Consider the following 288,358-nt stretch of genomic DNA (forward strand, 5'->3'; position numbering starts at 1 on the left):
ATGGATATTTTTTGTTTTTTCATAGACTGCTTGTGGGAAAAGTTGTTTTTCCAAGCTTCAGTGTATGGCTACTTCAACAAGAAAGAAGAAAGAAAATGTATTCTGAGACCTGATTTAATGTGTGAAGTTTCAATCAGCAAATGCAAACCTGTTTGATTTCCAGCTAGATTTTCATTCACACATATAGGCCATACTGCAGTGAAACTGAAAATACAAACTGTTCCTGACAGAGAATACTGAACCTAGAAGGCCCAAACCTGGTTATCATAGTTAGAGGCTAGGTAAATAATGAATGCTGCCCAGTATCCAAGAATCTAGACAAAAACTAACTCTAAGCATAACACAAGATATCATCCACCGTAGCCTTAAAACTAACACAAACCCTGACACTAACCCTAAACTGTACAGAGAAACGTGGTTCCATGGAGTCACAAACTTGGAAAGACTAGTGGGCTAGAGAATAGATGAATTCTTGCACTTTATCAAAAAAATGACAAAAAAAATTGGGGGACAAATTTCAGTAATTGAGTATTTTTCTGTTTTCTTAAAGATTGTTCTTGGAAAGACATGTTTTTTTTTTTTGTTTGTTTTTGTTTTTTGTTTTTTGCTTCAGCTTTGGGTTTCTTCTACAAGAAACAAACCAGACAACGCTCACAGAGAACTGATTGAGTGTGTGAAGTTTCAAGCAGCTACCAAAAAGCCTGTTTGATTTTCAGGTAGATTTCCATTCACCCATAAGTAAAAATGCAGTGATAACTAAAAATACAAAATTCTCCTGACACTGAACACTTGCACCGAGAAGGCCCATATTTGGTGAGCATATTCAGGCTAGGAAAAAATGAATCTTTTCCAGTATCAAAGAAATTGGCCAAAAACTACTGAAACACTGACTCTAACCCTAGCCCTAACTCTAACCCTAACCCTAATGCTATCCCTAAACTATTTAGAGAACCATTAATCCTAGGAGTCCCAAAAGAATGGAGCATAGTGGGGCCAGTAAACAGATGAATCCTCTGCAAAATCAAAGAAATCTGACTAAATATATTGGTTACATATTTCAGTAAATTGATATTTTTCTGCTTTTTCAAAAAGTTATCTCAGATACAGTTGATTTGTATGCTTCAGCTCAGGGCTAATTCAACAAGAAAGAAAGAACACAATACATTCTGAGACCTGATTGAGTGTGTGAAGTTTCAAGTAGCAAGCACAAACCCTGTTTGATATATAGAGAAACATTGGTCCTTGGAGTCCCAACTTAGGGAGCCTAGTGGGCTAGCAAATAGATGAATTCCTGCACATTAGGAAAAAAAATCTGACCAAAGAATTGTGGAGGAATATCTGCCAATGGGTATTTTCTTGTTTTATTATAGACTGTTCTTCAATAAACTTGTTTTTGTGTGCTTCAACTTTGGGCTACTTCTATGAGAAACAAACCATAAAACACTCATGGAGAATATATTAAGTGTGTGAAGTTTCAAGAAGCTTGCACAAACCCTGTTTGATTTCAGGCTCCAAATCCATTAACCTGTGTAGTTCCAAATGTATTGAAACCTGAAAATACAAAATGTTCCTGACACCGAACACTTGCACCTTGAAGGCCCAAATTTGTTGAGAATAGTTAGCCTAGATAAAAGTTAAACCCTGCCAATTAACAAAAAAAATAGACAAATACTAACTCTAACCATAACACAAGCTGTCACCCTAGCCTTAAAACTACCACAAACTCTGACAATAACCCTAACCTGTTTAGGGAACCATTGATACTTGGATTCCCATACTTTGGGAGCCTAGTAAGCTAGCAAGAAAATGAATTCCTGTGCATCATTAAAAAAATATGACCAAACAATTGGGTGCAAAATTTCAGTAACTTGGTATTTCCCTGTTTTCTTATAAAGTGTTTTTGTATAAAATTGTTTTGTGTGCTTCATCATTAGGCTTATTCTACCAAAAAATTAAAAAAAAAAGACAATGCTAATGGAGAACTGACTGAGTGTGTGAAGTTTCAAGTAATTACCACAAACACTGTTAGATTTCAAGCTCAATTTCCATTCACCTGTATATTTCCAAATGCAGTGAAACCTGAAAATATAAATTGTTCTTGAGAGTGAACACTGGCACCTAGAAGGCCAAAACGTGGCAAACATAGTGAAGATAGGTAAATGAGGAAACTTCCCCAGTATCCAAGAAATTAGCCAAAAACTAACTCTAAACCTGACACTACATCTAACCCTAGTAATAACCCTAACACTAACCATACCACTGTTTAGAGAACCATTGATACTAGGAGTCTCAAAAGTGTGGAGCATAGTGGGTCGAGCAAACTGATGAATCCTGTGCAGTATAAAAAAAATCTGACTAAATAAATTCGTTAGGTATTTCAGTAAATGGGTATTTTTCTGATTTTATAGAGAGCTCTCAGATAAAGTTGTTTTTTAATGCTTCATCTGAGTACTACTTCAAAAAAAGAAAAAAATATCATCAATACTGAGACCTGATTAAGTGTGTAATGTTTCAAGCAGCTATCAAAAACCTTGTATGATTTCAATCTGGTTTCCCATTAATCCATATAGTTCCAAATGCAGTGAAACCTGAAAAAACAAAGAGTTCCTGAGAGTGAACTTAGAAGAAACAAATTTGTCAAGTATAATTAGCCTACACAAAATAAGAATTCTGCCTACTGTCAAAGAAACTAGAAAAAAATAACTCTAACCATAAGACAAGTTTGTAACCCTAGCGCTAAAACTAACACAAACCCTGACTCTAACCCTATCCTGTGTAGAGAACCATTGATACTTGGAGTCCCAAATATGGGGAGCATACTGGGCTAGCAAATACATGAATTCCTCCACCTTACAAAAAATATTAACAAACAATTGGGGGAGTAAATTCAGTAACTGGATATTTCCTTGTTTTCTTATAGAGTGCTCTCATATAAACTTTTTTTTGTGTGCTTCAGATTTGGGTATCTACTAAAAGAAACAAACCACACAATTCTCATGAAGAAGTGATTAAATGTGTGAAGTTTCAAGCATCTAGAACAAACCCTGTTTGATTTCCAGCTGGATTTTCAATCATCTATAGAGGTCAAAATGCAGTGATACCTGAAAATAAAAACTGTCCCGACAGCAAAAATTTGCATCTGGAGGGTCCAAAGGTGGTGAGCATAGTTAGACTTGGTAAAAGTTGAATCCAGCCCAGCATCAAAGAAATTGGTGCAAAACTAACTCTAACCTTAACGCTAGCTCTAACTTTAGTCCTAACCCTAACCCTACCTCTATTCCTAAACTGCATAGAGAAACATTGATCCTAGGAGTGTGAAAGTGAGGAATGGAGTGGGGCCAGCGAACAGATGAATGCTGTGCAGTATCAAAGACATCTGACTTAATAATTTGGTTAGGTATTTCAGTAAATGGGTAATTCCTGTTTTGTTTTTTTTTCTTCTTAGAGTGATCTCAGATTAAATAGTTTTGCATGTTTTAGCTTAGGGCTATTTCAAGAAGAAAGAAAAAAGTTAATGCATTCTGAGACCTGATTGAGTGTGTGAAGGTTTAAGCAGCAAGCACAAAACCTGTTTGATTTATAGCTTGATTTTCATTCACCAGTATAGGACAAAATGCAGTGAAACGTGAAAATACAAACTGTTCCAGACAGCAAACAATTGCAACTAGATGGCCGACACTGGGCTAGCATACATAGTATCAGTAAAAAATTAATCCTCCCCAGTACCAAAGAAACTAGACAAAAACTATCTCTACCCATACACAAGATTTTAAGCCCTGCCTTAAAAATAACACAAACCCTGACTGTAACCCTATCTTGTGTAGATAACCATTGAAACTTGGAGTCCAAAACATGGGGAGCATAGTGGGATAGCAAACAGATAAATTCCTGTAGCTTATCAAAGAAATTTGACCAAACAATTGGTGGAGGAATTTCAGTAAATTTTTATTTTCCTGATAACTTTTAGAGCACTCTTGGATGAATGTTTTTTTTGTGTGTGTGTGTGTGTGTGCTTCAGCTTTGGACCTCTTCTACAAGAAACAAACTAGACAATGCTCATGGAAAACCTATTGAGTGTATGAAGTTTCAAGTAACTAGCACAAACCTTTTTTGATTTCCACCTAGATTACCATTCACAAGTATAATTCCAAATGTAGTGAAAACACAAACTGTTCCTAACAGTGAAAAGTTGCACCTAGAAGTCCCAATTTGTTGACCATCATTAGGCTAGATAAGAGATGAATCCTGCCCAGTATCAAAGAAATTAGTCCAAAACTAACTGTAACCCTAACACGAGCCCTAACAATAGCCCTTGCCCTAACCCTAACCCTAAAAATATCACTAAACAGTTTAGTGAACTGTTGATTTTGGGGGTCCGAAAAGTGTGGCACAGAGTCGGACAAGCAAACAGATGAATCCTGGGCAGTATCAAAGATATATGAATAAATAATTTGGTTAGTTATTTTAGTAAATTGGTATTTAATTTAATTTTTTCATAGAGTGCTCTAGGATTAAGTTGTTTTTACATGCTCCAGCTTAGGGCTACTTCAACAAGAAAGAAACAAGAAAATGCAAACTGAGACCTTATTGACTGTGAGAAGTTTCAAGTGGCAAGCATAAACTCTGTTCGATTTCCAGCTTGATTTCCATTCACCTGTATAGGTCAAAATGAAGTGAAACCTGAAAATATAAACTATTCCTCAGAGTTAACACTTGCGCCTAGTTTGCCCAAACTTGGCAAGCATAGTTAAGGTAACTAAAAAATAAATCCTATCAAGTATCAGAGAAACTAGACAACAACTATCTGTAACCATGACACAAGCTTGTAGTCCTATCCTTCAAACTAACACAAACCCTGATAGTAACCCTAAATTTTTTAGAGAACCATTTATTCTTGGATTAATAATCTTGGGGAGACTAGTGGGCCATAAAACAGATGAAATCTTGTGCCTTATCAAAGAAATCTGACAAAACAACTGGGAGAGGCATTTCAGTACCTGAGTAATTCCATGTTTTCTTATATAGTGTTCTTGGATAAAGGTGTTTTTGTGTGCTTCAGCATTTGGCTTTTTCTACAAGAAACAAACCAGACAATGCTCATGGCGAAATGATTGAGGGTGTGAAGTTTGAAGAAGCTAGCAAAAACTTTTCCAGATGGATTTCCATTCACCCATATAGGAGAAAATGCAGTAATACCTGAAAATACAAACTGTTCCTGAGAGCGAACAATTGTACCAAGAAGGCTCTAACTTGGGGAGTTTACTTAGTCTAGTTACTAGATGAATCCTGCCTAAAATCAAAGAAATTGACCCAAAACTAATGCTAAACCTAAAACTAACTCTAAGCCTAGCCCTACCTCTTAACCTGACCCCTAAGACTATCCCTAAACTGTTTAGAGAACCCTTAATCCTAAAAGTCCCAAAAGTCTGGAGCAGAGTTGGGCCAGCATACAGATGAATCCTGTGCAGTATCAAAGACCTCTGACTAAATAATTTGTAGGTAAAAAAATAATTTTTAGATATTTCAGTCAATGGGTACTTTCCTTGTTTTTCATAGAGTGTTTTTGACTTAAGTTGTTTTTGCATGCTTCAACTCTTTGCTACTTCAACAAGGAAGAATGAACACAATGCATTCTGAAACCTGATGAGTGTGTGAAGTTTCAAGCAGCAATCACAAACTCTATTCGATTTCTAGCTCAATTTACATGACCCATATAGTTCAAAATGCAGTGAAATCTGAAAATACAACCTGTTCATGACACTAAACACTTGCACCTAGATGTCCAAACTTGGAGAGCATAGTTAGCGTAGGAAAAAGATGAATCCTGCCCATAAACAAAGAAACTAGACACGAATTAATACTAACCATAACACAAGCTTGTAACCTTAGCACTAAAACAATAAAAAACCCTGACACTAAGCTTAACCTGGTTTAAGAACCATTGATAGTTGGAGTCCCAAACTTGGGGAAATGATAGGCTAGCAAACAGATGAATTATAGAGCCTTATCAAAGAAATGTGACCAAATATTGGGAAAGGAATTTCAGTCATGGGTTATTTTCTTATTTTCTTATAGAGTGCACTTGAATAAATATGTTTTTGTGTGCTTCAGCTTTGGGCCTCTTCTTCAAGAAGTGAGCCCTGTCGACCCTAAGTGCAGTGGTGTATGAGCTCCACCCGACACCCCTTTACAAGACATCTCGCCCACGGAGGGTCATGTCCATTCGACCCTGGACACAGTGGTTTATGAGCTCCCCCCACCACCACCCCACTCCCTGGTTTGTGAGTCTCCAGCTTTGAGGGACAGATCCCACTCGACCCTGGATGCAGTGGTGTAGGAGGTCCCTCGAACACCCTGGTTAAAGGCGTCTTCCTTGTCGAGTTGGGAGGCCCCAGAGATCCTCGATGCAGTGGTGTATGAGCTACTCTCGACACGACACCCCGATCTGAGGCTTCTTCCCCCTCGAGTGGGGAGCCCTCTCGACCCTGACTTCGGTGATATATGAGCTCCCTCCGACACCCTGGTGTGACGCGACTTCCACCTTGAGGCATGAACCCCTGTGAACCTGGGGTGGTGTTGTACGAGCACCGCTGACACCCCAGTTTGAGGTGTCTTCCTCGTAGAGGGTGGAAACCACTTGATCCTGGGCATAGTGTTGTAAGAGTTCCCCCTGACACCTCAGTGTGAGGCATTTCCCGCCTCAAGACCTGAAGCCCCTTCAACCCTGTGGGCGGTGGTGTGTGAGCTCCCCCTGACACCTCGGTGTAAAGCGTCTCCTGCCTAGAGATGGGAGCCTTTTTGACCCTGGGTAGGGTGGTTTACGAGCTCACCCCAACACTCCAGTTAGAGGCATCACCCGCCTTGAGGTTGGAGCCCCTTCCACCCTGATTGCAGTGGTGTACTTGCTTCCCCTGACCCCTGATGCAAGGCTTCTCCTGCCTCGAGGCAGGAGCTCTAGACCCTGGGAGCAGTGGTGAACGAGCTCCTCCCCCACACCCCAGTGTAAGATGTCTTCCCCATTGAGTTGGGACCCCTGTAACCTTGGGTGCAGTGGTATATGAACTCCCACAGACACCAGGTGTGAGGCTTTCCTGCCTTGAGACGGGATTCCCCTCAAACATGGGTGTGGTGGTGTATGAGCTCCCCCCGGATACCCCTGTTCAAGGTGTTTTCCCCGCGAAGTGGGGAGTCCCCTCCACCATGGGTGGCATGGGAAGAGCTCTGTCCAACACCCTGGATCAAGGCGACTCCATGGTCGAGTCAGTAGCCCCCTCCTCCCTGTTTGCAGGGAAGTACAGCTCCCCCCTACACCCGGTTCGAGTTGTCCCCCCCCCCGCGTCGGGGTTGGAGACCACTTGACCCTGGGTGTGGTGTTGTGTGAGCTCCCCCCCAACACCACGGTTGGAGGCGTTTCCCGAGTCAAGGGTGAAGACCACTCTACCATGGGTGCGGTGTGTAAGAGCTCTCCCCAATAGCCCAGTGCAAGGCATTTCTGGGTTCTAGGCGGGGAGCCCTTGTGAATCTGGGTGTGGTATTGTATGAGCTCCCCGCAACACACCCAGTTTGAGACATCTCTCCCCTCGAGGGAGAAGCCCCCTAGACCCTGAGTGCGGTGGTGTATTATCTCCTCCCGAAACCCCCGTTTGAGGCATGTCCCCCATCTAGGAGGAGCCAACTCGACCCTGGGTGCGGTTGTGTAAGAACTCCTCCTGAAACTCTGGTTGGAGGCATCTTCCTTGTCAAGGGGGAAGGCCCCTCAACCTTGGGTGTGGTGGTTTTTGAACTCCTCCTGACTCCCCAGTTCAAGGGGTTTTCTCCATTGAGAGGGGAGTCTCCTCGATCATGGCTGCAGTGGTATAGGAGCTCCTACCTACACCCTGGTCGAGGTGTCTCCTGACTTCAGGCAAGAGCCCCCTCGACACTAAGTACGGTGATATACTGCTCCCCCAGACACCCTAGTTCTAGATGAGACGTCTCCCCCTTCGAGGCGGTAGACTCTGGACCCTGGTTGCAGTGGAGTAGGAGCTTCTCCCGACACCACAATGCAAGGTGTGTTCCGCCTCAAGGTGGTAGCCACAACAACTCTAGGTCTGGTGGTGTATGAACTCTCCCCAAGAGGTATCTTCCCCTTCAAAGCGGTAGCCCCATAGACCCTGGTTGAGATGGTGTACTAGCTCCCCCTGACACCCTGGTGCAAGGCATGACCTGGCTCCAAGTTGGAGCCCCCTCAACCCTGGGTTCAGTGGTGTAAGAGCTCCATCTTTCATCCCGATTAGAGGTGAAGCCTCCATCGAGGGCAGAGCCCCCAGGACCCTGAGTGCAGTGTACAAGTTCCCCCCAACACCCCGGTGCAACATGTCTCCCCCTTCAAGGAAGGAGCCCCCTGAAGCCTGAATTCAGTGGTGTACGAGCCCCACCTGACACCCTGGTATGACACATCTCCCCAGTCAAGAGGGGCGCCCACTCGAACGTGGAGGCGATTGTGTACTAGCTCCCCTTGACCCCCCAGTGCTATGATCTCCCCCCGTCGAGGGGGGAACACCCTCGACCCTGGGCGAGATCCCTTCAACACCCCTTTTTGAGGCATTTCCTCCATCAAATGGGGGGCCCCCTTCACCCTGGACGTAGTGGTGTAGAAGCTCCCTGGGAGACCCCGGTTGGAGGCATTTCCCCCATAGAGGGGGAGCCCCCTGGACCTTGGTGCGGTGGTGTACCAGCTCCCCCCAACATCCCAGTTCAAGGTGCCTCTCCAGTCTAAGGGGAGCCCACACAACCCTGGGTGTGGTGGTCTACAAGCTCCCCCCAACACCCGGGTTTGAGGTGTTTTCCCCATCGAGGTGGTAGCCGATTCGACCCTGGATGCATTGGTATACTAGCTCACCCTGACACTCCGGTGCAACGTGTCTTCAGCCTCAAGTGGGGAGGGCCCTCGACCATGGGTCTTGTGGTGTATGAGTTCCCCCCAACATCCCAGTTTTATGGGTCTCCCTCGTTGAGCAGGGAGCCCTATTGTCCATGGTCTATGAGCTCCCCTTGACAACCCGGTTTGAGGCGTCACCCGCCATGAGGCAAGAGACCCCGACCCTGGATGTGGTGATATACGAGCTGTCCCCAACACCCATATGTGAGGCATCTCCTTCCTTGTGGTGGGAGCCCTCTAGAACCTGGGAGTGGTTGTGTATGAGCTCCCCACAACACCCTGGTTCAAGGCATCTTCCCTGTCAAGTGAGAAGCCCCCCCTGGAACCTGGACGCAGAGGTTTATGAGCTCCTGCTGACTCCCTGGTATCCCCAGTTGAAGCACAAGCCCCCCCAACCATGGTTGCAGTGGTGTACAAGCTCCCCCTAACACCCACTTGCAAGGTGTCTCCTCCCTCACACGGTGGGAGCCCTCTGAACCTGAGAGCAGTGGAATAGGAGATCCCCCCAAAACAACTGTTCTGAAGCTTCTCCCTCGTCAAGGAGTGAGCGTCCTCAACCTGGGCACAGAGGTGGACGAGCTCCCACTGAAATCCTAGTTTGAGGTGTCTCACCCATCAAGGGGGGAGCCCCATATACCCTTGGTGAAGTGCTGTGCAAGCTCATCTTGACAACCACGATTGAGGGGTCTCCCTGTTGAGGGGGTGCCCCTTTGACCCTGGACACAGCGTGTACAAGCTCTCCCCGACACACCAATTGGAGGCCTCTCCCCCATCAAGGGGGAAACACCCTTTACCCTGGGCGAGGTGGTTTATAAATTCTCCCTGACACCCCTGTTCGAAGCATCTCCCCCATCTAGGAGGGAGCCCCCTCTAACCTGGGCATGGTGGTGTACGATCTCTCACAAACAAGCCAGTTAGAGGCATCTCCCCTTTCAAGGCGGTATCCACTTTGACCTTGGGCACAGTGGTATTTGAGCTACCCCTGACACACCAGTGGAGGCATCTCCCACCTCAATGCCGGAAACCCCTCCACCCTAAGCGCGGTAGTGTAGGAGCTCATCCTGACACCCCAGTTTGAGGCAGCTCCTCCTTCGATGGGGGAGCCTCCTTGACCCTGGGTGCAGTGGTGAAAGTGCTCCTCAGTATCCCAGTTTGAGGTGTCTACTCTGTTGAGGCTAAAGTCTTATTGACCCTAGATGCTGTGGTGTAAAAGTTCCCTCTGACACCCCGGTTCAATGCATCATCCTCATTATGGAGGGAGCCCCCTCAAACCTGGGTGTGGTGATGTACAAGCTTCCCCCTACACCCTGGTTTGAGGCATCTCTCGCGTTGAGGCAGGAGCCCCCTCGACCCTCAGTGCAGTGGCATATGAGCTCCCCCTGACACTAGTTTGTAACATCATCCTAGTCATGGGGGAGCCCCCTCCTCTCTGCTGTGTTGTACGAGCTCCCTCTGACACCCTCATTCAAGGCAACTTTCCCTTCAATGGGGGCCGCTGTGGTGTACAACTTGCCATGACACACCCTTTAGAGGTATCTCCACCTTCAAGGGTGAGCCCCCTCGACCCTGGGGTGGTTGTGTAAGAACTCCCCCCCCACACCCTGGTTTGTGGTATCATCCCTGTCATGGGGGAGGCCCCTCGTCTCTGTGTGCTGTTGTGTAGGAGCTCCTTCCGACACCCCAGTTTGAGGCATCTCCCCCGTTAAGGGAGTACCCCCTCGACCCTGGGTGTGGGGGTGTAAGAGGTCCCACTGACACCCCAGAAGAGGCATCTCCCCCTAGAGGGAGGAGCCCCTTGACCCTGGGCACGGTGATGTATGACCTCCCCCTGACACCCCCATTCAAAGCATCTCCCCCATCAACAGGGCCCGCCTTGACCCTGGGATCGGTGGTGTACAAGCTCGCCCCAACACCCCTGTTCGAGACGTTTTCCCCATCGAGGGGTGAGACCCCTCCACCCTGGGTGCGGTGGTGTATGACCTCCCTCAGACAACCTGGTTCGAGGCATTTCCACCTTCTAGGCCGTAGCCCCTTCGAGCCTGGGTGCTGTGGTCTATGAGATTCCCCCAACACCCCGGTCAAGGCATCTTTCGCCTCAAGGCAGGAGTCCCCTCAACCCTGGGCGCAGTGGTGTGCAAGCTCGCCCAGACACGCTGATTTGAGACGTCTCCCCCGTCGAGGGGGAAGCTCCCTCGACAGTTGACTCATAGTATACTAGCTCCCCCGACATCCCCATCCAAGGTGTCTCCCCCATCATGGGGTTGCCCGGTCGACTCTGAGCTGAGCGCAGTGGTGTACTAGCTTTCAACGGCAACCCGGTTTGAGGCATCTCCACCGTTGAGGTGAGAGCCCCCTCACACTATGTATAGTGATGTTCGAGATACCCCCAATATCCCGGTTTGAAGCATCTCCCCAGTTGATGGGGAGCCCCTAAAACCTGGTGCAGTGGTGTATAAATTCCCCCAGACATTCTGGTTCAAGGCATCACCTGGTAATAGGGGGATCCCCTTCGACCCTGGACACGGTTGTGTACGAGCTCCCCCCAACACCCTGGTTTGAGGCGTCTCCTCCGTCGTGGGGAAGACCCTCAACACTGAGCACGATGGTGTATGATTTCCCCCTGATATCCCCGTTCGAGGTGTCTCTCCCGTCCAGGGGGAGTCCCTTCAATCCTGGCTGCATTGAGTATGAGCTCCGCCCCACACCCTGATTTGAGGTGTCTCCATCTTTGAGGCGTGAACCACCTTGACCCTGGGCATGGTGGCGTACGAACTCCCCCCGACACTGCAGTTTGAGGCACCATCCCCGTTTAAGGGGAACCCCCTTGACCCTGGGCACAATGGTATATGAGCTCTCCAGACACCCCAGTTTGAGGCATCATCCCCGTCATGGTTGTAGCCCCCACAAACCCGGGTACTGTGGAGTACGAACTTCCCTGGAACCCAGGTTCGAGTCAACTCCCTCTTCGATGGTTTAGGAGCACCCTAGACACCCTGGTTTAATGCATATCCCCCATCAAGGGGGGAGGTCCCTTGACCCTCTGTGTGGGGGTGTATGAGCTCCCCTTGACACACCAGTAAGAGGCATCTCTCCTGTGGAGAGAGGAGCCCCCTCAACCCTGGGTGCAGTGGTGTATGAGCTCCGTTTGACTTTCCCATTTGAGGTGTTTCCCCTGTCAAGGGGGAAGCCCCCTCGACCCTGGGCACAGTGGTGTGTGACTTCGCCCTGACACCCCCACTCCAGGTGTCTCCGTATAGAGGAGGGAGCCTCCTAGACCCTGGATGCAGTGGTGTACGATCTCCCCCAGACAACCAGTTTTGAGATGTCTCCCTCGCCCCCCAGCTGAGGCAGTAGCCACTTCGAACCTGGGTGCAGTGGTACACAAGCTTCCCACGACACCCCAATCAAGATGTCTCCCTGCTCAAGGCGGGAAACCCCTTGACCCTGGGTGTGGTGTTGTAGGAGCTTCCCCCTACACCCTGGTTTGAAGCATCTCCCCCTTCAATGGGGGAGCCCCTTCAACTCTATGTGAGGTGGTGTTTGAGCTCTGCAATACCCCATTTTGAGGCATCTCCCCTGTTGAGGTGGGAGCCCCCTCAAACCTGGGCACAGTGGTGTATGAGGTCCCTCCAACACCCCGGTTCAAGCCATCTCTCCAGTCAAGGGGGAGCCCCCTCGACCCTGGATGCGGTGATGTATGAGCACCCTCTGACACTCCAGTTCGAGGCATCTCCCCTTTCGATGGGGGAGCTCCCTCGACCCTGGACATGGTGGTGCATGGGCACCCTCCAGCACCCGGTTTGAGATATCTCCCCCATCGAGGCAGGAGCCCCATCATCCCTGGGCACTGTGGTGTACAGCTCCCTCCAACAAACCCTGGTTCCAGGCATCTCTCTTGTCGAGGGTGGAGCCTCCTCAACCTTGGGTGTGGAGGTGTACAAGCTCTTTCCAACTTGCCGGTTCACTAGTCTCTCCCTCCTCCTGGCAGTAGCCCCCTCAAACCTGGGTTCAGTGGTATACGAGATCCTCCATACACCCCGGTGCGAGGCATCTACCATGTTGTGGTGGTAGCCCCCTCAACCTTGGGTGTGTAGCTCTCCCCAGTGCCTTGGTTCAAGGTGACTCCCCCTTTAAGGGGGAAACCCCAATGACTCTGGTTGCAGTGGTGTATGAGCTCCTTACAACACCATTCTGTGAGGCATCTCCCCACTCGAAGCAGGAGCCCACTCCTCCCTGGGCACTGTGGTGTATGAGCTGTTCCCGACACCCCAGTTCAAGGCGTCTTCCCTGTCAAGGAAGAGCCCCCTCTACACTGGGTGTACTGGTGTACGAGCTCCCCCTGACACGCAGTTTGAGGCATCTCCCCCATTGAGTGGGAGACCCCTCAACCCTGGGCATGGGGGTGTACTAGATTCTCCCATCAACCCGGTTCGAGATGTCTTCCTCATTGAGGGGTAGCCCCCTCAACCCTGGGCACTGTGGTGTTAGAGTACCCCTATACACCCCGTTTTGAGACATCTCCAACGTTGATGGGGGAGTCCCCATGACCCTGGATGCGGTGTTGTAAGAGCTCCACCTGACACCCTGGTTTGAGGCATTTCCTTGGTAGAGGGAGGAGCCCCCTCGACCCTGGGTGCAGTGGTCTAAGAGTTCCCCAGACTCCCCAGTTGGAGGCATCTCCACCGTCAAGGGGGGAGCCCCCTTGACCATTGGTGCGGTCATATATGAGCTCCCCCTGACACCCCAGTTCAAGGCATCGGCCGCTTCGATGTGGGAGCCACTTCGACCCTGGGTGCGGTGGTGTATGAGCTCTCGTGACACCCCAGTACAAGGCGATCCACCATCGAGGGGGGAGCCCACTCGACCCTGGTTGCAGTCGTATACGAGCTCCTTCCAACACCTTGGTGAGAGGCGTCTCCCCCCTGGAAACGGGAACCCCCTCGTACCTTGGCACGGTGGTGTACGAGCTCCCCCTGAGGCCCCCATTTGAGGCATCTTCCCCATCAAGTGGTAGCCCTCTCAACCCTGGGTGCAGTGGTGTTCTTGCTTCCCCCAATAACCCAATTTGAGGAATCTTCCCCAGCGAGGGTGGAGCCCCCTCCACTCTAGTCGCAGTGGTGTACAAGTTCCCCCCAATAAACAGGGTCAAATGTGTCTCCCGTTGAGGAAGGAGCCCCCTAAACCCTGGGCACAGTGTTTTACAGGCTCCCGCTGACACCCTGGTTGGCGGCATATCCCACGTCAAGGGGGGAGCCCCTTAAACCTTGGCATGGTGGTGTACAGGCTCCCCCTGACATCCCATTTTTAGGCATCTCCCCCTTTCCAGTAGTGTAAAATCTTCTCGGACACCTCTATTCAAGGCATCTTTCCCATCAAGGCAGTAGCCCCCTTGACCCTGGTTGCAGTGATGTACAACTCCCCACAACACTCCGGTGCAAGGCGTCTCACGCCTCAAAGCAGGAGCCCCCTCAAACCTTGGTGCGCTGGTGTATGAGCTCCCCCCAACACCCATGTTAATGGCATCTTTCCCGTTGAGAGACAGCCCCCTCGACCCTGGGCACTGTGGTGTTCAAGCTCCCCCCGACACCCTGGTTAGAGGCATCTTCCCCATTGAGGAGGGAGTCCCCTCAACCCTGGGTGTGGTGGTATAGGATCTCCACCTGACACCTTGGTCGAGTGTTTCCTGCTTCAAGGTGAGATCCCTCTCAACCTCGGGTGTGGTGGTGTAAAGTCTCCCCCTGGGACCCCGGTTGGAAGTATCTCCCCTGTAGCTCGGGGAGCCACATCGAGCCACATGACCCTGGTTGCAGTGGTGTACAAGTTCCCCCCACACCCAGTATCAAACTTGTCTCCCTTCAAGGGGGGTGCCTCTAAACACTGGGCAGGGTGTTTTACATACACCCCTGACACCCTGGTTCAAGGCATGTCCTCCATCAAGGGGGGAGTCCCTTCGACATTGGGCGTGTTTGTGTACATGCTCCTCCCGACACCCCAGTTTGAGGCGACCCCCCCTTCCATGGGGGAGCCATCTTGACCCTGGTTCAGTGGTGCACAACCTCCCCAAAACCCCAGTTGGAGGCATCACCCCAATCGAGGGGGGATACCCCTCAACCCTGGGTGCTGTGGTGTAAGATCTCCCCAGAACAACCCAGTTCGAGGCGTCTCCCACATTGAGGCAGTAGCCCCTTCGATCCTGGGCGTGGTGGATACCAGCTCCCCGCTAAAAACCCTGTCCTGGTCGAGGCATTTTCCGCCTCAAGGAGGGAGGCCCCCATCACCCTAGGTGTGGTGGTGCCACCTCAAACCTGGGTGCAGATGTATACATGCTCCCACCAACATCCCTGTTCCAAGCGTCTCTCCCTTCAAGGGGCTACCCCCCTCGACTCTTGGTATGGTGGTCTACAAGTTCCCTCTGACACCCCGGTTGGAGGCATCATCCCCATCATGAGGAGAGCCCGATTGACACTGGGCGCTGTGGTGTACGAGCTCCCTGACACCCCGGCGAGGCAATGACTCCTATGATAGGGGAGACACTTCTACCCTGGGTGCAGTGGTGTACGAGCTTCTGTTACACCCTGCTTTAAGGAGTCTTCCCCATCGAGGGGGGAGCTGCCTTCATCCTGTGTGTGGTGGTGTACGAGCTTCCCCATTCATCACAGTTCATGGCATCATCCCCGTAATGGAGGGAGCCATCTTGTCCCTGGGTGCTGTGGTGTACGAGCTCCCCCTGACACTCCGGTTGGAGGTGTCTCCCTCATTGAGGGGGAAGCCACCTCGACCCTGGGAACGGGGGTGTATGAGCTTTCTCGACACCCTGGTTCAAGGTATTTCCCCTGTCGAGTGGGGAGACCCCACGATTCTGGGAGAGGAGGTGTATAAGTTCCCCCTGACACCCCTATTTGAGGCATCTCCCCCAGCCTGTTGGAGCCACCTCGACCCTGCCTGTGGTGGTGTTCGAGCACTCCCAGATACCACGGATCGAGTAGTCTCCCCAGTCAATTCTGGAGCCTCCTTGATATTGAGCACTGTGATGTAGGAGCTTCCCTGGAAACCCCAGTTCAAGGTATCATATCCCTCATGGGAAGAGCCCCCTCAAACCTGGGTGCAGTGGAGTAGGAGCTCTTACACACACACGCCGGTTGGATGCATCTCCCCCTTTGAATGGGGAGCCACCTCGTCCCTGGGTGCGGTGGTGAAGAGGTCGTCTGACTCCCCAGTTAGAGACGTCTCCCCCACTGAGTGGGGAGCTCCCTTGACACTGGGTGCAGTGGTGTACGAGCTTCCCCTTTCATGCCACTTCGAGGAGGCTCCCCTGTCATGCAGAGAGCCCACTCAACCCTGGGCTCAGGTGTTTATGATCTCCACCCAACACCCCAGTTTGAGGCGTCTTCCCCTTCGAAGAGTGGAGCCACCTCGACTCTGTGTGCAGTGGTGTACAAGCTTCCCTGACACCCCGGTTTGAGGCTTCTCACCCATTGAAGAGGAAGCCCCTTCGACCCTGGGCTTGGGGGTGTACAAGCTCCTATCAATACTAGCATTCATAACATCTCCCCTGTCTTGGAGCTAGGCCCCTTCGACCCTGAGCGCAGTGGTGAACAAGGTTGCCCCAATATCCCCATTTTAGGTGTCTTCCCCATCGAGGGGGAGCCCCCTCGACCCTGAGCACAGTGGTTTAGGAGCTCCGCCTGACACCCCGGTTTGAAGCATCATCCCCATCATGGGTGTACCCTCTCGACCCTAGGTGCTGTGGTGTATGAGCTCCACCAGACACCCCGGTTCAAAGCGGCTCCCCCTTCATTGGGAGAGCCACCTTGATCCTGAATGTGGTGGTGTATGAGCTCCCCCCGAAAACCGGGTTCCAGGCGTTTCCCCCATCTAAGCAGGAGCTCCCTCAACCCTGGGCATGGTGGTGTAGGAGCTCCCTCTGACACCCAGGTTCAAGGCAACTCCCCCTTAATTGGGGGAGGCACCTTGATCCTGGATGTGGTGGTGTATGAGCTCCCTTGACATCCTGGTTCAAGGTGTCTAACCCATCAAGAGGGAGCCCCCTCGACCCTGGGCATGAAGGTGTACGAGCTTCCCCCGACACCCTGGTAAGAGTCATATCCCTTGTAGACGGAGGAGCCCATTGGACCCTGGGCATGGTGGTGTACAAACTCCCCCAAAAACCCCCATTTGAGGCATTTCCCCTGCGGAGGGGGAAGCCCCCTTGACCCAGGGTGTGGTGGTGTACAAGCTTCCACCGACAACCTGGTTTGAGTTGTCTCCCCCATTAAGGGGAGAGCCTCCTTGACCCTGGACATGGTGGTGTACCAGCTACCGCCAATACCCTAGTTTGAATCATCTGCCCTGTCGAGAGGGAGTCACCTAGGCCCTGTGGGCGATGATGTACGAGCTCCCCCTGACACCCCATTTTGAGGCATCTGCATCTCCTCTGTCAAGGTGGAAGCCCCCTAACCCTAGGCTCAGTGGTGTACCATCTCTCCCTGACACCCCAGTTCAAGTTGAATCCACCTTCAATGTGGGAGCCATCTCAAAATTGGGTGTGGTGTTTACCAGCTCCCCCAACACCATGGTTTGAGGCATCTCCCCCATCGAGGAGGGAGCCCCCTCCACCCTGGGCACGGGGTTGTACAAGCTCCCATTTGTTTTTTTTTGTTGTTTTTGTTTGTTTTTTGTTTGTTTTTTTTTAAGAGAGAGTGAGAGAGAAGAGAGAGAGAGAGAGAGAGAGAGAGAGAGAGAGAGAGAGAATTTTTTTAATATTTATTTTTTAGTTCTCGACGGACACAACATCTTTGTTGGTATGTGGTGCTGAGGATAGAACCCGGGCCACACGCATGCCAGGCGAGCGCACTACCGCTTGAGCCACATCCCCAGCCCGCTCCCACTTGTTGAGAGCCACAGCCGAAGGGGCCCCAGCAAACTTCCAGCTGCCAGCAAACTTCCAGCTGCCAGCTGATGATTGGCTCCTCTGCGGTGATGCTCATTGGGCTGTTTCCCTGCCCTTTCAGACAATGGAGCTGCTCATTGGGGGACTTTTTTTGGCTCCACCCATGCGACCCAGAGCAGGAGGGGGGTGTTTAGAGGCTTGTGGGAAGCCTGTGATGGCAGTTGGGCTCTGAGGGAATTCCTGAAGAGCTCGTGTGGTGTGGCATGTGTGTTCTAAAAATAAAGTTTGTTTCTACTTGATAAGTGGCTCCTGAATTGTGCCCAGCCAGACTGTGACATTTGGTGGCCCGTGCAGGGAACTACTGAGGGTAAGTAATAAGGTAAACTGCTCGCCCCTGAGGGCAGGGCTAGAGGATGGGTAGCCATTTTAAGATTCCTCTTTCATTTTGTTTTGCTTTTGTTTTAAGTTGCCTGTCCCTGGAGATGGGTGACACGGAAGAAAAACCACTCACATCTGAGGAAAAACTATTTGTGTGTGAGGAACAGATAGAGAGAAAGAACTGATGTACATTTCAGGAGAATAGAAAGGCTGATATAATGATTCTTTGTTGTTCCATTTTTGTTTTGTTCTGTTTTGGTTTTGATTGGCCTCATCTTGTTGGGTTGTATTATAGTAGAAATATGGGATCATAAATTAGTAAAAAACAAACTGAAAGAGTGTGAAGTAAATTGTTACAGGAAGGAGGCATTCCAGTAGAATCAAGAGCAGTTGAGGCATACGTTGATACAATTCAAAAATGTAGCCCATGGCTTCTTAAGAAGGAGTTCTTAAATATATTATAAAGGGATCATCATGGTGAAGATTTAAGGGAAAAAGAAAAGAAAAACCCAGGAACTCTGCCAGTTTGCATATTGCCATTGTGGGTGTTGGTATCGGTTATTTAGTCCAAAGCCTTCAGTTCAGACAATGGTAGAGGAAGGAGAAGACATATTGATTTAAGTAAAAGAGAAGGTCTCTCAAGTTAGTCAGACAGAGAAAAAAATTCAAGTAAAAGAGAAGGTCTCTCAAGTCAGTCAGAAAAAGGAAAAAAAAAAGGTCTCTCGAGCTAGTAAGACAGAGGAAAAAATTCAAGTAAAAGAAAAGGTCTCTCGAGTTAGTCAGACAGGGGAAGAAACTTTAGAGCAGAAAAAGCCATCAGGGGAAAAGTTAAAACAGGAGACTGCTACTAACACTTTTCTATCACCAGAGGGTCTATATGTCCAACCAACAGTGCCACCTCCATATGCTGGGAGGCTCCCAACATCAGTAGTTGACAGATGGAAATTTGGGACAGGAAATCAAATATTAACATGCCCTATATTGAGCAGGCAGGAAGGCAGCGAATTCACCATGCTTTAGATTTCAAAATAGTGAAGCAGCTAAAAGAGGCTGTAACAACCTATGGTACTCAAGTACCCTTCACTCTAAGCATGGTGGAATCCATTACCGACTTGAACAAGACGCCAGCAGATTGGGCTAGTATGTGTAAAGCTGTGCTAAATGGAGGATATTAGGTTGCCAATGAGGAATTTTGCAAGGAGACGACTAGGCAAAATGTAGCAGCTGGTTATCCTTAGAGAAATATAGATATGTTGTTAGAAAAGGGACCTTATGAGGATCAGCAGCAACAAATTGCAAATGATCCTGCCATATACTCACAAATTGCTGCAGATACAGTTAGGGCATGAAAGACTTTACAAGGACATGTAGGTATACAAGATCAATTATCTAAGGTAATACAAAGAGCTAATGAACCTTACGCTGAATTTGTAGATAGGCTTATTCAAACAGCTACCAGAGTTTTTGGGAATACAGAACAAGCAATGCCATTAATAAAACAACTGGCTTATGAGCAAGCGAATTGTTGTTGCAGAGAAGTCATTAGACCATGGTAACATGAAGATTTAAATACATATATTAAATTATGTAGAGCCATTAATGAACAAGGGCAAGTCTTGGCAGCTTCAATACAACAGGTTTTAGATGCCAGGCCAAAAACATGCTACAATTGTGAACAAACAGGACATTTTAAAAGGAATTGCCTAATAGGAGGAGGGTTTAACAAAACTAGGTATCAAGGGAGTAGAATATGCATATTTGACCACTATGCTGTAGAGGGAGACATTGGGATAATGAATGCCTTTCTCAAACCACCATAGAGGGTACTCCATTATCATAAAATGCTCAAGGACCAAGTGTCTATCCATGATATCTTGGAAAAAGGCATTGAACTCCATTGCCAAAAAATGGACGGGGAACCCAATGCTCTGGGGCACAAGACCACAAATATACAGAGCACTTGAAGAACCCAGAAACCCCATCAAGGTACTGCCAAGGACACATTGTCCATTAGATACCTCACTAGGCAAACCAAAGGAAGCGCATGATTGGACCTTTGTGCCTCTGCCAGAACAGTACTAAATCCAGAGACGGAAGTTCAAATCATTTCCACAGGGGTAAAAAGACCTCTTCCTAAAGGAAAAGTAGGCTTATTACTGGGATGCAGTTATTCTACTCTAAAAGGAATTATGATAAGTCCTAAGGTAATTTATCATGATTATGAAGGTAAAATAAAAATTATAGACAGTTTCCAAAGGGTATATCAGTAATTTCACCAGGACATAGAATAGCACAGTTACTAATAATACCCAGCCTACATGATAAATTTTCCAGTCATACTATAGAAAGAGGTTCCAGGAGATTAGGCTCTACAGGTGTAGATTGGGCTATGCTTTTTTTTTAAATTTAGATTCTCGTCTCATGCTAAAACTAAACATTCAAGAACATGAATTTAATGGGCTACTGGATACAGGTACAGACCTTAGCATCATCTCTTATTAGGAATGGCCAAAACATTGGCCATTTCAACAAGCCACTCAAATGCTTCGAGGCCTAGTAGTGGTGACTAATCCCTATAGAAGTGCAATGGTATTAGATTGGAAGAATCCTGAAGGATGTGAAGGAATTATAAAGCCATACATATTGGATCATCTTCCCGTAAATTTATGGAGATGAGATGTCCTAGATCAATTAGGACTAACATTAACAAATAACATCAATCAAAATGTGCCCACTATTATGGCTAGACAAGGTTTTGGGAAAGAAAAAAGATTAGGGGAACAAGAACAAGGTATAGCAGCACCAATACAAAGAGATCAAGGAAAAGAGAGACATGGGTTGGATTTTCAGAAGGGGTCAATGAAACAATAAAAATTACTTGGAAATCAGAAAGACCATTATGGGTTCCTCAGTGGCCCCTGACTAAAGAAAAAATACAAGCAGCCCATGACCTGGTCAAACAACAATTAGAGGAAGGACATATACAATCTTCTGTTTCTCCCCATAATATTCCCATATTTGTCATCAAAAAGAAATCTGGTAAATGTAGATTATTGCAAGATTTAAGAGCCATTCATAATGAGATGGTTATTATGGGACCTGCTCAATCAGGGATTCCTCAATTGTCTGCTTTGCCAAAAACCTGGTATGTTTTAGTTATAGATATTAAAGATTGTTTTTTTTTCAATTCCAATTCATCCTGAGGATAGTCCAAATTTTGCATTTACTATCCCTGCACTGAATCATGAAGGACCTGATCAGAGATATTAATGGAAAGTATTCCCTCAAGGGATAGCTAACAGCCCAACTATTTGTCAAATTTATGTTAACAAAGTAATCCAGCCACTTAGAAATCAAAATCATGAACTACAAATATTTCACTATATGGATGATGTATTATTAGCACACAAAGATAAAAACACATTGTTAGAATGTTATGCCACGCGTACATACTTATTAAAAAATTATAATCTAGAGATAGCAATAGATAAAGTACAATTAAATTTTTCAATTATTTTTTTAGGAGCTCTATTATCCTCAACCATGGTCCATTCACTAAAATTTCAAATACGAGTAGATCAACTCAAATCACTTGACGACTTTCAAAAGTTATTAGGAGAATAAATTGTATACGGCCTTATCTAGGTATATGAACAGGAGAGTTGGGAGCTTTATTTGATATCCTAGAAGGTCCATCAGATCCAAATTCACCCTGAATGTTAATGCCTGAAACAAGAAAGGCATTAAAAATTATTGAAACATATATTGAAAATATGCATTTGGATAGAATTGATGTGTTTGCCTCTATTATTTATTGTACTACCAACAAAAAATATTCCTAAAGGAGTGTTTTGGCCAGAAGGTCCATTATTATGGATATATTTAACTTATTCTCCTAACACTATTCTTACTAGGTATCCTGAGGCTTTAGGACAATTAATACTCAAAGGAATAAAAGCAGCAAAGGGAGTGTTTGGAATTTCTCCCAATAAAATTATTATTCCATATATTATGGATCAAATTGTTTAGTTAGCTAATGAGTTAAATACTTGGGCAATAATCATGTGCAAATCCAATGTTTCATTTTATAACCACTTACCATTTAATTCTTTATTGTCTTTTTGTTCATTGCATCCTGTAATTTTTCCAAAAATGACAAGAAAAACACCTATTATGAATGCTCCAAATGTATTCAATGATGGGTCAAATAATGGTACAGCAGCAATAGTTACACCTGATCAAACTTTTACATTTTTAGTACCCAATCAGCTCAAAATGTAGAGCTTAATGCAGTATTACAAGCTTTTGTGATGTTTAAAGAGTCTGTTTTTAATTTATTTTCTGACAGTTCAGTATATAGTTAATGCTATAGTATCCCTTGAAGATGCTGGTAGGATTTCCCATTCCTCTACTGTTTTTTATTTGTTTTCCATTACACAAAGTCTAACCTGGGACAGAAAATATCCATTCTTTATAGGACATATCAGAGCACAAACAGAATTGCCTGGAACCCTTAGTTTGGGCAATGATTTAGCAGATAAAACTACACATGACATACATATTTTCTGTACACTAGAAGAAGCTACAAATTTTCATATAAGGTTCCATGTCAATGCTAATACTTTACAAAAGCATTTTAAAATAACTAAGGAACAAACTAGACAAATAATAAAATAATGTCAAAATTATGTGAACCTTTTACCACAAGTTAATCTTAGAGTCAATCCTAGAGGACTGATACCTAACCATATTTGGCAGATAGACGTCACAAATTTGCCAGAATTTGGAAAATTAAAATATTTGCATGTTACAGTTGATACTTCTTCCGGATTTTTTATGGGCTTCCTTCATGCTGGAGAAAAACCTAAAGATATTATAGCTCATTGCTTACAAAAATTTGCCAATGTGGGAGTTCCAAAACAGTTAAAAACAGATAATGCCCCTGGTTATCCTTCTACCTCTTTTAAACCATTTTGCTCATCATTTGGCATTACTCATATAACGGGAATCCCATACAATCCACAGAGACAAGGCATAGTTGAAAGAGCTCATCAAACTATTAAAATGTACTTATTAAAGCAAAAAGAGGTAATTGGAAAGGTGTATATATCCCCCAAATATAAACTTAAAATAACCTTTTTTACTCTAAACTTTTTAAATTTTAGATTCATCAGGGCTTGGTGCTGTGGAAAGGCACATGTATCCAAAAAATGTACATAAGCCCAAGTTATTTTGGAAGGATATTTTTACAGGACAATGGAAAGGTCCTGACATAGTGATTCTCTGAAGTTGGGGTTCTGTTTGTGTGTTTCCACAGGGAGAACAGCAGCTGATTTGAGTTCCTTAGAGACTAACCAAAGCAATTTCTACAGACAAAAAAGAAGATGATTTGACTCAAATCCATAACAGCTGATATCTGGAACTCTAGTTTGGCCATCCTTACATCTTTGACAGTGGTTCTCCCACACCTGGAGGCTAATGAAACCAGGATGCTTTTTTTGATATCTAATTTATTATTGCCGTTTCCTACATCATAATTTTCTGTTTTAATTTTTTTTTTAATTTTTGTATTTTTTTATTAAATCACCTGTAATTTCAGGATCCAAAAGAGTCACCTTTTAGCCAACATTTTTTCTGTAAATACAGGTAAATATATGCATACATACACACATTCATATAATTCATATATCATTTGGAAAGACTATTCTATACATATTCTACTCATTCTGACATTGTAAATTTTGCATGTTATTAAATACCCTTCTACAACAAAATGACCTTAAAGGGACACAAACATACACACACGAATTTTGTACTGTTTGCCATTTTCTATTTCTACATTTCATTATTTTTAATTTCTACTATGTTCCCAACAGAACTCTCTTGCATGTACTTTTCTTTTTTTTTCCATTTTTTTATTGATTGTTCAAAACATTACAGAGCTCATGATATATCATCTTTCATACATTTGACTCAATTGGGTTTTGAACTCCCCAAATACATAATGCAGACTCACTTCTGTTACATACTCACATTTTTACATAATGGCATATTAGTGACTGTTGTATTCTGCTACCTTTCCTATCCCCTACTATCCCCCCTCCCCTCCCCTCCCCTCCCATCTTCCCTCTCTACCTCCTCTGCTGTTGTTCAATTCTCTCCCCTTTTCCCCCTCCCCCTTGCCCCTTATAACCTCTTATAATTTTGTGTATCATTGAAGGTCTCCTACTAATTCCATATGTTTTCCCTTCTCTCTCCCTTTCTCTCCCCCCATTCATCTTAGTTTACTGTTAGTCTTTTCCTCATTCTCTTCCTTCCTGTTCTATTCTTCATGGCTCTCTTTATATCAAAGAACACATTTGACATTTGATTTTTAGGGCTTGGCTAGCTTCACTTAGCATAATCTGCTCTAATGCCATCCATTTCCCTGCAAATTCTATGATTTTGTCATTTCTTAGTGCTGCATAATACTCCATTGTGTATAGCTGCCACAATTTTTTTTATCCACTCATCTATTGAAGGGCATCTAGGTTGGTTCCACAGTCTAGCTATTGTGAATTGTGCTGCTATAATCATTGATGTGGCTGTATCAGTATAGTGCGCTCTTTTAAGGTCCTCAGGGAATAGTCCAAGAAGGGCAATAGCTGGGTCAAATGGTGGATCCATTCCCAGCTTTCCCAGGAATCTCCATACTGCTTTCCAAATTGGCCTCACCATTTTGCAGTCCCACCAGCAGTGTACAAGTGTGCCCCTTTCCCCACATCCTCACCAACACTTATTGTTGTTTGACTTCATAATGGCTGCCAATCTTACTGGAGTGAAATGGTATCTTAGGGTGGATTTGATTTGCATTTCTCTGATTGCTAGAGATGGTGAGCATTTTCTCATGTGCTTGTGGATTGATTGTATGTCCTCCTCTGAGAATTGTCTGTTCAGGTCCTTGGCCAATTTGTTGATTGGATTATTTGTTATCTTATTGTTTAATTTTTTTGAGTTTTTTGTAGATTCTGGATATTAGGGCTCTATCTGAGGTGTGAGGGGTAAAAATTTGTTCCCAGTATGTAGGCTCTCTATTTACCTTTTTTACTGTTTCTCTTGCTGAGAAAAATCTTTTTAGTTTAAGTAGGTCCCATTTGTTTATTCTTGTTATTAACTCTTGGGCTACGGGCATTCTATTAAGGAATTTTGAGCCCGACCCCACAATATGTAGATCGTAGCCAACTTTTCCTTCTATCAGACGCAGTGTCTCTGTTTTTATATCTAGCTTCTTGATCCATTTTGAGTTAACTTTTGTGGCTGGCGAGAGAAAGGGATTCAATTTCATTTTGTTGCATATGGATTTCCAATGTTCCCAACACCATTTGTTGAAGATGCTATCCTTCCTCCATTGCATGTTTTTAGCCACTTTATCAAATATAAGATAGTTGTAACTTTGTGGATTAGTCTCTGTGACCTCTATTCTGTACCATTGGTCCACCTGCCTGTTTTGGTACCAGTACCATGCTGTTTTTGTTACTATTGCTTTGTAGTACAGTTTGAGCTCTGGTATCGCTATACCTCCAGATTCACACTTCCTGCTTAGAATGGCTTTTGCTATTCTGGATCTTTTGTTTTTCCATATGAATTTCATGATTGCTTTATCTATTTCTACAAGAAATGCTTTTGGGATTCTGATTGGCATCGCATTAAACCTGTAGAGAACTTTGGGTAATATCGCCATTTTGATGATGTTAGTTCTGCCTATTCATGAACAGGGTACATTTTTCCATCTTCTGAGATCTTCTTCTATCTCTCTCTTTAGGGTTCTGTAGTTTTCATTGTATAAATCTTTCACCTCTTTTGTTAGGTTGATTCCCAAGTATCTTATTTTCTTTGAGGATATTGTGAATGGAGTGGTTTTCCTTATTTCCATTTCAGAGGTTTTGTTGCTGATATACAAGAATGCCTTTGATTTGTGCGTGTTGATTTTATATCCTGCCACTTTGCTGAATTCATTTATTAACTCTAGCAGCTTCTTTGTAGATCCTTTTGGGTCTGTTAAGTATATTATTATGTCATCCGCAAATAGGGATAATTTAATTTCTTCTTTTCCTATTTTTATGCCTTTAATTTATTTTGTCTGTCTAATTGCTCTGGCTAGTACTTCGAGAACTAAATTGAATAGAAGTGGTGATAGAGGACATCTCTATCTTTTTCCAGATTTTAGAGGGAATGCCTTCAGTTTTTCTCCGTTTAGAATGATGCTAGGTTTAGCATATATAGCTTTTACAATGTTGAGGTAAGTTCCTGTTATCCCTAGTTTTTCTAGTGTTTTGAACATAAAGGGATGCTGTATTTTGTCAAATGCTTTTTCTGCATCTATCGAGATGATCATATGGTTCTCGTCTTTAAGCCTATTGATGTGGTGAATAGAATTTATTGATTTCCGTATATTGAACCAGCCTTGCATCCCAGGGATGAATCCTACTTGATCATGGTGCACAAGTTTTCTGATATGTTTTTGTATTCGATTTGCCAGAATTTTATTGAGAATTTTTGCATCCAAGCTCATTAGAGATATTGGTCTGTAGTTTTCTATCTTTGAAGTGTCTTTGTCTGGTTTTGGGATCAGAGTGATGTTGGCCTCATAGAATGAATTTGGAAGAGCTCCTTCTTTTTCTATTTCTTGAAATAGCTTGAAAAGTATTGGTATTAATTCTTCTTTGAAGGTTTTGTTGAACTCCGCTGTATACCCATCCGGTCCAGGGCTTTTCTTGGTTGGTAGTCTTTTGATGGCTTCTTCTATTTCTTCCTTTGTTATTGGTCTGTTTAAATTGTGTGTGTCTTCCTGTCTCAATTTGGGCAAATCATATGCCTTAAGAAATTTATCGATATCTTTGCTATCTTCTATTTTATTAGAATATAGGGTTTCAAAATACTTTCTGATTATCTTCTGTATTTCTGTAGTGTCTGTTGTGATATTGCCTTTTTCATCCCGTATATTAGTAATTGGAGTTCTCTCTCTTCTTCTTTTTGTTAGCATAGCTAAGGGCTTGTCTATCTTATTTATTTTTTCAAAGTACCAACTTTTAGTTTTGTCAATTTTTTCAATGTTTTTTTTGTTTTTGTTTCAATTTCGTTTATTTCTGCTCTAATTTTAATTATTTCTTGTCTTCTACTACATTTGCTGTTGTTGTGTTCTTCCTTTTCTAGGTTTTTGAGGTGTAGTGTGAGTTCATTTATTTGTTGGTTTTTCCTTTTTTTGATGAAAGAACTCCAGGAAATGAATTTCCCTCTTAAAACTGCTTTCATTGTGTCCCATAGATTCCGGTATGTTGTGTCTGTATTATCATTTGAATCTAAGAATTTTTTTATCTCTTCCTTTATGTCTTCTGTAACCCATTGATCATTCAATAACATATTGTTCATTTTCCATGTGGTGTAGGATTTTTCCTTCCTTTTTTTATCATTGATTTCCAATTTCATTCCATTATGGTCAGATATGGTGCATGGTATTATCTCCACGCCTTTATATTTACTAAGAGTTGCCTTATGGCATAATATATGGTCTATCTTTGAGTAGGATCCATGTGCTGCTGAGAAGAATGTGTATCCACTTGATGATGGATGGTATATTCTATATATATGTCGGTTAGGTCTAGGATATTGATTGTGCTGTTGAGTTCCATAGTTTCTTTATTCAGTTTTTGTCTAGAGGATCTGTCTAATGATGAGAGCGGTGTGTTGAAGTCACCCGTAATTATTGTGTTATGGTCTATTTGACTCTTGAACTTGAGGAGCGTTTGTTTTATGTACGTTGCAGCTCCATTGTTTGGTGCATACAAATTGATAATTGTTATGTCTTGTTGGTGGATGGTCCCTTTTAACAGTATATAGTGTCCTTCTTTATCCTTCTTAATTAACTTAGGTTTGAAGTTGATTTTATTTGATATGAGTATGGCCACTCCTGCTTGCTTCCAATGGCCATGTGAGTGGTATGATTTTTCCCAACCTTTTACCTTCAGCCTGTGTATGTCCTTTCCTATCATATGAGTCTCCTGAAGGCAGATTTTAGACGGGGAAGGAAGTGGTACAGTCTCATCCCCCATAGCAGACACTCCACCAAGGCAATCAGCAGCCAGCATCTTGAAAAGCTGAAATATCCACTGCCACTCTCCGACAGATCTCAACAAAAAAAAAGGTGTGTGGCACCCAGACCATCCCCCATACATCAGGAACTCGCATAAAATCTCTCCTAGGCTTGCCGGGGGAGGGAGTATCAGAGTGAGCCTGCATAAACACTAGGGGAGAACTAGAGGCACCTGACCTGCAACCCCCCTTCCCCATCTGAAGCCAAAACGAAACATATCTACCTAGCACTGGGGGAGGGGCAAACAGGAAAAATCAAAAGGACAGAATGCCTGGGATCCCAATTGCCAAGTGTGGGACCCCGGAGATCCAGGCCAACTGATTCGCGCGGCCTGCCCCGCGGCTACAGAAGGCATGGCACTTCAGGGAAGCGATTAATTAGCAAGCAGGGAGAGGCGCGGCTGCGATCAGGTGGAATCCCACCAGCCAAGCCCGCACTGACCCCCGGGCTGAGTACGGGATTTTAGACGGGGAAGGAAGCGGTACAGTCCCATCCCCCACAGCAGATACTCCACCAAGGCAATCAGCAGCCAGCATCTTGAAAAGCTGAAATATCCACCGCCACTCTCCGACAAATCTCAACAAAAAAGCAGGTGTGTGGCACTCAGCCCATCCCCCATACATCTGGAACTCGCATAAAATCTCTCTTAGGCTTGCCGGGGGAGGGAGAATCAGAGTGAGCCTGCATAAAGACTAGGGGGAAACTAGAGGCACCTGACCTGCAACCCCCCCTCCCCATCTGCAGCCAAAATGAAACCTGTCTATCTGTTTTAATTTTTGAGCTCATACAGTCCCAGGTTAATCGTTTTCTGATCAGTTTTATTTTTTTGACTGGAGTTTTTATACATTGCAATGGAGATTTCGCCTGTGTAAAGCTACAAGGCTTTTACTAATGTCTTATGTGTTGTATGTTATGTGTGCACACTTATGTTTTGTACTGTATGTCTGTATGCGCATATGTCCATATATCATATATGAGGAGCACTCATGAAAAAATGGATCCAAAATTTTTATTCACGTGATTTAAATGGTTTAATTTAAATTGGGTAAAGAGCTGTTGAGGATTGATTTAATATGTGAACAAAAAAGGAGGTTAACAGATCTGTTTGTTTACTTTCACCTTTCCTTTTCATTATATTTAATAATTCTGTTCAGGATAATTTAAATTGTTCAGAAAATTGTTTTCTTAGTACCTGTTGGAGTGTTACATAATTTTTTTTAGCTATCATTGTCAGAATTCCTATCTTCATCACAGTGCCAGTGAAGACAAAGATAAAACCAAACTACTGCTTCTTCAATGGTTACCACAACAAACTGTATAAACTGATGCATCAATGTATAATAACTCAACAAGTAATGCTCAATCAAGGAGTGAATTTACTTTGGGAAAAAATGGACATATTGATGGATTCCTCTGCTTTGAACTGCTTGCAGAACTTGCCTGGACTATGTATCACTTGTATGCATTGTGAACTATATGTTTGATGCAGCAAATTGTGGTACTGCTGGCGTATCTTTGCAGATGGTGTCATCGGTGGTTCAATTTTTCCAAAAAGAGCCCTGATTTGGCTTGGTGTCATGGCATTTTGCATCCTCCTCCCTTCTGCTAGTGATGGTCTAAAATTTGGGGGCCAACAGAGGTGAGGCAAAGAACCTCAACCCCCCCACTGGCACCAAGGCCAAATTTGGGGGCCAATAGAGGTGAGGCAAAGAACCTCAAGCCCCCCCACTGGTGCAAAGGCCTATCCAGAAGTATGGCTGTGTGCTGGACCGGTAGTCAGTGACGGGTATGATCCAATTGTGTCAGCCTTGAGATCAGCTCATCTGATGATGGGTAAGGACCATATGTAGTGGGTAAGGACCATATGTAGTATTGGACAGCCTAGCAGGTAGGGTCCCTAAGCCACATTGCTTGTTGTTTAATTAAATAGAAGGGGGAAGATGTTGAGGGCCACAGCCGAGTCAGGATGATGCATGGCATTTTTGCCAGAAGTAGTGGTTGAGAGTTGATGCTAGCAAGCCATTAAGATGATGACTTTTGAATTCTGGCAGAGTTCCCGTTGAGTTCCACTTAAGCTCTCATGGGGATTCCCGGAGAGTTCCCATTGGTTGGGGAAGTGCCGGAGGAGGGATATTTCTGGTTGCTGGTTCTTGGAGGAGCCGCGTGGAATTCGGGGGTAGTTCCCGGGAGTGTGTGTGGAGTGTGCTGGTGGAGTTCAGAAATAAAGTTTGTTCCTGCTTCAGTGGCTCATGATTTGTGCCCAGCCAGACTGCTGCAGGGTCCCCCCTGGAGTGTGCAGTTCCCCTCAAACCTGGGTGCCAAGGCAGCTCTCCCTGAAACCAAGGATCGAGGGGTGTTTCTTCTGGAAGATGGGTCCCCTTGACCCTGTGTGGGGTGGCATCTCCTCCTGATACCCAGATTCGAGGGGTTCCCCCCTTAAATTGGAGAAGGCTCCCTGGACCCTGGGTGTGTTGCCAGCTTCCCCTGACACGCAGGTTCAAGGGATGTTCCCCTGGAGGGGAGCCCTCAACCCTGGGTGCAGTGGAAGCTGCCCCAGACACCCAGGTTTGAGGGGTGTCCCCCCTGAGGAGGGGTCCCCTGAAATCTGTGTGTGGTGGCGGCTCTCCGCAACACCCAGTTTCCAGAGGTATCCTTTCTAGAGTAGGAGGGTCCCCTTGACCCTGAGTGTGGTGGCAGTTCTCTCCAACCCCCATGTTCCAGTGGAGTCACCCCTGGAGGGGGCGGTCCTCTGGACCGTGGGTGTGATGGTGGCTCCCCGTGACAATTAGGTTCAAGAAGACCCCCCCTAGAGGGAGGTCCCCTGGACCCTGAATGCAGTGGGGCTCTTCTCAACACCTAGGTTCGAGGGGTGTCCCCCCTGAGGAGGGGTCCCCTGGACCCTGGGTGTGGTGGTGGCTTTCTTCAACCCCCATGTTCCAGTGGTGTCAACCCTGGATTTGGGGTCCTCTGGACCCTGCATATAGTGGTGGCTCACCCTGACAATGAGGTTTGAGAAGTGTCATGCCTGGAGGGAGGAGGTCCCTTGAACCCTGGATGTGGTATTAGCTTCCCCTGACACCCAGGTTCAGGGGGTGTCCCTGCTTAAGGGCAGGTCCACTGGTCCGTGGGTGTAGTGGTGCCTCCCCCCAACACCCAAGTTCAAAGGTTGACCCTTCTAATTGTGGGGGTACCCTCGACTCTAAGTGCATTTGCAGCTTACCCCATCGCACAGGTTCAAGGTGTGTCCCCACTGGAGAGTGAGGGTCCCTCGGACCTGGGTGCGGTGTAAGGTCCCCCTGGCACCTAGGTTCGATAGTGTCTTCCCTGGAGGGGGGAAGATCCCCTGGACACTGGGTGTGGTGGCAACTTGCGCAGGCAACCAGGTTCAAGGGGTGTCCCCCATAGAAGAGGGTGTCCCCTGGTTCCAGGGTACCATGGCAGCTCCCCCTGACACTCAGGCTTGAGGGGTATCCCCACTGGAGTGGGGTGGTCCCCTGGAACCTGGGTGAAGTGGAGGCTACACCTGACACCCACGTTCTAGGGGTGTCCCTGAGGAGGGGTGGTCCCTTGGACCCTGGTTGTGGTAGTGGGTCCCCCCAACACCTAGGTTTGTTGGGTGTTTCCGCGGGATAGAGTCAGTTCTTTGGACCCTGGGTGTGGTAGTGGCTCCCTCCAACACCCAGGTATGAGGGGTAACCCCACTGGATTGAGGAGACCCCTGGACTCTGGGTGAGGTGCAGCTTGCCCCGACATTCAGGTTTCAGTTGTTTCCCCACTGGAGTGAGTCCCCTCAACCCTGGGTGCAGTGGCAGCTCCCCCAACACCCAGGTTTGAGGAGTGTTGCTTCAGGAGGAGGCATCCCCTCAACCCAGGGTGGGTGTGGATGCAGCTCCCCCTGACACCCAGGTTAAAGGTGTGTCCCCCCTGGAGCAGAGGTTCCCCTGCACAATGGGTGTAGTGGCAGTGCCCCCACACACTCAGGTTTGAGAGGTCTCCACCTGGAGGCGGGAGTCCCTTCCACCCTTGAAATGGTGACGCTCCCCCTGACACCCAGGTTCGAGATGTATCCTCACTGGAGATGGTGAGGTCCCCTCAATCCTGGGTGTGGTGACAGCTCCCCCCGACATCTAGGTTCAAGGGATGTCCCTCCTGGAGGGGGCTCCTTTGGACCCTGGGTGGGGTGGTGGATTACCCAACACCCATTTTCAAGGTGTTTCCCCCCTGAAAGTGGGGGATTCCCTCGACCCTAGGTGCAGTGGCGGCACCCCCGACACCCAGTTCGAGAAGTGTCTTCCCTTGATAAGGGGTACTCACGACCCTGGGAGTAGTGGCAGCTCCCTTTGACACCCTTTCTAAGGGTGTCCCACCTGGAAGGGGGTCCCCTCACTTTTAGGTGCCATGGCAGCTTTCCTAGACATTCTGATTTGAGGGTTTTTTTTCCTTGAGATGTGGGGGTATTCTCGACCCTGAGTGCCATGGCAGCTCCCCTGACACCCAGTTAGGAGGAGTGTCCCTCCTAGAGGTGAAAGGGTTCCTCTTGACCCTTGGTTCACTAGAAACTTCCCCAATTCCCAGGTTCGAGGGGTGTCATCAAAGCAGAGGTGGTAATCCTCTCGACACTGGGTATGGTGGCAGATTCCCCCCCAAAACCCAGGTTTTTGGGGTGCCCCTCTTGAAGAGGTTTCCCCTTGACCCTGGGTGAGGTGGCAGCTCCCCACTATGCTCAGTTTTTAAAGATGTCCCCCCTAAATGGAAGGGTCCCCTGGACCCTGGTTGCAGTGAGAGCTCCTCCTGAACCCAGGCTCAAGGGGTCTCCCCACTGGAAGGAGTTTCCTCCCCGCTGGGTGTGGTGGTGGCTACCCCAGACCCCCAAGTTGGATAGGTGCCCCCCTGGATTTGGGGGGCTCCCCTCAAACCTGGGTGAGTTGGCGGTTCCTTCAACACTTAGGTTCTAGGGGTGTTTTCCTTCAGGTGAGGGTTCCCTCAACCCTGAGTGTGGTGGCAGCTACCCAAAATACCCAACTTCGAGGGATGTCCCCTATTGAGAGGCATCCCCTGGACCCTAAGTATGGTAGGAGCTCCCCTCAATATCCAGGTTTGTGGGGTATTACTCCTGAGGGAGGGTCTCCTCGACTCTGAGTACATTTGCAGCACCCCCCAACACACAGGATCTAGGGATATCCCCCCTGAGAGGGGGTCCCCTTGCCACTGGGTGTGGTGGAAGCTACCCTCAACCCCCAGGTTCAATGCATTTCCCTCCTGGAGAAGAGGGGTCCCCTCACCCATGGGTGCATTGAGAGTACCACCAGACCCCCAGTTTCGAGGGGTATCCCTCTGAGGGTTGGGGTACCATCCACCCATGTTGTGCTGGGAGCTTCCCTGAAACCCAGGTTCGAGGGATGCCCCCCTGGAGGGCAGAGTTCCTTCAACCCTGGGTGTGCTGGGAGCTCCCCCCAACATCCAGTTTGAGGGGTGTCCCTATAGAGAGTGGAATCCCATTGACCATGGGTGTGGTAGGACCTCGCCCACACTCTCAGTTTCCTGGATATCACTGTTGGAGGGTGGAGTCCCCTCGTACCTCGGTGTGGTCTGAACGTCCCCTGACTCCCAGGTTCGAGGGGTGTTCCCCCCTGAAGGGCAGAGTCCCCTCTATCCCAGGTGAGTGTGAAAACTCCCTTGACACCCAGGTTCAAGGGGTATCCCCCTGGAGGGCAGAGTCCCCTCAACCCGTGTGTGGTGGGAGCTCCCACAGACACCCATGTTCAAGGGGTGTCCTCCATGGAGTGCAGAGTCCCCTCTACCTTAGGTGTGGTGGCAGCTTTGCCCAACACCCAGGTTTGAGGGGTTTCCCCCCTGGAAGCTGGGGTCCCCTTGACCCTTGGTGCAGTGGCAGCTTCTCCCGACACCCAGGTTCGAAAGGTGTCCTTCCTGGATGGTGGGCCCTGGAACCTGGGTGCAGTTGGAGCTCCTTTGAACATCCAGGCTCTAGGTGCCTTCCCCATGAAGGAAGGAGGGTCCTCGACCCTGGGTGCGGTGGTGGCTACCCCCGACACCCAGGTTAGAGGGGTGTCTCGTCTGAAGGGGTTGGTTCCCTGATCCTGGGTGCGGTTACAGCTCCCCTTAACACCCAAGTTCGAGTGGTGTCTTCCCTGAATGAAGGGGTCCTCTGATCCCTGGTTACAGTGGCAGCTCCTTCCGACATCCAGGTTCAAGGGGAGTCCCCCCTGGAAAAAAGGGGTCCCTTGAAACCTGGGTGTGGTGGTGGCTTTCCCAGTCACCCACATCTGAGGGGTGTCTTCCCTGGACGTGTTGGGTCCCTTGGACTCTGGGTATAATGGTGGCTCACCCAACACCCAGGTTCGATAGGAGTCAACCCTGGTGGGGAGTGGACTTTGAGTGCAGTGGTGGATACCTCTGAAACTCAGGTTCGAGAGGTGTTGCCCGTGGATGGGGGGTCTCTTGGACCCAGTGTGCAGTGGCTGCTCCCCCTATACCTAGGTTTGAGGGGTGTCCCCGCTGGAGTGGGGGTACCCTGGACCCTGGGTGAGGTGGCAGCTACCTTCAACATTCAGGTTCGAGGGGTGTCCTCCCTGACTGGAGGGGTCCCCTAACCCTGTGTATGGTGGCAGCTCCCCCCAACACTCAGGTTCGGGGGGTGTCCCCCCTAGTGGATGGTGTCCTGTCACCCCTGGGTGCTGTAGTACTTCCCAGGGGGTATAAACATTGGAGAGCGGAGTCCCCTTGAACCTGGGTGTGGTGGGAGAGCCCTGCACATACAGGTTCAAGGGATGTCTCCCCTGAAGGGCAGAGTCCCCTCAACCCGGGTGAAGTGAAAACTACCCCTGACACCCAGGTTTGAGTCATGTCCCACATGGAGGGCGGAGTCCCTTCAACCCTGGGTGAGGAGGGAGCTCCCCCAGACACGCAGGTTTCAGGGGTCTCCAACCTGGAGAAGGGAGTTCCCGAGACCCTGGGTGCAGTTGGTGCAGCATTCAACATCCAGATTCGATCAGTGTCCTCCCTGGAGGGTGGATTCCCCTCAACCCTGGGTTGGAGGAATCTCTCCAATTGACACCCAGGTTCGAGTGGTATCTCCCGTGATGGGTGGAGTTCCAACAATCCTTGTGTGGTAGGACCTATCCTCATACCCAGGTTAGAGGTAAATCACCCTTGGAGGGCGGAGTCCCCTCAAGCCTGGAGGCGGTGGTAGCGCCCCTTGACACCGAGGTTCGAGGGGTGTCTCCACTGGAGGGCAGAGTTCCCTCAACCCTGGGTGTGGTGGCAGCTCCCCCTGACACACAGGTTCGAGGGGTCTCTCCCCTGATGAGGGCGACCCCTGTATCCTGGGTGTTGTGATGGCTCCCCTTAACACCCAGTTTTGAGATGCACCCCCTTGAAGTGGGGTGTTCTCTGGATCTTGGGTGTGATGGTGGCTCCCCATGAGACTGAGGTTCGAGGGTGTCTGCTTTGGAAGGGAGGTGTCCCCTGAACCCTGAGTGCAGTGGCAGCTTCCCTCTACACCCAAGTTTTAGGGGTTTACCCTGGAGAGCAGGTTCCCCTTGACCCTGGGTGCAGTGGTAGCTTTCCCCAACACGCAGTTTCAAAGGATATCCGCAATGAGGTGGTGGTCTCCTTGACCCTAAGTACAGTGGCAGCTCCTTCTGACACCCATGTTTTAGGGTGTCAGAGAAGGGCAGGTAACCTGGAACCTGGGTGCGCTGGAAGCTGCCCCTGCCACCCATGTTCAAGGGGTGTTCCCCCTGAAGGTGGGAAGGTCCCCTGAACCCTGGGTGCAGTAGCAGCTTCCCCCAACACCCAGGTTTGAGGGTACCCACCCTGGAGAGGGACAGACCCCTGGACCCTGAGTGAGGTGACAACTCCCCCAACAACTACTCAAAAGTTGATGTGGTGCCATCTCCCCCTGACATCCAGGTTCAAGTGTTGTCCCCTTTGGAGGGAAGAATTCCTTGGACACTCAGTGCTTGTCAGCTCCCCCTGACTCCCAGGTTTGAAAGGTGTACCTCTGGAGGAAGGGTCCCCTGGACCCTGGGTGTTTTGGCAGCACCCCCTGACACCCAGGTTCAAGCACTATCCCTTCTGGAGGTGGAGTGCCCTCTACCATGGATGCACTGGCAGCTCCCCCCGACACCCAGGATTGAGGGGTGTCCTCCTGGAATGGTGGAGGTCCCCAAGAACCTGTGTGTGATGGAAGTTTCCTCTGACACACAAGTTTGAGGGGTGTCCCCAATGGAGGGGGTTCCCTTCGAGTTAGGTGTGGTGGCATCACCCCCCAACACACATGTTTGAGGGGTGTCACCACTGGAGGGAGGGTCCCCTCGATCCTGGGTGTAGTGGCAGCTCCCCAGAAATCCAGGTTTGAGGGGTGTCCCCCCTGAAGAATGAAGCTCCCCTCAACCCTGGGTGTGGTTGCAGATTTGCATGACACCCAGGTTCGAGGGGTGTCCCACCTGGATGGGAGGTCTGCAAGACACTGGGTGTGGTGGCAGCTTCCCTCAACACTCAGGTTTGATAGTTGTTCCACCTGGAAGGGAGCATCCCCTCAACCCTGGGTGAGGTGGGAGCTCCCCCCAACACCAAGGTAAGAGGGGTATTCCCCCTGGAGTACAGAGTCCCCTCAATCCTAGGTGTAGTGGGACCCCCCCCCCAAAAAAAAAAAACAACCAAGTTCCAGGATTGTCTTCCCTGGAGAGAGGAGTCCCCTCGACCCTGGATGTGGTGGAAGCCCTCTCCAACAAACAGGATTGAGGGGTGTCCTCCCTAGATGGAGGGTCCCCAGGAGCTCCCATGACACGAAGTTTCAGGGGGTGTTCCCCTTGTAAGGGGGGAACCCCTGGTCCCTGGATGTAGTGGAGCTTCTTGACACCCAAGTTTGAGGGGTGCTCCCCCAGGAGAAGTGAAGGTCCCTTGGACCCTGATTGTGGTGGGAGCTCACCTCAACACCCAGGTTTGAGAAGTGTCCCACTGGAGGGGGGAAGGTCCCCTGGACCCTGGATGCGGTGAAAGCAAAGGTAATTGGGCACTGTAGCCAGAATAATTAAATCTAGTCACATGATTGGGAGTGATATGAGTATCTATAAATCCTCTCATAATGAATGAGTCATTAGTAAACACTGGAATAGATTCTCCAGTCCACACTGCTGGATGGATAAGGGAAATATGTCCAGTAAGTGTCTGCTTGACTCCCTTTTACCTGACAGCCCAGCAGGGCAATCACTGTAGTTACCAGCATCAATGGGGGTCTTATTCCTTCCTAGGAGTCAAATTCGAGAAGTGTGTGTTGTCAGATTCTTCATATCTTCCTATGAGATCAGCTTTTCAGCTGGGTCTTGCTGGTTCCTTTTCATTCTTCTTGAATATCTTTTCCTTTTGAGTGAAGGCTACTCCGGGTTGATTTTAAGTTGCTTGAATCTCGACTCTATCTCTTCCATGTCTGATCGTGCATTCAGGCAACCAGATAGGGTGGAAAGCACCTTCTGGAAAAATACAAGTATTACCTCTAGCCCACATAATCACTGGATCTGGGCCTTTCCATTGACCAGTCTGTAAGTCTTTCCACAAAACTCTGCCTAAAGGACCTACTGTTGTGGAAGACATATGTCTCTCAGCTACAGTGTGAGCTTCTGCATCGCAATTTTAAAAAATTAAAACAAACAAGGCATAGTTAAGGATATTTTGGAAAGTCATAAACCTATTCCCCCCTTTTAATTTTTATAATTGCAGCTTAATAGATAAATGAGCTCGTTACACAATGGCTTGACCTTGGGGGTTATAAGGAATCCTTGTTTTATGGTCAATTTGAAACTCTTGGCAAAATTGTTGAAAAGAAGACCTTACGTAAACTGTGTGTTATCTGTTTTAATCTGTAAAGGGGATCCTAACACAGCAAAGGCTGCTAGGCAGTGAGAAATTACATGTTGAGTATTTTTCTTTGTACATGCTGTGGCAAAATAAATCTGGAATGTGTATCAACTAGTACATGTACATAACATTGCTTACCAAATTGAGGAATATGAGATACATCCATTTTCCATATTTGATTTGGTTTTAATCCACAGAGATTTACCCCTAATGGCAGAGATGGAGTGTGAATAACACACTTAGGGCAGTGACTTACAATTTGACGAGCTTGTTCTCTGGTAATATTAAGATTTTTTTTTTATGTAAGCTAGAAGCATTTTGATGATGTAAAGAACGTGAAGCTGTCAGAATAAATACTAATAGGATCATTTGTAAAGTAATTTAAGGCACAAATGAGAGCTTGTAGCTCTGCTCTTTGGGCAGAAGCATAGGAAGTTTGTATTACCTCTGTGTGGACGTGGCTATAAAAACCTGCTTTACCTGAGTTTGAACTCATTAGAGCCCCATCTGTGGGCTGGGCATGTACAATCTTTGAAAAAATAAGCAGTGTTATTGATGCAAATTGAATAATTTTATCACAAGGGTAATGACTTTCTTTCTGACTAGGAAAATCAGCAAAAGCTATTTGCCATAAACTAGAAGCTTGAAAAAGCCAATTATTTTGTTGAACAGAAAATGGAATAATTATAATATCGAGTTCAGATCCAATTAATTGTAAAATTATCATTCTACCTTTAATTACTAATTGAGCAATAGAGTCATGTAAAGAAATTAATGTCTTGTGGGGAGAGTGGGTTAAATGAATCCACTCAATAGCTCCCAATATTTGCCATGTGGCTCCTGTAGGAGCATGAGCAGTTAGAGATATTAATAAATATACCAGCTCTTAAGGATTAATTCTGGTAAGTTTTGCATTTTTAATTACACTTTCAACTTTTTTTACAACTGCTCTAGCCTCATTGTCAGCTGACAAGGAGAAGTTGGAGAATGATCTCTTTTTAATATCTGGAATAAAGGACTTAAATCAGAAGAAGTTTTAAGGATGGCTTCAGCCAATTGATATCTCCTAGTAGTTTTTGAAAATCATTAAGGGTACTTAACTCCTTAACTTTTATCTGGTGGGGGTGGTCCCCTGGATCCTTGGTGAAGTGGCCACTGCCCCTGACACCAAGGTTCGATGGGTGTCCCCCTGGAGAGGAGGGATCAACTCGACCCTTGGTGTGGAGGCAGCTCCTCCTGACACCAAGGTTTGAGCAGTGTCCCTTCTGGAGGTGGGGTTCCCTTGACCATGAATGCGCTGGAAGCTCTCCCCGATACCCAGGTTCAAGGAGTGTCCCCTCAGGAGGATGGGAGTCCCCAAGACTTTGGGTGTGGTGGCAGCTCCCTATGACACCAAGGTTCGAGGGGTGTTCCTTCAGGAAGGGGGGTCCCCTACAGTTGGGTGCAGTGGCAGCTCCCCAGAAACCCAGGTTCAAGGAGTCTCCCCCCTGGAGGAGTGGGTCTTCAAAACTGGTTGCGGTGGCAGTTCCCCCTGACACCCAGGTTCGAAAGGAGGGGGGTCCCCTGAACCCTGGGTGTGGTGGGAGGTCTCCGGACACTAGGTTTGAGGGGTCTCCCTCCTGGAGGGCTGAGTCACCTGGTCCCTGGGTGTGGCAGTAGTGCCCCTGATACCCAGGTTCGAGGGTTGTCTTTCCTGGAGGCCAGAGTCCCCTCGACCCTGGTGTGGTGGGAGCCTTCTGTCGCAAAGAACTCAAATACAAGTCAGCATGAGCAAGGAAGAAGAAGAGGAAGAAGGAGAAGGAGGAGGAGGCGGAGAGAAAGAAGAAGATCCCTTTATTGAATATAGCAGTCTTTATATAGGATTGTGAATAAAGAAGACAGCATTCCAACAGCAATGACTCAGGTTTATAAGCTAGCAAAACGTTATGTGCAGAAGTAACTTACTAATCAGAAGTAACTTGCTGATCATGTCTTAATCTACTCTTGGGCTGGAGCATTCTGAGCTCTGTTCCTTAAGAACAGATAAACATTATTGTTTGCAAGTAATGTTCTTTTCTCAGAGTCCTTCTAGCCCACTTGGCAGAACATCCTGTTTGCAAGCAAACTTCACCAAGAAATTCAAAGCGTCTTGTTTGCAAGCACGCAAGCAGTCTCGTCTGATTCTCTACATCTCCCTCCTTTTGTTTTTATAAATGAGCCAAAGCAGAAGTGATTAGAGAGGTTTTATATTTCAGTTGCCTTAACCTTTTCCAATGTTGGAAGACTATATACAAAACAAACATAAAATAAAAATTATTACAGTGTTACCAAAAGAAGTTGACAAGAAGGTAGAGAAATAACTTAAATGATTCAAATTAGAAATACTTGAAGGCAATCCTTGTAAAATGTCAGATCCTGTCAAACCAGGTAACTTCTTACTAAAGGTGTCCATAATAGTTTTTTTTTTCAAATTCATAATTTCTAAAGTAAAATTTTGATATCCAATTACCTTCTTTTAATAGGTTCCCATGTATCACCAGTCTTATATATTACAGTAGTCATACAAATATGAGAAGAATTCCAGTCACACTTCAGAACACTTCTGGTAGCCAAAATAGTTGCTTGATCGCCAAGCCAGGAAACAGTATGTTTTAAATTTATCACATCCGTAGCTAATTGGGAGTATAAATCTTTTTGTTGTTACCATAATAAATGAGCATCTTGATGTCATGTTCTCATGAAGTCCACAGTTTGAATGACTTGATGTAAAGCAACTACAGCTCGCAGTTAATAACTGCAAACATAGCTAATAAAATATTAACAGGATTTAAAGGCTGATTTGCCTTTTGAAGGGGTTTTTCAGCTTCTTGAGTCAACCTTTTCATCTGTCCCCATGTTGGAGGATCCGCGGTTCTCATCGTCATCGTAAAGGTTCTCTGCATTGACAGCTCCTGAAATTGTCTGACAAACGGGTTGCTCATTCTTCAATTTGATAAGTCTTGAAGGTCACCCCAAAAAGTATTTTACCTGTAGAAGTAAGAGCAAACCCCCTTCCCATGTCTTGCAATGACTCAGAAATCCATTCTTTATTTTCATCCCTATACCATATAGGTATTTCTGATTTTTAAAATAATGGCTGTGATTTAAATGTTGAGAAATATTGATGGGATGCAGGAACCTTGGAAGCTGATGAAACATTTAAAAAATTTAAAGTTAGTAAGGTTTATGAAGTATATTTTGAGGTGTATAAGCCATAGACATCTCCCTCTTTTGTATTATGTATATATTCTTGTAACATATTATTTGCCCTTTCTATAATAGCTAAGCCATAGCCATCTCCCCCTTTTGTATTATGTATATATTCTTGTAACATATTATTTGCCCTTTCTATAATAGCTTGAACCTGATTATTATATGGTATACCAAATGTATGTGTAATGCCATATTTCTGTAAAAATGAATGTAACATTGTAACGTATATACAGATGCATTGTCAGTTTTAAGTTCTTTGGAATTCCCATGATTGCAAAACAAGATAATAAATGAGAAATGACTGCATCAGATTTTTCGAAAGAAAATGTTGTGGCCCATAGTTGCAAAGTCCTTTAGAGAAGTCCCCTGTTCCCTGGATTCAGACTGACTCAGGGGGCAAGAGTTAAATATTGCTTTTCTTTGCCCTTTTAATTTAACTTTAATTTTAAATTTTAATCTTAAACATTCAGCAAATCAATATCACCAGAGTACTGGGCTTTAATGTCTATCTCTCTATCCTGTAGGTAATAATTTATTATCTTAAATTAGCCCAGGTTTTGTGTTCTAAAATCAGTACCTCTGCAAAACGTTAACAAGCAATCTTTAGAACATTTATAAAAAACTACAAAATAAAATTAACAAGAGTAAAAGCATATTTAGTTTGTGTAATGGGTACCTTGAACTTTGGCAGAGTTATATATATCATATCTCCCCATTTGAGATACTATTAACCTTAACAAAAACCAACTTTTAGACACATCCTTAAATGTACTGAAATCTGGCCTAATTTTTTCGTAGTCATTTTCATATGTAATGAAATGGGACACATATCCTTATCTCAGGTAAGACGGGCTCTTCATAAATCTTAAGTAAAGTGCTGTAGTTCTGAGGCTGATCATTTTTTTTAATTTTTTAAGACAGAGAGAGAGAGAGAGAGAGAGAGAGAGAGAGAGAGAGAATTTTAATATTTATTTTTTAGTTTTTGGTGGACAAAACATCTTTTTTTGTATGTGGTGCTGAGGATCGAACCCGGGCCGCACGCATGCCAGGCGAGCGTGCTAGCTCTTGAGCCACATCCCCAGCCCTGACCTTTGCTTTTTAAACATCATTTTACAAAGGTTACATAAACTGTTGCTCAAGTTCACATGAATATTAGCTAACATAATATGATATCACATTTAAAACATGAATTAAAGAAAGGCAACTCCTCCCAACACCCAGGTTCGTGCGGTATCCCCCCTGATGTTTGGGGTCCCCTTGACCCTGGGAGCAGTGGCAGCTCTCGCCGACACCCAGAGTCTAGGTGTGTTCCCTGAGTTTGGGTGGGTCTGCTCGAACCTGGGTGTGGTGGCAGCTCTCCTCAACACCCAGGATCGAAAGATGATTCCTGGATAGGTGTTCCCTTCTACTTTTGGTGGGTTGGCAGCTCATCCCAACACACAGGCTCTAGGGGTTTCCTTCCTGATGAGAGGGGTCCCCTTGACCATAGGTGCAGTGGCAGCTTCTCCGAACAACTAGGATCGAGGGGTGTCCCCCATAGAAGGAGGGTTCCTTGACCCTGTGTGCGGTGGCAGCTCCACCCAACATGTTTAAGGGGTGTCTTCCCTGGAGAAGGGGGGTTTCCCTGGAACCCTGGTGAATTGGTGGTTCCCCCAACACACAGATTCGAGTAATGTCAACTCTGGAGTAAGGGTCCCTTGGACCCTGGGTGTGGTAGTGGCTCCCCCCAAAACCCAGGCTTGAAAGGTGTCACATCTGGAAGGGGGTATACCCAGGATACTGGGTGCATTGACAGCTCCCCCTGACACTCCGGTTCTAGAGGTGTTCCTCCTGGATGGGAGGGTCTCCTGGACCTTGGATGTGGTAGCAGATTCCCCAGGCACCCAGGTTCAAGGGTTGTACCCTGCCACAGTCCGGCTGCAGCAGAATAGCCAGGGGGTGACGAATAACTTGTGTAGATTGATACAGCAGGAATAGGAACCATTTATTGTAGGACAACAGAGCTATTTATACATTTTGCACAGCTTATCTTAATTAGCATAAACTAGATACATCAGTCAACCAATAGGGAATCTCCACACTTAATGGCTCGCTTTTGTTACTTCTCAAACCACTCCCTCTGGCATTTTGCCAGGCACCATCCAGACTTGTTTATGAACTCTAACATTTCTCTGGCAAAATACCAGGTGTTATTTTGACTTGTTTACAGACATTAACAGTACCCCATGGAGTGGGGGGGTCCCTTGGTCCCTGAGTGTGGTGAGGCTCCCCTCAATACCCAGGTTTGAAGGGTGCCACCCCTGGAGTGTGGGGGTCCCCTGGAACCTGGGTTTGGTTGCAGCTTCCCCAAACATCCAGGTTCATAAGGTGTCCCCCTGGAGGGAGGATCCCCTGGACCCTGGGTGCAGTAGGGGCTCCCTCCAACACCCAGGTTTGAGAGGTGTCCCTCCTGGAGGATGGGTTCCCCTGGACCATGGGTATGGTGGTGGCTCTCACCGACAACTATGTTCTAGTGGTGTCCCCTTGGATGGGGGGATCCCCTGGACCCTGGGGGTGGTGGTGGGACACCGTGACACCCAGGCTCAAGGGGTGTCCGTCCTGGAAGGAGTGGTCCCCTGGACCCTGGATACAGTTGCAGCTTCCCCCCACATCTAGTTTCAAGGGGTGTCCCCCCTGAAGGGGGAGTCCCCTGGGGGCTGGGTGTAGTGGGAGCTCCCCCAAACATGCAGGTTCGAAGGTTGTCCCTTCTGGTGGGGGGGTTCCCTGGACCCAGGTGCAGTGGGAGCTCCCCTCCACACCCATATTTGAGGGATGTTCCTCCTAAAGGGGGGTTCCCCTCAACTCTGGGTGTGGTGGAATCTCCCCCCAACAACCATGTAAGAGGGTTGTCCTCACAAGAAGGGGGTCCCATGGATCCTGGGTGCTGTAGCAGCTTCCCCTGACACCCAGGTTCAAGGGTGTTTCCCCTGGAGTTGTGGGGGGGGTCTCCTCAACCCTGGATGCCATGGCACTATCCCTGATACCCAGGTTTGATGGGGTATCTCCTTTGAGGGTTAGGGGTCTCCTCAACCCTTGGAGTGGTGGTAGCTAACTTCAACACCCAGGTTTGAGGGGTGTTCCCCTGAGGGGCATGGTCTCCTTGACCCTGGGTGTGGTAGCAGCTCCCCTTGAAACCCAGGTTCGATGGGTGTCTCCCCTGGAGGTGGGGGGGTTCCCTCAACCCTGGGTGTGGGGGCAGCTCCCCCTGACACCCAGGTTTGAGGTTTGTCTCCCCTGCAGGTGGGGGTGTCCCCTAAACCCTGGGCATGGTGGCAGCTCCCCCCAATACCCAGATTTGAGGGGTTTTCCCCATGAAGATGGGGGGATCCCATGATGCTGGATGTGGTGGCATATCCCCTGAACACCAGGTTTCAAGGGGTATCCTTCTTGATGACTGGGGTCCCCTCACCATAGGAGCAGTGGCAAATCCCCCCAAACACCCAGGATCGAGGGTTATCCTTCTTGAGGGTTGGGGTACCCTCACCTTGGGAGAATTGGTAGATCCTTCCAAACACCCAGGATAGAGGGTCGAGCCCCTGGAGGGGGGGGTCACACTTCAACCCTTGGTGGTGTTACAGCTCCCCCCACACTCAGATTCGACCAGTGTACCCCTAATGGGAGAGATTCCCTCAACCCTGGGTGCAGTGGCAGCTCCTTCCAACACCCAAATTTGAGGGTTGTGACCCCTGAGGGGTGGTTCTCCTGGTTCTAGGGGTGTTTCCCCTTCACGGGGATTCTCCTGGACCCTAGGAGCTATTGCAGCTCCCCCCAACACCCAGTTTCCAGGGGTGTCCACACTGGAGCAGGGGACCCTGGACTCTGCTTGCTGTGGCAGCTCCCCCCAGACACACAGGTTCCAGCGGTGTCCCCCCCTAGAGGGGGGTCCTCTTGACCCTGGGTGAAGTGGCAGCTCCCCCCGACACCAAGGTTCGAGGTGTTTTTCCTGGAAGTAGGGGGTTCCCTCGACTCTGGGTGTGGTAGCAGCTCCCACCAACACCCAGATTTGAGCAGTATTCCTCCTGAGTATTGGAATCCCCTTGACCCTGGAAGTGGTGGCAGCTCACCCTGACACCCAGATTCGAGAGGTGTCCCCTCTAATGGGGAGTGGATATTCTAGGCCCTGGACGCAGTTGCAGCTCCTCTGACACCCAGGATCGAAGGGTGACTCTCTGGCAGTGGAGGTCCCCTCCATCCTGGGTAGAGTGGAACGCAGCTTTCCCCGAAACATTGGTTCAAGGGGTGTAACCCCTGAAATGAGGGTTCCCCTCGACCCTGAGTGCAGTTGCAGCTCCCCCCATTACCCATGATCGAAGGGTGACCTCCTGGTGGTGGGGGTCCCCTCTACCCTGAGTGGGTGGCAGCTTTCCCGACACACATGTTTAAGGGGTGTCCCCTCTGAAATGAGGGGTCTCTTAGACCCTGGGTGCAGTGGTAACTTCCCGACACCCAGTTCTGAGGGGTGTCACCACGGAGGTGGGAGTCCCCTGGACCCTGGATGTGGTGGAGCTTCCCCTAACATCTAGTTTCGAGGGGTGCCCCACAAAGGGGGTCCCCTAGACACTGGGTGCAGTGGGAGCTCCCCCTGACACCCAGGTTCTAGGGCTGTCCCTTCTGGTGGGGAAGATTCCCTTGACCCCATGTGCAGTGGGTGCTCCCCCCAACATCCATGCTTGATGGGTGTCCCTCCTAAAGCGTGTATCCCCTGAAGCTTGGGAGCAGTGGTAGTTCCTCCTGACAATCAGGTAAGAGGCATGTTTCCAATGATAGGGAGTCCCCTCTACACTGGGTGTGGAGGCAGTTCCCACAATACCCAGGTTCAAGGGGTGTCTCCCCTGTAGAAGGGGGAGTTTCCTGGACCCTTTATGTGGTGGCAGTCTCCAGGACACCCAGGTTTGAGGGGTGTCCCCACTGGATAAGGAGTTTTCCTTTGGACCCTGGGTGTGGTGGTAGCTCTCCCCAATACCCAGAATCGTGTGGTGTCCCCACCCAGTGTGGGCGTCCCCTAGATCCTGGGTGTGATGTGAGCTTCTACAGACACTCAAGTTCAAGGGGTGTCCCACCTGAAGAAGAGAAAGTCCCCTGGACCCTGTGTGTGATGGGATCTCCCCCTGTCACCATTGGAAGGGAAGATTCCTTGAACCCTGGGCCCAGTGGCTGCTCTCCCTGACTCCCAAGGTCGAGGGGAGTTCCGCATGAAGGATTGGGTACTCTGGACCCTGGGTGCAGTGGAAGCTCCCAAAGACATAAAGGTTTGAGGTGTGTCTTCTCTGGAGGGTGGGGTCCACTGGACACTCTATGTGGTGGCAGGTCCTTCAGACACACAGGTTCCCGTGTTGTCCCTGCTGGAGGGGGTTATCTCCTCGACCCTGGGCTCATTGGCAGCTCCCTCTTCCACCCAGGTTCAAGAGTTGTCCCCAATGGAAGTGGAAGTGTCCTCTTGACCCTTTTTGGGGTGACAGCTACCACTGAAACTCAGGTTCTTGTGGTATCCCCAAAAAGAGTTGTGGTCCCCTCAACACTAGGAGTGGTGGCAGCTCCCCCCAATACCCAGGTTTGAGGCGTGTCCCCCCTGAAGGTGTTGGGTCCCTTCGACCCGTGTGCAGTGGCAGCTCCCCTGACACTAAGGTTTGAGGGGTGTCCCCTTGAGGGTGGGGGTCCCCTCAACCGTGGGTGCATTGCAGCTCTCCCTGACACCCAGGTTCAAGGGGTGTCACCCCTGGTAGGTGGAGGTACCCTCAACCCTGGGTGTGGTGGCAGCTCCCATTGACACAAAGCTTTGAGTGGTGTACCCCCTGGAGTTTTGAATTCCGTCTACCCTGGGTGTGATGGGAGCTCTCCCAACACACAGGTTCAAGGGGTGTCCCCCCTGGATGGTGGAGTCCCCTTGACACTGGGTATGGTGGGAACTCCCCCCAGAAACCCAGGTTAGAGTAGTTTCCCCACTGGAGGGCAGAATCCCCTCCATTCAAGGTGAGGTGGGAGTTTCCCCTGACACCCAGTTTCGAGAGGTGTCCCCACTGGAAGGTGTAGTCTCCTTGACCCTGGGTTCGGTAAGAGCTCCCCACAACACCTAGGTTCAAGGGGTGTCTCCCTTGGAGTTTGGAGTCCCCTAGACCCTGGGTGTGATGGGAGCTCACCCTGACACCCAGGATTGAGGGGTGTCTCCCATGGACTGGGGAGTGCCCTCAATCATCGGTTCGGTGGAAGCTTGCCCTGACACCAAGGATAGTGGGGTGTCCCACTTTGAGGGCGAAGTTGCCTCAACCCTGGGTTTGGTGGTGGCTTTCCCCGACACCCAGGTTCAAGAGGTGTCCCTCATGGAGTGGAAGTAGTCCCCTGAACTCTTGCTGTGGTGGCGGCTCTGACTGACCCCCAGGTTGAGTGTTGTCTCCCATGGGGGAGTTCTTCTGGATCCTAGGTGTAGTGGCGCCTCCCCCAGAGACCAAGGTTGGAGGAGTGTCTTTCCTGGATAAAGGGGGGTCACCTCCCTGGGTGTGGTGGCAACTTCCCTTGACACCCAAGTTCGAGGGGTGTCTCCACTGGAGGGTGGTGGTCCCTTGGACACTGGGTGCCATGGTGGCTCCCCAAGACATCCAGGTTCAAGGGGTGTCCCCCCTGGAGTGGGGTGGTCCCCTGGACCCTGGATGCTGTCGTGGCTCCCCCCCACCAACACCCATTTTTATGAGGTGTCCCCCCTGGAGGAGGGATGCCCTGGACCCTGGGTGTGGTGGCAGCTCCCACTGACACACAGCTTTGAGTGGTGTCCCCCTTGGAGTTTTGAGTTCCATCTACCCTGGGTGTGATGGGAGCTATCCCAACACATAGGTTCAAGGGGTGTCCCCCCTGGAGGGTGGAGACTCCTCGACACTGGGTATGGTGGGAACTCCACCCAGAAACCCAGGTTAGAGTGGTTTCCCCACTGGAGGGCGGAATCCTCTCCATTCTAGGTGAGGTGGGAGTTTCCCCTGACACTCATCCCCTGGATGCAGTGGAAGTTCCTCCTGACACCCAGATTTGAGGAGTGTCCCCTCTAAGGTGGAGGTCATCTAGACCCTGGATACAATGGTGGATCCCTCTGACACCCATGATCGAGGGTGTCCTCCCTGGAGAAGTGGGGTCCCATGGACCCTGGGTGTGGTGGTGGCTCCTACAAACACCCAATTTGAGGTGTGTCACACCTGGATGGGGGTCGTCTGGACCCTGCGTGTGGTGGCAGCTTTCCCCGACACCCAAGTTCAAGGGTTGTCACCCCTGAGGAATGGTCCCCTGGACCCTGGGTGCAGTGGTGGCTCCTCAGGCAAACAGGTTCTAATGGTGTCCCCCCTAGAGGGGGCAGTGCCTTGGACCCTAGTTGTGGTGGCAGCTCTCCCTGACAATTTGGTTCTAGAGTGTCCCCCCTGGGTAGGTAGTCCTCTGGAACCTGGGTGCTGTGGCAGCTCCCCCCAACACCCAGGTTTGAGGGGTGTCCCCACTTGAGGTGAGGTCCACTGGACCATGGTTACAGTGGCATCTTCACCTGACACCCAAGTTTACAGGGTGCTCTTCGCGGAGGTGGGGGTCCCCTTGACCCTGGGTGTGGTGGCAGCTCACCAGATACCCAGGTTTGAGCGGTATCACCCCTGAGGTTTGGGGTCTCCTCGACCCTGGGAGCAGTGGCAGCTCCTCCCAACACCCAGGTTTGAAAAGTGTCCCCCATGAGGTGTGGGGGTCACCTCGTCCCTGGGTGCGGTAGTAGATCTCCCCTATCCCCAGTTTGGAGGATTGTCCTCTGTCCTCGGTGGAGGTGGGGCGTTCCCTTGTCTCTTGGTGTGGCTGAAGCTTCCCCCAACACCTAGGTTTGAGGGGTTTTTACCCTGAATGTGGGGGGTTCCCTTGATCCTGGGATTGGTGGCAGCTGCCCCAGACACAGGTTTGAGAAGTGTACCCCTGGGCAGAGGTCCCTTGGAACCTGGTGCAGTAACAGCTTCCCTCAACACTTAGGTTCAAAGGTGTCTCCCCTTGAGAAGGGTGGTCCCCTGGATTCTGGGTGTGGTGGTGGCTGCCCCCGACACTCAGGATTGAGGGGTTTCTCCCCTGGAGGTAGGGGGATCCCCTTATCCCTGGGTATTGTGGCAGCTCCCCCCAACACCCAGGTTTTGGGGGTGTACCCCATGGAGGTCATGGGGTTCCCTCATCTCTTGGTGCAGTGCAGCTCCCCCTGACACCCAGAGGTGTTTTTCCATAAGAAGGTTGAATGCCCTGGACCCTGGGTTTGGTGGAGGCTCACCCGACACCAAGGTTTGAGGGATTTCTCACCTGGATTTGGGGGGTTTTCTGGACCCTGGGTGCTGTGGTGGCTCCTCCAGACACCCAGGTTCCACGGTGTCCCACTTGTAGGGGGGTGTCCCCTGGACCCTGGGTAAGGAGGCGATTCCCCCTGACACCCAGGATCAAGGGGTGTCCCCCTCCAGGGTTTCCTGGATCCTGTGTGCAATGTGACCTCCACCCAACACCCAGGTTGGAGGGATGTCACCCCTGGAGGGGGGAAGGTCCCCTGAATTCTGGGTGCAGTGAAGGCTCACCATAAATGCCAGGTTTGAGGGGTGTTCCCCCTGGAAGTGCAATGGTCTCCTAAACCCTGGGTGCGGTGGCAGCTTTCCCCAACACCCAGATTTGTGGTGTGTCCCTCCTGGAGGGGTCAGTCCCCTGGACCCTGGGGTGGGCTGAAAGCTCTCCCTACACCCAGGTTCGAGGGGTATCCCTCCAGAAGGGGCTTCCCCTGGAAGCTGGGTGTGGAAGCAGCTCCCCCTGACACTCAGGTTTGAGGGGTATCTGCCCTGGAGGTGGGGGGCCCCCTGGACTCTGGTGAGGGGCAGTTCCCACAGACACACAAGTTCCCATGGTGTCCATCCTGGAGGGGGATCCCCTTTACTCTGGGTGTGGTGTAAGCTCCCCCTAACACCCAGGTTTGAGAGGTGTACCCCCTGTAGGTGGGGTATCCTCTCGACCCTGGGTGTGATGTGGTGGCAGCTTTCCCTGACACCCAGGATCGAGGGATGTTCTTATTGGATATGGGGGTTCCCCTTGACCCTGGGTGTGGTGGAAGCTCCACCTGACACCCAGTTTCTAGCAGTATCCCTCTTGAAGATTGGAGTTCCTTTGACCCTGGGAGCTGTGGAAGTTCTCCCAGACACCCAGGTTCGAGGGGTGTCACCTCCGAGTGGGGCAGTCCCTTGAACCCTGGGTGCAGTGGCAGCTTCCCCAGACACACAGGTTTGAGGAATGTCCTTCTGAATGGGTGGTCTCCTTGACACTTGATGCATTAGCAGCTTTCCCCTACACAGAGGTTCTAGGGGTTTCCCCCGATGGGGCGGTTCCCTTGACCCTGAGTGCAGTGACAACTCCCCCCAACACCAAGGTTTGAGGGGTGTCCCCTCTGGAGGTGGGGAGGCTCCTTCAACCCTGAGTGCAGTGGATGCTCCCCCCCGGACACCAAGGTTCTAGGGATGATCCCCAGGTTGAGGCGTACTGCACTCTTAGGGAGAATACTTCTTGAATCTGGGTGTTGCGGGGAGTTTTTACTGCACCCAGGGTCGAGGAGACCCCCAATATCCAGAGGGGATACCCCTCAAACTTGGGTGTCAAGGAGAGCTGCCACCACACCCAGGGTCCAGGGAACCTCACCCTCCAAGGGGAATACCCCCAAACCTGGGTGTCAGTGGAATCTCCCATTGCACACAGGATCATGGGGACCCCTACTTCCAGGGTGGACACCTCTCGAACCTGGGTGTCAGGACGAGGTATCACCACAAACAGGGTCTTGTGTACCCCCCATCTTCAGGGGAAAAACCCCTCTAATCTGAGTATTGGGGGATGCTGCCACCATGCTCAAAGTCGAGGGGAACTCCCACCTCCAGAGGGGATACCCCTGGAACCTGAGTGTCAGGGGGAGCTCCCATCACACACAGGGTCCAGGGGATCCCCCCTTCAGTGGGGACACCCCTTGAACCTGGGTGTCAGTGGGAGCCGCCACTCCACCCAGGGTCCAGGGGACCCACCCTCTAGCGGGGATACCCCTCAAACCTGGGTGTCTGAGTGAGCTGCCACTGCACCGAAGGTCCAAAGGACCCCCCTTCCATGAGGCACACACCTCAAACCTGGGTGTCAGGAGGAGCAGCCATCACACCCAGAGTCCAGGGGACCCTGACCTCCAGGGTGAACACTCTTGAATCTGGCTGTTGGGGGGAGTTGCCACTGCACCCAGGGTCCAAGGACCTTCGCTCCAGGAGAGACACATTTCAAACATGAGTGTCAGGTGGTGCCACCACAGAACCCAAGGTCCAGTGAACACCCCTCTCTAAGGGAGACACCCCTCTCTAAGGGTGACATCCCTCAAACCTGGGTGTTGGAGGAAGCAACCACCTCACCAAGGGTCAAGGGAACCCCCCTCCCGGGGTGACACCCCTCAAACCTAGGTGTCGGGGGGAGCCGTCATCACATGCAGCATCCAGGGGACCTCCTTCTCTAGGGGGTGCACCCCTCTAACCTTGGCATTAGGGGGAGGTGCCACTGCACCCAGGATCCAGAAGACCCCCTCTCAGGGTGGACAATCCTCCAACCTGGGTGTCGAGGGGCACTGCCACCCCACCCAGGGTCAAGGGGACCCCCTTCCAGGGGATGACCCCTCGATCCTGGGTGTTGGAAGGAGCTGTCATCCCACCCAGGGTCAAGGCAACTCACGCCCTCTCAGCGGGGACAACCTTAAAACCTGGGTTTGGGGAGGAGCTGCCACTGCTCTCAGGGTCAATAAGACTCCAACCCTCAGGGGGAAACCCCTTGAACCTGGTTGTCAGGGGGATTTGCCACCACATCAAGGGTCGAGAGGATCCCTCACCTTCATGGGGAAGATCCCTTAAACCTGAGTGTCAGATTGAGATCCCTCCACACCCAGCATCAGGGGACCCCCCCTTCAGGGGGATCACCCCTTGAACCTGTGTGTCTGGGGGAGCTGTCACCACACCCAGGGTCCAGAGGACCTTCCCTCAAGGGGGGGACACTCCTCAAACCTTGGTATCAGGGTGAGCTGTCACTGCACCCAGGGTCCATAGGATGCCCCCTTCCAAAGGGGACACCCCTCAAACCTGGGTGTTGAGGGGAGATCCCAATGCACCCATAGTCCAGGGGACCCTTTCTCCAGGAAGGACACCCCTCGTACCAGGGTGTCCGGGTGAGCTCCCACGGCAACTAGGGTCGAGGGGACTCAGCCCTTTTGAGGGGACACCCCTCGAATATGGGTGTCGGGGGAAGCTCCCATCACACCCAAGATTGAGTGGACTCCGCCCTCCAGGGAGGAAACCCCTCGAACCTGAGTGTTGGGAGTAGCTCCCACCACACCCAGGGTCGAGGGTACTCTGCCCTCCAGGGGGGACACCCCTAGAGCCTGGGTGTCAGGGGGAGCTCTTAACACACCCAGGGTCCAGGAGACCCACCCTCAAGTGTGGATACCTCTCAAACCTTGGTGTTGGGGTGAGCTGCCACTGCACCCAGGGTCAAGAGGATGCCCCCTTCCAAAGGGGACCACCCTTGAACCTGAGTGTGAGGGGGTGCTCCCACTGCACCCATAGTCCAGGGGACCCTTTCTCCAGGAAGGACACCCCTCGAACATGGGTGTCGGGGAAAGCTGGCACTGCAACCAGGGTCCAGGGGAACTTCCCCCTTCCAGGGGGGACACCCCTCAAACCTGTTTGTTGTGGTAGCTCCCAATATACCAAGCAACCAGGGGACCCCCCTCCAGAGGTGACACCCCTCAAACCTGGCTGTAGGTGGGAATTCCCACTACACTCAGGGTCAGGGGACCCACTCTCCATGGGGGACACACCACAAATCTTGGTGTCGGGGAGAGCTCACATGGCACCCAAGGTTGAGGGGAATCTGACCTTAGGGGGGACACCCCTTGAACCTGTGTGTCGAGGGGAGCCATCACTGCTACCCAAGGTCCAGGAAACAGTTTCACTTTAGAGGGGTCACCCTTTGAAACAGGGTGTTGGGGGAGCCACCACCACACCCAGGGTACAGGGTACACCCCCTCCAGGAGGGACACCACTCGAATCTGTATGTCCAGAGGTGCTGCCACCACACCTAGGTTCCAGGTGACCCATCCCCTACAGGGGGGACACCCTCAAACCTGGGTTTCTGGGGAGCCAGCACAGCACTCAGGGTCCAGGGCCCCCAACTCCAGGGAGGACACCCCTCGAACTTGGGTGTTGGGGGGAGCCCACTGCACTCAGGATCCAAGGGACCACCCCACTCCAGAGGAAACACCCCTAGAACCTGGGTGTGTGGGGGGGCCACCATCACACCCAGTTCCAGGAGATGCCCTCAAACTTGGGTGTGGGGCAGAGCCACCACTGCACCCAGGGGACTGAGGGACACCCCCCTCCAGGGGTGACACCCCTCAAACCTGGGTGTCAGGGAGCTGCCAAAACACTTAGGGTCCAGGAGACCCCGATTTTCCAGGGTGTCAGGGGAGCTGCCACTGTACCCAAGTTTCAGGGGACCTTCCCCAATCCAGGTGGGACACCCTTCAAACCTGGGTTTTGGGGGGAGCTGCCACTGCACCCAGAATTAAGGGGACCTTCCCCCTGCAAAGGTGACACACCTTGAACCTGGGTGTCGGGGGTAGCTCCCATGGCACAGAGTCCAGGGGACCTTCCTCCTTTCAGGTGAAACACCCCTCGAACCTGGGTGTTAGGATCAGGGGAATATCCCACCGCACCAAGGGCTCATGGGATGCCCTCTCAAGAGGGGATACCCCATAATCCTGGGTGGCGAGAGGAGCTGACACCACACCCAGGGTCCAGGAAAACCCCACACTCCAAGGGGGACACCCCTTGAACCTTGGTGTCAGGGGAGCCACCATCACACCCAGGATCCAGGGGACTCCCCCTTCTCCAGTGGGAACAGCCCTACAACCTGAGTGTCGGGAGGAGCTCCCACCACATCCAGGTTCGAGGACAACCCCATTCAGGATGGACACCCCTCAAACATGGGTGTTGGGTGGAGCTCCCACCGAATCCAGAGTCCAGTAAAATGCCTCTCCAGAAGAGACACCCATTGAACCTCGGTGTCAGGGGGAGGTCCCACCACACCAGAACCCAGGGTACCCCCCCTCCAGAGGAATGTCAATACCTCTCCCAGATTTCTGATCTTATCTGAAATGATGTCTATTTTGTTCTGTCCTTCATCCTTACCCAGGATTAGCAAGCCCACATCCAGCAGGCTCAATTAACTTATGATATTAGAAAAAAGCTCAAACAAGCTGAGGAGGGGCCTCAGACTCCTATCCAAGATCTGGTGAAAATGGCCTTTAAAGTTTATAATGCCCAGGAGGAGTCAGCTGAACTATGCAGGCAGGCCCAATTACAGAAAAATATAACACTCCAAACCCAGGCCTTACCATTGGCCCTGAGGCCTACAGCTCAAGCAAGAGCTTCATGGGGGATTCAGCATTCCTCTCTGCCAGGGACTTGCTTCAAATGTGGATGTGAAGATCACTGGGCTAACCAATGCCCAAGTCCATACACTCTTTCCAGGCCATGCTCCATCTGTAAGCAGACAGAATATTGGAAATGTGACTGCCCCATGACTGGCCCTTCCTTAGTGCCTCTACCTGGAGGTATGACCAGCTAGGTGGTCCCTTCTCTTGAACTATTGGTGTTCACAGAAGACTGAGAAAGCCCAGACTCAAGGACCCCCATTTCACTCATGGAGCCCAGGATAATGGTCCAGGTGGTGGTTAAGTCTAAAACCTTTCTTGTGCACACAGAGGCTACAATTTCTGTCTTGCCTGCCCACTCTGGGCCTCTATTTTCTTCCCAGGTCTCAGTTATGGAGATTGACAGCAAATCTTTCTACCAAAACTGAAAGTGCTCAGTTTACCTGTGCCCTGAAGTGACACCCATTCACAAACTCTTTTCTGGTCATTCCATCCTGTCCACTTTCTCTCCTAGACAGAGATGTTCTCCAATTACTAGGAGCCATGGTCCAAATACACCAGAAGAATACTACCACCCATGTCCTTCTGCTGCTAATCCTTACCCTCTCTAATAACCTGAAAGTACCTACTGTGCCATTGCCCCTTGACCTACTCGATCCCCAGGTCTGGGACATCTCTAAGCTGGTCATAGCCTCCCACCAGACCATAATTGGCTGAAACTACAAACTAAACTTTCTTTATGTCCTCAATTTTCCATCTCCAAAACCCATAGGGAAGAACTTAGACCCATCATAGACTGGTTAATTCCCAGGGACCCGTTCTTACTGACTCCCCTGAAACACTCCCATATTGCCAGGATGCAAACCCTCAGGAACCTATCACTTAGTTCAGAATCTCCGCCTAACTAAACAGACAGTTATTCCCATCCACCTGGTAGTTCCAAACACTTACACTCTTCTTTCTCATGTCCCCCCTTTGAGCACTCAGTTTACTGTCCTGGATCTTAAAGATGCCTTCTTTACAGTGGCCCTCCATTCTAACACTTATTAGCTCTTTGCCTTCACATGGGTAGACCCTACATCCTTTAGGTCTCAACAGATGATATGGACAGTCCTACCTAAAGGCTTCAGGGATAGTCCTCATCTATTTGAGAAAGCCTTGGCATGGGAACTAGCTGCTTGTAACTTGGGGGGCAGCAGGCTCTTAAAGTATGTGAATGACCTTCTCCTATGCAGTTCATCACTCAAGGCTTCCTGAACTCACACTGCTCAGCTCTTCAATTTCTTGGGGACCCTGGACTATCTTGTCTCTCCAGCCAAAGCCCAGCTTACTACCTCTTCAGTTATCTATTTAGGTACACTTCTCACTCCAACCTCTCAAAGCCTGACAACGGACAGAATTCAAGCTCCTCATGACCTACAGCCACCCAAACAGTGGACTACATCCTCTCCTTCCTGGGTCTGGCAGGCTTTTTTGGGCATTGGGCTCCCCACTTTGCACTTCTTGCCAACCCCTTATACAAGGCTGTTAAGGAGACCACTCACAGGCCCTCACCTCCACTATCCTAGTAGCCAATTTTTTTCACAAGCTCAGGGATGCTCTTATATCTCCTCACACTCTCTCTCTCTTCCTAACCCTAACCATCCTTTCTACCTCTTTATGGGTGAAAGACAGGGTATAACCAATGGTCTCCTCACTCAACCAACTGGACACTCCTATAAGCCAATGGCATACCTCTCCAAGCATCTTGACTCTATGGTTCATGGATGGCTACCGAGAAATGTTATAAAATTTTATATTCCTCTCTACTGAGAAGTCAACTTAAATATATTTCTAAAAGACAACAAAGAGAGCCTAACTTATTTAAAGATTAAAAATATGGGACATAAAAATGTTTTAACACTTTCCCTTAAAACGGAATTAAAACTTCTCTTACCTATTCCATGTTTCATATATAATGATAAATTATGTTTACTAATTCATATTAATTCAAAAATTATATACATATATAAATTCTATAAAATAATATTCAGGCAAAAACTAAGATTATTTCAAAATCAAAACATCTTGCCCAAGGTTGACCAAGAGTCCACCCTACCTAAGTTAAAATTCTTTCATCTCATTCCAAGGTAAGATAATTATTCAAGTTTATTTAAAATTAAGTTCAGAAGATAGGCTTTTGTTATAAAGATTACTGTATTCCTAAAGTAAATAGAAATACTATATGTAAATGAGTAAATGTTTCAAATTATATAAAATTATATCCCTTTATTTATAACTATTATAAAATTAAATGTTTTACTCTTATTAGTTTTATATTGTATTATCCTTATAAGTTTTAAAACTATTATCTGTTAAAGACTTACACAAGTACAAATTTTAATGTAACAACTGAAGTTAATTTATAATAATAAGGTCATTACCTATAAGACAAACAAGTTGTAAAACTGTATTTCAGTATCTATACTGGCCCCTTTTATAATTTTATTACTTAGCCCATTAATAGACACTAAGGAAAATCAAAAAACTCATAAAAACAACAAAAATCTAGGCTTCCTTTTGCTGTGATGCCCTCTTTGGCTCGACAGCATGGACTTTAACAATTCTCACATGCATCACAGGTCACTTTTAATGATTTTTCTGGCCAAATAAATATATTTATTGTCACTTCTTTCTGTTTAAATACGTGTAAAGTGCTGGGCCATTCTCTAATTTAAGCTAAGTATGCTCCAGCTTATATCAACTTTTTTCTACAATTTTAAAAATAAAAAGGAGGAAACAAAATCGCATATAATCCCACTAAATCATACAATTATTTTTAAAAGTTTAAAAATTGTGAAATTAAAATCTCACTCCTTCCGAGTGACACAAGGAACACTAGAATAAATCAGATTCAGTAATAACTTAGGGTAGAGGCTATGCATGTATGTTTCCAGAAAACCCAACCTGTCATTGGGGAGACAACTAAAGGACCTGGCCTTTCAGGCTGAGCAGATAATTTAACAAGGAGGTAATAAGTCTCAACCACAATGTTTGTGGCTATGCTGGTTCTGTTGAGTTTCCATGTGAGTGGAGTCTATGGAGAAACTTATTGGACCTATTTCCCAGATCTACCTTTGTGGACTGAAGAATCCATCCCAGTATCTACTAATGATATTCACATAATGGGAGGTTTTACAGATGAATGCATGTGCCTAGATTTAATTACATTGGCTACAGTAGGAATCCACCTATGTTAGTCCCATGATAAACATGGTGGCTGTTTTAAAAGTAACTTTTAAGGAAAAAAGAGCATACTGGACCCTGGGACTTAAGGTCAAATGAATGGACAGTTATTAAAATGGGAGTTGCCCATAAAAAGCCAGCCATTCCCATGGAAAATCCATCAATTATTTACTGCCCTAATTATTCTGCAATAGAATCTGGCACCTGTCCTAAATCGACAGAGTTTGTTAATGTCTTGCCATAACAACATAATGCCTCTAGAAATGTGGATATATTTTGGATTGGACTCCAAGAAATGATAAATACCACATCAGGATGCTATGACCCCTGTAGGTTCCATTGGTAATATTTTAACTTTCATAAGGGTGGTATTCCAAAAGATATCTGGCATTTATTTGCTGCCTCAGATTTTCTCAATTTTACTGATGGCTGCTCCGTGTCTGACTTTATAGACAACAATTGCAAAGAGGGCTCCTATTATGGCCTAGGAGCCTGAGTTCAATCTCCTTAGGCTTTAATTACTGGAAATATAAGAGTGAGGAGAAAAGGTGATAAATATCATGGAACTTTTTAAGAAATGTAATCTAATGAAGCTCATTGCCTCAATAATTTGGCTCAAAATACTTCCAAAGCCCTTACAATTGGGAGACTATTGAAGAAAAGATTGAGACTAAATTAATGCTTTGAAAATTTATGTAGGAAATAAACTTTCCACACTCAAATTTGAAAAAAGGATTAGATGCCATGCTGGCTATAAGCATATCTGTCATAACTGCAGACAAATAATATGCTTTCCAATAGGGTTGGGAAAAATTATCTAATGGTGTTTGGCATAGCAATAATAATAGCTTGGACCTTATGAACCTTAGCTCAGAGCCCTAGGGTCAAACACTGCCACCCAGAGATAGGAATAACCTGTGAAGCCTCAAACAATTTGTTTTCCCCACTCTTATCCTGTTTTTTCTTATTATGCTCCTCACTGAATACCTTTGGTGTGTTTCATTATAAATGAAGCATTCCCAGGCTTTTCTCCTTGTTAACATCAGACCCATTAGTTCTCTTCTACTTGTCAAGCCACTGCTTCCAATATTGTCCTGCATCTTTTGTGTTTAGTTCTTAATATTAATTATTAATATTAATAATTATTAATAATACTATTCTGGCCTTTATTTTCAGCCAGCCCACACTTCAGTGGTTTCCTCCTCCCTCCCCATGCAGATCATGAGCAGGTATGATGTATTTCAAGCACTGAAAGAACAGAGGTGCAACCTAGATTACTGCACCCAGGAACATAGTACTAGCCTTCAGAACTGGAAGAGAATTAGAGATCTTCCAAAATGAGAAGATCCTAACAGAATTCATGGGCACTAAACCAGCTGGACAGATACTTAAAGGAATCTTACACACAGAAGAGGAATAAAGATGAACACAACTGTGAGAGCTCAGGAAGTGTCTCAAGGAGAATAGATACACAATTGAGAAATGAGAGTGTCACATGTTATCAATTTAGAAAACCCTGAAACATCTGAGCATTCCATGTTTCCTTCTTCACCAAAAAGACAAGCAAAAAAGAAAGAAAGAAAGAAAGAAAGAAAGAAAGAAAGAAAGAAAGAAAGAAAGAAAGAAAGAAAGAAAGAAAGCCAACAAAAAATAATCAACATTCCATACCTTTCAGAATAACCTCTAATACACATGGTCTTTATTCTTCAATTTAAAGATAGAGCGATAGATTGAATTTTTTTAAATCTACTTTCCACAAGAAACTCCCTTCCCCTGCAAAAGTGAGCAAGAGTGAAAATGGAAAGATGGAAAATAATTTTCCAAGCAAGTGGAGTGTGGAGGTAGGGAGAAGTCACTATGCTTATATGACAAACACACTGAAGCCAAAGCCAGGCACAAAAGACAAACAAGGTTACTCTATGTTCATCAAGGGAAACACAGCAAGAAGGTATCATATCACAATGTTATATATATATATATATATATATATATATATATATATATATATATATATATATATATATATACCAATGTTGGAGTACCCAATTTTATCAAACACTTCTAGACAAAAAGAAAGCCTTAAGCTCCAGAAAAAAAAAAAAACTGGGGGACATCAGAGCCCTTCTCTCGAGGAGGTTAATCTTCCAGATGAACAATCAAAAAGGGAATGTCAGAGTTAAGTGGCACTATGGGACAAGTGGACTTAACAGATATTGATAGAATAGGCCATGCAACAGGTGTGGGGTACACATTTCACTCACCAGCACAAGGAACATTCCCCGAGGTATATTATGTATTAGGTCATAAAGCAAGTTTTTTAAAATACCAAAAAATCTTATATACTTTCCAATCACGATGAAATTAAACCAGAAACTAAGAGCAGAAGAACCTACAGAAACCTCACAAACACTTGAAGATTATGCCTCACACCATTAAACAAGTGAAAAACCCCTAGAATCAGAAGAATATGGAAAGAAAACATATCAGAACTTGTGGGATCCAGAAACAGCACTATGAAAAGGAAAGACTACAGAAAACTGCACCTAAAGACAAAAGAGAGAGACCTCAAGTAAATTTCCTGGCGATGGCTCAGGAAAACAAAAATCAGTCTAAAATCAGGAGAAGGAAAGAAATAATCAAGATTAGGGTGAAAAATGCAATAGAAAGTAGAGAAGCACCACCAAAGTTCAAGGGAACAAAGAGTAGTTATTTGAAAGCATAAAGCAAAGGTGGCAAAACTCTAGCTAAACTAACAAAAGAAAAAGACATTAGACCCAAACCAATACAATGAAACTTGAAAAGGGAGGTATTACAACAGACACCAAGGAACTTCAAAGGATCATTAGGGAGAATTTTGAACAACTACATGTAAATATGTTGAAAAATCTAGGAGAAACAGACAAATGTAGGGACCCAAAATGAATCAAGAAGATATAAGCATTCAGATAATAGGAGGCACAAGAAAGGACACTGCAGCAAATTCTTATGACAGAGATAAGCTCAGGTCCCAATGATGTCAATGCTGAATTTTACCAGATTCTAGAAGAAGCAATAACACCAGTATCATGTTACCCAAAATATTCCAAATCCTAGATCTGGAAGGAACTTGTCTAAACTCAGCCTCCAAGTTCACTGTGTTTCTGATTTAAAACCTGACCAGGACAGAACCACAACAACTATGAGCAGAACAATGTAAGGGGGGACATCCCTGACCAGGAATGGAATAAGGTGTTGTGGGGGATGGAGACAGTGGTGAGTGCAGTGCAGGTCTCCTAAGTGGTTCTGGGAGGCTGCAGGGGAACCTGCTACTGGGGCTTTTCTGCTGCTCCTGTAACAGGCACAGTCTAATTAGATTTCAGTTGGACTGGGGAGTATTGGGATGTCAGCCTGGTGAAGGACAAGAGCCTCCACTGGGCTTTCTGGAGAGATGAGTCGTTTGCAGTTTGTAAGCTATAATTACGACAGCATTAGACAAAGATGTACCAAAAGAGTTCCATCATTTTCAGGGTCGTCATGGTTAAAAAAGTTAAAATTCTTTGTGTTTAGAGACAAAAAGTGGAGAGGAAGTGTAGGTTGAGTCAGAGCAAGTGGCTGACCTTGGGATTGTTCCCATGGGTTGTTGTCTTAGGGGACATGGTCCTGCCCCAATGAGGTGGGTGCCCTAGCCAAAGTGCCCTCACAAGTCTTCAAGGGGCAGAGCATGCCAGACTCACCATCCTATGGTGGATGGGATAGGATGCCCAGTGACCCCATGGAATGGAGGGAGCTGAGGCCAGCTGAGGCCAGCTGAGGGCAGTGGAGGACTGTTGGCTTTTAGGCCGTGTCAGTCCTTAAAGAAGTTAGCATCACCCTATCTGGGTAGTGGGGCTGAAGGTGTTAAAGCCCAAGTGTGCTCTTAGCACTTTCTCACACTTCTTGTTTCTCCACTTGGGCTGATGACCATGGCCCCAAAGGCAGAGATCAGATCTGGGAGGCAATCTGGACTCCCAGGTCTCATGGATGGATTATGGGTGGACTTCAAAGTAGAGGTCAATTTTGGGGGTGTGGTGCTGGTTCCCCCAGGAGAGCTTAAGCCTTTCTGTATGGGCAGACTTTGGGAGATGGCAATAACTGTGGCCACACCAGTGGTCGCTTTCCCTAGTGAGTGACTTGCTTTCTGTCCCTTGGTCCTCATGGTGGTGCTCTGGCTAGGGGCACTGGAGGTGTTCTGTTCTAACTGTGCCCCATGTTGCTGCCTGTTGCTTGTGGTCCTTTTTCTTTGGGAGGAGATACACAGGGCCTCAAAAGCTATAATGAGTTCAGGGAGCAAGTCTGGGCTCCCAGATCCTCTCCATGTCATTTGGACCAAAGGGAAACTAGAGGTATCCTTTCTGGCTGTACTGCTTGTCCCACAAGGTGAGCTTAGGTGTTTCTGGGTGAGCAGGCTTTGAGGAAAGGCAATCGGGGTAGGAATACTACTCTTTCCTTGCCCCTTTTTATCCTCTTTTGTGTGTTTTTCTGGTGCCATGGTGGTGCTCTGTCTAGGGGCAGTGGAGGTGTTCTGTTCCAACCTTGCCCCATGTTGTTGGCTGTTGCTTGGGGTTTCTCCTCTTTGGGAGGAGCTACACCAGGACCCAAAGGCTGACATCAGTTAAGGGAGCAAATCTGGGCTCTCTGATCTCTTTGATGTCCTAGGGACTGAAGGGAAACTAGAGATATCCTTTGTAGTGCTTGTCCCCTTAGGTGAGCTTTGGTGTTTCTGTGTGGGCAGGCTTTGAGGGATGGCACTCGGGGTGGGAACTCCACTCTTTCCTTGCCCTCTTTTACCCTCTTTTGTGTGTTTTTGGGGTGCCAGGGTGGTGCTCTGGCTAGGGGCAGTGTAGGTGTCATTTCCCAAATTGGCCCCTCGGTGCTCTCTAGTTTTGGGGGTTTCCCTACTTTCTGAGCTTGATAGTTTCTTGGTTGATGTCTGACCCAAGGACAAGTCTGTCCTTGCAGCTGCCATCGAGATCACTGAGTGTGTCTGGGTTCTGGCATGAGCACCCACGGTGGTGTTTCTATGTTTGTCAGCCCCAAGGGCTGAGTAGTTTAGGCTGCCCAAGGTTGTTGGGCCCACAGTCAAGGGTGGCATCGGAGCTGCCCCTGGACCTGGAGCTCCCAAGTGTCCAAGCTGATGACAGCTGACAAAGCTGGGTGCTCTGGGCTTCATCCCACCAAGAACCCCAGGGACTAGTGGGACGGTGGCTGCAGGGTGAAAGGCTGCTTCCCCTGTGGAATGTGTCCTCGCACCCTTTGAGCTGGAGAGCTGAAGCTTGCTACAGGTGAGGGCCTGTGTGTACAGTAGGGCTTTGGGCCCTGGTGAGAGTGTGGAAAGCACCTACCCAAGGTGGAGGGAGGCCCCAGATGTGGCGGCTGTGAAGGCATAGTGGTGTTCAAGGGTGTGACCCCAAAGGGGGCCACTGGCTGTGCAGCCAAGCCTGCCAATGTGCTGAAATAGGGCCTGGGAGGAAGGGCTAAAGCAGCAATTGGCAGGCTGGGGAAGAGCGGTCCTGTAAGATTGGAGATGGGAGGATGGCTCTGGGAAGAGACAGCAGAGCTGACCCACACTGGGGTGTGGGCCATCACTGTTGTGCTGTTGGGGGGATGGGGAGAGATCTGACTTAGGCCCACTGATGCCAGAGGCCTGGCCCCTCCCAGTAGAGAGGGATCCCCCCATGGGCTTGTGGGGCCATGGTACAGCTGCCCCCAATGGCCTGGGTCTCACCCATCAGAAGACGGTTGATGCGCTGCAGAGCTTTCTTCCTCTCCTTGTCTAGGTCCTCAACAGTCACTGGACAGGCCAGTTTCAGAGGTGGTGGCAGCTTCAGAGGTTCCCCTTGGCGGCGTCGCAGGAGAGGAAACTTGCATTTCCGTGGCCTACCGGTGTCTCTTGTGAGTGAGGACGGATCACTGCAGAACTCCCAAATGCTGCTCTGCTCCCACAGAGGACACTTATCTGCTACCTACCCACAAAAACTCAGGCTTCCACTCCCCTGTGGACCCCCATCTATCTACAACTGCCTTGAAAGAAAGATATCCAATGAACTTTTAACTCCTGAAAGACTCCATCTTCTCACAATAGTACAGAGTTAAACACATTGTTCTTGAAGAACATTGCAACTCTAAACTACAGCAAAAGCTACCTTTAGAAATGAAGGAGATAAAGATATTCCCTGGTAAATAAAAACTCAGGGAATTTCTTCACCAGACCTGTCCTGTAAGAAATACTGAAAGAAGTTCTTCAAATTGAAAGTAAGTAATATTAAGAAATAAGAAGAAAATATGGGAAGGTATAAAACTCACTGGTAAAAGTAACCATACAAATTCAGAAAGTTTTTAATATTTTAAACGGGTTTAGTAAACCATTCATGTCTCCGATATGTAAGCTAAAAATCAAACCAATTTAAAATAATAATGACTATGTTAATATGTGAAAAGACAAGAAATATAGAAAACATGACATCAAAAATTTTAAGTGTGGGGAAGAATATGACAGAAGTGCACAGTATTTTTCAGTATATTTACCCTCTCTCTTTTTTACTGCCTTTAATATCATGGTGTTAATATCATTTCAAAATAGTTATAACAATAAGATTTTTTTGCAACTCTCATAGTAATCTCAAAGCGAACATATGATAAGAAAACCAGAAATCATTAGCAATGAATCAAAATATACTACAAGAGTAAATTAAAAGAACGACTAAAGTGGCTGGGAGAAGAAACCTCCCAATTTTTTTCCCAATAATACAAAACAAGTTACAAAATGTCTATAATACGACCTCACCCATTAGTAAACACCTTAAATGTAAATGGATGAAATTCTCCAGATAAAAGATATAACATGAGTGAATGGATAACAAGACACAATAGTATGTTGTTTATGAGAAACTCACTTCACCTCTTAGGATACACAGAGAATAAGGTGGAGGGATAGAATAAAATGTTGGATGCAAACAGAATCCAAAGGAAAGCCCAAGTAACCATATTTACTTCAGATTAAATAGACTGTAAATCAAATGAAATAAAGAGACAAAGAAGGTCATTATATAATGATAATGGGATCCAATAAGCAAGAAGAAATAAAAATTCTAAATATATATTCACCTAGTAGTAGGGTACACAAATATATAAAGCAAATAATAATTAACCAGAAAGAAAAGAAAAATTTCATTGTAATAATATTAGGGGATTCTTAACACCTTCATTTAGTAATAGATAGATAATCAAGACTGACAATCAGCAAGGAAATGGCAGTAAAATTGTACCCTAGATCAAATAGACCTGACACATCTACAGAATAATCCATCCAACCACTGCAGAATACTTATTCTAACATGAAACATTCTCCAGGATGAATCATAAGGTAAGCTACTAACATGTCCTTACACATTTTTTTTAAATCAAGATGTTTTCATGTGTCTTTTCTGACCATGATGAAATACAACTAGAAATTAAAAACGAAATATACTTTAAAACTATAGAAATACATAAAAAATAGACCACTTACTCATGAACAATCAATGGATAAAGGAAAAAATCAGCAAAATCAAGGATTTCTTGAAATAAATGAAAATGAAAAATAATAACCGAAAATTATGAGATACAGCAAAAGCAGTACAGAGAGGATTAGTTGTAGTAATCAACATCCACATGAAGGAAACCAAAAGAACTCAAATAAAAAATCTACTGGTGCATCTTATTAAGATTAAAAAAAATGAGAAAACCAAATCCCCAAGAGTAGAATGAAAGAAATAATAAAGATTACAGCATAAATAAGAGATAAAAAGGATATAAAAGATCAACAAAATAAAAGACCTGGATTTTCAAAAAAAATAAAATTGATAAATCTCTATCTAGATTAACTAAGAAAACAAATAAGAAAATGCAAATTAATAAATTCAGAGATGAAAAGGGAAATGTTTCAAATGACAACAGAGAAATACAAAGGTTCATTAGAGATTATTATGAACAACATTGCTCAAGGCAATTAATAACCTAGAAGAAACTAACTAATTCCTGGACACATACATCTTACCAATATTGAATTGGGTAGAAGTAGCATACTTGAACCTAAAAGTAACAAGTAATGAGATTGAATCAGTAATAAAATGTAGCCCATCAAAATAAAGCTCTGGACCAGAAGGTATCAATACTGCAATCTATCAAACAGTAAAAAAGAACTCATGCCAATTCCTCTTATATTATTTCAAAAATTGAGGGAAAAAAAGGAAATTCTTTCAAAATTCATTCTATGAGACCATCATTACCCTGAAACTAAAACCAGACAAGAACACAAGAAAAAAGAAAATGGCAGGACACTATCCCTGATGGACATAGACCAAAAAATACTCAACAAAGTACTAGCCAACTGAATCAAAGAATACATAAAAAGTACTATTCACTATGATCAAGTGGGATGCACTCCATATTGATAAGGATCTTTCAGTACATGCCAATAAATAACCATGTTTCTTATTCAACAGATGAAGGACACACACTATGTGATTATATCAACAGATGCAAGATTTTCCCTTCACAACAAAAATGACAAACAATTAGTCATAGCAGGAATGTACTCCAACATAATAAAGAGTATATTTAATAAGCCAACAGTTAGTATAATACTGATTAAGGAATAGCTCTAAGCTTTCTCTTAAAATTTGGAAAAAAATAAGGATACCTACTGTTATCATTTTATTCAACATAGTCTCAGAAGTGCTTGAAAAAGCAATAAGACAGCTGGGTACAATAGCACTCACCTGTAATCCCAGTGCCTCTGGAGGTTGAGACAGAAGGATCCTGAGTTTAAAGCCATTAACAGCAAAAGTGAGCTGCTAAGCAACTCAGTAAGACCCTGTCTCTAAATAAAATGCAAAATAGTACTGTGGTGTGGCTCAGTGGTTGAGTTCCCTGAGTTCAATATGCAGTAACCCTCCAAAAAAGTAAACAAGAATGAAAAGAGCAATAAGACAAGAAAAAAAAAAAAAAGTAACGGACATCCAAACTGGAAAAGGGGAAGTCAATTTGTCACTGTTTACAGATAACCTGATCTTATATGTAGAAAGCCACAGATTCCACAGAAACTATTAATATGCATCAATAAATTCAGAAAAGTTGCAGGATACAAAATCAATGTACAAAAATCAGTAGCATTGCTACATTTGAACATCAAATTATCTGAACTAGAAACCTAGAAATAGTACCATTTACAATAGTTACAAAAAGTAAAATAAAACACAAAGAGTACATTTAATGAACAAGTGAAAATTATCTAAAATGTAAACTACAAATCACTGAATTAGAATAATCAATACTGTTATAGTGTGCTTATCACCCAAAATGAACTATATATTTATATTCAATGTAATCCTTATGAAAATATTAATTATATTTTTCATAAAAGCAGAAAAACACAATGTTAATTTTATATGGAACCACAAACCATTCAACCATCTTGAATAAAAATAAATAAATAAAGGGCCAGGTCTTGGCAGAGGTGGTTGAAATTTACTAGAAAAGTATATTTTTTGTTTCTTTTCTGATTTTCCAAATGGTTGCATAAATGCTCCTTTCCAGGAAAGGATTGCTGTTTATAACTCAGATACTGAGACTGTGAGCTCTAAAGCTGAAAGTGTCCACCTGCACGGGAGATCCCATTGGAGATACTGGAAATTGTCTACTGCTTTGATTGCAACTGTATAAAAAGTGCCAGTGAGAATGCACTATTTTTTTTCCATAAAAAGTAGACAGAGACAAATGAAACTGATTTGATTGCCCTTTTTCCTTGTACTTCTCAGCCTTATCAATGCCACGCAATTGAGCATGTTTCCATAGAACATTGACTGCACTCATCTGTTGGTGGAGCCAGGACAATATTTGCCTAACACTTCCAATAGTAGCCATTTTTTAGCATTTTAGAAACTCTTGTTAACATTAAGGTACTTATTTTTCACTTCCATACAGTTAGTAGTGTATACATTTACATTATGGGCATCAGGAAGATAAATAAGACAACAAAAATTATTAGATTGAGGAAAATGTATAGCTTTGTCCTCAAGATACTAAATAGTTTCTTACAACATGGGGATTGACTATTTGAATTATTTGAATTTTGCAATTTCTGAAATAGTTTATTATATAAAATTCACTGGGTTTTAATCCAAGAAATGTTTTTCAAAACTTTAAAGAGTAACCAATAATCTAAAATATCTGAAAGTATGTCAACTCCTGATATTAATCAGAATATTACTAAATATTCAATACAAATATTAACCTCACATTTTTTAATAAAACTTATTTTTTATTTGTTTGGTTTTTGTATTTTCATCATTATAACTCAGATACTGAGACTCTGAAACAAACGGGTTCCTAATGGAATTGGCCTATGTTCCATCAAGTAGGTCAATTCAAATCATAGTAAAGAGAATTGCAAACTAGATTTCTATAAAGATGAATGAAATATGGAGATGATTTTGCCTTTGCACATCAGATACTTAATTTTGTTTATTTGTTCTTTCTAAAAATTTTGGACCTATGAAGGCAAAGAGATGTTCTGTTTTCTTAGCTAACTTTTTTTTCCTGGTTAAAAAAAATTAAACCCTGCAGATGCACTATGGGTGTGAAGTGCTATGGACAGGGCAAAGGTAAAAATGTGTGCCTTAAATATGTCTATGTGCTAGTGCACAGAGCCCAGTTTTGCCAGCTACATAGCATTATTTAGTCAATTTTTATGAAATTCTAAATGGTATCATGGGGAAGGAAAAGCTCTGAAGAAACAAGATGTGGACAGAATCTGCCCTGGAGTCATAAAATGAAAGGGAAATACTCACTGGTTCTTTCCTGTTCCTCCTCTAGTTTCAGAGCCTCCATACTCTCCATCGTGCTGCAGTTACCAGATGAGAAAAACAATAAACTGGCCAGGTTTGTTGTCGTTGGCAGCCTTTAAAGAGGCAGTGTTAGGTGTGACTTGCCTACCAACTATGACAAATTATAGAATTAACCCCAGAATCTGAGATCGGATGGACTAAATTGCTTCTTTTGGATGGTTAAATGCTTTCCAGAAATACTCAGATTTCTTAATGCTGTTTCTTCCTCACAAGATGGTATTTGGATGCACAGTAGAGTCTTCTGCCTTTGTAGAACTGTCTGATAGGAGGAGACATCCTGGTGTACATCAGGTCCTTATGCTGGTCCTTGGCTCTTGCTGTGTGGTTTGGGAGTTTGTCTGGCCTCAAATCTGAAGACCAGTTGACTTATGTTCTTGAAGCTTGTAGACGTCTTAAGTATTCCCAGGGAGCAGACATCATTCTATGCTGAATGGGTCCCATGTAACTTCACTTCTTGCTGATGGTGTGACCTCAATGAGGTCTGTGAGTCTCAATTAAGGCCTGAGAAGCAAGTCAGGGACTTGATTATGTTTATTTTGTGTGAACGTCTAGTGCGTTCGGGTCTCTGGGTAAGGGTCACGAAATAACCGGGACACCGGGGATGCAGAGCCAAGGCAGCAATTGCAACTGCATGTTGAGGTTTATTTGCAAGTTCCTTTTATATTCTTCTTCTAACAAAGCAAGCAATTCTTCAATAACATTTCATCTACATTGCCCAAATATCATGCCTCAGCGGGTACGCAGAGCTAAATTCAGATTGTTCCTGTTCATTTGATAAGTACCCTCCCAAAGTTCTTTGTAGACATTATCTAATCCCTGAATGTACTGTTCCCAGGTCCAGTGTGCAGAAAGCTTCTTCCTCTAGGCCAAACCATGTACTGTTCCCAGGTCCAGTGTGCAGAAAGCTTCTTCCTCTAGGCCAAACCATACAAAAGCTTGTGTCTTGTGATAAGGGAAAGAGAACTTTTCCTCCTCCTAGCGAGGCATGCCTTCAGCTGACCTAAATCACAGCCACAGCTTCTTACAAAGTATCAGGCTGAGGGAGCTAAACTCTGCACACTTAAACCCCAACAATTTTGCCCCTGTAAAATTGACCTTCTGTTTAGATTCTGTTAGACTCAGCTCACTTTTTTGCCTCCTTTTCATGACCTCTTGGGAATTCTGGATCACTATGAGGAATTGGAAAAAAAAATATTGATAGGTTTTTTCCTGGAAGGTTAGGCTCAGAACAGACCTATCAACTCAGCTGCAACAACTAGTCACTTTGCCCTATGAAATCACAGAAGGCATGGAAGAAGGAAGCTTTACATTGCTAGGGAGTGGGAAAACCAGAAACGGCAGACTGTCTCTCACTTGGCATGGTACAACATGCGATTGTTTCAACTTATCATAATGTGGTAGTGATATGCATTCATTCTGTAGAAATTATACTTTGAATTTTATATTTTAGTCATTCCTTGGGCCATGTGATCTAATATCGAGGTTGAACAACCCTCACTCTATAACATATTTGGTAGGTTATGTATATTTAATAAATTTTCCATTTACAATATTTTCTTTTTTTAAAAGAGAGAGTGAGAGAGAGAATTTTAATATTTATTTTTTAGTATTTGGTGGACACAACATCTTTGTTTGTATGTGGTGCTGAGGATCGAACCTGGGCTGCACGCATGCCAAGCGAGCATGCTACCGCTTGAGCCACATCCCCAGCCCTATTTACAATATTTTCAAATGATGGATTCATCAGGATGTAATGCCATGGTAAGTCAGGGAGTTTTAGTATTTGGAAAAGGGTGGTAGTGGCTTATGACTATCTTGCTCCTACAAGGTCATATCCCTAAATACCACAGGGAAGCAGATCAAAAGTCTGCATATGTTTTTCACATATTTCTCTCACTTTTCTGATCCTCTTGGGCTTTGTTTCTGAGCAAGGAGTATGGATTACTGTCCCACCATGTGATAGGCAGTTTCTCCTCCTGTGCAGCAGGAAGTCATCACATACTAATTTTCTCTTTTCTCAGTTTTACTCTTTCTGGCTTCTCTGGAACTTAAAAGTGTAAGGATCCCTGGCAAACTGTAATAACTAAATTTGACAAATAAAAATTATAATAGCTTACTTCAAAATTATTTCTGTGTATATGACCTGTGTGGACAGTATATCATGGTGACTACAATTTTGCCATGAATATTTTCCAATTAGGTACGACTTCTGAGAGTGAGTAGTACCTAAGGCTCATTTGTTACCTTCAAAAATGATGTTGGGAGGCCATGTTGGGACCACCCAAATTTCTAACCAAATTGGGTAGCAAATTCTATTTATTTTCCCTTTCAAAATAACTATTCGTAATTTTTATCTTCTTAGATCATTTATGATACAATGTAGGACATTGAGAATATTAGTGTGTGCCATTTATGTACCAAGATGTCTTTGTTCACTTAGTGTGTTTAAGAATTAACTGCTTGTCCCTGTGAAGGTGTCTTTTTCCCATGGCTTTCCATGCTTTCCATGGCTTCCCACTATGCACAAACAACTTCATCGCCTCCTCTAAGGAATGAGAGATCCCCCCTTTTCCCTTTTCGGGGATCCTGATAAAAGGCCTACCAATGAAGGTAGCCTTTATTCCTGGCCAAAGGGTGAGGTTGAATTAGCAATCATGAGGCAGCTGGGATCCTACTTAAAATCAAAGCACCTGGAATTCTCAAACAGCAGGTCTAATTTGTAGCATATTGTACCAGAATAATGGAGTGTTTCAGTTTTCTCTGATCGTTAGAGGAGACCTTTCTGAGTAGGGGTTGACTAGAAAACTGTTTCTGAGACTCCCTCATCTCTCTTTCCCATATTCCTTAAAGTTGGACACCTATGACGTTGCTCCATGGAAATCAGTCAAAAGGATTTTGTTGGGACATTCTATGTCACACTGGTGAGATAAATGCCCCCACTAGGAATGTTCCTTTATCCGTGGCATTCACCATTTGTGCTGCTTGGACCTCTTTCATTTTTGCACGTATAATATTAGAGCACTGTATATCCTACGAGAGGAAATAATCTACTTTTGCCTCTTCTCTTCCAAGACCTTCATAGGCACATTTAAAAATTGCAGTAAATTAACCTATCACTATCCTTAGGGAAAATGTTTTTCTATCAATGAGATTTCCTTCCCAGAATCATTTGGCAGACTGAGCCAATAAATGGATAATAATTTAGTTATCATGGCATTATTTCCAAGTGCCTCACCCTTGAATTTCCTGCCATGATCCTATACTACATTTAATTTTTGAGAAAAGAGTGACTTACTAACTTCCTTAGGAACAGTGACAGAAAGCTCTCAGAAGATGAAGTGGGGTACCTGGCTTCACATTGCAGGACAGACTCAGTATTGTTATGAGGACATCAGGATAACTCTGGAAGATGAATACACATCCTTTTATTGAGCATGATCAGATCTCTGAACAACACGTCATAAATATGAAGACTTTATATGATAAAATCAGAAAGCTTGGTGATGCATCTTATTCACTCATGAATGAGATATTGTATATTCAGATCATCTATAGGCTTGCTGGGCAATTCTATATTATTTATTTATTTGTTTGTTCATTTGTTTTTATTGATTCAAAATAATAAATGACAGCATACTGCATTACAATTCTTATTACACATATACAACACAATTTTTTATATCTCTGGTAGTATATAAAGTACGTTGACACCAATTTGTGTCTTCATACATGTATTTTGGTTAATGATCTCTATCACATTCCACCATCCTTGCTAATCTTTGCCCCCTACCTTTCCCTCCCAATCCTCTGCCCTATCTAGAATTCATCTATTTCTTCCAAGCTCCTCCTCCCCACCCCACTTTATATCAGAGAATACATTTGGAATTTTTTTTGGGGGGGATTGGCTAACTTCACTTAGCATTATCTTCTCCAATGCCATCCATTTACCTGCAAATGCCACAATTTTGTTCTCTTTTATTACTGAGTAATATTCCATTGTGTATATATGCCACATTTTTTAATCCATTCATTTACTGAAGGGCATCTGGGTTGGCACTACAGTTTGGCTATTGTGAATTGTGCTGCTATAAACTTTCCTGTGGCTGTGTCCCTTTAGTATGCTGTTTTTAAATACTTTGGATATAGATCTAGATCGAGGAGAGGAATAGTGGGTCCAATGGTGGTTCCATTCCCAGATTTCCAAGGAATCTCCATACTGCTTTCCAAATTGGCTGCACCAATTTGCTGTCCCTCCAGCAATGTATGAGTGTACCTTTTTCCCCCACATCATCGCCATCACTTGTTGTTCTTTGCCTTCATAATAGCTGCCATTCTGACTGGAGTGAGATAATATCATAGAGTAGTTTTGATTTGCATTTAGCAATCTAGAAACAAGCTAAAGACGATGAACATTTTTTTCATATATTTGTTGATTGATTGTATATCCTCTTCTTAGAAGTGTCTGTTCAGGTTCTTGGCCCATTTGTGGATTGGGTTATTTATTTTCTTGGTGCTTAGCATGTGAGTTCTTTATGTACCATAGAGATTAGTACTCGATTTGATGTGTAAAGGGTAAAACTTTGCTCCCAGGATGTAGGCTCTCTGTTCACCTCACAGATTGTTTCTTTTGCTGAGAAGAAACATTTTAGTTTGATTCTATCCCATTTATTGATTCTTGTTTTTAATTCTTGCATAATAGGAGTTTTATTAAGGAAGTTAGGGCCACAAGATGAAAATCAGGGCCTCCTTTATTTTCTATTAGATGCAGAGTCTCTGGTTAAATTTCTAGGTCCTTGATCCACTTTGAATTGAGTTTTTTGTGCATGGTGAGAGATGGAGTTTAGTTTTATTTTGTTGCATACTTTTTTTTTTAATTTTGCCTATCCAAGGGCAAGGTAGATCTTTCCATCTTCTAAGGATTTTTTTTCTTTAGGGTTCTGTAGTTTTCACTATAGAGATCTTTCACTTCCTTCATTACATTGATTTCCAAGTATCTTATTTTATTTGAGGTTATTGTAAATGGGGTATTTTTTCTCATTTCCTTTTCAGAGGATTTGTCACTGATATACCAAAATGCCTTTGGTTTACCTGTTTGATTTTATATCCTGCTACTTTGCTTGATTAATTTACTTGTACTAGAAGTTTTCTGGTAGAGTTTTTTGGGTCTTCTAGGTAAAGAATCATATCATCAACAAATAGAACTAATTTAAGTTCTTCATTTCCTACACATATCCCTTTAATTTCTTTCATCAGTCTAATTGCATCCTTGACTTGTTCCAATTTTTAGAGGAAATGCCTTCAATTTTTCTTCATTAGAATGATGTTGGCCTGAGGCTTAGCATAGATAGTCTTTATAATGTTTAGATATGTTCTTGTTATCCCTAGTTTTTCTAATTTTTTGAACATGAAAGGGTACTCTATTTTGTCAAATGCTATTTCTGCATCTATTGAGATGATCATATGATTCTTACCTTTGAGTCTGTTGATGTGATGAATTACATTTATTGATTTCTGTATATGCAATCTTGCATCCCTGGGATGAATCCTACTTGATCATGGTGCAAAATTTTTTTAATATGTTTTTGTATTCAATTTGCCTTACATTTTTTTGTATCTACGTCCATTAGAGATATTGGTCTAAAGTTTCTTTTTCTATGTATCTTTGCCTGTTTGGGGGATCAGGGTGATATTGTCCTCATAGAATGTGTTTGGAAGTGCTGCTTCTTTTTTCTATTTTTCTGAAATAAATTGTAAGATATGGTATTAGTTCTTCTTTAAAGGTCTTGTAGAACTCGGCTGTGTATCCATCCAGTCCTGGGCTTTTCTTTGTTGGTAAGCTTCTGATGGCATCTTCTATTTCTTCACTGGATATTGGTCTGTTTAAATTTTATATATCTTCCTGATTCAATCTGGGCAAATTGCATAAGTTTTCAAAATAATTTCTAATTATTCTCTGCATTTCTGTAGTGATATATTTCTGTTGTGATATTACCTTTTTCATCATGTATGCTGGTAATTTGAGTTTTCTCTTTCCTTATTTTCATTAGGGTAGTTAAGGGTATGTGAATTTTACTTATTTTTTCAAAGAACTGAATTTTGTTTTGTCAATTTTTAAAATTGTTTCTATTGTTTTGATTTCATTGATTTCAGCTCTAATTTTAATTATTTCTTGCCTTCTACTGCTTTTGCTGTTGATTTGTTCTTCTTTTTTTAGGACTTTGAGATGTAGTTTGAGGTTATTTATTTTTTGACTTTTTCTTCCTTTAATGAATAAACTCCATGCAATTAATTTTCCTGTTAATACTGCTTTCATTACTTCCCAGAGATTTTGATATGTTTTTCTATGTCCTCATTTATCTCTAAGAATTTTTTAATCTTCTCCTTCATGTCTCCTGTAACCCATTGTTCATTCAGTAGCATATTGTTTAGTCTCCAGGTGATGGGAAATTTTTATTTTTTATTTTGTCATTGATTTCCAATTTCATTCCATTATGTTCTGATGAAATGCATGGTAGTGTCTCTACTTTTCTGTATTTGCTAAGAGTTGCTTTGTGGCATATTATATGGCCTATTTTAGAGAAGGACCCATGTGCTGCTGAGAAGTGTATCCACTTGATACAGGTTGATATATTCTATATAAGTCAGTTAAGTTTAAGTTATTGGTTGTATTATTGACTTCTATAGTTTCTTTATTCAACTTTTGTTTGGTAGCTGTATCCAGTGGTAAGAGAGGTGTGTTAAAGTTACCCAAACTTATTGTGTTGTGGTCAATTTGGCTCTTGAACTTGAGAAGAATTTGTTTGATGAACATAGCTGCCCAATTGTTTGGGGCATATATATTTATGATTGTTATGTCTTGTTGGTGTATGTTTCCCTTGAGCAGTATAAAATGTACATTTTTATCCCTTTTTATTAACATTGGCTTGAAGTCTACTTTATTTGATATGAGGATGGAAACCCCTGCTTGCTTCTGCAGTCCATGTGAGTGGTATGATCTTTCCCAGCCTTTCACCTTTAGTCTTTGGATAGCTTTTCTACCAGATGTGTCCCCTAGAGGCAGAATATTGTTTTATTTAATCCAGTCTGCTAACCTATGTCTTTTGATTGGTGAGTTTAAACCATTAACATTCAGGGTTTTATTGAGACATGGTTTGTATTTCCAGCCATATTTGTTTATTTTTGTTATTTAACTTGGCTTGATTTTTTTTTATTAGTTTTTCCTTTAGGGTACTCCCTCCCTCTGTTTTTTTATTGTTGTTTCCTCTTTATGAAATATTTTGCCAAGGAGGTTTTGTAGTACAGATTTTCTAGCTATAAATTCTCTTAACTTTTATTTATCATGGAAGGCTTTTATTTTATCTTCAAATCTAAAGCTTATTTTTTCTGGACACAAGATTCTTGGTTGGCACCCATTTTCTTTCAGAGCTTGATATATGTTGTTCCAGGATCTTCTAGCTTTCAGAGTCTGTGTTGAAAAATCTACTGTTGTCCTCATTGGTTTTCCCCTATATGTAATCTGATTCATTTCTCCATGGCTTTTAAAATTTATCCTTATTCTGTATGTTTGTCACTTAAATTATAATGTGTCTTGGTGTGGATCTGTTGTGATTTTGTACATTTGGCATCCTGTAGGCTTCTTGAAGTTGGATTTCCAATTTATTCTTCATGTTTGGAAAGTTTTCTAATATTATTTCATTGAATAAATTGTTCACTTCTTTGGTTTGGACCTCTATGCCTTCCTCTATCCCAGTAACTCTTAAATTTGGTCTCTTATGCTATCCCAAATTTCTTGAATGTTCTGTTCATGGATTCTTACCATTATTGCAGTGTGGTCTATGTTCTTTTTAAGATTATATATTTTATCTTCATTGTATGGTGTCCTATCTTCTAAGTGGTCTACTATGTTGGTGATGCTTTTTTTGCTTTTAATTTGGTTTATTGTTTCTTTAATTTCAATGATTTCAGTTTTGTTTTGTTTTTAGAACCTCTATATCCCTTTTGAGGTGATCTTTTGCTTCTTGGATTTGTTTATGTAGCTCCTTGTCAAAGTGATATTTCACTGCTTGTATTTGTTTTCTTAAATCTTCCTTGAGTTCACAGAACATTTTAAATATGTATATCCTGAACTCTTTCACTGTACATTTTTTTCTGCTGTGGCTACCAATGATTCTTTGATGTAGTGTCTTGATTTGTTTTTGGTACTTTCTTCCCTTGTGTTTTCATGGTGATTTTGTATCTTCCTTTCCAGATTTGTGGATCTGGAGTGTTATTGTTTTTACCCTATATGTTTGTAGTGCTCTTGTAGGCTTCCAAGATCCCTCTTTTGGAGGGATTAAAGGATAAGGACAATATTAAGTGATTCCAATATCAACAATATACCACCTATGAACAATTTGTTGTTATTAAAACACTTATAATTTAGTCTCAATGTAGAGAAATGTTAGATTCAATTAAAATCTAAAATGTAATCAGTAGTTTCATAAAAATGTTTATAGTTTCTGACGAGGGACAATAAACTGGGGGTTGGGGTGTAGGACAATATGCTGAAGGAAAAATATGTGAGGGTATAAAGTTAATATATCTTTAAAATATGTGAAAGAGAAATCTAATGAAGAGGGTTAGTAGTAAGAAAGTAGAAAGGAAGTAATTTTAGGGTAGACAAGTACGTGGGAAGACAATAGAGTACACAAAACAAACACAGATATTTATTTAGAAAAAACTTAAACAAAAGAAAAAGTCATCTGATATCATCAGACCAGGAACTGAACAGACACTTCTCACAAGAGGATATTCCATCAATGAACAAACATATGGAAAAATGTTTAACATCTCTAGCAATTATAGAAATGCAAATCAAAACTACTCTATGATTTCATCTCACTTCAGTCAGAATGGAAGCTTTCAAGAATACAAACAACAATAAGTGTTGTCCAGAATGTGGGGATAAAGGCACACTCATACATTGTTGGTGGGACTGCATATTGGTGTAGCAATATGGAAATCAGTGTGGAAATTCCTTGGAAAACTTGGAATGAAACCACCATTTGACCCAGCTATCCCATTTCTTGGTTTATACCAAAAGGATATAAAAACAGCATACTACAGGGAAAAAGTCTTATCAATGTTTATAGCAACATAATTCACAATAGCTAAATTGTGGAACCAATCCATACGTCCTTCAGTAGATGAGTGGATAAGGAAACTTATGTATATATACACAATGGAATATTACTCAGCATTAAAGAAGAATAAAATCAAGGCATTTGCAAGTAAATGGATGGAGTTGGAGAACAAAATGCTAATAAAGTGAGCCAATCCCCCATGCCAATACAAGGCCAAATGTTTTCTTTAATATGAGGATGCTGACTCATAATGGTAATTGAGGGAAGCATGGAAGAAATGGAGAAACTTTAGATAGGGCAAAGGGGAGGGAGGGGAAGGAAGGGGTAAGAGGGTAGGAATGATGGTGGAATGAGTTAGACATCATGACCCTAAATATATGTATGAACACAGGAATGGTGTAAAAATACTTTGTTTACAATCAGTTTAAGTTGAAAGGGAGCCACTTTAAGTGTTCATCTGCCACTTTGATTTCAGGGCAAGTGCCCCCATAGAAATACTGTCAAGAATAGTGATGTTCATGGTGGTTGCTGTGTAAATGCTTCTTGAAACAATGGATTAACTTCTGTTATAATTTGATAAGTGAATTGGCTGTGAAGGATTCATATTTCAGAATCCATTGAAAATTGTGATTGATTTTGAAAGTTTATTTTTAAAAATGCAAAATATAATGACCATACATGATGAAAAGAATAAATCTAAAAATATAAATAATTTCAGTTGATGATAAATTGACCAAGCACCCTGTTTTTGTTATTCTTTTCTGATGTAAAATCTTAAAATTATGAAAAGTTGATATTGAGGTAGCAAGTACCTAAAATATTTTAATTTTCAAGTTCTTACTATTAAATAAATTTTATTTCTTAATTTATACATGGACAGATACCTTTATTTGTTGATTTATTTTTATATGGTGCTGAGGATCAGACCCAGTGCCTTACATGTTCAAGGCAAGCACTCTATAGCTGAGCCACAATCCCCGCCCCTATTAAATGATTTTAAAAATAAAAATGGGAAACATTGTTAAGCCTAGATGATGTGGGTGAGGAGAATGCTGTCCACCTCTGACCTTGTCCAGCACTGTGTGTTTAGGCTTTGTTACAGAATGGTGTCAGGAGCTGGCTATGCTCAGTGCATCCTTAGCACTGTATGAGGCTTGGTAATGTAATGTTAGCTGAACTAAAAATGAGTGAAATCTATAACTCTTGATCCCCAAATCGAATTAAATGGGGACTTTAGGTTTTTATGTCACAATGGCTTCACCCTTAGGTGTGGGATGAGTGCCTTATAAAGAGCTGGTGGGGACTACTCCCTCGGCCCTTTCCCTTCCAACTCTGTAGGAGGCCACATTATACTGAGGAACTGGGCTTCATAAGGGACTGAGTCTGCTAGCCCTCTGTTCTTGGGCTAGAAAATAAACATAGTACTTTTTATAAGTAAAAGCAATAAGCATATCTTTGTCACTGTATTGTTTTTGTTACTTTGTCACTGTATTGGTTGCTATTCTTAAAATGATTTAAAATCAGTGGCTTCATACAAGATACAATTATTAGCTTTTAACTTACACAGGTCTAATGCCTGGGTTGATGTAGATGAATTCTGTGTAGATGTCAACAGGGCTGATTTTTTTTTGTGTTTATTTTTAGTACAGGGCTTGAACCCTGGAATTCTTAACTACTTAGCCACACCATAGCACCTTTTTATTTTTTCATTTGAGACAGGGTCTCACTAAATTGTTCAGGGCCTTACTAACTTACTGGGGAAGGCTTTGAACTCTGGATCCTTCTGCCTCAGCCTTCTGTACTGCTGGAATTACATGCATGTACCACTGTGCCTGGCTTATTTGTTTTACTGAAGACTCTGAAGAATTATTTTCCAAGCTGTATCATGAATGCCCTACGAAACTTCCCGAGGTTCACTGGTTTACTGGAAGAGATTATAGGTCTCAATTTATGGTCATTCCTATGGCTGTGTTTTAGTGCAACTCGGGGTGCAAAGTTAGTAAAGGCAAAAATCTTTGGGGGCAGGGGCCTAAGATCAGAAAAAGTCTGATACATCTCTTCCCTTGCAGTGAGTCACACTGGAGATACTTTATTCCTCCAGAATTAGGTGATGAACCGATGAATCATGACCCTCCAGGGAAACTCATTAGTGTTTTTATTGTTTCCATTTTGGAAAGTATGAGGCAGATGTGGCCAAAATGGATTATCAGAAGGAAAGCAGGTGTTGAATGTCAATTTCTCTGTTTGTACAAACTATTCAGGACCAGTCAGACACTTTCATCCTCCAGGGCTGAGGGAGTGAATTCAGATGTCAGCCTACAGACTGCTTTGCCACCCCTCCTACACCACTAAATTGGGTGACTGGACAAATGTCACACCTTGTGATTGTAGGTCTAATGGCTGTCAGTGAGGTGGCAGGTCTCTCAGCCCTTAGATATTTCCTCTTATGCCTTCTTCTATCCCAGTGGCCCCTCCATAAATGACTATTGAAGAGCCTTCCATGATACAGATCATGATGCCTTCTCCTGCTGCATCTCCTTGTCTTCTGCTAACAGCTAGAAATAATTTTCTTCTTTAAGAGCTTGAGGGCTTAGGCTGAATCATCATGGTCATCCAGGGTCACCTACCTAACCTCAGTAAAGTGTAAATCCTACCCTCCACTTTTTTTTTTCAGTTATCTTATATTCACATTTTCCACACATTAGGGAATGGACATCTGTGGGAACTTTCTGCATGCTATGCCATATTTACACATCCTGATTGTTGTTTTATCCCTGTGTTTCATTTGCTTCCTACCTGCAATTACCTGCATGGCCTAACCCTAGAAACTAGCAAGCAATGATGGAGGATTAAGAAAAACACACAAACACTTATAGAGAGAAAGCTGGAACCTGATAGGACACTACCTCTAATGGGGGAACAGTGACCCCGAGGTAGCTCAGCAATTTATTATATAGGGTTTCAGAATCAGTTAGTGGTCACTGTTGTTTGTGCACTGAAAAGTTACAGAACTAGAAACATGTTTGTAGCTATTCTACTTTTTAAATGCTGTAAACATCCTATTATTATCCTGCTGCACCTAGGAAGCCCATTGTCCACAGTTTCTGCAGAGCAGGCCAGCATGAAAGTTGTGGCACATGAAAGATATTGTGGTTATGTTGTGCTCAAAATTCTCTATTCCCTGCAGCTTATGTCTGGGCTCAGAGTCAAAACTGTTATTGTCCTGTATCTTTGCACAGAACTTCCTCAGGCAAGGAATTACTAATGCCTTAGGGCAATCATATCCTGTACCTTTGCACACAAAGTTCCCAGGGCAAAGCACAGCCACAGCTCTGAGACAAAGAACATGATCCAAGTAACTGCTCTTCACTCTACAAAACAACATTTTCTGCTGGACCTCATGATACTTACAAGTGTTGTATAAAATAAGCTCACAATGATATCAGAGCACTTGATCAGGGTTTGTGAGGTTGAGTCATCCCTGTGACTGGTTGCTGGTCACTGGTTCAAGGCCTGGTTCACCTAACCTGAATCTCAGAAGGGTACTGTGTATTTAATTGCTCTCTAGGATGTGAACTTTCGTATATTTTAGAATTACCAAATAAATGCTTATTCTCCAGCTTCAATTTATTTTGGATACTCTTCTTGGCCTATTTTTTTCCTGGTTCTATCTATACTCTGTGCTAACTTTATCTAATACTGTGTGCCAATTATCATTCAAAAAAAAACTATTAAAAAGATGTATTATAACTCCAGATCTTTACTGGAAAAGGGCAATGTTAATGGCCTTTATTTCTTTCTGTCACTGGGGAAACTGTTCCTATGTTTTGCTATATGTTTACCTTTTGCATATTAATTGGTACATGAAACACAATATATGAACAAACCCAGTATAGGCACAATAATTCTAAACTGACACTTGGTTGGTCACAATCTGCAGGTAAAAGGTTTGGGCCTGTAGGACTCTTATGAAAGGGACATTTTTTTTGTAAAGCATATTTTTTTATTGGTGTTCTGTTGCACATTGATATTCTTTTCTTGAGGAGTGACTTCTTCAATAGCTAAACCACCTTTATTTCTGAAAACAATTATATTGAAAAGATATTCAAACTTGTAGAATCTATTCCAAAAGGAAGAGGATTTTTTTTTTCAGAAAAATTTAGATATGTGTTTGAAGTTTAAAAAAGACTTTACCTTCTCATATCAGGGGTTAAAGTATGTCTAAGAAAGTTTAAGCTCTTTTGATGTGCAGAGTAAATGTTCTCATTTAATACATTGTTGAAGAAGAGGATCAACTGTTTCAACAAAGTCAGATAAATGATTATAGCAGAGATAACACATTTCCTTAAAGATATATTTTCTTATTTTTTTAAACTAGTAACTTGGTTTAAGAACTTGCCTTATTTCATTGTGCTTTATTTTATTTCATTTTTCAACTTTGCAGAAATTTCTTTTTTTAACAAAGTGAAGGTTTCCAGCAACACTGCTGAATAATTGTGTAAGTAACATTTTTTTTCAACATTGAGTGCTTTCTTCCTATGTTTGTGTTATGTTTCAGTATGTCGCACAGTATAAAGATTTTTTATTATGATTCTACATGTAACAATAATCTGTGATCTTTTATGTTACTGTAATTGTTTTAGGGAAACACTGAACTGCATTTATGAAATCGTGAGATTAGTAAGTGTGATATATGTTCTGATTCTACATCAAGGTGTTGCTCATCTTACTTTCTTCTTGGACCTTCTTATTCTCTGAGACAGAAACATGTTTAAATTAAGTGATAATAATTCTAGTCATGGTATTAGCAGTAAATTTTACTCTTTGGAAACTTACTGTATACCAGATAATTGTAAATTGTTTTACAAACCTTATTATCATTTTCCAAATAAAATATGGCATCATTTGTCTACAAAAAATTAGGGGATTTAGTAATTGTACAATGGTTTATAAGTGTTTAAGTTAAAGAAGAATTGATTTGTGTCACATATTGTAATCAAAAGATAGAAATACTTAAGTTGAGTGAAGAAGGAATGTCAAAAGGCAAGGTAGAGCAAAAGCCATGCAGACAAGCAAGCTGAAATGCAAAGAACAGGTTTTTTTGAAAAATGAAGTGCTACTTCTCTAAACATGAAAATGATATGAGAGTAAAACAGCATCATTACAAAATGGAAAAAGTTTTTGTTGTTGCAATTTGAGAGCAGACCATCCACAGCATTCCCTAAACCTAACCCTGACCCACAATAAGGACTTAACTTTCTTCAATCCTATGAAGACTATAAGAGTCAAGGAAGCTCCAGAAGAAAATTCTGAAGCTAGCAGGGGTTGGTTAGAGGTTTAAGGAAATAAGCTGTCTTCACAACTTGAAGGTGAAGCAGCAAGCACTGGTGGAAAAGCTGCAGCAAGTTACCCAGAAGATCCAGCCATGACCCCTCAGGATGGTGGCTACACTTCACAGCATGTTTCAGTCACAGACTGGGCAGCCTTGTATTGAAGAAAGAGGATGTCTAGGACCTTTAAACCTAGAAAGGATAATTCAATGCCTAGATTCAAAAAAAAAAAAAAAAAAGACCGACTCCCTTTTTGAAGACCAATGCAGGAGTAATTTTAAATTAAAAGTCCATTTTTATTTACCATTCCAAAAATCTCTACAAGAGAAAGGCCTTAGGTAACCATGAAGCCCACTGCTCAGTAGGTGGTCCACAGACCAGCAGTTTCACCTGGGATATTGATAGAAATATGGAATCTCAACCCATACTATCATATGGCTAGGCAGTCACTTCTCCTGTCTAGCTATGAAAGTCATACAAAGTTTCTTATTCCAGTAGAAAGCTGTCTAAACTGAAAGCCTGTTGTGTAGTGTAGCTTCCTTTATCAATTGTCTTGGCTAGATCTTCTTAGTAACTTGCTCCAGCTTTACATCAGCATTTGCTGTATCTAGCATCAGTTTCTGGGTTCTGAATTAACCATGAGATTCAAGTAAAAGTTAGACAATGAGAAACACTGACCAAAACAAACTAATTTTATCTGTTGGAAGGATTGTGCAGCTCCACCTAGAACCTAGGGGACTGTGCCATCAGCTTAAGGAAGTGGCTCGTTCTTTATATGTGTTAGTGAAAGTGGAAGATACTCTCTGCAACTGGACTTTAAGACTATCACTTTCAAGAGTCATTGACCTAGTAAATCAAAGCCCACTGGATAAATGCTTATCCAGTGAGATTATAATTGCTTTTATCAATAAATAACAACCAAATTGCTTAGATTTTTCCCTGTCTATGAGGACTATAACATTTTCTGAATATCACATTTTATATTAAGCATGGTTTTCCTCTTTCCATTAAAGCCTCATCAGAACTCTAGTTTAGAAGGTTATATCCCTATGAATTTAGAATGAGAGCTATGATTCACAATATAATGACAATTTTCAGTTTATGTAGGGATTTTTCTTCTGCACAGGTTGTATGTAAAAAAAAATCATTCTTTGAAAAGACTGCTAAAAAATATAGTTAAGAAAAAAATCAGAAATTATTGTAAATATTTATATGTTCTAGTATAAATAATAATTCTATTAATAAATTTATTTTGTATTGAAAAATAACAGATCCTTAGATAAAAATAAAATACAAATAGCAAACAATTTGAAATATTCTTTTGGGAATATATCCCAGCCTGGAAAAACAAATAGGAAAAATGGACTGATTTATGAAGCTAATTAATATGGTATTGAATGAGATGTGATGGTTTTCTAAAAGACCTCAAGGGTGACTCCAAAAATTTAAAGTAGAAGAAATGACAGGGGAATATGTAAGCATGAGGGGTAAAATGACTGCTTCTCTTGTATCTGCAAGGCTTTATGTATTAAGAGAAAAAGAGTCTGGTGCTCTCTGTTAAATGTAGATTGTAGGTACATGAAAAGCTGTTATTTGTGGTGTTTTAAAACATTAATGTGGAGGCCTGGGTCAGTGGCATATGCCTGGAATCCCAGCATCTCAAGAGGCTAATACAGGAGGATCACAAGTTCATAGCCAACCTCAGAAACAGAAAGGTGCTGAGCAACTCAGTGAGACCATGGCTCTAAATAAAATATAAAATAAGACAGGCTCAGCAGCCAAGTGCCCTTGAGTTCAATCACTGGTACCAAATAATTGCATTATTTAAAAAGATAATAAAGGGCTGGGGATGTGGCTCAAGCGGTAGCGTGCTCGCCTGGCATGCGTGTGGCCCGGGTTCGATCCTCAGCACCACATACCAACAAAGATGTTGTGTCCGCCGAGAACTAAGAAATAAATATTAAAAAAAAACATTCTCTCTCTCTCTCCTCTCTCACTCTCTCTTTAAAAAAAATAAATAAATAAAAAGATAATAAAGAATACTGGTTTTATGCTTAAAAGAACCATGGATACTAAATCAATAAGAAGATCATATGACACAAGTGAAATCAAAATAAGGAGGATAATAAAGGTGTCAAATCAAAGTATGAATAACATGAGAATCACAGATAAGAAAAAAAAATGTTTCGAGATCAAAGATGGTAGATTAGAGGAGAACTTGTTAAGTGACCCCGAGTTGGTGGACAGACACTCCCCCTCATAGGAGCCTTCATCCATGAATTTAAACTTCATAGATTCTGTAACAGGATTATAAATAGGGGCTGGTCAAAAATGCAGTCCAGAACTCTATAAACTTCATGTTGCTCCTTGTGCAAAATCCAGCCAGAGGAATTGAACACTGCCAGTAGAATTGAACACTGCGGAGTGCTGGTAGCACCAGAGCAACCCAAAGAGACCAGGATTGGAGAGGCACCCTGCAGAAGAGGGAGAGCTACCCCACACAGATTGCTTCCTATATCCTGAGGGCAGAGACTCAACCTGGAATGCACAGTGCCATCTACTGGTAAAGAAGAAAACAGAACTCTAAGAGTGCATTTTTTTCTTTCTTTCACTTTCTTCTTCTTTTCTTTCCCCTTCTCTTCCCCTCCCAACCTCTCAAGCATTACTATTTCAACTACACATAATTAATTAATGCAAATAGATGAATGTTTAAATGCTTCTTATAGTCCTCCCAAGTACTTAGCTACCCCAAAATACTCCTGTCTATTCTCCTGTTAATAACCCCTTCATTAGTGCTCTCCTCCAAAATAGCTATGAAATATTAAACCACATATTCTCACATCTTTCCTTCTAAACATAAAGTCCTATGTCAAACCCTCAGTTCTCCATATGCCACAAGAACCTGTATGCCTTATATGAAGCTAATGAATTTACTTTAAATTAAAATTGAACCAACATCTCTAGACATTATTTCCCATCACAAAGGAGAGACCTCAGAGATATACAAAAACAACACAAATTAATAGGAGTAAATAATAACACAGCAGTCACGCAGAGCTGGAAAGAAACATGAGCATTATGAAAATAAAACAAGGGAAAAAAGGAACACGAACAATGCAGGACAACTTAACAATAGAGGAGTTGTTAGCTGCAGCAGAAAAAAATGTCAGATAAAGATTTCAAGATATACATGCTTCAGTTGATCTGGAGTCTCAAGGAAGACTTTAGACAGCAAATGCAGACAATGAAAGATCACTTTCACAATGAATTACATAAGCAAACCCAAGAAACAAAAGATCAACTCTACAGGGAGACAGAGGTTATACAAAAAAAAAAAAAAACAGAAATCCTAGAAATAAAGGAAATTACAAACCAAATTAAAAACTCAAATGAGAATATCACCAGTAGAGTAGACCAATTAGAAGTCAGAACATCAGACAACGAAGACAAAATGTATCATCTCGAAAAGAGCCTAAACATCTCAGAAAAGCTGATAAAAAACCAAGAGCAGAACATCCAAGAAATCTGGGATACCATAAAAAGACCAAATTTAAGAGTTATTGGGATAGAGGAAGGTATAGAGGTCCAAAAGAAATGAATGAGCAATCTGTTCAATGAAACAATTTTAGAAAACTTTCCAGACATGAAGAATGAAATGGAAATCTAAATCCTAGAGGCCTACAGGATGCCAAATGTACGAAACCACAAGAGACCCACACCAAGACACATTATAATGAACATGTACAACATACAGAACAAGGAGAGAATCTTAAAAGCTACAAGGGAAAGGAGGCAGATTACACTTAGGGATAAACCAATGAGGTTAATGGCTTATTTTTCATCACAGATGCTGAAAGCTAGAAAATAGTGTAACAATGTATTTCAAAAGCTGAAAGATAATGGGTTCCAACCAAGAATCTTGTATCCAGCAAAATTAAGCTTCAGATTTGACAACGAAATAAAAAGCTTCCACAATAAACAAAAGTTAAAAGAATTTTTAGCTAGAAAACCAGCTCTGCAAAGCATCTTGGGCAAAACATTAACCAAGAGGAAATTAAAAGCAGCAACAAAAATCAACATTAGGAAATAATACAGTAAGGAGAAAACCTAATCAAAAAGGAAAAACAAATCAAGTTAAATAACAAAAATAAACAAACATGGATAAAAGTACAAACCATATTTCAATAGTAACCCTAAATATTAATGGCTTAAACTCACTCACCAATCAAAAGACATAGACTAGTAGACTGGATTTAAAAAAAAAAGATCCAACAATATGCTGCCTACAGGAGACTCACCTCATAGGAAAAGACATATATATATATACTGAAGGTTAAAAGTTGGGAAAAATCATACCACCCACATGGACTTCAGAAGCAAGAACAGGTGTCCATACTCATATCAAATAAAATAAACTTCAAGTCAAAGATAATCAAAAGAAATAAAGAAGGGCACTACATACTGATCAAGGAAACCATTCACCAACAAGACATAGCAATCATTAATATATATGCCCCAAACAATGGTACAGCTATGTTCATCAAACAAACTCTTCTCAACTTCAAGAGACAAATAAACCACAAAACAATAATCATGGGTGACATTAACACACCTCTCTCACCACTGAACAGATCTTCCAAACAAAAGTTGAATAAAGAAACTGTAGATCCCAATAACACAATTAATAACTTAAACTTAATTGACATATACAGAATATATCAACCAAAATTAAGTGAATACACTTTTTTTTCAGCAGTACATGGATCTTTCACAAAAATAGACCATATATTATGCCATAGGACAGCTCTTAGCAAATATAAAGGAATAGAGATATTGCCATGCATTCTATTTGATCATGATGGAATAAAATTGAAAGTCAATGATAAAATAAAGAATAAAAATTCATACATCACTTGGAGAATGAACAATATGCTGACTGAATAAACAATGGATTACAGAAGACATCAAGGAGGAAATTAAAAATTCTTAGAAAAAAATGGAAACACAGACAAAACATATTGAAATCTATGGGACACTATGAAAGCAGTACTAAGAGGAAAATTCATTGCATGGAGTTCATTCCTCAAAAAAAGAAAAAGCCAACAAATAAATTATCTCACACTACATCTCAAAGCCCTAAAACAAGAAGAGCAAATCAACAGCAAATGCAGTAGAAGGCAAGAAATAACTAAAATCAGAGCTGAAGTCAATGAAATCAAAATAAAATAATTGAAAAAATTGTCAAAACTAAAAGTTGTTTCATTGAAAAAATAAATAAGATTGACAGACCCTTTGCCAAGATAATGAGGAGAAGAAGAAAGAGAACCCAAATTACTAGCATACAGGATGAAAAAGACAATGTTACAATAGACACTACAGAAATATAGAAGATAATTAGAAATTATTTTGAAACCTTATATTACTATAAAATAGAAGATAGCAAAGGCATCCATAAATTCCTTAAGTCATAAGATCTGCCCAGATTGAGTAAGGACGATATACACAATTTAAACATACCAATATCATGGGAGAAAATAGAAGAAGAAATCAAAAGATTACTAACCAAGAAAAGCCCATGACCAGATGGATATACAGCAGAGTTTTACAAGATCTTTAAAGAAGAACTAATACCAATACTCTTTAATCTATTTCAGGAAATAGAAAAAGAGGGAGTACTTCTAAATTCATTATATGAGGCCAATATCACCGTGATTCCAAAACCAGACAAAGACACTTCAAAGAAAGAAAATTTCAGACCAATATCTCTAATGAATACAGATACAAAAATATTCAATAAAATTTTGGCAAATTGGATACAAAAACATATCAAAAAGATTGTGCACCATGATTAAGTGGGTTTCATCCCACTTAACCCAAGGCTGGTTCAACATCAATAAATATAATACACCACATCAATAGACTTAAAGATAAGAACTATATGATCATCTCAATAGGTGCAGAAAAAACATTCGACCTTTATGTTTAAAACACTAGAAAAACTAGGGATAACAGGAACTTACCTCAACATTGTAAAAGCTATTTATGCTAAGCTTCAGGCCAGAATCATTCTAAATGGAGAAAAAATGAAGGCATTCCCTCTAAAATTTGGAACAAGACAGGGATGACCTCTCTCACCACTTCTTTTCAACATAGTTCTTGAAACAATGGCCAGAGTAATTAGACAGACAGAAGAAATTAAAGCATAAACTTAGGAAAAGAAGAACTTAAATTAGCACTATTTGCTGATGACATGATCCTATTCCTAGCAGACCCAAAATGTTCTACCATGAAATTTCTAGAACTAGTAAATTAATTCAGCAAAGTGGCAGAATATAAAATCAACACCCATAAATCAAAGGCATTCCTGTATCTCAGTGATAAATCCTCTGAAATGAAAATGAGGACAACTACCCCATTCACAATATCCTTAAAAGAAATATATGTGGGAATCAACCTAACAAAAAAGGGGTAAGATCTATACAATGAAACCTAGAACAATAAAGAGAGAAATAGAAAAAGACCTTAGAATATAGAAAGATATACCTTGCTCATGGATAGGCAGAACTAATATTATTAAAATGGCTATATTACCAAAAGCACTTTACAGATTCAATGCAATTCCAATCAAAATCCCAATGGCATTCCTTGCAGAAATAGAAAAAGCCAATCATGAAATTCATCTGGAAAATAAGAGATCCAGAATAGTTAAAGCAATTCTAAACAGGAAGATTGAAACAGGTGGTATAGCGATGCCAGATTTTAAACTATACTACAGAGCAATAGTAACAAAAACAGCATGTACTGGCACCAAAACAGTTGGGTAGACCAATGGTACAGAAGAGAGGACACAGAGACCAATCCACAAAATTACAACTACCTTATATTAGACAAAGGTCCTAAAAGCATGCAATGGAGGTAGGATAGCACCTTCAACAAATGGTGCTGCGACAACTGGAAATCCATATGCAACAAAATGAAATTGAATCCCTTTCTCTCACCATGCACAAAAGTTAACTCAAAATGGATCAAGGAGCTAGGAATCAAACCAGAGACTCTGTGTCTAATAGAAGAAAAAGTTGGCCCTAATCTCCATCTCCTGGGGTCAGGCCCCAAATTCCTTAATAGGACACCTATAGCACAAGAAGTAAAACCAAGAATCAACAAATGGGATAAATTCAAGGTAAAAAGTTTTTTCTCAGCAAGAGAAATAATAAGTGAAGTGAATAGGGAGCCTATATCCTGGGAACAAATTTTTACCCCTCACACTTCAGATAGAGTTCTAATCTCTAGGGTATACAAAGAACTCAAAAAGTTAAACAATAAAAAAAACAAATAACCCAATCAACAAATAGCTAAGGACCTGAACAGATACTTCTCGGAAGAAGATATATATGAAAAAATGCTCATCATCTCTAGCAATCAGAGAAATGCAAATTAAAACTACTCTAAGATATTATCTCACTCCAGTAAGAAGGGCAGCCATTATGAAGTCAAACAACAAGTGCTGGGGAGGATACAGGGTAAAAGGTACACTCATACATTGCTGGTGGGACTGCAAATTGGTGCAGCCAATTTGAAAAACAGTATGGAGATTCCCTGGAAAACTGGGAATGGAACCACCATTTGACCCAGCTATTTCTCTTCTCAGAATATACTCAAAAGACCTCAAAATGGCATACTACAGGGACACAGCCATATCAATGTTTATAGAAGCAAAGTTCACAATAGCTAGTCTGTGGAGCCAACCTAAATGCCCTTCAATGAATTAGTGGATTAAAATAAGGTGGCATTTATAAACAATGGAACATTACACAGCACTAAAAAATAACAAGTTCCTGGCATTTGCAGGGAAATGGATGGCAATAGAGCAGATTATGCTAAGGAATGTTAGCCATTCCCACCCCCCCCCAAAAAAAAAACAAATGCCAAATGTCTTCTCTGATATAAGAGAGGTGACTAAAAATGGAATAGGGAGGAAGAGCATGAGAAATAAAATACTTCTAGATAGGGAAGAGAGGTGGGAGGGAAAGGAGGGAGAAGGGAAATTGCATGTAAGAAGGAAGAAGACCCCCTTTGTTATACAGAATACAGGTATGATGATGTGAGGGGGAAAAAAAGCAGGTTACATCAGATTGGGTAGAGGGAAGTGATGGGAGGGGAAGGAAGGGGAAGGGGTGAGTGGAAGGACTGCAGAATAAAATAGACATTATTATTATTACTGTGGGTATATACGTGACTGCATGACCAATGTAATTCTGCAACCTGTACACTCAGAAAAATGAGAAATTATATCCTACCTGATTCAAATGTATGATATGTCAAGATCATTGTACTGTCATGTGTAACCAATTAAAACAAAATAATAAAATAAAATAAAACCTCAAAAACTAAAAGAAAAAGAAAAAGAAAAGAAAAAAAATGTTTCTCCTTTGGGAATAGGAGGAGGGAAAATTCACTTGACAGATTATTCAGTTATTTATGTGGTTTATTTCAGGTCTAGGTGTATCATCATAACACATCCCTGTTTCTAATTGTATTGCTAACGAACAGATGACCCAAACAGACCCATGTGCCACATCATCCAGGAAGTTGCACAGAAGGTTCTCCAAGGTCTCCAGAGTCTGGTCTGTCTGTCAGAGACCTCTATTAGGTCCATGTTCTCCAATTCCAAGTACAGCTCCAAGACTGGCTGGTCTCTTACAGAACAGCAGAAACACTTCAACTGTTCTATACAGACACTTTGATGTATTTTAATTCATCTGCTTCCTACCATGTGCCTTACCACATTGGAAGTCATTGATCCCTTGCAGGATTAGCTTTGTTCCTCAGACAGTCTTCTTGATGGCACATACCATGGTGGACTGCAGTTACCTTGTCCATATGGTTTCTTCCCCTGGACTCTGATAACTATTTGAACTGGGATCAAGCTTCTTAGAGGGTCAGGTCCATTATAGTTTCTCAATACAGTTTTGTTGCATTGAATTAAGAAAAAGACTTCAATCAAGACAGGCAGTTTAGGAAAACCAAAAGCTTGCCAATCACAAGGTCCTGTTTCTAGGATTTGGGTGCCAGATGCAAAAATAACAAGAGATTTAGCCTTCTTCATCCTCCTCCTCCTCCTCCTTCTCCTCCTCCTCTTCCTCATCTTGCTATTGCCATTATTATTTCTTTTTACTTTGTTTTAATTAGTTATACATGACAATAGAATGCATTTTGACACATTATACACAAATTGAGCACACCTTCTTCTTCCTCTGGCAGAGTCACATGATACTTCATTGGACTTCTAGAGATTTAGGAATTTTTTCCCCACAAAACTGGACAAAATAGAATGAAACTAAGAGAGGTGTTCCCATTTACACTGGACCATGGGTGTCAGTGACAATAGAGATAAATGCTGGACTGAATTAAAAAACTCAGAAAGCTGAAAAGGTTAAAAAACTGAATGGCCCTCTGATCTGCATCCACCCAATAACAGAAAACTCTCCAGGGCCCATTGATTCTTTAGCACAAACCTCCCATGATGATTTCCTGCTCTGAGAAGATCTGTTCTTCCATCTAATATATTTCTCCCCAGTACATTAAACTGCTCAAAAGCCCTTCCCTTTGCAAAAAAAAAAAATGGCTTAGATGTTCCCTTTTCTACTCCTAGGACTTTTTATTTTTATTTCTTGCATCATACTCTTTCACTTTGTTTACCTTTTGATTATTTCACAAAAATTCTGAAGTCTGAGGCTATCGTGTGTTTATTTTCTGTATCCATGGTAACTGATCCATTGCTTTGCAAATGTAATCATTTTTTCTCATTTGAACTGTGTTTTCAGTTGTGGGGTGAGGAAAGTGATAAAGTAATGGCATGTGCAAGTAAATGGATGGAGTTGGAGAAAATAATGCTAAGTGAAGTTAGCCAATCCCCAAAAGACAAATGCCAAATGTTTTCTCTGCTATAAGGTTATTGTCTTATAGTGGAGTAGGGAGGGGGCACATTGAAAAAAGAGACGAACTCTAGATAAGGCAGAGTGGTGGGACGGGATGAGAGGGGTAGGGGTTTGCAATGATGGTTGAATGTGACGGACATCATTACCCAAAGTACATGTATGAAGGCATGAATTGGTGTGAACATACTTTATATACAGAATATTAAAAATTGTGCTGTATATGAGCAATAAGAATTGTTAATGCATTCCGCTGTCATGTATTTAAAAAAATAAAATAAATTTTAAAAAGAAGAAATTTAAATATCTAATAAGATAGGTAACAAATCTCAAGACATTACAAATTACAGCTTTGCTTTTTATATAATGAAAAGGTTGCTAAATTAGTATTACTAGAGACACAAAGAAATTAAGATATGAGTTTTAAACAACATGAGTGGAGGCTGGCAGACTCACAGGAGAGAGTGTTAAAATTAGGATTTTAAAAATTCATTCAGAAGAACAGGAAATTGAGGGGTTTTTTTTCATTTTAAACAAGACAATGAGTGATGGGAAAATTAAATGTTTAACAAAAATGGTGCTCAACATACACAAATGTGACAAATAGAAAAAATATGAACTTATTTCCAGTTTTGAACATCTGTACATTGCTATTCAATTAAATATTGGGTTTTGAAATGATTAAAGAGAAAAAAACAGAAAGAACACTAAAGAACTTTTTGTCTTTCAAATCCTATAGAAAAATTAATTGTAGCTATAAATCAAAATTACAGTAATAACTGTTCTTAAATTTATCCATGTCCAATTTATTCATAGCCCAAGTGTGCCAGAGCAGTAGGGTAGGTTGAAAACAGACCAAAAAAGTGACTGAGGATAGTATGGGAGTCATGTGGTTCATTGGAGAAAGCTTGTGAGAAATCAGTGACTGCTTCAAGAAGAGTTCAGTTCTAACAGACTGAAAACACCCCTGCTTCTCACCCCTGTTCTTCTCTGTTCTTCTCTCTCAGAGTTTTGTTCATTGGTGGCTGGCTGGACAAGTGGTATATATCCTTTCCACAAAGCTGTCTGTTCTATGTCTATCCCCACTCAGAGAAGAGTTTTGTTTGTGAGGCTTCAGAAGCAATGGCATCACCAGCATTAGAAGGCTTAGCCTGACTAGCATCCAAAGGAGCAGCTATCCTGGTTATTGCAAGAAAATAGCTTTCTACAGAAAGCACTGGAGTGCTGCAGTTCCCATTGTGCATCAGAGTAAGCCAGTGTTCTTTGAGATAGTATGCATCCAAACTTTCTAGTTCAGTCTTGCTTTCATTATTCCCTTAACCTGGTGAGGTATTTTGGGAACAGAGATGGAACACTCAGGAACATAATGTATCATTGAACCTCTTTGCTTTAGGGAATTTTCACCCTGTACTTACATTTCCTGGAGAACTTGGTACTCTTGTATGTCTTTGAGTTACTTTCTAGTATCCTTTCATTTCGACTTGAAGAACTCTGTTCAGCACTTTTTGTAGGGCAGGTATAATGATAATGGTCTCTTTCAGCCATTGTTTATGTGATAGGATGATGCATATTAATTGCAAGTTCAAGTTTATCCTGGCCAGCTTAGTGACATCTGAGTCAAAATAAAATTCCAAAAGGACTGGGCATGTAGTTCAGTAGTAGAATACTTGCCTAGCATGAATGAGGACCTGTGTTTTAACCTGAGCATGTCAAAAGAAAGAAAGAAAAAAAAAACATTTTGTTTTCTAGTAAGTCAAAACCATATGATTTCAGGAGCTTTGTTTTGTTCTTTTGAATAGAACAAGTTTTATTGTTTCTTTGTATGTCTTGTGATCTCTTGTTGATAATTGAACATTAATGAAAATAGCCACCACAGTAGTTCCATGAATGACTAGCCCTCACTAGCCAGCCTGCTTGAAGGCTTGTGCCTTCTGAGAATTCTTGTCCAATAACTTCCCTACCTCTTTGTCCCTCTTGCCTCCTTCACATGCCTGTATGTCATCTTAGGGCCTACGTGTGCCTTTTTTTCCTAAATGCTCCTTATTTGCAGCTGCTTCCACCTTGTTTGTATTTCTCTGAGACTCTAACTATTTTTTCTAGGTACCTTAATGATAAGATAGGTAACAAATCTCAAGACATTACAAATTACAGCTTTGCTTTTTATATAATGAAAAGGTTGCTATTTTAAGTAGTATTACTAGAGACATATGGAGATTAGGATATGAGTTTTAAACCACCATGAGTGGATGCTCACAAATATTCATATTCCTCAGTCAGTGGTCTTCTACCTTAGGCATCTGTAATGTCTATTAGAATGGTTTCCATGAATTGTACCTATTACTTCCCGTGGTTTCTCCTATTCTGAGCTATTTCTGGTTTGGGCTTTAGAGACAAATTCCTCAGGCAGACTTGCAAATCATTCTTCTCTGCTGTCTCTGGGTTGTGGAAGTAACTGAGAATCCAGCTGCTGCTTTCCCCAAACTGCAAGATAAGGCAGGGGTAAGTATAAATGTCAATAATTTCTTATAATTTTAAATTCAGCTGCTTTTTGAATTTTCTTTTCTCCCCTGTGAAGTTATTTTAGTGTCTCTAATTGTTCAATGTTTCTGTGAGAGATGAAGGGCCTCGATTTCACTTGTCCAACATCTTATTGCCATTATTCTCCTTTATTTTTAGAATCATAGTTTTAGTAGCAAGTCTGCTGCAAAAATGCACTGCATATATTTTAGTATTCTATATTTTTATTTGCCTTTTTTCATGTTATTCAACTGGAAACAAACATATAGATTCCAGTCACTGCTGAATGAAAAGCATCTTTGCTTTGTCTACCTATCATGTGAAAGACGGCTTTTTAGCTTGCACCTGGTTAATATCACTTGTACAGAGAATGAGTAGGCTGTTCTTAACTGTACCTGCTTCCTCTGGAGCAGCTCTGCTCCTCCCATTGTGGGATGGCTCAGTACCTCCGGACACTGCTGGAGAAAGAACATGTTGCCAAGTAAGAATTCAAGGAAACTGAAGATGCTCACAGTTACCCAAATCTAAAACCTTCCTCTTCCTCAATTCTTCCCAATCTGTGCCCGTCTTTGTGACCTACACTTAACTATTTTTTTGTCTGACTTTCCCGAGGGGCATGTGGTCATGACATTCACTCAGGGTTAAGGGAGGCCACTTCACAGACTCACTAAATAAAACATATCTTTTAATCATTCAATTATTTATTTTATTTTCTCAATTCCAGTATTGAGGGTGGACTCTAGTACCCTAGTGCTTCACCACTGAGTTACATCCCCAGCCCTTTTTATTTTAAGTCAGTCTTGCTAAATTGCCCAGACTGACCATAAACTTGTACTTCTTCTACCATAGCTAAATAACCATTTCTGCAGGGTCATGTTCTTAAACCCCCTTGTAAAAAAAGCCTCTGGCCTACACATTTTTAAGTAGTATTACTTAAACTAGTATTATTTAAAATAGCCCTTCATCTTTCACAAGCCTCTGGCCTATGCTTCTGGCAACTATAAGTCATTAGGTTTGAGGGGTCCTGTTTGGAGTGTTTTCTCAGGGCTTGGTCCATATGCCTTCCAAGCAGAGACTTGGAGTCCGGAAGACAGTTTCTCCTTAGCTGGAAAGCCTGGCTTATCACCTAGACAGACTCTGCAGGGCTTAGGTGATGAACCCAGTCCACAGAGGAGGTGGAGAGCAGGCTGGCCTGCATCCTCCCCCAGGAGGAAGAGTGGTTAACACCACTTTGATATAATTTTAGCTGTTTAGGAAAGAAGGTAACCCCGAAACACAAAATGTAATTGTGTTTGAGGAGCTAACCCAACTTGGAACTGCAACAGCTTCACAGAATTCTATTCCAAATAAAAGAGTCTCTGTTGCCACCAATTCTTGATTGTCATTATCTCATCTTCTGACACTATATTTAAAAGCAGTTTCCTAATCTCTTTTTATAAACAACCCCCTCCCCCAATCTTGCTCCCTGCAAGGCCCTCAGGATCTTTAGTCCTTACCTCCACTAGATATTTTCATGAGGACCAATACTACCTTTGTCCATGCAGCCTGAAAGACTCCCATGGCTTCACCTTGCCACGGGATACAGTCTCCATTTCTTGTTTTGATATTCAAGAGTCCCTATAATATGTCCATAATCCACCTCCATGGACTCAACTTTCTCCTTTCTCTGTTTTTTAAATAACAGTGAAGTTTCATCCAGTGCCTGTTGCTCCCATAGTCACACCATCTCTTTCCATGTCTCAGTGTCCTGCAGAGATTCCCACTGCCTGAAATGTCCCCCTGCTTTCCAACTGTTCAAACTACACTTTACTAAAGTCCTAAGTCCTTTCATGGAGAAAGAAACAAGGCAGTCTCATCCTCTGAGGAGTGTTGCCTGACCTCACAGTAAAAGTCATCTGTTGCATTTCAGCCTCTGGTGCTGTGTTGTGTGTAACTTTTAACTTGCCTCAGACATTAGCCATAGCATCCCAGAATCATGTTTCATAACCCATTTCTGTTCCCAGAGCATCTCCTCACTGGTCAGTCTTGTGAATGAAATAATGACTGCATTTCTAGATGAAAGCTGCTTGCTATTCTAAAAGCAGTGGTTCACTGTGTATAGAACATATTACAGTTTAATTCTCAGACTACTATAGGGAGCAGTTGATACTCAGTATTTCCTAGAATGAGTTCACCAGATTGTTGTTGAAAGGAAAAGAATAGCTATGTTAACAGAATGATGTTTAATTCAAAAAAGACTGAACAGTGGTGATAAGTATATGATTAATACATCCAAGAAGTAAAACTTTGCAGCTCCTAAGAGTATTGTGAATCACTTACAACCTTTTTGACCAGTTTGGCATTTAAGCTGCACTGATAATGTCTACATCACAGACAATTATGCCCGCAAAAGACATTTCTGGTAGTAATGGGCCATGTGTATGATAGTGGTTCCATAGGATTATAAGGCAGCTGAAAAATTCCTATCACCTAATGATGTGGTAGCTGGAGTAGCACAGTGCATTACTCACATATCAGTGGTGTTGCCGCTGTAAACAACCTACTGCGCTGACAGTCTTATAAAAATGTGGCACATACAAGTATGTAAAGAGTATAATGCTTAAGAATGATAATCACTATGTTACTGGATTATATATAGGATTACTATACTATACATTTTATCATTATATTAGTGTGTGCTTTTTGGTTTATATTTTAATAAGTTTACTATATAATGTGTTAAGTCAGCAGCAGCCTCACACAGATCATGTTTACCATGTCTCTTGATTGCATGAAGTGGTGACATCAAACAATTGTCCTACATCATCTATTTTTGTAAATGCACTCTGTGACGTCTGCACAATGATGGAATACTCTGTGAAACATTTCTTAGAACATGTTCCCATTATGTACGGATGCAGGACTGTGTTATTATACACCATAGTTTTATAGCTCATAATGAGCTATAAAACTATGGTGTATTATAACACAGCTATGAGTTAGCTCAAGCTAACTTTATTCATAGTGATAAAAAAGGTGATAGATAGTTGGAAGTCTTTTTAATAAAACATACCAAGTTCAATAAGTGAAATTCCATTCACTTGAGAAAAAAAGGTCTTTTATTAAATTGTAAGCACTAAAGGACACAAAGGTGGCATGTGCACAGTTTTATTTTCATATTCACTTATGCTTGACTGAATATCTTTGACACCTCTTTTAATTCATGTTACAAAATGTTATTCTGTATTAGAATAAGGTAGCAGAAAGATGTATTCTTCTGCTTAAATTATTTGATGTGTCAATTCTTCATTTAGTGCATTTATTTATTTATTTATTTATTTTTACACAGTAGGATTCTAGGAGCCATAAACTGAAGCTGATGATTATGAGCAACAAGGCAAATGTGGGATTATAAGTAAAGGTGGCAGAGAGAACATGATTGGGAGCCAGTGCCCAGGAGACTGGCTTCCTGATAATTCATTTGATATCTGGGAGTCAGAAAAGTCTAGAAAGACTGTCTAGAAAAATATTTTCATTTTTTAGTTTCTACCTTATTTTTCTTACAAAAATTAAAACCTTACTCCCATATTATTCAGCACAGGTCCAAAACATACCCACCTTACTTTTGTGTAAATTAGGGAAGTGAACTGTTTTCTGTTAGCTGATGGCGAACTCAGCACTCTTCTGATGTTCCCAGGTATCATCTCACCTCAAAGATGAGTGCTGTTTTCTGATGGTCAGTTGATCTCTGGTGAGAATAAAGGATGCTGGAATGTAAGCTCCTATAGGAAAACAGGTGTACCTGCTATGCTTGCCCTGGTCCTGCAGCCCAGTCATCACCTGCTCAGGCTGGTCACTATATGAATACCTGTGGAAGGGCACATGGATGTGAGACCCTAAACTCTGAGATGCCCCATCTATTTCAACTAAAGCCTTCTGAAGATTGAAAAGCTTTTAAGACTTGGGCAAATTATGATTTTAACATCATAATAGCTCCTCAGACACTATAGGGAAAAAATGAAGGGACATTTGGAGACAGAGTGACCATTTTCCTGTGTACAACAAATCATAATTTGCCCAAGAATTATAAAGTAGATTTTGTTAACCTGTATAATCCTTTCTTCCTTTTTTCCTTTCATCTTTTCTCTGTCTTCTTCCCTCCATTTCTTCTTTCTTTTTTTTTTCTGTTTCTTGAAGTGACATATATGCTTTTGTGAAATAAATTTAATTTCACTTTTATTGACGTGAAAATATTGACAAGTACATACTTGTGACATAGAGTGTAATATTTTCACACATGTATATACACTGTAAACAAGGTAATTACTAGCTGTGGTGGTACACAACTACAATACCAGTGACTTGGGAGGCTGAGACAGAAAGACAGCAAAATCAAAGTAACCTCAGCAATTTAGTGTGGCCCTAAGCAACTTAGCAACACTTAAAGACATCCAACCTTTTCTTTTGTAATCTTGTCTCAAAATAATAAATAAGTAAATTTAAAGGTCTGGGGATGTGTCTTAATAGTTAAGCATCCTGTTTTAAATTCCCAGTACAAATAAATAAATAATTGACAATAAATAATAATTTATTTATTATAAATATATATGTCAATAAATAATTGACATAACTATCATTTCTAACATTTATCATGTCTTTGTGGTAAACCATTCAAAATCCTCTCTTCTAGCTATCTTGAAATCTACATTAGTTGTCATCATAGTCACTGTATTTTTAATAGAACTTTAGAGCTTGTTTTTCTCATCTAAATTTAATGTTTTTTTTCCATCAAAATTTAACTAAATTTGACTTTGTATCCATTGAATAACCTTTCTCACATCCAATTCTACTCTCACTGGCTCAGGTAATTATTATTCTACTCTCAATTTCTAAAAGATTTCACCTTGGAGTGAGATTATGCTCTCTCTCTCTCTCTCTCTCTCTCTCTCTCTCTCTCTCTCTCTCTCTCTCTCTCTCTCTCTCTCCCTGGCTTATTTGTCTTAAGGACCTCCAGGATCTTCTTTTGTAATCCTATGTTTATCTGTTTAAGCCTATAGTCAACCAGGTGACAACTCAAATTTAAAATGCCAAGAAAAAATCCATATTATTTGATCACTAAAACTATAAGATTAGTTTAGATACACAATTAGAAAAACAGTATTTTATATTGACATATTTTTTAATATCTGGCTAAATATTTTTTCAATGAACACTTTTTTTGAATGCAGAGCTGGGACCACCACTCTGAAATGTTTTTTTTTTTTTTTAATAAATGCTACCAAATTTGGTGATAGTCAGCATATTGGCGTAAAATCAGTGTAGGATAAATCTAAGAATTTGTCCTACCATACATTGCATACACTCGTCTATCAAAATATTACAGTTAGTAAAAGCATCAGTGCACTCATTTATTTGCATACTTTATTGTAAGCAAAATAGGTCATTCTGAGAAGCATGAACTAGCCAAATGAGCAACATGTTCAGAAAGATATAGAAGTGCCCCAGGATTGTTACTCAAAGTGCATGAATCCAGGGAAAGGATCCTCTTAGAACAGGGTAATCATTTTAATACATCATCACTACAATCATGTTTCAGATTGCAATAGACAAGGATAATGAAACAGATAACAGTGACATCTAGGTCTGCTCACAAGAAATCCAGTATTTTTTGGGGGGGGTCTTTTTCTGTTAAAAAAAAAAAGAAATGTGAAAAGTTTGTTTTAGTTAAATGATATGTTAATAACTACCAGTGCTTTGAAACCAACAGATGTCACATTTTAGCATATATTTTTTATATGATTTTTTAAACTGATTTTGAATCAGGAAAAGCTGTCTGACCGCTAGCATTTAGGATTCCTTCTCTTATGTCTCTTGTGGATATAGACATTCCCATAACAGAAAGTAAAAACAGTAACAAAAGAATTTTATAAATATTTCCTGGCAGACATTAAGCTCCTAACTTTGTGTCTCAAACATTTGGTATATGTAGTCAATAAAAAATAATCAAAATATAACATGCATTCCAAATTGTCTTTCTTGTTATGATTTAACAGCTGAACTGTTTGACAAGGTTAGGTGATCCTGGAACATGTTAAAGTTAAGTTTAAATGAATATAAGACACAACAACAAGAAAAGAAACTATCTCTACTTGAGTGATGCAATGTTTTTGATTATAATAACCCTTGCTTCTATTATCCTTCAAATGCATACTTTTGTTGTCATTGGATGGTTTATATATAATAAAGAATACTGTTCTTGGTAAAAAAAAAAATACAAAGAAAAGCTCATCTATGTAAGGTGAAAGAAAGGATTCTGAAGCAGAGCTTGTCATATGTGGCTCTCACCAAGATAGAGCTTGTATTAGGCTCCTTCAGTTCTGAGTCTTTGCCTCTGGAAGTTACACTTGATAGGTCCTGTGTCAGGAGTTTCCAAGACCACCTCCAGGTTCAGTGATTCACCAGGAGACTCACAAATCTCAGCACACAAGTTTTACAACTCTAGGGCACACAGCCTGATCAACTAGAACAAGCTGTGTAGGAAACCAGATGCTAGCTCCCCAGATTCCTTCCCCAGTGGAGATGAATGGGACATGCTCAGATCCTGCAGCAGTGACCTGTGTGGACAAATGTGAAATGCTGACAATAAGCATATTAACCTAAGACTTGGAGATGATAGCTTAATGAAGGGGTCAGTCATGTAGCATCCTCTGTGTAGCAAATATCAAACTCCCAGAAACAAAGCAGATGTTCAGCAAAATACAAATTCTTTTAACAGCTCAGGCAAAAATATGCTGGGTAATGGTAGTGAGCCCAGCTCAGTCATTCATGCATCTCATGGGGAACCAACAGCTACCCTCTCTTCAGTGTTTTGAGTTGATATACTGTGTTTGGTGGATGAGGTGTATTAAATGCCTTTTTGAATCACATTTTTTTTCACTGTACAGTGGATTCATTGGGGAAATAGCCGCATTATAAGTCAAGGAACATCTATCCTGCAGCATTTCCGTTGAATGCCTTTCATTTGCCGAAACCAAATTAATCATGGATAAACTTTAAATATCCTGGGAAATAAGGGAAACATAATTGACAATGATGAGTTCACGCCATGCATGGCAGAAAAAGGACGTTGTCCTTTGTGAGGTGCTAAGGATGTGAGCATAAATGGATCAGGACTCTGAGAAGAGCCTCACTGATCAAAGGGACTCTCCAAATCCACCCCAGACTGATCCAGATGGTAAATAAAATAAATTTCCTACCTTTTGGAGCATCATAATGCTGAACAAAATGCAGAATTTTATTATTTACAGTGAATAGCATTTCACAGTGAGAAATTTTCCTAAATTTTGTCCAAATATCCTATTTTATATGTTAACTATATTTAATGTATAGAGAAAGCTAATGGGAAAATGCTATTGTCTGAATTGTTAAAATGTCCTCAAAACTATATAACTATAGTTTAATGCTTCATTTAGTTTCTTCAGGTTGCCCATAAGATGTGCAAACTATTAAACACTCCTTTACAGCATTGCATTTTATAATGCTAAATAACTCATATTTTATTCTTTTGCATAATTTGTCAAATATGGGAACCTAAATTATTTTCCAGAAAATAGATTTATGGCCATATATTAAGTTACATGCACTTTTTATTTGCAATGTTTCTACCATTGTTTTCAATATACATACATTATTTTATATATACAGTCTTGATGCCACTGGAAATCTTTTTTTCTAGATTTTTCTCTATTTACAACCTCTTTGCAAGCAAACACTAGATTTCCAAATGTCTTATAAAATGTGTTTCTCCTATTTGGGAATAGAGTAGTATTGACAAACCTGAGCTATTCACCTTCTGCTGAGTAAGGGAAACTGGTCTTCTTTCTTGGTTTAAAATTTCCAACAGGAGGTATAACTAAGAACTAAAAATATACAACTTGGGCTGGGGCTGTGGTTCAGTGGAAGCACACTTGCCTGGCATGTGTGATGCACTGGGTTCGATTCTCTGCACTACATAAAAATAAATAAAATAAAGGTTTGTCAACAACTAAAAAAAATACAAAACAAACAAAAAACCCTCCAACTTAATATTGTATTTTAGAAATGTGTTATTTCAGCAATATTCTACTGATGCAGTTCTTTAAACAACAGAGATTATAAAAACAGGTCAATCCCAGAGGCACTTAGTACCCTGTTTCCTATATCCACATTGGCCCTGGGCTTTTATTATTCCAGGGTCATGCAAGTGGGTTCCTGTGTTTCTGTTGCTATGCTTGAAGAATAGTGAAAGGGACTAGAGGATGAACTACTTTCTAAAAGCAAGAGTTTATGAGTATTATGTGTATGGCTGGTTTAATGATGCTGGTGAAGTTTAAACCATCCTGGAAATAAGGGAACTTGGACAGTGGATACTAATTCTAGGACTAGGAAGAAGGGGTCATATCTGCTAAAATAATAGCACCTTTTATATATTAACAAGGTGAACCAAGCATTTCTCCTTGATAAGGAGATAGCATTTCACAGATTTGTTGATACCTTTTCCTGTCTTCTCCCAGGACTTTCCAGGACATAAATTCAGACAGTGTGTGCACTGCAGACTCCAGCCTTCCTTGGAAGCCAGGTTACTGCATTTCTTGCCTTCAGTATGGAATCTCAAAGACAGAATTGGGATGTGGATCCAAGTGTATCAATGTGCATACAGTAACTGTTCTTCTCCCAGCCACAACATTAGAGTGACATTTTGTAAAAGCCACACTGAAAGTGAATGCAACTTTTCATCTTTTACACTGCTTTTCAAGTAATGTTTTTTTAAAAAAAAAAACAGAAAGCCTCCATAATACTTTTTGTAATACAGTTGATTTCAAAGGAGGACTTGAATGGAGCTTTATTTATGTTTAGATTTTCAGAGGTTAGCCAAATAACCGCTTCAGAGTCAGCACTTTAAAAAAGCAATAATGTTCAAGTAAACAACAGTAACATACTATGACTGATGGTTCTGTTTCTGATGCTGACATGGTCCTCAGTGGGGACACACTATGACTGCTGAGTCTCAATGTCCTGTCTTCCATATACCTTAGAATCTCTTGGTTCTCCCTCCATTTTTTTCTGCTTTCCTGTGGAACCTTCTTTTGCACAATGCACTTCAAGTTAGTAATTTCTTTTTAACTTGAAAATTCCATTTGCATCTTATGTGTCCTCTCTTTTCTCAACTGATGATAAAAGTTGTGAAATTTTCAACCAAGGTGAGCATGAAGCACAGACTAAAAACATTCAGAAAAACATAGGTGCAAGTCAGTTATATAGTTGTCATTTTGGTTTCTTAAATTAACACAAAAGGAAAAAAATATTAACAAAATACTTGTCTAGAAAACTGGTGTTTGCTATTCAGTCAGGTCAGCCTTCCACACTCCATGTCCAAGCTATTTCATATTGGATCTAGTGTTTAAGAACAGATCTGCATATTTTTTTTCAAATTTGATTCTCACTACTACTATATTATTTATCTAGTCATTTCTTTATTCCCTCATGTATCACATAAAAATTGATTGAAAATTGACTCCTTAAGAGAACTATGCCTGGTGTAGGGTATGAGGAATGATTCTAAAATTCTTCATTTGCTTTATCAAAATTTAATGAGAAGTTATTAAATTATGTAAAATGAGCAAAGGGCAAGAATAGTGAAATAGGAGCTAGAGAGAGTATGAGTCAGGTTTCCATTACTGTGAAAAATTCTGAAATAATCAACCTGAAAAGAAGAAAAGCTTATTTTGCTCAAAGGTTCAGAGGTTTCACTTTATGGTCACTTGGCCCTATTTCTTTGGGACTCTGGCAGCACAGTATACAATGGCACAAAGTGTGTTGTGGCACAAGGTTACTTACCTCATGTTGACTGGGAAGCAAAGAGAAAAAGGACAGTTTTGAGGTTGCAATATCCTACTTGAGAGCACATCTTCAAAAAGCCTAACTTATTCTTACTAAACTTCACCTCTCAAAGGTTCTATGACTTCCTAACAGTGCCCAGCTGAGGACAAAGCCTCTTAACATGTGGGCCCTGAGACAGCATTCCAGATGCAAACTGTAGCCAGTACTCATGGCAACAAAAACATGGGAGCAGGAATTGATGGGTTCTGTTGTTGTAGGGATAGATAGTATGGCATTTTGGGACACAGTAAGTTGTTGAACAGTATTCTGTCCTTTTTGGAAGCCTCACACACAATGATTGGTTTCAGAACATGAGGTTAACCTAAAGCACTTTATCTCAGGGTGAAGCCCTGCATTAGCTTGTCTTCATTTGCACTTCCTGATTACTATATATATATATACCTCTTTTCAATTGATTTTCTAACTCTGCCACTGCTTTCTGAAAGCATTTAACACAGATGCTACTGTGTCACTGACATGGCCTTTTCATTCTTTCCATTGTCATTTCCTTCCTTTCGTTTTTGTGTCTCTTGGACTTATCGAGGTGCTACCTGAGGAAGTGTCTTAGATGCCTAATACTTAGAGTTTCGCTTGCTCCCACAAAAATAGCCTCTTATTTCTCCCATTAGTTTGGAAATAGATTAAGTTTTTATTTTTTTCAAATCAGAATATGGTCTTTGATGGAGATAAATCATTAGCTTTATGATCTTCAAGAGAAGACATTACTCTTCCTCCTTTGGTTAAAAAATGGTACTTAAAGCAAAATTGTGAGCCTTATCCCTGAAAGGCCTGCAGCTGTCATGATATCTTTGTGAACTCTTAAGTTCATCAAGCATGAGCTATTGGCCACAAGAAGCTCCTACTATAAAAAAAAAACATATATACAGGTACAATAATCAGCACTATTTGTAAAACAGCCACAGTGTATCCTTTAATAGTAGTGATTCTGCCTTGTCTTGATTTCATTAGTAGTAAAAATAATGATTCAAACAGAGAATTTTGCACAATAATTATTGTAAAAATCTTATTTTCACAACAATTTAATACAATATGATTTATAACCAAAAGTGATAATTACTTTCTTTTCAATTTGTATTTCCACTGCTGTTTTTAGTACAAATAGCATCCAAATTATTTTTCTTGGCGTATAAAGACTCTTAGATGAATATTTTCTTTTCAGTTATATTTCTTTAAATTCCACTTGAAATGCTATTAGTTATTGCTTTGAACATTGTATATTTTCAGGGTTACTGGCTTGGCATGTGCTTTCCCTATCTCAAAAGTCCTTCTAACTTTTCAAAACCAAGGATGAGGAGGGGAAGGGATGGCATTGCTGTTGTGGAGTCCCCTCTCTGGAAGCCCCATCTGTCTAATTTAAGCATTCCCTGCAGACTTATCCCCAGACTTGTATTTTTTCAAAAATGTTCTCTCTTTTGTTTGTCATCCACTTCTCATAAGCTTTTAATAACATTAATATATTTTCTGAGAACTTCAAATCCACATTCTCTATGATGCTGGGCTTTGAAGACCCACCCTCCCAGACCTGCCCATCATTACTTCAGTGAGTTTGATCATCTTTTCCATGTCTTCTGCCCCTTATTTTCTGCCTTCTTTTTTAATATGCAGAGTTCCTGTGCAGCGTCATTCTCTAGTGATTCTGCAGCAATACATTTTTTTCATATCGAACTAGACTCCATCATTTTTACTGTATTTTTATTTTTTATTAATATGTTTATTCTTTGAATAAGACCAGGAAGAAGGAAGCAAAGTTGAGTAAATTGTTGGGAATGTGGAATTGATAGATGCAGAGGTGGTGAGTGCCCTGGGGTTTGTGATTTCATCATTCATATATTGACACATTCTCCTTGTTTCTAGTCAGGTGTTAAGAATACAATTAATGCCTATAATCCCAGTGGCTCAAAAGTGAGGCAAGAGGATTGTGAGTTTAAAGCCATCCTCAGCAACGTGACACAGTCATGCTTCAAAATAAAATATAAAGAGGACTGGGAATGTGGCTGAGTGGTTAAGTGCTGCTGCGTTCAATCCCTAATACAAAAGAAAAAAGAGAAAATAATAAAATAAATGGAATAAAATGTGTAATTGACTTTTAAAAAATTTTTAATTATTGACTATTAAATGGAAAAATTAGCTTTATATAATAGTGGCCATATATGTTAATATTTGTAAGCCAGTTGGGTTAGTCCATAAAAAAATAAATGTTTATTTGAAAAGTTTGAAGAAAATTTTGCAGAAGAGGTTACATATAATACTCGTCCTACTCTTCATAGACTTGAATAAATTCAGCAAAGTGGCAGGATATAAAATCAATACCCATAAATCAATAGATTTTTGTACATCAGTGAAAAATCCTCTGAAAAAGAAATTAGAAAAACTACCCATTATCAGTAGCCTCAAAAAAATGGGAATTAATGAGAAGGGTGAAATAAGTGTACAATGAAAACTATAGATGCTAAAGAAAGAAATTAAATAAGACCTTAGAAGATGGAAAGATTTCCCCTTTCCTTGGATACACAGAATTAATATTGCCTAAATGGACATATTACCCAAATTACTATACAGATTTAATGCAATTCCAATCAAAATCCCAATGATTTTTCTCATAGAAATAGAAGAAAGCAATCATGAAATTTATTTGGAAAAATATGAGACACAGAATAGCCAAAACAATCTTTAGGAAAAATAGTGATACAGGTGGAATCTCAATATTAGGCATTAAACTATACTGCATAATTATAGTAACAAAATGGCTTGATATTGACACACAAAAAAAGACTTAAAGACCAATGATGCACAATAGATGATGCAGAGACAAACCCACATAAATAGAGTTATCTCATACTAGACAAATGTGCCAAATGCATACATTGGAGAAAAGATAGCCTCTTCAAAAAATGGTGCTGGGAAAACTAAAATTTTATATGCAGAAAAATGAAATTAATCCTATTTTTCACCATGTACAAAATTCAACTCAAAGTGGATCAAGGACCTAGGAATTAGACCAGAGACCCTGCACATAAGAGAAGAAAAAGTAGGCCTAAATCTTCATCATGTCAGAATATGCCTCTATTCCCTTAAAAACACTCCTAAAGCACAAGAAATAAAATCAAGAATCAATAAATGGAATAGATTCAAACTGAATAACTTTTTTTCAGCAAAAAAAAAAAATCATCAGTGAGGTGAATAGGAAGCCCACAGAATGCAAACAAATTTTTAACACTTGCACATCAGAGCACTAATCTGCAGGATTTATAAAGAACTCAAAAAACTTAACACTAAGAAAACAAATAACCCAATCAATAAATGGTTTAAGAATTGAACAGACACTTCAGAGAAGAAAATATAAAATTAATCAACCAATATATGAAAAACTGCTCAACATCTCAATTAGAGAAATATAAATAAAATCTACTCAAATATTTTATCTCACACCAGTGAAAATGGCAGTTATCAAAAATAGAAGCAATAATAAATGTTGGTGAGGATTTTTGGGAAAAGGTATATTCTTACACAGCTGGTGGGACTGCAAATTGGTGGTGGGACTAAAAATTTGTGTAACCAATCTGAAAAGCAGTATGGAGATTTTTTAGAAAACTTGGAATGGTTTGACTCAGCTATCCCACTAATTGGTCTATACCCAAAGGACTTAAAATCAGCATACTATAGTAATTAAGGCACTTCAAGGTTTATAGCAGCTCAATTCACAGTAGCTAAACTGTGGAACCAATCTAGATACCCTTCAAAAGATGAATGGATACATACAAAATTGAATATTACTGAGTATTGAAAGATAATAAAATTATGGCATTTTTAGGTAAATGGATTGAGTTAGAGAATATCATGCTAAGTGACAAAAGCTAATCACAAAAAAATAAGGCTGAATGTCCTTATCTCTTATAAGTGTATTCTGATCCATAATGGGGGACATGGTAAAAATGGAGGAGCTTTGATGCAGCAAAGGGAAGGAAGTGGTGGGGAATGGAGTGGGGATAGGAAAGATGGTGGAATGAGATAGACATAATAACTTTAGGTACATATGTGACTGCACATATGGTATTATACTACATCATGTACAACCAGAGAAATTAAAAGCTGTGCTGTGATTGTGTACAATGAATGAAAATGCATTCTGCTCTTATATGTACCTAATAAAAATTAATTAATTAATTAATTAATAAAAAAGAAACTTGGTCTGGGGATGTGGCTCAAGTGGTAACACGCTCACCTGGCATGCGTGGGGCTCTGAGTTCAATCCTCAGCACCACATAAAAATAAAATAAAGATGTTGTGTCCAATGAAAACTTAAAAAAATAAATATTGAAAAAACTCTCTCTCTCTCTCTCTCTCTCTCTCTCTCTCTCAAAAAAATATATAAATAAGTAAACAAATATAAAAAGAAACTGAATGTGGTTTTGGTTATCATAATTACAGTTATATGACAAATAACATTAAAAGCATTTTTAATAACCAAACACACATAGGGGCTTGAAAACAAATCTCATCTCATTGAATGGCTCTTTTCAAATAATCTCAAGCTTCATTCATTCTACACACTAGCAATGTGCCATATGATGGCATTATACTGTGGTGTTCTTATATTAATGTTCTACTTTGTCTCCTCTGGTATGCTTTTTAATGGCAATCTTGCATTGTTATATTGCACTAAGCAAACAGAATGTATGGCATCTAATGACATATGTTCCTGCTGTCAAAACACTTTATATAAAGTCTTAGAAAATATTTTACTGTTGCTAAAGTATGTGTATGCTCATAAATTTTTTTTAAAAAGTTAGTATCATACAGAGGATATAAACATGATTATGTAGACAACCCACGGAACGCTCTTGCGATGAGAATCTTTTGCAACTCTCAAGTTACAGTTTATGCAGGTTTCTGATTTCAAGTTTCTTCCTCCACTTCTTGCCTACTAATGAATTGGTGACGGTAGTGCTAAGGTTACCAGATGTACTTCTTCATTTTTGATGGCTGAATCTTAGAGAGCAAGTTAAAATATTTTTTCCAATTTCCCTGAATCTTTGTGTTTTTTTGACATTCAGTTTCAGCTGTACAGCTTTGTCTGTTCACTCTAGTGTGTTAACAATCAGACAATGTGTGAAATGACACCTGATGAAGATTACTGATAGTACAGGCAACATGTGGTACATCCAAGAATATACCCTCTTCTTTCAAACCACAATCTCTCTTCCAAAGAGATTGATTTTAACATCAGAACTAAGTTAGTCCTCTGTCTGGGCTTATTCTTAACAAAAGTTCCTTCATCATGCAAGTGACAACAGAGGACAGTGTCACCAAAAACTTAATCATCAATTAAACACTTTTGCCCTGGATAGAAACCTTACTCCCTCTTTTAAAATACAATGGCAGAAATGGAGTTTCAAATGTAACACTGCTTAAATGGCACATGAATGTTACTTTGCCTGTTAGGTATGACTCTTTTTCAAGAAAAGCAGTTTGTAACGTTTTATGAGTGGCTGATGGAGTTGTCTGAGATATCCAGAACTGTGTTGGAGCTGCAGATGTTAAGGAGTTAATGTCCTCTGAGCTTTTGGCAGTCCAGAGAAAACAAGAACAGCAGACTCTTCTCAGGACATGCTCAGTTGACATGGTGAGACTTGCCACAAGTTCCTCTTGAGACTGTGGACTTTATGTTTTTTTTTCCTTGTGGTGGAGTTATTTGGGGAATCTTGCTGTTATTTTATGCTTAGCTGCTAGTATAGATCTAGGACAAAGGTTGAGAAAATAAATGTAAATGCAACATTGTTTTTAAAAGGATATTTTGGTATTTTGCTTTTCTAAATTTGAGGATGCATTCCACAGTTGGGAACCCACTGTAAACTATAAAATGTTGTGATTATCAATAATAGACATCCTTATCTCTTCTCTTGTCTCACTTGTCTCTTCAGTCCACATTAACAAATAGCCATTCCTTTTTGCTTTTTCATTCTCATTAATAATTTTATTAAGAAATAATTTCCCATTTATATGTTCTTTACCTTCTTAGTGATCTGTAATTATTAATTTCCATATTTTAACTTTTCATCTTCATAAGCCTTCAGTGTTCCCATATTAGATCCTACTTCTTGGTCAATGGAGTTTATGTTATTGATTTTTTTCCATCTTGCAAAGTATCTTAATCATTATCTGATATTGGTAACACTAAGCACAGAAATGCAATTTCAGTAGAGAAAAACTAGTATAATATTGTACTAAAATGATAGACATTCATCACTGAAAGTCTTTCAACATCATCTTTCTTAATATTTACTGTATTGGTGTTGGTTAAATTGGAAGCATTTGAAAAAACATCAGACCATCAATGCAGATATATACACATGATGCTCACAACTCTGCACTATTTAATGAACTCTTCTCTCACCCTTAGCAGCATTCTGAGTTTATTCCACCCTCAATCATCCCACACCCATGAACCTCTGGTCACCATTCACCTTTATCCCACTGCTAGGAAGAAGTGGGCTATGGATAAAGAGAACAGAATATTCATTCCATGGCCTTTTTTGTCTTTCTTAAAGTTACTAAGGCAACTACTGAGGTGTCAGCAGTTCTTCAATGACAGCCTCAGGCCAAAGCCCAGGAATATGTCCTTCCCTGCCCCTGATACCTGGAAATGCAACTATCTTTCTGTAGTTGCAGGTCCATCAATGGGCTCCTTACAATTGCTCACACCTCTGTGAAATATCCCGGACTCAAAGGCAATTCAGTAATCACTTTGCATGTGCCTTCTATTCCAAAGTAAGATGATTTCACTTATAATTTTCACTTAAAATCCTTTCTTTTCCAATGAACCTTGGAAGGACCACAAATAATCTCTGAGAAAACATTTATCTTTCATCCAGTTGTGAAGCTGACCCATGAAAGACCATTTCTATCAAAAAAATAGTTATTCAAGGTTTCTTCTATATTTTTTTAAATAATATTCAAATTACATGGAAATAAATACACTTTCTTCAGCTTACTTAGAGAACCAGAATGAAGACAAAGCACTGAGTGCTACTGTAAGAATGTAAAGCAAACATTTTGTGGGATAAACCTGAGGAATTCCTTATCCAGATGTTTATTTAGACATAAATATCATCTATGTCAGAGCGATCTGGAGTGACCGATTCCACCTTTACCACTTATAGTCTGTTGTTTCATGGCTCCAAAGAGCATGGCTGTAGGGGTTATTGCCACAACCTGCATGACAGTTAATTCCAAAACTGGTGAGGATCAATGAATTAGAAAAGACAAACAAACAACATAGATAGAAAGCTAAGTCCAGATGGATTATTATACTCTGAGGAGGTATAATGACCCAGAGCTAGCTCAGCACATTTATTATGTAGGTTTTAATATCAAAAAATTTTTTGTGAGAAAGTTTCTTCAAAGCATGCAGGATGAATGACAAAGTTCTAGGCATTACAATTATAATTATCAAATTTTATTCATAATTCTCTACTCCCAGCAGCTAGTGTCTGAATTCAGGATCAAGACTCATAGTGCCATGGCATTCATGGGGCCTTCTTTAAGCAGGACATCACCATAGCATCTGGGCAGTCCAGTGCTTTTGCATGAAGATTTGCTCCTATGCTCTGCCATTCAGAGATTGTGATTCAAGTCACCGCTCTTGGCAGATTGTTACAATATTGAAATACTTCTAGAGTGGTTTATTAAGAGTCCTGGATGATCCCCTGTTGCTGACCTTCCCCTGCCTGTCTTATGGCACCATCTATAGCTCTATGTTCTCCTTGTAGCTAAAGCCTTCTGGGTAAACTCCAGCTCTGCAGATGGGGTCTATTCTCATCTGCTGCAGTCTATGCTATTCTTTGGTAAAGTTTCTGAATATCATCAATGGAGATCCTGTTTTTATTTAAATTTTTCACATTTTGGAATTCATCAGTCTTTACATCAATTTGGATTTTTGTAACTATTAAACTAAATATCATTTATTTCACTGTTAATATTGTGCACCCCTTAAATTTTCTACTTGAGCTTTATTATCTTCACTCAGAACTCTCCAATCTGTACATACTATAGCATTCAGTTTTCAAATTGGATAGTGCTAATTGATGACATCAAAAGCATTAAAATAATAAGGATGCTGTTAGTTACTTCTGAACACAGTGAAAGACTCATATGAGACCTTGAATTTCAGAGATATAGACCAAGGTTTGTTGTGAGAGAATGAATGAGTCCACCTTCTCTGGTTAGACCTATCTGCAGAAAGGTGTATTAGGCAACTTGGGTTGCAAAAACAGAGTGTCAATACAGGGTTGCTTGAACAACATATATTTTTTTTCCAATAAGTATAATTTAGTTTATTTAAATTTATTGCTTTACAAAATGCCTCCACATCATAACATGTGACAATATAGAAAACAAGGAAATGGTTATAGAAATTTATTTATTTATTCATTTATTTATTTATTTATTTTATTAGTTGTGCATGACAATACAATGGTCTTGACATATCATATATTTGAATCATATGGGATATATTTTCTCATTTTTCCAAGTGTACAGGCTGCAGGATCACATTGGTTATACAGACACGTGTATACATATGACAATACTAGTGTCTATTTTATACTGCTACCCTTCCTATCCCCAGTTCCCCTCCCCTCCCCTCCCATCACTTCCCTCTACCCAATGTAATGTGACACATTTCTTTTTTTTCCCCTCATATCATCATACATGTATTTTGTATAATGATGGAGGGTCTCCTTCCATCTTCCATGCAATTCCCCTTCTCCCTCCCATTCCCTCCCACCTTTCTTCCCTATTTAGTGGTAAACTTCTCATGCTCTTCCTCCCTACCCCATATTGAGTCACCCCCCTTATATCAGAGAAGACATAGGGCATTTGTTTTTTTTAGGGATTGACTAACTTCACTTAGCATAATCTTCTCTAATGCCATCCATTTCCCTGCAAATGCCATGAACTCGTTATTTTTAGTGCGGCATAATATTCCATTGTGTATAAATGCCATATTTTTTAATCCATTCATCTTAAAGGGCAGCTACTTTGATTCTACAGTCTAGCAATTGTGAATTGTGCTGCTATAAACATTGATGTGGATGTGTCCCTGTAGTATGCTCTTATTAGGCCTTTTAAGAAGAGGAATGGCTGGCCAAATGGTGGTTCCATTTTCAGCTTTCCAAGGAATCTCCATACTACTTTCCAAATTGGCTGCATCAATTTTCAGTCCCATCAGCAATGTCTGAGTGTACCTTTTCCCCCCACATCCTCGCCAGCACTTGTTGTTGTTTGACTTCATAATGGCCGCCATTCTTACTGGAGTGAGATGGTATCTTAGAGTAGTTTTAATTTGCATTTCTCTGATTGTTAGAGATGGTGAGCATTTTTTCATATATTTGTTGATGGATTATATATCCTCCTCTTAGAAGGGTCTGTTCAGATCCTTGGCCCATTTGTTGATTGGGTTATTTGTTTTTTTGTTGTTTTACTTTTTGAGTTCTTTGTATACCCTGGAGATTAGAACTCTATCTGAAGTGTGAGGGGTAAAAATTTGTTCCCAAGATGCAGGCTCCCTATTCACTTCACATATAATTCCTCTTTCTGAGAAAAAAACTTTTTAGCTTGAATTCATCCCATTTGTTGATTCTTGGTTTTACTTCTTGTGCTATAGGTGTCCTATTAAGGAATTTCGGGCCCTACCCCAAGTGATGGAGATTAGGGCAAACTTTTTCTTCTGTTAGACACAGAGTCTCTAGTTTGATTCCTAGCTCCTTGATTCATTTTGAGTTAACTTTTGTGCATGGTGAGAGAAAGGAATTCAATTTCATTTTGTTGCATATGGATTTCCAGTTGTCGCAGCACCATTTGTTGAAGGTGCTATCCTACCTCCATTGCATGCTTTTAGCACCTTTGTCTAATACAAGTTAGTTGCAATTTTGTGAATTGGTCTCTGTGTCCTCCATTCTGTACCATTGGTCTACCCAACTGTTTTGGTGCCAGTACATGCTGTTTTTGTTACTATTGCTCTGTAGTATAGTTTAAAATCTGGTATCGCTATACCACCTGTTTCAATCTTCCTGTTTAGAATTGCTTTTGGTATTCTGGGTCTTTTATTTTTCCAGATGAATTTCATGATTGCTTTTTCTATTTCTGTGAGGAATGTCATTGGGATTTTGATTGGCATTGCAGTAAACCTATAGAGTACTTTTGGTAATATGGCCATTTTAATGATATGAGTTCTGCCTATCCATGAACAAGATCTACCTTTCCATCTTGTAAGGTTTTCTTCTATTTCTCTCTTTAGGGTTCTGTAGTTTTCATTGTATAGGTCTTTCACCTTTTGTGTTAGGTTGATCCTCAAGTATTTTATTTATTTTTATTTGTTTGAGGATATTGTGAATGGGATGGTTGTCCTCATTTCCATTTCAGAGGATTTGTCACTGATATACAGGAATGACTTTGATTTATAGGTGTTGATTTTATATCCTGCCACTTTTCTGAATTCATTCACTAGCTCTAGAAGTTTCTTGGTAGAACCTTTTGGGTCTTCTACGTATAGGAACATGTCATCCGAAAATATTTCTAATTTATGTTCTTCCTTTCCTATTTTTAATACCTTTAATTTCTTTCATCTATCTAATTGCTCTGGCTATTGTTTTGAGAATTATGTTGAATAGAAGTGGTGAGAGGGCATCCCTGTCTTGTTCCATTTTAGGGGAAATGCCTTCAATTTTTCTCCATTTAGAAGGATGCTAGCCTGAGGTTTGGCATAGATAGCTTTTACAATGTTGAGGTAAGTTCCTGTTATCCCTAGTTTTTCTTGTGTTTTGAATGTAAAGGGATGCTTTACTTTGTTGAATGCTTTTTCTGCATCTATCTAGATGATCATACAGTTCTTATATTTAAGTCTATTGATGTGGTGAATAACATCTATTGATTTCCGTATATGGAACCAGCCTTACATCCCAATGATGAATCCTACTTGAACATGGTGCATGAACTTTTTGATGTGTTTTTGATTTGCCAGAATTTTATTGAGGATTTTTGCATCTATTTTCATTAGAGATATTGGTCTAAAGTTTTTTTTTTCTTTGAAGTGACTTGGTCTGGTTTAGGAATCAGGATGATGATGGCCTCATAGAATGAATTTGGCAGTGTTCCCTCTTTTTCTATTTCCTGAAATAGCTTGAAAAAGTATTAGTATTAGTTCTTCTTTAAAGGTTTTGTAAAACTCTGCTGTATACCCATCCAGTCCTAGGGTTTTCTTGGTTGGTAGTCTTTTGGTGGCTTCTTCTATTTTGTGAATTGATATTGGTCTGTTTAAGTTGTGCGTATCTTCCTGACTCAGTCTGGGCAGATCATATGACTTAGGAAATTTATCGATATCTTCTCTATCTTCTATTTTATTGGAGTATAAGGTTTCAAAATAATTTCTAATTATGTTCTGTATTTCTGTAGTGTCTGTTGTCATATTGCCTTTTTCATCCCTTATGCTAGTAATTTGAGTTCTCTCTCCTCTTCCCTTCATTAGCATGGCTAAGGGTCTATCCTTATTTATTTTTTCAAAGAACCAACTTTTAGTTTTGTCAATTTTTTCAATTGTTTCTTTTGTTTCAACTACATTGATTTTAGCTCTGATTTTAATTATTTGTTGCCTTCTACTACATTTGCTTTTGTTTTGCTCTTCTTTTTCTAGGGTTTTGAGATGAAGTGTGAGATCATTTATTTTTTTGAGGAATGAACTCCAAGCAATGAATTTTCCTCTTGGAACTGCTTTCATTGTGTCCCATACATTCAGATATTTTGTGTCTGTATTTTCATTTATCTCTAAGAATTGTTTAATTTCCTCCTTGTTGTCTTCTGTAACCCATTGATCGTTCAGTAACATATTGTTTATTCTCCAAGTGATATAGGATTTTTTCTTCCTTCTTTTATCATTGATTTCCAGTTTCATTCCATTATGATCAGATAAGATGCATGGTATTATCTCTACTCCTTTATAATTTCTAAGAGTTTCCCTATGGCATAATATATGGTCTATTTTTGAGAAGAGTCCATGTGCTACTGAGAAAAAAGTACATCCACATGATGTTTGTTGATATATTCTATATATGTTGGTGAAGTCTAGGTTATTAATTATGTTATTGAGTTCTATAGTTTCTTTATTCAACTTTTGTTTAGAAGATCTGTCTAATGAAGAGAGAGGTGTGTTGAAATCACCCATAATTATTGTGTTGTGGTCTATTTGTCTTTTGAACTTGAGGAGAGTTTGTTTTATGAACATTGTAGCACCATTTTGGGGGGTATATATATATTGATAATTGTTGTATCTTGTTGGTGAATAGTTCTCTTTAACAGGATATAGTGTACTTTTTTATGCCTTTTGATTAACTTAAGCTTGAAGTTGATTTTATTTGATATGAGTATAGCCACCCCTGCTTGCTTCCGAGGTTCATGTGATTGGTATGATTTTTCCCAACCTTTCACCTTCAGCCTGTGTATGTCTTTTCCTATCAGATGAGTCTTCTGAAGGCAGCATATTGTTGTATCTGTTTTTTTAATGCAGGTTACCAGCCTATGTTGCTTAATTGGTGAGTTTCAGCCATTAATGTTTAGGGTTACTATTGATATATGGTTTGCACTTCCAGTCATGTTTGTTTGTTTGTTTTTAATTTGGTTTGTTTTTCCCTCTTTGATTAATTTCCTACACCCTTTACTGAGGTACTTCCCACTGTTGGTATGGTTGTTGTTTTTCATTTCGTCTTCATGTAGTGTTTTGCCCAAAATGCTTTGTGGTCCTGGTTTTCTGGCTGCGAATTCTTTTAACTGTTTATTGTGAAATTTTTTTTTTATTTTGTCATCAAATCTGAAGCTTACTTTTGCTGGATACAATATTCTTGGTTGGCACTCATTATCTTTCAGCATTTGAAATACATTATTCCAGGATATTTTTGCTTTCAGTGTCTATGATGAAAACTCACCTATTAACCGAATTGGTTTACCCCTGAATGTAATCTGCCTCCTTTCTCTTGTAGCTTTTAATATTCTCTCCTTGTTCTGTATGTTGGATATCTTCATAATAATGTGCCTTGGAGTTGGTCTGTTGTGGTTGTGTACATTCAGCATCCTGTAGGCTTCTATGATTTGGACATCCAGTTCAATTTCATGTCTGGAAAGTTTTCTAAAATTATTTTATTTAACAGATTGCTCATTCCTTTGGTTTGGACCTCTATACCTTCCTCTATCCCAATGACTCTTAAGTTAATTTTTTATAATATCCCATATCATTTGGATGTTTTGCTCCTGGTTTCTTAACAGTCTTTCTGAGTTGACTAGACTCTTTTTGAGATGATATATTTTGTCTTCATTGTCTGATATTCTGAATTCTGCTTGATATACTCTACTGGTAATACTCTCATTTGTGTTCTTAATTTGGTTTTTAATTTGCTTCATTTCTAGGATTTCTGTTTGATTTTTTTTTATAAGCTCTATCTCCTGGTAGAGTCATTCTTTTGTTTCTTGAATTTGTTTATGTAATTCATTGTCGAAGTGATCTTCCATTGTTTGCATTTGCTGTCTAATGACCTCTTTAAAATTCCATCCCATCTGAGTCAGATAAGCCTTGAGTTCTTTATCTGACCATTTGTCTGATGCCTCTAGATTCTCCTGTAAATTTTAGCTGTCCTGCATTGTTTGTGATCCCTTTTTGTTTGTTTGTTTGTTTTTTTATGATGCTCGAGATACTTTCCAGCTCTGTTTGACTGCTGGGTTACTATTTTCTTCTATAAATTTGTTTTGGTTTTGTATATATCCAGGATCTCTTCTTTGTGATCAGAAACAATGTCTAGAGAGGTTGGGTTTTATTGTGCTTTAAAGTAAATTCATTTGCTTCATAAAAGCCATACAGATTCTGATGGCATATAGAGAACTGCGGTTTGTTCTGAGGATTTTACATTTAGGTAGGGTGATGTGAAGGTATGGGGGTTAGTATATCTTGACTACCTTGGAAGATTGCTGTACTGAAGGGGGATATTAACTGGAGAATATACTGTAGTATTTGGGTAGCTAGGGACTTGAGAGCACTATAGACAGCCTCAGAACATTCACCAATTTGCATTTAGTAAATTACATGTAATAGAAGCTATAATGCTTGAGAGGAAAGGTAGGGGAAGGGGAAGGGGAAGGAAGATGTCACTAAAGAGAAAGAGAGAGAGAAAAACAAGTAGAAAAAAAGAAAATGAAAAAATAAAAATTATAAAAGAAAATAAAAGAAAAAATGCACTCTTAGAGTTCTATTATCTTCTCTTCCAGTAGGTGGAGCTGTGGTTTCTGAGCCAAGTTTCTGCCCTCAAGATGCAGGAAACTATCCATGTGAGGTGGCTCTTGCTCCCCAGCTGGGTGATTCTCCAATCCCGGTTGCCCAGGGCTGCTCCTGGGCTCCAGCCCCGATGCTTTTCCTACCAGCCAGGCCCCACTCACTGGTGCCATTCTCCACAGATCTAGCTACACTCCCAGCTTGCAGCCTCCTGGATGCCCTGCTCTCTTGAATGACTTGGGCTCTCTCTGTCTGCATTCACCCACACCCCAAGTTTGTGGAGCACGGGAGTTGGGGACCAGCAGCTTATTCTGCCTGATTCCCTCTGATAGCCATGCCCCCTAGAGCTGGAGAGAAAGGTTTCAGTTTCATATCTGGTGGGAGGGGGAGTTGGAGGTCAGGTTCCTTTCCTGTTTCCCTTGGCTCCCATAATCATGCACATGGAGAGTTGTTGAGAGATTTTTGAGTTTCCCCAGCTGTATCCATATGGTGGGCTGAGGGTCACACACCTGTTGTCACTGAATTTGCTGCAGAGCAATCCCATCCACCCAACTCTGATGACATCAGTTCTCTGCTATGGTGGACTCTGGTTTTCTTGCCGGGGTTTCCAATGGGAAGGGTGGATCGGGGCTCTTTCCTAAGTCCCAGCTTCAGATTTCTGTCTGTTGGCCTGTGGAGGCGAGGCTGGCATCTCTTCACTAGCTCCGAAGTTTCATTTCTCTATGACGTTTGCAGGTCACCATAGTGCTGAGTCGCTTCTGGCTGCAGCGGGTTGGATCATACAGCCAGTACCTCTGCGCATGGGGTGGCTTGGATTCACTGGCGTTTGAGCACGCTGCAGCCTCGGAGATGTTCAAACTCCTCCCCTAGGTTTCACTCTAGCACAACTTTGCTGGAAGTTCCTGACAATACCACATCTGGCTGTTCTGAACTCGCTCTCTGCCAGGGGAGCAGAGCAGGTCATGGGAGTGCCACCTCCCCACCTGCAGCCATGTTGAATCCTCCTTCTTTTACTTTTTAATTTTTTTTATTTGTAGTTGGATACAACACTTTTATTTTATTTATTTATTTTTATGTGGTGCTGAGGATCAAACCCAGTGCCTTACATGTGCTAGGAAGTGCTCTACCACTGAGCCACAGCCACAGCACTTACTGAGTTTCTTAGCACTGTGCTTTTTCTAAGGCTGACTTTGAACACAGGATCCTCCTACCTCACCCTCCTGAACTGCTGGGATTACAGGCATGAGCCACTGTGCCTGGCTGTGGTTAAGGTTTTGAATAGCATCCAATGCATCCTGCTCTTATTTAAATTTTTGACATTTTGGAGTTCATCATAGAGTTTTTGCATTAATTTGGAATTTGAAAAATTTTACATTCATCATCTTGACTGCTACATTTTGGCATCTCTTAAGTTTTTCATCCTAACTTTATTTTCTTCACTCTGGAACAGGCCCATCTGTACCCATTATGCCATTCAGTTTTCAAGTTGTTAAAGCTGTTCTGATATCAAAAATATTAAAATAATAAGAAAGATGTCAGGTGCTCCTGTACTGTGATGGACTCATGTGAGGGCCCCATCTTCCTGGGACATAGGGCCAAGCGTTACCATGGGAGAAGGAAGTGTCCACCTTCTCTTTCTCTCTGGAGAAAGTGGTGTGTAATAGTTTTGGCTGTCATAACAAAGTGTCACGTCAGAGTTGATTGAATAATAAAAATTATTGACTCAAAGTTTTGGAGGTTGTAAGGCTGAGATCCAGATGTCATTAGGATATTTCCTTCTCAGAATTATCTTATTGAATTGTGTATGCCATCTTCTCCCTATATCTTTACCAGTTCCTCCCTCTTGCTTGTCTTTGTTCTAATCTTCCATTTTTCATATGTGCATATATTAATTTATTTATTATAATCACATTTAAATTTATGTGTTTCCTTGTGTCATTTTCATATATGCAAATATCATGTGTTAACCTTTTTCCCTTGCTCACTCTCTCCTCTCCATGCTACCTACTTCCTGGTCTCAAATGATCCTTCTTTTTGGATATCTTTTTTGGTTTTTAATTTTCACATTTAACTGAAAACATGCAATACTTGCCTTACTGTATGTGATTATTTCATTTAAGAAAATTCGCTTCTATCTGCTTTCCTATAAATGATAGGCTTTCATTATTCCTTGACTGAATAATACTCCATCATGTATACATAGTATATTTGCTTCGTTCATACATCTCTTGATGGGCACCTTGGCTGAGTTCATGTCTTATCTATTGTGAATGCTGTCACAATATACATGGTCATTAACATGTCTTTTTTATTTGCTGATTTTATTTCTTTTTTATTTATTTATTTTTTTTTATTTTTTATTTTTTTTTTTATTGTTGGTCGTTCAAAACATTACACAGTTCTTAATACATCATCTTTCACAGTTTGATTCGAGTGGGTTATGAACTCCCAACTTTACCCCGTATACAGATTGCTGTTTCACATCAGTTACCCTTCCATTGATTGACATATTGCCTTTCAAGTGTCTGATGTATTCTGCTGTCTGTCCTATTCTCTACTATCCCCCCTCCCCTCCCCTCCCCTCCCCTTTTCTCATCCCTGTTTAATGTAAATCTTCTTCTCAAGCTCTTCATCCTTACCCTGTCCTTGTTTACTCCCCTTATATCAAAGGGGTCATTTGGTATTTGTTTTTTAACGATTGACTAGCTTCACTTAGCATAATCTGCTCTAATGCCATCCATTTCCCTCCAAATTCTATGATTTTGTCGTTCCTTAATGCAGAGTAATACTCCATTGTGTATAAATGCCACATTTTTTTTATCCATTCATCTATTGAAGGGCATCTAGGCTGATTCCATAATCTTGCTATAGTGAATTGTGCTGCTATGAACATCGTTGTAGCAGTGTCTCTGTAACATGCTCTTATTAGGTCTTTAGGGAATAGACCGAGAAGGGGAATAGCTGGGTCAAATGGTGGTTCCATTCCCAGCTTTCCAAGAAATCTCCATACTGCTTTCCAAATTGGCTGCACCAATTTGCAGTCCCACCAGCAATGAACAAGAGTGCCCTTTTCCCCGCATCCTCTCCAGCACTTATTGTTGTTTGACTTCCTAATGGCTGCCAATCTTACTGGAGTGAGGTGGTATCTTAGGGTAGTTTTGATTTGCATTTCTCTAACTGCTAGCGATGGTGAGCATTTTTTCATGTACTTATTGATTGATTGTATGTCCTCCTCTGAGAACTGTCTGTTCAGGTCCTTGGCCCATTTATTGATTGGGTTATTTGTTATCTTATTGTCTAATTTTTTGAGTTCTTTGTATATTCTGGTTATTAGGGCTCTATCTGAAGTGTGTGGATTAAAGATTTGTTCCCAGGATGTAGGCTCCCTGTTTATCTCTCTTATTGTTTCTTTTGCTGAGAAAAAAGACCCAGAATAGCAAAAACAATGCTAAGCAGGAAGAGTGAATCAGGCGGTATAGCGATACCAGACTTCAAACTATACTACAGAGCAATAGTAACAAAAATAGCATGGTACTGGTACCAAAACAGGCGGGTGGACCAATGGTACAGAATAGAGGACACAGAAACCAATCCACAAAACTACAACTATCTTATTTTTGATAAAGGGGCTAAAAGCATGCAATGGATGAAGGATAGCATCTTCAACAAATGGTGCTGGGAAAACTGGAAATCCATTTGCATAAAAATGAATCTGAACCCCTATCTCTCGCCATGCACAAAAGTTAACTCAAAATGGATTAAGGAGCTTGATATTAAATCAGAGACACGGCATCTGATAGAAGAAAAAGTTGGTTATGATCTACATACTGTGGGATCGGGCCCCAAATTCCTCAATAGGACACCCATAGCGCAAGAGTTAACAACTAGGATCAACAAATGGGACTTACTCAAACTGATTTTATTTCTTTTGAATAAATAACCAGCAGTGGTATAGATGGGGCATATGGTAGATCTTAATTTTCTGAAGAACATCTGTACTATTTCCTATAGAAGGTATACTAATTTGATTCTTACCAACATTGTTTATGGTTCTGTTTACTCCACATCCTTATCCATGTTTCTTTGCACTGTTTTTTTTAATAATAACAATTCCAAATGGAATAACCATCTTACCCAAATGGGTAAGATGTAATGTCATTGTAGGATTAATTTGAATTTCTGTAATGGCTAAAGATGTTATGAATTTTCACATATATTTAATGGCAATTGGCTTTTCTTTTTTTGAGAAGTGTCTATTCGGGTCATTTTTCCATTTTTATTATATTACTTGCTTTTTCATTGTTAAGTTTTTTCTATATTAAACCTCAGTCAGATGAATAGTTACCAAAGATTGTCTTTCATTCTCTTTGTTGTCTTTCACTCTGCTGATTGTAGTCTTATCTGTGCAGAAGTATTTTTTTAATTAAATTCACTTTTGTTTGTTCATTCTCATCCTGATTTCCTGCGCTGTTGGAGCTGTACCTTGGAAATCATTGCTTTTGATATGATCTTGAAGTGTTTCCTCTATGTTCTCTATAGTAGTTGCAAAGGATTCATTTTACATTAAGGTATTTAATCCTGAGTTGGTTTTTGTACACGGTGAGAGAGGGGGATCTAATTTCAATGTTCTGCATTTGAATAGCCAGTTTTCTCAACACATTTTGTTGAAGAAGCCTGTTTGTTTTTGAATATTTTGGCACCTTTGTTGATAATCAGTTATAATGTGTACTTCTTTCTGAGTTCTCTGTCCTTTTCCATTAGTGTACCTGCCTCTCTTTATGCCAATACAATTACTGTTTTTGTTACTATGGTTCTCAGGTATGATTTGAATTCAGATATTGTGGTGCTTCTAACATTGCTCTTTTTGTTCAAAATTTCTGCATCTATTCTTGGTCTTTTTGCTTACATATGAATTTTAGATATTTTTTTCTAATTATATAAAGAATGCCATTGGTGTTCGGTTGGGGATTGCAGTGAATTGTAGATTTATTTGGGTATTATGGCCATTTATTTTAAAGAGAGAAAAAACTATATATAGTTTTTTTGGTGGACACAACATTTTTGATTGTATGTAGTGTTGAGGATTGAACCTGGGCAACATGCATGCCAGGCGAGCGCACTACTGCTTGAGCCACATCCACAGCCCAATATGGCCATTTTAACAGAAATGATTCTCCTGATTCATGAACATAAAAAGGTGTTTTCAACTTCTAGTGTGTTCTTCAATATCTTTCTTCAGTATTTTAAAATTTGCATTGGAGGAACTTTTCATGTTCTTATTCCTCCACATTTCTTCTGCTTCTTTGTGGTGAGCCGTTCCTGCAGACTGTGGTCGCCATTACATGATGGCGCTGGCTCCGTTGTGGTCTGTGAAGGACAACTCCATATCAAGAGAGTTGGCGTGTTCCAAGCTCCTTATCAGAGAAAGTTGGCGTGTCATTTTCTAGCACCCTGTGAGAAGGGTACACGTGGCAGCTTTGCATTGGAGTTCGCGGTGCTTTATTAAGGCTGGGAGGGGCATCCGAGGTAGTAGTAGAATTATTAGAAGAATATCAAGGGCCTGAATAAACTGCTGAAAGAAGATTCCTGAGTCGCGTCTTCCTTGCGGGCAAGGGGGGTCGCGACAAGTGGTGCTGAGACCCGGGAAAAAAGAAACAAAGAAACACCCAGGAACCAGAACTTTCAGCAGTCAGGGAGGTTCACCGGTAAGTCCCAGGTAACGTGGGACCCGCTGTTAAAAAGCGGGAAGCTCCTCTGTAAAGAGAGGGTGCTACATCTTATAGCAATTGCACTCTGAATTTTTGTTCTCCTTCTGTGTATTTTCGTTTTGTTTTGTGTACTTTCACTTTCAATTTCTGTGTTTTCTTGTGTTGCGTCATGGGAGCTGTGACTTCAAGTCCACTCCTTCTAGCCCTCGATGGCCTTTTACGTTCCAAGGGACTGGAGGTGAAGCATCGCACCTTGGAAAAATTTTTACAGAGAGTAGATGTCGCTGCACCGTGGTTTGCATTTTCAGGCAGCCTCACTACACCCAGCTGGGATAAATTAGGCAAAGACCTTGACTTTGCTCGTGAGCAGGGCATGCTAGAGGGCGGGGTGATACCCCTCTGGAAGATGGTCCGTAGTTGTCTTACGGATGGCAGATGCCAAGAAGCACTTGTTAAAGGGCAAGAAGTTTTAGAACAATTACATGAGGAAAAATCAGAAACAACAGAGAGTGAAGTGTCTCAGGAAGAGGGGAGTGTGTGGGGCGTGGAGAACGGGAGGAGACTGTATCCAGATCTCAGTGTGCTGCGCACGCCCCCATGCGAAAGTGGGTCAGAGGTAGAAGATAATGAAGAGGAGGAGCTGGAGACGCTGTCTCGGCAGTTAGGGAGTTTAGGTACAGGGAACAGAGATAAGCAAGGGCTCAAGAATGGACAGCCTCCCGATCCGCCTCCGTATGGCGGGGGTGTTTCAGGCTGCCGCTTCTTTCATCTGTTCCTCAGGGCTGGCATATCATTGCTATTGACATTAAAGACTGTTTCTTTTCTATTCCTTTACATCCTAAAGACTCACAGCGTTTTGCCTTCACCCTTCCCTCGTGTAATCACGAGGAACCAGATCAAAGGTTTGAGTGGGTTGTTTTACCACAGGGAATGTCTAACAGTCCTACGATTTGTCAGATGTATGTAGGGAAGGCACTCACACCTCTCAGACAAAAATATCCTTCCATCAAGATTATTCATTATATGGATGATGTATTATTGGCAGCCAAATTAGAGCAGTCAGTTAATGAGGCCTATAAAGACCTGGTGAAGTTGTTAGCTCAGTATGGATTACATATTGCACCTGAAAAGGTTCAAGCAGGGGATTCTATTCAGTATTTGGGAGCAACGATTGTATATGACATGTTAAAACCACAAAAAGTTACTATAAGAACTCAAGATCTCCAAACTTTAAATGATTTTCAAAAACTGTTGGGAGATATTAATTGGATAAGAGGTTATTTACATATTCCTAATATCGTGCTCCAGCCTTTGTATGCTGTTCTTAAGGGTGATCCAGATCTTACTTCCCCTCGTACCCTCACTACAGAGGCCAGAGTAGCCCTTATAAAAGTAGAAGAAGCTATACAACATGCTACTCTATGCAGGCTCCAGAGTGATAAACCTTTCCAGTTATGTGTGCTTGCCACTATACGGCAGCCTACTGGAGTACTGTGGCAAGATGGGCCTTTACTATGGATCCACCCACATGTATCCCCAGGAAAATCTTTAGAATACTATCCTGATGCTGTTGCAGCATTAACACTTAGAGGGATTCAACAGAGCATTCAATTTTTCGGACAAGCACCTTCTTCTCTTATCATACCCTATTCTAAAGTTCAACTTAATGTTTTGTGTGCTACTCTAGACAACTGGGCCATTCTATGTTTCTCGTTTCAAGGGGATATTGATAATCATTACCCTTCTCATCCGTTACTCCATTTTGTTAAAGAGCATCCTATCATTTTCCCTAAAGTAACTTCACCCACTCCAATTCCGGGGGCTGTTAACATTTTTACTGATGGCTCTAAGTCTGGAATGGGAGCTTATGTGATTAATGACTCTCCCCCTGTCCAGCATCAATTTGCTCCTGGAAATCCACAATGGGTAGAACTACAAATTGTCATTGAAGTTTTTAAACAGTGTTCTTTTCCTTTCAATCTCATTTCGGACTCCATCTATGTGGTGCAGGCGCTCAAAATTTTGGAGGATGTAGGAGCTATTAGTGACACCCATAATGTGTCTGCTTACTTTAATCAGCTTCAACAGCTTATCCGTAGCCGTACTGCCCCTTTCTATCCAATGCACATTCGGGCTCACACCTCTCTTCCTGGCCCGTTATCACAGGGTAATGCCTGTGCTGACTCGGCAACTAGAAGCCAGTTGGTATGCTTGGCATCCTCCTTAGAAGAAGCTAAATTGTTTCATTACAACTTTCATGTCAATGCTATGACACTGCATAGATGTTTTTCCATCTCCAGAGCAGATGCTCGTCAGATAGTATTACAATGTCCCCATTGTGTCACATTTCTTCATCCTCCTACTTATGGTGTAAACCAACGAGGATTGAAGCCATTGGTCGTCTGGCAAATGGACGTAACTCACGTGCCTGACTTTGGTAACCTCAAATATGTACATGTTTCTATTGACACATACTCTGGAATTATTCATGCTTCTGCTTTATCGGGAGAAAGGGCACGTAATGTTATTACTCATTGCTTAGAGGCATGGGCAGCATGGGGTGCACCTGCATCCCTTAAGACTGATAATGGACCTGCTTATACTGGCAGACAGTTTACATCTTTTTGTTCTACTATGGGAGTACAACTTGCTCATGGGTTGCCTTACAATCCTCAAGGGCAAGGCATTGTTGAACGTGCCCACCGCACCTTAAAAGAAACCTTAGAAAAACAAAAAGGGGGAATAGGAGTTGACCACACTCCTAAAGAACGCCTGTCCTTAGCTCTTTTTACCATTAATTTTTGAATTTGGATATTCATGGCCGCTCTGCGGCCGATAGACATGTGTCCCCTCAGCCCTCTGTGACTGGCTATGTTAAGTGGAAGGATGTTCTTACGGGCCAATGGAACGGCCCTGACCCCGTGCTGACATGGGCACGAGGATCTGTATGTGTTTTTCCCCAGGATCGCACGGAGCCGCTGTGGATTCCTGAACGCCTGACAAGAAGAGTCTCGAGATCTACTAACCAGCAGCAGGAGGTGCCACAACAGTCCCATGATGAGGAGCTTCATTCTGATGAGTGCTCTGGCTCTGATGCTGGTGCCAACGGTACAGATGGCACCAATGCAGTGGTGGGCAGTGGCACGGGCATGGCCAATGCCAATGCCAGTTCATATTTATTCTAGTGTCCTCCCCACTCTTTTTTATACCTCATGTGAGATGTCTGCTCCTTGTACCTCTCCTAGAGGGGACATAAAAAATATTTTTAATCAGTCTCAAGTTAATCTCACAGGAGTTTTTTGTTTCAGCCTTGGGAACACTAATTGTATTAGCCTTAAGACCAAAAATTTGACTAACTGGGAGGACCCATTGCGGTCCAGTCGAGTCTCAGGGAGTATTCTCAGTGCTGTATTGAGCCAAGTAGTTTCAGGGAAGCAATCAGGCTCAGGGACCCCCGCAACTAGCTCTGTTTTAAACATAACTACTTTAGCTATTATCTCCGAGGTATTAATCCCAATGCCTCCTTCTTCTAATAGTACTTGCTATGCCACTCATTTCAAGGCCTCTCCCTACTGTACCCCTAATTTTGGTTTTCCCCCGACATTTACGCCTTGTCAGGATCATTCTTGGGAGAAACATCAAGTTGCTAAAGGTTTCTCCTTTCCCCCCCCCTCTAAAGAGATATGTTTATAACTTTAACAACAATGCCAACTCCTCTACAGGAACAGGTTGGTCCTGGTTTCAATGGCTCATTTCCAATGAGAAGGGGGCTTCAGCCGATATTTCCGCATTGGCTCAATTACTAGGAGCCAAAAGCTGGCTGGCTAATGTTTCTGGCACTACTAAGGAGAGTGAACGAGGTAATAGGCTTACATCTGTTTCGTTCAACTCTCTGTTACATTATGCCACATTGCCTCCTGCAATGGTCTGTATCCAATCCCCGTTCCTGTTCCTTTTAGCAAATCACACCTCATCGGGGATGCTGGATTGTTCTATTATTACCTGTTTCTTATCTGAGTGTTGGAATGGTTCTTGGACTGTAGCAGTAATTATGAAAATTCCAACTTTTGTACCAATCCCAGTCACTGCGGATCCAGATAAATTTCCTATTGTAGAGCTACTTAGAGTCCGCAGAGATTTTGGAATCACAGCAGCTATAGTGACAGCTGTGGCGGCATCTGCTGCTGCAGCAGTTACGGCCGGAGTAGCCATGGCCAGTCAAGTACAAACTGCTGCCACTATTAATCAAGTTGTTCAACAAATGTCCACTATACTTGAATCGCAAAATGCGATTAATCAACATATTTTGTCAGGGATTTTAGCTACCAACCAGAGAATAGATTTTCTTCAAGCTCAGGTAGAAGAATTGGCTGACCTCGTACTTTTAGGCTGCATTGACCAACGTGCACATTTATGTATAACCTCTGTCAGATTTAATGATTCCAGGAATGCTTCCCACATCATTGGTGGATATCTGGCCAGAAATTTGTCCATGGAAGCGGAAGACATGATCCAGTCTCAACTAACCCAGATAGCTGTCTTAAATAGTACCCGTGTCGATCCCGTGACTCTGGGTCAATTCACCAATTGAATATCTTCTACTTTTTCCTTTTTTAAAGAGTGGGTGGGAGTAGGCATTTTTGGTGCACTGTGTTGTTTTGGTATGTTCCTCTGTTTGTGGTTTCTCTGTCGCCTTAAGGCTCGTAGTGCTCAAGATAAGGCTATGATCATACAAGCTCTTGCTGCTTTAGAAACTGGCAACTCGCCACAGGTCTGGCTTGCGCATCTTAAGCACTAAACTTTTGACATGGTCATTGCACCCCAAGTTATTATAACATTGCACTGGGATTGACATGTCTTTCCTCGTTATTCTCTTAGTGTCAGAAAGCCCTTGCACTCTGCCGGTCTTGCTACCATTGCACGCAGATGGGTTTCTACACTAGTGCCTTTGACATGGTCGTTGCACCCCAAGTTATTATAACATTGCACTGGGTTCGACATGTCCTTCTTTTGTCTTTCTCTTAGTGCTGGAAAGCCCTTGCACTCTGCGGGTCTTGTTGCCATTGCACACAGAAGGGTTTCCACACTGGTCTTTATCTATCACTTTAAAGTCCGTGCCTTTCTTTCAGGGTGCTGCCAACTTGTTTGTAGTTGTACTTTTGCATGGCCACAGTTCAACCTCAGCTATTCCCTCTTACTCACCATCGTCACGATACAGGATGCGAGGCAAGGCACTGCACTTGAGTGATCCATTGAGAAGAGGGACCTCAAGGGGAGCATGTCCTATTGCATGCGGGTTTGACGTGTCTCCGCCCCGCCCCATGAAAAAAGGCGTCGGCTGATATGGTGTCAGATCTGGGGAAGGCGCCCCCTGGGGCTGGCCCATACTATGCAGCCACTTTTGCACAGTGGGATAGGACCTCTACTCTCGCCTGTATTGTCTTAGTGAAACAAAAAGGGGGAGCTGTGGTGAGCCGTTCCTGCAGACTGTGGTCGCCATTACATGATGGCGCTGGCTCCGTTGTGGTCTGTGAAGGACAACTCCATATCAAAGAGAGTTGGCGTGTTCCCAGCTCCTTATCAGAGAAAGTTGGCGTGTTATTTTCTAGCACCCTGTGAGAAGGGTACACGTGACAGCTTTGCATTGGGGTTTGCGGTGCTTTATTAAGGCTGGGAGGGGCATCCGAGGTAGTAGTAGAAGAATTATTAGAAGAATATCAAGGGCCTGAATAAACTGCTGAAAGAAGATTCCTGAGTCGCGTCTTCCTTGCGGGCAAGGGGGGTCGCGACACTTCTTTTTCTTCTCCTTCTCTTTCTTCTCCTCTTCCCTTTCCCTCTCCCTCCTCCTTCTTCATGCTTTTAAAAGAGATTGTTTTCTTGATTTTTTTCTCAGAGAATTTATTATTAGTACATACAAAGTGATTGATTTTTGCATGCTGATATTGAATAATACTTCACTGAATTTATCAATTTTAAAAGCTTTTTTCATGGATGTTTTACCCCAATTTTCTAGGTATTCAATCATATCATCAAAAAAACAGGGATAATTTGACTTCATACTTTAATGTGTATAAACGATTCACTTTCTCTTGCCCAATTTCTCAGGATAAGATTTCTGGTTGAATAAGGGCATCGTTTTTGTTGTTGTTGTTGTTGTTGCTGTTCCTGATCTTATAGGAAATGCTTTCAGCTCTTCTCAAGTTAGTATGTTATATTGTCTTCAGTGTATTGAGACATTATCCCACTATATGTAATTTATTCATGATTTTCATGATAAAGAGTTGCTAAACTTTATCAAAGGAGTTTTTACATCAATTGAGATAATCATGTGATTTTTATCCTTGATTTTACTTAGTGCTTTATTACATTTATTGATTTGTATTTGTTGAATCATTATTTTGTCCTTGGAATAAAACAAACTTGCTCATGGCAATTATCTTTTTTAATGCACTATTAAATTAAGTCAGAAAGCATTTTATCAAAGATTTTTATATCTATGTTTCTAAGAGATATTAGTCTGTAGCTGTCTTTTTCTGTTGTGTCCTTTGAAGGTTTTGCTAGCATGGTAATACTGGTTTCATAGAATGATTTTAAAAGCTTTTTTCCATGTGTTAAAAATTTATTTGTGCATTATTTTTGTTAGTTTTTTAAAGATTTGGTAAAATCCACCAATGATTTCATCTGGTCCTAGGATTGTTCTTTTCTATTACTGTTGAATCTCAATACTTGTCATTAACTTATTTGTGTGTTTTTCATCCTCTTGTTTCAAATTTGGCAAGTCATATGTATGCAGAAATTTTTCCATTTCTTCTAAATTTTCTAATTTATTAGTCATTTATTTTTTGTTTGTTTTTGTTTTTTCACCAAGATTTTCCTACTAATTCTTTGAAGTTCACTGTATCTTTTGTTAAAACTCATTCTTTAAGTCTAACTTTGTTCATTTGGGCCTTGTTTCTTTTTGACAGTTTAACTACGGATTCATAAATAGTATCATTTCAGTGAAACAACTCTGTTTTATTGATGCTTTGTATTATTATTTTGGTCTCCAATTCATTTATTTTTTTCTCTGATCTCTACTGATACTTTCCTTTCATGGATTATGGATTTGTTTTTTTGTTTTTTTGTTTGTTTGTTTATTTGTTTTTGTAACATTTTGTAATATGATGATGAATCATGATCTTATTGTTTATATTTTTAATTTTTTGAAATTGTTAATATAGGCATTCATTTCTACAAAGTGCCTCTTAGTACTCCTTTTCCTGTTCTGGTAGTTGTGATTCCTTTTTTTAATACAAGAAGTTTTGAAATTTTCCCTCACATTCATTTTGTAATGTGTTGCTCAATGTCCTTATGTTTGTGTGATTTCTGTGGTTATTTCTATTTTGTTTTCATTGTAATAATATTTTTAAAAAGAAATTATTTCATTTAAAAAAAACTTAGTAGGATTTGCTTTATGACCTAATATATTGTTGATTTTGGAAAACATTCTTTATTTGTGTGTGTGTGTGTGTGCTGAAGAAAATTATGTATATTTTGCAATTGTTGGACTATTTTGTAGATGTTTGATAAGTCCTTTCAATCTATAGTTTACTGTAAATCTGATGTTTTTGGTTGATTTTTTCATTTTAATATAGATGATGTATTTATTGTGGCCTATCTTTCTATTTATATCTAATTATGTTTGTTTTTTAAAGTTGGTTGCTCCAAGGCGTATTGCTTATGTATTTACAATAATGATGTATATTGTGGATGAATTTATCCCTTGATCAATATATAGTGACCATTTTTTCTTTTCTAATTTTGTTTTAAATTCTCTTTTATCAATTATAAATGTAGCTATTCCTTTTTGGCTTGGAACATCACTTTTCCTTTGCTTGGAACATCATTTTCTATTTTTTCAATCTTGGTATGTGTATTTCTTTGCACATGAGGTAAGTTTCTCATAGGTAGAATACTGTTAGGTCTCATTTTTTAATCCATTGAGCCAATCTGCACCTTTTAAATTGAAAATTAAAAGTATTTAAATTTAGGTTTATTATCAAAAAGTACATATTTTTTTCCTGCCATTTTGCTCTTTTTTCTTCTGGTGGTTTTGAATATTCTGTGTTTTCTCTCCCCGTGTTGTTAATGTTAAAAGTTTGACCATTTGATATATTGATAATGTATGATACTTCACTATTAATCATTTGCATGTCAACTTCTCCAGTGGGATCTACTTTTATTCACATTTACTGACAATTTTATTTTCCTCTTCTGGGTAAACTATTTTCTTTTGTATTATCTTAACTTTTTATTACTTTGACAAAATACCTGGAAAAAAACTCTTACTTTTCCTCTTGGTTACAGATGTTATATTCTGTAGTTTGCCAGCTCCATTACTTTGTGCCTAAGGTAGAGGGAGAACATCATAGCAGATGGGATTGGCAGAAAAATTTGCTCATCTCCTCCAGCTAGGAAACAAGAGGGTGACAGTAAGGAGTTGGTGATAACATATAATCCCGTAGGGCCTGCCACTAGGGGTCATACTCTCTTCAACTAGATTCCACTTCCTACAGATTCCACCATCTCCAAGTAATCCATTCATATTATAAAGTCATCAATCCACTTATAATGTTCTCTTGATTCAATCATTTCCTAATAGCCCCACCTCCAAATACTACTGAATTGTGGATCAAGCCATCAAAATATGAACCTTTTGTGGACATTATGGATTTAAACCATAACAAGGATCTTCAATGATTCTGGTCTAGTGGTCATGCCTTCTCCTAATTGATTATTAAATTATCTTTCCTTCTTTTCTTGAAGACTAACATGCTGAGCACACCAATCTTTTTTTGGCACTCCACCCCTTATCCAATATACATTTTTCTTTTTAATGATCACCAGTCAGTATGAATTATAGTCATTCATAAGGACCTTATTTTACCTTAACTACTTCTTTAAAAGCCTTGTTGCCAGAGCAAGTCACATTCTGAAGTATTAGTGGTTAAAACCACATATGAATTTGGTTCCACATAACTCAAATATAAGAGGCAGATATGGAGAGTTGTCTGTGGTGAACATCATGTACCTCATAAACACCACAGTGTTTGTAGCAGGGATACTCATGGTGCCTGTGGATGAGGGCGCAGTGGCATGGATGGAGAAGCTCTGCCTTTGTTTCTCCAGCAAGTAACAATAAGTGATCTCAAGTATGAGTTAGTTAGTATACAGCCTAAAGACAACTATGGTCTCTGAGACTTGTCAAGTGGTTGATTTCTTTATAAAAATGAATGATGTTGTGTACATTACTAGTAGTCATAAATAATGTGGGCTTAAATCCAAAGTGGATGTGCAGAATATTATGAATTATGAGTCCATGTGAAATAAGTTAGAAGACAAAACTACTGTGATGTCACTACTTGAATGTAAAATGCTGATTTAATTTATCCATGAGAAAAATCTGATGCTCATAGTGATGTTGTGAGAGTAATAAATATTTTAAATCTCCAAAGTAGCTAAGATATATTCACCCCATACCCTCACATCTTTCCCCCTTAACATAAAGTCTTATGCCTGACCTTAGTTCTCTATATGCCACCGTAAACTGTAGGCCTGTTATGAAGTGAATGAATATATTTTAAATTATAATTAAATCCAACATCTCTGGACATAGAGACGAATTATAAATATATTAATAACAAAAAGTAGCTCACAGATGATGAATACTTGATATTGGGAATTGTTTACATTATCTCCCATGACAAAGAAGAGATCTCAGAACTATACAAGAGCAATACAAATCAATAGGAGAAAAACAATAACACAACAGTCACACAGAGCTGGAAAGAAATGTGAGCAACATAAAAAAATCAAGGAAATAAAGGATCACAAATAATGCAGGACAATTCAGCATTTAAAGGAGTTAACAGCTACAGCAAAAAAAAAAGTCAGATAAAGATTTCAGGATATACATGGTTCAGATGATCTAGAGTCTCAAGGAAGTCTTCATACAGCAATTGCAGACAATGAAAGATCACTTTGACAATGAATTACATAAACAAATCCAAGAAGCAAAAGATCAACTCAAAAGGGCAATAGAGTTTATACAAAAAACAAAAAATAAAAACAGACAGGAATCATGGAAATGAAGGAAATAATAAACCAAATTAAAAACTCAAGTGAGAGTATCACCAGCAGAGTAGAACGCTTAGAAGACAGAACATCAGACAATGAAGACAAAGTATATTATCTCAAAAAGAGTGTAGACAGCTCAGAGAGACAGATAAGAAGCCAATATAAGAACATCAAATAAATTTGGAATAGCATAAAAAAGACCAAATTTAAGAGTTATTGGGATAGAGCAAGGTATAGACGTCCAGACCAAAGGAATGAGCAATCTGTTCAATGAAATAATTTTTGAAAACGTTTTAAACATGAAGAATGAAATGGAAATTCAATTACTAGAAGCCTATAAGATATCAAATAAACAAACCACAAGAGATCCACACCAAGACACATTAAAATGAAGATGCCCAACATACAGAACAAGGAGAGAATTTTAAAAGCCACAAGAGAAAGGAAGCAGATTACATTTAGGGGTAAACCAATTAGGTTAATGGCTGATCTTTCAACACAGACTCTGAAAGCCAGAAGGTCCTGGAATAACATATTTCAAAAGCTGAAAGATAATGGTACCAACAAAGAAACTTTAATCCACTAAAATTAAGCTTCAGATTTGGAGATAAAATAAAAACCTTCCATAAAAAACAAAAATTAACAAATATGGCTGAAAATGCAAACCATATCTCAATAGTTACCCTTAATGTGAATGGCTTAAACTCACTGATAAAAATACATAGGCTAGTAGACTGGATTAAAAAAAAAAAACAGATCCAACAATATGTTGCCTACAGGAGACTTATCTGAAAGGAAAAGACATACACAGACTGAAGGTGAAAGGTTTGGAAAAATCATACCACTCACATGGACCACAGAAGAAAGAAGGGGTGTCCATACTCATATCAAATAAAATTGACTTCAAGCCAAAGGTAATCAAAAGGATTAAGAAAGGAAAATACATACTGATCAAGGGAACCATTCACCAACAACACATAATAATCATGAATGCATATGCCCTAAACAATGGTGCTGCCATGTTCATTAAACAAACTCTTCTCAAGTTCAAGAGTCAAATAGACCACAAAACAATAATCATGGGTGATTTTAACACACCACTCTCACCATTGAACAGATCTTCCAAACAAATTTTATCCAATCATAATGGAATGAAATTGGAAATCAATGATAAAATAAGGAAGAAAAATCCTACATCACATGGAGAATGAACAATATGCTACTGAATGAATAATGGGTTACAAAAGACATTAAGGAGAAAATTTTAAAAAAATTCTTTGAGGTAAATGAAAACACAGAAACAACATATCAAAATCTCTGGGACACTATGAAAGCAGTACTAAGAGGAAAATTCAATGCATGAAGTTCATTCCTCAAAAAAAGAAAAAGTCAACAAATAAATGATTTTATACTACTTCTCAAAGCCCTAGGAAAAGAAGAACAAATCAGCAGCATAGCAGTGGAAGGCAAGAAATAATTAAAATCAGAGCAGGAATTAATGAAATTTAAATAAAACAAACAATTGAATAAATGGACAAAACTAAAATTTGGTTCTTTGAAAAAATAAATTAGATTGAAAGACCCTTAGCCATGCTAACAAAGAGAGAGAATGCAAATTACTAGCATAAGGGATGAAAAAGGCAGTATCACAACAGACACTACAGAAATACAGAAGATAATTAAAAATTATTTGGAAACCTTATACTCTAATAAAATATAAGATAGTGAGAGCACCAATCAATTCCTTAAGTCATATGATCTGCCAAGATTGAGTCAGGAAGATATACACAACTTAAACAGACCAATATCAAGTGAGGAAATAGAAGAAGCCATCAAAAGTTTACCAACCAAGAGAAGCCCAGGACTGGACAGATATACAGAGGAGTTTTACAAGACCTTTAAAGAAGAACTAATACCAATACTCTTCAATCTATTTTAGGAAATAGAAAAAAGAGGGAGTACTTCCAAATTAATTCTATGAGGCCAATATCATCCTGATTTCAAAACCAGACAAAGATACCTCAAAGAAAGAAAACTTCAGACCAATATTGCTAATGAATATAGATGCAAAAATTCTCAATAAAATTCTGGCAAATCAGATACAAAAACATATCAAAAAGATCATGCACAGTTGGATTCATCTCCGGGATGCAAGGTCGGTTCAACATACAGAAATCAATAAATGTAATCCATCACATCAATAGACTTAAAGAACCATATGATCATCTTGATAGATGCAGAAACAGCATTTGACAAAATAGAGCAAAATAGTTCAAAACACTAGAAAAAATAGGGATAACAGGACCTTACCTCAACATTGTAAAAGCTATCTATGATAATCCTCAGGCCAGCATCATTCTAAATGGAAAAAAAAAACTGAAGGCATTTCCTCTAAAATCTGGAACAAGATAGGGATGCCCTCTCTCACCACTTCTACTCAACATAGTTCTTGAAACACTGGCCAGAGAAATTAGACAGATTAAAGAAATCAAAGGGATATGTATAGGAAAAGAAGAACTTAAATTAGCACTATTTGCTGATGATATGATTCTATAACTAGAATACCCCAAAAAATTCCACTAGGAAACTTTTAGAACTAGTAAATGAATTCATCAAAGTGGCAGAATATAAACTCAACACTCATAAATTAAAGGCATTTCTGTATATCAGTGACAAATCCTCTGAGAAGGAAATGAGGAAAACTATCTCATTCACAATAACCTCAAAAAAAAAGTTACTTGGGAAACAACTTAACAAAAGAGGTGAAAGATCTATACAATGAAAACTATAGAACCCTAAAAAGAGAAACAGAAGACCTTAGAAAATGGAAAGATCTACCTTGCTCATAAATAGGCAGAATTAATATTATTAAAATGACCATATTACCAAAAGCACTTTACAAGTTCAATGCAATTCTTATTCAAATACCAATGGAATTCTACATAGAAATAGAAAAAGCAATTATTAAATTCATCTGGAAAAATAAGAGACCCAGAATAGGTAAAACAATTCTAATCAGGAAGAGCAAAGCAGGTTGTATCTCTATATCAGACCTTAAACTATACTACAAAGCAATAATAACAAAAACAGAATGACACTGGCACCAAAACAGGCTGATAGGCCAATGGTACAGAATACAGGACACAGAGACTAACCCACAAAATTACAACTACCTTATACTAGACAAAGATGCCAAGACCATGCACTGGAGAAGGAATAGCCTCTTCACCAAATGGTGGTGGGAAAACTGGAAATCCATATGGAAACAAAATGTAATTGAATATCTATCTCTTACCATACACAAAAGTTAACTCAAAATGAATCGAGAATCTAGGGATTAAACCAGAGACTCTGCATCTAATAAAAGAAAAGTAGGCCCTAATCTCCATCACATGGGGCTAGGTCTCAACTTCCTTAATAAGACACCTATAGCACAAGAATTAAAACCAAGAATCAACAAATGGGATGGATTCAAACTAAAAATATTTTTCTTAGCAAGAGAAATAATATGTGAGGTCAATAGGGCGCCTACATCCTGGGAACAAATTTTTACCCCTCAGACCAAATAGAGCTCTAATATGTAGGGTATATAAAGAGCTCAACAAGAAAAGCACCAGAAAAACAAATAATCCAATCAATAAATGGGACAAGGACCTGAACAGACACTTCTCAGAGGATATACAATCAATTAACAAATATACGAAAAAAATGCTCATTGTCTCTAGCAATCAGAGAAGTGCAAATTAAAACTTCTCTAAAATACCATCTCACTCAGTAAGAATGACAGCCATTTTGAAGACAAGAACAAATGCTGGTGAGGATTCAGGGAAAAAGTTTCACTCATACACTGCTGGTAGGCTCCAAATTGGTGCAGCCAATTGGGAAAGCAGTATGGAAATGCCTTGAAAAGCTGGGAATGGAACCACCATTTGACCCAGCTATTCCTCTTCTTGGACTATACCCAAAGGACCAAGAAACAGCATACTACAGGGACACAGCCACATCAATGTTTATAGCAGCACAATTCACAAAAGCTAAACTGTGGAGCCAACATAGATGCCCTTCAATGGATGAATAGATTTTTTTAAATGTGGTATTTATACACAATGGAATATTACTCAGTACTAAAAAATAATAAGATCATGGCATTTGCAGGGACATGAATGGCATTAAAGCAGATTATGCCAAGTGAAGTTAGTCAATCCCAAAAATACAAATGCCAAATGTCTTCTCTGATGTAAGGAGGGTAACTCAAAATAGGGTAGGGAGGAAGAGCATGGGAAGAAGATTACCTCTAGATAGGGAAGAGGGATGGGAGGGAAAGGGAGGGAGAATGAGAATTGCATGGATGGTGGAAGGAGACCCTCATTATTATACAAAATACATGTAAGAAGATGTGAATTTGGTGTCAACATATATTATATACAGAGATATGATAAATTCTGTTATAAAGGTGTATTAGAATTGTAATGCAAAATAATAATAATAATAATAATAATAATAATAATAATAATAATAATAATGAGAATTCATGTAAAAATAAATAAAAAATTTTAAAAATGCTGAATTATATTTAAGATGTTCTATATCAAAACTTTTAGCATTTTAGACATTAATTCGCTTTTAATAAAATATCATATTTGAGACTTAAAATAAGTAAACATTCTTACAAAACAAAAAAAAAAACACATCATAATTTAATTTGGTAATATCAAGTGTTTTCTTTATTTAGAGGCTCCCATAAATGTATAAAGTTTAAAATTATTCTTATAAAGCAGCATCCTGGCCTTGTGCCTGCTCCAGGAGCTGTGCAGTGTGGGCAGCTTGGGTGGGGAAGAAAGTGTTGGAACCTGTGTGTGCATAGGAGGTAGAAGGTGTGTCCTTGTCTTCCTCATTGTTAGTGAGCCGGGTTTAGGATACCTCGCTGGCCTATAGCAGTCCTGTAGATCCTGGGGTCAGCAGTGAAGAGGAGCATCTTCCATGCTGAAGGTCTGAAGGAGGGGTTTCTCTCAATTACTCCCTTTAAGCAGAGGGTGATGACCCCACTTGTGGGTGTCCTTCTACAGGACTTGTGAGTGACATTTTCTAGTTATAATTGAACACCCAAGAATGGCTTTGTGGCTTAACAACATTTCTGCCAAGAACCTACAGACTATAATGGGAACAAGCAGGACCATGATAAATTCATGCTCTTTGCAGGAGGACTTCATCTGTCAATTGACTAGTAAAACCAATGATAAACTAATCACAACTGCAAGAAATGAGACATTGCCAAGAGACTTTTGAAATGTATTTATTATCCTTCCAGTGGCAAGGAACTTGCCCCAAGGGTCATAGAAAAGTCATTAAAAACAGAATATTTTAGTTATATTAAATACTGAGCAGTCCCTTTTGTATAATGCACTGTGGTTTATATAATAAGTACTGTTAACCTTCTTTGTCTGCTGTCCCCATCCATGGATTCAACTAATCTCATATCAAAAATATTGAGAAAAAAATTGTCTGTATTGAGCACATATAGACTTTTCACCCTTGCTATTTTTCCTTTACAAATACTGTATAACAACTATTTACCTGGGCCCCCAGGCCATGGGAGACATGAGTGGGCAAGACACAAGGCCTCTAAGAGCACATTGGGAACACTCGTTTAGTGTAATGTGACTATGAACCTTGGGCTAGGGAGAATTCTTTTTTTGCATCTCTTGAGGCAGTGACTGAGACTAAATTCGGACCTGTGTGGAGGTGTCCTCTCTCAGGAAGAGTGCTCAGGGCACACTGGAATATACCTGGGAGAGAGGTCTTGACTGGTATGTCTGTAACTGATTTATGGATAGCAAGCCAAGACCTGAGGTGACAATGATGGCCCACTGGTATCACCCACCAGACAGTTTTTACCATTTCACATGAATTAAGTAAATTACCATATTCTTAGAATTTAGGTGTGAAAATAAGAGGCTTGCCATGAATCTCACAGTTGGTGTGGAGTGAGGAAAATTGGAGGTGCTAAACCTGCCAGCTTGACCTCTTCTCCAGACTAACTATGGGTTTATGGACCCTCTGGGTGTGTATCTGGGACTTCTGATCCTAAAAATATGCTCAGGGGGCCCTTGGCAGCTAGTGTTCCCCTACTGACTCTAAATGAAAACAAACAAACAAACAAACAAAAACCAGTTAACTCCCTTTGCTTACCCAGAGAGCAGCCCTGGAGACAGGAGGTTGTTAATTGTTCTCCACCTTCCATGGAATAATCCAGAATTCCCTATGAAAAGGACAAGCCTCCTGGTTGTGGGGAGCACATACACTTTAAAGTTGAGAGATGCCTGATTTTTTATTTAGCAAAGCATAAAAAATCTCTAGTTACCTTTGTGAACAGTGTTAATGAACAAGAAGATGATTCAAGAAGTAGATGTTTCAAGAACACTTTGATTACCCTGTTGTTAACACCTTAAAACGAAAAGTCCCTCATGCAAATGAGATCTGTGCAAAGACACATTTCTTCCCTTAGGTGATGTTGAGTGTGTCATTCATACCTAGGGAGGTGCCAGCACTGCAGGTATCCTTGGGTGCATCTGATGACAGAGGACAGAAAGGAAAAACTGCTGTTTCACTAGTCTGTGGGGTTAAACTATCCTTTCTTTAAAGAAAAAAGAAACATTTTTCAATAAACCTGAAATCTATGATACCACTATAAAAGCACAGAGAGTAAAGGGTAGATCATATTTTTACCAATAAAATATGTCTTACATTCTGCATAATTCTGATTATAAAAATTTTTGGTTAGAGAACCTGAGCACACAATGCATTATTGGAGGAAAATTCTAAGAAAATCACCTTCATCGCACATAATGGTTTAGTATGAGTTACTAATATTATTTAAGGAAATATTTTGGTGAAATATTTAGTAAAATAGAATCAAGAGTTGAATCCCACTGGCATTATTAAGTAAACATTAATGAATTGGGATAAGATATATTTAGATTGATTGCATTTTTATTATCATTTTATTCATGAATTTTAGTAAGGTTAACAAGATAAAGACATCAGAATGTAAACTTTGTTCATAATCATAATCACCCCAAAACTCAATTTTGAAAATTTAATAAGATTTTGATTAATGATCATAGAAACTTTATTTAGGTTCCAATGGGCCAGGAGGTGGTTATGGGCCAGGAAAAGTGATAAGGACAGGAGATGGCAGTGGGACAGGAGATGACATTGCTATGGGAGAAGGCAACGGACCATTGTTGGGTGGTGAGAAGTTCTGTGGGTTGGTTCTCAGTGTGAGTGTCATTAAGTCACATGGAGGAGGAGTCAGATTCGGGCCTGACAGAGATGTAGAGCAGACTATTATATCAGGAAGATGAGATGGGAGAGAGAGAAAAGTCTATGTGGCTTAGGTGAATGTCATTTCAAAGGCATCAATGACTCTACTTACTGAGAACACTCAGGGATGAGGTGACCCAATAAAAACTGAGAAAGTCATTAGGTCTGGTGAGAAAGTAGAGGCCAAAAGAAGAGGGTGTTTACTCAAAAAATTCATGTCAGCCAAAGAGAAGAAGGAAGTGGCCAAAGCATCCTCCACAGGCAGTGTACATGATTGGTGGACTCTAACTGACTCTGGTTTGCACATATCATCTGGGTGGCCTTCTTTTAAAAGCTGGTGAAAAGTTCTGTAATCATGGAGCTTCCCAAGGTGGCTGCAAGAGATAAAAATCACAGGCTGCAGCCAAGAGCAGATGGTACCAGGAGATTGGGCATCTCTGGTCCATAATCCCTTGCTGCCCCATACCCTCAGTTTACAAAGCCTTTGCTCTCCCATCCCCAGCATTATAGTCCAATCCTACCCAAACTGAGAACTCCCCTCCTACCCTATAAGAACTTTGTGTTGTTGGGTCATATCATAGGCAGGGGTAGAAAGGACATAGGAAAAAGTGGAAACTTACTCATCTTTGTAAAAGTGAAACCAGGTCTTCAGTCTCTTCTACTTTCTTACAGCAATCATTGTGGAGAAGGGAGGGTGAGTGTCACACCTCACCATGAAAAGATTGTCCACATAAGGGAGATTGGGACAGTAGACTCTGGAGGGAAATCACCAGTATTCAAGATCACAGGACAGGTGAAAGGGATAGCAAGTCACACAGAGGGCCAGCACTTTTTCACTTACTTACACCTTCACCAGCCTGCATTATACTTATAACCACCCTGTGAGGAGAAAGATTGGGCCATCTCAAAGAGAAATGTGTCTTATGGAAGTGAGAGCTTGTCTACACTTTGATCAGGAAGCCTCACCTCCATATCCATTTGGAGGGGGGCAAGGAGACAAAAGGCAGTCAGTGTAGATAATAAATAATTGAAACACATCAGAAAGATATGGACTGGTTGGAAATGACATAAAATCAAATGCTGACCTCTACAAAGTCTTTCTCCCTCCTCTTCCAAAATGTTGCATAGTTAACCTGCCCCAGGAATTGTTCTTTGCTGCAGGGAGTTGTAGGAGTTGTTAATTATTGCTTCTTGTGGTGCTACTTTTCTGCCTGGATCACTCCACAATCTTGCCCACATTTACACAGGATGAGGAGAGAAGAAGGTCAAAATAAAGGGAAAATGAGAACAAAGGACTTATAAAATATATAAAAGGGACAGGAAACTGCACATTTTTTGATACCCAATTCTGAAACCCCTTCACTGGGGCAAAGTCTATTTCTGTTCTATCCTTTAAATAAAACTTGCTTTCTATGCTCACATTGACATTTCTCAATCTTCATCTCTGGGAAAAGGGAACTCAGCCCTTATTGATTCTCATCATCATCAGTATCACAGACAGCATGGTATTGATGAGGGGGTTATTGTAGGTGATAAAAGGAGGAGAAGTGGAAGTGAGAATGAGTGTGGGAGAGAGCTCCATATGGGAAGATTAAAGTAAATGACTGAGCTGAATTTACTTAGGAGATCTCCACCTAGTAAGAGAGAAGGCCATTGGGGAATAGTGAGGAAAGATTGGGAGAAAGGGATCTCATGAATGGAGCATGGGAGAGGTGGGGTTCTTAGTGGTTAATATGTTTTGGCTTCCACCCTGACAATGGAGGTCATGGAAGTAGAGGTGGGTCCCCCAAATTGGACTTATAATGAGAATGTATCCCCAGGAGTCTAAAAAGAAAGAGATGGGCCTACCTGCTACCACTATGGTTTATCTCGGTTCCTACTTTATGATGGTAGTCATTGGATGTTGAAATCCCAGGTCACATCAGTCTTTCATAGCTAATCTCAGAAGGTCTGCTTGGGATGTGGTGGGGGCTGTGTGACCTCCTGCCTCACTGGGAAATGGCACAATAAACAACCAAGTGTCCCCACCTGTTGGCATTTAGGACAGGTACTAGGAGGTTTTTAAATTTTGGAACAAGATTTACCCAGTGGATCAACTGACCACACCTATGCCATGTTCCAGGGGGTCTACTTATGGTTATAGGGTTAGTGATTGTACCTGAAGTTTGTTAAAATATTTTGGCCAGCATTTGATTATTAGCCTTGAAGTCCTTTTCATCTCTGCCATTGTACACCTTGAAGGCCACTTCAAATACTTGAGCCTTTGGGTGAGGAGACCTATCTTCAACTTTTTAACTTTAGCTTTAATGTTGTGAAGCTCTGGGAGAAGAAGTAGGTTATGAGAAAGTTCTGACCATCGGGTGACTCGGGATCTAAATTTGCTTATTGGAATTTAAAAAGAAAGAGGGGTTTTCACTTTTATCCTGAAATGACCTCTTAGAGTTTATCATAATTGATGACTTTATGAGGCACCCTTTTTAAACCGGTCAGTAAGCAGGTAATAAATTGATTTTTTGTTTGGACTCCAGGGATATTTTTAGTTTCAATTGGTGAACATTATTTGCATAGTTTCAGGCTTGTTCCCAGACTCATCATTAAAGGTGAGGTTTTAGGCCTGTTGTATACTCCTTGTTATATATGGTAGTGTTGGAGGTAAAGGATCCTAGACATTTCTCAATTTTGGAGAGATCACCAGGAGAGAAGGGCACATGGACTCTGCCTACCCACACTGACCCAGCATATTCTAGAGAGTAAGTAAAGGGGCAGGGTCTCAAATGGCTATGTGAGATTGGGTGATGGGAGAGCTGAAGGGTGGCTAGGATGGTGGTGTGAAGGATGCAGGTGCGTTTGGTGGAACTTAGTAAGGGGAAGTCTCATGCGTGGGGTCAAAAAAGTGTTTTGGGTCCCTTGTTTGTGTAGAAGTAGTGTCTCTGGATGAATCTAGAGCCTTAGTGGCAACTAAAAGCTAGGCAGGAGAGTAGGAAGAGCAAAGGGAAGTCTTAGAGCAAAGGATATTGAAGGATGTAAGGTAGGTGGAAGAATGGAAGCCATTGTAGCTGCCTCAGAGGCTTCTTCCCCATCATTGTTGGCATGATTCTCAGAGTCTAAAGTCCAGGAGTGTTGACCTTGATGGGTCTAAATTCTGGTGTCATTTGGTTAAAATAAAAGTGTATTCTATCATCTTGTGAGTTTTTAGAACCTGTATGAAAGTAGAATTTTAACTTTTCATCATCTTGCTTTTAATGAAGACCAGAAATAAAGCAATTTTAAACTTTCCATTGAACAACAATTTATGAAAATCACATTTGTAATATTTATCCCATTTATGTTAAATCTGATTTATTTTAAGTTACTCATGAAAATCAAGTTTAGTTACATTTTAAGGCAATTGTTGTTGTTGTTCTTGTTGTTGTTGTTGAAGAAAAGTCTTAGAAGCAGCAGACATTATATTTAAGACATTTAATAGAAAATGAGATTTTCCATTGTCTGATCATCTGGAAAGACAGTGTATTAATGATTTTGAAAACATCATTACCTTTGTTTGTTTAACCAATATAAATTGAACTTTAAATCATTTGAATCAAAGGGTTTTGGACCCATTTTGTTTTAAATTAGTTTATGAATGCTCTACATGTTGATTCTTATAGTCTTACACATTTAGACAAGACAGAACAAAGAACAAAAAAGTAAAGGTCTTATAACGTTTAAAACTTCTTAGATTAAGATTAAAACCATGTAAATTGGCCTCTGAGCAAAGCAGAATATTAAAAATTAAAAAATTTTAAAAAATTATAGTTGGACAAAATAAGTATGATCATAAATTATGGTTTGGGCATGAAGATCAAAATTATGAGCTTAAAAATTTAGATTTTTTATAAGAAGAGTCCTAGAAAAAAATGATGTAACCATTAATTATTTGATTTAAGAAACAGATAGAAAGAGAGAGAGAGAGAGAAAGAGAGAGAGAGAGAGAGAGAGAGAGAGAGAGAGAGAGAGAGAGAACAATAAGTTTTAAAGTCATTTTTCTGTGTTGCAGCCAAGGAAAAAGTTAAATTGGCACTTTGTTTTATTTATTTATTTTTCTTTATTCTTAGGGCTCTTATCAAGCCTGCTGAGTCTTCGTATTTCAATGTCAGCTCTAGTGTGAGAGATTGCTGCCTAGAGCTTTTAACCCTATTTTTCCTGTAGGAATGGTAGAAAAATGTTCCATAACTCAACAAGCTGAAACAACCATTTACCTGTCCGAGATTTTATTAGCAGGACTGCAGCAGCCAGTCACAGAAGAGAAGGGGATAGAGAAATGGAGAGAGTGAGAGAGAGAGAAGAGAGAGGAGATAGAGGAGGAGGGGAGAGAGAGAGAGAGAGAGAGAGAGAGAGAGAGAGAGAGAGAGAGAGAGAGACTGAGAGAACAGAGTGTTGATATTTATGGGCTCAATGCAGGATGGGGAGGAGCAGGGAGAGTGGGCTGTTACTTCTTTATTGGCCGAGAGCTTGTGCCACTTCAGGGATTGAAGGTGCACCATCCAAAGTTCATGCCATTCAGTGTGTCATGGACCTGAGATCCAGAAGAAAATCACTCTGGGCACCATCTTTACCAACAATTCCCAGTGGGTATTTTGGCCAGGTTTGGATGTAGAAAATTATTTAACATTATTGGTAGAGATGAGGAAGAGTGATAGCAGTAGGAGAGCAGTGAGGTAGACAGTTGAAGTTGTCAGGCAGGGCCCATTAGAGTGAGTATGAGGAGGGATAAACAAGGAAGAAGGAGAAGTTGTAGTAGGAGACGTGGTATTGAGATCAGAAGAAAAGAAGAATCCCTATGTAGTGAAGGTGCATCTGAGTAAGTTGATGAAAGTGGCTGGGTGGGACAGCAGAACAATATCAGGTGGAGATCCAAAAAGTGAGAAGTGATCTTGTGGGTTAAAAGTGGGAAAACTGGTAGAATTGGGAGGGGAAAGGGTTAAGAGAGAGTGATAAATGAGACCTATTTAGAGCAACAAGATATTGACAAGGAGAGTAAGAAGAACAGAGGCAATGTTTAGAACAAAGAAAAGAGAAAGCTTACATACAAGGAATTGTTTTACCGTTTATCTGAGCACTCACAAGAGATGTAAAGATCCCACAAAATGTTGGGATTTAAGGTGCTATTAGGTGGCCATTTGGACCTATTGTCCACATCATAGAAAGGTCCTGACTGAGTGAAAAATTGAATTAGCTGATGGACCTTTGGATCTGGAGCCAAACAGAGGGGGACAAGGAGGCAGCTCAGAGGTGAATAAAATGGGGTTTGGGATTCAGAGTTCCCCCATGGCAAGTTAGAGTGCTAAAGTGGCTACAGGCAGGCATCCCTGGCTCTAGACCAAACCAGAGTAGAAATGAGAGAGCACAATGATAACACTGGTTATCATGACAAGTCCTGCTTCCCCACATGTTGAAGTTTGAACATTAGAAAAGCATACTGAGGCAAGAATATGAAGCAGGGTTTATTTAAAAGGGGTAACATAGACTTCTCCCATGAGGGAGAAGGGGGCCATAGCTGGTATCATGGTAACCCAAAAGGCGAGGTGTTCTGCCCATTTTATATATCCTAGGCTTCCTTTGTTCTCCTGCCTTTCCCCCCTTATCTTTCTCCTTCCTCTGTATGTGATTAGGCCCAGGAATGCTCAGTGGGATGGCCAAAAGATGGGAAATAAGTGAGCTGAAGGGGGAAGAGTGGGTGGAGTAGCCAAGGACACATTAACAACCTTTTATCTCCCTGTAGAGAGGGAAAAATCCTGGGACAAGTTACCTTGGCAACAGGTTGAAGCAGGGGCAGGTTCTTGATATTATCCCACAGGAGACAGTATTCAACTTCCCAGACTCAAAATTGGCCTCGTTAACCTGACCTGACTTGATTTACCTGCCTACACTGACTGCCTGTCTAAATCTGGTTTCAACAACAGTGAACTGGTTGCTCATCACTACATAATTCACAAGCCCCAGGCTAAAACCTTTCTGGGACTGAGAGAAGGGGGATTATCACCCACTATTTCACTAGTCCCAGGCTTGTGAAGCCTGTCAAGAGTCTTGGTGACTGGGACCAGGGCTTTTGTAAACAGTATAGTGCCAAGACCCAAGTAAAAATTTTCCAAGGGGGAAGGGGTGGGAAAGTAGTGTCAGTTTTAGTGATCCTTGGTGCTGAACCAAGACTAAAATTTAGTGAGTCTCCAGAGTGGAGACATATAAGTAGGGGAGGGAAAGAGCAAGGTCCTGTACTCAAAATAGACAGGTGTGGGAATGTAGAAAAGCCCTTAGTCAATGGAAAGAAGTATACTGTGACTTTTTTGGGGCCTCAGGCCAGAATTTCACAGCAGCTCATGCCCCTGAGGGGAGAGCAAGGTCAAGGGGAGAGCCTCTATCAGAGCCTGTATCAGAGTCACTGGCAGCAATAAATAAAAAGTAGTGCAGGACTGACCACAGAAACACCAACAACTGTTGTGGGCCAGGCTATATGGGCAATGACCAAACAGACTCCATTTTACCCTGAGACTTCATATCATGTAAGAAATGCCCCAACATCAATACTCTTTACCTTGGAAACCGCATGCCCTACTCAAGAAGCAGCTGCTTATTGCTGCCACCAGAGCCCTCCATTTCATTATGTTGCTGCTGCAATGACTGAAACCCAAGGCTGCTGTTGTGCCACACAGGGCTGCCAGAGCTGGGCATGCTACATAACAGTGGCCTCACTAGTGTCCATCGCATGCCACCTGCCTTTCCTCTCCCAGGACCAGCCACCAGTCCTTCTAGACCCTTGAGGTGTTGTGGTGCTGAGGAACTGATGAGACTTCATTTTTTAAATAAATAAATAACATCAGATTCTACCTCAAGGCCTGTCCTAAGAAAGGGGGCATGACCCTTGTCCTTGGAAAAACCCACAGAGCCTTTCTAGGCACATACCTACCCTGCTGAGTTGCTTGTCTGTAATAACAGGAGAGATCTGTGGAGCCAGGTGTCCCTGACCCAGTTAGGCTAGATGAGGACCCAAAGCAGCCCCCCAGCAACCACCAATCATCATGAGACAGGGAAATTACCTGGGATGCCAGATGACCCCTCAGTAGTTTATGGTGGTTGAGAGCATGTTGGGAAACCATGTAGTTTAGCACGTACATCCCTCACAGATTAAAACAATCAGTTCAAATGAATCCCCCTCTTATACTAACCAATCACCCCTACCCAATTTGTTCCCACCAGTGAATGTGCTAATCAATTTTAAGAGTTGTTGTTTGACTTTCCTGTGGTGTGAAATTATTTGCTGCGTGATGTTGTAACACATAGAGTATCCCCCCAAAACCTATAAAATCTATTTGAACAAAGGACTGGAACTCACTCCCTGGGACTGCTGCATTGGGAATGCTTGTGAATCCAGGATCAAGCTTGCAATAAAGACTCTTGTGTGATTGCATCAGATCCAGCTTCTGGAGTTCTATTGGGGTCCCACAAATCTGGCATTACAGTGCTAACTCAGGGAACTTGTCCAAGAAAAATAAAGTGAGTATTTTAAATAAAGTCTGTGGTCCTCACAGCAGGTGGCAGGCTGGCCTAGGTGGGTATAGCCAGCTGGAATATGGGCAGGGGAGAAGCCTGGGGATTGCTGGCAAGGTCTGTACCTTGACCGTGTGAGGGAAAGCTGAAGAGGGAACTCTGGTTGATCTGTCCGTTCATCCCTGGGAGCACCTTCTGATCCTTTCTCCTGTACCCTTCCTCTAACCCCTACTCATTCTTGATCAGTAGTCTGGGTCCTGGAAATAGGGCCAATGGGCATTGGGCCTCAGGGCACTGATGTGAAGCCTGGGGACATTGCACCCACATGGGGACGACCTAACTGGCCAGATTGCACACATCTTAACTTGGGGAAAATCAGTCTCTTTGGCAAATATCCACCTAGATCTGTCAAATTTAACCTGACATAGACTTCTTCCAAGAGATTATCATTATCAAGAAAGGAAAAAAGTTAGCAAGTTTTGTTTTGATAAACAGTAGTGTGAGGAGTGGAAAAGTCTTCAGAGTTGGTAGAACTGGATTCAAATCTCTCTTACCTTGGTTTTGCATCCTGTAAAATAAACATGCTGAGGATGATTAAGCCAGGGGTAAATTAAACTGTGCAGCACTACCTAAATTTGTGGGTCAGGTAGGCAGGCATTCAGCATTATTTCCATGCAGAAATATATACTGAGATTAAATGTGGCACACTGAGAAATGCACCTTTGGAAGAAAACTAACATCTGAGGTAGGAAAATAAAATTGACTTCATATTTTTAGATGAAATAGTAATATATGAAAGATCCTTATCCAAAGCTAAGGATCAGGCTCATAAAATTATAAGTTGTTTTCAAATTTGTTTAAATTTACATTGAGATTAATCTATGTACTTTAAGCCTCTTGAGGATGTCCCCCACATCTGCCAAACATACAAGGATCACTTTCCAGAATTCCATATTCTTCTTTACAGTGCCACCAAATATATCAACATATGTATGTACAAATACACAGATAAATGTTTTGTAATATTTTGAACATTTTGGCCTGTTTTGGGAACTTTGGAAAATATAAACATGTATCCTCTTACACATTCTTTTGCAGCTTTCCTCCCTTAATTTGCATCCCTTCAGCTGACCATAAGGAAGAAGGAAAGAGTAGATAAACTGGAAGATCAGAAGGATACCATCCCTGCTTTGGTCACTAAAATCTGACTATTCTGTGTATGCCCAAAGTTTGAGGAAACATCATCTCTGCTTCAGCCACTTTAGGGCTGATTGATCAACAAAAGGTGGATGATAAACTAACCAACAGGAAAAATGGACCATTCCATCTGCTGATATAGCTCTTATACTGTGATTAATTGCCACCCCTTAGTTCTATCATGTACATAGTTCTTTCCTTGGTAACAATCGAGGAAAGCTCGATAACAGGACTTACTAAAGGACTGATAACAATCAAACACACAGTTGACAATATCAGAAAACTAGTGCATGTACCAGTTCAAACCTGAAAGAACATTAAGCCTTAGGATCCAAGCTTACTATTTGAAGAATGGTTTTGATTTCTTAGTGGATTTAAAAGCTGAATTGATATGCTATTAACTTGTTTATTGCTTTCATGTTTGTCTTCCCTTTACATTATAACTATTAGGTCTACTTTAGAAGAAACTATTAAAGAGAGAGTGAGAGAGAGAGAGAGAGATAAAAACTAAGATATGACATTATATGAAGTTTTAATCCAAGAAGATAATGATGGTCTTTGATTTAAAGGAATAAATAATGAGAATCAAAGGGAGTAATAATTAGTCCCCAAAAGACTCTAAATGGTGTAGTCCCAAAAGGACTCCTACCAATTGTAATATATAAGCCTCTATTCTAGCCAAGAAGATATTTTTTTTTTATAAAAAGTCAGCAGGATTTCTAGAACACTCATTGTGGTTTGAGTTTGTCTTTGTTGTAAAGGTCAGGTTTCTCTTTCTTGTAAAAGTTAGGTCTGCAGGATTTGGATTATGATTCAGTAGTATAACACTTGCCTAGCATGTGTGAAACACAGGGTTTGATTCTCAGCACCACCTAAAAATAAATAATAAAATAAAAGTATTGTTCCCATGTACAACTGAAAAAAAATAGGTCTGCAATCAAGCTTAGTAATGTACAAAACTTACTGTTTCTGTTTTCTTAGTAAAAACTTGTGAAATCTCTGTCTAACCTAAAAACATGCAACAAAAAACAACTATTATATTAACCACTATGTTGTGTAAATCTCATAAATTATCTAGACCTAGGGTCCAGAGACTTTTTGGCAATAGCCCCTCTGAATTGCTGTAGCTTAAATAAAACTGTTTCTCAAAAGTTCCACAAGTGATGAGCCTCTTATGTCTTGCATCAATGCCTATTTAAAATGCTAGAAAGTCCCTATTATTGAATAGCACCCAGAGACTCTGTCACAGTATGAATTCTATTCAGTCATTAATCACAAAAAAACATAAAAGATGATTACACTATAGTGACCTCCTGGAAGTAAAGTTAATGTTGCATAATAAAACTTGTATACACATATTGAATTGTTGGCTATACCCCATAAAGATATACAAATAATACATCTGAACAAAATATTTTAATCTGGAGGAAAATGTGTTTTGTGAGAAATCTGAATGCCATGTTTTCATTATTGTTGTTTCTAATATTATGCTATAATTGTATATAATGATGTCATTATATTTTTTTAATCTGAAAAAGACATCCACATTCTGTACAGTAATATTCTTAATAAAGGGAATATTTCAGTGATTAGAATGTATGCTTTCCTGTTTTTAAAATTAGTATGTTGAAATAGAAATTTGCAACAGACACCAACTCCATCAGAACCTCAGTCTGGTGAAGCCACAGCTTTGTGCCTGCCCAGGCCCTTTGCCACTCAGTAGATTTATACCCCAACTCAGGGTGGGGGAACCTACATTCCAGTACCCCTACTGGTTTATATTGGGACAAACTTGACTGTTGTGCTCTGCTGTAATTTCTCATCTGTGGGAATTTTTGCCCTATCTGCCCATGGGGCTGTTGAAGATCAATATATTATAGTAACACAGACACATCAATGTTCATAGCAGCTCAGCTCAAATCACAATAGCTAAACTGTGAAACCAACCTAGATGCCCTTCAATAGATGAATGGATAAAGAAACTGCAGTATATATAAACAATGAACTATTATTTAGCATTAAAAGTGAATAAAACCATGACATTTGCAGGTAAATAGATGGAATTAAAAATGTAGTGAAATAAGCCAATTGTAAAAAAAAAAGGCCAAATTTTTTCTCTGATATAAGGTTGCTGACTTATAATGTGGATGAGGGAGCATGGGTGGAATAGATGAAGTATAGATAGAACAAAGGGGAGGGAAGATAAGAGATGTGGCAGGGAGTAGAAAATGCAGTGAAATGAGATAGACATAATTACTCTAAGTATATGTATGAATATACAAATAGTGTGATTATACTTTGTGTAAAACCAGAGATATAAAAAATTGTGCTATATATGTATAATGTGAATTGAAATGTATTCTTCTGTCATATATAACAATTTAGAATAAATTTTTTAAAAAGAAAAAATAAGAGAGAAGAAGAAGCAATACACAGGGCATACACCCAAGTCTTAGATTTCCTTCTGACCTTGAGTGCTGGGAATAGTTAGTCTTTTCATTCTAAAGTGTTTGATGGACAGTGTTGAAACCACAGTGATATTCTCTATCTAGACTCATACAAGGGCTAGTTTTGTTTCCAGAAGCTCACCTCCTTCAGAGGGCTTTGGGAGTCCAGCACTTCAAAATGGTTTTCCAGGAAGAACCATGACCTGCAGAAAAAGGGAAACTTCACCCCCATGACAAGGCACAAACCTGAACCTAAGCAGGGTGAACCATCTCGGAGAGGCTGGGCAGCAGAAAAAAAAAGGCTCACATCTCCTGGCTTACAGGACTTCAGGTGGCTTCAGTGGTCCTTGTGAAGTAAGGGGTTGACATCATAACATACCATAAACTGATTGCCCACAGCATAAAGCTCCCCTCACATTCTGGAGGATAGAGACTAAAATAAAATTCTCAGCTGGGACATGGGTCCTCTGGAACACTGGGCAGAATAGTTCCTTGTAACTCCCTGGCTTTTGTTGGTGGCCGCTGTCCATCAGTACCCCATGACTTGTGGCTACATCACTCCAATCTCTGTCCCTGTTATCACATGTTGATCTTCCCTTGGACCTTCACACTAGCTTCTTATGAGGATACCAGTCAGATTGGATTAAGGGCTTACCCTTCTCCAGTGTGACCTCATCTTAACTAATTACATCTGCAGTGGCACCATTTCCAAATAAGCCCCACCTTCTGACATACTGAGAATCAGGAGTTTGACATGCTGCAGGGAGACAGAATTTACCCTACTGCAGTGAGATTCTGACTTCCAGATTGTTAAAGAAAAATAAGAAGTGGGAAGTAGCTTCTGAGTGGCAGAGCTGGAATTGTGAACCAGGGGACCTGATCTAGATCTCCTGCTTTTGCATGCTGCTCTATTTTGTTTCATACATGCAGGATTTAGCTCAGCACCAGCCACATAGAAAGTGTTTGGTCAACATTAGCAAGAATCATTAAATGTCTTACTATTTCTTAATAGCACCTACTAGAAAGCAAAATAGTAAGTTTATTTAGTTGATAACTGCTTTATTGTGGGATTTTAAAAATTTTATCCCTAAGGCCTTCCTTGATGTGTTCTAAGTTTAAGCACCACCAGCCAGGAAATCCAGAGTGAATACAGGTACAGTATCCTATAACCAAAATGCCTGGGAACAGCAGCATTTTTTATTTCAGATTTTTTTTAATATTAGCATGGACATAATAAGATATTCTGAGGATGAGATTTAAGTCTAATCATAAAATTTCTTTGTTACATATGTTCCTTAAATATGTAGACTGAAGACAATTTTATATCATTTATTTAATAATTTTGTGTATAAAATAGATTTTTTTACCATTTGGAGCATTGTGTTGGCACCCAAAATATGTTGGGTTAGGAGTTTTTCCAATTTTGGATTTTCAGATTGGGAAGGCACAACCTGTTCTAACAGCTAACACATATGAAAGCAATGTCTACATCATGCACTCCAGTGAAAACTAAATGCACTACCTTGATTAAAAGCCTACCAGCCATAATAGATCATATCACCCATTTTACAGATGGAAAAACTGAGGCAGTGAAGAAGCTGGACTTTGTTTCTTTCCCAAAGGCAAATAACTAGAAAGTGACAGAGCTAGGATTTGAACCCATGTATACAAGTCTCACCTCCCACTCTCCAACCCATGGTGGGTGAAGACCTGGCCCTTATGTGTACCAGGTGATGGATGACAGGGAAAGTGTTTTATTTAACCACACAAAAACTCTCTCTGAATATGGTGGTACTTCCTAGGTATGTTTAGTAATTTCTACTGCAACACTGCCCTCAGCAGCTTCTTGTCTCCCCCAAGTTCTTCAGCGGGGGTCTTTCTTCCTGTTTTAAGACGTTTAAGTGTGGGGACACGAGCCCATGCCTGATATAGTTTTAGATATACAATTGATAACAATGACCTGGCTCCAGCCTGACCCTGAAGAGAAGAAAGGAGAAAAAAAAGCAACAACAAATTCTTCACAAATTAGTACAATAATAAAGGTTTTTTCAAGTGTTGGGGCATATTCTTAGCAAGAATATAAAACCTAAATCAAGTCCAGGCTATAAAAATGGCACAAAGCCAGAAACCAAATTACATGCTTGATTTCCTTTAGGAAAACAGGGTATTTGCTGTGTTCTGGAGACTGGGTGGCAGGAATGGAGCCAGGCAGTGCCCAACTCCTGGCATGTGCACACCTCTGTCTGTCCCCCACTAAGTTCCATCTGGGGCTACCCATACACCCCTGGTAGAAAGTTCTGTGCTCATCATTATGTCTCTTGCTCACCTTTCCAGCTAACCTTGAAACAGCCCAAGTGCACATCTACAATGCCATCCAGGCAAGCAACATGAGGATGCACCTTGCAGACCAGAAAACAGGGAGCACAGTAGACTGAGGGGTGCTGTTTTGCCTCTTTCAAAGAAATGATACTATGGTACTAACAAGCACCCAGGGCCTCCTTCTGTACCTGATGCTGAATCAGCACTTAGAACACAGTTGATTTGCTGGCTCCAGCCAACAGATACTTTCTATAGATAGCCTCAGTCAGTTCCACAAGAACCCTGGAAGGTGAACCTGGTTATTCTCCATTCCTCTCCCCAAGGTCTGAGGTGACTGGGGAGAAAAGGGCTGCATTTCTTCCATTTCATTCCTAACTCAACACCATTCCCAACAGTGGTAATATCCTCCCTGCCAGGGGCTCAGCTACTGTGATGCCAGCCTTAACTGTGCTCCAGAAACCTGTCTTACTGTCTCTCACTTCTTCAGCCTCTGGAGTGAACTGATACCTGCAAGACATGCTCATATGCACAACCCTGCATAACCCTGCTCATCCTCATTTGTACCAGACAGGTATATTCTGTTGCTGACAGGAAGCATGACTAGTATAAACATAGGGACACATCATTTCATTTTGCAGATGAGAAAAGAGGCCCAGAGACTAGAGGAAGAACAAGTAGCCCAAGGACACATGACCTGACTAAGCAGCAGTATGCAGGTTCACCTGCCCCCAACCATCTGCTCTGTTCACTTATGTAGCTCATCTTGACCAAAGACCATCTGGACCCATAGGTGAGAGAGTGGTCTTTGCAGTCTCATAATCCAATTTTGTGACCTTGGGCAAGTTACTGACTCTCCCTGAAAAGTTCAGACAATAATAACATTGTTTCTTATTTTCCAGGGATATTGTTAGAGTTAAATGTCACTTATAGAGCAGACAGCCCTGAACATAGTAAGTGTACAATAAATCCAGCCAGGCATCATCTGTCTCCCTTTTATATGTTGTTATTGAGACCTCCCAATCAATGTCATTCCAAGGCTCATTCTTCTCAGAACAAGTGAACAATTCAGAAAGCTAGGATGACTAGGATGACTCAAGTTGCTTGCTGATAAGAACATTCCAAGGACATTTTGGGGTGCACATATGGACACATTTCTGTTCAACAAGGATACAGTTGAAGAACAGGATCCTTGTTCTTTTTCAAAACTCCAAATTCCTTTCTATTAAATTCTGGAATACTACTCAGATTTAAAGAATTAAATTATAGCATTTACTGGTAAATTCATGGAATTGAAGAATATCATGCTAATCAAAATAAGACAATCCTCCCAAAACAAAGGCCAAATGTTTTCTCTAATATGCAGATGCTTATTCACAATAAGGGGGTGGGTACAAGAGAAGAATAGTTACCTTAGATTAAGTAGAGGGAAGTGAAGGGAGGAAAGTGGAAGGAATGTGGGGATAGGAAGGATAGTAAAAAGAAACAGACTTCATTACTTTATGTATATATATATATATATATGACTGCATGAACAATGTGATTCTAACAACATGTATGCTCAGAAAAATGAGAAATTATATCATGTCTATGTATAATATATCAAAGTGCATAAATGCATTTTACTGTCATGTATAACTAATTCTAAAAAATTAAAATAAAATAAAATAAATTCTACCTGAAGCATTAACTCCTGACCAAGTTCTCAATCTTACAGTCTTCCCTATGGTTTATGGACTTACCAGCCCCAAATCCATGTAATCCAGTTCCTCAAATTCATAAAATAATTATTTTTATGAAGAGACACATGCATGTACACACACACTCACTAATGGTTTTGTGTCTCTGGAAAGCCCCTAACTGATACACTCTAGAGAGTGCACCTCAATCCAAATTCTCACTTCAACAATATAGGAAAGGACCCAAGCATCAGTGACAACTTTTATGAGCTTGAGCTTTGAGGAGAAAAATAAATGATAGAAACATAAAAAAAAAAAAACTTGGTATGAAAGAAAGAGAAACTCAGAGAAAAACCAAAAGCACATCTTGCTTTTCAAGAGTTCACTTCCCTGATAATGGGAAATAATGAGTGAGTACTCACCTGGTATGCACCAGACTTGTGACCATTTTACAAATACCAGAAACTGAGGTTCTGAAAAGGGATCCCTGTCATTTTCCCAGAGACTTAAACACTGAGACCTTTCACCGTGCCCACCCAGGGATGCCATTTGTCAGGTTGCATGTGACTAAAACATTCAGGGGCCACTCCAGGGGAACTGGGCTAATTGGGCCATGCAAAATAATCACACAACAGACAAAAATGCCTTTGCATTTGAGGGTGCTGTGATGGCTCCTCTGAACTTAAGGATGGGAGTGGAGAGGGAGAGAGGGAGAGAAGGGGAGAGAGAGAGAGAGACGAGAGAGAGAGAGAGAGAGAGAGAGAGAGAGAGAGAGAGAGAGAGAGAGAATCAGAGCACACACAAAGAGAGAGAGAGAGAAAATGAGAGCACACACAAAGAAAGAGAGAGAGAGAGAGAGAGAATCAGAGCACACACAAAGAGAGAGAGAGAGAGAAAATGAGAGCACACACAAAGAAAGAGAGAGAGAGAGAGAGAGAGAGAGAGAGAGAGAGAGAGAGAGAATGAGAGCACACATGTGCCAACCCCTTTTATTGAGGAGAAGCTATTCAAATGAGGCAAGGGGTAAGGTTTTAGGGTGCAGAGTCTAGCTTTTTTTTAATTTTTTTTTTAAAATATTGTTTTAGTTGTAGTTGGACACTATATCTTTATTTTATTTATTGTTATGTGGTGCTGAGGATTGAATTAGCTTCTTGATGTCTGCTGTCAGCAGGCTGACTGACATTTAGGTAGGCCACACCCAAGGAAAGAGTAAGAAAAGGGGACACACAAAAGGGTTTCCATGGAACATTCTATCCCAAACAGGGCAAGGGATAATATCATGAAGGAACAGGTGAACATAGCTCCACCAATGGGGATGTAGGAAGGCACTCCCATGCACAAAGACACAGTCACTGGCACCCTAGAAGACCAGAGCTATCCAAATAACAGCATGACCGCCGGATGCCACACCGTTTATCAAGGGAGTCAGACACAGTCATGTGCTAGTTTGGCCTCCCACAGATCCCCAATTATTAAAAGACAAAGGGTAAATCAACTCATGCTCTTAATAAGGAAACGTTGTGTCCTCCTATTGAAGAGATGTTCTTGAAACCCCAAGAAGCTGGCATTCACTTTTTAAGTCCACTTTCTCATATGTCTCTAGGCATAAGTACACAGCCCCATGCCCAGTTACATATGCAAAGTCACATCCAGCAAGGAGAATTGTGTGGCAGATCTGATTCTTGACCCCAGTTTAATCCCATCTCTCTGATAATCTATGATTAGTAGGACTATAATAACATGGGATGAGAGTGAAGATGTTTCCATCATTGATGAAGAAAAATATGGCAAGTAATAATGATCCTTATTGTTTAGAGAATGCTGGTCTATGTTTTCCAGGCCTGTTTGTAGAAAATATACAAAATAGTCAAATTAAGTTACAAGTACTAGTTCTATTCAGTATGGTACCCACTCACAGACCATTTACTCTGCACAAATCAAGAGACTAAAGAAGATCCATAAAGCTTGACTCCTGCACTCCAGCTGCTAAAGAGCCTGTCTTCTCCAGAAGACAGAAAATGTGAATTCCTCAGAGAGAGGCTAAATATTGGAACAGGCTTCTGATTCTCACTTTGTGTCACAGTATAAATAGAATATACATTTTAATCTAAGAAAAAAAATAAATTGCTCTGAGCTACAATCATACAGCCTTAAGTTATTTTTATTCAATATTAAGTAGAAAAGTATTAATACTTACCCCAGAATCATATGAGACAGAATAGCTTCTCATGTTTTGGGGTATAATAGTGTTGAACCATGACGCAAGAAAAGACCACCAACTCCAATTTTAAATCAAATTAAAGAAAGCTTCCATTGTGTACAAAAATGCTGGCCAGCAACCATCTCACCTGAAACCCAGGCCAGAGAACAGCCTCCAAGCTCTCCAGGAATAAGATTTTATAGTACAAAAAATTGCAAAGAGGGATGTCTTGAGAACTTACAGCTAACAGGATTTTGACAAGCAGGATACAAAGGCAGATAGCAGATTAATATCTACATGGCATGATATTTTAAAGTACGGACTAAATTAAATCCCAACATCAGAATTTATGGGATGTCACTGAGGTTTCAGAGAAGTTTGTTATCTGGTCAGGGCGAGCCAAGATTTATGAGGCACAACTAAGGTTTTAGAGAGGGTTCTTATCTGGTCAAAGAAACCTAGGCATGTGAGTCAGAGCACAGGCAAGAATTCCAAACAAGTTTAGAAATCTCAGTAATTTATAGTAAAGCAGAAATTAACTTTTCATGACTAGATGGCTTCCAATATTAAGATGTAATTAGACTAGGTTCATCAATAGGCCATATTTTAATGCTTTTTAATTTTTCTAATTTCCATTGATATGCTCGAGTTCAAGATCGCCAAAAGACCACCAGAGACCAAGATCGATGTAAGCAGAAAAAAGGCATTATTGTGAGCTAGCTGGGTCCTCTAAGCACACAGCAACTGGTGACACTGAGAAGCCCTGAGCCCATGGTTTGCAGCAGTTTTATACACTATTTGGGGAAGGCAGGGACTTCACATGCATCACTCCATCTCTTAGCAAATCATCAAACACCACTTGAAAATCATAAAACAACTCTAAAACATGATTAGCATATTCACTGGCGGGAACAAGTTGGGTAAGGGTGATTGGTTTGTACCAGAGAGAGATTTGTTTGAACTGATTGGTTTAAGCCATGAGGGAGTATATGCTGAACTACTATGTGGTTTACCATCATGTTATCAACCACCATACAGACAAACAACTCAGCAGGGTGTCTATCTGCCTAGAAGTGCTCTATGGGTTTTTCCCAAGGACAAGGGTCACGTCCCCTTCCTTGGACAGCTTTGCTCTGAGGTAGAGGCTGGTTTCTCAAAAATGGAGTCACATAAGTTTCTCACCATCACAGTTATTGAATAACCAAATGCATTTGTAATTGCCTCCCCAATAAAACTTATTAGAAAACTATTAGATCTAAAAAGAGTTTAACTAAATATTTTGCTGAAAGTGAATGTTGGAAAATGGCAATACATATTTAATAAATTACAGTGGAACGGGTAAATTAGATTATGACAACTATATTAATTTAAATGCATAGTAATTTTAAGCATTTAAAATGCTATTTTTAAATATCAAAAATTACTACCATAATTTGTGGTCTGAAATAATCTGTGGATCTCAGTGTTAGACAGTAGGTCCAATTATAAAGAAAACAGATAATATTTGACTAGAGAAATTGCTGCCTTACAAGTGCTTAAATTTATTGAGTCCCAGATTTCTTTCTTGATCTGACTCACCCCAGCCTAAAATTACTCTTCCTGTGATATTCCTTATCTTGGTCAATGATTCAATTGTTCAACAGGAACTTACACTATAAATATGGGTATCATCCTTGACATATCTCTGTATCTACACATGAAGTGAATAACAAATTCTGAAAACAGTATATCCAAATTATTTCTTAAATCATTTCAATTTTCTGTAGCACTATTCACATACATCTAGACTTTCCTGGAATATGATAATTGCTTTCTGATTTTAGTTTTCCTGTCTCTATTTATTACACTGCTGCTAAGCTGTCTTGAAAATACACATCTGATATAACTGATTACCTGTTTACAATTTCTGCCTTCATTGCTTCTAAGATAGCATCCACACTTCTCAGTAGGGCTCAGCAGAGGTTGAATGACCTTACTCCTGCATACTTCTCTAGTTTCACTTCCTGCCATCCCCACATCCTGATCTGTCCCCACTATGGCTTTCTTTGGATCCCTGTGCCATGAACTCTCCTCACTTTTGGACTTGGCAAATCTAGTTTATAGCCTTAGAATGCTTCTTCCTAATTTATCCATCTATCATTCAGATCTCTGCTCATTTATGTATTCCCTGACTTCCAGTAGAAATTTGATTCCTCATTATTCAGTAGCAAGCAGCTCAGCAAGTTAGTTGCTGCTGTCCAACTGCTATTTAAATCTCAGTCTAACTGAACTAGTGTATTTTCTAATGTGCCCTACTCCCCATCCCTAGTAGAGGTTTAGTGCCAGAAAGGTGTAGTGGCAGGCTCTGGGTACAATAACATAGGATCCCACTATTATTACTGAGATTCAACAGATTTTTTGAGCAAATGCTTCTCAATTTATTTCATGTCTGTGTTAGTTTTCAGATTCCTTAAATAACCTTTTTTTAACCTTGCACACCCCATTTTTATCATTGCTTTTGGGGGGGGAGAGAATTTTATGGGTACATACCCCTTCACCTATGTTGTAAAAAAATCTTAGCACATGCATACACACACACACAAAAAAAAAACGTCCTTTTTTTTCTTTTACAGACCAATATTCCTCCTAATAATTTTTATTCTTTCTCAATTACTTTGTTTTAACATTTCTTGTAGTGTTGTCTGCCAGTGCAAAACTCTTTCAACTCTTGGTATGTTTTGAAAAGTGTTTATTTTGCCATCATTTTTACAATTATTTTTTCACTAAGCACAGAATTCTAGGTTGATAGATTTTGTTTTTCCTTTCAGTATTTTAACATGGAAGCTCTAGTATTTTCTATGTCACATCATTCACAGTGCACATTCTGCAGCCATCTGTATTGATGTTGATTTCACATTAAATGTTTTTTTTTGTTGCTGTTCTCCAGCTGTTTTTGAGAATTTTTAGCAATTTTCTTCTGTACTCCTCCTTTTATTTTCTTCTATATCTTGTATTTGGAATTCTTTGGGCTATTTGGATATGTGGGTTTATAATTTTCACCTAAATTAAGAAGTGTTGAAGCCAGAATTCGATAGGAAGTCAGTATAGATAGGTAAATTGAGTCAGGTAGGATCAAGAAGTCAAATTTTGAGTGATTCTTGAAAGTTGGAGACTGTTCCCTGAGGGACTGAAATGCCAATTCCTTCATAAACCTTCTTCCACCCTTATCAAGAACCTGCCCCTGCTCCAACCTGTTGCTAAGGTAACCTATCCTAGGAATTGCTTCTTCCTCCAGTGAGGGACAATTCCTACGATAGGTTACCTAAAATGTGTCCTGGGCTATTCCATCCTGCCCTTCCACCTTCAGTTCTCCTGGTTCTCACCTTTTGGCCATCTCATGGAGAATTTCCTAGGTCTAGTCGCTTACTCAGGAAGGAGAAAGATAAGTGAAAGAAGGCAGGAGAACAAAGGAAGCCTCAGATATAAAAAGGGCAGAACACCTCACTTCTTGGAATACCAGGATATCACCCCTCTTTCCTCCTGGGAGAGGATAAGTCTATGTTAACCCTTTTTAAATAAACCCTGCTTTATATGCTTTCCTAGATGTGCTTCTCTAATGTTCAAACTTCAACATGGAGGAAGCAGAACTCCTCACCCATAATTGATGGTATCAGTGTCAGCCATTGTTTATTTGGCTATTTTTTATAACCAATCCCTTATCTGTTTTTTCTTAAGGGGCTCAATGACCACACATTACATAATTGGATTTTGTTAGTTGAACTTTACTAATGCTCTGTTCAATTTTTTTTTCCCTTTCTCTTCATTTCAATTTGGATTTTTCTATTGATGTGTTCAAGTTCATGGATCCTTTCTTCAGTATTTAATTTCTTTTTTAATGATTTATTAATTTATTTTGCATTACAATTCTTAATACACCATTATACAATAATTTATCATATCTCTGATTATATATAATGTATGTTGACACCAAATTCACATCTTCATACATGTATTTTGTATAATGATTAGAGTCTTCTTTCACCATCCTTGTTATTCACCTTCTCCCTCCCTTTCTCTCCCACCCCTATTCCCTGTCTAGAGGTAATCTTCTTCCCTTTATAACCCTCCCTCCTCCCATTATGAGTCACCCCCCTTATATTAGAGAAAACATTCGGCATTTGATTTTTGGGGATTGACTAACTTCACTTAGCAGAATCTGTTCTAAATCCATCCATTTCCTTGAAAATGCCATGATCTTATTATTATTATTATTGTTTTTTTTTTTTTTTTTGCTGAGTAATATCTCATTGTGTATAATAGCCACTTTTTAATCCATTCATCCACTGAAGGACATCTAGGTTGGCTCCACAGTTTAGATATTGTAAATTGTGCTGCTATAAACATTAATGTGGCTGTAATTCTATAGTATGCTGTTTTTAGGTCCTTTGGGTATAGTTTGAGAAGGGGAATAGCTGGGTCAAATGGTGGTTCCATTCCCAGCTTTCCAAGGAATCTCCATACTGCTTTCCATATTGGCTGCACCAATTTGCAGTCCCACCAGCAATATATGAGTGTACCTTTTTCCCTGCATCATCACCAGCACTTGTTGTTTGTCTTCATAATGGCTTCCACTCTTACTGGAGTGAGATGGTAACTTACAAAGTTACAATTTGTACTTCTCTGATTGCTAGAGATGATGAGCATTTTATTGTATATTTCTTGATTGATTGTATATCTTCTTCTGAGAAGTGTCTGTTCAGGTCCTTGGCCCATTTATTGTTGGATTATTTGGTTTTTTTTTTCTTTTTTGGTGCTTGTTCAGCTCTTTACATACCCTAGAGATTAGAGCTCTATCTGATGTGTGAGAGGTAAAAATTTATTTCCAGGATGTAGGCTCCATATTCACCTCACATATGATTTCTTTTTCTGAGAAAAAACTTTTTAGTTTGAACCATCTGATGTGTTGATTCTTGATTTTAATTCTTGTGCTGTAGACGTCTTAAAAAACTTGGGGCCTAGCCCCACGTGATGGAGATTAGGGCCTACTTTTTCACAGATTCTCAGATTTAATCCCTAGATCCTTGATTCATTTTGAGTTAACTTTTGTGCATGATGAGAGATAGGGATTCAATTTCATTTTGTTGCATATGAATTTCCAGCTTTCCGAGCACCATTTGTTGAAGATGCTATCCTTTCTCCAGTACATGGTTTTGGCACCTTTGTCTAATATAAGGTAGTTGTAATTTTCTGGGTTATTCTCTGTGTCCTCTATTCTGTACAATTGCTCTACTAGCTTGTTTTAGTGCCAGTACCATGCTGTTTTTGTTACTATTGCTCTGTAATATAGTTAAAGTCTGGTATAGCGATACCATCTACTTCATTCTTCCTGCTTAGAATTGCTTTAGCTATTCTGGCTCTCTTATTTTTCCAGATGAATTTTATGATTGCTTCTGCTATTTCTATAAGGAATGCCATTGGGATTTTGATCGGAATTGCATTGAACCTGTATAGTGATTTTGGTAATATAGTAATTTTAATAGTATTAATTCTGCCTATCCATGAGCAAGGTAGATGTTTCCATCTTCTAAGGTCTTCTTCTATTTATTTCTTTAGGGTTCTATAGTTTTCATTGTAAAAATCTTTCACCTCTTTTGTTAGGTTGATTCTCGAGTATTTTATTTATTTATTTATTTAAGGATATTGTGAATGGGGTAGTTTTCTTTATTTCCTTTTAAGAGGATTTGTCACTGATACACAGAAATGCCTTTGATTTATGAGTGTCAATTTTATATCCTGCCACTTTGCTGAATTCATTTTGAATTTGTTTACTAGTTCTAGAAGTTTCTTGGTAGACTTTTTTGGGTCTTCTAAGTATAGAATCATATCATCAGCAAATAGTGCTAATTTAAGTTCTTCTTTTCCTATAGCTATTCCTTTAATTTCTTTCATCTGTCTAATTCCTCTGGCCATTGGTTAAAGAACTATGTTGAATAGAAGTGGTGAGAGAGGGTATCTGTGTTGTTCCAGATTTTAGAGGAAATGCCTTAAATTTTACTCCATTTAGAATGATGCTGGCCCGAGGCTTAGCGTAGATAGTTTTTACAATGCTGAGATAAGTTCCTGTTATCCTTAGGTTTTCTAGTGTTTTGAAAACACTAGAAAGGTACTATATTTTGTCAAATGCTTTTCTGCATCTACTGAAATGATCATATGGTTCTTATTTTTAAGTTTATTGATGTGATGAATAGTGTCCTCTTTATCCCTTTTGATTGACTTTGGCTTGAAGTCTATTTTATTTGATATGAGTATGGACACCCCTGCTTGCTTCTGAGGTACATGTGAGTGGTATGATTTTTCCCAACCTTTCTCCTTCAGTGTGTGTATGTCTTTTCCTATCAGATGAGTCTCCTGTAGGCACCATACTGTTAGAATTATTTTTAAATCTAGTATACTAGCCTATGTTTTTTGATTGGTGAGTTTAAGCCATTAATATTTAGGGTATCTATTGAAATATGGCTTATATTTCCAGCCATATTTGTTTATTTTTGTTATTTAACTTTATTTGTTTTTCCTCTTTTATTAGTTTTTCCTTTACTGTACTACCCCCCACTGTTGGTTTTCACTGTTATTTTTTATTTCCTCTTCAGGTAATGTTTTCCAAGGATGTTTTGAAGTGCCTGTTTTCTAGCTGCAAATTCTTTTAACTTGCTGGATACAAAATTCTTGATAGGAACACATTATCTTTCAGCATTTGAAATATGAATTTTCCAGGATCTTCTAGCTTTTAGAGTCTGTGTTGAAATATCAGCCATTAACCTAATTGGTTTATCCCTAAATGTAATCTGCTTCCTTTATCTTGTTCCACAGTCTGGCTGGGCACAATTTAGGAGCCAATTGTCAATAGAAACAAACTTTATTTTTAGAACACATACACCACACCACCGGAGCTCCTCAGGAAAAACCCTCAGAGCCCAACTGCCACCACCGGCTTCCCACAAGCCTCTCAACCTCCCCCACTCCTCCTGCTCTTGAGGCCAATTGGCTGGGTTGCATGAGCAGAGCCAAAAAAAGTCCCCCAATGAGCAGCTCTGTGGTCTGAAAAAGCGGGGAAACAGCCCAATGAGCATCACCACAGAGGAGCCAATCAGTTGGCAGCTAGAAGTTTGCTGGGGCTGCTGTGAGGCAATCATCAGCTGGCAGCTGGAAGTTTTCTGGCAGCTGGAAGTTCGCTGGGGCCCCTTCAGCTGTGGCTCTCAACATCTCCCCCTCTCTATTTAAACAACAAGTATGTAGCTTATGGACCGTGCCTGCCTTAGGTTGTTCAATAGTACATATGGTCCTTACTCATCATCAGATGAGCTGACCTCAAGGCGTCTGCCTCCTGTCTTAGGTTGGTACCATTGCAATTGGATCTTACCCGTCATTGACTAACGGTCCAGCATACAGCCACATCTGTGAATAGGTCTTTGTACCATCATCGGGGATGAGATTCTTTGCCTCACCTCTGTTGGCCCCCAAATTTTAGCAGAACAACCATGAAAAGCAGAAGGAAGGAAGATACACCAAGCGAATTTATGGCTCCTTTTGAAAAAATTGTACCACTGATGACACCATGAGCAAAAATACCCCAAAACTACAACAAGTTGTTGCACCAACAGAGAGTTCACAATGCATACAAGTGAGACATAGTCCAGGCAAGTTCTACAAGCAGTTCAGTGATGGCTATTGCAGAAGCTGTAGATTGGTTTTATCTTTATCTTCACTGGCACTGGGATGAAGATAGGAATTCTGGCAATAATGGCTAAAGAAAAAAATTATGCAACATTCCAGAATGCACTAAAAGAAAACAATTTTCTGAACAATTTACATTACCTTGAAGAGAATTATTAAATATAATGAAAAGGAAAGGTGAAAGTAAACAAACAGATCTGTTTACCTCCTTTTTTGTTCACATATTAAAACAATCCTCAACAGCTGCTTACCCAATTTAAATTAAACCATTTAAATCACGTGAATAAAAAAAAATGTTTGGATCCATTTTTTCATGAGCGATCATCATATATGATATATGGACATATGTACATACAAACATACAACACAAAACACTAGTGTGCACACATAATATAATACATACAACACATAACATAATAGTAAAGGCCTTAGAACTTTTAATAGGTGAAATCTCCATTGCAATGTTTAAAAACTCTATAGTCAAAAAACAGAACTCATCAGCAAAACATTAACCTAGGTCTGTATGAGCTCAAAAAACAAAATAGAACTTCATGATGTGGGAAAGGGTAATAATAAAATATATATTGAAAAAAGTATCCTACTTCTGTCACAGATGTAAGAAAAGCCAAACTGGAGTTTTGGATATCAGTTGTTATGGATTTGAGCCAAATCATCTTCTTTTTGGTCTATAGAAGTCGCTTTAGTTAATCTTTCTGGAATCCAAATCGGCTGCTGTTCTCCCTGTGGAAACACATAAACAGACCCCCAACTCCAGACAATCACTGCGTCAGGACCTTAGTTAATCTCTCTGGAATACAAATTGGCTGTTGTTCTCCCTGTGGAAACACACAAACAGACCCCGGAATCCAGACAATTACTGGGTCAGGACCTTTCCATTGCCTTGTTAGAATATCCTTCCAAAGTACCTTGGGCTTATGTACATTTTTTGGACACATATGCCTTTCCACAGCACTAATCCCTGATGAATCCAAATTTTAAAAGTTTAGAGTAAAAAGTGTTATTTTAAGTTTATCTTTGGGGAATGTATACCCCTTCCCAATTCCTTCTTTTTGCTTTAATAAGTACATTTTAATAGTTTGATGAGCTCTTTCAACTATGCCTTGTCCCTGTGGATTGGATGGGATTCCTGTTATATGAGTAATGCCAAATGATGAGCAAAATTGTTTAAAAGGGAGATCCTCATTGATATACAAAATTACATATAAGAGGTTGTGAGGGGAATGGGAAAATAAACAAGGAGAGTAATGAATTACAGAAGATGGGGTAGAGAGAGAAGAAGGGAGGGGAGGGGAGGGGAGGGGGGATAGTAGGGGATAGGAAAGGTAGCAGAATACAATAATTACTAATTGGGCATTATGTAAAATTTTGGATGTATAACCGACGTGATTCTGCAATCTGCATTTGGGGTAAAATTGGGAGTTCATAACCCACTTCAATCTAATGTATGAAATATGATATGTCAAGAGCTTTGTGGGGCTGGTGATGTGGCTCAAGCGGTAGCGCGCTCGCCTGGCATGCGTGCGGCCCAGGTTCGATCCTCAGCACCACATACCAACAAAGATGTTGTGTCCGCCGAGAACTAAAAAATAAATATTAAAAATTCTCTCTCTCCTCTCTCTTTCTCCTCTCTCACTCTCTCTTTAAAAAAAAAATATTTAAAAAAAAAGAGCTTTGTAATGTTGTGAACAACCAATAAAAAAAATAAAAAATTTAAAAAAAAAGAGGTAGAAGTATAACCAGGGGTATTATCTGTTTTTAACTGTTTTGGAACGCCCACAGTGGCAAAATTTTGTAAGCAATGAGCTATAATATCTTTAGTTTTTTCTAGAGCATGAAGGAAGCCCATCAAAAATCCAGAAGTATCAATGGTAACATGAAAATATTTTAATTTTCCAAATTCTGGCAAGTGTGTGACTTCCATCTGCCAAATATGGTTAGGTATCAGTTCTCTAGGATTCACTCCAACATTAACTTGTGGTAAAAGATCAAACAATTTTGACATTGTTTTATTATTTGTCTAGGTTGTTCCTTAGTTATTTTAAAATGCTTTTGTAAAGTATTAGCATTGACATGGAACTTTTTATGAAACTTTTTAGCTTCTTCTAGTGTAGAGAAAATATGTATGTCATGTGTAGTTTTATCTGCTGAATCATTGCCCAAACTAAGGGCTCCAGGCAATCCTGTATGTGCCCTGATATGTCCTATAAAGAATGGATCTTTTCTGTCCCAGATTAGACTTTGTATAGTAAAAGCAAAGAGAAAACAGTAGAGGAAGGGGAAATCGTACCAGCATCTTCAAGGGATACTATAGCATTAACTATATACTGAACTGTCAGAAAATAAATTAAAAACAGAATCTTTAAACATCACAAAAGCTTGTAATACTGCATTAAGCTCTACCTTTTGAGTTGATTGTTTGGGTACATAAAATGTAAAACTTTTATCAGGTGTAACTATTGCTGCTGTACCATTATTTGACCCATCAGTGAATATATTTGGAGCATTCATGATAGGTGTTTTTCTTGTCATTTTTGGAAAAAATACAGGACGCAATGACCAAAAAGACAATAAAGGATTAGATGGTAAGTGGTTATCAAATGAGACATTAGATTTGCACATGATTATTGCCCAAGTATTTAACTCATTAGCTAACTTATCAATTTGATCCATAGTATATGGAGTAATAATTTTATTGGGAGAAATTCAAAACACTCCCTTTGCTGCTTTTATTCCTTTGAGTATTAATTGTCCTACAGCCTCAGGATACCTAGTAAGAATAATGTTAAGAGAATAAATTAAATGTAGCCATGATAATGGACCTTCTTGACAAAATACTCCTGTAGGAATATTGTTTGTTGGTATTACAATAAATAATAAAGGCAAACATATATCAATTCTATCCAAATGCATATTTTCCATAAATGTTTCAATGATTTTTAATGCCTTTCTTGCTTCAGGCATTAACATTCGGGGTGAATTTGGATCTGATGGAACTTTTAGGATATCAAATAAAGGTTCAAAATCTCCTGTTGGTATACGTAGATAAGGCCTTATCCAATTTATGTCTCCTAATAACTTTTGAAAGTCATTAAGTGATTTGAGTTGATCTACTCATATTTCAATTTGTGGTGGATGGACCTGGTTGAGGATAATAGAACTCCTAAATAATAAATTGGAAAATTTAATTGTACTTTATCTATTGCTATCTCTAGATTATAATTTTTAATAAGTTTGTGAGTGTGGCATAACATTCTAGCAATGTGTTTTTATCTTTGTGTGCTAATAATACATCATCCATATAGTGAAATATTTGTAGTTCATGATTTTGATTTCTAAGTGGCTGGATTACTTTGTTAACATAAATTTGGCACATAGTAGGGCTGTTATCCATCCCTTGAGAGAATGATTTCCATTCATATCTCTGATCAGGACCTTCATGATTCAGTGCAGGGATAGTAAATGCAAAACGTGGACTATCCTCAGGATGAAGTTGAATTGAAAAAAATAATCTTTAATATCTATAACTGAAACATACCAGGTTTTTGGCAAAGCAGACAATTGAGGAATCCCTGAATGAGCCGGTCCCATAATAACCATCTCATTATTAATGGCTCTTAAATCTTGCAATAATCTCCATTTACCAGATTTCTTTTTGATGACAAAAATGGGAGTATTATGGGGAGATACAGAAGGTTGTATATGTCCTTCCGCTAATTGTTATTTGACCAGGTCATGGGCTGCTTGTATCTTTTCTTTAGTCAGGGGCGACTGAGGAACCCATACTGGTCTTTCTGATTTCCAAGTAATTTTTATTGTGTCAGTGGCCCTTTCTGAAAATTCAACCCATGTCTGTCTGTTCCTTGATCTCTTTGTATTGGTGCTGCTATACCTTGTTCTTGTTCCCCTAAACTTTTTCCTTTCCTAAAACCTTGTCTAGCCATAATAGTGGGGGCATTTTGATTGATGTTATTTGTTAATGTCAAACCTAATTGATCTAGGACATCTCGTACCCATAAAATTACGGGAAGATGACCCAATACATATATGTATAGTTCCTTCACATCCTTCAGGATCCTACCAATCTAATACCATTGCACTTCTATGGGGATTAGTCCCCACTCCTAGGCCTTGAAGCATTTGAGTGGCTTGTTATAATGGCCAATGTTTTGGCCATTCTTGACAAGAGATGATGCTAAGGTCTGCACCTGTATCCAGTAGCCCATTAAATTCATGTCCTTGAATATTTAGTTTTAGCATGGGGCAAGAATCTAAATTTAAAGAAAGCATAGCCCAGTCTACACCTGTGGAGCCTAATCCCTTGGAGCCTCTTTCTACAGTACGACTGGAAAATTTATCATGTAGGCTGGGTATTATTAGTAACTGTGCTATTCTATCTCCTGGTAAAATTACTGATATACCCTTTGTAGAACTGGCTAAAATTTTTATTTCACCTTCATAAACGGGATCAATTACCTCAGGACTTATCATAAGTTCTTTTAGAGTAGAACTGTGTCCCAATAATAAGCCTACTGTTCCTTTGGGAAAATCCTTTTACCCCTGTGAGAATGATTTGAACTCCCATCTCTGGAGTTAGTACTGTTCTGGCAGAGGCACAGATGTCCAATCCTGCACTTCCTCTGGTTTGTCTAGTGAGGGATTTAATGGATAATGTGTCCTGGGCACTACCCTGGTGGGATTGCTGAGTTCCTCTAGTGCTCCATATGTTTGTGGTCTTGGGCCCCAGAGCACTGGGCCCCCCTCTCCATTTTTTGGCAATGGAGCCTGATGCCTTTCTCCATGATATTGAGGATAGACACCTGGTCCTTGTTCATTTTTTGATAATGGAGTACCCTCTACGGTGGTTTGAGAATGGCATTCATTAGTCCAATGTCTCCCTCTACAGCATTGTGGGCAAATACCCAGTGTTCTACTCCTTTGATACCTAGTTTTGTTAAACCCTCCTCCTATGGAGCAGTTCCTTTTAAAATGTCCCGTTTGTTCACAATTGTAGCATGTTTTTGGCCTGGCATCTAAACCTGTTATACTACAGCTGCCACAACTTGCCCTTGTTCATTAATGTCTCTACATAATTTAATATATTTGTTTAAATCTTCATGTTTCCATGGTCTAATGACTTCTCTGCACCAATGATTCACTTGCTCATAAGCCAGTTGTTTTATTAATGGCATTGCTTGTTCTGTATTCCCCAAAACTCTGGTAGATGTTTGAAAAAGCCTATCTACAAATTCAGTGTAAGGTTCATTAGCTCCTTGTATTACCTTAGATAATTGACCTTGTAACCCTCCATTTCCTTGTAAAGTCTTCCATGCCCTAACCACATCTAGAGCAATATGCAATTTGTTCCTGTTGATCCTCATAAGGTCCCTTTCCTAACAACATATCTAGATTTATCTGAGGATAACTAACTGCTGCATTTTGCCTAGCCAACTCCTTGTAAAATTCCTCATGTCAACCTTCCATAACAGGTATTGTCCTCCATTTAGCACAGCTTTACACATATTAGCCCAATCTGCTGGGGTCATGTTCAAGTTGGTAATGGATTCGACCATGCTTACAGTGAAGGGTGCTTGAGGACCATAGGTTGTTACAGCCTCTTTTAGCTGCTTCACTTTTTTGAAATTTAAAGCTTGGTGAATTCCCTGCCCTCCTGCCTGCTCAAATACAGGGCATGTTAATATTTGAGATCCTGTCTCAGGATCCCAACTATCAACTGCGGGGGTTGGGAGCCTCCCAGCATATGGAGGTGGTGTTGTTGGTTGGACACTCACGCCCTCTAGTGATAGAAAGGTGTTGGTAGCAGTCTCCTGTAGAGGTGGCGCTGTTGGTTGGACACTCACACCCTCTGGTGATAGAAATGTGTTAGTAGCACTCTCCTGTTGTAACTTTTCCCCTTTTGGCTTTTTCTGCTCTAAACTTTCTTCTTCTGTCTGACTAGCTCAAGAGACCTTCTCTTTTACTTGAATCTTTTCCTCTGTCTGACTAACTTGAGAGACCTTCTCTTTTACTTGAATCAATATGTCTTCTCCTTCCTCTACCATTGTCTGAACTGAAAGCTTTGGACTAAGCAAACAAGAAAAGAACGTCCACAATGGCAATGTGCCAACTGGCAGAGTCGCTGGGCTTTTCTTTTCTATTCTTTTTAAATCTTCACCATGATGGTTCCATTGTGATATATTTAACAACTCCTCCTTAAAAAGCCATGCTCTACATTTTTGTTTTGTATCAATGTATGCCCTGACTGCTCTAGATTTTACTGGGATGCTTCCTTCCTCTAACAATTTACTTAACACTCTTTTGGTTTGTTTTTTTACTAATTTCTGATCCCATATTCCTACTATAGTACAACCCCAAAAGATAACACCAAACAAAACTGAGACAGAATGAAACAAAAATGGAACAACACAAAATCATTATAGCATTTTTATCCTCCTGAAATATCCATCCGTCCTTTCCCCCTATCTGTTCCTCAGATGTAAAAAGTTTTTCCTCAGATGTGAGCGGTTTTTCTTCCACCTCACTCATCTCCAGGTACAGGCAACTTAAAACAAAAGTAAAACAAAACAAAAGAAGAATCTTAAAATGGCTACCCATCCTTTCACCCTGCCCTCAGGGGCAAGCAGTTTACCTTACCACTTACCCTCAGTCATTCCCCATGCAGCCCACCAAATGCCACAGTCTTGCTGGGCACAATTCAGGAGCCACTTGTCAAAAGAAACAAACTTCATTTTTAGAACACACACACCACATCACAGAGGCTCCTCAGGAAAAACTCTGAGAGCCCAACTGCCACCACCGGCTTCCCACAAGCCTCTCAAGCTCTCTCACTCCTCCTGCTATTGAGGCCAATTGGCTGGGTTGCGTGGGTGGAGCAAAAAAAAGTCCCCCAATGAGAAGGTCTGTGGTCTGAAAGGGCAGAGAAACAGCCCAATGAGCATCACTGCAGAGGAGCCAATCATTTGACAGCTATACGTTTGCTAGGGCCGTTGTGAAGCAATCATCAGCTGGCAGCTGGAAGTTTGCTGGCAGCTGGAAGTTTGCTGGGGCCCCTTCGGCTGTGACTCTCAACAATCTTGTGTCTTTTAAAATTCTCTACTTTTTCTGTATGTTGTACATCATTATTATAATGTGTCTTGGTGTGGATCTCTTGTGATTTTACACATTTCTGTGTACTGTTGACTTCAAGGATTTGAATTTCTGTTTCATTCTTCATGTCTGGGAAGTTTTCTAATATTATTTAATTGAACAGATTGTTCATTCTTTGGTTTGGACCTCCATATCTTCCTCTATCCCAATAACTCTTAAATTTGGTCTCTTTATGCTATCCCATATTTCTTGGATGTTCTTCTCATTGTCTCTTATCAGTCTCACTGTGCTGTCTACACTCTCATTTCAAGATGATATACCTTGTCTTCGTTTTCTGATGTTCTATCTTGTAAGTGTTCTACTCTGCTGGTGACACTCTCATTTGAGTTTTAAATTTGATTTTATTATTTCCTTCATTTCTTTTTTTTTTCTGTATAACCTCTATCTCCCTATAGAGTTGATCTTTTGCTTCTTGGATTTGTTTATGTAATTCATTGTCAAAGTGATCTTTCATTGTCTGCATTTGCTGTCTAAAGTCTTCTTTGAGACTGCAAATCATCTGACCATGTATATCCTGAAGTCTTTATCTGACATTCCTTCTGCTGCAGTTGTTACCTCTTCTAATGTCTAATTGTCCCTACATTGTTTGTGGTCCTTTCTTTCCTTTTCATACTGCTCACGTTTCATTCTAGCTCTGTATGACTGTTGTGTTAATGTTTTTCCCCTATATTATTATATTTCTCTTGTATAGTTCCAAAATCCCTCTCATCAGCTGCAGAACCATTCTGGTAGCCTCGCCCCCCGATAGATGTCGAGTAAGGTTTTCCAAGAAGGATTCTGTCTGTTTCCCATGTAGGATGTTTGGTTTGGTGTGTTAACATGGTGTTACCATGTGCTGTGTTCAGAGTATAAGCAAAGCCTCTGCCTTCTGCGCTGCCTTCCATCTGCATCACCCGTGCCACACTGGACCACCTTTCATATGCACCACCCACACCAAGCCAGACCCTTAATTTCTTTTGAATCCCAATAAATATATCTTGAATTTTAGACTTTTAGATTTTTATATTTTAAAGTACCATTCTTGTAACTACTTAATTATTTTTCTTTTTTTGGGTACTTATGATTGAACCCAGGACTGCTCAGCCACTGAGCCACATCGCCAGCTCATATATATATATATATATATATATATATATATATATATATATATAATTTAGAGACAGGGTCTCACTTAATTGCAAAGATGCTGAGACTGGCTTTGATCTCAAATCCTCCTGCCTCAGCCTCCCAAGCCTCTGGGACTACAAGTGTGCAACACCTCAATGTTCTTCTCTGGCAATTATATTTGTCAATTCTGTGTAAATTTGGATTGATAATTTTTCCACATTAAGGTCCCACTTTCCAGCCTCCACATGTGCTCTATTGCCTGCTGGACATTGTGATTTTTGCCTTGTTCGATGCTAGATATTTTTGCATCTTTAAATCCCTTTGCTTCATTCAAAAACATATCAAATTGAAGCAAGACAACAATTTGAGGTCTGAATTTTCTAGGGGCTGTTCAACATGCTCAGGGATGCGACAAATGTCTATCTACCACATAAAGAATAGATGTTTTGACTCAGAAGTCATTTTTTTTTGCTACTCTTACTTTGAATGTCTTGCTTCCTGGACCAGATTCTCACTCCAATTGTCATTTAAAGCACCAAACCTACCTACCCATTTCTGTGGTTCAGTGCCTTCCATTTTTCTTCATACCCAATGAGGCTTCTTCCTGGAAGTTCCTGGTGTGCCCTTGCCCCTCCTAGCTCCTTACCCACCATTATCTGGGAGACAGAGCTGACCCATTTCTGCTAATCTCCCAGGTATCAGGCTTTGCATCAGTCATAGCACTAAAATTCTAGTATTAGTCAAATTGAATTAACCCATCCACAACAGAAATACAGATGATGGTGAGAAATTACTATGAAATTTTATACTCCAATAAAATAGAAAACATTGAAGGCATCAACAATTTTCTTAAGGCATACAATTTGCCCAGACTGAGTCAGGAAGATATACACAATTTAAACAGACCAATATCAAGTGAGGAAATAGAAGAAATCATCAAAAGCTTACCAACCAAGAAAAGCCCAGAACTGGATGGGTACATAGCCGAGTTCTACAAGACCTTAAAAGAAGAACTAATGCCAATACTCTTCAATTTATTTCAGGAAATAGAAAAAGAGGCAGCACTTCCATACACATTCTATGAGGCCAATATCAATCTTATTCCAAAAGCAGGCAGACACATCAAAGAAAGAAAACTTCAGACCAATATCTCTAATGAACGTAGATGCAAAATTCTAAATAAAATTCTGGCAAATCAAATACAAAAACATCAAAAAGATTGTGCACCATGATCAAGTGGGATTCATCCCAGAGATGCAAGATTGGTTCAACATACTGAAATCAATAAATCTAATTCATCACATCAATAGACTTAAAGATAAGAATCATATGATTATCTCAACAAATGCAGAAAAGGCATTTGACAAAATACAGCACCCTTGTATATTCAAAACACTAGAAAAACTAAGGATAACTGTAACATATCTCAATATTGTAAAGGCTATCTACATTAAGCCTCAGGCCAACATCATTCTAAATGGAGATAAATTGAAGGCATTCCCTCTAAAATCTGGAACAAGATAGGGATGCCCTCTCTCACCACTTCTATTTAACATAGTTCTTGAAACACTGGCCAGAGAAATTAGACAGATGAAGTAAATCAAAGGAATATGTATAGGAAAAGAAGAACTTAAATTAGCAACTATTTGATGATGATATGATTCTATAACTAGAAGACCCCAAAAAATTCCACCAGGAAACTTCTAGAACTAGTAAATGAATTCAGCAAAGTATCATGATATAAACTCAACACCCATAAATTAAAGGCATTTCTGTATATCATTAATAAAGCCTCTGAGAAGGAAATGAGGAAATCTAGCCCATTCATAATAACCTCAGAAGAAAAGATATTTGGGAATCAACATAAAGAGGTAAAAGACCTATACAAGAGAAACTATAGAACTCTAAAGAGAGAAATAAAAAAGATCTTAGAAGATGGTAAGATCTACTTTGTTCTTGGATAAGTAGAATTAATATTATCAAATTGTCCATACTACCAAAAGCACTACACAGATTTAATGCAATTCCAATCAAAATCCCAATGCAACAAAATGAAATTAAACCCTTATCTCTCACCATGCAAAAAAACTTAACTCAAAATGGATCAAGGACCTAGGAATTAAACCAGAGACTCTGTGTCTAATGAAAAAAAAAGTGGTCCCTAATCTTCATCATGTGGGATTAGGCCCAATTTCTTAATAAGACTCCTATAGTGCATGAATTAAAACCAATAATCAATAAATGGGAGGGAATCAAACTAAAAAGTTTTTTTTCTCAGCAAAAGAAACAATCTGTGAGGTAAATAGCCTACATCCTGGGAGTAAATATTTACCCTTCACATATCAGATAGAGCACTAATCTCTAGGGTATTTAAGAACTGAAAAAGCTAAGCACCAAAAAAAACAAATAACCCAATTGATAAATGGGTGAAGGACCTGGACAGACACTTCTCAGAAGAGGATATACAATCAATCAACATATATGAAAAAAATTCTCATCATCTCTAGCAATCAGAGAAATGCAAATCATAACTATTCTAAGATATCATCTCACTCCAGTCAGAATGGCAGCTATTATGAAGATAAACAACAATAGTGTTGGCAAGGATGTGGGGAAAAAGGTACACTCATACATGCTGGTGGGACTGCAAGTTGGTGCAGCCAATATGGAAAGCAGTATGGAGATTCCTTGGAAATCTGGGAATGGAACCATCATTTAACCCAGCTATTCCTCTTCTCGCACTATACACAAAGGATTTAAAAACAGGATACTACAGGGACACAGCCACATCAATGTTTATAGCAGCACAATTCACAATAGCTAAACTGTGGAGCCAAACTAGATGCCATTCAGTGGATGAATGGTTAAAAAATATGTGGTATATACACAATGGAATTTTAATCAGCAATAAAAGAGAATAAAATCATGGCACTTGCATGTAAATGGATGGCATTGGAGAAGATAATGCTAAATGAAGTTAGCCAATCCCAAAAAAACAAATACCAAATGTTTTCTCTCATATGGGGTAGGGAGGGGGAACATGAGAGAAATAGATGAATTCTAGGTAGGGAAGATGGGAGGGAGGGAAAGGGAGGATGCAGGGGATTAGCAAAGATGGTGAAATGTGATGGACATAATTATCCAAAGTACATGTATGAAGACAGAAATTGGGTGTCAACCTACTTTATATAAAAACAGATATATGAAAAATTGTGGTATGTATGTGTAATAAGAATTGAAAGCAAAAAAAAGCACATGTATAAAGACATGAATTGTCATTAACATACTCCCTATAAAAAGATATGAAAAATTGTGCTATAAATATGTAGTAATAATAATAGTAATGAATTCCACTGTCTTGTAGAAATACAAATACCATTCTGTTCTACCCAGTAAACTTCCTTTGATCATAAAAAAAAAATGAACCCATCCATCTCATCTGTGGAAGGGAGGGAGTAGACTGACAGGTTGGATGCTGCATTGATGTGTCTGTTTATGGCCTGCATCACTGCCTTTGGGTTCTGCCCTAGAGGAAGAGCTGGGCTGAGGGGAGTGACATACCTTGAACAATTATTTACTTCTGAGTTGGCAGGTTTGGCAAGATGAAGAAAGGACCCTGCCAGGTCAGAGTTTTGCATGGAAAATGAATACCTAGCCCCGTCTCTAGGAGTACAAATGGGGCAAGGTCTAGATGTGAGCACAGAAGTAAAGTTACTGTCCTTATCAAGAGGCATGGTACTATGGGCTAGACCTATGGCCTTGGCCAACTCTGTGTAATTATTAGGATCTGGAGGCAGGAATTTTCAAAACAGCAGTATTTTGTGCCAGAATGGGGCACTGCTAACTTCCTCAAGGGCAAGTGAGAGACTCAGAGTGCGCAGTGTTAACTCCTCAATATAGAGACACTGTGAGGGCTGAAACTCTTCCTTCTTGACACTCACAAGAGGGTCTGGGAAGCCAGACTGGTTTTCGGGAATTCAGTTCTGGCGTCTTTTCTGAAGATGGGAGCAAGTGTCCAGGTGATTTCATTAACTGCACTGGGTAGCTAGATGGATGTCCCAGGTGAGGTGGGTGGGGAAAGGATCACAGGAGCCCTCAGGCTGAGAAAATGAGGAATGAGGGGCGCAACCTTGGGCAGGGGTCACTTTTCCAAGGACAGCGTTTCCCCTTGGAGCTGGAATGGGCAGAGAGCGGAAGTGCGTTGGGCCCCCCCATGGTGGCCCTGGGGCTAGCCGAAGTCAGTGGGGAGGAGCAACCACTCAGTACTTGGGCTTCACAGTTTAGCTGTACAACAGATGGAGTCCCTGAAATGAGGGGGCGGTGCTGGCCAAAGGGCGCCAGCGGTGCTAAGGAGGCTAGGCCTGGCCTAGGTTGGGGGAATCCTGCTAAGCATTTAGATTTCTCAGCTGAGAGGGGACCATGGAACAGGGTGCAGCTGCTTCATTGAGGTAGGAAGTGCGCTGTCGCCAGAGGAGGCCAGCAGGAGCAGTACCAAGCCAAGGCAAAACTCAGTGGCCCCAAGACCCCGCCATCCTTCTTCTCTTTGCTTAAGGCATTCGGAAAGCAATCCTGCCTCCTCAGGAACCTCGGGGCGCCCCATGGATAGCTCCAGTTGCACAAGTGAGCCCAACCTCGCTGCTGGGGGAAGGGTGGGTGGGGGAGGGGTGAGGCATTGAATGAAAGACACACTGGACACTAGAAGTGGGGGCCAAAAACTCAGCCTGGAGAGTCCCAGGCATGACATTGCTGGAACTTTGCACCACTCTAGAGGGTGCTGGAGGGTCTATGAATGGCAGTGCTTTGTCTATTGTTTTTAAATCCCTGAAATTAAGGCTAAGATTAATATTCTTTAATATTTTAAACTACTAGGGCTAGTGCAGGAATCGCTGTGATTAAGAACTTTACAAAATCATGGAATTAGCAGGGAAATGGATGGCACTAGAGCAGATTATGCTTAGTGAAGCTAGCCAATCCCTAAAAAACAAATACCAAATGTCTTCTTTGATATAAGGAGAGCAACTAAGAACAGAGCAGGGAGGAAGAGCAGGAAGAAAAGATTAACATTAAACAGAGACATGAGGTGGGAGGGAAAGGGAGAAAAAAGGGAAATTGCATGGAAATTGAGGGAGACTCTCATTGTTATACAAAATTACATATAAGAGGTTGTGAGGGGAATGGGATAATAAACAAGGAGGGAAATGAATTACAGTAGATGGGGTAGAGAGAGAAGATGGGAGGGGAGGGGAGGAGGGATAGTAGAGGATAGGAAAGGTAGCAGAATACAACAGTCACTAATATGGCAGTATGTAAAAATGTGGATGTGTAACCAATGTGATTCTGCAATCTGTATTTGGGGTAAAAATGGGAGTTCATAACCCACTTGATTCTAATGTATGAAATATGATATGTCAAGAGCTTTGTAATGTTGTGAACAACCAATAAAAAAATAAACTTATTGTTTTAAATTTTAAAAAAATAAAAATAAAAAATTAAATTAAATTAAAATATTGCTTGTTGATACTGCTCTCCATGGCTCCTCCAATCCAGATATAAATTTTTAGTAAAGTTCTGGAATCAGTTGAAAAATTAGTTATTAAATATAATAAAATTGCTTTAACATTATATAGGGGCTGAAAGGGAAAGGAGAGAAAAATTGGGCCAAAGAAGAAAGAAGAAAACAAACGGAGGAAAAAAGTATTATATTCCAAGGTAAAAACAAGAAAAAGATGAATAGTGGAAGGGGGTGAAGCAATAGTGGGGAATATAGGGAAAAGAGGAGGTAAGAGAAGCAAGTGTGAACCTGAGCTAGGAAGACAGAGATAGACTCATTCAAATTAATATTTCTAAACATTAGAATAAATATAATTAAATGGGTTAAGAGCACAATATTGGATACTAGATTAACAACTATCAAAAAAATGAAGAGTGATATATTTAAGGATAAATATGAACATTAGGACTATTTATAGTAAATCATGGCAAGGTGAATAATACTCTTATTGAGTCTTGGTTTGGATTTCATCAGGATTTGGGAGCTTTAGAAGATTCCACATTCTTTGGCTTTGGATCCCTCCAGAGCCACACCTCCTCTGTCTTATTATTCACCAGCTGTTTCTTGATTCTCATTTGTCAGTCCAGAGACCTGAGGCTGGGTGCTTGAAGAGTGCATTCCCATGGGATCCTGTTGTCCTCCAGAGTTCTCTTTAAAGTGTCATATGCTTTGGTGGCTGTCTACAAACATAGGGCCTGTGTTAGTGGGTAGGTAGTCTGTGGGCTGTCCATAGGTAATCTGTAGTGCACAAGCATCCCCCATGTCCAAAACAGATCATCTGGGTGCTATCCCTACTCCTGGCTAAAGAGACTCAACTGGTTTGTCTAGGTTCTACCTTCCTCTGCCCAAAGTGGGAACCATGGGCACTGCTTCTCTCCATTGCCCAGGACAGAGACAATGTCCCATGCCCATGCCCAAGATCCCACCAACTGGGACTGGGACTCTAGGCACAGACTAGTAGCAATCTCTCTACAAGTTTCTTCTAGACAGATTTTTAAGACATTCCACTTCAGGGGTTCTTGGTCTGGTTTTATTTGTTGTTATATGAAGGTGGGAATATGAATGTTGATTTGATTTCTTCTTGGGTGGGTGGCCATGCATGGGCTCCATGGAATGACCCCCAAGCCTTGTATGGCTTCGTCCAAGATTTGGGTCAAATTGCTTGATTTCCTTCAATGACTCTATTGCTCCTCTTGTCTTTAATTTGGCCTGCTTTTCTTTCCAGTTGACATTTAAAGAGTGAGCCTGTGTGCTTTCCCTCTCCCTCTTTCTTTCCCTGTTGCCCATCGCCCTCTCACCCCATCCTAGTTTGATTTAAGGGCTAATAAATTTTGTCCATATTTTGTGCTCTGATAACAGAACTTCATGTCTCTCCAGAGTTGGACTGTCTAATATTGAGTCTTAGAGGATTCCTTCTATCACCCACCTGTTTGGTAGCTGTTCCTTCATTCACTGCCTCCTTTCTGTACTGTGGACAGGTCCGCCATCTCCACCTAACTTTGTTCTGCCATCTTTGTTTATCTCCATCTCCAATTTTTAGTTTACAAATACTTCCTTTGTACCCCATTTGTACTTAGCTTTGCTTCCTCTGTACCTCAGTCCTCCCTGCTCTCTGGTTCAGGTTTAACATAAAACATTTAGTTGTGAAATTATGCCTATAATGAACTACACAAATCAATTTCTTCTCAAGTCATTAAATTGTATTATTGTAATGAAGAATGTTTTGTCATTTTTATTCAAATGTTAATCTTGAATATATCATTAATGTGATTGCTTATACAATTAAAATGATACACTTAAAACTAAAAAAAAGAACTTTTGTTATACCAACTTTGCCATGTATGTATATGCTTATTTGATTGATCACTCATTAAGCTTAAAAGTATCTTCAACTTCCATTTTAATTTTACCTTATAAGATACATTTTGGTGATTAACATGTGGTTAATGGTTCAGACATCACATTATAAAATGTCGCAAATAACTCACATGCAGGTCAGCATGAGCAAGGAAGAACAAGCAGAAGAAGCGAAGAAGCAGAAGAAGAAGAACTTTTATTGTATACAGCAGTTTTTTTTATAGTATTGTGAATAAAGAAGGCAGCATTCCAACAGCTATGAATCAGGTCTTTAAGCTAGCTAAACTTAGTATACAGAAGTAACTTACTAATCAGAACTCACCTGCTTCTCATGGCTTAATATACTCTTGGGCTGGAGCATTCTGAGCTCTTCTCTTTGTTAAAAACAGATGAAAATTTTTCTTAGAGCCCTTCTAGCCCATTTGGCAGAACATCCCATTTGCTGGCAAGCTCCACCAAGTACAGCAAGCACACTCGCAGTCATGTCTGATTCTCTGCAGAAAAAAAGCATTAGGACAAAAGTGTTTTAAAATCATTATTTGGTGTCTTGGTTACTCAATAAAATTTTAACTACTCCATTTTGCCTGAGGAGAATCTTCCAAGAAATATAATTTTCGTGGTTTAAAGTGGTGGATCTCAAAGTATGATCACCAGCTCAAGCAAAGGGACACCAGGAGGGAATTTGTTTGAAATGCAAATTCTCAGGTTCTACCTAAGACCTGTTCAGTCAGAAATTCAGGCCCACTTCTTATCTATAAATGTTCAGCAAATGCTCCAGAAGATTATGATGCTTTGATCATTTAACTACTGAACCACAGTGGCAACATGGAAGATGAGGGTAAAATCTTTTTGGCTAAAATAATCTTGGCAAAATCATGTACAGAACAAACGTTTCCTTGCTGGCTGATTATAAAAGCAAGCCTTAATTATTTTAATGCCACCAGTGATATACAGAGGAATATGTACTGCTAAAATGTGAAATCATTTAAATTCTTCATTATCAGAGTTCCATTATTATATTGTCATCTAATAAGCTAGAGAACTTCATTTGAACTTGACTAATTATATTCTTACTTTGTTCACCATATTGTTATATTCACCACTTTAACCAGTGGTGCCAGCTTGACTGTTGGCACATATTCTTTCCACAGTGCCCTCAATCTGGGGCAGTCTCTGAATTCAGAGATGGGTTTTATATCTTAGACTGCAAAAGCAGTGACATCATCAGCATTAGCTGATTAGTTAGCTCGTCTGACCAGCAACCTAAAAAGAACTGTCCTGGTGTACATGAAAGAAAATAGCTTTCTAGAGATAGCACATAGCACAAACTCTTCCTAGTTCTCATTGTGCATAAGAGAAAGCCCAGGTCTTTTAAGATAATACATATGTGGATTTTCCTGCTGAGACTTGCTCTAAGTGTTCCCTTAACTTGGCAAGATTTTGGGGAATAAATAGTGGCATTCAGGAACATGGAGTTTTATTGTCCCCCCCCTTTTAGTAATGATATACCTGGATAAGCTGTTATACAGATAACCATGGAAATAATGGTACAATATTCTCATCTAAAAATAATGACAAGAATCATATTACTAGAAATTATAATAAAGGGATTGAGTCTCTCTATAATGAAGACAATGGTAAATCTGCCTTTTAAAAATGCATTTGAAACAAATATGACAATATAATATAAAAAGCAAATTTGAAGAGAATTATTGTATCTGTAAATCATTAATATTTTGGGCAGATAATCAGAAAATAATTAAACAATATTACTTATAACATTTTTTTTTCTTTCTAACATCTTCTTTGGAAGGATTCCTGGGCATGGAAAATTAATGGTGTTGCCAACAAAAGTTTCCACAGGTGTTTTGAAAATCTCTATTATGGAGTGGATATCATTGATTTGTCCAAGAAACAGAAACCATAGATGCTCATTATGGTAAGAAAGTCCTAGTTTGTGCTTAGTAGAGAAGAGAGATGCAATTTGTATTATTGATTCGGTTATAAAATATATTACTTCTAAATGTATAAATTATACTTTTTATGTTTGATGTATTTTTTACACATGTATGAAATGGATGCAAGTTACGAAATCATTAAGTATAATCATATAATAGTTTTGAATACGTTTGTTGTGGTGATAAGAACACTCAACATGAGTATGCTTTCTTAACAAATTCTAAGTTTGCAATAACTAGGTTTAATGTTGTAAAGCAGATCTCTAGAATTTATTTATCTTTAGTAACTGAAATTTTACATGAGTTACATGGCAACTCTCCGTTTTCCTTTGCTCTCAGGCTCTGGTAACTACCATTCTATTCTTTGCTTCTATGAGTCTTACTATTTTACATATCCCATCTAAGTGGAATCATGCAATAATTGTCCTTCTGCAAATGACTTATTTCATTTACCATATGGTTCCCCTCATTCTGCAGATGGCAGGATTTCCTTTTCAAATGTTAAATAATATTTCAGTGTGTGTGTGTGTGTTCTATATCCACTCATCCATTGATGGATGTTTATATTATTATGCATTGGTGGATGTTTATATTGTGAATAACACTAGAATCAAAATGGGAGTGAAAAGTCTTTTGAGATCCTTATTTCAAATCTTTTGAATAAATACCCAGAAATGTGATTTCTGGATAATTTAGTAGTTATACTCTTCATTTTTGTAAGAACCTCCACATAACTTTCCCTAGGGACTGCATAAGTTCACATTCCCACCAACACTTTAGGGTTCCATTTCTTTCCATGTCTTCATCAACACATTTATTTGTTTAGATATTAGCCATCCTAACAAATGTGAGGTTATATCTCACAATTTTGATTTTCATTTCCCTGATAATTAGTGATGTTGATAGCATTTTCATAAGCCTGTTTGCCATCTTTCTTAATATTGCTTTGGCTATACAGGGTTCTCTATTGTTCTGTGTGAAATTTAAGTTTTTTTTTTTCTATTTAAACTAAGAAGGCCATGGGTGTTTTGGTAAAGAATGGATTAAGTCTGTATATGACTTTGTATTACATTGCCATTTTAATAGTATTGTTAATTGTATATCATCCATGAACATGACATGTATTCTTGTCTTATTTACTTTATTGTGTTTTGGAGTTTTCTATATACTTCAAGTTTTTTTTAACCTCCTTCATTAAGTTTATCCTCAGTATTTTATTCTTCTTGATGTTACTGTAAATAAGAATGCTTTCTTAATTTCTCTGTCATCTTTCTGTTATGGTGACAATACACTGTGATAATGAATTTATAAGGAGAAAAAGGTTATTTTGGCTCATTGTTTCACAGGTTTCAGTTAATGTCTTCTATTTCTTCTGAGACCTTTCTTTTATAGTCATTTGGGGGGGGGGGTTACAAGGGATTGAACTCAGTCAATGGACCCTGATGTGTTTGGTCTAAGGCAGCAAAATATATCCTGCTGGATGGTATGGCAGAGGAAGCCTGTTTGCCTCATGGTAGCTAGTTGGAAAAGAGGGATAAAAGAGGGGGCCAGGATCCCAATATCCCTTTCAAGAATACACACCCAGTGACTCAACTTTCTTCCGCTAGGCCCCACCTTCCAAAAGTTCTACCCCCAGGCAGTAGAACCACAGGCTAATAACCAGGCTTCTAACACATGAGCCTTTGAAGCCTAGGGGTGGAAAACTATAGGTTTAATCTTGAATGTCCCCCAAGGGCCAATGTGTTGAAGGCTTGATCCCCAGCCTGTGGTACTATTGGGATGCAGTGGAACCTTCAAGAGATATGACTTATTAAAAATAGGCTAGGTCATTGGGGGTACATTGAGGGAGCACTGGTACTCCAGCTTCTTCTATCTCTCTATTTGTTTCCCATATGCCATGAGGTGAACAGTCCTCCTTAGTCATGTGCTTCCACCATGATGAAATTTCTCATGATAGGCACAAGGCAACAGAGCCAAGCAACCACAGAATGAAACTTCTGAAATCTAAGACAAAATAAATCTTTTCTCCTTATAAGTTGATTATCTCTGGTATTTTGTCACAGTATCAGAAAGCTGACTAACAGAGTTTCCTTAGGAATGCAACAGTTTTTTTGTGTGTGTTAATTTTTTTATCCTGAAACTTCATTATATTTTTCACTAATTCTAATTTTTAAAATGTTTAGTATTTTATCTCTAAGATATCACCTGGAAGAAGAGATAATTTTACTTCTTCCTTTCCAACTTGGATGCTTTTTATTTCCTTATCTTGCCTAATTGCTGACTATGGGTTTTACTAAGATTTTTGACTACAAATGGTAAGAGTGGGCATTGTTGCTTTGTTCTTTTCTTCTCCAGTTTCCAAAATTTTATTATCAATTTTATAAAATTGATAATAAAATTTTCTTATTAAAATTATTAAACAAACAAACAAACAAAAAGACCAGACAGAGATGAGCAATTTTCCAGCCCCATAATCAAGCAAACTGCAAATATATTCTTGTCATAGAGCAAGAGGACACTTAAGATCAACCCAAGAAGAGATTTAAGTGTCCACAGTAGTACATCTACTTGTCACTCTAGGTCTAGACAGTCCCTTTTTAATTGTCTAACTCTTCACCCATATGCTTTTTACAATCTGAAAATATGAAATCACTCAAGTGAAGTACCCCTTCAGAACATTGTTGAAACAGATTAAACATGGAGATATTGCAGATCCTTGTTCTTAAATGTTAAAAATATTTATATTAGTACATATAATATTCTTTACTCTTAGATATATCCTGTTACATTCTAAAGAGCTTTTGTTCTGCCATTTTTGATAATGTCTTCCATTTCTTCAGAGACTTTTCCTTTATAGTCATTTGGTTCTATTACCGTTTTTTTTTTTTTTTTTTTTTTTTTGAGGGGGGTACCAGGGATTGAACTCAGGAGCACTTAGTCACTAAGCCACATCTCGAGTTCTATTTTTTTTTAAATTTAGAGACATTTATCACTAAATTTCTTAGTGACATGCCTTTTCTGAGGCTGGCTTTGAACTCCCAAACCTCCTGCTTGAGTCTCCTGAGTCATTGAGATTACAGGCATGTACCACTGCATCTGGCTTGTTCTATTGCTTTTAGCCTCTCCAGTGGCAAACAATTTTATTTTGTACACATGCAAATACTTTTATATATAGTGGGGATGGGGAAGCATACTCATGATTTGTCATTAGAAAGATTTGACAGGTTCTTTCCCTTCTTGAGTTGAAATTTTCTCTTCTATTACAAAATATATTCAACTTTTAACCTCCCTTTTCCCCCATGTGACCACTGACTTATTTTGCCTTGGTTATTGCCAAAGTCAAGCTTAAAATTCTGCAGGTGGGTCATGAAGCAAAGAGTGGACAAAGGGTTTTGGGGATGGATCCTCTCTGTCATTAAGTTGCTGCCATAGGTGAAATACAGAAAACCTTCCTTCTCCTGGCATTCAGAGACAGAGTCTCACTGAGTTGCTTTGCATCTCGCTTTTGTTGAAGCTGGGTTTTAACTCACAATCCTCCTGCCTCAGCCTCTCAAGCTGCTGGAATTACAGGCATATGCCACCACACCAGCACTTTTTTTCTAATTTTTTTTAGTTCTAAACAAACACAATACCTTTATTTATTTATCTTTATGTATTGCTGAGGTTCAAATCAAGTGCCTTACGTGGTAAGTGAGCTTTCTACCACTGAGCCACAACTGCAGCCCCGCCCTTTTTTCTTTAAAGATCCATTTATATACTATGCTGTTGTCATGGATCATGGTTGAGTATCTTATCTTTTGGAGATTATTGGTATTTTTAAAGATTTTTCTTTCCTTGCATAGTTTTCCACTTCATCCAATTTGCTTCTCTCTGTTGGCTTTTCCCCCTTTCGTTTCTTTATTGCATGCTGAGGATAAAACAAACCTAGCCTTTTCTTTTTTTATGTGGCACTGAGCATTAAACCCCATGTGTCACACATGCTAGGCAAGCATTCTACCACTGAGCGACATCAGCCCTATTGGTTTTTTGGTATGTTCCCCATGTTAAAGCTTTTTCTATTCTGGTTGGAGATTTTTGTTTTTCTGTATCTATAAAGACAGTCACCACAAGTGGATTGACAAGCTAAGGGCTTCTGGGCCATGGCCCTGAGGCTCTGTGGCTGCCCTTGAATTGACTTGGTCCTTAAGGGCTTCTCTTGTGGGCTGGTCACTTTTGCAGCCCTCTGCCTGCTGCCATGTTTCTGGATGCAAGAGGGAGTGTAGGAGGGTGAGCTCCTCTACTCCAGTTCTCCTGCCCTGGTGGCTGTGTAGTCCTCTTGGGTATTAAATTGAATATTCCCTGTTTTTTGTAACTGCCCAAGACAGGTATATGTGTAGAAGTGGCCTCCAGGCCTGAGAGCCCTACAGGTGGTCCTTCCTGTTCCTTACGAGGCAGAGGGCAGCCTCCGTGGTGGGGATGAACTCTTACCAACTGCTTCTTAAACAGACTTTGAACTCACTTCCTGTTCCCTCTCTGCATCCTCCAGTCTAGGGTGACCTTAGAAACTAGTGCCCTTGCCTACCAGGAGCTTGTACTTGGCCTGGCTGAGCTCATGTCTACTGTGGCCTCAGGGTCTGTGTTTTCAGGCCCCAGGAGTATCATTTGGTGTGGTCATCTTCTACTTTCCAGTGTATGTTGCTATTGGTCTTCTTTTCTACTCTCCTCATTCCTGCTGGTTATGATCTTTGAAAAAGAAATTTCTAATCTGTCACTGGAGACAGATTTGGGAGGAAAGGAGATGGACATGTGTTTCCAATTGTCCTTTCCACACAAGAGATTACAATCTGTTATTTATCTTGAAAACTGATGAATGAGCCACAACAGGGTAGAGGGGAGGAGGGATGAATTCTTCCTGTGACAAAAATCCCAGCAATGGTGTTTACTTAGTTTTCTTAAGGCAGTGATTAGAAATACTGGAAAAGTAAAATAGGATGCTACCATGACTAGCAGTTTAACTTCCATGTTTCCTCATGGTTTCCAAAGTGGATTTTGGAGAGATTGAAGCAAGACACCTGTAAGACCTGAATTGCAAAAGACTGAATGAAATCATGAGTTTGAGCCAGCCATTGTCCTCAGCCTGTAAGCAGATGACACACTACAACCTAGGCCCCAAGGTCCAGGAAATGGCTGAAAGGATAGACTCACTGACAGACAGCCACATCTTCCATATCTTCTGGGAAGAAGCCACAGAGTCATTGAATGATCCCAAAGGGGAATATGAAAGTCGACCCCTTGCACTTACAGAGGCCTATGAGTACTTATATTTGCCTTGTTACCAAAGGTTCATGAAACTATATCAGGATCTGAAGTCAGGAGATGTCATCTTTGCAGAAATTGATGTCATCTTCAAAGACTTTGTAGATAAATACAATGACCTGACTTTGGACCTCCAGATCATGTGTGAAGTACATCCTCAGGCCCAGAGAGGCTGGATCTCAGAGCGTGTTGAGCAGATCAAGGAGTACCATAGCCTGTACCAGGCAATCAGCTCAGCCAAAGTCACCTGCAAGTCAAAAAGAATTTTGGATTGACTGGTGACTTCAGTGTTCTTTACACTTTAATAAACTTTGTAAGTTATTTTCTGGGGACTCCTGTGAGGTGGGAGCCTACCTCAGACTCCTTTGAAGCCCCAGGGATTCTGGGACGGGCAGTGTGGCAGCCCCCTGAGAGGCTCTGTCTGGGCTGCACTGAGGCTGGAACATTCCATGGCCTGCATTTTTACCTTTGCTTGAGATAGTGTGACTGTTCCTTAGCTAGTGAGTTTTCTTGGGTCGATCTGAGAACCAAAAATCCAGGATAGAGAAACCATACTCTTTCCAGAGGAATCTTATTTCATTAGGTTATAAAAGCACAAAAGGAAATATTTTGTCAATTGTCCAGGTACCTTTCCTAGTTCCAGCAGGAAGTACCAAATGATACGTTAATCCTGTCATAGGTCAGGCCTGAGTTTCTCCCTCCTGTTTCTTAGACTCACATTTTTAAAGTGTGTGTGGCCTATGTTTCAATAGAGACAGGCATGATAGTGCTTAAAATTTAGCAGAGTGTGGAATTGTCTATACCTAATCTTGAAACTTTTAGCACATCTGTAACTCTCACAAACAGAGAAGCCCGGAACTGGCAGGGCTGCTGTGCAGAACAGGTTTCAAAGTCCTTGAAGGCTTCTTCTTGGCACCTGGGTAACTGTGGACAGTAGCTTCTGCAGCGTAGCAAAGAGGGCCATGGAGGTCATACTATTTGTGGTGCAAGAGTGTGTCACACTCTTGCTGTAGCATCTTCTTGTCCAGGCATGTGGGAAGGCAGACATGGGTGGTCTCTGGTATAGCCCTCAGCAGAGTTTCATCTTGCAGACTGATGACTTCAAGGCCACCCGCCATGAGAGACTGGACCAGATCAGCCCACAGCTCATCCAGGCCAAGAAGCTGCTACAGGACATTAGTGAGCCCCACTGCCAGTGTCTGGAAGAGCTGGCCCTGCAGAAGGAGCTGGTCAGCTGGCTGCATGAGGCTCTGGGAGGTATGGGGGTATCTCAGTTTCAGGTGTTTGCCAAGTTTTGTTCCTGAACTTGAGGACATCCTCCCTCAATCACTTGCATGTGTTAGTTGGTGGGCAGTGTCTGCTTCCAGGAATTTGCATCTGGGCGGCTTTTCAGAGTTCTGGTTAAAACTGTTTTCTTTTCTGCTCTCTCCATCTTTGGATGCTGGCATCATTTTCTTCAGTATCTTGACTCCTTTTGTGCCTCCCAACTCATTCTGATAGAGGACTAGGCAAGCTCTTGCACATAAGGGGCTGTTGCTGCAGCAAGCTTGTGGAAGCTGTGCATTTCTCTCCCAGTCTAGGGCTGGGCAGCCTATGTGGTTGTATAGATTACATAGAGCGTGGGGGAGGGGAGGTAAGAAAGGCCAAGTAGATGGAGCAGGAGCAGCACTGGTGCATTACAGAGGCCTGGCAGGAATCCCCCTGATAGCATCCAGAACTGTGCTGCTTATAATCCTGAGTCTGCTTTGATATACAATCTTTGATTGGTAATTAACTCAAGAGAATTATCTCAATTTTTAAAAATATTTAATCATCTACATATTTTTTACCAACTGAACCTGTTTTTTTGTTTAAGTGATGATGTTTGTGGATTAAAGGAAATAAGGTACACACAAGCCTAGCACAGTGCCTGGGAATTGTTTGGTAAAGGTTAGATGTTGGTCAGTGGTGTCATCATATCCTGCAAAAGAAAAGGTATCCTGGAGTCCTAACTGAAGGCAGGAAGTGGAGCAGGCCCTAGATGTTTACTTAGTGTCTATTGATGGCCTCACTAAGGATCATGCCCCAGGTATGAGTTGTGCAGCTTCGTGGAGTTGTTCTGTGCTAGCCCCCTTTCTGTCTCAGGCATCAGAGTTCCAGGTGTTTGTGGACCTCGCCTCCATCTTGGCTGGAGAAAATGACATTGATGTGGACCGGGTGGCCTGCTTCCATGATGCTGTGCAGGACTATGCATCCCTGCTGTATAAGCTGGACAAGAAGGCAGGTTTCAGCGAGTTCATGGAACTGCTGAAAGAACTCCGGAAGGCTCTGCAAAACGACCCTCACCTGCCCAGTAAGCTGGTGAGTCTTGTTCCTGGTTCCAAGGCATGGTGATCTTGCAGCCCTAGGGAACTGCTCTTCTTTGAGGGCACATGGATAGCCATTTAAACTGATGTTGAAAACCAGGTTTTTTTCATAAATGGAAATGCTTTTTTTGTCTTGGGTTTGGAGAGAGCTATGGAACTGCATGTCAAGAGTACTCTCCACCCTACAAGACAAGTGTGGAAAGAGCCAATAGGAGGTGTAAATGAGGGTGTACAGTGGTTTTCTCTGAATGGTAGTAATTATCCTTTATTTTATTACTTTTGGGTATTTTTCACAATTGATATTGATAAATTTTTTTATCAGAAAATAATAAACATTTAAGTATATTGCCTGTACCAGAGTCTTAGTAACTAGCACTACATAACTCACCCAATGAGCAGAGATGTCTAGAGGCCTGCACCCTCCTCAGGATGGCTGGTCCTGCATGTGGTTGGAGGGTGGGGAGTCAGAGAGAGCAGTTTATAGTTTTCCTGCTAGAAGCTCATATTCTCTTAAAATTTTCCTAAGTTGTTCTGGTCATGCTCAGGTACCATGGCAGGACATTAAGAACTTAGGGCTCCTGTTCAGTCAGGCATCTCTCCTCAGAGGGCCTTTGTTCTGAGAACACAGCAGGATGGTGGCCTCCCACCTGGCAGTATGTCCTGTGGCCATCCACCCAATCATCCATAAGTGCAGGCCACGTGCACTCCATTTGTCAGCTAGGAACCAGGCATCAGTGCAGCTACACTGAGTGGCCAGGGTCCTTGGGACCAAGCAGGGTCCTGAGGGATCAGGCAGAGGCACCTGAGTCAGCCTTAGGCACTGGGTGAGCAGCTACACCCAGAGCCCTGGAGGAGAGTGGCTGGAGTTTGCCCAGCAAGGGCAGAGGCAGGAGGAGGACAGGGAGGAAGATAGTTTTTCAAACCCTGGCTCATGTTCTCTGCTTTTGTCCCAATAGCAAGATTCTGCCAGGAACTTGGAGTGGCTGAAGACAGTGAAGGAAAGCCATTGATCTCTTGTCCCTGTCCCTGGCCACAGCAATCAACAGCAGAGGCATCTATGAGATCAGGGCACCCATAGGTGACCAGAAGGTGAGCCCTCCCAGATTCTAGGTGCACTGTTGGTGGCACGCACTGGCCTGCTGCAGAGTCAGGGTTTCAGCCACTAGAAAATGACCTCTAAACATGTTGTGCCTCCCAGATCTCCCCAGATGCCATCTTGCACTTGATACTCCCTGGGGGTCACAGTGGCCTAGAGCCAGATGGCTCCTACACTTTGGAAGAGCTGAGGGATCTTTTAAACAAGCTGCTGCTGCTGTCTGGCAAGAAAGACCACAAGAGTATGGAAGTAGAGAGGTTTTCTGAGGTGAGCAGGTGCCCTGTTGCCTCAGGCTGGGCATGCTCACTGCCCTGAGGCCTGCAAAGGGAAATAGGCAGGGGTTGGCCTCTGGTGGACAGAGGGCTCCAGAGAGTGGAGCTTATGGGTCTGCAGGGTGCACCTTGCGTGGAGTCACATCTGAGGTGGGTCAGGCCCTGGGGCCATCAGCTCCTCCTTAAGAGCATCAGAGGGATCTGTCACCACTGGTGGTTAATCCATTTCATTTAACAGCAGGTGACCAGCTAGATAGTTCTTAGGAAGTATTAATGGCTTCATTTACTTTGTAAATTGGCAAAATCAAACATCTCAAGATTCTAATGGGCACTCTTCATCAAAACTAAAGTAACCAGGGCTGGGATTGTGGCTCAGCAGTAGAGCGCTCGCCTAGCATGGGCAGGATCCCGGTGCAATTTTCAACACCACATAAAAATAAAGGCATTGTGTTGTGTCCATCTACACCTAAAAAGCAAATATTAAAAAAAAGTAATCAAGCCAGGTGTGGTGGCACATGCTTGTAACACCAGCGACTCAGGAGGTTGATGCAGGAGGATTGCAAGTTAAAGGCCAGCCTCAGCAGCTTAGTGAGATCTTGTCTCAAAATAAAAAGGACCGGGGACATAGCTCAGTGGTAGACTACCCTGGATTCAATCCCCAGTACTAAAAATAATCTGAAGTAATTGTTGACACAGGTTATTGGTTTATATAATAGTCTCTCTCTTGTGTAAAGTTTCTTTTCTTACAGTTTATTTGTACTTCACAATTGACATTTTTTTCCCCAGTGCTGGATACAGGGCCAGGGCCTGGCACATACTAGGCAAGTGCTCTACCACTGAGCACAGCCCAGCCCACAGTCGACATTCTTATCTGCCACTTGATCACTTCCCAAAGATGGGAACCCACTCCTTAGGCTGATCGTGCTTCCCAGTGTCCCTGAGGGAGGAGTGAACCCAAGCCCCTTCAATTAGAACCTGTGCGTGTCTAGATTGGCATGGCCCCCTCCAGTAGTTTACTGTGATATATGCGTTATGCCCCTGTTTCCCCCAGTTATTCTGCCATGTGCAGCAGCTCATGCAAGCCTTCCTGAACCTGTACTCTGTGGGAAACATGCTGTTCCGGACCTGGACTGCCAAGGTCTACTGCTGCCCCAGGAATGGCATCTCCATCTGCATGGACTTCCACTTGGAGTTGGTAAGCCAGCTGACAGAGAGTGGAGACGTCACCCAACTCCTGGATGCCCTCTGCAGGCAGATGGAGCACTTCCTGGATGACTGGAAGGAGCTGGTGAGCAGGAAGCGCAGAGAGCACTTCTACCTCAACTTCTACATGGCTGAGCAGCTGGTCCTCCTGAGCACTGAGCTCAGGAAGCAGAGTCCCAGTGAAGCTTCCCTCATGATGCTGTCCTTCATCAAAGTCAACTGCATCCCAGCTGACATCTTAAGAGCCACCGAGGGGTTCAATGAGGCCCCCAGACACCACATGAGGACAGTAATAGAAGAATTACCACCATTGCAATCCTCTAAGATCAGCCTGGTGACCAAGCTGAGGGCCATCATGGAACAGTCCCTGGAGTGCATGAGTGTCTTTCTGCCTGGCTGCCTGGACCTGGAGACCTTGGGCCATTGTCTGGCTTGCCTGGCCAGGATGGGAAGGCCTCCTGTGGAGCGGTCTCTCCCTGTGGGCCTGCAGGCTGCCCAGCCCAAGCTTGTTATGTGTGGCCACTCTGAGGTGCTGTTGGCTGCCCTGGCTATCTACATGCAGGCCCAAGGCCAGCCCCTGCCCCCTTCGATGAGGTGCTACTCTGTACCCCAGGGACCACAGTTGAAGAGGTAGCCCTGCTCTTGCACCACTGCCTGGCCCTGGTTTCCCAGGGGCACAAGGTCTACAGCCTGCTGTTTGCGGACCAGCTGAGCTATGAGGTGGCCTTCCAGGCAGAGGCCCTCTTCTACAGCCTGTGCACACAGTGTCCCCAGGAGGACTACCAGCTAGTACTGGTCTGTGATGCAGCACGGGAGTGCTGTTACCTGCCCTCAGCCTTCAGCCAGCACAAAGTCCATGTCATCCCCCAGGCGCCCCTTCATGCCATCCAGGCCTACTTGGCATATCACTACCAGGTCCCAGCACAGACCTTGTCAGTGGCAGCTGTGTTCAGAGACCAGATGTGTGAGGGGATCGTGGCTTCAGAGAGAGCAGGAGTTGGTAATGAGAGTGCTGGAGTGGAAAGGCAGTCTCTGAGGGCTTCCTAGTGTCCTGTAGCAGAGGGCACCTCAGCTGACCACCCTCTGCAGGTGGGAAAGTGAGTCTCAGGAGGGTCTGACTCCCTGTGATCAGTGCTTCTCCTAGAAGGAGCCCCCTTTCGACTCAGGTTGCAGTTCCTGGAAGCCCTGATCCTCTCCTTGCATGGACTTCTCTGCAGGTACTTTTTTCCTTCATAACCTCCTTTGATCTATCCGGGTTGTGTTGGTGTGAGCAGAAGAGGCACAGCTGCTCTGGCACCAGGAGAAGAGTGCCTTTGCACCTTCCCTTTAGTCAATGTCATGTTTCCTTGGAAAGAGGTTGTGACTTCCATTCTGTTGACTTCAACCTGTGAGCATCACTGTGCCCTGTCCAGATACAATCTGTTCTTTCTCTCCCCCACTGGGGGACATGCCTCTGCTTTTACTTTATTACACTTACACCATTGTCATCATGGGGAATTTGAGGATGCTGGGTGGGTGACAGCTCTGGACTTTGGCTTCATGGTGGAGTTGTGCTCTAATATGATGTTTTGTTGCATCAGTTTTGAATTTTATACAGAGAAGTAACTTTTTAATTTTTTTCAACTGGTGATTTACCCCAAGAATGCCCTACCCCAGCCTTTTTCATTCTTTATTTTGAGATATGGTCTCACTAAGTTGTTTGGGGCCTTACTAGGTTACTGAGGCTGGCCTTGAACTTACAATCATCCTATCTTGGCCTTCCAAGCTCCTGGGATTATAGGCATGTGCCACTGCTCCTGGCTGAGAAGTAATTTCTAATCTCTCTGGAATCTGTTCTTCTTGGTCCATAGGCTTAGGATCTAATTTCCTTGTTTTAACATTATAGGGAAATCTCTCTATGTGAAGAGATTGCGTGAAAAATTGAAAAAAAGTTAAACAGTGAAGAGGTGCCTTTAAAGATTGTTCGGTTGACTGATGCTCAGGTGGATGAGGGCCAGGTCCTGGGCTCTCTCCTATCTTTCTGGGATGCTTAGTATTAGAAAATGCCCATGATATTCCACTTTGATGTGACTGCTTCGGTAAGTGCCCACATGGCAACTGAATAGCCACATCAGAAGGCTCACATTCCCAGGGCCCCATCTGCTTCTCCTTGAATGAAGAGTCCCTTCCTTCTATACTTGTCTGTAGTCAGTACTCTTCTCCCAAGGAAGAAGTCAGGAGGGTCCTGGGGGTTGGGAGGAATGGTTGGCAATTGTGTGTTTTCAAACCCATGCTTCTCTGTCTTTAGGTACAGACTGGAACTTGGGTCTTTCTTTTCAAGATCCTGATTTTACAATACCTAATGGATATAAGTGGGAAAATGTGGCTTCGGAGCCCATGCCATTTATATATCATTGAAATTACAGAAGGAAATTCAGTACTGCCAAAGAGATATACAAAGCTGGTATGTACACAGGGCATTTTCAGGTGGTCATGGCACACCTTTGACTCTGTGGCTTGAAGCCTGGGTTGACATATCTTGGTTGTTTTCCACTTTCACCTTAGGGTAGCTGTGAGTCCATGTTAGGGGAAATGCATGCTTGGACTTAGATCTTAATGATGTCTAGAATGAGAATACTCTCATGTTGATTGGTAGCATCTTTTATTCATCTGGATATGTCAGATTGGTTCCTATGTCTGGGGTTGAATTCCAGGGGTGCTCAGTGTGGAGGATTCATCTGTTGATGGCCACTGTCTCCCTGCCAGTGAAGAAGACAGTGAGACTTTATTCATGGAAACCTGTTAGCTGGTGGGAATTCTATTGTTACACATGTGTTCATGCTTGGTGAAGAGAAAAGCCACAGGATTGGATATAGCTTTCTGGTTCATAATGCAGCTTCCATAGTTGAGCTTCTGTAATACTCTAACATGCAGATGCCAGCCTCTGTGAACAAGAGGCTGCAGAAAGCCACATGCATTCAAGTAATTGTTTTCATAAAGGTCTATCCACAGGAGACCAGACCACATGGAAGGTTAACACATATGGGCATCTTTCAGGAAATCAAATTCTAACTTCTATTTATGTCTCTTCTTTGCAGAATCCACGTGCCCCCCAGATCAGTTTTCTTGACATCTTCCCCAGAGTCACCTGCAGACCTCCCAAAGAAGTGACAGCCATGGAGCTGAGCCCTGAGAGGAGCTTCATAGAGCCTGGAATGGATGAGAGAGAGTTCTGCAGTGCTACTTTCCAAAGACCTTACCAATATTTAAAAAGATTTCATCAAAAACAAAACCTAGACACATTTCAATACCAAGCAGGCTCTGTTGAAGGTACCCCAGGGGAGTGCATCCAGCACCTCCTCATATATTGTGGGGTCATCAACCCCTCCTGGTCTGAGCTCCAGAACTTTGCTCGGTTCCTCAACTCTCAGCTCAAGGACTGTGAGGCCTCTGTGTTCTGCAATCAAGACTTTACTGGAGATACACTACAGGGCTTCAAGAACTTCGTGGTCACCTTCATGATTGTCATGGCAAGAGATTTTGCCAGACCAGCACTTCATATCTCTGACCAAAGTCAAGGGAAGCACATAGTCACCATGGATGGGGTTGATGAAGAAGAGCTCACCCCCTTCACTCTCCGGAGGAGGTGGGAGTCAGAGCCTCACCCATATGTGTTCTTCAATGGTGACTGTGAGACCATGACATTCATAGGCTTCTATCTCCAGCCCAATGAGAATGGCAGCATTGATGTCATCAACCATCTCAATGGGGAGATAATCAGGAAAGATGTTATGACAGAAGAACTGTACAGGGGGCTGTTGCTTCAGGGGATGCCCTTCAATGTTGACTTTGATAACCTGCCCAGACATGAGAAACTCTTGAGACCCTGCTGGCCGCTAGGAATTCCTCAGTCCCCTGACCCTAATGAAATATATGAGCTTACAACAGACAACATGCTCAAGATTCTGGCCGTTGAGATGCGATTCCGCTGTGGGATCCCAGTTATCATCATGGGAGAAACCGGCTGTGGGAAAACCAGGCTTATTAAATTCCTTAGTGATCTGCGGTGTGCTGGTACCCAGGCTGAGACCATGAAGTTGGTCAAGGTTCATGGAGGAACAACTACAGCCATGATTCACTCCAAAGACTTAGAGGCTGAGAAAACTGCCTTATCCAATAAGGACTCACACCAGTTGGACACCATTTTGTTCTTTGATGAAGCCAACACAACAGAAGCCATAAGCTGTATTAAGGAAGTCTTGTGTGACCAGACTGTGGATGGCCAGCCCCTGGAGGAGGACTCAGACTTGCACATCATAGCTGCCTGCAACCCTTACAGGAAGCACTCCCAGGAGACCATCTGCCATTTGGAGTCAGCTGGTTTTGGGTACAGGGTCAGTGCAGAGGAGACAGCAAATAGGCTGGGCTCCATTCCCCTCAGGCAGCGGGTGTATCATGTCCACGCCCTGCCCCCAAGCCTGATTCCTCTAGTGTGGGACTTTGGCCAACTAAATGACACTGCTGAAAAGCTCTACATCCAGCAAATTATTCAGAGACTGGTGGACCATGTCAGGATCAGTGAAGACAAGACTCATGTGATCACAGAAGTGCTCTCCGCCTCTCAGAGGTTCATGAGGAACACTGAAAGTGAGTGCAGTTTCGTCAGCCTCCGGGATGTGGAGCGCTGTGTGAAGGTGTTCACATGGTTTCATGGCTGTAGCAAGATGCTCTTGGTGAAGCTGAACACCTTTCTCTGATAGACCAGTGTCAGCAAAAATAACTTCAGGAGAGACCCTGTCCTCTGGTTCCTGGTGATGGCTGTGGGGGTATGTTACCATGCCTCTCTAAAGGAGAAGGAGTCCTAACGCAGAGCCATTTGCAGGTATTTTCCAGAATCATATGACCACAGCAGGGTCATCCTGGATGAGATCACACACGCACAGGATCTTTTCCTGAGTGGGGTGCCTCTGAGGAAAACCATAGCCAGGAACTTGGCTCTGAAGGAGAATGTCCTCATGATGATCATCTGCATTGAGATGAAGATACCCCTCTTCCTGGTAGGAAAGCCTGGAAGCTCCAAATCTCTTGCCAAGACCATTGTGACAGATGCCATGCAGGGCCAGGCCGCACACTCCGCTCTCTTCCACAGCCTGAAGCAAGTCCACCTGGTGTCATTCCAGTGTAGCCTCCACTGCACCCCACAGGGCATCATAAACACCTTCAAGCAGTGTGCTCGCTTCCAGCAGGGGAAAGACCTGCAGCAGTACGTGTCTGTGGTGGTGTTGGATGAGGTCAGCTTGGCAGAAGATTCCCCCAAAATGCCCCTGAAGGCTCTGCACCCACTGCTGGAAGATGGGTGCATTGAAGGTGATCCTGCCGCCCACCAAAAAGTCGGCTTCATAAGTATTTCCAACTGAGCCCTCGACCTTGCCAAGATGATCCAGGGCATCTTTGTGTCCTGCGGCAGCCCCAGTGAGAAGGAGCTCATAGAGAGTGCCAGAGGGATCTGCTCTTCAGACAGCCTGGTGCAGGACAGGGTCCGAGGGTACTTCGCTCCTTTTGCCAAGGCCTATGAAACAGTGTGCAGCAGGCAGAATAAGGAATTCTTCGGGCTTCGCGACTACTATAGCCTCATCAAGATGGTCTTCGCCACCGCCAGAGCATCTAACAAGAAGCCTTCTCCACAGGATATTGCACAGGCAGTCCTTCGGAACTTCAGTGGCAAATATGACATCCCTGCTTTGGACATCTTCATGGCCAATTTACCTGAGGCCGAGTGTGTGGAAGAGGTCAGCACCCTGGAGCTCATCAAGCAGAACATTTGTGAGAGTATGCAGATCATACTCCCAGCAGTGGAGGAACAGGAAGAAGCTGAATCCCGCTACTTGCTCATACTGATAAAAAACTACATGGCCCTGCAGATCCTGCAGCAGTCATTCTTCAGTTAGGACCAGCATCCCGAGATCATCTTTGGTTCCAGTTTTCCCTGGGACCAGGAGTATACCCAGATCTGCAGAAACATCAATCGGGTGAAGTTCTGCATGGAGACTGGCAAGATGGTGGTGCTGCTGAACCTGCAGCACCTATATGAGAGCCTGTACGATGCGCTCAACCAGTACTATGTCTACCTCGGAGGCCAGAAGTACGACGTGGACCTCGGGCTCAGCACCCATCGTGTCAAGTGTCGGGTCCACCCTGACTTCCACCTGATTGTCATCGAGGAGAAAAATATGGTGTACGAGCAGTTCCCTGTGCCCCTCATTAACCAGATGGAGAAGCACTACCTGGACACCAGCTCAGTGCTGAAGGGGTGGCAGAAGAGCATCGTGCAGGAGCTCACGCAGTGGGCAAAGGACTTTGCTGATGTGAAAGCCCATCAGTTCCTGGCTGGGCACAAGTTCAGCCCTGCTGATTTCTTCATCAGCTACCACTCCGATGCCTGTGCCTCCGTGGTGCTGCAGGCTGTGGAGAGGCAGGGCCCCGGGGACCTGACAGAGGAGCTATACCACAGGGTGTCTGAGGAAGCCAAGCTGATCCTGCTGGACTGTGCCACACCAGATGCTGTGATGCGGCTGAGCAACTCTACACTAGGCTCATTTGCTGCTCAGGTGCTGTCGCAGGAATACTGGTACAAGCAGCAGCATCATTCATTTGCAGATTTCCTCCAGGCCCAACTTCACAATGGGGACTCGAAGTGCCATGCCATCTTCACAGAGGTGACTGCCCCACAGCCTTTCCCTTCCCTCTTTCACCCAAGAGCTCTGGTCCCTGGGACCCAGAGATTTTGACTCTCTTCAAGATAGTGTGCAGTCTAGGAAATGGGTGTGTTTCATACAGGCACAAGGAGGATAAGTTCAGTTAGGCCTCTTTTTGACTGTGAGTACAGCTCTGCTCTGAGAGCAGCATTGGGCAAAACATTCAGTTCCCAGAGTGCTGGGTCCACCTGGGATGTAAGTGAATTGGTCTGCTTCCCATCCTTTGACAGAGTAAGAGTAATGGATGAGAATGTCTCCCATGCAGGTGTCTTAGTGTCATAAATGAAAGCTGTGCTCCACGTAGGGACATGGATCTTAGGTGGTTCTTCTTAAGAGAGGCTTTTTGAGCTGAGAGAGCGGGCTGGCTGGGCCAGTGTCAGAGGCAGAGGCCTCTGTGGGACACAGGTGTTGTGTCTGAATCTGCATCTGTGCAAGAGACCTGGAGGAGATCACTGACAGACGGTAAAGTTCAAGCTTTGAGTGCTAGGTCTCACAGGGATGGAATAGGTGGAGAGACATGTGGAGGGCCTTGTCAGCAGCCTTGAGCTTCATCTTGCTTGCACAGAGAGGAGCTATGAAGCAATATGTATATGGACATACCCCACTGCCCCAGTGATGGAAATACAGTGGAGAAAGAGACTGACATTGAGAGGATAGAGCTGTCAGGAGGCTGCTGGCATGGTGAAAACTGCAGACAGTTAGCAGGCAATAAGGGGAGTAAAGAGGTGGAAGACAGCCTTCTTGAGCTCACTGCAGCTTTGTGCAATCACCATAAAGAATCCAGGAACAGCAGTGGGTTTGGCAGCTAGTGGTGGTGACATCCATTTGGGGTAGGTTTGGATGTCTGCTTTTTGGTTGGATGTGGGAACCTGAAGCCTATTCATAAAGACAGGCCCAGAGAAGGGGTCTGGAAATGAGTGCAATAGCACATGCCTATAATCCTAGTGGCTTGGGAGGCTGAGGCAGGAGGATGGGAAGTTCAAAGCCGGCCAGCCTCAGCAACTTACGGAGGCCCTAAGTAACTTAATGAGATTCTGTCTCAAAATGAAAATTAAAAGGGCTGAAGGGGTTGGCTTGTAGCACAGTGGTAGAATGCTAGCATGTGTGAGACACTGGGTTCAACCCTCAGCACCACATAAAAATAAATAAAAAATAAAGGTCCAGTAACAACTAAAAAATAAATAAATTTTGAAAAGGGGCTGGGGTTGTTGTTCAGTGGTTAAACACTCCTACATCTAATCTCTGGTACTAAAAAAAAAAAAATAGAAGGGGTCTGGAGAGCTGAGGTCCTACATGCCTAGGAACATCTGGGTTTGCACCATGGGGTGTGGTCCATGGAAGAGACTTGGGAACTACTGAGGGGAGGAAGAGTTGCCAGTGGCTAACTCCATCTGATAGCAGGAAGCCAGATTACAAGAAGAAATGGCATTGTGTTGAGCCCTAAAGTATCAGGAGGCTCTCAGGTAGGGACCAAAACAGGAAAAGAGACATTGGCTTCTCAGAAGGCATCTGAGGCATCTTCTGGCCGGGGCAAGTCTTCTCTCTGTCATCTGTTGACCCTGGAGGTTCTGCTTGCCTCAGCCATTCCTTGTATGTAAAACCTGCTCGGGGTCGGGCTTCTTTTTGTCCCAGTGTCCTGGGTTCTAACCCACCACACTGTGCCCTCGCTTGAATTCTGGCTGATGGCATGTGCACCCACATTGCAGATCACCACCTTCTCCAGGCTGCTGATGAGCCGTGATTGCGAGGCCCTAGGGGAGGAAGTGAAGAGCTTGGCCCCGAAGCCTGTGATCCTGTCACTGCAGCAGTTCGACACCGAATACTCATTCCTCAAGGAAGTCCGGTGAGGTGTCCTGCCTGGCCATCACCCTCAGCCCCCATCCTAGGTATATGGTATCCCATACTGAGGCATGGTAGCCACTCAAAAGGAACTCTGAGCGCTGGACACTGTGAGAAGGTCATTGCTCAGCCTCATGGTATGCCCTTCCAGCCCCTGTCATAAGTGGCCTTCTCCACAGCTGTGTCATCTGTCTCTTGATATTTGTGTAGCCCTTTCCTTTTCCAGTGGATTGCCTCCTCACCTTGTGGAAGGAGACCCTACTTATTATTCTGCATGACCTGTGTTTCCCTTCACTTTGTGGAGTGTTGTGATCCATGTTTATGTTTTGTTTTGTTTCACTTATGCTAGGAACTGAACTCATGGCTGCTCTACTACTGAGCCACATCTCCAGCCCTTTTATTATTATTATTATTATTAATTTGCAGACAGGGTCTTGATGAGTTGCTGAGGCTAGCCTGGAACTTGTGACCCTTGTGCCTCAGCCTACAGAGCCATGGCTGCCTGTGTTTTAGGACAGAGGATTCACTTGGGTGATTCCATTTTTCTTTCAGAAGCAGCTTAATGAAGACAGCCAGACATAAAATCCTCATTGTCCAGTTGGATTTTGATGATGGCGCTCACAATGCTCAGCTCATTGCATCAGCTAAGTATGTTCTTAGTATTTTTCTCAGGAAACACAGGAAGCCAAAATCTACCCAGGACCTCCTGAAGAATTTCTTTCCTGAAAACAGTGTGAAAATAAGAATGACTCTCCCTCCCAGCTCCTGACATGGGCTAGGGAAGCTAGAGAGGAAAGGATGAAGAAAAAGGCCAGTAATGGCACAGAATTGGTGAAATGCAAGAAGTGTCAATAATGGAATATTTGTAGTGTGTAGAAGAATGTGTTAAAGCTATGTTTGCAGTCATTATTTGGTCATTTTAATTTTTAATCACACAATTAGGATTAAAGTTTAGTCTGGGATGTAGCCTTGTGGTACAGCACTTATATAGCATGTCTGAGGCCCTGGGTTTAATCTGCAGCACTGCATAAAAAGAAAAAAAGTACTTATCATAAGTTTAAGGGCAGTAAGACTATGTAAATAAATTAATATTTATTGGACATTTTTTATGATGACTATAAATATGTTGCTTTCATAATTGCTGTGTTCTGTTACTCATGTAATGTAAGAGTGACTTCTGCCCCTCTAAAGCACTGGGAGCCTAGTACAAAGTTAAGGCTAGCCAGATCCTGCTAGGAGGTGGTCTGTGACCACTGGGGGTGTAAGGGGCACTGTACCTCACTGTACTCTCTCAAAATGGGAAGGCCAACAAGCCCCACCCTCTGGCATGTGAGGGCCCTGAGATGTGCCGGGGTTCTGATCAGCAGTGAGAGGTAGAAAGTGACCCCACCAACAAGAAGCCATCCTCCTCTCACAAGAGATGTGGTGGCCCCTGGCATTGTGTGGAATGTGGTAAAGCCCCTGACAGCTCCAGGGACACCCAGCAGCCATCTCACACCTTGGCTTTTGCTCAATTGCTTGCTTTGTTTTGATTTTTGTTTTCTAAATAGATACACTGCTATCAATGAAATCAACAAAATACAAGGAACTCAGGGCTGCATCTTTGTTTATTTCATCACAAAACTGTCCCGGATGGGGAGCAGAGCATCCTATGTGGGATTGCATGGAGGTAGGGCCAAAGATGAGTGACTGTCTTTAAGTATGTCTGGGTTGATTCTCAGGGGTCCCATGCTGCCTGCGTGTCTAAGTCAGACACCAACTCCAGCTGTCTCTGGGCTTCTTTGGCTCACTGTTCACAGCCATCACCCTGGGACTTGCTGCTGCTCTGTCACCATGGCCTGGGCTGTGTCAGGTGTGCACAGGATGAGCTCCTGCTCCAACTCTTCATTGTACAAATGACTCAAAGATCTTCCCCTTACAACCAACCCTAGTGCTGACTCCTTGTGTCTGCTCCTTGGGGGAAATCCTGCCTTCAAATCAGCCCAACTCTTTTTCTGTGGAATGATCATAAACTGGATTATGTAAGACAATTGGTATTCTGAGAAGAGGGAAATCAGTTTAATAATTTTACAGATGGAAAGCCAACCTGTCAGTATCTTGAAGCACTTTCTAACTAAGTGACAGTAAGTATGCTAAGATGCACGTAAAGAACCATAGACAGGATCCAGGTAGCCTTTGCACACCAGTTAATCAGTCTCAACACACAGGTTGATGGTGAGCGTGCTGATATGATGTAGTGGAACTGATGGGTTTTGGTGTGTTCAGGGACATAGACTTTGAGGTACTGATCATTCCTCTGTCAGTAGTGTGATTAATAATCTAGACACAGGTGTGTCCCTGCTCATGGCTGAAAAGAAGAAAGTGAAAAGACTTGGGAAGACTTGGTAGCTTTGTTCTTCACAGGGCTATGGCGGTCTGTGCACATCGATGACCTCCGGAGGTTCCCAGCCATGTCCTCTGATGTGACTAAGCTGCAGAGTGTTACCATCAGCCAGCTGTTCATGCCAGGAGACAGCCTTGAGCTTGAGTTGCAAGATTTCAGTCTGGGAAAGTGGGGGCAGAGAGACAGATGGAAGGTGTCAATTTAGACAGCTTCCTGTGGGGCTGGAGTCAGGGTTGCCACACTTGAGTTACCTTGGAGTCTCGGCACCTGGCCTCAGCCAGAACTCAGGATGTGGCACTGAACTGCTTGGCTCATGGTCAAGATCACCAGGCCCATGGGAAGGCCAAGGAGCAACACCCAGTGTATCAACTGGTGTGTTGTGGGTCATGTGCCCCAGGCTGTGGGACACCTGAACAGTAGATTTTGTGCTAAACTGGGTGACAAATGTCCCCATGACTGGGCCTGCCACTGAAGCTTGGGACAGGAAACCTTGGTGAAGCTCTCAGCCTAGGCACAGACTTGGTGCCACCCCATCCTTTTCCTTCTCCAAATGGTGACTTGATTGTGTTCCCTTTGCTTGCATCAAAAGGCAACCAGGAGGAGGTGATGGAGGCAGAGAGTAGCAAGTCAGGGGAGGTGGCGGAAATGGAAATGGAAGAGGAAGGTCCCAAGGAGATGGAATGGGAGGCCATGGACCTGAGAGGTGGTGATGTGAGTTCTGTGTTCCCCTGTTGGCTGCAGGTGGCTGAGCTGGAGGAGCCCAGGCAGCTGTGCCAGGGTCAGGCTGAGCCCTGCCTTCTCTTTATGCTGGAAGTATAAGGGACTTACCAGGACAAGATCTGTCATTCCCTTCTTTATGAAGACTCCTAGTTAGCTCTACCCTGTCCCTCAACCACTGATGTGGTTAGCTCTGCCCTGTCCCTCAACCAAATCCCTGATGTCAGCCACCACCTTGCCAGTGGTCCTCAGGGTGGTTGGGCAGCACACAGGGATCAGATGGGAGAGGTCAGTAGGTCAGCTTCACCATGGAGACTTGTCACTGATGCTTTGGGCACATGGACACGAGGCCACCTTCTTGTGTGGGTAGCATAGCTTTCACCCACCCTGGACATGGTAACAGCAGATGACGTGCTGTCTCCCTTGGCAGGCACAAGTCCTGGACACCACCAGACTGCTGAGGAGCTGTGTGCAAAGTGCTGTGGGGATGCTCAGGGACCAGGAGAGCAGCACACGCAACATGAGGAGAGTCACCATCCTCCTCAGCCTCTTGAATGGGGACAGTGTGTGCAGTGGTATGAGTCATGTCCCTGCTTCTCATCAGGGAATCAGGTGACTTAGTGTGGCGAGCTGCCCTTCTGGGTTTCTGTGGCTTGGCAGATGCAGCTGGCATAGTGGGAATCTCAGGACATCTCTAGAATTCTTCTCTAGAGTTGGCCTAGCCAGAGGACCTGTGGCTTCCCTCTGTGGGGGAAATGGTCAAGCAGCACAGCAGAGCCTCCAACTTGGTGCCCACAGGAGGACCAAACTATGTCCCTTCTGCCTTTTCACAGCCTCATTCTTGTGGATATCCAAGATGCGCCTCTCCGTCCTTCTAAAGAAGTAAGAAGAGAACCAGCTCTGCAGTCTGAAGGAGTGGGTGGGGCGAGAGACTGTGAACCAGGATGCGCTCCAGGAGGCAGGCACCTTCAGGTACTGTGAGCAGCGGGCAGTGCAGGAACCTGCCATGCCATCCCAGGGGAAGGAGCACACCAGGTGTATCTTTCTCCACCTCTGGGGAGGGCAGAGCTATGTTTTTTCTCCAAGAGCCCAAAACAGACCTGGATGGTGGTCATGTGTGGTTGTTGGCCATGTGGGTGGTGGTCCTGAGGTGTTTATCCACCTGGATATTGGTCAAAAGGGGTTGTTGGCCACTTGAATGGTGCTTATGGGGGATTGTTGGCTTCCTTTCGCTGCTTTTGTGTGTTTAACTTTTTTCATAATAGCAAACTTAAAAAAAATTGTTCTCATAGGATGTAAAAATTGGCCTCATAGGATGTTTGTCATAAACCACAGCTAGGGTTGCCATTCAAGGTTATTAAAATTGAGATGGTGATGTGCAGGGAAGTAACAGAAATCATCTTCCTAGACCTACTGCTTGAAGCAATAGCAAGTACAAAATAGGACCCAGAAGTGCCATTTATTATCTGTGGTCTTTTTTCTACAAAACCATGACCCTTTTCTTTAGACCCTTTGAAGAGCCTGGGCTATGGAGTTAGGAGGATTGCTCACAGTCTCAGATGGAGGGTCTGAGGGTCATAAACCACCTGTTGGCAGAGTGATCTTAGGCCACTGAGGTCCTCCATGGTCCCTTCAGTTCTGCCCTTCTGATGCCCTGGCTCCAGGCCTGCTGCCACATGTGGCCCACAGGGGGAATGTGGGCGACGGCAGAGTCCTGGGTGGCCAGGGCCCATAGGTGCTGGCTTCCTCACCACAGGAGCTTTTCCATTTCAAGTTCTCTCTGCAGTGCTCCTTGACTTCTTTCCTCGTTACACCTTCTGAAGGAAGTTTGTGAGCCCAGAAACTGTACATGATTTTGTCTCCCTGGATGGTCTTCCTTTCCTAGCACATGTCCAAGCCATGTTCCCATTGCCCCTCTGCCACTGTTGCTCTGTCCTTGCTGGGTTTGCCAGCCTCCCTTTTCACTACCCCATGGTGTTCACAGTACTCAGGACCAGTTTTTTACCCATGGTCACAAGCAACACCCAGGAACAACTGGACCTGCTTGCACTGCACCCTCAATGCCCATTTCTGGGGCTAGCAGAGCCTTAGGACCGTACTGGATGTTATGAGTCTTCACTAACACTGTGTGTATGGGACTTAACATCACATATCCTTGGGGCTACAGCGAGCCTCCTTGAAGTCCTTTACACCAGAAGTCCTCTGCTTTTTAGTTAACTGTGTTAAGTAGCCTTGTCTTATTATTCTTTTTGATTCTCAAGTTGTTTGAATTTAGTCTCTTGGAATCCCTTTGAGGTGACTGCATTACTCTGAGAGCACTTCCCAGGGCTCTCAGCTCCTCCAGCCCAGAACCTCTTTCACCACCACCCCTTCCCAATCCTCTGTGCATGTTCTAGTTTGGGGTCTTAAGTCAAGTGATGTCCTTGACTAGTGGGATGTTTGTTTTCTCAGTAGATGTTTTTAAGTTCTCTCTAGAATCCTGTGTACTATATATTCAGAAAAAAAGTTCATACAAAAGGCCTTACTTTATTTTCCAACACAATTACCTAGTAATTCTTGTCCTTTACCATAAGAAATTATAGAATTTTTGTTATTATGTAAAAAACATATCTTTGTAACATGAAAGTGAGATGTAGTTAATTCAACCAATTAAGTGCTGTCACTCTAAAGTACTCAGGGTCATTTACAGAAACACCCACAATGAAAGCTGAATTCTAGATGAACATGTTTTCTTACTTAACTTCATCTAGATCAAATTTACATTCATCTCTTCATCTTTATTATATGGTATCCACAGCTGAGTTTTTTCTTTCAAAGTTTATTTATTTAGTGAAGTTCATTATTATTTGATTTGTTTAAAGAACCTAGTTGGCTTGTTCTAAAAAAACATTATATACAAAAACAGCAAATATTTCTTCATCTTTTCAAGGCACTAGTTGCTGTTATTAGATGTAAAATTAAGTTCCATCCAGTCCTGCTTCTAATCTAAGACAAACGCATTTGTGAGTCTCTTACACTTAAAAGTGATGAGAAATTCAATTTGCCGCCCTGGCTTGTAGGCTAGAAGGCTTGTTGACACAGAGGAAGGAGGCATCAAGATCATAGTACTGATTGTGGTGCTGAGCCATTGTCCCCTGTCCTCTGTCCCACCGTTGCTGCAGGCATATCCTTTGGAAGCAGGTCCAAAGCGCAGTCACTCCTCTGCTGGCCAGCATGATCTCTCTCATTGACAGAGATAGCAACCTCGAGCTTCTGATCAGACCAGACTCACCAGCCTGGGCCCGGGACCTGTGGATGTCTATTTTTAGTAACACTAAGTTGCTGAACATTCCGCTTATGATGAATAACATAAGGTGAATGAAAATCCTCACAGCACCCTCAGTAGCTCTCCTGGGCTTGAGAATGTAGGCTCTGCTTTCCAAGGAATGTTTCTCCAGCTTTTTCTATAGCCTAGCAGTCATGGCATCCTGGCAGGTCTTTGTTCCATTTCCTTTTTCCTCATTTTCTTATCTGAGGGCATCTGTGATAGTTCAGAAAGCCAGGCTGGATTCTGTGTGCAGTGGGGACACTGCCCTTTGGAGAGACTATGTCCTTAATCATGCTTGTGTTTCCTTATGCTGTTCCCCTGTTCTGTCAGGGAACCTCCCCAAATTTTCTGTTCAGATTACAGGGACTTCAGTTCTGGAATGTAGGCCAATAAGATGCAGGAGAGGGGCAGGCACAGGCACTGGAGACTTGGTCCTGCCTGAAGCGTTGGGCCCTTTCTAGGCCCTGCACAGGTGGCCTGCTTTCATTCTGCCTGTAAACAAGGGTTATGAGGTAGCCCTCGAGTTTCTGTGCACTGGGAGCCCTGGCCAGGAAGGCAGACAGCAGCTGTCTACACAGCCTCAGGACCTTGTCTTGTTTTGATGTAGTGTGGGGGTTGGAACCTGAGGCCTCACACTTGCCAGGAAAGCACTCTACCACAGAGCTACCCCCTCACCCCTGACCCACAGCACCTTCTGAGAATTGTGGCACATGTCCTCTGGTGTTTGGAGCACCATCTCAGGAACTGATTCTCACTAACTTCACCTCACTGCAGATCCAAGAGTGAGATATCCTCCATGGTGGTACAAAACCATATGAGCCTTCCCGAGGGTGCTTGCAACAGTGTACCCTTCATCTGGAGAATCAGGGACTATCTGGAAGACCTCTGTGTCCAGGCCCAGTACATCACAGATGCAAAAAGTGAGTCATGCTCAAGATGGGCCTGATGCAGCCCTGGTGAAGCAGCCTTTACCCATAAAGACACTGCCTGACCATCAGCAGGCAGACAGCACCTAGCACCTGGTAAATTCTGGGACTTGTAGTTCTCACACTTTGAATGTGGAATAGACTCAAGTTCATGTCTTGCCTTCATTTTGAAATGTCTGCTGAAGAAATGAGAGTCTCCAGGAGATCAGAAGCCTTTAAGTCATGCCATGAAGGGAGGCTGTGAAGTGATTTCTAGTGGCTCACTGGCTGGTAGTCTGGTGAACTAGAGCATGTTCCAGCAGGGATGAAGCTTACTTCCTGCTGCAAGTTGACCATTCCTGTTCTGAGCTTAAACCCAGGAAACAGCCCCTTTAAGCTTTCTCAGCAAATGCTAGCAATGAAAGGAACATGGCCCCTTTCCCTTTACCCATGTTGAGCCCCTTTCCCCATGCTGAGCCATTGTTTCCTCCTGAGTCACACAAGCTGAGTCATTTCAGAAAAGCCAGTGGCAGTGTTATGATTTTGAAAAGTCACCTTTCAGATACATGTGAAATCATCTTTTCAACATGTACTTAGAGAACCAGTATGCTCAATGTGAACTTGCATTCCTGGGCTTGCATTCTGCTACTTGTCCTAAACCAAGTGAAGCACTTGGTCTCCTGCTGAGAGGGTGTTTCTTCACCTGGGGGAATGCTCTGCCTGGACCTGCTTGTCCAGCTGAGTGTGAAGTGGGGAGCCAACTCCCCATCTGCTGGATGGCAAGTCTCTCTGATTGGTGTAGTCTCTGACCCCAGCCCTAAAGAGAAGCCCACTCAGTCATGATTCCCTGGGAACTTACTTGAGCCCATTACACTGAACAGACTTGCAGCACAAAACTCAGGCTACCTCATATGTTTTTTTCCTGTTGGAGCTAGTGTGGATTTTGTGACTTAAATTGAATGTTGACTCTGCCTTCCTTTCTATGCCTCCTAGGCTACACATCCACCATTCTCTATTCCCATAATGGAACTTTGTCTTTGAAATGTCCCAGGGTGCTACACTAGCCTGTGGCTCCTTACTGGGGAGCAAGTTTCTCTCATCTGTGGCTTCACTTGTCTCAAGCCGCTCTGGCTTCCTCTCTGCAGGATGGTCAGAGAAGTTAGTGGAAATCTTCCAGCAGACTCCCCTGGGTGTGTTTCTTGCCCAGCTTCCTGGAGATCAACAGCAGGAGCTGGTTCAGTGCTACTTGAGAGACTTCCTGCTATTAACCATGAAAGTGTCCACCTGGGAGGAGCTGAAGGTAGGTATCCACTCAAGGTCAAGTGTGAAAATTGTATGGTATAGACTGGGGACAAACACAGGAACTAAACTTCTGAGAGCTGGTGTTGCCATGTGGGGGAACAAAATGAAGCCACACAGGATGCTAGGCTGAGAATGTCCCCCAAGGTGCTCAGAACACAGGGCCAGTCCTCATCACTCCCCAAGGCCTCCTGGAATGGGATGTTCTAGTACCTTGAGAAGCTCTCCAGGTTCCTTGTAGCACCCTCTTGAAATTGTTGAGTTTCTCTTGACAAATTTAAGATAAATAGGTAACTGATGTCTTAAGGTAAGAATAATAAGTGAAATTCAATGGGAAAGTTGATACTTTTTTGTTTCTGGAGCTGGGGAGAAAATCAAGAGCCTCAGGCATGCTAGGCAAGTGCTGACTGCAGAGCAGCAGCCCACCGCAAGATGGAAACTTAAAGAACATTGAAGAACATACTCTAGCCAGCATGAGGGAAGGTTAGCAAGATCTTTTGAGGAATGAGCAGAATTATCCTGATTTCAAAAATGGGTATAAGTTACAAGCCAGCTACACAGGGCATAATTGTGCAGGAATCTAGAAAGCTTTGCTCACATGCTCAGCCCCACCAGTCAATCAAAAGAAGATAAGCAATCTCCAGATGCCAATTGTACCTGCTCATCTGGAAAAACTGAGTTTTCAAAAAGAAGGGCAGGCTCACAGGCTTCCTGGGCAGGTACTGAACAGTGGTCACATGGCAATGTGGTTGGACAGTGCTCACAGCAAGGCTTTCCAGCTTTGTTTCTGATCACAAAGAATTAAAAACAATTTAAGTGTTCAAATAAATGAAGGAGGGACAAATTAAAGTAGGACCATACCATTGAAAACAATATTTTCACAGATAATGAGTGGTAGAGGAATTCTCATAACCTAATCTTGAGTGGAAAAAATCAGGAACACAGTGATTCTGATTTGAGGATGATTCTGAGGAAAGGAACAGTTAGGAAAATGCCTAGAGAGTCTACTAAAAAGCAGTCAGGAAATAGGAAGTCTGGTTTGTAATTTTATTTTTTGTGGTTTTTAATAGTTCTGAATTCCTACAGGAAAACATCTCTTTATGATTCAAAAATACATACTGAAAACCCTTGAAAACCCCGGATTCTGCAGATGGCCCTGTGGTCCTGTGTCTGTGAGCAGCAAGCAGCCTCAGGGAGTCCTGAGGATGGGCTCTGCCTGCCGTGGGTGCACCTGGCCTATCAGCATTTCAGGATCCGGCTGCAAAACTTCTCCAGAATCTTGAACATCCACCCACAGGTTCTGCAGAGCCTCACTGAAGTTGCACAAAAGCACAACATGGCTGGAAGTGTGATGGTACAGCCCTTCGAGAGGCTCAGGCCCTTGGCCTGTCCCTGAGAGCAGAAGGAGAAACCCTTTAGGGGTGTGTGAATCAGCATAGCCCAGAGGTGTTGGGAACAGCTGGTTGTGCTTCCTGTATCCCAAGACCCAAAGGAGCAGGTTAAGAGCCTGGAATACAAGGTCACACTGCCTCTGCTAGGACCTCTAGCCTAAGGAAGCCTCAGCCAAAGAAGAGGGTGGGTAGAAGGGCAGGGGCCCTGTGGGGTCATGTGACTGTTCTCCTCTTCCCAGACACTGGATGCATTTGCTGCAATGGCCTGTGCTGAAATGCTGACAAGAGACATCTTGAAGCCAAGTCCCCAGGCCTGGCTGCAGCTGGTGAAGAAGCTGTCCATACCGCTGGAGCTTGTCTGCTCTGATGGGTACTTGCAAGGCAGTGGGAGCACAGCCAGAGCTGTCACTGCAGAGGTCAGGTGAGATTCAGAGTCAGCTCTCCCTGGCATGCTCAGCCTGTGCTCATCAGTGGACTCCAGGTCGTGACCCACCTGGCAGCAGGGAGAGCAGGTGGTCCTGCCATAGGAGGGGCTCTTTGTGCACTCAATCTGCCCTTGATGAACCCTGTCAAGTGCCAGGCACCTCGTTAGATGCTGGAGAAAGAGGCCATGGTGCCCCAGAGCCACAGAAAGGCAGGCAGGTTATTAAGCTGCACCTTGAGAACCACTGTGGTGGCAGGGAGCCATTAGAAAGGACAAGGTTGGGCAGGGCAAGCAGAAGGGCAGGCCTTCAGTGTTGGGGAGAGAATCAATCCATGCTGGGCTGTGAGAGTCAAGAGGGATTTACTGTATGCAGGATTGTCAGAGAGTAGGCACAGTGGCTGAGCATGCTGAGGTAGCAAAGTGAGATTCCAAGTCCTGCCTGCACAGAGCACTGGGGGAGTGCTGAGGGCATGGCTGGTGGATAACCCCTCCTTTCAGCTCACTTTCCCATGCTGCCTTACATCTGCTCTCTTGTCCCCTCCTCCTGTCTCAGAGTCCTCTGTTAGAGCTGAGTGTGTAACACCCTCTTTTGACAGAACCCAGTGGAATCGTGTTTTCCCCATTGCATTCTTTGTGGAGCATGTGCTCCTGGGAACCAAGAGCCAGATTCCTGAGCTGTGTCAGCTGGTGACCAAGTAGGTCTTTTCACTAGACAAGGTGAGCACTGGGCACTTCTCTTGGTCAAATGCAGAGTTCGGGAGCCCACTCTGCCCTCATCTGCAGGTCAATGCGGGGCTCTCACCCAGTCGCACAGGGGAATGTGGCTCATCAGCCAGCCATTGCATGGATAAGCTCAGTTGTTCAAGAGTTTGCCCTCCCTGATTGCCGAGTTGGGGCATGTCACTTAGGAATAGGAATGATTGTACAGAATTGGACTTCTTCAGGGAACATGCTTGTGAATGCTTTGCAAGAGCTGAATGGTTAGGTTCTACCCACCTCTAGGATGACCTATGGCAGGCCAGCAGCCTAGCCCTTAGGGGCAAATTCACCACCATCCTCCGCAGGTGGCAGGAGAATGCCACTGGAGCTGGGACTTCAAAATACATGCTGTCCATGGGACCATGGGAACAGGAAAACATTGAGCCTCTGCCCCAACACCAGATAAAGCTGATGATGTCGCAACCAGTACCCCTCAGAGAAAGCCACCATCTCTGTGGCTTTCCACCAAAAACAGCCACTCAGCACAACATGGTTCCTACCTGTGTCACCCTGTGACCTTGGGCTAGCTCATGAGCACATCCTGTGAGTGTACAGCCATTGGTCTCCAGTGTACCCACTGTCAGGGTGTTTGAGAAAGACCACTTAGGTGTGCAGTCTTTGAAATGCAGGTAGGTACACCAAAAGGAGACTGGCATAGATGCCAGGTGCCAGCGTATTCAGACTTAATCAGAATGTCACAGGACTTGTGCAGGATGGCCTATACGGGCCAGAGCTTGCTAACACTCCTAGGGTGCCAGGGGCCCACACTGCTTCTCGCTTACTCTTCTGTCCTCCTCAGCAGCTACCTTCCACCTACTTGTCTTCAAAGTCCATTCCTGCTGTCATAGCCTGGAGAGCAAAAGAAGGGAGTGGCAGTGCCAGGGATGGAACCAGGGCCTCACATATGCTAGGCTGGAATCCTGCCACTGAGCCACACCCCAGCCCCTGCACACAGTGCCTTTAAGAAAACAGCCCAGGCTGGGCATGGTAGCAACTGCCTGTAACCCTAGCAGCCCAGGAGGCTGAGGCAGGAGGATTGTGAATACAAAATCAGCCTTAGATACAGCAAGGCACTGAGCAACTCAGTAAGACTCTGTCTCTTAATAAAATACAAAATAGGGCTGGGGATGAGGTTTAGTAGTTAAGTGCCCCTGAGTTTAATTCCCAGTACCAAAAATTTTTAAAAAAGAATGCAGCCCAGGACACACACACACACACACACACACACACACACACACACACACACACACAGAGTACAGCTCATATTTCATTGCCCTAAACTAAGTCCCTTGGCCTCATCTAGGTGAAAAAAGATGGGAAACCTTTCTCAGAGTATGCTTATGTGCTATGTAACTTAGAGAATTTTTTAAATAATTTTTTGGCTTTTTGTTGTTGTTTTGAGAAAAAGGAAAAAGAAATTTTATTGATTTGCTAGCAAAGGAGAAACACAAGGGACTCCTGTCTCAGAGGCTGTGATTCCTCTATCAGGGGGAACAGAGTGTTTTTAAAGAGGCTATTCAAAGGAATTCTGTTTTCCCGGATTAGGAAAGAGATAATAGGTAGATCAGGGAGGAGAGAAAAACAGGGATGCTTTAGAGCAGCAAAGCTATGTTCAAAGTATGAACTGGACCACTCTTGTGGAGGTTCTTAAAGGAAAAGTAGAGAAAAAACCGTGAGAAGGAGCATGTATCTGCCCTATGGCCACAGGCATCCTGGACCACCTTCCCACATGGCCTGGACACAGCTCTCAACCAGCCTTTCCTGTACCATCCAGGAGCCTCAGACCCTGGGGATGCACTGGGTACTCAGCCAGGTCCAGTGTGTTCTCTGGTGGTCAGGTAGCCTGCTAGCTGAGAGATGGATTTTCTGGCCCTGAGAGCTGGCATGCTCCTGTTCATGGGAGACTTTTTCCCCAATGTAGTGACCTCAAAAACTTCACAGGTTTCTGGTTCATTTCCTTCTAATCAGATCCCTGTGCAACTAACCATAGTCACAGATGCTACCCAGTTAGTTCCTGAGCTTGAAACCTGTGTTGTATACTGGTCTGTGCTCTGTGCATTTCCTCCAGCTACAGGGAATCCCTACAGCTCCATTCATTGGCTACCTGAGCCTGGAAAGGGTGCTGCCCTGGATTGATGTTTGCTGTTCTCCTCCTTTGGTTAGAAGTTTAAGTGAAACTGTGGGGGATGTCTGGGGCCTGAGTCTTACCTCCTGCAGACTGCCACTTCAGAGATGACTCCTACACCCCTGGATATTGGTAAAAGCTGAAAGTAGCCAGCACATGATGGGTATTCGAGTCTTGTCCATCAGCTCTGACATGAGGTTAGACATGGCAGACAGAGTTAGGTCTTAGGTGAGTAGGTAGTCTGCAGAGAAAGATGCAAGGGAGATCAATTCTCATGGCTCATGTCTGTAATGCATATTTTTCCACAGGTTTCAGGGAACTGGCTTTCCCTTCTGTTCTAACATTAACCTCCCCAACCAGCACCCCACCACTGGGCCACTGCTGCTTTTTTTAAAGTGTGCTAAAATATACATAACACAGAATGCACCATGTAAACACTTTTAAACATATAGTCAGCGACATCAAGCACAAGGTGTTGCGCTGCCACCAGATCATGCTCCAGAGTGTCCTTACCTCCCTCCACACACACATATACTCCCCAGCCATGTAGATCCCTGCTCTACTTTCTATCTATCACTCTGATTACCACAGATAACTCACAAAAGTGGAGTTGTTCAGCATTTGTCTTTGGTTTCTAGTTTGTATCACCTAGCATGATGTTTTCAAGGTTCATCTGTATGGTGGCATGTTTCAGCATTCAACCTTCTTAGGGCTGGATAATGAATGCCACTGTATGGGTGGACACTGAATCTGTCCACTCATCTGTTTATGGCACTCAGGCTGTTTCCACCTTCTGGCTGTTGTGATTGCTGTGAATTTATTTGAGGCCTGCTTTTACTTCTTTTGGATGTGTACCTAGAAGATGACTTACTGTATCAATTTATTACATTTCTCTCTAGCTAGGAATGCTCCACCACTAAACTACATCTCAGCTTATTGTTTTACTTTAGGACAGAATCTGGCTTAGTTGCTGAGGCTAACCTTAAATATGTGATCCTTCTGCCTCAGCCTGTGACCTCACTGGGTATATACTACTGTGCCCAGCTCAGAGAGTTTTGATGTGCATTGCCATGATAATTAATGATGCTGAACATTTTTTCATGTTCTTCTCAGATATGTATGCATCTTTGGAGAAATGTCTAAGTCCTTTGCCCTTTGCTGAGTGGGTTGTTAATTAACAAATCAAATTTATCAGGATATTAAACACATATCATTTCCAAGTATTATCAACCCTGGGAATTCAAGGATGGCTCAAAAAATATCTACAAATGTCATCAGTTATATAAATGAAAAATAAACTCTAAATGATAATTTCAAAAGGTAGAGAGAACATTTGACAAAAAATTATGATTTAGAAAAAAATGCCCTAGGCAAAGTAGAAATAGGGAACTGTCCTTACTTGTATAATGCCCAGTGGACATTTGTGCTAACATCTGTACTAACATTTATGCCTGACTACAAACATTCAGAAACAGCATTAAATCACTAAATTCACTATCCTGTTCAGGTCCTTGGCCCATTTATTGATTGGGTTGCCTGTCTTTTTGGTGCTTAGCTTTTGAGTTCTTTATATACCCTAGAGATTAATGATGTGTGAGGGGTAAAGATTTGTTCCCAAGACGTAGGCTCTCTATTCACCTCAGAGATTGTTTCATTTGCTGAGAAGAAACTTTTTAGTTTGACTCCATCCCATTTATTGATTCTTGATTTTAATTCTTGCACCAAAGGAATCTTATTAAGGAAGTTGGGGCCTAATCCCACATGATGCAGATTAGGGCCTACTTTTTCTTCTGTTAGACACAGGGTCTCTGGTTTCATTCCTAGGTCCTTGAACCATTTGGGGTTGAGTTTTGTGCATGGTGAGAAATAGGGGTTTAATTTCATTTTGTTGCATATGGATTTCCAGTTTTCCCAGAACCATTTGTTGAAGAGGCTATCTTTTCTCCAACACATGTTTTTGGTGCCTTTGTCTAATATAAGATAATTGTAATTTTGTGGGCTAGTCTCTGTTCCTCTATTCTGTACCATTGGTCTACCAGTCTGTTTTGGTGCTGATACCATTCTTTTTTTTTTTTCTGTTACTGTCGCTCTATAGTATAGTTTAAGTTGTGGTATAATGATGCCACCTGCTTCACTCTTCCTGCTAAAAATTGCTTAGACACTTCTTAGACAATGATATACAATCAATCAAAAAATATATGGAAAATGTTCATTATCATTAGCAATTAGAGAAATACAAACCAAAACTACTCTAAGATTTCATCTCACTCCAGTCAGAATGGCAGCTATTATAAATACAAACAACAATAAGTGTTGGCGATGATGTAGGGAAAAAGGTACATTCATACACTGCTGGTGGGGCTGCAAATTGGTGCAGCCATTATGGAAAGCAGTATGGAGATTTCTTGGAAAATTGGGAATGGAACTACCATTTGACCCAGCTATCCCTCTCCTCAGTCTATATCCAAATGACTTAAAAACAGCATATTACAGGGACACAGCAATATCAATGTTTATAGCACCACAATTCACAATAGCTAAACTGTGGAACCAGCCTAGATGCCCTTCAGTAGATGAATGGATAAAAAAAAATGTGGCATATATACACAATGGAATATTACTCATCAATAAAAGAGAATAAAATCATGGCATTTGCAGCTAAATGGATGGAGTTAGAGAAGATAATGCTAAGTGAAGTTAGCCAATCCCAAAAAATCAAATGTCAAATGTTTCCTCTGATATAAGAAGGCTGATTCATAGTGAGGTAGGAATGGGGAAAGTGGGAGGAATAGATTAACTCTAGATAGGGCAGAGGGGTGGAAGGGAAAGGGAGAAGGTATGGTATTAGAAATGATTGTGGAATGTGATGGACATTATTATCCAAAGTACATGTATAAAGACAAGAATTGGTGTGAATATAATTTATATACAGTGAGAGATATGAAAACTTGTCCTCTATATGTGTAATAAGAATTGTAATGCATTCCACTGTCTTATATACATAGAAAAATTAATTAAAAAATATAATAATTTGAGAAAAAAATAAATTCTCCATGAATTGCTGGAGATGTGCATTTCTATGGTATTCTGGTGGAACTCAGGGCCTCACGCATGCCAGAAAAGTGTTGTACCACCCAGCTGCTTCCCAGCCCAACATTTTGTTTTTACTGAAGCAGACATACGCTAGATTATTTGTACAGGACTGTTCAGAATCACAAAAACTCAAGTACACACTAAATACTGGTTACTGGAAACAGGTATCTGGAAGAATATTCATTTGGACTGCTATACAGTGGTTAAAGCAGCTGAGCTGTTTACCAGGAAGTCACTGAAGGGGCCTGCAGTGAGGCCTCCCAGGCCTGAGGGCAGAATGGTGCAGGACAATGGCAGGGTGTTTACACAAGTGCACACAAGTCCTCAGAGAAGCTTAGAAATGTGGGGAGGGGCTTGACCAGAAAGGGTTGCCCATGTTGCCACAACTGGATGTATATGTGTTGTTCCTGTAAAATATGATCTAGCCAGTGGTGGTGGTACATCCCTATAGTCCCAGCTCCTTGGGAGGCTGAGGCAGGTGGCCTGCTTGAGTTCAGGAGTTTGAGAGCAGCTTAGACAACATAGCAATACCCCCTCTCTAAGTAAATAAATAAAACAAGATCTAAAGCAAATATTCCAAAAATGCTCAAGTCTCTTAGAGCTTAGTACACAATGGTCATTACATTATCATCATTTAAAGTTTGAAATACCTCATGATGAGGAAAGGGGGTAGACCTGAAAAGAAAAGGGAGGAAGATGGAAAATGACATTGGGAATTCAGTCCTTCTCTTTAAAAAGCAGTGGGGCCACAAGGATTTGAAAGGATGAAAAACCGCTAAGAATTCCCCAGGCTTTGGGCTGCCCCAGGGCACAGCTGATCCCTCTCCCTCCTCGATGGGTGCCACCCCTCACCAGGCCTTTCCCCTCCAGTGTCTTCAAGAAAACTCTGACCTCAAGACCCACAGGCCTTTTGTGGCTGTGCTGACCACTCTCTGTGAATGCAAGGAGCAAGCCAGCAAGAGTCTGGCCAGGTGAGAGGGGTCTGGGAGGAGGGAGCACTGGGAGGAGGGAGTGCTGCCCCGGGGGTGCACTGGCACCTCCAAACCAGTGTCTGCCTTAAACCCCATCACCTGCTTGAATTCTAGGTGTGGAGTGCAGCTGTGCCCCACCTGCCTGGGAGACGCTCATGATCCTGTGTCTGCCCTATTACCATGTGTACTGCCTGATGTGCATCAAGAGCTGGATTGTCCCTGGGCAGATGATTTGCCCCTCCTGTTTAACTGACCTGCCAGATAATTTCTCTGTGACACTTTCCCAAGAGCACAGGTAAAACACTCTTTCTCTTTAAAAGTCTTCCTCTTTTATCTTTTTTTCCAAATATAATATTCAGAAATTTAATTTCTATTAACCTTTGTGTGATTAAAGCCTGGCTTCAGAGAACTGTCTGAAGTAAGACTTGGGCACTTCTTAGATGATGGGTGTCTCTGAATTCCTCTATCCCCAAGACACACACATCTGATAAGATTTTGAGACTGCAAAATTCAGAAAATAATAAATGAAGCCCTTGAAAGAGATCCAAGAAACTTAGATACAGCTTCTCCATCCTCCTTTTGCATAGGTGGCAGGTGCAGGGGTGAATCCCATGCCTTTTGCATAGGCAAGCAAGCCCTCTACAATTGAGCCACACACCAGCTCTCTCCCAGCCTCTGGGAGGTCAGGAAGGGGAGCTGTGGGCTTCAGACAATGGTCATGCTTCATCAGTGGTTGCTTTTTCTTCTGTTTCCTCCCAATGGAGAGGATCTATGACAAGCTTAGGCAGGTTAAATGATGGAGGTGTTCCTGGAAGAGATGTATGTAGATGCTGCTGCAGTTTTTAAGACCAGCTAATCAACTGAAGTAGATATTTGAATCTCTTGATGTAAAACAACATGCTGTCCAAATCTCAAATCATTCTTCTTGCAGGGATTTGGGAACACAGTCTCTGAGTCTTCTGACCGGGTTTTCGCTGTTTCCTTAGGGTGGCCATTGGGAAACACGCCCAGTTCTGGCAGATGTGCAACAGTTTCTTCATGGACCTGATTTCTACGATATGCTTCAAAGACAATAACCCTCCTGAGAAGAACGTGATTGATGGGCTTCTGTCTCTACTCTTCATGCAGAAGGAGCTCTTGAGAGATGCTCCCCAACGTGAGTTGCTTTCTTCTTTCAAATCTTGATTCAGTTCCTCTCTGTTTTGTGCCATGATATGAGCAATAGCACCTTTCTCTTTCTGGCTAAGGATACCAGGAACACATGAAGTCTCTCTCACCATTTGATGATGCTGTGGATAAGACTCCTGTAGTCCACTCTGTGGTGCTGAAGCTGCTCCTGAAATACAGGTAGGAGCAGCTCCCTGAATGCACACTTCTCTGAGGCCTTGGCTTCTCTGGCCTGTGTTGTGCTTAGTCTTTGTGCCAACACATATCCTCATGCATGATTGGGGAAAGTTTATTCAGTTTGTTAAGACATGTCTCTGTGGGCATATTGTTATGCTCGAATTCGGGACCCCCAAAAGACCACCAGAGACCAAGATTGATGTAAGAAGAAAAGAGGTGTTTATTGCAAGCTAGCTCGGTCCTCTGCGCACACAGCAACTTGTGGCACTGAGAGGCCCCAAGCCCAGGGGTTGCAGCAGTTTTATACACTCTTTGGGGAAGGCAGGGACTTCACATACATCATAGCATCTCTTAGCACATTCACTGGTGGGAACAAGTGGGGTAAGGGTGATTGGTTAGTACCAGAGGGGAATTCATTTGAACGGATTCATTTAAGCCACGAGGAGTGTACATGCTGAACTACATGGTTTCCCAACATGTTATCAACCACCATAAACTACCAGAAGGGTCATCTGGCATCCCAGGTATTTTTCCTGTCTCATGCTGATTGGTGGTTGCTAGGGGGTTGCTATGGGTCCTCACCTAGCCTGACTGAGTCAGGGACACCTGGCATAGCAGATCTCTCCTGTTATTTGTAGATAAACAACTCAGCAGGGTGGGTATGTGCCTAGGAGTGCTCTGTGGGTCTTTCCAAGGCCAAGGGTCAAGCCCCCTTCCTTGGACAGGCTTTGCTCTGAGGTAGAGGCTGGCCAGGCATGGTTATGAAGTGAAAATACAGAGTGCTGGGAAAGGACCCTTGGTGTGGTGATGCATGCAGAACCCAGGAATGGTTGTTCTGACCTTAGCTCCATGGCCACCCCAGAGTGTGATTTTTGGTGTGGTAATTCAGAGTCTCCCTCACCCTCAATGTCCTCCAAGTCCAGATTCCACAACATGTGGACTCTGTGTTTTCTCAAATTAGACAGTCAGTGATGTCCAAGCATAGTGTCCTCTGGCTGATCCTTGTGTTCATTGAGCTTCAGTTCTCAGAGTGCTGGCAAGGACCCTTTGGTGGAAAGTTGGTTCCTGAACTCTGAATTTTTAAAAATAATACTGAGATAGTAATTTGCCTGTTCAAAGTGTCCATATTGGCAATAATATTGCCAAAGCTTTTCTGCATGAAGGAAATAGCAACCACAGTTATGGTCTTCTTCTCCACTGTGCATATGTAGTTTTTAAAATGCCAGTTTCACTATGAGCTTTACTAAATCTCAATCATTGAGTTTGAAATTTTAAAAACATTTTTTAGTTATAGTTGGACACAATATCTTTATTTCGTTTATTTAATTTTATGTGGTACTGAGAATTGAACCCAGTGTCTCACACCTAAGGGGCAAGCGCTCCACCATTGAGCTACAACCTCAGCCAGAGGTTGTGATTTTTAATGTTGTATAGAAGCAAGAAACTGACCCAGAACACTGCAAAACATAAGACAGTGCTTATCTCAAAGAATGCTTCTCCTAAAAGTCTCCAGATAACAACTGGCTGCTTGTCTCAGGCTTTGCCATTTTGCCTGAACCAGTGACCACCAGACTACAGATCTGTGGTGATGTTAATGCATGTAAGTAGGTATCTACAACAAGAGATTGTAGACTAAAAAGATGCCAACATCTCAAGATTTGCCTTGCTCAGAATACCAAGGCTTTTCCAAATGACCAATGCTTAATGTCACAGAATCATGTGTGTCAAAAAATGATCCAGTGGCTGGAGATGCAGCTCAGTGGTAGAGCTTTTGACTATCACACAGTGAGGCCCTGAGTTTGATCCATAGCACTGGGAAAAATCCATAAGAGAGTGGACTATGTGATTGTAATATACTTGATGAAAACAACTGACATGGTATCAGGTTCTATAACCAGTCTTCAGAAATGATCACTTTAAAAGTGTTGTTATGGTATTGAAAAAGAATAACCCCCAATATATGCAAGAACTATTAAATATTTCTCCCTTTTCCAACTATATCATGTGTAAGGCCAGATTTTCTTCAAATGCTTCAAAGTAGTATCAGAAGCAGATGTAAGAAGTCAGCTGACTTCTGTTAAACAGGCTTCCACGAATTATAGGAAAGCCACTCTTCTAAACATCATTAACACATGTGGGTTTATTCTTTTTATCTTAAATGAACTGATACACTCTTGAAACTTTTCAGTTTCTAATACTATAAGCATTGATAGATTTGACCCACATAAACAAATCAATAAGTTTTAAGACTGTAAAAGGACCTGAATCCAAAATGTTTGAGAACAACTGGTCTGCAATATGGAACTTAATATTCTTTCAAGCCTCTGCAAACATATTTTTAATAAAAAGCTGTTAAGGAATCTCTATATTGCTTTCTAGGTTAGTGGCACCAATTTGAAGTCCCACCAGCAATGTATGAGTAAGTGTGCCTTTCCCCCCGTATCCTCAATAAGACTTATTGTTGTTTGTATTCTTACAAGCTGCCGTTCTGATTGGAATGAGATGAAATATTAGATTAGTTTTAATTTACATTTCTCTAATTGCTAGAGATGTTGAACATTTTTTTCATATATTGTTGATTGATTGTATATCATCTTCTGAGAAGTTCTGTTCATTTCCTTGGCCCATTTTTTGATTGGGTCATTTTTTTTTTTTGGTGTCAAGTTTTTGAGTTCTTTATATATCCTAGAAATTAGTGCTCTGATGTCCATGTGGTAAAAATTTACTTCCATTCTGTAGGCTCTCTCTGTACCTCACTGATTGTTTCTTTTGCTGAGAAAAAGCTTTTGAGTTTTAATCCATCCCATTTATTTATTCTTTTTTTTAATTAGTTACACATGACTGTACAATGATCTTGACATGTCATACATTTGAATTAAATGGGACATAATTTCTCATTTTTTCTGAGTGTAGAGGTTGCAGAATTACATTGGTCATGCAATCACGTATATACCCACAGCAATAATAATAATAATTTTATTCTTAAAAAATAAATTTATTCTTAATTTTATTTCTTGTGCTATAGGAGTCTTGTTAAAAAATTGGGACCTAATCTGATATGAAGATTTAGGCCTACACTTTCTTCTATTAAGCACAGGGTCTCTGGTCTAATTCCTAGGTCTTTGATCCATTTTGAATTGAGTTTTGTGCATGGTGAGACATAGGGGCTTAATTTCATTTTGGTGGATATGGGTTTCCAGTTTTCCCAGCACCATTTGTTGAAGAGGCTATCTTTTCTCCAATATATGTTTTTTGACACCTTTGTCTAGTATGAGATAACTGTATTTTGTGGGTTGGTCTCTGTGTCTCTGTACCATTGGACTACAAGTCTAATTTGGTGCCAATACCATGTTTTTTTGGTTACTATTGCTCTGTAGTATAGTTTAAAGTCTGGCATACTGATGCCACCTGCTTCACTGTTCTATCCAACTCCTTGGTTTATACCCAAAGGACTTAAAATCAGCAGACTACAGTGACACATCCACATCAATGTGTATAGCAGCACAATTAGCAATAGCTAAATTGTACAACCAATCTAGATGCCCTTCAATAGATAAATGGATAAAGAAACTATGGTATATATATATATACACACACACACACACACACACACAAAGTGGAATATTACTCATCATTAAAAGAGAATAAAACCATGACATTTTCAGGTAAATGGATGGAGTTGGAGAATATCATGCTAAATGAAAAAAGCCAAATCCTAAAAAACCAAAGTCTGAATGTTTTCTCTGATATGTGAATGCTGATTCAGAATGGAGGTCGCGGGGAGCATGGAAGGAATGGAGATAGATAGATAGATAGATAGATAGATAGATAGATAGATAGATAGATAGATAGATTTGACAGCCCTTTAAATTAAAAAATCTATCTATCTATCTACATGTATTATACCTTTATACACACAGAGAAATAGATGGGAAGATGATTGGTTAATAGATGCTCTTTTGTATAAGGTGATTCTGCCATTCTAACATTATGAGGAATAATATTTATCTTTCCACAGCTTCCATGCAGTGAAAGATTACATCCAGGCCTACTTGTCCCTATTAGAGAAGAAGGCATTCATCATTAAAGATAAGACTGAACCCTACATGCTCTTCATCAACTGCCTGGAAGTAAGCCAGCTGCCACTTTGTTGCTTTTCTTCTACAAACTCTCTGAACCATATGATTTACACAGTAGCAGAGTTTCTGAAAACTGAAAAAATGCAGCTTTATTCAGTACAATTAATAGAGGCTTCTTTTCCATGTGAAAAAATAAAAAAGTTTCAAAGACTTTGCTCTGCTCTTAGATGTCCCACACACAGTCACAAGTCACTTGGTGATGTTTCCATCACTGCGTGTCTGATGTTGGTCTCGTGAGATCCTCACCTAGCATCTGAAAATGTCTGATGTTTGCACAGCAGTGAAATCCCCTTCAGATGCGTTTTTTGAAGGTGTCCCTGTTGTTAAGCAGTGTATAGAGTACAAATGAAATGCTAAATGAAAAAAGCCAATCCTAAAAAACTAAAGTCTGAATGTTTTCTCTGATATGTGGATGCTGATCCAGAATGGAGGTCGCGGGGAGCATGGAAAGAATGGAGGAACTTTAGATAGGGCAAAGGGGAGGGAGTCATGTGCAAGTGTGTGCAAAGCAGAAGAAACCACAGCCTGGATGAGTACACAACAAGTTTAGCAATGGTCATCCCCACCTGGCGAGATCCTGAATCCTTTTTATTTTTATTGCCTTCATATTTTTATACCCAAAACTTGTATAATGCATATTATAAAAAATAGATTATACACATTTTTCCTCATCAGTTTGCTTTTTCTGGTTGTTTTCTATAATTTTAGAAGGTTGGGGAGTTACCTGTTGAAAAGTATAATATTCTTTTCTTTCTTGTTCTTTGCTCCTTAGGATTCAATTCATGAGAAGACCAGTGCTTACTGTACAAGAAGTGATCATGACTGCCTGAGGGAGGAAGGCCATTTCCTACAGACCTGCTCCTCAGGGAGACAAGGCCAAGGACCTGCCACTACAGTGTCTGTTGAGTACCTTCAGGAGGTGGCCAGGACCCGCTTGTGTCTCGACAGGGCTTCTGATCTCCTTTTGGAGCTTCAGGAGGGCTCAGGCAGGTCTTCTTTCCCTTGGAGAAATTAGCTACAAGTTCAGAAGAACAGGAACTCTCCTTAGGGTCTTGCTTGCCCTTACCATGTTCCCCTGTTCTGGATGTTTTTTTTTTTTTTTTTTGTTTTTTTTACCGAGTTCCCCAGAAGCAGGCCCTCAGTCCCCAGTCACTGACCAGCTTTCTCCTTGCACTGTCAGAGCTGGCTGTGGAGGAGCAGTACTACCTGCGATGCGTCGAGCAGTTCTGCACTTAGGCAGGGAACAACTGGCACTGCATGTCTCTGGTCCAGAGGCTCGCCAGCCTGCGAGGGATGGAATTTGTGCAGAGCCTCTCCAGGCGGGGCCATCGATGCCAGTGGGTGTTTCCCAAGGAAGTCATCGCACATCAGGTGAGACACAGGTCCCTGGCAGAGCAGGAAAGCTGTGGGAACCACTCCTCACTCTCTCTTCCCTCATAATAGGCAGGACACAGGCAGGTATCTGGTCCTTGGTCTCTGCTTCAGGGTGGGTTTAGGCCACCTGCCATAGAGCAAAGGTAGGTATGGGCATGTTTGGTGTGCACATTTGTGTGTGTTTCTGGTTTGAAGTTCACCTGCATTTTATCGAAGCTTAATTTCTAATTGAATTCTACACAGGAAAAGTGAATGAATGTTTCTTTTAATATTTGCTTCCAGCAAAGTAAAGGTTACTCAGCTTGCAAGCTGTGTCTTGTGCTCTCTGCCAGGCAGAGGTGGGTAAGAATTGAGAGACAGTGCAATGAGTTTGGCTTTCAGGCTTCTCCATTCCCAATGCTCAGAAACTGTTAAATTCTTAGTGTCCTAGGGTTAAAAAATGGCACTGAAACTCTTGGCATCTTTAAGATGACTATCTGGGACTCAAAGATGACATGTTTTTGTCACTTTGCTTGGTGTGTTGCTGTGTGTAGAAAAAGCAAGAAGCTCCAGGGTCAGCCTCCCTTCTCCCCAGGCTCTCCGTCTCTGTGGAGGCCATGCTCCTGAAGACCTCCAGGATTGTCATGGCTGGAACTCACAGGGAGTTCCAGCTGAGTTGCCTCTCACCTCCAACAGTGTCTACTGTCTTTCTTTGCCTATGGAGAAGGGTCTTTTCAGAACACTCTACCTTGCCCCACCATGACTAACCCTCTTCTCCTGGGCTGCAGAAGGACCACACGGGCCAGATGGACCAATACCTGGTGCATGAGGATGAATACAAGGCACTTTGTGATGCAGTGGGCAAAGCCATGCTTGAGTGCAAGGCCTCCAGCCTCAAGACTGCTCTGATGGTAGGATGGGCTCACAGCTTCTCCCTGATTCCAGGTGGTATCCCTCACACCTGCATCTTCCCTGTCAAAAGATGCAGATGTGATGGAGAAGGTCTCTGAACAGCCCCAAGAATGACACTAATGCCAGGAGGCAGATGCCTATTGTCTTCATATCAAGTAAGAGATATTAACAATTAGCAAAATCCATTGCTATGTAGATTCATAGTCCACATACATACTATGTGTCTATTTTGATGTTGATACAGGGTTTTAGGGTTCTAATCATTTAAAAAAATATTTTGAGTTGTAGAGGAACACAATGCCTTAATTAATTAATTAATTTTTTATGTGGTTCTGAGGATTGACATCCAGTGCCTCACATATACTAAGCAAGCATTCTACCACTGAGCTACAACCCCAGCCCCAGGATTCTAATCTTTAAATTTTTCTGGTCTTGCATCTTTTTTGAGTCCCTGTTTATCCTTGCCTTACACCAGGAAGAGGAAGTAGAAAATCCTGTCTCTTCCCAGGACACATTTCTAAGACCAGTAAAGTAGTCACAGGAGAACAGGTGCTGACTTCTGTTTCTCCATCATGACTGCCTGTGCACTGAGGTTAACCTAGCTTGTCTCATGTAGCCCCGGTCATGTGCATGGAGGCCCATAGTGCATAGCCCAGGGAAGGTTGCTCTGGGTAGTGCTGTATCTTCTAAATACTTGCTCCACACCCCACCCACAGTCCTTCAAGAGCCCCAAAGCTCAACAGGCAGTCTACCTGCTGCTGATGCTCTTCCAAGAAGTGGCTGCTCTCCACTGTTCCCAAATCGCAGACCTCCACCCTAAGCCAGAGGTGAGTGACACGTTGGGGCTTTCATTCAGCCTCATGATTGGGAAGGACTTTCTAAGCACAGAACTCACAAATTTTATTTCCTATTTAGGGTAATAGGAATTATGACCTTCCATAATTTTCTATGTAGAATAGAGGGTGTACCCTTATTATGTGGAACAATTATTTTGTTTAATCCAAACCTTACAGACTCAGGAACCTTACTTAATGTTTACCAAAACAGAGTATTGAGATCTGTACTGAAGAATGTGGTTGCTGTGTTCTATATGAAAATTCTCTTTTCTGAAGCATTTCCCCTCCATTGGTGATCTTTTAACTATGTTTACCTGGATATTTGATGTGTACTCAGTATCATAATGTGTGACTTTCAAAGAGGAAACCCTAAATTCACAGTATTCCTTTTTGAAATATCCTAACATGAAAAACGTCTTTCGAGCCAGCAATGCGAGGCTGTGAGCAGGTTCGTTGAAAACAGCAGGATCCTGTCACCGACGGGGGTCAGGCCTTTCGCAGCATCCCTCGTGGCCAACACTCTGCCTTTGCTAAGCACAGGCCCTGGTGCCAACAGTCTTGAAAGAACAGTGACAGAAATGGCCATTCACACTGCAGCTGTCCTTCTGTGTGGACAGAGTGAAGTCTTGGTGCCCTTGAGGAACTTAACTTTCTCTCCCGCCAGCATGTCAGTAAGCTGCATGATGATAACTTCGATTTTACAGTGAAACTTCAATGTATTTTTTCCTGTTCAGACCTGGCCAGTGGCTGTGGGAACTCTCTAACTTGTCCACCTTTTAGATGCTCTGCCCCGTTGCCCCACTTGATCCTTCAGCACAGTGCTGGTGAAAACGCGCTTTGCCCTTTGCAGGTTCACACAGAGCTGTTGTACATCCTCTGTAAACAGCTCTGGAGCTGAGAAGAAACTGCCTCACTCTGTGCCTCTTGCTGGGCAGCAGCTGTAGCCCAGAGGCCCTCTAAGCAGGGCCATTTCTGCTCTTGGTCTTTCAGAATGCTTTTCTTCCAACAATGCCTGAAGACCTGCTGGCTCAAGCCCAGAAGTGGGAGGGTCTGGAAGGCATCCAATGGTATAGTGAGTACCAGTGTATGCGGAGGGGTCGCACTCTTCTCAGCTTGTAAGGTCTGCCTGTGGCCATGCCATACCTGAGGCTGGACCTGGGCTTCACTAGGTTCTGCTGAAAGCCCATGTTACTTGCCTCCTCCTGCCTTTGGCTTGAGGGCCACAGAGTTAATTGACTAGATGACCAAATAATTTCCCTGTGTAGTCATGGGATAAGAGCCATTGGGCTACACTGGTGCTCTCTAGAAATGTCACTTGGAAGAAGGGGGGCCTGGAGAACACACGGAGGCTCAATCAAAGGCCAGTCACAATCCAGAGGTTTTTGACCAGAGAGAGTTTCCCGCAGTCTACACCTGGGAGACAGCCACATAACCCATGACTTTATATGAGTTGTTCTGTTGCCTTAAGTAAATAATCTTCTAAAACTAGTTTTTAAAGTTGTACTGAAACATGCTTTTGCCAAAAAAGTAAAAATCCAAGAGAACAGAAAGATATATAGTGCTGTCACCAAGTTACCCCTGGTTTGTGTCTGGAATCCAATTTCTCTCTGCTGTGTAAACCAGACTATTTTCATGGGTGATATGTGTTCACTGAGCTCCAGGAACACACAAGTAATTTAGCTGATGACCATGGCTCGAGGCTTCTGGTGAGGTGCTTAGGACATGGGCTCTGTGTCCTGTTGGTCAGGGCAAGAGAGGAGGGCAGCAACTTCCCCTTCCCACATTTGGTAATTTGATGAAGACTTGCTAACATGTGTCCTGTTGTTCTTTGAACAGTTTGTCCCAATGGTCATCTGTGCACTGTAGGACAGGTGAGTCTTGGTGTTTGGGGGAGGCTCAAAATGTGCATTCCCATATGGGGTGGTGGGGAAAGACTTGGGAATAAGGGTCTTCACCTTCTGGGAGGCACAGGTGCATTCTGAGGACTACTCAGTGTGTTCCAACTGAGTCTCATTTAGAGATACCAAGGACATGATTCTTTCCTGCAGGTCATCTGTGTATTGTAGGATATTTAGCAGCATACCTAGCCTCAGCTCACTGGGTGCCAGTAGCAGTACCCCCCAGCCCAGTGTGATGCCCAAGAATGTCTGCAGGCATCACCCAAGTCTCCTGGGATGCCATAATGCTGCTGGCTGGGAGCACTGTAGCAGGGCTCAGCCACACAGACCCTCAGCTGGATCACTAGCCAGAGAGAAATGTGGGCTGAATACCAGAGAGCAGGAGAAGACAAGAAAGACTCATGGCTAATGAGCCCTGGGGGCCAAGCAGATGCTGCTCATCTGGGACTCTGAGGCATCTCCCTGGTTGTTCACAACATTGGCACTTGCTGCGCAACAGGCTGCTGGACTAGACCTATGCGTGCTTCTCCATAAAGTGAATAGGAGACAGGGATGGAGCCCTGATGTGACACTTCACCTTCCTGAATCCCACTTGCTTCCTTGTCCATGAAGTGAAATAGGAACAGATTCTAGGGCCCCTCTTAGTGCTGAGTTCTGTGGTCTGAACGCCTGTAGCTGGAGGGGCCTGGTGTGGCTGTGATTCATAGCATGCAGTGGGATGCCATTTGACTTGAAAACCTGGGCCCATTAGTGATGGCAAATCTTATGGTTGGGTTTTTGTTTTTGTCCAGTGGGTGTTAGGAGGTCTATTTGGAAGCTATTAACACCATAATTCCTGGTGTTAGATAATGAAGCTCTAGAGGTTGGCATGCCAGTCACAGGGATGAAGGAGGCAGTGAATATGAGAAAGGAAGATGGGGCTGTACACACTTGTCACTCTGCATGAGAGTAAAAAACCTTACTTTGGGAAAATAAAGCCACCTTTGCTCATGGACGGCACACTTGATTAAGTGCCTACTCTGTCCCCAGAGCTCCTGCTGCTTACTGATACACGCATGCACCAGATGCAGTCCGTGGCACATGCCACCTCCTATGCAAGGTGGCTTCTCCACATGTAGAATTGCTGGCTGCAGTGCTGACTCTGGGTCCCCTCTTTGTCCCAGTGTGGCAAGCCGATGGAGCTGAGTTCCTGTGTTGACTGTGGTGCTGTAATTGGAGGTGTCAACCACAGACCTTAAGACAGCTTCCAAAGCATCGGGTATGTGGGCTCAGCTTCTTTCCCTTGGAGCCTAGGGTTCCAGGCTGTCTGTTCCCGCAGATGAATCATACCAACTATAGGATCACTAACACCACAGCTGTACATCTGGACCTGTGTCATGTTGGGGATCCACATCAAACACACCTGTAGTCATGTGGCACTGAAACTTTTTGGTTGTTGTTGTTTTGCTTTGTTTTGTTTTTGTGGTGCTGGGGAGGGAACCTGGGCCTCACACATGCTAGGCAAGTGCTCTGCCATTGGGCTGCCCCCCAGCTCTCTTTTTTTTTTTTAATATAAGAAAAGTGAAAGATACATATAATCAGTCTTATCAAGTACATCCATCCCTCCATATCTGCAGGGACTGTTCCCAGGACACTGCCCTCCACAGATACTCAGATTCAGATGTTCTGTTCTTTTATATGTCATGAAACAATCTTGTTTGTGACCTACAAATAGGTAGGTCACAAAATTTTAGTATTATTATTAAAAAATAATAAAAATTATTTTTAAAAATATTTTTCCCTTTTGGTGAGGATTGAGCATAGAGGTTACATCCCCATCACCAGCCCATTTTTATCTATTTTTTTTTCTTTTTAGAGACAGGATCTGGATAAGTTGCTTAGGGTCTTGCTAAGTTGCTGAGGCTGAATTTGAAACTGCAATTTTCCTGCCTTAGCCTACCAAGGCACTGAAATTACAGGTGTGCACTACTATACCCAGCCTTCCATGGACTTTTAAAAAATTATCTCTGGGTTTCTCATGCAATGTAAATGCTACAAAAATATTCATTTATCATATTTTTTAGGAAATAGTGACAAGAAAAAAGCTGCTATTCAATTTAGATGCAGTTATTTCTGAATATTTTTATTCCACAGTTGCTTGAATCCACAGGTGCAGAACTGCAGATACAGAAGGCCCAATGTATCAGATTCAGAAACCAGATAAAAATTTGACCTCCAGCTAGACACAGTACATTCCTATAATCCCAGCTACTTGGGAGGCAGGAGGATGGAAATTTTGAAGCCAGCCTGGGAAACTTTGTGAGACCATCTCAAAATAAAAATAGAAAGGATAGGGGGCATAGTTCAGAGGTAAAGTGCTTTCTTAACATATGTGAGGCCCCCAGCTCAATTCCCAAAACTGAAAATATAAATAAAAATAAAAATCTGATCTCACAGTCCCATGCTTGGTTCTAAGATAAGTGTGGCTGTCAATGTTCCCTTAAGATGAAAGGCAGGACTTTCTACCATCATCATACATCTGGTTATTCTGTTACAAAATTTAAAATCATCTACCTGTTATCTCCATAAACCATCAATGTCATTAAATCTCAAAACATTTTTGCCAGACTGTATATCTCAGTTTTTGATTTGGGAATATTGAGAAAAATGTGGACAAACCCCATGAGGATGCAAAAATGCTCCAAACTTGCTGTCCTGATGCAGGTGTTGGCCTCCATCCCGACACCCTGCACTAATGGCCACATTAATGATCTGTAATGATCAGATCATAAAGTCTACTTGGTCCACTGCAGCCACTTAACACTGGGAATGTTGCAAGGTTTGGCCAGTCAGGAGGGTGGTTCTAAAAAGAAGAATTTGGAGGCAGGTGGTCTAGGCTTGGAATAACTTCAAAACTGGGTGTGGTGGTGCACACCTATAATCCCAGTGACTCAGTAGGCTGAGGCAGGATAATCAAAGCCAGCTTCAGCAACTTAGCAAGACTGTCTCAAAATAAAAACTAAAAAAGTGGGGGTTGAGAATGTAGCTCAGTGGTTGAGCCCCTGGGTAAAATCCCCAATACCAAAAACAAAAAGAAAAGAAAACAAACAAACAACAACAAAAAAAAAAAAACTGGAAACATAGTCATTAAGGTGTGAGACCCTGGCTGAGGAGAAACAGATATCTCCAATCTTCACCCTGTTTCCTCTCATCCTTTCCAGAGCCAGCACAGATAGAACCAAGACTGGCCATGTGCTGGGCCACCCGCAACCCAGAGATGTCATAGTGGTGTCTGACCGAGACCTGTCCCCAGTCGTCTTCATTCTCATCCGGCTACTCACTCATTTGGCTATGCTTTTGGGAGCCACTCAAAATCCTCAGGTATAAGATGCTACCGCTAGACTCTCTTATGTTGCCATAGGAAGAACCTGCTGTGTTTACAGTCAGTCCTTTTGTCTACAAAGTCCTAGACACCTAAGGATTTTACCTAGTCACAGGGTAATACAAAAGTTATAAATCCTGCTTTTTCCACTGTGACATATGATGCAATGGGATAACTATTCATCAGATTATGGAAAATCCTCTTCATTTTTTAATTTTAAAATCTGTTTTAACTGACACAAAGCAATTACACATACAGTGTGACACCTTAGCATGTGTATACAAGGTGTAATAATCAGCTCATAAAGTCTACTTGGTATGTACAACTCTTGTCCTCAGCCCAAACCTGGGCATGGGGAGGTGGTAGGACCCTGTCACCCCCTCATGGTGGTGGCTATTTGAGGTACAGGGAAGCATTCCCTGCTGCACCAGGATGACATGAGAGCCAGCAGTCTCTGGCTCCAACCACCTGCCTCCCTTCCTCTGCTGCCTGCATCATGAGATGCATGTGATTCCATCTGCTGCCTGAGAGCACCCTGACCTCATCTAGAAACCACCTTCTCCCCAATGCAGGTGCTTTGCTCCCTTGGCCTCTCACTGTGTCCTCTACACACAGATCCCACTGCACATCTTATTTTCTTGCTCTCTCAGGCTTTGATAAACATGATCAAGCCTACAGTGAGTGACCCAAAAAGATTCCTGCAGCAGCATATCCAGAGAGACTTGCAGCAGTTAACAAAGATGCTGGGGAAGAGTGCTGATGAGACCACCCATGTGGTCCACCTCATGCTGTGCTGCCTTCTCAAAGAGCAGCACCTACTCCCTAACCAGAGTAAGCAGGGTGAGGGCTGCACATGACTGCCAAGAGGTCAGGCTCCCTCAGCTCCTGGTGAATGGCATGACAAGAGTGGGAGCAAGCACTCTGCTCTCCTTGCTGGGGCTGCTGCACTCCTCCACATATCACCTACCTGCCTGGCGGGGGCCTGCAGCACTGATACCTGTTGCTTGTTCATGCAGCATTAACCTGTATCCTAAGACCACATGGCACCCCACCAGGTGATATGTGTTCCACTTCTGCTTTCCAGAGATGTCACACTTGTACCCTGACTTAATATGTGCATATCCACATTACACGAACAAAGGAGGCTGCAGAACACTGTCTGCCGAGCTAACTCTTCTACTCTTAAACATTTAAACCATGCCAAAAGCAAAGGTCTGTGAGGGGACTCTGTAAGTGGTTATCTGAGTGGCATTATGAGGGATTTCAGTTTCTTTTTGCTTACCTGCAAAAATCTTTTAAAATGACCATTGCAGAACAATGTTATTTAAAAGCATACAGATAATACAATAGCAATGAAAAGTCTGTTCCCACAACCAAAGAATCCCTTTCCCTTCAGGGATATCTTTGCCAGAAACCAACATTAACATGTGCTTTACATTTTATCAAGACTGATTTTGCTGAATGCCTCTTGTTCTGGTGTGGATTCCACAGCACACGGACTCGGGAGCCCAACAGGCAGCAGTGAGGTGGCTCTGGGTAGCTGTCAGCATCTCTGTGTCCCTAGGCTTTTGAGTTCATGTCCTGTCCTTAACCATTTGTTTAGAATGCCTTTAAGACCACGGCTTTGGGTTGGAAGGTTGTCAGAGACTCAAGTATCTTCACAAGGTCTGGAGGCTGGTGTTGGCAGTACCTGGCTAACTTAGAAAGTTATCACCTCAAAAGGAGGACTATCTTTATTAACATTCTTCAGTGTTTTCTGTATGGAGATTGCTGTTTTTTTTGTTTGTTGGATAACACACAAACTTTTTGGTTTTCTTTGTAGGGCATTTAAATTTTGATGCAAAATTGTCAACCAAAGGACAGAAAAACAATTGGGAAAAACATGTTGAAGCTCTTCTTCTACCTGAACTGGAGGTAAGTGGTGAGTGGTGACTACTCCTTAGCCCTGTGTCCAGGAGGGGGTCCCATTCATCTGTAGAGCACTGTTGGACCACTGTCCTCAGGAAGGTCATTAGAGGCCTCACCTGGAGAAACCGCTCCTTCTGCTATCCCCAGGTGTCCCTCCTATACTGCTCATAAGTTAAGCCAACGATTATCAGGAGTTCTCACAGGGCAGGTGGCCGCTTGTTCTCTATTGCTTTTTACAGCAGGATGTGAAACTAAGAGGCAGAGACCCTCCTGAAATAAATCGATATCTGGATTCATGACTGCTCTGGTGAGAACATCACAGAGCTGACTATCCACAGCATGACAGGAAAGTCAGGAAGCAAAAGGGAGGTGAAATAAAGGCCCCTAAAATAGTTTGCTCTGTTTGGGGAAGCAAAAACCCTATAAACAAAGAACCCCCCCAATCACCGTGAAAGACAGCAAAATCATGCATCCAGTGTGTGCAGACAGATTCCTAAAGAGCCACTGTGGGGCCATGAGCTCCCTGATTGTCTGTGACAATGTCTCACTTGCAGAATGCTGTGTCATTTCTTTATCCAGCATCTAGATAAGACCCTGCTGACTGTGAGCACACTCATCTGCCAGGATGAGCGCATCAGCTCTAGCCCTGTGGCCAAAATCATATATGGTGACCCTGCAAGCTTCTTGCCCCAGCTGCCCCAGAAAAGTGTGGTTCATTGCTCAAAGATTTGGAGCTGAAGGAAGAAGATCACAGTCGAGTACCTCCAGCATGTTGTGGAGCAGAAGAAGAGTAAGGAGGTGGTGCCCGTGCTCTGGCAGTTTCTACAGAAGGTGTGTCTGCTTCATGGGCTGCCCCCTTTTCCTGGAATACTTCTGCTGAGGACTGGGAGGCTCTGTGCCTGGGTTCAAAGTCATCATTCCTAGAGGCAGAACCCTAACCAACCCCATCAGCACTGTGATTCTGAATGCAAGACCTGTAGCACCAATCTCAGGGAGAGCACAAAGGTCTTAAGACACATCTGCTAAAATCACAGGTGAAATATGCACATGAATGGGGTTAGCAGTGATCTGTAAGGAACTTGAAGGCCAGGAGGGACCACCCTGGTCACTCAACTGTGACACTTTGTCTTCATCCCCAGAAGTTGAGCAGGTGGTTACCAGCAAGTACCTGGTGAACAGTCAAGAATGCACACTAAAACCAAACCAGAGCCCTCCCTGTGCCCTTCAGGCAGGAGGCAGCATGCTGAATGATGGGGCTGTGGGATCTGCCAGGCCCAGAAACCATCCCCAGCTTTTACCCACTTGAGCTCTCCTGGGCCACAGTAGAAGTTCTCACAACCTCCCTCATGGACCAGTACCATGGCAGGGAGCAGAATGATTTGGAAATATCTGGTGCTCACACTAGAAAGAATTTTATGATAGTGTTGTGATCTCTTTTTAAGACAACAGTTTTATTTGACTGAGGATGCTGGATTCTGGATCTTCAGAACAAAATCCAGGAATCACACCAGCTACCATTGCCCCAGGCCTTGGTCTTTCCTTCCAGCAGCATCACACACAACAGTGGGCCCAAGAGTCAGGTTTTAAAATTTTTTTCCAAATTATTTACTTTTATAAATTCATTAGCTTATACACATTAATGGGAATTGGTGCAATATTTCCGTGTATGCCTATAGCATGCACTGATCTTGTCTCTGTGTCTGGCTTCACTTAAAATAACATCCTCCAGTTCTATCCATTTTTCTGAAAATGATAGGAGTTCATTCTTCCTACAGCTAAAATCATATTCTATTATGTATATAAACCACATCTTTATCCATTCATCTGCTAATGGGCTTCTAGGCTGATTCCATGTCTTAACTATTGTAAATGGTGCCACATAAACATGGGTGTGCAGTACCTCTTTGATACGCTAATTTTCTTTCAAGTGGGATAGTTGAGTCACATGGTAGGTTTTTTTTTTTTTTAGTTTGAGGAACCTCCATACTATTCTCCATTATGAGGTACTAATTACATTTCCACTAGCAGTATATTAGATTTCGTTTTCCTCTTCATCTTTGTGAGCATTTGTTATTTTATGTTTGGGTTCATTTATTTTATAGGGTGGGATACTAGTGGCAATTGAACCTAGGGCCTTCTTGGGCTTGCTAGGCAAGAAATGCTCTACTACTGAGCTAAAATCCCCATCCCCAGCTCCCCCCCAATATGACAAGGTCTCACTAAGTTGCCCAGACTGGCCTAGAACTTGCTGAGGCTGGCCTTGAACTTGTGATCTTCCTGCCTCAGGCTCCTGAGTAGTTGGTATTACAGATGCCACCATGCCTATCTTATTTTTTATAACAGCCATTCTAACTGTGGTGGTATAGCGTCTCATTGTAGTTTTGATTTTCATTTCCTTGATGGCTACTGATATTGAGCATTTTTGCATATATTTGTTAACCACTTGTATTTCTTCTTTTAAGAAGTGTCTATTCAGACCATTTGCTTATTTTTAAATTGGATTGCTTTGATATTTTTGTTGTTAAATTTTTTGAGTTATATAGTCTGGGTATTTACCAGCTGTCAGGTAAAGGTGGTTTTGGTGTCCTATCCAGAAAACCATTGCCTGTGCCAATGTCTTGGAGTGTTTCCTCTATTTTTCTGCTGACAGCTTCAGATGTCAAGTCTTACATCTGGGTCTTTGGTCATCTAGAGTTGATTCTTGTCAAACTGAGAGATGGTGGCCCAGCTTAGCCCTTGAGGAAGCTTTTCATTGTAGAAAGGAGGGGACTTGGTCTTGTTCATCCTACATCTGTCGTGTGCAGGGCATGTCTAATATATTGAAGGCCCTCAACTTGGTGAGAGGATGGGCTTGCCCCTTTCCCATTTGCAAGTTTCAGGGTAAAATCATGTAAAACAACCCACTGACCACACAAACCACACAGAAAGTTCCCACCTGCCCCAAAATCTATACACCTCATGTTGTTTCTCAGTTAAATAGAGAAAGTGTTACTGAGCTGTTTTCCCTTTTCCAGGAGGCAGAACTAAGACTGGTGAAATTCTTACCTGAGATTTTGGCCCTGCAAAGGGATCTAGTGAAACAATTCCAGAATGTTCCAGAAGATGAATACTGTTCCATCAGGAGTTTTATTAGCAGTCACAGTTCAGGTACGACTGCTGCCTGCTCCAACAAAAGAACAGGACCATCCATGTGTCGTGGTTCAAAAGGATCATTCAGGTTGGGGCATGAGGGTGGGGCTCAGATTCTAAGCTAGAACATGAGGCAAAGGATGCCAAATCCCAGAGACATGCCTTGAGCCACTGCTGTGGCTAGAAAGCCCTCACCTTTTCCAGCTCTCACACAACCTCAAACTTGAAATGTGGCATGCTACTGAACATGAAGAAGGTGCAGGGTCAGATTCTTGGGAGCACACCTTGTAGTTTCTTGTCAGGGTAGTGCTAGGGGTTGTTTCCATGGGGATCTTACCAGGTGTTTTGTTCAACAGAGGGGCTGAGGCAGCTCTTCTACAACAGGATCACCATCTTCCGGTCCACATGGAATGCATAAAGGCGGTCACTGGAGACCAATGGTAAGTGTCCTCCTCCATGTGGCTCTTCCAGCTCCCTGCTGTGTGTGTGGCAATTGCAACCTATTGATGGAGGTGCTGGGATACATGAATCAATCTCCAAAGTAATCCTCAGTCCTCTTGAATCTATAAATATGTAATAAGAATAGAGTTGAGAGCACTTGAAACTTAACAGCCAGGGACCACCTCTATGGAAATGGCTGCCCCAGGCTGTGACCCAAATGCCTGGAGCAGAATCCCTCTGCTTAGGAATGATCCTGTTTTTTAAAGGTGAAATCAAGTTACCTAAAGAGTACTGCAGCTCTGACCTGGATCTGGACACAGATTTTGAGGTCATCCTACCCCGGCGTCGGGGCCTGGGTCTCTGCTCAACTGCGTTAGTCAGCTACTTGATTAACCTTCACAATGAAATCATCCACATGGTGAAGAAGTTCTCCAAAGAAAACAACAGGTACTACAGAAGCCCACCATCCCTGCCTCCAGGCTTGGCTGCAGACTCTGCCAGCAACAGCTCTTGTCCCCACTCTCTCAGCCTTCCTCAACAAAGCCCCGTGTTTACACATGGTTTTCACATGCTCACACTATGAAGGCAGAAGCAGGAGCCTTAGGCCCCATATACCTGCCCTGGACCCCAAGCATTGTATCTTGTGTCCCTCAGCTATTCCATGGATGCCTCAGAGGTCACTGACCTGCATGTTATCAGTTACGAAGTGGAACGAGACCTGATTCCACTGATTATCTCCAACTGCCAGTATCAAGTAGAGCAAGGTGGGGAGACGTTGCAGGAGTTTGACCAGGAGAAGATCCAGGGGCAGATTAGCAGCTGCTTCCTCCAGGGAAAGCCCCGGCTCACCCTCAAGTTAGGCTGCGCCCTCTGCCAATGATTTGCTTGAGTCAGTCAGCCCTGTGGGTTTCAGGGTAAACAGACTTAAGTGACAACCAGGCTCTTGTCTGTGTTATCTCCTCCCCACTGGTGGTCTGTGGTCCCTATGACTTCTTTGGGCTGGGAAGTGTTCCCAGCTCTCTTCCATATCACCATCACCATCTGCACCTGTCCCCCAGGGCAGCCTTAAGTCTCAGTGGACTGGGTTTCCACTACAGTTAATGGTACCACCAAGAAAACCCATCACTGCTGCCACCCCCTTCAGTTGCATATGTACTTGGTGCCCAGAAACCACTGCGCAGACCTTCCCATTCCGTCATCCTCGAACTGCCATGGCCGAGGCTTCACGTCAGAGTATTTAGCCTTTGGTCCAGCTGCCCAGTGCCAGCAGCACCACTTCATCTTAGTTTCCTACCAGAATGCCACCATGTAGGAAGTATCAGTGCAGGCACCCCTGGAAAGGGGCAGTCAGGAACCCCCACCCCCAGCCAGTCCACAGCGTGTAGACAGCATTACATGGCCTCCACCACACTCCCCCATCTGTAACAGAGGCCCTGTCACCTGACCCCAGCCCAACCTTCCAGCTGTCTCCAGGCCCTTCCTTTCTTACTGCATCAAACCCTGTGACCTGCCTTCTGACTCCCTGAGCACAGTGGCACTTCCACACTGTCCCTTCCAGTGGCTGCCCTCATCCTTCCAGGTCCAGTCAGGTGTTATACTAGGATGTATTTGTTCCCTCATTGCCTGCAATTAGGCTGTCAGTTGCTTAAGCCCAAAGCCATTTTTAATTCATCCTGAGAGTGGCTGCCTTGTGCACAGTGTCTGCTCAGTGTCACAAGATAGATCACAAATGTGCACATTCCCATTCCTGTTCCTCTAGTGCTCTTCCTCTCTTGTGGTCCTCAGACACACTATTCTACAGGGCAATATCTGCAAGGCCACTGTAGCCAGGCTGGATTTCTTGTGTTACTGTGTCCAAAGAGTGGGGGTGGAACAGAGTCATCAGGAGACAATAAAGCTACATTCCTTGCCCAGGAATATACTGTCCAGTTTGGTACTTAGTCACTGAGTCACTGCTGAAGAATATATCTGTCATCAGATGGAAACCTCCACTATAGATTTAATTTCCAAAAACTTTTTTTTTCCTTTCTCACCTTATGGAATACCCATGCTAGTATACAGACATGCTTGGAACTTTGAACATCTCTTTATGGACATCAAGAACAAAATGGCACAGGTGGTCATAATAAACCCTCACTTGCAAGGTGCTTTCATTCACATATACAAGGACATTTCAGTCCCATCTGTTGTGTGCTATGAGCACCAGGCTCTCTGGCTCTCTGAGAACCCCAGGAGCTCCTTAAGAGCCCAGTGTTTTCTGGAGAAGCAAACAGGATGGTCAATCACCAAACTTTCTTTTGAGTACAGACCAACCACTTGGGGGTTATTTTCTTAATGATGATATCATGACCATGGTGCTACAAGTTGAGAACTCAATTCTTCCTGCTCCTTAGGTTATGCTACTGACAGATGGAGAAGCTGTTGTGCCTTTCCATGTACTCATGGGTCATGTGGAGGATTCAGTTAGCTCGGGCCCATTTCTGTGCATCAGCTCAAGCACAAGCATCAGTTCTTACCACAAGTGTTGGATAGCTGGTCCTGCTGGCAGCTCACAGTTAGGCTCTTAACAAGTAGGAGAAGCAAAAACCAAGCCTCTGCTTTTGGTTTCAGTGCCTTCTCCCAAATTAGGCCATGGGTGCCATCAGTGGAGAGCTTCAGTCCTACAATGATGTCTGTGAAGCCCTTTCTGTTATAGAGGTTACTCTGGACTTTCTAGGCACAGCTGGTGGGGATCCAAATATGCATCTGAATGTGTATGCCCAAGACATCCTGCGAATGGGTGACCAAATGACTCCAATTTTAAAGGTGGGTCCCATATGCCTTTCAAGGAGAATCAGTATCACCTCATCTTAATTTCCTGACAGAATGCGACCAAACAGGGAGCATCAATGCAGGCACCCCTGGAAAGGGGCAGTCACGAACCCCACCCCTAGCCAGTCCACAGAATAGCAGCACACACTGGGGACAGGAGAGGAAGGGACACTCAGTGCTGACCATCTAGTAGAGTGGGATGCACAAGTGACTGAGGACATTGGCTACCTGTATGTTGCATGATGCTCACAGACACTGAGCTGCTGCAGGAGAAGTAATAGAAGTAATAGACTCATGTGTTTGTAAGATGAGACAGGTAGACTCTTGGATGGAACAGAGGTGGCCCCAAGACAGGATATGGAGGAAACAGGGAGGAGGGAGTGCCCTGGGGTAGTACCCAGAGTCCTTGGTGTGCACAAGGGAGGGTGTGAGCCTTTGCATTCTACTTGGGACCCTCTTCCTCTTCCAGGCCTTAAGCAGATGTCAGTTAAAACATGCCATTGCTCTCTGGCAATTCCTCTCTGCTCATAAGTCGGAACAGCTACTGGGACTGAAGAAAGTGAGTCTGCCCTGCCTCTGCCAGACTAAGGGAGATGCACCCTCTTCCCAGGCTTTGATGTTGCACTTGTTTATCTGTTTTAGGATCCCTTTAGGGAAATCAGTTCTAAGTACAAAGCAGACCTCAGCCCAGAAAGTGCTAAGCTCCTCAGTGCCTTCCCGAATTACACAGACCTGGATGCTTTCCTCCTAGAGCTTCATGAAATGATGGTGTTGAAACTAAGAAACACTCAAACCCAGGACAGCTTCAACCCTGAATGGAGGTATAGTGTGCATATCTGCTGGCAGGCAGGTGTGCAGAATATTTGCTTTTTCCCATTGACGTGAAGTAGTTCCAATTGTTAGACTGACTCTCTGTCTAACAAGTAGACATAACTATGTCAAAGAGATAAACATTTTAGATTAGGTACAAAAAGCCACACTAATGTGTGAAATCTAAGATATTCAAAACTATCTTAATTTTACATTTGTGTCAATCTAATGACCAAAAAATGGTATCTTATTTTCACTTGTTTCCCCACCTACTTTTGTGGTTGGGCACATTTTTAAATTTTTCACCACTTTTATCATCCTCTGAATTATCTCTTGGTAGCTTTTGGTTATTGGACAGGGCAGTTGATCTCTTTTTTCCTTTTGGTACCAGGAACTGAACCCATGGGTACTTAACTACTGAGCTATATCCTCAGCTCTTTATTTTTTGAGATAAGACCTCATTATTGTTGAGGCTAGCCTCAACTCTGCAATCCTCCTGCCTCAGCTTCCTTAGATGCTGGGATTATAGGCATATGCCACCACACCCAACCAGTTTCTCTTTCTTAATGATTTTTAAAAGATCTTTGTATAGAACAGATTAATCTGATGTACACATTACAAATGCACTAGAAGTCAATTGATGGGATTTTTTCATAAAGTCGTTATGGGGCCAGATGCAGTGGTACATGCCTGTAATCCCAGGAGCTCTAGAGGCTGAATCAGGAGGATCATGAGTTCAAAGCCACCCTCAGCAACTTAGTGAGGCTCTAAGCAACTCAGCAAGGTCCTATCTCTAAATAGAATATTAAAAAGGACTAAGGATGTGGCTCAATGGCTAAGCATCCCTGGGTTCAATCCTCAGTACCACCCCCCCAAAAAAGCCACCATGGGGACATACACTAAAGGCCTTCCTTATCACATTGCAGGGTGCTAAAATATCCTCATGTTTTCTCCTGCTGCTTTTATACTTCTATGTTGTGCATTTCTTTCATTAGTTCACTTTTATATGTGGTAAGAGGCAGGCATTTCACTTGACTTGGTTTTCTGGATGGACAGTCAGACTACACTTGCTATTTCTGATCTCAGGCCATATGGCACATGCCTGTGAGCAATTAAATTCCCCTTCCTAGAGAATTTACAAACTTTGGTAAGATAAACCATGAAAGGGAATACCTGCCTGTTCTGAATGGTAAAGCTTTTCTTCTGATGCAGCCAAGCAGGCCTGTCAGTGGAGTGCCTGAAGTGGCCTAGCTGAGCATCATCCAGGAAGCTCCATCCTCTAGATGCCTTGAGCCTGGGACTCCAGGTCTAGCTCAGGAACTGGGCAGCTGGCTGACCTTAAGCTGATGCTCAGTATTTCCCATCTTATTTAGCACCTCAGTCCTGTCAATGCCTGGAAAGAGTGAGAGCTGATAGGCTCCTGATGCTGTAAACACTATTTCTTGTGCTTGATTTTACAGCCTGAGGGACACTCTAATGAGTTACATGGAAACCAAAGAGAATGAAGTTCTTCTGGAAGTGGAATCCCAGTTCCCAGAAGAGATACTGTTGTCCAACTGTGTCTCTGTGTGGAAAGTGGCAGCTACACGGAAACAGGACAGGCAAGCAAAATAGGATCCTCCACTCCATCTCTTGATGTGCTGCAGACACAGCTCCCCTCCCCTCCACTGTGCCTCTGGGAGCACCTAGAAGGAAAGTGTTGGCACAGAACTGAATTCAAGGCCAGCATGTACTGTGCCAGCTGACAGCTTTTTTTTGAGAGTTAGGTTTCTGGAATACATGCAGATGCCAGAACTTCCATGTTACATTATGAATATCAAGTGGTGAGAATGGCAGTTACTTGAAACTGAAAATCAAACACCATCCTGTGCATTCAAGGAGCAACAGGAAGAGTCATAATTGGGGTCACACCCAGCAATGACCTGTGTCGGGCCTGCAGCCTGTTCCTCATGCTTCCTAATGTTGCCACACAGAGGCAGAATGTAGGGCTACTGGTCTTTTTTTTTTTCCCTATGCTATTCTGCATACGCAGAAGATAATCTGGTTTTCTCCTCTTTCCCAGTCCCTTAAATTCTGAGTATTATACTCATATTTCTTGGGTTCCAAGATGTGAAAAAAGTACCACACTCTTTTTGTCTTCTCACTAATGGAAAGCCAGGGTGTCTGCACATGCCTTAATGCCACGAGAACAAAGCCAACCCAGACCCCACTCTAAGTCACTGCCAGATGCCAAAGAGAGCCAACAACTCTGTGAAGAGCATGGGACTTGGGACACTGCTAGGGTTTTGGTTTCCATTTTGGTTTAAAATGGAGCGGATTGACAGCCAAAGTGCCTTCCAGTTCTCATATCTTGAGATTCTAAAGAAAATTCGACAGCATCAGCATGGATCAGAGCAGGTTCTTGGCAATGCCATGGGGAGTTTTTGGTTGCCAGGTATTATTATACTACATAAGCATGCAATCTTGGTGTGATCTCAGCTTCCCTTAGTATGTGCATTCCTTTCTTTCAGTCTCAACCATACCATAAAAACTGAGTCTCAGAGAGAGTACAAAACCAGTTCCATTTCTGAAAAAGGGAAATTAACTTGCCTCAATCTTGTGCTGTGTTTGTCATTGTAAGTTTTGTCTCTTTTTGAAACCTACTTTGATGTCCTGGACCTCCGGATAAATTCCTTTTCTTCACAGCTCAGAACCTGTTTGCCATAAGAGCCATCCACACATTGGAGAACTATTTCTCATGTACATTAAAGATCAACTTGAAATCAGGCCTGTGAACTTTTCAGCTACATAAATGCAAAATGGGGGCAAAGGGCACAGCTCAGTGTAAAGTGCTTGCCTCATATTCACAAGGCCATAGGTTCAACCCACAGCATTGCAAAAACAAAACCAAAAAAAGGTAACCTGGCACAGGCCCTGTGCACACCTGCAAAGGTAGGTACAGAAGGAACACTGCACTCCATTTCCATGTATCATTCTCACAGCATCTGATGAAGGAAGTGCAGTGACAGACCTCAGGTAGTAGCTCCTTTCACAACATGCACTTGCATTTAGTGAGCTGTGATGAACCTTCCAGACAATGTAGAGCCACCTCCTCCTCCCACCAGATGCCTGCCACCTGAGAGTAGAAGCACCTTGGCTTTAGATGCCTGGGAGTCAGGGTGCAGCTTGCCAGGGCCAGCAGGTGGCATTCAGACTCAACCTGTTCCTCACTGCCACACCTTCACAGGTAGAATCAGGTGTCAAGTCCTTGATATGAAGACCCTTATTTTCCCTTTGGCCTGGGTATCTTTTTCACTATTATGAATTGTTTCTAATTAAGATGTTTTATTTTGTATGCTATGCTTTCAAAGCCTCAACTGTCTTATCTAGCACAATTTACACAAAAATACACCAGGCTAGTACAAGTAAATGTCATTATACTTGTAATGCTGTTTTGATAAATGTGAGTTCTGCTGCTAAAAGATCCCTCTCTTTGGGAGCATGCTACTGTATATGCCATGTAGACCTCAGCTAGACTGTGGGAATGGTTATGGGTTTTTGTGGAAATGTCCTTGAATGTATTCATGAAGTAGATGGTTCAGAAGTGAAGAGCACACTCTAGAATGTGAGATGGTAAACTTCCACTAGACAGAACAACAACAGAACAGCTTGTCCACAGTAGATAAAGCTTAAGTCTCAGTGGGGAAGGGGGGGTGCCTTCTTCTTAAAGGGACATTACTGAAACAGCAAAGCCCCAGCTACTAAGGAGTAAGAATGAAAACTACCTAACTCAGGCAGGCAGGCTATGCATGGAGAAGACATCCTGGTAACAGAAAATAAAGGCAGTGAAAGAAATAGAACTTCAAGTCTTTGCCCTCAAACCCTTTCCATACCATCTCTAATACTTATGAAATTTTGCCACTTGTTAAGGGAGACAGACAGGGGTTATTTCAGCTTTCCTAGATGTTAAGCTAATTTAAACTCAAAAACAACCTTCCACTGATAATCACTGTGAGCAAAACATCAGTTCAAAGGGCCGAGGGAAACTTACCCATGTTCTGGTATGCCCACAAGCACCAGTGTGCCAATGGAAAGCATCTCTGATGTGATGCCAGAAGCACCAAGTAAGGCTGCATGTCACAGTGCCAGCAGAGTGCTCCATGGGACAGCAGCCCTGAGGCCTGGAGCTGGGTACCAGCAATTGGCAGCAATTGGCACTCACATCGTGTTCTGCAATGTTCTGACCCCTTGAAGTTCACTAAGCCTATGCTTAGAATCCCAGGTCCATTTGGAAAAACAAGCACAAGTGCTTTCTCCAGAGAGAAAATGCTAGCAAAACTCATACCTTCCCTATAGGGACATTAAGCCTGCTTCCTTCTCAGCTGGTGGAGTGCTTCAGAGAACCAACTGGGGAGGGCCCTGTACATGCAGCAGCCCCCTCTGCTGTGGAGGCTGCTTCTGCTTGGGGGCTCCACAGTCTGCAATGTGCTGTCTTTCCCTTCCCATGGCCCCACCAAGGTCAGTATTCCTTTCTCTTTAAGTCAGTAGCTGCAGAAGCATTTTCTCACTTCATTTTGAAGCTCAGATTTCTTTCATTTAAAAAAACTACTCCTGAAGACTTAAAGTCTTTTAAGAAAGACTTAAATCATTTACTCAAAGAAGGGGCAAAAAGTCAGGAGATGAAACCTGAGATATTCCTATTAGTTTTACATAACTTACTTTAAGTTGGAATTGATTCAGTAGTTCAAATAAAATCTTAGGTTTAGGCCCAAAGATGAACTCTTTGGTATACACCCTCCCCATACAAGATAAAAGAGTCTTTAAAAAGTGAAAGAATCTTACTCTTCTGATTTCTCAAATTAAAAGCACACACATACATCAATTAAGTGCCAACATAAAAATGCCATAATGGTTACACTTAAAATGAAAAACCCTGAACTCATCCTATGATATTTAAGTAAAGCTATAATTGAAAGCATTGGATATAATTTCAGAAAATAAATTAATTTCCTAACACTAATGTTTTAATATCACCCTGTAAGTAAGCATTATGTATTTAACAAGAGCTGCAAGGAATATCAAAAAGTGATTTTCAAAAGTAATAAGTATATGTTTTTATCCAACTTGTAAACATAACTCTGAAAACAAAAAGTTATAATTGTCCACACTAATTAGGTTGCTTTGATTATTGGAAATTATTCCTTCAAAAGTAAATATGTATCAGACTTTTGAAAAACATAAAGTTTACACAAGTGATTATCCTTACTATAAATAAGGCCCTTATTAAACTCAACTTAAAAGCTGTGTTAACTACATTTTACCATAGGGACACTTGAGCCCAGGTATAGTGTGGGCCAAATTTCTCGAATTGCTTTGGAAACTGCTGCTTGCTTAATCAAACACTGAAGTGTAGATTCACCTTTCTAAAAAGACTGAAAGCAAAACACCAAATTTCACTATCCTGTTTTCAAAAATGAACTATAGTTTGGGATTTCATGTTATCAAGGTGCCATCGCCCTCCTGAGGTATTTAATTACAATACCTTCTCTGTTTTCATTCAGCCACCTCAATTAGATTTTGATTAGAATCGGGCATATAAAAAGTTGGTTCCATGGCCTTGCTGACAATGTCCTCTGGATGTAAACCTTAGGATCCTGCATACATTATGGCTCTCAGAGCAAAGGGAAACAGAAAAAAATGTTAGACAATGTGGTGAAATTACCTTGCCTGTCTTGTGATACAACCAGAGGAAAGCATGGTTCCTTGTCAGTACTTTGCAATCAAAGACGGCATTACTCTGTGCTGGTTGACAACATGCCATTGAGTGGTGAACTCTGATGGGCTCATCCAGGTAGACATGATGCTCCTGAAACAGGTGCAAATTCACAAAGCAAGTGAAGATGACCAAGGTAGATGGCATGGAGGACAGACTAGGGGTGTCTCTCCTACCAGGGACAACAAAGAGTTCCCCCAGATTCAGAATGCTCTTCATAAGCCTATACCCCTATCCCCTACAACAAAAAAATAAATTTAAATTAAAACAAATTGTATACTGTCTAAGCATAAGCAGTGAACATCAAGATCTCTTCACTTGGGTGGGAAGACAAACAAGCATGACTCCCTTCACCTCCTTCAAAACACAGCAGTGCAAGGATCACAAACAGTCAACAACTGGCATCTTTCAATCCATCTACCTTGGAAAGAAAAGACTCAAACATCCAGCAGCTTTGGCCAAGAAAATCCCTGGAAGGCAGTTTGGGGACTGAAGGTACCTAAGCAGATGAGTCACACACTAATTCCTGGGTTTTGTTTGAGATATTGTAGCTTCTCCCCTTGGTGGAGGAAATGTTGCAGCACTGCAGCAAAGGAAGGGGTGGTTTGGTGTGGCCAGAAAGGTCCTTCAAGAAAGGTAGCCAAGCACCTCTGGGCAGCCACCACTGGTGCTCAAGGGCCTCTGTGGTGGAGAGGTAAAGGCAACAGGGAGGGGATCTAGAGGGCCAGTGGGACAGTCTGCATTGCTACTGTTGTGTGGAGGCCAGTAGTGGGCAGGGGTCCCCAGCCAGGCACTAGCCAAAGTAGCAGTAATCAGTACGAAGAAGGGGCTTGGGCAGCAGCAAAGTCAGGACTCTTGAGCACCTGGAAGATGTCTCCACAGCCAGTGTGATCAATGCAGGGATTCAGATCCACAGGTAGGTGCAAACCCAGCAATGCCCTACCCCAGGGAGGCTTGGGCGACCTGGAGGGTGTGAAGTAATTTCTTGGACACCTGGGATCCTAGCACTAATCTCTAGGGTATATAAAGAACTCAAAAAGCTAAACACCAAATAAATAAATAAATAAATAACCCTATCAATTAATGGGCCAAGAATATGAACAGACACTTCTCAGAAGAGGATATTCAATCAATCAACAAATACATGAAAAAATGTCCATCATCTCTAGCAATTAGAGAAACGCAAATCAAAACTACTTAAGATATCATCTCACTCCAGTCAGAATGGCAGCTATTATGAAGACAAACAATAATAAGTGTTGGCTAGGATGTGGGAAAAAGAGGCACACTCATACATTGCTGGTGGGACTGAAATTGGTGAAGCCAATATGGAAAGCAGTGTGGAGATTCCTTGGAAAACTTGGAATGGAACCCCCACTTGACTCAGCTATCCCTATCCTCAGTCTATACCCAAAGGACTTAAAAACAGCATACTACAGGGACACAGCCATATATCAATGTTTATAGCAGCACAATTCACAATAGCTAAACTGTGGAACCAATCTAGATGCCCTTCAGTAGACAAATGGATTTTTAAAAATGTGGCATATATACACAATGGGAAATTACTCAGCAATAAGAGACAATAAAATCATGGCATTTGCAGGTAAGTGGATGGCTTTGAAGAAGATAATGGTAAATGAAGTTAGCCAATCCCCCAAAAAACAAATGGTGAATGTTTTCTCAGATATAAGGTGACTGACTCATAGTAGGGTACGGAGAGGGGAGCATTGGAGGAATAGATGAACTCTAGATAGGGCAAAGGAGTGGGAGGGGAAGGGAAGGGTCGGGGATTAGCAATGATGGTGGAATGTGATGGACATCATTATCCAAAATACATGTATGAAAACATGAATTGGTGTGAACATACTTTACATAAAAACAGATATATGAAACATTGTGTTCTATATGTGTAATAAGAATTGTGATGCATTCTGTGTCATGTATTTAAAAAATAAAAGCAATTAAAAAATACACCTTAGTAATCAAAGACTTTATATAAAGAAAACTAATTTAAACTTTTAGCAATAAAATCCATGAGACTATGTAGATTCTGTGGTTTTGGAGGCATTCAAAAGTAGGACTAAACACTTCAAAGTTATGAAGAAATATATAGGTATATGCCTATATATTCATAAATAAATAAATAATCATAAATAAATAAATAAATACTCAATATATCCTAAAGTATTAAATGTAAAATTGATAAATCTGAAAAAGTAAGGTTATCAATGAAATATAATGCTCTATTATAAATTGAGAAGAAAATACAAAAACAAATGTAAAAATAAGAATGAACAATGATCAAAAATGCTAATCCAAATTGACAATTAACTTAGAGGAAGATTAATTTGCCAATAGTTAAATAACCGTGAACAAGAAAGAGACAATCCTTCAGTCCATTAAGCTGGAAAAGTCTACATGGTGCTTCACACATGTGCCTGGCTGGGACATGATAGACAGGCATTGCCACACTCTGCAGGTAAATTATATTCTTCCTGGGAAAAGCAATGGGACATTTATTCAAATGTAAACTATGTAAAACCTATTGGCTAAGAAATTCTACTCTGGAAACTTTATCTCATCAAAATAAAAGCCTCAATATTAGGAAACACATGTAAAAATGTTTGCAGTGGGAAAAAGTAGAGATAAGGTAAATACCCTCTATAAGAAAAAGAAGTAAACAATGGTATGCTACCATAATAGAATGTTACATAGCCATTATAAAATAAAACTATATCAGGAAACTCGAAACAATTCCCACAAGGTGTTACTGAGTCCGAAGATATAGAAAAACATATTTGTAAATATTGCCAAATTCAGACAAGTGTGTGTGAATGTGAGCCTGTGACAGATCTACATGGGATCTGATTATGCTGAATGCAACAAGGTAGACAAATTAGCCCAGTAACATGACAGTGTTGGGAAGAAATGCAGCTCCACAGGGAGAAAGCAGAAGGAAAGCAAAAGAAGCCAAGAAGAAAGAAAAACTAGGAGGTGAACTCAGAGAAATGGTATGGGAAGATCTGGCCTTTCCCTCCTTCAAGGACACACAGATTCAAAGACACAAATCCCTTGTGAACAATCAAGAACTAGATTTTGTGAGAAGCACAAAACTTCACATTGAAGCTGGTAGCAAAATCTATAAAACCCTAACAACATAAGCCTTTTCCCAGCACAGCACCAGAGGAGCACTAAGAAAGTGCAGCACCAGCTTCTTCCTGGAGAGAAAAGGAAAGGTCTGAACTATATATCCAATATCCTGACTTTCCCTTAGGGCTACCCAAGGGACTGGTTTAATTCTTGCTTTAATCTGAGCCATGACAGGAGGGGTCCCTGGGTGGGAGTCCCTGTGAACAAAAAGAGCAATATGAAGGATATCAAGGAATATTCCTGATAGCCCTTCTCCATGGCTCAGCAAAGAGTGCCTTGCTGAAACCCCCAAATCCCGGGTTCTTCATGGGGAGGGAATGAGATGGACTGTGTGTCCAACATTCCAAATTCTCTAAGTACTGGCTTCTTCCCAAGGGATTGGTTCCTTCTCACCAATTTTGAAGCAAGTTAGAATCTGGCATGTTATAGGCATCTGGGAGAAACCAAGAACAAAGATGGCTGCTTGGACTAACGAGTAAGCACCTGCCACAGCCCCTCAACTTCAGTAGAGAAGAAAAGCAAAAACTTGCCAACTTCCAATTTCTGGGAAGGAAAATGACTGAAGTATATGTACAAGTTTCCAACTTTTTCTGGGGTTGCCAGAGAGACTGGCTTCTGTCTTTTTTGTTTTTGAGCAAGGATGGGACCTGGCACATTTTAGATACTTGTGAGCCACTGGAGGAAAGGGTGGCATTTTGGACTATAATGTAAGAACTTATTATAGCATGTCTTTATTGTTCTAAAGTGGGTAAAGGAATCACGAAATCTCAGCTTTTCTCTGGAAGGAGAGAGCTGGGTCAAGTGTGTAATGTTCCAACATTTTCAGAGGCTGTCTAAGGGAATGACTTTTATCTCATCTGTCTCAGAACACTGATGGGACCCATCATATTCTAAATGCAGGAAGGGCCACTGAGAATAAAAGCAAAGGTTGGACTACCACACAGTCACCTGCCAGAGCCCCTCTTTTGGCATAGCAAATCAATGAGAATCCCAGAGCCTGGCTCATCTCTGGGAAGAAGAAAGAAGAAAGAAATACATGCCAAACATTCAGAACTGCCTTTGGTCTCAACATTTTCATAGCATGGATGAGACCTGGTGTAATCTAGAGGTCTGTGTGCCTCTGAGAACTCATGGTGTGCTGCTGCCTCAGAAAACCATTGGTACTGACACAGATACCAGAAGCTACAAGACAGAAAGAGAGAGAGAGAGAGAGAGAGAGAGAGAGAGAGAGAGAGAGAGAGAGAGAGAGAGAGAGGAAAGAAAGAAAAAATGAATGAATGAAAAAAGAAAGAAAGAAAGAGAAAGAAAAGAAAGAAAGAAAGCCAAGCAACAATAAAATGAAACAGGCAAATCCTCTAACTGGGAATTTACACAAGTAAATCCAGCAAAAACACACACAGAATTTGAAAGTTCCCCGACAATGCTTCCTACTGAGGATCTTGTTCTATACAAATTTTGCTCACAAAGAGTGGAAAAGTAGTCATTTTTTTTTCTAATGTGCAGGTACTAACACTAAGAGACAAGGAAAAGGAACAAATAGGAAAACATGCCTCTCCGAAAGGAACAAGATGAAACTTCAAGACCCCAATTTTACTGACATGTAATATATGAATTAGCTGGCAAAGTACTCAAAATGAACGAGGGAGAAAAATGCATGAATAAAATTAAAATTTTAGGAAAGATACATATGAGCTAAGAGAAGTCTTGTCTCTAAAGAAAAAAGTAACTAAAATGAAAAATTCAACGGAGAAATCAGTCTACATCAAAACATCATACTAGATCAAGCAGAAGAATCACTGAACTTGAAGACAGGTCATTTGATTTATCTTAGCCAGTCAATGGCATAAAAAGAAAACAAAAAGTGAAAGAAAATTGAAGAAAGCTTGGTGACTTATAGGAAAATATTGAGAAGACCAATGTATACAATTATGAATGTCCAAGAAAAGACAGAGCCAAAATACTTACTCAAAGAAATAATGGGGAAAAACTTCTGAAATCTGAGGGGAAAAAAAAGGAAGATCTAGGAAATTTAGGAAATTCAAAAAATTCCAAATAAGATGAACCCAAAGAATTCCACAGTGAGAGACATTATAATTGAATTGTAAAATATCAGACACAAAGAGAACTGTGAGAGCAGCCAGGAAAAAGTGACAAATCACATTTAAGGGAACTTGTCCAAGATAGTCAATGGATTTTTTTCAGAGAAATGTTGCAAGCAAAAAGGCAATGGAATATTTTCAAAATGCAGAAATGTAAAACTGCCAATAAAGAATATAATACCTGGCCAGAGAAGTCTTGTCCTTTAAATTGAAGAAGACATAAAGATATTCCCAGACAAAGCTGAAGTAGTCTATTATTACAAGACTAGTCTTACAAGAAATGTTAAAGAGAATTCTTCAACTGAAACAAATCAAAGCTAAATAACACTATCAATGCATATATAAGTATAAAACTTGCTGTTAAATTTAAATGCATAGAAAAATACAGAATAATATAACACTGCAACAGAACTGTGGAAATTGGTTTTCAATTCTAGTACAAAAGACAAAATTTTAAAAACAATTATATAAAATATGTGCATTTTTATATAATGTAAAATGATGTTAATTGTGACGTTAATAATATAAAGTCCATGGAGAGGATTAATAACATCGTTTTTATATGCAATTGAGGTTGTTGATGTAAACTGTAATAACTATACAATATCTTATGTAAGTCTGATTGTAATCACAATGAAGATATATAAAATAAAGAAATAAAGCATATCACTATAAACATCAATAAAATATAAAGAAAGAAAGTATAAAAGGAAAACAGGAACAAAAGATGTATAAGATACGCAGCAAACCTTTAACAAAATGCTAGTAATGTATTTCTGTCATACAATTAACAATAAACATTTGGTATTTCTACTGAATTTCTGACATATATCTCCCATAACTCTTAAAATCTCCAGAGGTCTAAGTGCCTTCTGTATGCTCAAGAGAAGACTGGAGACTGAGTGCCACCTCTAAGTACTTATTAAAAGGGAGCTGTTGCCAGAAAAAACAAAGAATCATTAGAGGCATGGAAATTTCCACTGCATTCTTAAAATCCAGGAAGGCAAGAAAGGATGAAGGTTGAACTTAATCCAAGGGCTAATGGCTTACTCTATTTACCTACATCCAAAACATTCATAAAAATCACTAAACAAAAAGAGCATGCAAGCATCCATGTGTTAGGAGTGTGGTATGTTCCAAACCATGATGTCAAAGGCTTTGTGTTTAGAACTCTTATCCTATATACCTCATGTGGTTGCTTATTAGTAGTTTTTAAAATAAATTGGTGATAGCAAGTGTCTTGCAGAGTTTGTGAGCTTTTGTAGCAAATTAGTGAACCCAACCTGGGGGTGCTGTGATGACTCTGTAGGCAACTCTGACAAAAGAATGCGTAACACAGAGACCTGATGCTTGCAAATGCCATCTTAAGAAAGGACAATCTTATAAGACTATTCCTTACGAGTGTGGAATATGGCATTAATTCAGGATACTGAGTACCAGAATTGCTCTGAATTGTAGGACATACAACTGGTCTTCAAGAGTTGGAGAAATGGTGTTAGAAAAGGCAACATAAATTTGGCATCAGAAGGAAAAATACCACACAAGTTTGGTGGTAAAAATGTTGTAAGCATAAATATTCACCTTCCTCATTAATTATTACTTTACCATGAATAAACTAAATTCCTCAACCAAAAGATACAGAGTGATTGAACAGATTGAAAATCAAGAGCCACCTATGTGTTGTCTACAGGAAATTCAGGTTTACATATAAGGACAGATATGGACTGAGTTAAGTAATGCAACAAAATAGCCCATGCAAATTATAACCAAAATACAGCAGGGGTGGCTGAACATGTCAGACAAAATGAATTTTGAGTCAAAAACTGTCACAAGACACAAAATTTGAACAATGTCAAAGGATAATAAAAGGATTAATTCACCAGGAAAATATCATAATTATAATGTACTAACATCAGAGACCTTAAATATACAAAACAAACACTGACAGAACTGAAGCAATTCAACAATAGTAGAATACTTCAGTACCCAACTTCCAATAAAGGATAGAACATCTGCACAAAAAAATCAATAAACAAACAGCATAATTGAACAACAATGTAGACCAAATAGATAAATTCAAATGATTCTACTCAACAACAGAAGAATACATTCTTCTCAAGCACACATGAAATGCTCTCCAGGGTAGATCACATGCTAGATCACAAAAAAAGTCATACAATTTAAGAAGACTGACGTCTTATAAATTTAAGAAGATTGACCTCTTATAAAAGTTCTTTTCTTATCACCATGGAACAAAACTGGAATCAATAGGTGAAGGAAGACTGGAAAATTCACAAATATGTAAAAATTAAACAGTATGTCTTTTTCTATTTGTTTGTTTTTTTGGTTTTTAAAATCCAAGGTACTATCTATGTAAGGTAAGCATTTTACCACTAAGCTACTTTTTTTTTTTTTTTTTTTTTTTTTTGAGACAGGGTCTTGCTAACTTTCCCAGGCTGGCCTTGATTTTCTGATCTTCCTGACCCAGCCTTCTGAGGATCCTGGCTGTAAACAACAATCCCTGGAACAATCAGGTGCATCAAAGAAGACATTTAGGGGAATTAGAAAACATCATGGGACAAATGAAAATGAGAACACTCTGTGCCAAAACTTATAGAATACAGCATAACAATATGTGCCTACTCTGAAATGAAGGAAGATCTGAAACAAACACCTAACTTTATACCTCAAAGATCTAGACAAACAAACAAAGCTCACCCACCATCATTTAAAAAAAAAAAAGGAAATCATAAACATGAGAAGAGAAATAAATGAAGTCGGGAAGAGAAAAATCAATGAAATTGAGCTAGATTTTTGAAAAAAAATTGAGAAAATTCATAAAATTTTAGCTACCCAAGAAAAAGACAGATTGAAATAAATAAAATCAGATATGAAAGGAAAAACATTACAACTGATGACATGCAAATAAAAAGAATCCTAGAAGACTGATAAAACCAAATAAATAAATGCCAACAAATTGGAGAGCATAGAAGAAATGCATAAATTCCCACAAAAATATAACCTATTAATATCAAGTAATGAAGAAAGAGACAATCTTAGTAGACCTGTAACTAGAATAGTAAAATATTGAATTAGTATTTTAAATCTCCTACTAAAGAATATTTAAAGAATTTAAAAATGATATTTTAAAAATATTTAAAGAATTGAAGCCAATTATTCTCAAACTCTTCTAAAAACATACAAGAGAACATTTCTAAACTCATGCTGAAAGCAGCAAAATTAAAGATGACTGAAAAAGCAAAACAACAAAACAATACTTTTGATGAACATAGAAGCAAAAATCTATAACAAAATACCAGAGAACTGAATTCAACAACACAATTTAAGGGATAACACATCATAACTAAGTGAGATTTATTCTTGGGAAACAAGGGTGTATCAATATATGAAAACCAATTAATATGATAAATAAACAAAACAAGGACTAAAAATCACTTAATTATCTTAATAGACGCAGAGAAGGCATTTCAGAAAATTCAACACCATTTCATGATAAAAACTCCAACAACTAAAAATAGAAGGATATTACCTCCACATAATAAAAATCATCTATGGAAAGCTAATATATTCAATGGTAAAAAAAAAATAAAAGTTTTTCCTTGAAGATCAAGAACAAATCAAGGTAGTCTTTCCCAGCCCCTGGGGGCAGTGCTGCAGATACCAGTCCTGGTCCGTTGGCAGCAGCACCATGTTACTGTGTGTTTCTTGCACTTCTGCTTCCCAACCCCCTGGATGGTGCATCTAATTAGATATGGCTAGCTCCTGTTGAGAGGAAGGCACAGGCCAGGAGGAGGAGAGTTTTCTGTACTTCACCTTGGCAGCAACTTAATGAAGGAGATGAGCCACCTCAAAACCTTTCTGCTTCATTGACCACCTGCAGAATTTAAGTCAGAGGTGGCATGGAGGCAAGATGGGGTTAAAAGTGGAATGTATGTTGTAGTCAAGGACCTGAACAGACACTTCTCAGAGGAGGACATACAATCAATCAATAAGTACATGAAAAAATGCTCACCATTGCTAGCAGTCAGAGAAATGCAAATCAAAACCACCTTAAGATACCATCTCACTCCAGTAAGATTGGCAGCCATTAGGAAGTCCAACAACAACAAGTGCTGGAGAGGATGTGGGGAAAAGGGTACACTTGTTCATTGTTGGTGGGACTGCAAATTGGTGCAGCCAATTTGGAAAGCAGTATGGAGATTTCTTGGAAAGTTGGGAATGGAACCATCATTTGACCCAGCTATTCCCCTTCTCAGTCTATTCCCTAAAGACCTAATAAGAGCATGTTACAGGGACACTGCTACATCGATGTTCATAGCAGCACAATTCACGATAGCAAGATTGTGGAACCAGCCTAGATGCCCTTCAATAGATGAATGGATAAAAAAAAAATGTGGCATTTATACACAATGGAGTATTACTCTGCATTAAGAAACGACAAAATCATAGAATTTGGAGGGAAATGGATGGCATTGGAGCAGATTATGCTAAGTGAAGCTAGCCAATCCTTAAAAAACAAATGCCAAATGACTTCATTGATATAAGGGGAATAACTAAGGACAGGGTAGGGACAAAGAGCTAGAGAAGAAGATTAACATTAAACAGGGATGAGAGGTGGGAGGGAAAGGGAGAGAGAAGGGAAATTGCATGAAAATGGAAGTTGATCCTCAGGGTTATACAAAATTACATATAAGAGGAAAGGAGGAGTAAGAGAAGAATAATACAAGTGGAAGAAATGATTTACAGTAGAGAGGGGAGAGAGAGAAGACGGGAGGGGAGGGGAGGGGAGGGGGGATAGTAGAGAATAGGATAGACAGCTGAATACATCAGACACTAGAATGGCAATATGTAAATCAATGGAAGTGTAACTGATGTGATACAGCAATCTGTATATGGGGTAAAAATGGGAGTTCATAACCCAATTGAATCAAACTGTGAAATATGATATATTAAGAACTGTGTAATGTTTTGAACTACCAACAATAAAAAAAAAAAGAAATGAAAGTTTCAACTCAAGAAAGGAAAGAACCTGTTGAAGCTATCTGATGACAAATTAGGAACACACTTACTCATCCCCACTATATAAAAAGTTTATTTGCATAAGTGCAAAAGAAAATGGTTTGCCACTGGAACATCAAGAGAGACTAAAAGCAATAGAACCAGTGGGGCACAGTGGCACATGCCTGTAATTCCCTTGGCTCCAGAGACTGAGAAAGGAGGATCATGAGTTCAAAGTCTGCCTCAGCAAAAGCAAGGCACTAAGCAACTCAGTAAGACCCTGTCTCTGAATTAAAAAAATACAAAACAGGTCTGAGGATGTGACTCGGTTATTGAGTACTCCTGAGTTTAATCCCTGGTACCCCTTCCAAAAAAAAAAAAAAGGCAATAGAATGACTACAAAGGAAAGGTCTCAGAAGAAATGAAAGACATTATCAAAAAGGGGGAACAAAAGCTCTTTAGAAGATAACAGAATATATTGAAGAATAAAGAATATTCTATGTACTAAATATAAAATATTTTTAACATTTAATAACAGGGATCTATGATATCTCCATGTTTGGTCTGTTTACAACCATGTTCTGAAGGGGAACCTCACTTGAGTGATTCCATAATTTCAAACTATAAAAAGCAGCTGGGTGAAGAGTTAAACATTTAAAAGGGACTGTGCAGTCCTGGAGTGACCAGTGGATGTGGGTACTCCTGTGGACACTTAAAGCTGTTTTCGTGGGTTGATCTTAAATGACCTCTTGTTCTATGATAAGGATAAATTCGCAGTTTACTTGATGATGGTGCTGGTAAATTGCTTGGCTCTGTCTGGACTTTTTTTAAAAATTAGTTTAATAAGAGAAAGGGAACTACTGACACAATTGATAATAAAATTTTAAAAACTGGAAAAAAAAGAACAAAGATAGCATGCCCACTCTTACCATTTGTAGCCAACATGGTAATAAAAACTGTAGTCAGCAATTAGGCAAGATAAAGAAATAAAAGCATCCAAATTTAAAGGAAGAAGTAAAATTATCTCTTCTTCCAGATGACATCTTAGATATAAAAAATACTAAATATTTTTTAAAAATTGGAATTAATGAAAAAAAATAATGTGAAGTTGCAAAATAAAAAAAAAAATCAACACAAAAAAATCTGTTGTGTTTCTAAGGAAACTGTGACAAAATACCAGAGATAATCAATTCATAAGAAGGAATGATTTATTTTGGCTCACAGTTTCAAGGTTTCAGTCTGTGGTTGCTTGGCTCTGTTGCTTTGGGCCTGTAGTGAGAAACTACATCATGATAGAAGCACATGACCAAGGAAGCCTGTTTACTTGAGGGCAGCTGGAAGCAAAGACAGAGACAGAGGATGCTGGAGTCTCAATGCCCCCTTAATGTGCCCCCAATGACCTAGCTTAGTTTCAATAAGCCATACCTTCTAAAGTATGGCTTAACCACAGCCTCCCATTACCACCACAGGCTGGGGATCAAGCCTTCAACATATTGGCCCTTGGGGGATGTTCAAGATCCAACCAATAGCAAGCTATACCTCCTGAAGTATGGCTTAACCACTGCCTCCCATTAGTGCCACAGGCTGGGGATTAAGCCATCAACACATTGGCCCTGGGGGACATTCAAGATCCAACCAATAGCATTCAAAAAAATTGAAACCTTTTACCCTCAAAGGATCATGTGTTAGAAGCCTGGTTCTCAGCCTGTGGTACTACTGACTGGGGGTGCAACTTTTGGAAGGTGGGGCCTAGTAGAGGAAAGTTGAGTCACTAGGTATGTATCTTAGGTATATTAGGACCCTGGCCCCATCTTTTCTAACTAGCTACAATGAGGCAAAGAGGCTTCCTCTGCCATACCATCCTGCAGAATATACTTTGCTTCTGCAGACCAAAGCAACAGGGTCCAGTGACTAGAGACTGAAACTTGTGAAACTATGAGGCAAAATAAACCTTTCCTCGTTATAAATTGACTATCACACAGGTGTATTGTCACAGTAACAGAAAGCAGACAGAGAAATTAATAAAGTACTTTCATTTGAAGTATCATCAAAAAGAATAAAATACTGAGCATGAATTTAACTAAAGAGGTTAAAAAAAAAACTTGGATTATATAGAAAACATCAAAACACAGATAAAAGAAATAAGACACAAATACATGTCATGTTCATGGATGATATAACAATACTGTTAAAATGGCAATGTAATCCAAAGTAACATACAGACTTAATCCACTCTTTACCAAAATACCCATGGTATTTTTTATTGAAATAGAAAATAACCTTAATTTCATATAGAATGACATAAAATCCTATATAGCCAAAGCAATCTTGAGAAGGAAGAAGAGAGCAGGAAGAATCATGTCTTTTTTTTCCAAAATATATTATAAAGTTACAGAATGGTATTGGATAAAGATAGAAACAGAATAAAGACCAGAAATAAATCCACAAATATGCAGGCAACAGATGTTTTAGAGGAGTTCCCAGAATATACAAAAGGAAAAGGATAGTCCCTTCAACAAATGGTATGGGGAAAATTGTATATTCACAGGTAAAAGAACACAATTGTACTCTTTTGGGAAATAAGGATCTTAAAAGACTTCACTCCCATGTTTACTGTATCATTATTCACAAGAGCCAAAATTCATTAACAATTTAACATCCATTGATAGGTGAGTGGATATAAAAGAGACACACACACATAAACCTTTAAAAAGGAAATCCTGTCACATGCAGAAACATAGATGAACTAGGGGAACTATATGCTAACTGAAGTAAGACATTTACAGAAGGACAAACATTGCATGAGTCCACTTAGATCAGGTATCTAAAACAGTCAAACTCATAGAAGCATAGAATAAGATGGTAGTTACTAGGGCTTGAGAGCGAAGAAAATGGAGAGTTGCCATGTACATGTAAAATTTCAGTTACTAGAGACAAATAAGTTCTAGACATCTATTTACAACATTGACCTAGTTAATTTGTTATTGCAAACTTACAATTTGTTAAGAAGGTGTACTCATGTTCAGTGTTCTTATCACCACAAAGAGTGTATTAAAAGCTATTATATGGTCATACTTCATGATTTTGTAACATGCATCCATTTCAAACATGTATAAAAATTATATCAAACATAAACAAAATTATGAATGATTTGTACTTTAGAAGAACTATATTTTAAAACTAAATCAATGAAACAAATTGCACCTCTTGTCTCTATTAAGTACACATTAGGAATTTCTTACCATGATAAGTATCTCTTGATTTGTGTTTCTTGGACAAATCAATGATATCCACTCCATTATAATAGAGATTTTTCAAAACACTTGTGGAAGCTTTTATGTGGCAACACCATTGATTTTCCATGTCCAGGAATCCCTCCAAAGCTGTTGTTCAAAAGGAAAAAATAATATAAATAATATTAATTATTTTCTGATTATACCAAATATTAATGATTTCAGATACAATAATTATCTTCAAATTTGATTTGCATATTATATTGCCATCTTAATTCCAAATGAAGTTTTAAGATGTAGATTGATCATTGTCTTCATTATAGAGAGACACAATCCCCTTACTACAAGTTCTAGTGATATGAAGCCTTCTCATTATTTTAGATGAGAATATTGTATCATTATTTCCATGGTGATCTGTATAATAGCTTATCAAAGTGTATCTACCCTAAAGAAAAGGGGAACAGTAAAACTCCATGTCACTGAATGCTCTCTTTCTGTTCCCAAAAACCTTGCCAAGTTAAGGGAACACTGAGAACAAGCCTGGGCTGGAAAGTCCACAAATGTATTATCTTAAAGGACTTGGGCTTTCTCTTATGCACAATGGAAACCAGGGCTAGTTGGTGCTATCTGTAGAAAGCTACTTTCTTACATGTACACCAGGACAGTTGCTCCTTAGGATGCTGGTCAGAGAAGCTAACTAATCAGTTAATGCTGATGATGTCACTACTTCTGCAGTCTAAGATATAAAACTCCTCTGAGTAGGGACCTGCACAGGCTGAGGGCACCATGGAAAGGATATGTGTCAACAATCCAGCTGGCCACTACTGGACAAAGTGGTGAATGTAACAAAGTGGTGAACAAAGTAAGAATATAATTAGTCAAGTTCAAATGAAGTTCTTTAGCTTATTAGATAGCAATATAATAATGAAACCCTGATAATGAAGAATTTAAATGATTTCCCATTTTAGCAGTACATATTCCTATGTATGTCACTGGCAGCTTTAAAAATAACTAAGACTTGCTTTGCAATTAGCCAACAAGGACATGTTTGTTCTGTACATGATTTTTCCAAGATTATTTTGGTCAAATGATTTTACCCTAATCCTCCCTGTTGCCACTATGGTTCTGCAAAGTTAAATTATTTAAGCATCAGAATCTACTGGAGCATTTGCTGCACAAAGATTGCTGAGCTGGGCCCTGAGTTTCTGTTTGAACAGATCTAAGGTAGAAGCTGAGAATTTGCATTTCAAACAAATTCCCTCCTGGTGTCCCTGTGCTAGCTGGTGATCATAATTTGAGATCCACAGCTTTAAACCGCCAAAATTATATTTCTTGGAAGATTCTCCTCAGGCAAAATGGAGAAGTGAAAATTTTATTGAGTAACTGAGACACAAAATAATGATTTTAAAACTCTTTTGTCCTAATGTGATGTCTAACACTATCCAGAACAATTACCATATGTTAATCACCAAACTATCTAATAAGGTAAATCTAAAATGTATGTTGATAAATATTTTTAAGCTTACTGACTGACCAAGTTAGCAGATAGACACGTGGCAAAGTGGGTGTAACAAAAGGACTTAATCACAGAGATTCCTGCAGCAGCCCTAGTAATTTAAAATCTTAAAGGATAATAAACTTAACCTCAATTTCAGGGGTTTAAAAATGACAGACAATGTACAACCGCTCGCAGGCCCTCTAGCGCCCCACCCCCATCAGCGCCCCCATCCCCACCCCCACCGTGCTCCCGCGACTCACCTGGCTGGGGTTTTTCGCCACCATTTCCAGTGTTCAGCGCGCCTTTGGATTCCATGCCCCAGATCCCCCAGCCGAGAAGGCAGGCTCACCTCTGCAGCAACAGCGATCTGCGGAGGCGCCCTAGGTTCCCAGGAGACACTGCTGTGCAGAAGCAAGAAGCGGAAAGAAGGCAGAGGATGCCCCGGTCTAGGGGCCACTGGGCACCGCTGGCCTCCTCTGGGCACTGCTCCTGTGGCTCTAGGCTCTGCAGGCCACAGCGTACCTCCTGCCTCCTGGAAGGAGCTGCGGCTCTCTGCCAAGACCCCAGCCCCGCTGAGAAGTTAAACTCTGAGCGGGATTCCCCCACTCAGGCCGCCCCGCCTCCTTGGCGCCGTGCAGGCGCCCATTGCCGGCGCCAACTCCTCACCTCCGGGATCTGGCTCTTGCGGAGCTGAGGAGCAGAGGGGAAGGACTGGGCTGCTGCTCTTCCCCAGTTGCTGCGACCCAGCAGGGGTCCTCAATGTTCCACACTCGGCAGCCCCCTCAGATTCAGGTAAATAAAAGGGATTCTAGACTTTCATCTTTGTGCCTTCTAGCCAAACCTGACCCCTGGGGCCTGAGAGGCACCAGGTGCCTCTGTGACCAATGGCCTTTGTTCCTCACACTTTCTCTCCCAAAGCCTCTCAGGTGGGATGGCCTTCAGAGGCCATAAGCGCTGTGAAAATTTGGGTCCCAGAGCTGAGGAGGAGGCGGGTGCAACTTTGACCCAGTTAAGTGACTGGGGGGGGGGCGGGGGAGCAGATGCAAAGGCCTTAAGGCAGAATCAACTTGGGGTATTCAAGGAACCACCAGAAGAGCACTAAGCTGGGGATAAGGTTAGTAGTTGTTACAGTTTGAATATGAGGTGTCCTCCAAAAGGTCAGATGCTGACACAGGAGGTGTGTGATTACACTTTGAGAGCTGTAGCCTAATCAGGGGATTATTGAGTGGCAACTGCAGGCACATCCTGTGTGGTTGGAGGAGGTGGGTCACCAGGGGTGTGCTAGGGATCTGTATGTTATGTCCCTGACTCCTTGTGCTGTCTGTTTCTGCATCACTATGAGATGAGTGGCTTTTCTCTGCTACATTCTTCTCCTATCATATTCTGCCTCATCTCAGGCCCAGAGCAATATTCAGCCACCACAGACAGAACCTCTGAAACTAGGAACTAAAGTAAACTTTTCTTCCTCTACATTGTTCTCATAAGGTATTTGGGTCACAGTAACAAAAAAGCCAACTAACACATTAGTCAAGTGTAGAGAGGTCCTTGACCTTGGAGACCAGTGCAAGGAATTTGCATTTGTTCTGCTGAGATAAGTAGTAGCTCCTAGAAAAGTGTAGCACTGAGAAGAGATATGGGGCTAGTCTGGGTTTGCAAGAAGCAGACACCAAGAGGGAATTAAATATGTAAGGGCTTATTAGGGGAAGTGCTTTATTGAAATAAAATGGAGCTGGGCAAGATAAGATCTGATTCCTAGTGGTCACTCAGTAAGCTTAAAAATATCTGTCAAATACATTTTAGATGGGTGGTCCCTGGTGGCCATGCAGTCTGAGGAAGATTCTACAAAGCCCCGGGGCATCATTGAGCTGTCCAGGTGATTCTATATCCTCCAGAAATGGGCCTGTCTTAGTATCCTGCCTTTTTCAGACTCTGGCTAGGGCTGGCCCCTGGGACACATGGCCTCTTATAAATGCAGGTGGCTTTCAGAGCCAGACAGCCACAGCCCTCAGGACCCAGGTTGCTGGTCCTCATGTTGCCCACCTGGCTGGCATGGTAGATGTGCCCTTGGGCTGTTTCAAGATTAGCTGAGAAGGTGAGCAAGAGGCATGATGATGACCACAGAAAGTTCCAGCTCCAGAACCCCACCCAGGGTTCCCAGATGGAACTCAGTGGGGGCCAGACAGAAGTATGTACCTGCCAGGGAGTCAGGCACTCTCTGGCTCCATCCCTGCCACCCAGCCTCCTGACACCCAGCAAATCCCCTGTCTCCCTAAAGGAAGTCAGGACTGTATCCTGGCTTCTGGCTTTTGTGCCATTTTTATAGCATGAACTTGATTTAGGTGTTAGGGTCTTGCTAAAAATATGCCCAGGCACTTGAAAGAACCTTTATTATTATTCTAATTTGTGAAGAACTGGTTGTTGGTTTTTTCTTTATTTCTTGCCCTTCTCCCCTTTCTTCTCTTCAGAGTCAGGCTGGAGCTAGGTCATTGTTGTTAATTTTAGATCTGAAACTATATCTGGCATGAACTGGTGTCCCCACACTTTCACTTCTTAAAACAGGAATGAAGGCCCCAGCTGGAGAACTTGGGAGACACAAGATACTGCTCAGGGAAGTGTTGCAGTGGAAATCATTAAATATACCTAGGAAGCACCAGATTCAGAGAGAGTTTTTGTGTGGTTAAATTAAAAAATCCCCCTGTTCCTCACCATCTGAGGGCCAGGTCTACACCTACCATGGGTTAGAGAGTAGGAGGTAAGACCTGAATGTGTGAGTTCAAATCCCAGCTCTGCCACTTTCTAGCCTACATGGTTCTTCTCTGCCTCAGTTTCCTCATCTGTTAAATGGGTGATATGATCTATTTTGGCTGGTAGGAGATTAATGAAGGTAGCCTATGTAGTTTTCACTGGAGTGTCTGAGGCAGGCATTGCCTTCATATGTGTTAGCTGTTAGGACAGGTTGAGCTTTCCCATTCTGAAAATCTAAAATTAGAAAAATCCAACATGTTTTGGGTAACAACACAAGGCCCCAAATGGAAAATTTTATACCATAAAATTCTGTTTCATGCACAAAATTATTAAATATATGATATAAAATTGCCTTCAGTCTCTATGTTTAAGGCACATATAAAAATGAAGAAATTTTATGATTAGACTTGAGTCTCATCCCTAGGATTTCTTATTATGTCTATGCATATATTCCAAAATCTGGAAAAAAAATCCAAAATTTAAAGTGCTGCTAGTCCCAGGCATTTTGAATACAATTAATTTCTTTTTTAGTTTTCTCAAATTCAAGACCATAAATCCTGTGGGGTAGAATAAAGGGTTTGGGGCCAGACCTTGCTGGATTCTCCCCAGCCTTGTTTTCTGATCTCTTACTCACCTATTTTTTTTCTTATTTAAAATGGGATCATAATTGCACTTACTTCAGGGATTTTTACAACACATAATTAGTGGTGTATTCAGGTCAAAGCACATTAGATAGGAGCTGATCTTGCACATCAGTGTTGTTTGATGGGGCAACACTTTCCTGGAGATTACTCCACAGTTCCTGTGAGGACTGGCTGGTGCTGGCTTCAGTGGAGCACTTAGTAAATGCTAACAGGTAGCACTCCCTCAAATCCAGGTATGCTGGAGATGGGCCTGCCCAGTGCTGTCCCTTCTTCCCTTCTTGCTCACAATGTGAGCACTCCCCACAGAACCCCTTACTTGCTGGGTCAGTATCTTCTTTTCCCTTCAGTGGGTCTTGAGCATACAGTCCTGGGCTGTTGGGAAATTTCCTTTGGATTCCAGCTTCAGGGAGCCAGCCCAATGCCCAGCAAGGTCTGGCTCCAAACCCTTTATTCTACCCCACAGGATTTATGATCTTGAATTTGAGATAAAGAAAAAAGAAATTAATTGAGGTGGGAGTGGGGACATGCCTGGAGTTACTTGAGACATTTAAAAACCAATTTATAAAATGACTCAGTTAAAAATTGCTGCAGGCCAAGTGGGTACTTGCTGCTGCTCAGATCATGTATGTTTTGAGCAAGAAGCAGGGAGACCATCAATTTCATTTTGACTGTCATGGTGTGTCAATTTTGAAGGATCACTAGTGTTACTGTGACCTCCTTGTTTGCAGTGAAGGGGATTCTTTGCTTCTCAGTCCTCAATGTGATGAGAAAATGGTGCTATTTGCTGGCATGCAAGAAGCCAGGGCAAGCACCCTAAGCCTCACCACAATGCAGGAGTCAGAGGCTTTGCTGGTTTTAAAAGCTAGACTTGCTGAAATTTAAGTTTTGATTTATTTTGTTCACCCATCACGTTTGGCCTTTGTTTTTAATTTGAAGAAAATTTGAAATTGCTTTATCTTGCACTTTTAACATCTCCACCAAATTGGCAAAAGAAAGAGAAATGCTCTGTTTCCTTTTTAAATGTTAATAAAGCCTTTCCTGACACATTTGAGGAGCTCCTCTATCTCCAGGGGCTTCTTAGGAGTGGTGCAGTGATGGGTTTAGTTCTGAATGGATGAAGAGTTCCTGAGAGATAGTGTTTGTAATTAGAACCATTACTTGGTATCTGTGCCTTATTTGACCTGTGGTTCCACATGCCTTGGATGTGCATGCACCATGACGGTTTCATAGGTATGAATACACACTCAGGTCGGTAGTACAGATTGTGAGGAAAAAAAAAATGGAGGCATCATTAAGGAGGAGAAAGTGTTTACCTTTAGTTCCTACATTACCCTATACAGGGGCTCTTGAGCTTTGGAAGACTGTTCCCAGTACAGGAGAACAAGTCCCCTGTTTGCAGCAGGAGACTTCGGTGCACAATGACAACACTGGAGTTCAAGAGGAAACCAGCAATGCTGCACCATAGGCTTTATACACCATGGTTGTTTGCCAATTTTAAACATAACTAGTTGCAGATGAAGACCTCCTTGAAATGCAGGCTTGTTGGGCTTGCTAAGAATTTTAAGCTTGAATGAAAGAGCCCTAGTGCTGTCTGTTTCCATGCAGGATGATGATTACTAGGCAACAGGTGATTATCAACCAAGGATGCCATGGTTATACTCTGCAAGGTGGTGTTCCAGTGGTAAACAGCTGTATCTCTTGTAAACAGGATCTACTGACAAAACTCTCTAGCCAACTTTGGAATCTGGCTTTATTATCCAACAAGTAAAAGCTGAGTTATAATTGGCAGACTTCTGGTACTGGCACTTGTTTACTTGTTTCTATAGAAACTGATTTGGAAGTCAGAGCTGCACAAAGGGAAAGGGTAAGTTTCTTTTAATTCTATATTTATAAACTCATATATTATTAACTGAGGCATGGTGTCATTTTCCACATAAAGATATACATAAGTGAAATAGATCTCAAATATGAAGTACATATTTCACTTGTGTGGAAACTGATATCAAGTCATTAAATATTAAAAAAAGGGTTTATATATGGATTTTTTTTCTTGTGACTCTGACTTCACATTTCTTCAAAGAATGAACAATTTAATTCTCACTTTCAGTTATTTTTAATTTGGGAGGTCATAAAACTGATTTTTATCCTTTTAGATCTGATTTTATTCTACTTTTCTGATAAGTGAAAGTTGGTATAAAATATGTACAGAGGACATTTTAAAAGTCTGCAAGAATTATTAAAAAAAAAAAAACTGCTGTACAAGAGAAGGAAATGAGGATTTCAGGGCCTGAGTGAGGGGGGCCTGGCTCTTGAGATTGCAGGGAAGGGAGTCTAATGGTGACTATTCTGCTTTTTCTTAGGCAACCTCTATCTTGGTGGACCTGCAAGCAGCCTACCCAGTAAATTGGCCCATGCTTTCTTGTTCTCAGCTCGTCAGGTGTCCATGCTGTTAAACACCTAAGCAGGTCTCAGTAGTGGTGCTCTGTTTCATCACCTATAGCCTTTCTCAGTCCCCATGGTGGAAAGTCCTTGCGATACTTGCTACACTGACTTGAAGCTGGCATGTTTCCCTGTGGCTTCCAATGTGGGTGCCTGTCTTTCTGATTCCCTCTTTTTACCCCAGATGTGCACTTCAGGCTGTGAGGACTATGTGAGGGGGACTTTCAGTTCTGATGTTGACATCATTAATTCCCAGGTAGGCCCCTGTGTGGATGATTCTAGATTCTTAGGCTACACTTGAATTAACATGACCCTGGACTTATGCAAACTTTTCTAAAAGTTCCAAGGTAGATTTTTAAAAAGATGACAGTAATTTTGCACTAGAGAAAGACAAAATGCACCCAGGCCCTCTGAATGTATTAGTATCTTAAGGATGGTGTAACAAAGCACCACAAACTGGATGGCATAAAACAACAGAAACAAATTTGCTAAGGCTGTCTTTGAACTTGGAATTCTCCTGTCTCAGCCTCCCCAACTGCTGGGAATTCAAGTATGCACCACTGCACCCAGCCAGGAATGCAGATCTTTCAGTTGTAAATGCAACACTCAGTCTGAAGATGGCACAAGTGCCACCCTGAGCTGCTGTAAGAACATCCAAGGTAAGAACACCGAGACCATTTGGTGTTGTAAAACAGCTTTTTTTTTTTTTTTTCATGAGTACCATGTTTGCATTAAGGAAAAAAAATGCCTTTCTTAGTGTCATTGAAATCTTTTTCAATATAGTTGGCAAAACCTTCCATGTACCACATTTATATCCTCTAGACCAATTTTTGGGATAAACTGTGAAGCTAAATGATCATACCAGTGAAAAAAAGTCCCCATCTATGCTTGAGACTGGGGATGTTTGCAGATTAACTTATTTTTTGTGTCCACCTCCTTGCATTCTTAGGTATCCAACAGTACATTTTTTTCATCCAGCCTGGAGGAACCCAGACCCATAAGTTAGTCCCACATATCCACTGATTCCCTTTAGGGGCTGGCCATCTAATTTCAGGTCTCAAGAACCAACTAGTCCCAAACCAGTCATAAGGCTATAAAATCACAATATGTTGACATCAGGATTTTGAGGTGTATCCTGACTTCTAAATCAAACTATGCCATGTATCCGAAGTGTGGTTATGTTTTTTGCAACAGATTGAGGTCGAACTTTCTCATAAGTAAAAAATAAAGTAAGACTCAAACAAAGAGCCTTCTCATGAGAGTGAGTCATCTCCCAGCAGAGAATAACTAATGAAATAGTGCTGTTTGTAAATGTACTGCTGTTTTATGGTTGCCTTGATAACTGGGGTCCACCTTTAGCACTCTTTACCAGTCGGGGTGTTCAGCTCCTTCATGTCAGGTGGTAGAGTTTTTCATCCTCGATGGTCCTCCCCAGAACTGTCATAGTGGCCATCATATTAAAGGGGGTGGTTATTTACAAGTCAGTCCTATGTTAATGTGATTTTTGAGGTCAGTGACTAATCAGAATTTACTTTTGTTCTCCTGAATTACTAAGAAAATTTCTCTTCAGGAATATTTTTAGGCACCTATGGTCATAAGAATGCATATGTGAATATAAAATTCTATTTTCAGAATATCCCATTGTTTAACTTTACAGTGACACCTGCTGACCCTGTCAAGAGTTAGTAATTACCCCACTAATCTTACTTGATATATTTCTTAATTGCCTCCTTTTTTGTGTGTTTATTTATATACCTGTTTTTTTTCTGCATTTTCTGATTACTCATTTGCCTTAAAAAATAATTTAAAGAATACCTTAAAGTAACTTAAAGAAAACCCATGATATTACCCTGTTATTGCTTTGCATTTCACTGTTTATTACTCACTACTACTTGATGTCTCCCACCCACTGAGAGAACTAACAATGACTACCTTTGGTTTGGGAAGGTACAGATCAGAGGAGGGTCCCTTTGCCTTGGAGCCGGCAAGCTGCATGGCAGATGAACAACATTCCCCCTGCCACCCTCAGGGACCATACAGGAAAGCAAGTAGAGTGTGGGGGTTAGTCACAGAGCTAGCTTTGGCATGATGCCCCTCCTCACACTGAATCAGCCAGACTTTGTTAAATGATGAATTTTCTCACTGATCTCCAACAGTTCCATGGGAAAATTGGACAAAAATCCTCCCAGATGAGAAATTAAAGCAGAGCACAACAGTCAAGTTTGCCCCAAGATAGACAAGTAAGGGGACTGTGCCCCGTAGTCCGGCTGCAGCAAAATAACCGGGGGGGGGGGGGGGGGGATGACGAACAACTTGTGTACATTGATACAGCAGGAGTGGGAGCCATTTATTGTAGGACAGGAGGGGTATATATACATTACACATAGCTTATATTAATTAACATAAACTAGATACAGCAATCAACCAATAAGGAATCTCCACACTCAATGGCTCGCTGGCGTTACTTCACAAACCACTCCCTCTCGCAAAATGCCAGGTGCCATCTTGACTTGTTTAAAGACTCTAACAGGACTGAAATGCAGGCTCCACCACCCTGGGTGAAAGCACTATCTACTAGGTGGCAAAGAACTAGGCACAACTGGGCACTTGCCTGGGCAGGCACAAAATTGTGGCTTCACCAGACTGAGGTTCTGATGGAGTTGGTATCTGCTGCAAACCTCCAATTAAACATATTAGCTTTAAAAACAGGAAACCATAAATTCTAATCATTGAAATATTCCCTTTGCTAATAATATTTACGGTATAAAATTTGGATGTCTTTTTCAGGTTTAAAAATGTAATGACATCATTAAATATAGTTACAGCATAATATTAGAAACAACAAAAATGCAAACATGGCATTCAGATTTCTCACAAAACACATTTTTCCTCCAGATTAAATTTTTTTTATTCAGATATATCATTTGTATATCTTTATGGGGTGAATCACAGCGATTCAATACATGTATACAAGTTTTATCATGCAATATTAACTTTACTTCCAGAGGTCACTAGAATGTAATCTCCCTTTAGTTTATTGTGATTAATGACTTTGAATAGAATTCACACTGTGGCAGAGTTGAGAAAGACTGTCTCTGTGGACCCTTCAAGAATGGGGACATTCTAGCATTTCAAACAGGCTTTGATGCAGGACAGATGAGGATTATCAACTGTGGAATTTTGGGGAAGCAGTCTTATTTAAGGTGCAGCAATCCAGAGGGACTAATGCCAAAAAAATCTCTGGACCCCGGGTATAAAAATTCTCTGAGATTTATACTCAGTTGGTGGTTACACAATAACAGGGTGGTTAACATAACAGTTACTTTTTCTTCAATGTTCTTAGGTTAAACAGAGATTTCACAAGTTTTTACTAAGAAAACAGAAACAGTAACTTTTGTACATCAAAAAGCTTGATTGCAGACTTTTTTCAGGTGTAGATGGGCAAAATACCTTTATTTTTTATTTATTTTTATATGGTACTGAGAATCAAAAACAGTGACCCACACATGCTAGGCAAGTGCTTTACTACTGAAACACAACCCCAGCCCTGCTGACCTAACATTTACAAGAAAGAGAAACCTGACCTTTACAACAAAGAGGAGCTCAAACCACAATGAGCTCTCTGGAAATCCTGTTAACTTTTTAAAAAATATCTTCTTCGCTAGGAGAGAAGCTTATATGTTACAATTGGTATGGGTCTTTTGGGGACTTCATCATTTGGAGTCTTTTGGGGATTATACCATTACTCCCTTTGATGCTCATTATTTAATCTTTTAAGTCAAAGGCTATCATTATCTTCTTGGTTTAAAGCTTTATGTGATATCATATCTTAGTTTCTCTCTCTCTCTCTCTCTCTCTCTCTCTCTCTCACTCACATACACGCAGGCTCACACACACACACACACACACACACACACACACACACACACACACATCTTTTTATAGAGTAGACCTAATAGTTTTTTTAAAAATATATTTTATTTTTTTTAATTTTAGGTGGACACAATATCTTTATTTTCTTTTATGTGGTGCTGAGGATCGAACCCAGTGCCTCACAGAGCCAGGCGAGTGCACTACCACCTGAGTCACATCCCGAGCCCACATATAATAGTTTTAATGTAAAGGGAAGACAAACATGGAAAAAATAAATAAGTTGATAGCATAAACTCTACTATGTCAATTATGATTTTGAATCCACCAAGAATAGAAAACCATCCTCCAAGTAGTGAGCTTGGATCCTAATCCTTAATGCCCTTTGAGATTTGAACTGGTACATGTACTAGTTTTCTGATATTGTCAGCTATGTGTTTTATTGTTATCAATCCTGAAGTAAGCACCAAGGAAATGACTATGTCCATGACAGAAGTAATGAATCATAGTATAAGAGCCATCTCAGCAGATGAAACAGTTCATTTGTCGTGCTGGTTAGTTTTATTTCCCACCCTCCATTGATCAGCCAGCCCCCAAGTGGCTGAAGCAGGGCTGATGTTTCCTCAAGCAGGTGTGCACAGGCTAGTCAGGTTCCAGGGTGACTAGAGCAGGGATGGTGTTCTTCTGATCCTCAAGCTTGTCTGCTGTTTTCTTCTTCCTGATTGTCAGGGGAAGGGATGCAATTAAGGTGGGAAAGCTGCTAAAGAATGTGTATGACAATATAAGATTATATTTCAAAAAATCCCCAAACAGGTCAAAAGGAACAAAATATTACAAAATGTGTATCTGTATATATGCATATACATATGTTGATATATTTGGTGACACTGTAAAGAAAAATGTGGAATTGTGGACAGTGCTCCATATATGTGTGGTAGAGCTGGGGGATATCCCAGGAAGCTTAAACTACATAGATTTATCTGAATGTAATTTTAAACAAATTTGTAAACAGCCTATAATTTTATGAGCCTGACCCAAAATTTCATGCTTTAGCTTATGATCTCCCATATATTATTGTTTCATCTAAAAAACATGAAGTAAATTTAAATTTCCTACCTCAGAGGTCAGGTTTCTTCTAAAGGTGCATTTCTAAGTGTGTCACATTTAATCTCAGCATATATTTCTTCAGGGAAATAATGCCGAATGCCTTCCTGGCTCCCAAATTGAGGTAGTGCTCAACAGCTTAATTTACCCCTGGCTTATCATTCTCACCATCTTTATTCTACAAGTTGCAAAACCAAGGTTGTACTTAGTTCTGTACTCTGGTCAAAATCACCCAGTTAAGAGGGATTTGGGTCCAGCTGTACCAACTCTGAAAACTTTGCCTTTCCTCACACTACCCTTTAGCAAGACAAAACTTATTAACTTATATTTTTCCTTTCTTAATAAATCTTTTGGAAGTAGCCCATGTTAGGCTACATTTGATAGATCTAGGGGAGTATTTTTCCCAAGAGACTGCTTTTCCCCATCCAGGTTTATGGAGTCTGGTCAGTCAGGCTGTCCCCCAACTGCTGCAATGTACTTAGGCTTCTCACTACTGCCCATAGGCCCATTGCCCATCAGCCCTGTCTCCAGTACCCAGAGTTCTGTTCAGGAAGGAGTGGAGGGGTGTGGGAGAAGGGGCAAGGGTAGAAAATTCAGGAGAAAGGACAAGAGGGTTCTCCCAGAGCAGCCAGAGATTCCTTCCCAGCTTGCCCCACAGGGTCAAGGTCCAGACCTGGCCCCTCACCAGCTGGCTGAACCCACCTAGCCCAGCATACTGCCTGCTTCAAGGACTGCAACCTTTATTTAAAGTACTTACTTGTTTTCCTTGCATGAATTCTCTGAGTTAGCACCACAATTCCTCAAGTGTCCAGAAGGACTGGTGCCTAGTCCTAGGGGAGGAAAGGCAGGTGGCATGCAGTAGACGCTAGTGAGGCCATTGTCATGTAGAATGCCCAGCTTCCCCAGCTTCTGCTATCTTGGGCAACACAGCAGCAGACTTGGGGCTGAGTTGCTATAGCAGCAGCAGCAGCATCACCAAATGGTGGCCTCTGGTGACAGCAATAAGCAGCTGCTTCCTGCATAGGGAATTGAGCATTGGTGTTGGGGCACCTGTGAAGGCATCAGCTGAATGGTTTGGGAGTGTGTTTGCAAGGTGGTCCGGTGGTAGTATCAGTGAAAGAGTCCAGAAGTGTGGTGGGGGCAACAGAGGCTTCCAGCCATAAGCGGTTTTGTCCTGCATTACTGACAGGAGTCCCGCTGCAGTTGCAATAAAGTTCGGCATCCAGTACTGAGTATCACTGTCTGGCATCCATGTTGGAGTCTGGTGGCAGAAGCGTGGAGCTCCAGAGTCTGGTGTCATTAGCAACATGCAGCTGCATCAGGGTCTGGTGTCAAGTATAGGACCTCCGGGGTGTCAGCATGGAGTGAAGTGCATTGACGTTGGGGCATAGGTGGGCAGCATAGGTGTCCAGCTGGGGTTTGGGAGTTCAGTTTATGTGTGATGGTGGTGGCACCAGAGAGTCCGGAAGCTGGTGCAGTGGTAACAGAGGCATCCAGCCCTGAGTGTCTTCATCCTGCAGCAGTGACAGGAGTCTGGCTGCAGTGGCAGTGAAGGCAGCATTTAGCAGCCATATGGGGAGACCAGTGGCTATGGTGAGGAGCTCCAGGCTGGCAGCAGCAGTGAGGGCTTGGGGCAGTGAGTGTCAGAGTCAGACAGCAACTAGTAGTTGGGATGGCTTCCATGGTGACTGCTCCAGGACCTTGATGTTGCTTCTGTCAGAGCCGGCCTACTCAGGAAGCAGGACATAGGAGGTGGTGGTACCCAGACAGTCTCTGAGGACTTTATCCTGCCCACACCTGCCCTGCCTGACACTGGCTATATCCCACTGGGCTGCTGCTCGCCCCATCCCCCATTATGGCCTCTGCAGAGGAACTACGTCATCTGCCAAGTGGGGCAGCCTTGGGAGACGACACCTGTTGACATAACTACAGCCATCTTCCTTACCCCTTGCCCACTTTATGAATACTATTCTTATTCTCAAAAGATAAAAACCTGAGTGTCTCTATTCTCTCCTTGAGAGATAAAAAGTTGCTCTTCTCTATTCTCAAGAAACAGTAACTTAGGTGCTGGGACTGTGGCTCAGCGGTAGAGTGCTCGCCTAGCATGGGTGGGACCCAGGTTCGATCCACAGCACCACATAAAAATAAAGGTATTGTGTTGTGTCCATCTACAAAAAAATCTCTCTCTCTCTCTCTCTCTCTCTCTCTCTCTCTTCTCTCTCTCTCTCTCTCTCTCTCTCTCTCTCTCTCTCTCTCTCTCTCTCTGAAAAAAAAAGAAATAAAATAAAAAGTAACAGTAACTTAGTCAGGGGTGGTGGAACATGCCTGTAATCCCAGCAGTTTAGGAAGTTAAGGAAAGAGGATTGGGAGTTCAAAGCCAGCCTCAGCAAAAGTAAAGCACTAAGCAACTCAGTCATACTCTGTCTCTAAAATAAAGTACAAAAAAGGCTGAGGATGTGACTCAGTGGTTGAGTGCCCCTGTGTTCATCCCTGGTACCAAAAAGAAAAAGAAAAAAGAAAGAAAGAAAGAAAATGCTATTAAGAGAAAAGAAAAGAAACAGTGACTTACCTTCTCCAAAAATCAGGTGATACCAGTCACAAAGGCTAAACCTGCCCCTGAAAGGTGTAATACCAGATACGTGGGACCCCAGTAGACCTCCAGGAACTGAATCTGATGCAGTCACACAAGAGTCTTTATTGCAAGCTAGAGCCTGGACTCTCAACTGTTTCTAATGCAGCAGTCCCGAGGAATGAGCCCCGGTCCTTTGTTCAGTGAGATTTTATAGGTTTTTTGGAGATACTCTGTGTGTCACAAGATCACATAGTGAATCATTTCATACCACGGGAAAATCAAACAACAACTCTTAGCATTGATTAGCACATTTATTGACAGGAACAAGTCGGGTAGGGGTGATTGGTTGGTACAAGAGGGGGATTCATTTGAACTGATTGGTTTAAACCATGAGGGGTGTACATGCTAAACTACATGGTCTCCCAACATGTTGTCAATCACCAAGACTACTGGGGAATTCATCTGGAATCCCAGGTTTTTTTCCCTGGCTCATGCTGATTGGTGGTTGATAGGGGGTTGCTATGGGTCCTCACCTAGGTAACTGAGTCAGGGACACCTGGCACTGTAGATCTCTCCTGTTATTTGCAAGGTGGCTATGTGCCTAGGAATGCTCTATGGATTTTCCCAAGGACAAAGGTCATGCCCCCTACCTCTGGACAGGCCTTGAGGTAGAAGCTGGTTTCTCAAAAAACAGTGTCACATCAGTTTCTCACAGGCAGCCATAATTCTGGCTTGTAAAAGATAATGCTCAAGGGGGAGTTGCTGCTGCTCTCACTTTCCTTTGCTTTCTCCCACTTGTTGCTGCTCTCCCTCTCTTGTTGTTCTCTCTGTGCAAGACAGCCATTGTCAGGTTCCTGACAATAAGTCTTCTTATGCCTCTGTAGTTGGTGTTCCTGTGTGGTCAGTCCTGCACCACTTTCTTTCACTGATGCCAGTGACTTGGATACAGGCTCTGAGACAAACTCTCCTCTTGACCTTGCTCTCCCCTTTGGGGATTTGAGCTGCTTCAGGATTCTGGGATGAAGGCGTAGGACACTTCCTTCCATTCACTGAGGGCTCTTTCTGTCTCCCCACACCAGCCTTATTTTGGTAAGTGACCTTGCCCTTTACCTCCCATCCTTCTCACAAGTCTCCACTCTGGAGACTCACTAAACTTAAGTCTTGGCTCAGCACCAACACTCACTACAAGTGACCTACTTTCCCATTTCCTCCCCCTTGGCGAGTTTCTACTCCAGTATTGGCTCTATTCTATTTGGGCCTACATGGCTATCTGGGAGAGCTACAAAAGCCCTGGTACCAGGCACCAAGACTCTTGACAGGCTTCACAAGCCTGGGACTAGTGAAGTACTGGGTGATGACCCCCTTCTCTCAGTCCCAGAAAGGGTTTAGCCCTGGGTCAGTGAATCATGTGTTGACAACCCCTCTTCACTCTTGTCCCTTCTTATTCGTCTGTGGTTTGTCCTAGAGCCAGGGACGCCTGCTTCTAGCCACTCTAACACTCCAACTTGCCATGGGTAACCCTCAATCCAAAACCCCATCTGACTCACCTATCAGCTGCCTCCTCACCCCCTCCATTTGGCTCCAGATCTAAAGGCCCATCAACTGATTCAATTTTCCACAAAGTCATGGCCTTTCTATGACTTGGACAATGGATACAAATGGCCACCTAATTGCACCTTCATTCTTAACATTTTTTGGTATCTTTACAACTTTTGTGAGTCTCTGTATAAATGGAAGGAAAACCCTTGCATGCAAGCATTCTCTTTTCCATTCTAAACATTCCCTCTATTCTTCTTACTCTTTGTGTCAATCCTGCTGCCCTACATAGGTTCTCCTTGCTCACTCTCCCTTAACCCTTTCCCCCTCTCAATCCTACCAGGTTTTCCCCTTTTTAACCCACAAGATAAGTTTTCACTTTCTCAGCTTCCACTCTATATTGCTGTGCTGCCCCACCCAGTCACACTCTATCACCTTACTCAGATGCACCTTCACCACATAGGGAGTCTACCTTTCTCCTGACCTCAACACCACATCTCCTACTCCCACCTCTTCTTCTCCCTCTTTCTTCCCTCCTCATACTTCCCACCTGACAACTTCAACAGCTCCCCTCACTCTCTTAATGGTACCACCCTCTCTTTCTCATCTCCAGTAATAAAGTTTCATATTTTTTTTACATCCAACTATGCCCTAATTACTGACTGGGAAATAGAGTAAGGTTAAAACGCCATAGGCAGCAATCTCCCTGGCAAGGATACACTGAAGCTAATATTGAACTACAAAGTCAGACCCAGCAGGCTTGATAAGAGGCCTAAGACTAAAGAAAAAAAAAGTCAATTTAATTTTTCCTTAGCTGCAACACAGAAAAATGACTTCAAAGTCACTCTTTCTCTCTCTCACTCTCTGTCTCATTCTCTCATATTGCTTTAATAAAATAATTAATGACCATAACATTCTTTCTAAGACTCTTCTTTTTAAAAAAATTCTATATTATTGAACTCATAATTTTGATCCTGCATGCCTAAATTATAATTTATGTTCAGACCTATTTTGTGCAAATATAAAAGTTTTTTTTATACTCTGCTTTGCTCAGAGGCCAATTTACAAAGGTTGATTTTTAATCTAATAAATTTTAAAAGTTATAAGCCCTTTACTTATTTGTTATGTGTACTGTCTTGTCTATATGTGTGTCCATCAGAACCAATATACAGAGCACTCATAAACTAAAATTCAAAAAATGGATCTAAATACCTTTGATTCTTGATTTAAAGTTCAACTTAAATTGGATAAACAAAAAAGGTAATGATGTCTTCAAAATCACTTATGCAGATGATCAGACAATGGAAAATCTCATTTTCTATTTAATGTTTTAAATATAATGCCCATTGCTTCTTATGGGATTTTTTTCCTTAGTAACAACAACAACAACAAAAAATGCCTTAGAATGTTAGCTAAACTTGGTTTTCATGGGTAACCTAATTTAAAATGAATGAACCAGATTTAACATAAATAAGATAAACATTATAAATATGATTTTTATAAATTGTTGTTCAATAAAAAGTTTAAGGTCTTTTTATTTCTAGTCTTACTAAAACCAAGATGATTAAAGGTTAAAATTCTACATTCATACATGTTCTAAAAACTCACAAGATGATAAAATACTGTGTTATTTTAACCAAGTGACACCAGACTTTAGACCCTTCAAGGTCAACACTCCTGGACTCTGGACTCTGAGAACCATGCCAGCAATGAGGGAGAAGAAGCCTCTGAGCCAGCTGTAGTGGATTTCACTCTTCCACCTTCCCTGCATCCTTCACCATTCTCTGCTCTAAGCTTTTCCTTTGCCCTTCTTGCTCTCCTGCCCAGCTGTTACTTGCCACAAAGGTCTTCCAGAGACCCTATTCCTATACAAACAAGGGACCCAAATCCTCCTTTCAACCCCACTGATGAGCCTTACGCTTACTGAGTTCCACTAAGCCCACCTGATCCTTCCACACCACCATTCCAAACACCCTTCAGCCCTCCCATCACCCAATCTCACATAGCCATTTGAGAGCCCACCCTTTTACTCTCTCTTCAGAAAGTGCTGGGTCTGAAGAGGTAGGCAGAGTTCATGTGCCCTTCTCTCTAGGTGATCTCTTCCAAATCAAGAGACACCTAGGATCATTTGCCTCCAATCCTAACACATCTATCAAGGAGTTTCAGTACATAACATAGGCCAAAATCTCAGCTTTCTTAATATGCACATGATCCTATCCAACACCCTCCTCCCAGAGGAGTATAGATAAGTCTGGAAACAAGTCTGAAAGTATGAAGTCCACCAATTGAGATTAAAAAAAAATTTCCTTGGGGGCCAAACAAGAAGGGACCAATTTATTACCTGCTTACTGACAGGTTTAAAAGGGCAGCTCATAAAGCCATCAATTATGATAGACTCCAAGAGGTCATTCAAGATAAAAATGAAAACCCCTCTTCCTTTTTAAACCACCTGAATCAGGCCCTACTCCAATACACCAATTTGATCCCAAGTCACTTGATGGTCAGAACTTACTCATGACCTAACTTCCCAACATTAAAGCTAAACTTAAAAAGTTGGAGCAAGGTCCGCTTACCCCATAGGCTCAAGTGCATGAGGTGGCCTTCAAGGTGTGCAATGGCAGAAAAGAAAAGGTACATGAGGCTAAATATCAAATGCTAACCAAAACATTTCAACAATCTTCCACTACAATCACTACCCCTATAACCCACAGAAGAACCCCTGGATCATGCTATAGCTGTGGTCAGTTGGGCCATTGAGCCAAATCTTATTCCAATTCTTGCCAACCTCCTAGTCACTATACTAAATGCCACCAGGTGGGCCATTGAGCTGTTGATTGCCCTTTTGCCCAGTGAGGCAGGAGGTCACACAGCCCCACCACAACACAAGCAGAACCTCTGATACTAGCTACGGATGACTGATAAGGACTGGGATACCAACATTGAACTAATGCCAGAACCCAGGTAGCCATTGTAGTAGCAGGTAGGCTCATCACTTTCCTTTTGGACCCCAGGCTACATTCTCAGTACTTGTCCACCTCTACTTCTATGACCTCCATTGTTGTGGTGGGAGGCAAATCATATCAACCACTAAGAATGCCACCTCTTACATGCTCATTCACGAGATCCCTTTCTCCCACTCTTTCCTTATTATTCCCCAATGCCCCACTCATTCCCTTACTAGGTCTAGATAGATCTTTTAAGTAACTACAGCTCATCCATTTTGTTTAATCTTCCAGCTGTACTCTCTCCAAGACGTATGCCCATTCCAACTTTTACTCCTCCTATCACTTACAATAACTCCCTCATCAATACTTTTGCCCCCATCCTTGGTCAATCCCCAGATATGGGACATACACAACCCCTCTGTAGCCACACACCAAGAGACCATCCACATCACACTCAAAAACCCATCTCTTTCCATTCCAATCCCAATAACCACTAAAATAGCCTTAGGGGACCATCAATTCTCACCTCCTAGTCAAAGGCCTATATCCTGCAGACTCCCCTCATAACACACCCATTCTCACCATCAAGAAAACCCTCAGGTGCCTTCCATTTGGTCCAAGACTTTGCATCCATCAACATAGCAGTAGTCACTTTACACACCATTGTTACAAATCCAAACACCGTCTTGTCCTCCACCCCTGCTTCCACAACACACTTTTCTGTTCTAGACTTTAAGGATGCCTCTTCACCCATTCCCTTACAAAAAGATTATAAAGCCCTCTTTGCTTTTACCGAACTGACCTAGACACCCAGGTATCCATTCAACTTACATGGACAGTCCTTCCTCCAGGTTTTAGAGATAGCCTCCACCTCTTTGGACAAGCCTTGGCCTGAGACCTCACCTACCTATCTTTGTCACCATCATTCCTCCTCTAATACATGGATGACCTTCTTGTAGATGAGCTTCTTTTCTGCAGCCCTTCTGTATACCATAGTAAGACCTACACAGTCAAATTATTAAAATTCTTGGCCTAGCAAGAATGTCTCATCTCCCCCTCTAAGGTTCACCTTTCTCTTCCCACAGTTACTTACTTGGGCTTCCAAATAACCCTGACCACAAGGCCATCACAGTGGATCTCAAAATCTTATTTCTCACCTTCCTGTTTCTACTACCATGGCTGAAGTACTCTCATTGTTCTTGGGACTAACAGGATACTTTAAGACATGGATACCCAGTTACTCTTTGCTGGTCCGACTCCTTCTCAATGCCACAAAGTCTCCCTTGAAGAGCTCCTCATCATACCCATCAACACTTCCTTTTGGGCCGTCAACCAAGCCCTCCTACAGGCCTCAGCCCTTCACTTACCCAACATTGGGTAAGCAGTGGCATTTCTCTCAAAGGCTTTTGAATAGCAATGGCATTTCTCTTAAAGTGCCTTGACCCAACAATAAAACAATACACCTTGCTTTGGGCTAATAGCCTCCTCGGTCATTTTAATCCAGGAGTCAAAAAAAAAAAAAAAACCTAGCATTGGGTCACCTCTAATAGTCCTCTCCCCTCAACACTTAACTGAATTACTCTCCTATAAGGGTTATCAGAGTCTGCTCCCTTCCCATATTTTTCCCCTTCAGATCTCACTGATTGAGGACCTCAATCTAACCTTCAAAACATACCCACCACTCAGTCACTTTACTCTACTTTCTCCTCCTAATGACTTTAATCTTCATCAACCTCTCCATTCCAGTTACTCCCCTATCCCTCCATATTCAGGAAGAACCCTTGCCAACTCCCTCATATACTTGGTTCATGGATGGGTGTTCCTTTTCTCATGATCACCATAGCTTTAGAAGTGATAGATGTAACTCCCTACCCCCCAGCACCACCAATCAACAAGTAAACTTAATAGCTCCAACCCAAGCATTCACCCAAGCTAAGAGTTAATCTTTGATCATTTATACAGATTCGAAACATTGCTTTCATATATTATTAGCTCATGCAGTAATATGGAAAGAGTAAGTACTCATGACTACCAAAGGCTCCTCCATCATCAACACTTCACACATCAATGCTCTCCTAGAAGTCTCCCTTCTCCCTTCTATAGGCATAGTACTTTGCAAAACCATCAGTGAGATAATTCCATTATTACAGCAGGTAGCAACCTGGCAAATCAAATGGCCCACAGGCAGCTCTATACCCACTCCCCAACAATGAATCCAACACCTTTCTCCTTTCTACACCCCAGACACTTCCCAAAACACATCTGCACCCCAATACCACCCAAGATACCTATCACATCCTCACCTATCTACACCACTTACTTCACCCTAAATTCTCTTCTTTAAGAGTCTTTATCAAACAATTTCTAATTGTCACCACAGACCATATCAAATTCTTCCAGGACCTCTCTTCATTCGGAGAGATATGTAAAAACAAAACAAACAAACAAAAAACTAATCCTTCCTCTAACATTTCATCCTCCCAGCCCAATGCAGTTACTCCACCTAAAGGCTTGTCCCCTAAATGGATGGGACCATATGAAGTTACTCTTAACACCTCAACTGCCGCCAATCTTAAGGGGTTCCCCAACTGGATACACATTTCAGCTCTCAAAACCTGCCCTCACCTTCACTTCACTGCAATGCCCACAGGGCCACCCACCTTGTGGCTCAAACAGACAAAAGCCTCCAAACTTCACCTGGTATCAGAACAACTCAAAGACCATACAACCCCAGATAAGTGACTCCCTCTTCCCTTCTCATTACTATCAATTTCTTCTCATCCTATGGACAGAGCTGGCCTCTGACCCAGGACTTCCAAGGCCTATGACTCCCACTTTCCTCTTCCAGCTAATTCAGGACTTACATTTTTAGGGATCCTTTTCCAACTTCACCCCAACTAAAATTTACCTCTTTTTTAAATGCCATTCTCTGTCTAGCCTTTTGTTGCCATGTGTTTTCAAGTTTTTACAGAAAACCATCATGGAAAGGACTAAGACCTACACCAACCAAGTGGTCAATAAGATGCTTCTGGGATAATAAACTCACTTGAAAGAAGAAACCTCCCTCTAGGACCTGTCTCTGCCCCATCACCACCCCCATGCCAGTAGGAATTAGCCATAAAAAGAAGAGACCTCCATCCATAAACCACCCTAAGCCCTAGTATTAAAAAAATAGAGGAATATTGACATAACTACAGCCATTTTCCTTTTCCCACTCCCACTCTATGAACTCTGTTCTTTTTCTCAAGAGATAAAGACCAGCAGGTCTCTGTTCTCTCCTTGAGAGAGAAAATATTTCTCTTCTCTGTTCTAAAGAAACAGTAACTTGCCTTCTGAAAAACCAGGTGATGCTTGCTATGCCAGTCACAAAGCCTATACTCTCCCCTAACAGGTGGCCATAATTCTGGCCTATAAAAGGTAATGCTCAAGGGGGAGTTGCTGCTGCTCTCTCTCTCCTGCTGCTTTCTTTCACTCATGTCACTCCCCTCTCTGCATGAGACAGACTTTTCAGGTGCCTGACAATAATTCTTCTTATGCCTCTATAATTGGTATTCCTATGGTCAGTCCTGCGCAACTTTTCTTCCACTCCCACCATCCCCAGCCACATCCCACATGGGCTGTGGGGCAAAGAGTAGATGACCTAGGACATCTTCATTCTCAAAGCACATTTCTGTGGGTGAAGGCAACAGAAGACCAAGACTGAGGGCTCTGCACCTTCAGGCTCCCTCTGCTGCCTATGCCCTCCACACTCCTCCCACCACAGGGATGTGCTTTCTGGGGGAGGATGTGCTAGCCCTCACCCTTTCAAAGCTCTCTCCCCACACAATCCATGGAAAATGTGTCTGGGGAAGGGGGTTCATCTCCAAATCCTGCCTCAGCTGACAGCTGGCCTACTCCCCCTGCAGAGGCCAAAACCCAGGGAGGAACAGGGCAAACTGGGGGTGGGGGCAATCAGACACCCAGTGGGCTCAAGGACAGTAGCAGGCAGGGAAGGCGTGGGCAGAATGTGGTTCTCAGAGGCTATCTGGGTATCACCACCTCCCATGTTCTACTCCCTGAACAGGAAGGCCCTGCCAGGAGTAAGACCAGTTGCCTGGAGCAGCCACTGCAGCCTACAAGCCTCCAGTTGCCCTCTGGCTCTGAGGCACACTTCCCCCAAGCTGTCACTGTCACTGCAGCCAGAGCTCCATGCTGCAGCAACTGGAGTTTCAACATGGCCACCAGCAATGCCATCCTCACTGCCATTGCACAGTAACCAGACTCCCACCACCACCAAAGGATGAGGAAGCTCCTACCTGGATGCCTTGCTTGCTGCTACCACTTCCAGACCCCTCAGTTGCCTTTGCCACCACTGCCATATCCAAACTTCAGACACTGAAGCCTCCACAAATGCCCAGTGCCAAGGCTGGAATTCCCATTGCTGCTGCCACCCATACAACTGGACTCCCCAAACCGCCTTTGGATACCTAGCCTTGCTGATGCTTTCCTCGCAGATAGATGACCCTGGTGCCAGATCCTGGCACTGCCTCTTGTTGTTGGGCACCTCAAATGTGGAACACTGTTGTGGAACAC

Source organism: Ictidomys tridecemlineatus, chromosome 9 (genome assembly GCF_052094955.1).
Source record: "Ictidomys tridecemlineatus isolate mIctTri1 chromosome 9, mIctTri1.hap1, whole genome shotgun sequence".
NCBI classification, from domain to species: domain Eukaryota; kingdom Metazoa; phylum Chordata; class Mammalia; order Rodentia; family Sciuridae; genus Ictidomys; species Ictidomys tridecemlineatus.